At 33.5% G+C, this 245,058-nt stretch overlaps 3 protein-coding genes across 5 annotated transcripts; 2 read left to right on the top strand and 1 right to left on the bottom strand.

Moving 5' to 3' along the window:
* Window positions 1–20,313: 20,313 nt before the first annotated feature.
* ATG2B (autophagy related 2B) lies at window positions 20,314–110,172 on the bottom strand. 2 transcript variants are annotated; one of them, XM_031953299.1, is made up of 42 exons: window positions 109,990–110,172; window positions 99,352–99,514; window positions 91,675–91,827; window positions 90,121–90,223; window positions 83,534–83,696; window positions 80,885–81,064; window positions 79,812–79,908; window positions 79,238–79,420; window positions 75,442–75,593; window positions 75,241–75,349; window positions 74,269–74,530; window positions 72,606–72,756; window positions 71,585–71,677; window positions 71,169–71,357; window positions 63,441–63,714; window positions 61,329–61,431; window positions 60,968–61,163; window positions 60,337–60,479; window positions 57,724–57,881; window positions 56,722–56,894; window positions 55,903–56,053; window positions 54,093–54,289; window positions 52,521–52,601; window positions 50,528–50,634; window positions 50,268–50,360; window positions 48,925–48,995; window positions 48,486–48,562; window positions 48,051–48,221; window positions 44,786–44,927; window positions 43,071–43,276; window positions 41,389–41,615; window positions 40,087–40,195; window positions 36,084–36,278; window positions 35,491–35,592; window positions 32,276–32,354; window positions 31,643–31,838; window positions 30,216–30,285; window positions 27,122–27,204; window positions 26,150–26,271; window positions 25,692–25,846; window positions 24,945–25,094; window positions 20,314–22,622 (listed from the first exon to the last, which is right to left on the bottom strand). In XM_031953299.1, exons 1-42 carry the CDS (start codon window positions 110,149–110,151, stop codon window positions 22,392–22,394), a joined length of 6,222 nt encoding a protein of 2,073 aa, XP_031809159.1. In that variant the 5' UTR covers window positions 110,152–110,172; the 3' UTR covers window positions 20,314–22,391. The 2 variants fall into 2 exon arrangements, with proteins under 2 accessions (XP_031809159.1, XP_031809158.1); XM_031953298.1 differs by having other exon boundaries at window positions 75,442–75,596; window positions 109,990–110,151.
* Window positions 110,173–110,657: 485 nt separating this feature from the next.
* On the top strand, window positions 110,658–135,798 carry GSKIP (GSK3B interacting protein). Its single transcript, XM_031953300.1, has 3 exons — window positions 110,658–110,794; window positions 130,270–130,525; window positions 133,629–135,798. Exons 2-3 carry the CDS (start codon window positions 130,271–130,273, stop codon window positions 133,788–133,790), a joined length of 417 nt encoding a protein of 138 aa, XP_031809160.1. The 5' UTR covers window positions 110,658–110,794; window position 130,270; the 3' UTR covers window positions 133,791–135,798.
* A 17,183-nt stretch (window positions 135,799–152,981) lies between these two features.
* On the top strand, window positions 152,982–241,100 carry AK7 (adenylate kinase 7). Of its 2 annotated transcripts, XM_031953297.1 has the most exons (19): window positions 153,085–153,191; window positions 153,783–153,997; window positions 157,853–158,041; window positions 160,933–161,041; window positions 164,171–164,265; window positions 177,678–177,788; window positions 191,654–191,734; window positions 198,443–198,531; window positions 202,580–202,670; window positions 203,997–204,074; window positions 206,046–206,195; window positions 207,689–207,817; window positions 212,765–212,900; window positions 222,002–222,130; window positions 222,337–222,405; window positions 224,900–225,097; window positions 227,946–228,166; window positions 239,540–239,698; window positions 240,250–241,100. In XM_031953297.1, exons 3-19 carry the CDS (start codon window positions 158,027–158,029, stop codon window positions 240,286–240,288), a joined length of 1,899 nt encoding a protein of 632 aa, XP_031809157.1. In that variant the 5' UTR covers window positions 153,085–153,191; window positions 153,783–153,997; window positions 157,853–158,026; the 3' UTR covers window positions 240,289–241,100. The 2 variants fall into 2 exon arrangements, with proteins under 2 accessions (XP_031809156.1, XP_031809157.1); XM_031953296.1 differs by lacking the exon at window positions 153,783–153,997 and having other exon boundaries at window positions 152,982–153,191.
* The last annotated feature ends 3,958 nt before the right edge of the window (window positions 241,101–245,058 follow it).

The raw sequence follows: 245,058 nt of genomic DNA, 5'->3' as shown, positions 1-245,058 counted from the left end.
GGAACCCCCTCTAATTGGTTGCCAATGAATAGGAATACCAAGACTCATAGCTGAGAGTTGGGAATAAACTCCTGTTTAAAAAAAAAAAAAAACTGCTCTTCTCAAATGATCTATAAAACAATCTGTAAAATGGCTTATACCTCTTTTTCTATCATTCTTTTTTTCTTTAGATTTTTTTAGATCTGAATATAAGAAAAAAAGATTTTATTCTCTCTCTTGCATCCTCTGTTTCTGACTCAAGAGCAGAAAATAGCCATTTTTTAGGAAAATTACATGATGAACAGTATCTGTTTTTCTGGGTAATTTGAGATTCTTGGATCTCCAATTTCTAATGGCTTTTTTTCTTTCTTTCTGTTTCTTTTCCAAGATCAACTGAGAGGCTAGAATTCTTGAGATTTTACTTTCTTTGACCAAAAGATGATAATAACTAGAACATTGATGTAATTGTTGCAGAGACATGAAACAGTGATAGACATATGCTTGTACAAGTCTGGGATGAGAGATTCTCAGATAAAATTTTACCAGATTCAGGGATTATTTCATGGGTAATCCTCAATTTGAGAAGTCTGGAGTTTGAAGATATTTCCTTATGTGGAAATTTCTTGGGAAATTTAAAAAGAAGATAATATACACAATTTCTGCATGTTGTCCTATTTGGAGAAAAAAGCCACTGAGTGTACAGACAATGCAGGTTTGAGGTGATACAGAATGCTTGCTTAGTAGCTTTAACAGATTTGTTGTCTGGAGGAAATGATGGCTTGAATGCTTTGCATTTTTGTATTTGTTCATGGGCTCCTGTGAGTCTTTTGCATTTTATGCAATTTCTATGGTACATAAAATAAAGGTTATGACATATCAGATGTTCCTGTTGTATACTATTTCAGAATTAGAAACCCTATTACCCCTATTTGGGGAAACCTATATATAAGCTACACCTAAGCTTTATTTTGGAGACTTCCCAGGAATAAAATTCTGAGGAAGGGGTAACAAGCCAAAGAGAAACTGATCCTTTGGGGATAGGCTCCCAGTCTGTGTAAACCTAGACTATGATGAGACTTATGAGGCCATGGGTTCCATAGGCCCCAAGTTCTTAAAACTATGATTGTGACTTCATATGGAGGCTCATAACTCATTTATTATCAGTAAATTTTGATTTGTATACCTATTATGTATACCTGTATACTTGGGGCCACATAAAAATTTCTTGAGCAAAAAGAGGTCGTGAGTGGAAAAAGTTTAAGAAGCCCTGATAGGCTACCTTAAACCTTCCTAATGATCAGATTTCTGAATCCTCTTAATCTTTCATTTCTCAAGAGAATAGATAAGATTGGAATTGGGGGAAAGAGTACAGAAATGGAGAAGAGGAAAGCAGAGAATGACTTATCTAAAGTCATAAAGTCTCTTACTATCATTGTAATTGATTGCCAATTAACTATTGCCTAATTTTCTTTTTTGTATTTTTGTTAACTTTTCTTTAAGTATTGGTTTCTTATGTTGTTCAATACATATTCATTTAATATTGATATCATTTCATTGTCTATGAAGTGTTTAGATATTGCACTTTCCCACTTTATCTCTCATAATGCTTTCTGCTTTGAATTCATCTTTGCCTTTAATTATGACTACAGCTCCTGATTTCATAGAATCCGCTGAAACATAATAGATTTTATCTCAATTTCTCCTTCTAAGTCTACAGGTATCTTTCTGTTTCAGGTGTATTTCCTAAAGGACAAAATATTAACTAGGTAATTTGTTTTGTTTTGTTTTTGCTGAGGCATTTGGGGTTAAGGGATTTGTTCAGGATCACACAGCTAGGAAGTATTGTGTCTGAGGCTGGATTTGAACTCAGTTCCTTCTGACTTCAGGATTGGTGCTGCGCCACCTAGCAGCTAGGTAATGTTTGTTAAACCATTATGAAACACACTTTTAAAACGAATTTCAAAATGGTCTAAATCACTATTTATCAGAGAAATGAAAATTAAGACAACTCTGAGGTATCACCATACACCTGTCAGATTGGCTAAGATGACAGGAAAAGATGATGATGAATGTTGGCGGGAATGTGGGAAAACTGGGACACTGATACATTGTTGATGGAATTGTGAATTGATCCAACAATTCTGGAGATCAATATGGAATTATGCCTAAATGGCTATCAAACTGCATACCTTTTGATCCAGCAATGTCTCTGCTAGGCCTGTATCCCAAAGAGATCTTAAAAAAGGGAAAATGACCTACATGTGCAAAAATGTTTGTGACAGCTCTTTTTGTAGTGGCAAGAAACTGGAAACTAAGTGGATGCCTATCAATTGGAGAATGTCTGAACAAATTATAGTATATGAATGTTATGGACTGTTACTGCTCTATAAGAAACAATCAGCAAGATCTTTCAGAAAGGCTTGGAGAGACTTACATGAACTGATGCAAAGTGAAGTGAGTAGAAACAAGAGAATATCGTACACAACAACAAGAGTATATGCAAATCAGTTCTGATGGACTTGGCTCTTTTCAACAGTGAGGTGATTCAGGCCAGTTTTAATGATTTTGTGATGGAGAGCACCATTTACACCCAGAGAGACGACTGTGAGGAATGAGTGTGGATTGCAACATAATATTTTCACTTTTTTGTTGCTTGCATTTTGTTTTCTTTCTCATTTTTTTCCTCTTTGATCTGATTTTTCTTGTGCAGCATGATAACTGTGGAAATACAATATAGAAGAATTTCATATGTTTCACACATATTGGATTACTTGCTGTCTAAGGGAGAGCATAGGTGAAAGGAAGGGAGAAAAAAATTTGGAATACAAGGTTTTGCAAAGGTGAATGTTGAAAAGTATCTATACATATGTTCTGAAAATAAAAATAAAAGGAATTTTAACCGATTTATGGATATTGATTCTAGTGGAACTATGCTACTTTGTCCTCTTAGACACCTACCTTGTCACCTCCAACTTCTATCACTATCTACCTAGCTACCTCCTTCCATAGTTCTGATCTTCAGTAGCTGCCAAAGGATGCACATCCTTCTATAATTTCAATTTCTAGCAGCCAGTAGGCCAACAATACATATAGTTCAAGAATCAAGCAATTATTTGAGCAACTGTTCTTCATCACAGCTCCTAAATTTAGGAGCTGTCATTCTATCCACCAAACCTGCAGTTCCAAAATCCAACTGATCACTAGAATTGCTTTAGATTTTAGATGTTACCAAGTTTTCAATGTACTTTCACATTCAAGACTCTAACAACCATTAGAAATTCAGAATGCAATCTGCCTTCCTTCACAGTCTCAAACCAACTGCCTACCAGAATCATGAGTTGATAAGTCACTCTCATCACTTCAAATTCTAACTAGCCTAGGCTGACCAGCAATCAAGAAAACCCCAAACCACAACATTCTCCCCTCTGTTATATGAGTCATAACAAATTGACAAGCAATCACTGAACAAACACTATATCCACAAAATTGGTATTTACACAGCAGTCATGAAGTACCTGAAAGTTATAATTCCTGGTTCCATTTGAAAGAGATTCTTTTATTGTTACAAAATACTTTATTAATGTAAAAGTTTAATGGACCAAACTCTAAGAAAATCTGGTAATTAGTAAAAGTTGTGAGAACTTTATATAGTGAAATCTATGAGTTTCGGTCAACAGGCAGCATTTATGAGGAGAACAGAAAATATATATATATATATGAGAGGAGCCAGGATGTCTTTTAGCAAAATATTGTTATTCAGGGAAGTAGGCAGGTAAGAAGTCAGGATGCAGGATAGAGCTTTTACAGAAGACAAATGAAGAGCGATAGATAAAAGGTTTTATTGTCCTATATTAACTAGATATGCAGTTATGAGTAAGCCCTGGATTCTGACCCATTATTTCCTCCCATTTATCATTGGGAACAGGAAATTCTAGAAACACAAGCCAGGGACTCATTATTAGAGCATCTTAAAGTTTTTATAGCTATAACATCATGGGTAGACTAGTAATGATTAAAAATGGGCTCTCTGGGAAAATATTAATTTATGCACAACACTTTTTATTTTAATCTGCATTATTAACATTTTCTACATCACCTTTGTAAGTATAATCAGCAAAACAATAAATTAAACCCTAATTTTAACATTTGTCAATTTCTGGCAGATAAATGCTTCCACTGAGAATTTAACTATTAGTTTGTAAGAAAATGTGGATTCTATCCAGCATACCTATGCCTAATAACACAATCCAGTTTGATGGCTATAAAAATCAGCAACCATCACTTATAGCCTTAAGTATAGTAGTACAGATCACTGCCCCCACTGTTTTAGCACACATTTAAGTTACCATTGGTAAGACTGTCCTTTCCACTACTCCTGTCCTTGAAGGGAAAAAAACAATTATTTTTTAAAAGTTTACAACAATAGAGAAATTCTGTAACATAAAAACTAAAGGAATTAAATTTCTTGAGAAATGCATGTTAAATCATTGATAAACCAAGTTAAAGAACTATCAAAGGAAAAAAATGAATTGGATAATAGATAGATAAGATACATACATACATAGAAAGATAGAGCTAGGCAGGTGTTTTATATATATATGTGTGTGTGTGTGTGTGTGTGTATATATAAATTACAAATCACTTCAACATCTTAATATAAGAATAGCCACGCAAGAAAAGATTTTTAAAATTTAAAAATGCAAAGTAATACTGAAGAACCAAGAAGTGTAAATGGACTCGACAAATAGAGTAAATGAATTCAAGTAAAGATCAATAGATAATTTTTTTAAAACCAAGCCCAAAATGTAACCAAACTTAGAAAGCACTAATGAATATATAAGACAAAGTAACAGATTTTGAAGGCAGAACAAACAGATGTACAAACCTTTTTTAAGTGTCCATTGTATTTTAGAAAGCCTATAAATAGGAATACAAAAACAAAAGTGAAACAGTCCTGCCTTCAAAAAGCTTTTATACTAGTTGTACTCACTTAAATTGAATATTGAAGAAAATCAGGGGCTATTAAAGATAGAAGTAAGATGGGAGGAAATTCCAAGCATTACAGGTAGCCAGTGCTAAGGCACAAATCTAGGAAAGTCAAGTCAGCCAATATTTCTGAACCACTAAAGGCATGCAAAGGAATAGCATGTAAGAAGACTGGAAAAGCAGGAAAAAGCCAGGTTGTGAAAAAATCTAGATTCCAGAATAATTTATATTTTATACTAGCGGAGACACAGAGCTACTGCGGTCTACTGAGTCAAAGGAATGATGCAGTCAGATTTGCATGTTAGCAAAATCACTTTGGCAGCTATATGGATGCTGAATTTGAGTGGGAAGAGACTGCTTGCAGAGATCAAGTAAGAGGCAATTAGTTTAGAGAAGAAGAGATAATGACCTTTATTAGCAATATGGTTGTGTGAGTGAAGAGGAGGAGGATGATATGAGACATTCCATGGAGATAGAACAGAGAGATTTGGCAAAAGAATGAATACATGGAGTAACTGCCAAGGAAATAAAGATGACACCAAGGTTAAATATCTCATAAATAAAAGGGTGTTGATATCCTCCATAGCAATACCAAAATTTTAGGAGAGATGGGATTGGAGGAAAAGATAACGAGTTCTGTGGTAGACATAATAAATTTAATATTGCTTCCAGAATAATTATCCAGTTTGAAACATCCAATAAGCAGAAGATGATACAGAATTGAACCTCAGAAGAAAAACTAGGATTGTATATATAGATGAGGACATATACTGGTAAGAAATTAATCATTTAACCTAGAAGAGGAGATGAAGTTACCAAATAAGAAAGTATAGAGAAGAGGTCCCATGACAGAGCCTTGGGGGTATATCCACATTTAATGCGAGTGACATGTATGATGATCCTAGAAAGGAAGCTGAGAAAGAGGTATTAGACAAGAGGAAGAGAAAGAGAACAGTGTCATGAAAAGAGAGAGTATTCAGAAAGAATGGGTACCTTTGTCAATGCTGCAAAAAGGTCAAGAAGCAAAATGAAGAAGAGGTCATTAAATTTTTCAATGAAGAAAAAAGAAGCATAGAAACTATATTAGAAAACCTAATGTCAGAAGACTTTCCAGAGATAAAAACAATGGATAAAAATCTGTAAATAGAATAATACACAGGTTCCTAAAACTAAATGAACTAAAAAGTTCAAACAGAACTGAATATATGAAAAAGGTGATATAGCAGCATTATACAGTAACAAAATGTATTCTTAAGGAAATCTAGGTACCAGAGGAGGGAAGCATAATAATAATAGTAGTAGTAGTAGTAGAAGTAGTAAAAGTAGTAGTAGTAGTAGTAGTAAGACTGGCATTTATATGCATAGCACTTTTAAGCATTAATAAAACTATTATGTATTTTATCTCATTTTATCCTCATGCAACCCCATGAGGTAAATGTTATTATTATCCCCATTTTGCAGATGAGGAAACTGAAGCTAAGGGAGGATAAACGACCTGGCTGAGGTCACACAACTAAGCAAATATCTGAAGTAGGATTTAAAGCCAGGTCTTTCCAACTCCAAGTCCAGCACTTTATCCATTCTGCCTACCAGCAAGAGACGTGTGATGGTGTGGTTGCTTGATGATCAGTTGAAGGAGAAACAGAAGTAACACAAAATCACATATTTATAAGGGACCTTATAAATCATCTTGTTCAGCCTAGGTCAAACCCTCATCACCTTTTGCCTGAAAAATTGAAAGATTCCAAATTGCTCTCCTAATGTCTGCTCTTTTCCCTTCTCCTATTCACATCCTTTACAAAATTGTCAAAATAATTTTAAAGCATATATCTTATCAGTTATTCCTCCACTTATTTATCTTCAGCAGTTCCTCTGCCAAAGTACTGTTATCTATAGAATAAAATACAAATTCCTCAAGTTGACATTTAAAGCCCCTTCTTTATCTTGGCACTAACCTTTTTTCCATATTTATTTCATATTATGTCCTTCTACCTATGCTGTTTTGATCCAATTTACTATTCCCTGAATTTGGCACTCCATCCACTTCCAGAATCACTGCCTTGTGTGAATCTTCTCTTTTTGTCTGAAATGCATCCCCCCCCCAATCTCTTCTGTTAGAAATAGTTTCCTTCATGAATCAACTCATGGGACACCTGAGAGCTATCTTTCCTGATCCCTCTCAAATTTCCTTGCATTTACTTTTCCTTCTAGTAGAAAAAAAGCTCCTTGAGACCAGGGAATTTTTCTGGTACTTTTCTTTTTTGTTATCCCCCAACAACTAACACAGTTTCTTGCATATAATAAGGATTTTGATAATTTTTCATTGAATTGAACCTTTACATGAATAAGAATTTCCTCTATAAGGAAGCAGCACAAGGTAGTAGAGAAGGTTTCAAATTTGTTATGAGGCTATCTGGGTTCAAGTCACAGACCTGTCTCTTTTGTAACATTGGGTAAATCAGACTCAGCCTTGCTTTTCTCATCTATAAAATGAAGGGAACTGGAACGGATAGCTTGAAAGTCCCTTTTATTTCTCAATCTATACTATTATGACATACCTGACAAGAAGTCAGTGGCTTTTCCTACAATACATAGAGTGAAAGGGAACTATTTTCCAAAGGAGCTCATTCTACTTTTCAAGAATCGATCATTAGGACACTTTTTCTTATATAAATTTGCCCCTTTGCAACTTCTTGCTATTGTTCCTTATTCTCCCCTCTGGGACCAAATAAAACCAAGTTTAATCTCTCTTCCACATGACATCCCTTCAATGACAGTCTAAAAAAACCTAAATCTATGTGCTTCTCTGAGATACAGGAAATTTTTTTGAAACGAAATAACTGCTCTGAAAACTAGGACTTCTACCCTTCTTCGGTTCTATCTAATAATCTCATCCTGCCATTTTCATATCTCATCCTTGTATTCTCTATTTGGTTCATTTGAGGGTTTCTACATTAGCTAACATCTAGTATCTTTTTACCTAGACAACAGTCATTCAATCAGTTAACAAGCATTTATTATAAACATATGTTATTTGCCAAGCAGAAGAAATCAAAAACCTGGGGTGATCAAGATAAAGTTAACATCATTCTCATTGTACTGTGAACTACTGGATTTATTCCAAAGATGCTTTCAGAAAATGGCCTTACATCACAATAATCACTCTTTTCATCTTCTTGCAAAATAATTCATAGATTAAATATAAATAGCGACATAATTCTTTGTTATGGAAATGTTTATAAGAATTGCAAATGTTTAACCTATATAGCATTGTTTGCTGTTTGGGGGAGAGGGAGGAGAAATAAGAAAGAAAATTTTGGAACACAACGTTTCACAGAGGTGAATGTTGAAAACTATCTTTTCAGTATTTGGGGAACATTTTTTTTAATATTATTAAAGCCAGTTATGCTTTGTTCTTAGATCATTTCTATCTGAACTCTTTGTTGAGGGGAATTGAGAACAAGATGATGATGATGATGATGATGAATGATGATAATGGTGGGAGTAGTAGTGGTAATGCAATAGTAATGGATGCAGGTCTGCCTGAGTTTGATAATTCATTTTATATCACTAGATATGTTATTTTCCCATTTGGATTTCAGTTTTTATTTGTAAAATAAGAAATCAGAACTAGATGATCTCTAAGATCGCCCTGACAGTTTTAAAATTCTATTCTCTATAATTTTTTGCAGTGTATTAGAACACCAGTATTTTTAATACTTAGGTTATTTTAAAAAGTAAAACTTATTCCAAAACCCGTTGGTATAGGATTCTTTCCTTATTGATGGAGATGAAGACCCAGAGGCTAAGAGAGTTCCAACATTAGCCCCTTTTGAAACTCTTTAGGATCAATACCCTTTGGGGACTTATCAAGCTGCTTCTTTGCAACTCAAAGATGGAGTCACTTTGAACTTCTAATTTTTAGAGAAAAAAAGTTGCCTCTTCCCCAACTCTCCTGCTTTCATTCCTGGGCAGAAATAAAAATTTTCCTTGGAGAGGGGAGGGAGAAAAAGCCAGAAAAGGCTATCATATTTCTCTTTGAGTCATAAAAGGACAGCACTTAGATGCTGTATACATGGGACCCACTTCTCTATACACATAAGATTCACACATCTGTTACAATAGAACATTGGTCCCTTTGTTTCTTGGCTTGGTTAAAGTGAAAAGGAAACAGGAGAATATTCAATAAAGTAGTGACTGAGTTCCCCCTGCTGGAATCATGGTGCTATTATAACTTCCATAGAAAGACCAGCTCTCTAATTTTTCATGATTTCACATCTATTGTCTATCAAATTATTTGTCTTATCAACGAACAGGGAGGGGAGTTAGGGAAGGAAGAGAGGAAGAAGAGAAGGGAGGAAGGGAGGGAAGGAAAGGAAGAAAAGGAAGGAGGGAGGAAGGAAGGGAAGGAAGGGAGGGAGGGAAGGAAGGAAGGGAGAGAGGAAGATAAGAAGGAAGAGAAGAGAGGGAAGACAGAAAGGGAGGGAAGGAGAGAGGAAGGGCGGGAAGGAAGGAGGAGAAGAAGGTAAAGAGGGAGGAAGGAGAGGAAGGGAGAGAGGGAGGAAAGAAAGTGAAGGATAGAGGGAGGGAGGAGAGGTAGAGGAGAGGTAGGGAGGGAAGAGAGGGAAGGATGGAGGGAGGGGAGGATGGAAGGGAAAGAAGGAGGGAAGGGAGGGAGGAAAAGAGAGCGGGAGGAAGGGAGGGGAGGAAGGAAGGGAGGGAGGAAAGTTTTCTTAAGAGCTTACAATGTGCAAGCACTGTGTTAAGCATTGAGAATACAAATACAAAAATGTGACAATGTTGCAAAAGTACAAAGAATAAGCTGGGCTCCAAAGAATAAGACAGTTTTGTAAATAAATATTTATTAAGAACCTACTATATGTCAGACACTATGCTAAATTCTGAAAATACAAATAGAGGCAAAGGGCAATCTCTGCTCACAAGAAGCTCACAATTCAATGAGAAAAACAACCAACAAACCATATTAAGGACAGACAAAATAATTAAAAGAGGGAGGACTGTAGAATTAAGGTTGGGAAAAGATGCTTATAGCAGATGAGACTGAAAATAATTTAGGAAAACTAGGAGGCAGAGATGAAGGAGAGAAAGAAATCCAGCCTTCAGGAACAGTCAGAGAAAATGTCTGGAGCCAAGAGTTGGAGTATTTAGTTTGGGAAAGTAAGGAAGTCAGTCTTACTGGACTGAAGAAAAAGTGATGAGGATCAAGTGTAAGAAGCCAGAAAAGGTAAGAGGCAGGTTAATTTATAAAGGGCTTTGAATAAACAAAGATTATCTATTTTCTCCTGGAGACAATAGGGAGCCACTGGAGTTTATTGAATAGGACTTATTTGAACATATATTTATTGAACATTTAGGAAAATCATTTTAGTCACTCCATGGATTGGAGTGGAGAGAGACTCAAGATCAATAAATATACTAATAGTTATTGCAGGAGAATAGGCATAAGATGATAAGGAATTGCACTATAAAAGTGGCAATGTCAGAGGGGAGAAAGAAGTATATTTGAAAGAGATTGCAAAAGTAAAATCAATAGGCACTGGCAACAGATTGGATATAGGAGGATATGGATAATGAAGCATCCAGGATGACTACTAGGTTATGAGCCTAAGTGACAGGGGGGATGATGATGCACTCAACTGTAAGAGGGAAGAAAAAAGGGTTTAGGGGGAAAGGTAATGAGTTCAGTTTTGGACATCCAGTTAGAGATATATAAAAGTCCGAAATAACAAAATTGGAGGCAAGCAGAGAGATTGAGCCCAGAAAATTTTATTTGAGAATCATTAGTATAATCATGATAATTAAGTCCATGGATGTTGATGAGATCATGTGAACTACCAAATAGTATAAGGGAGGAAAGGCTGAAGCACAGAACCTTATGGGACATTTATGGTTAAAAAGTGTGATCTGGGGGCAGCTACGCGGTACAGTGGATAGAGCACCAGCCCTGAAGTCAGGAGGACCTGAGTTCAAATCTGAACTCAGAACCTTAACACTTCCTAGCTATGTGACCCTGGTCACAAGTCACTTAACCCCAAATGCCTCAGCAAAAAAAAAGAAAAAAAAAAAAAAAAAGTGTGTTCCAGAAGAGCACTCAGTGAAAAAGACAGAAAGAATGGTCTGTTAGGTGGAAAGAAAATCAGAAGAAAGTGGTGACCTGAAAATCTAGAGAAAAGAGTAATTATCAAGAACAAGGTGATCAACCATATTAAAGACTGCAAAGAGGTTAAAGAGAATTTGCACTAAGAAAGAGTCATTGAATTTGGCAATTAAGAGATCATTTGTAACTTCAAAGAAAAAAAGCTTCAGTGGATGAGAGTTAGAATCCAGATTATAAGATTAAGGAGAGAGAGCAGGGAATGGAGACATCTATTGCAGACACCCTTTCCAAGGGAGTTGGCTACAAATGTCAAAAGAAAAATTGCACTAGATCAGTAATTATTAATAACAGAAGGATCAAGGAGTGGTTTCATTTTTTGTTTTTGTTTTTTAATGGGGAAACCTGGCCATGTTTGTAGGCTGTAGAAAATAAATCAGCAGATCAGGAGATATTAAAGAAGATAATGACATTCCCATGCCACTTATTTATAGAGGTGGGAGATCCATGGGTGTGGAACACTGCATATATTTTCAGATTTTTTTTCAGTATGTTGAAAGGTTTTGCTGAATTTTTTTTATTCCTTTTTCTTTCTCTAAGAAAATATAATAATATGGCCTACTTCTTTTAAAAGGAGAGGGAGAGACATAGAGAGAAATTTTGGCCATGTTAAAGTAAAATATATCATTAAAATTAATTTTAAAAATAAGTGATTCACATAGTAGCAATCTATTCATTTTTATATTTTTATTCCAAAATATATTCTTCAAATCTTTGAAATTTATCTATGTATGTTCCATTTCAATATATTACATGGCACAAATTCAATAGACTCGATTGAATTATGTTACATTCATTTAAATTAACCCAGAAAGTTTTTATTTCTCAAACTATGTAATTCATTCAATAACTAACTAGATATCTTTTTAATGGAGACAAGAGTTAGATTGGTGTTGGAAGGGACCTTAGAATTCAACTCTAAAGATCCATCAAGTCCAATTCCCTCATTTTACAGAAAAAGTTGATGCTCTTCCAGAGATAATAAATGAATTTTCTGAGATAACATAGCTAATGAATGAAGAAGTTAGACTCAGTTATTTCTTACTCTTTGCGATTCCAATCCTACTAGACTCCATGACTAAAAAAAACAAAACAAACAACAACAACAAAAAAAAAAAAAAAAAAAACCTGTTCTTTCAACCTATAAGAGAAACATGGAAAAGAGCCAGTTCAATCACAATTATGCAGGCATGGTACAGAAAAGTACCCTAGATGGTGGAGCTAGGAGTAAACAGTACAGCCCAACTACCTCAACAATCACTCCAAGATGATCTCCAAGAAAAATATCAAGACAGTAATAAATGGGAAATCAAAGGAAAATCTGAGAGTAGGTCTTCTTGCCAGATCAAGCTCCCAAATTTGATCTATAAGCAAGTGCCCAAGACAGATTTGTGTAGGAGGGATGGTCCAAAGATCATGGACCCAATATTCGAAGTAGTATAGCAGGATAGAAATGCTCAGAAGTTATCATGAACCTAGTCTGTGGCCCCAAGTTAACTTCTAGAGATCTTTCAGGGAGGCCAGACTCCCAGACTTGGAATCTAAACTTATTTTAAACTATGCCTGTCCAAAGGAATACTCTGAGCTCAGTTTGGAGAAGCCCCAACTTAAGTCTACCATATGGACTTGGTTCCCAAAACCCCCAGTGTGGGATCAACTAGACCAGATTATGGGATTCAGTCCCCTTTACAGGAAAGTGATAAAAGGGAGTGGGGGGAGGCCCCTCCCAGAACCAAGAACATAGATCCAGCAATGAAAGAGTTCCCAGTTAGGCCAGCAACTGCAGGTTGTCCAGTAGAGATTAGTATGAGAATGAATAAACAACTTAAAAAAAAAAAAGGTTAAGAGAAAAAAATTTAATAAAAATAAAATAGAAAATTTAAAAGGTAGTTAAATAATGCTTATATTATTACTCTCAAACTTATTTCATATGTGAACTTGGGTAAGTTATATGCACGAGTGTTTTTTATCTCTAAAGTTAGAGGGGTTGGACAATGTGGCTAGTCTTCTCTAGTTCTAAATTTATTATCCTGTGATCATTTTTTCCCTAAAGGTTTTAGGAGTCAATCAACAAACACATTATTTATTAATTATTATAATACATACTATACACAAAACTAGGCGCTGGGGATACAAAGATAGAATTGAAATAGTCTGTGTCTTTGAGGACCTTATACGCTGGTCAGGAGAGACAGCATGTACTTATATGGATATAATAGATATATAGGAGGTGAAAGAAGAGAAGGGGGATTGTTTAAATGCATACACACATGGATTGTGGATGGCATGAATAGACATGATCTAAAGATCTTTGCCAGCAATAAGGAATTTCAGAAGATGAATGTGTTTGTGAGGAAAGACAACAAAATCTGTTTTGAACAAGAACTTGAAATCCATTGGAAATATACAATAGGAAATAATGCATTGTTGCTGGAGTTGTGAAATGATCCAATAATTCTGGAAAGCAATCTGGAATTATGCACAATGGGCCATCAAACTGTGCATACACCTTTGATCCAGCAGTGTCTCTACTGGACCTGTATCCCAAATAAATCATAAAAGGAAACAGATATACATGTTGAAAATGTTTGTAGTATCTCTTTTTGTGATTGCAAAGAATTGGAAAATGAGTAGATGCCCATCAATTGGAGAATGGTTGAATAAATTGTGGAAGATTTACATGGAACTGATGCTGAGCAAAATAAATAGAACCAGCAATACATTGTACACAATAACAGCAAGAATGTACAACAATCAACTATGAAATACTTGGTGGTTCTCAGTGATTCAGTAACCCAAAGCAATCCCAATAGACTTTGGATAGAAAATACCATCTATATCCAGCAAAAGAATTATGGAAATTGAATGTAAATCAACATATGCTATGTTGAATTCTTTTTTTGTTTTTGTTTTTTCCTTTCCCAACAAAAATCAATAAATAAACTTATAAAGATAGATAAAAAAGAAAATGTTCAATAGGTAGTTGGTGATATAAGTGCAAGAAAAGTACTAGGGTTGCAAATACAGATCTTTGAGTTACCTAAATGGAGATCATTAAACACTTGAGAGATAATGAAATTACAGAGAAAGAAAAGAGTGTCAATAGTTTAGAATGATCCAGCAAAGGAGATAAATGGTCAAGTAGCTAAGAGAATGAAAAGAACAGTGTCACAAAAGCCAAGAGGACCAAATATCTAGGAGGAAGAATAGTGTGTGTGTGTGTGTGTGTGTATATATATATATACACACACACACACACACACACACACACACACTGTCATATAGTGCAGAGTTCAAGAAACATGCAATTAGGGGAAGAGGGAAGGAAGTCATCAAATTTGGCAATTAAGAAACTATTAACAGCTTTGGAGAAGCCAGTTTCAATTAAGTGATAAAGCTGAAGGTCAGGTTGCATGAGTTTGATAAGTGAAACAAAATGAGGCAATTAATGGAAGCAATTTTTAGGAGCTTGAGAAAGAAGAGATATGGGATACCTTGAGGAGAATTTGTGAGGCTTTTTTTTAGACATGAGGGAGAGTTGAGCATGTTGTAGGCAGCAGGGAAGGGAAAGATCTAAGATTAGGGAAAGAGAACGAATGATTATAAAGACAACTTATGGAAGTTTTGGAAGTGATGCCCACTGAGGACATCGAGGCAAAAATTTTAGAAAGAAGCCACTCTTCAGACAGGAGTGTCATGGAAGAGAATACTAATCCACCAGGAGGCTAACTGGGTCCTTTGAGGAGAGGTTTCTCATTGGGGCAGCACCAGTTTCCTCACCTTAGACTCTGATGAAAATCTTGACTGTGAATTTATCATTAAAATTTCATGTTTACATATATATTTCATGTATACATATCCTCAAGGAGTTATATATATATATATATATATATATATCCTCAGGTGAATAACCAGGGTAGGGATTGCATACTAAAGTTTAAAAATCATCTAAATAGTTCACCTGTTATATCTGATGGCCTTTTCTTCATTTTCCTTTCTTGATTTTCATAACTTTCCAAGATTTACTTCTGGTACTCTGAGCTTTCTCCACTATGCTGCAGCATTCACACCCTGGAAGAAACTGACCAGGTTCTTTCAGAATTTTAAGGAAAACTCCCAGGCCATCTAGGTCTTCGTTCCCCTCCTCTGACTTTTCCAAGTTTTTCCATGCTCCAATTAACTTTCAAAACTATATTTTCTAGCATCATGCCTAAAACATATATATATATATATATATATATACATATATATATATATATATATATATATATATATACTTAATGAATTCTTGTTGACTTAACCTCTCCAGGCATTGGGCACAGATCTCCAAATTCTATTCAACAAACTCCAGTGCCTCCCTATAAATATAATATCCTGTAAATATAATATCCTATAAATATAAAAATCCTGTTTATTTAAAACCCTTCATAACCCATTTCTACCCCTACTCTCACACTTTTCATCATCATTCACTTCACCACTCCCATCCTCTTAATATACTCTTTGATCTAGTGACACTGACCTTACTACTCCTATTAAACTCCAACATTACATTCTTATATCTATTCCTCAGTAACTCACACTTTTGAGCTTTCTCCTACGCCTGGGATTCTCTTCCCTCCTTTTCTCCACTTCTTGACTTTCCTGGCTTCTATCAAGTCTCAACAAAATTTCTGCAGGAAGGCTTTTCTAATACTCAGATTAATGAGTTATGCTTTTTGAGATAATCTCCAACTTATACTGTATATAGTTGTTTATATGTTGTTTTCATTAGACTGTAAGTTACTTCTTGGCTCTTCTAGATATTTATTAAGAGACCAACCTCATTTTCCCTTTAATTAGGAGAAAGATACCTGGCCTTCTTCCGTTATACCATTTCATGGATTAGTTTTCCTAATTAATTTGCCCAGTGTTCTTTGGCAACTTAACCATACCTCCCATAACCTGACAAAATAATTCTTGGGAGGATCTGTGATTTCTTTAGCATGTTTCCCCTTCTTAATTTCTCTAACATCCACAAGGAGATGGTCTGAGTAGCTGTGATTAAAAATACCATTTGGTGATTAAATGTTTGGTGAGAAAAATTTTCCATTATATTAATAATCTAATTATCAAATTAGAATTAAGATTTTTTTTCTCTTTCCTCATTGAGAGACTAACCCCTTGCAAATTAGTTAATCTCTGAAGGACATTGCTAATAGCCAAGACAGACCAAATCCTCTGGAAATATGCTCTTTGAACTCGGGCAAGACCCCATTCAAATAGCAGAACTTATTTCTGTTTAGAGTGTAAAGAGAATCTAATGTAAGTGAATTCCATTTCTAAAGCATTAAGCCTATGTCCTGGCAACCCTCCAATGAACCCTCCTAGTTCATTTAGGAGAAAACCAATCAGAATGGTCTGGACAGAGATGGATTCCTTTGTAGGCATTGCTAGAGGTGACTTAGTCTCATGATCAAGCCCTATTGTTAGGGTTATCCCACCTTTAATTGTTCACCAAATAAGGTTTTCACCTGTCAGGGGCACCCTCTTTTCCAAAGGTTTGAGCATTCAGTAATTGCCATGGTTTTGTTTTTGGTTACCAAAACTACTGATTACCAATTTACTAGCTAGCCTAATTAATAGATTATTAATTACCCAGAAGCCCTGGTTTTGGGGATTTTTCATTGTCTCTTCATTTGTTCATTGCTAACAAACCTTACTGAGCTTAGCTAGCTTATTTCTTGCATAGTAGGCACATAACTGTTCACTCAGTCTTTGCCTGAACTGAAAAAGTCTTTTATGGCTTGGACTGTCAGAGTTTGTGGTTCATCAACATAGCCTTCCCAAACTGAGGATTAGTTCAATCTTGCCACAATGAGGTTTTTAAGAGAAATAAAGGGTCAAAAATGAAAGAGTAATGAAATAATAAGATTAATAGCTTTTTTCTTCCAGCCTATTTTGTTCTCTGTAAAATAAGGGAAACAGATGGGTCTAGAAGATGATCGCTAAAGTCAATTAGGATGTTTTCTGCTATATGACTAAGGTCTTCTAAAACTCAGCAGTTAATGTTTGAACATTCTGGCTCTTAAAAATACAGGGTTTCTTTCAGACTTACTTTTCTGTGAATCTCAATTCATAATTCCACATATTTAAAAACATCATGTCAACGCTGTAGTATAGTTATTCATTATAACTAAGTAGTAAAATGGATAGAGCAGCTGACTTACAGTTAGGAAGACCCGAGTGTAAATCATGCTTTACATACTTATTAGCTACAAGTCACAAATGAGGAGAATGACTCTGAAGGCCTCTAACATCCCTTCTAGTTCTAAAAATTCTAGGATCTTAAGATTTGAAAGCCTCTTCATCACAAAATAAAAAAATTTCCTCTAAGAGAATTCAATCCATAGAAATATTTTAATCATACCATTATGCTTCATTCCCACAACATGAATCACACAGCACAAGCATTTTAAAAAATATTCACATGAACAATTAACAGTTTATTAGGACAACTTGACAATAAATATTTGTAAACTTTATAATCTTTTATTCATGGTAATTCAACTTCTTCATCTGTAACAAATCAAAATGTTTATATAAAGCTTCCATTATGAATGTTAGGCAATTTATGGCCACAATCCCCAGTTTCTTAACATAGAAAAGGTAGATATTGCAGTTTTCACAAATACACAAATAACATAACCAGCTATCAGAAATTATTCTTTTATACAAAAATACATTTAAAAGAGCAAAGTACTAAAAAATTTGTTTTTTAGGTATCTGAATCGATCTAGTGCACCTAAGGATGAAAATATATCACTTAAGATCGCCAAAGTACCTGACTCTTCAAAACAGAGTGCTGGTGCTAAATTTTAGTATCCTAGATATTTGTTGCAAAAAAAAAAAAAAAACTTCAGAAATTTAAAAAGAAAAAGTCAAATTATAATAGAAATGCAAAAATGTTATTTTTAAGAGAGAAAAATATTAATATAAATATGTGCATGAAATGTTGAAACACCCAAGTTTTTAAGCTAAATAAGTTCATTATTAGTATTGTGTATTAAAGTAATGTTTCTACCTTTGATTCACTAATAACTGATCAAAAAAAGATGCTTACAAATAAAACCAAAGGAAGCTGGTTGAGTTATTTACACAATACAGAATATTCTCCATTAGAATGTATAGACTGTTTTCTACATAGTATTTGATTAATAAATGCCTGCTGAACTAAAAATAAATGGGATTAAAACTCTTGCAAGGAACAAGTTTCATAAATAGGAATAACCGTACACCTTATAATAAAATGTAAAACAACCGGAGATAGCAAATGATGACATTTATAAATTTTACATTATTTACACATATTGTACAAACATAGCACTTGGTAGCATCAAAAGAAGTGTAACTTAAACTTACACTTGCATTTAATATGCTTAAGGGAAGATCATGAAATATTCAACACATTCTAATGTTTGACAACATGTTTAAATAACATATATACATACACATGATTATATACACATAATAGTAAAGGTATCACCTTGTGTTTACATAATGCCTTACATTCAAGGAATTGAAAGTACTTCATGAACATTCCCCCTAATTTAAGGAACTTTTAATGATTAAAGAAAGGGAGCAGATAATGGAATAAGAAATAAAATTCTCACCTGAATGTTATACTAATCTCAGTCCAACCCCCAAAAAAGGTCCTATGACAATCTTAATAATTCAAGACTAAGTAAGCAAAGTGAAGCTGAAAATTAATCAGTTCACTCCATGTTACAAAGCTAAATTTGAAGTGCTGAGGGCTAGACCAACTCCTCTACATTATACAATTTTTTTTAAATATAGTACATACATGTTACTATAAACACATTATTAATATATATATATATATTTTTTTAAATTTTTTCTAAGAGGTAGTAGCCACTTTTTAAATCCATATGCAGTCAGTACCTTAGGGCTGGTAAGGAACCATGGAGATGATCGTGATGCAATCCCTTAATTTTACAAATGTAAAAACTTAGGCTTATAACTAGGACATTTGTTCAAGGTCACACAGTGAAGTGAAGGTAGTGCCAGGACTGTAACTTAGGTCTCCTGACAACTAGTGCAATACCCCAGTCTACTTTTTATGGGGACAATTATCTGCGATAATAATTTTTTTTAAAAGACAACCTCAACCTTCATTTAAGTGATTAATTCAAAGTCTTTTGTCTATCAAAGCTTTCCCAAAGCTAGACAATTTTAAAAAATCATGAATTTAAATTATACTTGTTCTTTTTATTATTGTTCCACATTCTTGGATACAGTATTAATAACAACTCTTAAGGTGAAACAGGACATAATTGTGGGAAGGAGATATAAAGGATTTGCACAAAATCGACCCTCCTGATCAAATATTGGCTGGTTATGTTGTGTAGTTGTGAATAGATCACAAGAACTACAATTCAAAAAAGAGAGAAATGAAGTCTAAATTCTGAGTTTAATTTTTAAAAAGTAAGAAATATTTCAATTTTTAATGTTTCTTTTTTTTTCCAGTTTTATTTCAAAGCTACCCACTCTCATTTTAAGAATTAAAAAAAAAAAAAACCCTCTATATTTTAGTAGTTTCATTATCTAAAAATTATCTTGAAGGGACATAAAAGTCTTTAATACCATTTCATTAAATTGAAAAAAACAAAGCTAAAGACAAGGTTGTTTTTGGTTTTGTTTTTTAACTTTCACACATAAAACGTGTTCAGCATTCAATGTGTTTGTAAATTATTATAATTATGGAGGTAATAGTAAAGGGATTTAATGTGAAAAGGGGATGATCCATTAGCTCCCAATAGTAGCATCTAAGAAAATAAAAAGGTTTCACCTTTTCCCCCTATTAAATAACTAAGTGCATTATTAAATATTCTTAATAAAATATATATTTATAAAGCACTGTATCCCATTATCTAATTTGAGAAGAGGTATAAATTACTGTGAATTTCAATATTAAATTAAGTAGGGAACACTGCAAGTGAAAAAGTAAGTTCAAGTTACTAAAAGCATTTAAAAGACTGATTGCCTCACAAAGTAATACTCAGTGCTTTGTCAGTGAAAGGATCAAAGCACTAAGCAAAAGATTTTATCAGCCTAAGCAAGCACTCTACCAAAAAAAAAAAAAAAAAATTAACTTAAAATTCCAAAAACATCAATACATTTGGAAGAACACCGAGTTTTATTTAAAGATGCTAAATATTATACAAATATTTAAATACAGGTACTATACATATACACAATTTTAGCAAAGGTACATTTCACGTAAACTAACATAAAATTTATCTACTCCTTTGCTATGATGCATTAGTATTGACTGTTGTCCTGAATGTGCAAATAGTGTTCTATAGAAGTGGAGCTTATATAAGTACTTGTTAAAGTAGAATTTATGAAAGCAATTTCTAAAAGATATTTGCTAATTACTTAAAAGTGCATGTTAGAATTGGACTTTTATTTCTCTGGACTATATATCTGCATAGTGTGAGTGTGACCACAGAAAGACCAGAAACAAGTAAAAGAATAAAAACTAAATGCCTTAGTTGTATAAGTAACATACACTTTCACCTTTTACCAAGGTAAAGCACTTAACTTGATATATAGTTAGTTGCTATTCCATTTTAAAAAGATGACATTCTGAGGTTTTTATATGCAACATATGTACGGACTTCTCCTATAAAAGATTAACTCCTAATAATAACAAAATGCTATAACTAATTTGCCTGTTTGGTGTCATATTTGGCAAAAAATGTGCTGTACTTGTACAATTAATTGGTATTAACATCTCTAGGGATGCACAGATGGACTAATAAGAGTCTCTTTTAAATTTTCTAAAAAGAGAAAAACAGCAAAAGATTCTAAACCTTTTTTTTAAACATCTTAAAGTAATCTGGACCACCGTTAACACTGATATTTTTTAATTGGAAAAGCAAACAAATTTTCTAGCTTATGACTTAAAAAGTAATATTCTGAAATTCCTACTAACAGAATTTTCAGTAGCACATTATAAATCTCACACCCATATAGCCAAGAAAATTGCTGTGGGTAGAAAATTCTATTTTTTTCTATTTTATGCCTGGGATAGTGATTTATTTAATATTAACTAGTCAGTCTTCACAAAGTTTTTCGAAGAATCTTGGGATAAATAAATTTCATTCCTCAGAACTTATTCCACAGAATATAAATTATATAGGGGCAATTAAAACAATTTTAGTTTGAAATGGACTTATTTTATTCCAAAAAAAAAGCAGGCTATTAAAATGTAGTTAGCCTGCTAAAATTCTTAATTTGAAATAATTAATAAAAATCTAAAAAAACAAAGATTGGAACTCTTCCTTTCCTCCCACTCCACATAGTCCTATCTATCTCAAAATCTCTATGTAAAACTAAAGATATAAGTTTTAATCAGGCATAAAATGAACAATTCCATTTAAAGTTAAACAAACATGTATTTTTTTTTGCCAAAAAAATCACATTCCTCTTTATATGTTTCTAACTCACACAAAAATAATGTACATGACCTTGTAATTATCTACACATTTTGCAGAATAAATTATTTAAAGTGCAACAACAATAAAACATGTTTAAAAATGTCATCTCTCACCCAAAAAAAAATCTATTAGAAACAAGGGTATGTATATGCATGTCATATATGCATGTTACATAATATATTCACAGATTGTTCTTTAAAATATAAATATTAAATTCATTTTTTCAACAGATGTCAATCTTGCACATATTCCTAATAAAAATCCCATTTGCCTTTATTATTCACACTTATTATCACACACACACACACACACACACACAAAAAAAAAAAAAACGGATAGTTTGAACATGTAATGTTGTTAGTTTTATGTATCAAAGAACAACTGATTGATAAAGAATCTTTAAGGGCTCAGAAAACATGAATTTCATGAGGGCTGCTTCTAATAACACCTCAGCCATCATAAAATAACTATGGTTTATGTTTTCATAAAAGCAAGCACATGAACCAAGACATGTGAAACTAGCCATCACACATAATGAATAATGGTCATTTCTAAAGGCAAGTATCAAACTTGTCCTAAAATGCAAGGAAAGTTTTGGCTACAAGTTGAGTTGATGTGAAAATTGCCTAAGAAAAGCTTCTTCTCCTGAGATAAAGTAAATTTACATTAGTTCTACCTAAAGCTGCCACCAGAATATCATGTTCCTTACTTCCACTTTCATAATCTTCTAAGGAATCATGTTGAAACTATCAGTCTTCCCCTTGACGCCACTTTTGTGATTCATCTTGTCGAACATCTGGTCTAATTTGGTTTCTCATTCCACCTAAAACATTTGATGTTGCTTCTGTGGCAACAATCAGAGGCTTAACTACAGCTGGTGGAATCTGACGGAGGACTTCTCCTACTGCTCCAGTAACACCCCGATTCTCATGTTCTCTAGCAGCGGTTTCATAGATGGTTTGAGCAGTATCTGTGATACCCTAATGGAGAGAGAAAAAAAAGAATACTGACTAGAACAACAACAAAATCCTTCTAAACTTATGGAGTTTTTCATTTAAAGTGAAACACACTTTAGGGTCTATTTAATCAAAATTTCACTCACGATTAGAAAAACAAATTATACTTCAGAGACAACCCACCAAATATTTTTCACTTTAAATTCTCATTTAAAACAAATGCATGACATTTTATTGTGCAATTTCTATACAAAAAAGGAATGTTTCAATATGTATTTCATTAATATAACCAAATATACCCATTAAAATTATGAGACCCTATTATGACATCACTATTTGTAATATATCATGATTCCTATGCAATTAGCTGCCCCCTGTAATGTTATTTTGTCTGACATTGGATTTTCTCAACACTAATTAAGATTAAGTATCTCAAATATTTAATAACTTAAAAGTAACTTTTCTGGCAGAAAGAGCTTAGCAAGAAAAATATTTTTGTTGGCAAGCTCTTTTAACAAGGGGAAATTTACTTTAAATACCAAATAATGCTTTAATATCATTTAAATTACTTTGTTTTAAAAAAGATGGCCATCAATAAAGCAGTTATTTAGAATAAAAGATAATTTTTAACATAAGAAATTGCCTAAATTTTTCAGTTTTAAATGTATTAAATGAATTCAACAGAGAAAGGAAAAATCTGTGTGATGATATAAATAATGCTACAACAAATTTTCTTTTCCTTGTCATACTTATAATTCCATGAAAATTATCTTGACCATAAATAAAATATCAAAATCTCACAACAAAATATCCCAGTACTTGGATGAAATTATCAAATAAAAATATACAAATGAAATTATGAAGCAAGAAATTTCATTTTTATTATCCAGAAAGATTTTTATGACATGACAACAAGAAAGTTTGGAGAAAATATCTATCATCTAGTGATGCTTGTTTAGGGCAAGGCAACAAAGATTTCTTCTTCTATTCAATATAGCAATTCCAGAAAAAATTTTAAAAAGGAGACTGAAATTAAGATTTTAAAGCCACAGCTATGGCAATAACCAATATTATGAACTGTGATCAAAATTGAGAAAAATCCTTAGCACAAAAATATTTTAAGAATTCTATTCTACACCCAAGTTCAAATCTGATGTCAGACACTCGACATTTACTAGCTGTGTGATCCTGAGTAAATCGCTTCACCCCAATTGCTTTGCTCTCCTCCTACCCTCCCTCAAAAACCAAAAGTCAAAATTATACTCTAAAAGACAGAAAACATCTATAAACAATTATTTTTGTTCTCTTCAGTTATTAAGCTCTAAGAAGAAATATTTACTATCATAGCATATGAATGCTATTTGATTAAAGCTCCTCCTCTAAGTTTTTAATATATAATTGAAATACAGTCTAATATGAATCCTTTTTACCATTTCTAATAATAACCCTGGATTTTTTTTAATATTATACTGATACTTCTCCAACTTGTTCATTTAATTCTACTTTTCAAATTCATCATCTCATTTCCTTACCATCTTTTGTACCATGTACCCTTCCAAAATCCTTTTATTTTAAAAGTAAAAGCTGACTCAAACATGGATTTTTTGTTGTAATCCTACAGCTCTTCATGCAATTTTATCTCCCTGAATTATTTCTAAACAATTTATTTCCTTTCCCTCTGTCCTTTCCCATCTGTTAAAAAGGAAAATGGCCGTTTTCCATTTCTCAGTGACCCTGATCTTTTCCTGTAGCCTTTCAGTTCTACTTAAATTTTTTTTAGAGCAAAAGCTACTAAATTCAAAAGATCTAATTCTCATGACTTCAGAATAAAACTGCTTTTGAGAAGACTCCAATATGGAAGCTCCAATGAAAAAGATTAATTCAATCAGAAACAATGTTTTTATACTTATGGTACTATAGATGATCTGTTTTTTGTCTAAGAATGAGCCTACCTCAGACTAGAGCAGGTCATGGTTAGAAGGCTTAGTTAGTGAACGGATGAATAACTTCTATAAGATTATAGCAATTCATATATAGTATTAACAATTCTCACAAAATTATACTATTTGTCTCTTTGAAACTATTTCCAATAAACACAATGTTTTGTTTTATTGGGTTTTTTTTTTTTTTTTGGCTGAGGCAATTAGGGTTAAGTGACTTGCCCAGGATCACACAGCTGTAAGTGTTAAGTGTCTGAGGCCAGATTTGAACTCAGGTCCTTCTGACTTCAAGGCTTATGCTCTATTCACTGCACCACCTAGCTGCCCAACAAAATGAATTTTTGATTAAAGACATGAAATTATTCAAAACAATCTTGGACTTACTATAAGCTTAGTATACACTTACCTCCTTTACAACACTATATGCTTTGGCCACACCTTCTCTCAGGTCTACAGGCTGATGTGCTAAGCGATGATGAGAAAATCTTTTGATCTTTTTGGGGTCAATTGAAATTGTACCAGGGGATACCATGTCATAAGCTGTCTCTGCTGCTGCCTAGATAGTTGTACCAAAAAGAAGTAAAGAATTCTCAATAAAACAATAGATTACAAACACTTTCTTACTAAATTCTTGGCCTACTTACATCCTACTACATCCAGTAAATGTTCCAGTAAACCAACTACATTTGAATACATTTATTCAAACTCAAGAGACATGTCATTTTTAACTAAAAGTCAAAACTTCCTTAAGAGGATAACTTCAAAATGTTTATAGTTTGATGTTTTGGGGTTTTTTTGTATTCAAAAATATGCTCAAAAATTTTACTCAAACCAAAAAAAAAGGACAATTGGATCCTAGCTTATGGAAATTGCTAACATCAAAAGAAATGTTACCAATTCAGTTAACTTACCCTCTTTAAACTAATTTGAACATGGCAACATCTGACCACTTACTTGTGCCTTATTCTATAAGTTGGTAACACTATCTTTGGAATACAGTTAATGTTGATGATTAAAATATACCAATGGCTAAATCATAGATTTCTAATACTAATCTTTCCTACATTTAAATTATGTGACTTAAATAGCAATTTTATTTAAAATAACTTTTTAATAAAAATTTCAATCACAGTTTCATAGCCATAAAATGTACCTGTATAGTTTGAACCATTCTGTTTGTTAGTTCTAAAGCAGCCATTGCTGTTGAAGTACCAAATGAAGCTGCTCCTTTCTGAAATCCTCTTACAATGCGGCCATCCTTTCGGTACTGCTCTATTGGTAACCAGACCAAGTCTTTCAGGCCTTGTACTAGAACAAAGACAGCATTAATTGAACTAAATCTCAGTAACTGTCCTGTCACACTCTAGCTAAACGACTATCCACTCCCCAAACTCTTATAAAACAAAATTTTATAACTGTATGGACATGTATACATATATTGTATTTAACTTATGTTTAACATGTATTGGTCAACCTGCCATCTGGGGGAGAATGTAAGGGGAAGGAAGGAAAAAATTGGAAGAAAGGGTTTTGCAATTGTCAATGCTGAAAAATTACCCATGCATATATCTTTTAAATAAAAAGATATAATTAAAAAAAAATTTTACTCACCTAATTGTACTAGTGAATGTATAGGCCCAACACCTCCCAGAATTCCTGGCAACTGGTTCTTCTTAATATCATTAAGCCATTCCGCAATTGCATAAGAGAATAATTTGTCTACACCTAGCAAACTATATAATAAATAATTATTAGTAAATATGGAAGAAATTAGTACATTTATGATGAGTATACAGTTTGTTAAAAATAAAACATTTTAAATCCTATAATTTCCAATCCAAGTTTCTCTAAATATATTAAATGTAGAATTTGTAGAAAATATAGAAAATGTAGAAATGTAGAATTGAACTACACGTACTTATTTAATACCAAAGTTAACTTAAATAGTTTTGCTTTTTATTACTTTAATTTTACAAAAACTGAAGAGAAATGTATGGAAATTCCTTTTTTGGCATTCAGAAGCAAAGAACAACTAAGAATTTTAAGTCTCCAATTAGTTCCTAGCCATGAAAGCATTTATTTTCTAAACTATTCACTAGCAAATACACTTTTAAATTTTAATATAAGAAAATGTTAATATTTTATAACGCTATCTCATTTTGTAACAATAATAATGACAATTATTATTATACCATTTTATGAGGGCTAAACCTTGGCCCAAAAAATTCTATCTGCATGCAATACAAATTTTTTTCATCAAGACATCAAAAATTGGTAGTTTTGCTGTTGGTATGACAATGCTTCATCCTGTAAATCACAACTCATCTACAACTTAACAAGACTTGGAAAGTTGCATGAAGCTCAGAGAGTATCCTCAAAGGTCACAAGGCTAGGATATCAGAGGCAGGTTATAAACTCAGGTCTTCCTCTATATCATACAATCTCTCTTGACTCCTACTTAGCTCTACTAACAATGAAGTTTCTGTTTTAAAACTACTTTTAAATTATGCTACTTCAGAAAAATTAGGTTTTAACCTACTTTAACTAATTTCAGTATACGTTTCACATAACAACTCAACTCACCCATGTCGATAAAAAAGCCTCTTCAACTTCAATTCAGAACAATTTAATTGAGCAAGACCAATCAGAATGCCAGCTAACGTACCCTTTAAAATAAAAAAAGGGCAACTTTCTTTGAAAACCATAAGGTATATATGTCTTATTATTTTCCTATTAAATTTTTCCCTAGACAAGTCAAAATGATGAACTTTAAACATTTAAAAAAATGAAAATGTACTTTGTGGAGATATACAACAAAAAATATTATTGATTTTATGCATGGTATTAAATTAAGCAATATTTAACTTATCCTGAAAACACCTAACTTTCATAAAAAGCAAATGTGAATCAACAATTCTGATTACATAACAATGAAAACATCTGTACCAACAACAAAATTTCAATAAGAAATAGGAAGTAATTATGAAAAAGGAAAAAAGCCAATTGTTAGAAAGATTGTGAGACAACAGGGAATATACTACACTGCTGCTAGAGCTGTGTAATGATTCAATCACTCTGGAAAATAATCTAGAACTACAATTAAAAAGTCTCTAAACTGTTCTTTGTGGGAGAGGGTTGTTTTGTTTTGTCCTTTTTTTGTTTCTTTGGGGGATCTTTTGGTTTGAGGGAAAATTGGACAACTGGAATCTAACTGGAATGCTCACTCACTCACTGAATGGTATAGAAATTTTGATCTGCTCAATTTTTGACCCAAGCCATTTGCCACTTCTTGGGCAACCGAGTGTTCCTGCTCAGCACCTGTTCTACTTCTGAAACCTCCCTAATAAGGATATAATAAGATTCTTGACTGTCTTTGTCTTTAATAAAGCTCAGAACTCCTAAATTCTAGCCATTTCTGCAGCCTTAGCACTACTCTAATACCAGAGATTATAGGATTGTGCTACCACACACAATATGTACATACTTTTTGACCCAGCAATACTATTATTAGATTTGTATCCCAAAAAAGGGCAGGTACAAAGGAAAAGGGGGAAAAGATTGCTCATCATTTAGTAATAGTTAAGTATATGGCAGTATCTTAAGTATATATATATATATGAAAGAAGTGTTGTTTTGCTCATTCTTTGCATTTGAAGAGAACTTATGACATCAGGATGATGGGGTCACATACAGTGTGTTTAACTAATCTGTCCAATATGAGTTCTGAAGGGTCTACCACAAGCCAGGCACAAATAGTTCATTTGAACATTTGAGATAAGGACATCTCTAGATTTTTACATCTTTTTTTTCCTTTTTGGTGCTACTAAAATTTTGCTTTGTTCATAGGGCACAGTGACTTCTTTGATGCGAACATGCCATGTTGGGTACTCCTTTCCTTTAACAAGGATGAAAACGGCATCAAGATCAGCTACCGCAGTGATGATAAACTATTTAACTTGAAAAGCGCAGACTAAAATAGAGAACTGACATATGACTTTGTTGGCAGATGACTGTGCACTCAATGTAGCCTTTGAGGCCGAGATGCAATAGCATGAACCAATTGTCTGTTGCTTGTTCTAATTTTGACCCGACAATACCAAGAAAAGAGATTTTCTACCATATGAATGTAATGGAATCTTAATACACTATAAGAAATGAGAAATATGAAGATTCAGAACAAGATGAAAAGCTAGAAATATGAACTGATAAAAAGTAAAGTGACCAGACTCAGACCACCAACTTATACAATGATCACAATCACATGAGGGAAATAATTCAGAAAGACCTCAAAACTCACTAAAGAAGTGAAAATGAAATATGTCTTCTATCTCCTCCCCTTGGTAGAAATGTGATGGATTAAAGGTATGGATTCTCATACATGACTAATATCTTCATTTAATTTACCTGACTATTCCTATTTACCGTAAGTACACAGAGAAGCACAGAGGAGATGGAAGTGGAGAAAAAGGAGTTGGATTTATGGACAACACCAGGAGAAAAACATAAAAGTATTTTTAAAAGACACACAGAGGGAAAAGAGGGGAAATACAAAGTAAAAACAAAACAATGTGTAAGACCTGGATCAATTTTTATACATGTATCTATGATGAGTATAAACTAACAGACATATGTTTGTGAGTAAATATATAGTAAATAGTTTAGACAGAAACTCAGTTTTTTGTACATTTGTCAAAATGTACCGCTACTACTTGAGACTATTCTGATTTTATTCCCTATGTTCTAGGAAATTCAAGAGACAAAAAAATCTCATTTAAGGAGGAAACTCAGTTCAAAACATGTCTTTTCTCTTCTGCTACAGCAGTTTGAGATTTTCCTGAGTATTCTAACATGCCTCCTGTTGGATATTTTCTCCAGATGCCCTCTCTTTCCCCTTACCTTTCAGCTTTTTTTGTGTATGCTGTCTTCTCCCCTCCCCAAACCTTTCCCTGAATTGTAAGCTTCCAAATTACAGTACTTTTTTTCATATGTGAATCAGTACTTAACATAGTACGTGTGTTAATAAATGTTTATCAGGATGCGGCTCTCTTCAACAATTAGATGATCCAAACCAGTGCCACTTGTTCAGTGATGAAGAAAGCCATCAACACCCAGAGAGGACTGTGGGAACTGAGTGTAGACGACAATACACCATTTTTAGTTTCTCGGTTGTTGTTTGCTTACATTTTGTTTTTTCTCAGTTTTTTTTTTCCTTTCTTCCTTCTTGATCTGATTTTCTTGTGCAGCAATATAATTGTATAAATATGTATACATGTACTGGATTTAACATACATCTTTACATATGTAACATGTATTGGACTACCTGCCATCTAGGGAAGGGAGTGCGAAGAAGGGAAAAATTTGAAACAAAGAGTTTTGCAAGGGTCAGTGTTGAAAAATTACCCATGCATATGTTTGGTAAATAAAAGGCTTCAATTAAAAAAAATTAAAAGTAAAATAAAATAAGTGTTAAAATAAGTCAGTTGACTTATTGTACAATCCTTTTCCCTCAGTTTCATGTGATTTATAACCAATTGAATTTTTTTAATTCAAAAAAAAAAAAAAAAAACCAGCGTACAAACACAAGCACACCCAGAAAATTAACTAACATTGATAATAAGAAATAGAGAGGAATTAAATTGAAACCATTAACAAGTATTTCCAAATAAAGTCAACAAACCTGATCCATTGATACATGCTTCCCATGGTAATCAAGTCGTATAGGAACTTCTGATGTAAATCTAAATTCTCTGAAAGGAAAGGAAAAAATATAATAATTTATATAATTTTATATAATAAATATAATATAATAATAATATAATAAATATAATAATTTTATATAATTTTGGTTAAGTGCCAAAATATTAATATCTATAAATTAAAATGAATCCTCTTTTAGTGAAAAAAAAATTAAAACAAAGCCAGAAAAATAAGTAGTTAAGTATTCTGTTGCCCATCAAAACTAAAGATTAATCGGAGCAGTAATGAACTGAGAACTCTGAGAGATGACTAAGAACCATTACATTGATTTCCCAATCCCAATTGACTTCCCAATTTTCACCTGCCTGAATTTTAGATTTCCTTCGCAGGCTAATTGTACAATATTTCAGAGTCCGATTCTTTTTGTACAGCAAAATAACAGTTTGGTTATGTATACTTATTGTGTATCTAATTTATACTTTAATATATTTAACATCTACTGGTCATCCTGCCATCTAGGGGAGGGGGTGGAGGGAAGGAGGGGAAAAATTGGAACAAAAGGTTCAGCAATTGTCAATGCTGTAAAATTACCCATATATAAAACTTGTAAATAAAAAGCTATTAAAAAATTTTTTTAAATAAAATAAAATAAAAAAAGAAACTAACAATATCAAAATTTGTCACATGTTCCAAAATCAAACACTAATGTCAAACATGAGATGTGTACATTCAACATAAAAACCTGTCCTTAAGCTACCAGGGCAAGCAGGTCTTTATTAAAAACATTCATCATGCTACTTTTAAAAAATAAAAAAATAAAAAAAAACTTGTAGGATTAAATAACCATTTTCACACTTCTCTCAAAGCTCCTAAATGGTACCAAAAAGGAGAGGAGAGATATCATTTCAACCATGGAATAATAAATCTCAATGGCTATACAGTTCAATGTACTATATGAAGTATTGTAAATCTGAGTGATGGGTGGAAAACAAATTTGTTTTCAGTCACTTTTCAGTTATGTTCAACTCTTAACCCTATTTCAGGTTTTCTTGGCAAACTGGAGTAGTTTGAGATTTCCTTCTCCAGCTCATTTTATAGAATAGGAATCTGAGGCAAACAAAGTTAAATGACTTGTCCAGGGTTATACAGCAAAGAAGTATCTGAGACCAGATCTGAACTAAGGAAGATGAATGAGCGTACCTGACTCCATACTAGCACTCTACCCACTACATCACACAAGTAAACCTCAAGAGCTTAAATGATAATATCAAATCTCCTGATTAGGACTTTAAAAAGTCTCATACAGTTTTCTTTAGATTTCATTTTATAAAAAAAGGATGGATAAACTCCATCCATAAATGCCCAAAATCCAAAAAGAAATTAATGACAAAGAAAAAAAAACTTTACCTAAAAAATACGGGTTGATCATTAAATAGGGTTGCTTCAGATAAATGCTCCTCCTCTCCATTAACCACTTCCACTGAACTGCCATTTTGGCATTGTTGCTTTGGCCCAGGAAAAGAAATAACTAAATTTGGCTCCTTTGAGGTACTCAAATGCTTTGGCAAACTACAGGTAACATCAGCTCCAGGAGATTTTTTTACTGAAAATAAGGGATAGATTTTTATTTTAATTTAATATAATTCTTTCAAATAATTATACATTAACATGCACTTAATATGTTAACATTCAAACACAATCTGTATGAAAAAGAATTTACTCATTTAGGATCATCATTAGAGAATACCTGTGTATAAATTAAAAATAAAATATTTATCTTTTCCACATATGGCTATACATTATTCTCAGAGAAATCTGATAATATCACTTTACACATATAACATGTTAGCCTAATTTGTAAAGTAACTATACTATTACCTATAATACTCAGAGCTAGAAGGAATTTTTAGAAAGTCTTTCTTCAACAACCTTATTTTATAAGCAACTTAAACCCAGAGAGGAATAACATGCCTAAGCTTTACAAAGTAAAAGAAATAAAACTAGGAATCAAACTTAGGTCATCTGATGCATACAAAGTACCTTCTGGATCTGGAGTCATTAAAAGTTCCACTTCCGTAGAAAGACTAGTGAAAAAGTCCTTCAGGAAAAACAAGGCATCCTAAAATTTAAAAACAACATATAATCATGGTTCTTAAAATCCTAGAGAAACGACCATCTTCTAAGTTGAAGGTTATGGTTTCTGTTCCAGTGGAAAGAATCCCTACCCACACATGCAAAATAATAGCTTTCAATTTCTGTAACTACAGTTATATCTATTTAGAAATTACAAAAATTAATAATAAAGATCTTTAAGTCATTAATTAATCTTTCCAATATAGGCCAAAGCTCTATGTAGAAGTTAAAATTTGTTAATTTAATTAAAATTTGGATTTCTAAATCCAAATATATTAGGGATTCTCTAAAAAGAAAAAAAGAAAAGGAAAAAAAAAAAAAACCATAAACAAACTCCAAAAAAGGTATTTTATTATGGTTTTTGACATTTCGTTTAACATACAATACATACAAATACTGAAGAAAACCTCTTCATTAATGATCTCTATATATGTAGGCATGTAATCACATGCAAAAAATTATGCACATCAATCAACAAGTATTTACTAAGGACCTACTCTTTCTCTCTTCCAGACACATATGCCTAGCAAAATAACCTGTGCTTGCAAAGACAAAAATGGAATAGTTCTTGTCAAGGAGCTTATCTTCTACTGGTAAAAAGAATATTATATATAAAAACATAAATAGAATAGAAAAGTAAATATGGTATAGTTGTGGTAGGGAGGACAATAAAAGCAGGAAGGATCAGGGAACATTTCAAGTAGAGGCTAAAAAGTGACTTACACAACAATATTATAGGGTAGATTCCTGTTAGATTTGTATTATATAGAATGGCTTCCAATTCATGCTATTCTATGATCCTTTCATATATATTTCTCTTCTACAATTAAGTCTGGCCATAAAAAAATGAACAATATCATAGAAAATATATCTAGTTGGGAGGCATTCCCAAGAAACACGTCAATCAGTATTAAGAAAGCCAATAACTTCAGTCTTAAGTATCACAAAATTAAACTTTCCTTAAACTTTATTCTTCAATAGAAAAGAATGCCTCAAGTTTTAAGAGCACTAAAGACTATAATTTTAAAACATATGATCAGTTAGATATCAAGCAACTTATTACAATTTTTATATTTAATCTAATTTAATTAATTTTAATATTTTTAAAAAATTATTTTGACATAGTAATATGTAAAAGAATATTTTGCCAGCAGATGGGGATATTTCAATATTATGTCAGTATTTCATGCACCTTTAAAGAAAATATTATGTAAGGCCTACAAATAAATATATCTTCATATTAAAAAAATTGTCATAAGTTAAAAATTCATTTTTTAAATAAAAAAACTTTGGTGATAATTTATTGTAAACTTTGAATTCCTACTAAGATGGTAAAAGAAAAAATAAGCTTATAAAAATGTCATTTTATAAATTCATTTTCATAACTGTTCTACACCTATTTTACAGGATGACACCAAAAAGGCTCATAGCCTAAATATTGAGAAACTTGGCTTCATATTCTAGTTCTCAAATTGGTTAGCAGTGTAACTTTTAGCAATCTATTAACTTTATAAAATGAAACACTAATGTCATTTCTCATGAGAGTTCTGTGCATTGGAATCTATCTAATTTAAAATTACAATTCCTTGGATTTATATTATGTAATTATGATGAAATTAAGATGAGGACAGGAATAACTGTACTCATAAGAGAAAAAAAATTACACAAATCCAAATTATAGTTTCCCATTAATTTTGTTTTTTGAGAGAGTAAAATGAAAAGTAGAAAGAATAAATATTTGCATATCACAGAATAATCCAAATACAAGGGGTAATTTCAAGACTCATACTCAAGTATGGTTAAGCATGTTATTTTAAATAAAAAGCTTTGGATTTTTTGGTATATATACATAACACAAATGTGTTTAAGTACCTCCAGTGATACACTGTATTTATGCTTTAATCATAAATATGGAAAGGCTTATCACTTTGCTGATTGAGAGATAATAATTTCACCTCTAACAACTCTCAAAGGTGGTTAACTTCTAGAGAGGCTTTAATCTGCATTTGTGGAGAGAGAACTCAGAGACGAAATTGTAATTTTTACAACAATCCCTCTCAAACTTTATTTTGGCTTTTCTTTTTTTTCCCTATGACTGGGGATTTTTTTTCATTTGTTTTTTAAGGTGCAGCATCTTAGGGAACTCTTTCCCTTGACTATTTAATATAGTCATAAAAATTAATTTCCCTGGTTGTTTTATTTAAGATTAATGTTTCCTTATTTTAAAATCAATATACTATATCTATAGCGGGAAATTCAATATTTTTTTTAAAAAAGCCATACATATGAAAACTGAGTTCAATAAATTTGGCATAATGGTTTCAAAAAGATCAAAATTTAATCAATTTTCAACCTCAAAGAAGCCTTCCATTAACAATATTTCCCATCAATACTTTATTATATTTCTATCATATGAAATACAAATTTATTTTACTTTGTGTGGTCAATCTAGAAAAAAATTACTAAACAATAATGATTTTCGTAAAATGCTTATTCAAATTTAACAAGACTTTAAAATTATTTTTCTCAATAAGACACTACCTTTTTTAATAAGAAAAAACATAACAATCTATCTGCATTCAATTTTTTTTTTAGCAGACATATGCCTAAGACTTTACTTTGTTGGGTGTTACCACTAAGTTTATTATTAACAGTGCAGCAACATTACCATTCATATATATTTTCCTACAGTCTCCCAGGCATAAATAATATAAAGTTTTGTTTACTTTACAAAGACATTAACAAATAAATATGCAATTATTTTTGCATTTTGACCTGCCATCATTTTTTTGCAAATTTTCTAACAAACGTAACATGATAGATATCTACATCATCTCAAGTAATAAGCTATAAATTACATGAAAGCAAGGGACTGAATGTTCTGTTTCAGGCTTATGGAATTTCACACACAAGCTTTGCTTAACAAATGTTTGTTGAATGAGTGAGTCTAAGAAACCAAAAGTTTCTTCATCTGTTAAAAGCTTAAGTTTAATGCAAAAATGGTAGGTATTTGAGGGATAAGAAGTACAAAGACCACATATGAGTTTATTAAAATATACTGCATTTTAATTTTTTTTTATATTTTTAAATTAAAATAAACATTATAATTTAAAAATACAAACCTGGTCAATATTGAGTCGAAGTGGCATTAATGAAACTCTTAAACAGCATTCTTGTGGTGCTCTTCCAGATTCTGGACGTACGTGTAATGCTTTAATTGTTAACTAGAAGACAAATGAGAAAATTTTAATTTTTAATGAAAAATTAAAACTATATCACAAAATGATTTTTGCCCTAATTCTGAAAAAATTGACTTCTCCCTCCAAAAATTCAATTCACATTCTCTCCTAAAGTGGAAAAGAAAAAAAAAAAAAAAAAAGGGGGGGGGGATCTTAACTATCAGACCAAAATAAAATCAAAATTATGTTTTCAAAAACAATGAAGGTTTTATATAGGTCAGTAGAAACAAAGTTTTTTCTATTGTTATCACGCTGGTGAAAAAATATGCCAAAAAAAAAAAAAAATTAGAAATCAAAAATAGGTCTAAGAATATTTCAAAATGCTCTTCATATCAAAATACCCATGTCAACATTCTGAACACAGAGTCAACTTATGCCTTGAGGAGGCTTCAAGAAGTACTAGACAGCTTGATCTAACAAAAGTATTTTCCTATTGTCTATTTACTCAAACTAACTGAAAATTAGTAAGACCTTACCATGTTAGAATGGGCTTTTCTAGGCATCTCCTTACTACAGTAAAGATATAAAAATTTGTTCATTTGTGATGTAGCCAGGCGATCACGAATCTCCAAGTCCTGAACGATAAACACCTGGCGCGACACTGGATGTTCTAAAAGGCTGGATTCACAATCTGGTTTGCTTGGTGGATATACTTCATGCTGAAACTTCACCTTCACATTAAAATAAAATGGATAACATCTGATAGGAACACAGAGCAATTATTACATGTTCACTCAGTCAACTAGGTTCACTCTCTAAAATTCAACATCATTTCTGTTTGGTGTGTGTATAATTTTTACTTAGTGAAGAAAGAATAAGCATTAAAGCATTTCTTATTTGGCCTTTAGAGTCATTTTAGCTTCATCTCATTTGCAACATGTATAGGAAAAACAAATGTTCTCCATTTCAAAAGGTTGCTTAATAACAAGTTCATACTAGTAAATAATGAACAAACCCAAGAAATGTAATTGCCTACATAAGAAATATAAATAAGCACACAATTCAGAATAATTCAGTTTCTCATATCGTAAACTAAAATACTTTTAAAGAGCAGGCACTATATAGAAGGCTATGAAGATCCAAAGACAAAAATGGAAACAATTTCTGTTCAAGGAGCTTACGATCTCCTAGGAATAATAATAAACATATAGACAAAATAAATATGAAGTAGTTAGATAAAAGATAATTGGGAAATATCAGGAAAGGATTTGTGTAGAGTCAATGCTTGAGCTACATCTTAAAGGAAGTGAGGCATCATATAAAGCAAACACTAGGAGATAGCGGATTACTGCCATTGGGAAAGCCAATGAAAAACCATGGAGATGGGAAAAAAAGTAATGTGTGAGGAACAAGTTAGTTTGGTTGGACAGTACTATGAAGGAGGAATGAAGTTGCAAAGATAAAGTACAAAAAAAGAAAACCAATTGAGTTTAATAATTAAAGGCATGGCTAAGTCAGATTAAGGAAAATCATTTTGGTGTAGGTATGTGGAGGCTGGATTGGAAGGGAGGAGACTTGAAGAGGGCAGACATGATAGACATCCAGGTTAGAACTGATGAGTACCTAAATTTAGATAATAGCTATGTAAAGCAGAAGTTATATGTGAGAGATCTCTGGGGGTAAAAAGAACAAGATTTAGCAAGTGATTACATATATATGATGACACAGTAAAAGGAATTGAGTATAACGCCAAGATTCCAATCCTGGGAGACTGGAAGAAATTTACACTAATACATTATTTAAAAAGCTATGGAAAAGAACTATTAACTAAACTAAAAGGTTAACACACATCACTAAAAATTTATTGTCAAATCCTTAATACACCACAACCATACCAAAAATCTTTTCCCCAATTTTTATTTCTTAATATTATCTCTCAGGTGACAAAGCCTTTATTACTTCACTAAGGGTTCATTAAGCATGTGTTTTTTTTTTCTCTCTTCCACATCTCAAAAACTTTTTATATGTTCACTTATCCTCTGCACTTCTTCCCTCCTTTTACCAAATATAAGATGACCATACTCCTTCCAAATGCTAACTCTTGCTTCCATCCCATCTCTAAGTAAATTGTACTATTAATCAACTCTAATCTCTATTGGCATTTCCAATTTCTTTCTTTCTTTCTTTCTTTCAATATACTACTTCCCCTCTACCTATTAACATATTCGTTGTTGTTATTTAATATTTTCAGTTGTGTACAATTCTTTATGTACAACTCTTCATAAACCCATTTAGGGTTTTCTTGGCAAAGACATTAAAATGGTTTGCTATTTCCTCCTCCAGCTCATCTTACAGATGAGGAAACTGAGGTGAATAGGGTTATATGGCTTGCCCAAGACTAAAGCACTAGTAGTATTTAAAATTGCATCTGAACCCAGGTCTTCCTGACTGCACGTCCAGTGCTCTACCAGTGTCACCTACCTGCCTATTAATACATTCAGGCCACCTTTATCTGTCAAGTTAATATCTCATGTTTTTCCTTTCCTTTACAGCTGAATTTCTAGAAGTAAAAGTCTATATTTACTGCCTTAACCTCTTCACTCAACAATGTAATCCTTAACCCAGTTAAAATTAGTTAGATTCCGTTATTTCTGTTCTATTAAAACTGTACCTTAAATTCACCAATGAGTTTCTTGCCTAATCTGAAGATTTTTTAAAAGATTTTTAAACCTTGTTGACCTTTCTGTAACATCCCACTGTTAATTACTCATTCCTTAATAATCTTAGAATCCATGATATCAAATTTTCATCCTTTTCTACCTCTCTCTTTAAACATTCTTTTACATTCTTCACTGGCTTTTCTTCCTCCTCCCATCCCATGTCTTTAACTTGACTCTTTCCTCAAGATTCTATATTAGGCTTTTTTTTTTCATAATTTTCCTTATACTTAAAATATTACAATTTGTATTAATGCTCTGTCTTATCTTTTTTAGTAGCCTAAATGCTCATTGAGGGCAAGAATATATCTTATCCAGCTTTCCAGTCTTCACGGTACCCTTTGTACATTAAGTAATGAGTCCAACATTTAACCTGTTGGATTCAAATAATGCTAAAATTTTCTCAGTATATGACATTATACAAGCTGCTAGTATTTTAAAAGATCATGTATTGCCACAAAGAGAACTGAAGACTATTTTCAAAAATGACCTTTGTGTAAATAAAGAATAAAAAAGTTTGCACTGGTACCCACAAAGATCAAAAAGATTTAGTGGAATACTTAGTAGATTCTCAGAGATTTTCTAAAATGGTATGAACAAGAAAAATACAATATGAGAAAGTATAGGTAAATTCTAGCTTTTATCAATGGAGAGAATAACCCACATACATGATATAAAAGATTCACTGTATTTAATTTAATTCAATCCAATTAAGTATTTATTAAGTGCCTACAAGGCACTACTACAAGGATTAACAAGATAAAAAAAACAAAAGATAATTCTCACCCTCAAACTGCTTTTGTTCTATTGGAAAGGTAGCAAGAAAGTATTAATAAGTAATAAGGGAGGAGTCAGCAGATCTGGGTTTGAATTCTTCCTGGATACCCTGAACAAGTTATTTAATCTCCTTAGCTTCAGATTCCTCATTCTGGGGATGAGTAACTACTGAGGTCACTTCCTTCCTTCTTTGTTCCTATAGTCCTGTGACTCAATATAAATAAAATATAAAACAACTGTCAGAGTAGAGTGCCTTGATAACTTTGGGAGTGAAGGAACTACCAGGGAGAATTTCTGGTAAAAGGATGCCCACAAATTGAGTCTTGACAGCTAAGAATGCTAAGATTCTTAGGAGATGAAACAAACAATTTTACATAAAGACATAGAAAAAGCAGAGATGTAATGTTACTTCAAATAGGCCAGTTTGACTTCCCTGAATAAAGAAAAGATATGTAATAAGCCTGGATAAATAGATGTGAAGTAAGATTGGCCTAAAAAGAGAAGCTGAAGAGTTTGTATTTCATGGTCAATCAGGAACCACTGAAGGATCCAAAGTAGGATGAGAACATGGTTAGACTTCTGAGTTAATAAGATTATTTTAGCAGTTGGATTAAGCACTGAGTAGAGAGGGAGAGCCTTAAAGCCTATTAAAAGGCAAATCTAATTAAGAGGCTGCAATATCCAGATAAGACAAGAAGAAAGCCTGGACTATGGCAGTTAAGTAAAAAGGGATCATACACACTATAGAGTAGTGGTATCAAATTCAAATAGACTATGTAGGTCATATGTAGAATTAGAAAACCACAAAGTAATATTCTCCATGTCACATTATATTTTTATTTAACTCTATTTTGAAGTGGCCCATGTGTCTTATACTAGACACTTCTGCTAGAGTGCTCAGATCTGCGGAAGTAGCTGACAATAAGCCAACTCCATCCACTCACAAGGGTAGGCTGTACAACACTTCCAAGTATACAAGGTTTGCCCTTTATTTGTATGAAAACCAGGTTCAACTAAAAAGTTATCTTTTAAAACATTGTCTCACCTTACTCAACTGTATTTCCATTAAAAAGTCAAAATTCCTTCCTTTTCCTCCACATGTCATGCCACGTCCATGTCTCGTAGGTGTATGAGAAGGGGAACTGTGTGGACTACTACAAGTAAAATCAAAAAAATATATTTTAAAGAAAGCAATATTTCAAATAAAACAATTAATGTTATAACAAAAATATTTTTTTAAAAAGAGGCAAACCAGTCAGATCACAGAAGAATAAATCCCACATATATACATGCAGTTCCAAAGAAAAAATAGAATACTAATACCCTAAATTTAAAGCACTTTCCTAAATTGTATGCTTGATGGACACTAACTATATGTATTTTACTATTAATCAGCAATGTAACAAACTACACAAAGGTATAATACTATAACTTTTTCAGTAAGACTTATAAAATAGACTTTCTGTTCAAAAAAATCATATTAAAAAGATAGTCTGGACTTGTATATAAGCTGAGTGATCCTGAGCCACCTGTTTCCCCACTCCAGACATAGGTAGCTATAGAGATTATAGCTATAGAGATATAGAGTCTTAAGATCCCTTGTGTCACATCTGTTTGGGGGGTGCTGCTATAGGGTAAGGGAACAATTCATTTGTCAATGGGGTTGCCTTTAGTGATTCCACAATGGCCACTTCTGCAACCTCTATAAGACTAAGAGAATATCCATAGAGCACTTTCCCAAAGGACCTTCAACAGATAGAAAGCATATTCTTATTCTGAATCTGATCAAGGCAAATGAACCCACAAATAATTCAACACTGACATACGATCCTAGGCGTCTATGATGATCATGGGATCACACTGATAACCAGAGGCCCAGATTACCCAGATTTTTATTCTTTCACATGCCGACTATAGTCTACCTCTACTGGATGCAAAAGATGTAAAATCCTCCTGACAGTACAAAGTCAGATACTATGTATTACCACTCCTTTTTAAAGTAGAACACCAGGCAAGTACTCTCACTTTGTTATGATACATAGCAGCCCCAATTCCCTGCCTATAATGGAAATATTTCAGCATCCAAGTTCTACTTTATGTCAGTGTAAATTACTTAAAATTCAGAAAAACATATAAATTTCACATAAGAACATAAGGAGAGCTATAGAACTATTAACTTTAGCAACTACATTATAAGTTATCACTCAAAAATTAGTGAGAAATTGAGGGTTGGGGAGACTAGGAAAAAAAACATAAAATCTAGACAGAACATTTTCACAGTATTTTTATTCTCTATAAAATTAATCGACAGAAATATCTAAGGGGGAAAAAAAAGAAACAAACTTACACATAACTTTTAGCTGGAGATGTAGGAAGTATTGTACCAAAATCCTTTCCTCCATAGAGATGCCAAACAAGAGAGACTTCCTTAACAACGTATCGTATAATAGGAGTAGGGAAGTGTAATGGGGCTTTGCTAGTATCCGTTTTTTTAACAGGTAGACTAAAATGATTTTCTATTATTATGATACCATCATCAACCATTGTTTTCACTCTTGGCTCTTCTTCCTTCTCCTAAGGAAAAAAAAAATCACAATTATTAAAATCATTTATTTAATGTGCCCATAAACACTCTCTATAAGAATGCTCTTATATAATGAGTAGCAGTCCTACTCTTTTAAATCCAAAGGGAAGGAGGAGAGAGATAACTTCTCTTAGAAATGGGCTCTAATAAATATTTTTTGAATCTTATATTTAAGTCATTCCACAAAAAAAACATGCATTTTTATTATCCTGCCTCATCTGACTTTTGTAACATGTAGGTACAAATTACTACTAAAATGTTAAGACAGGCAATGTCAGTTGGTTTTAATATACTTATTCTTTTCCTCTTATTTTAATCTTATTTTATTTATTGCAAGAAAATAGAAGAGGAAGAAATATACTCAGAAGGAAATAAGGAAGGGAATAAGTACATAATAATAGTATCATGTACCAGGACTATCCCAAGCATTTTTTTTGCAAATATTATCTCATTTGATCTCACAACAACCCTGAGAGGTAGGTTCTCTTATTCTCATTTTGGAAACTGAAGCAGAGGTGAACCGACTTGCCAAGATCACTAAATCACTAAGTGCCTGAAATTGAGTTTAAAAAATTTAGATCTTCTTGCTTGGTAACCTTACATGAGGTATATTAACACTATATACCTTGGTTTTCTTTTCTACAAAAGTAAAGAACTAAACCAAGTTATCCTTAAATCTGTTCCTAATCTAAATTCTATAATTCTATAAACCTCTGTGAACCTATGCAGAAACATCACTCTCATTCAGTTTTTTTGTGATTCTATGACATGGATTATAAAATAAAAAGATTAAAACTCAGGACAATAAATTTCTAAAACAAGGTGCATAAAACTTAATGACAAAAATCCCACCTAGAGTTATTGATGGATATGTTCCAAATTTATTTTTTAAAGAGGTCATTAACCATCCTGTTGAACACCAAAGTATTGGAGAGGCTACATTGTACACCTTCTAAATTCTATTATCACAAGCAGCTTGCCTGAACTGCCTAAGGGGTTTGTGCATAGTTAAATAAAGAATACTACAAACAGTATTGTTACTCAAACATTTAAATAAACTCAAACATTTAAATAAATTCAAATTCAGAAATAGGAAATGGGCTTTTTAAGGAATTAACTTCTAAAGGCCTTCACTCTATTTTCTGCCCCTTATTTTAACTCAGTTAAATTTTAATTTTCCACAAATGTTCTAAAACAATCTCTTGAAGTTAACAAAGTTAACACTTTGAATACAGACCAGGTGACAAAGTTTCTGTCATCCAAGGACCAATCTATGGTCAGAGAATTCATCAACCAAAATTAGTGATAAGGTCATGAAATCTTCAGCTACAAAATTCTCAGAGACTACCTACTTTAGCCAATACAATGATCTGCATTAGTAAAAGGCATACGAACTCCAAAGAAATCGCATATCCCTAAAATTATAAATATTAATAATTTCTTACATGAATGGTTACTTTAGGTGCAAAAAGAATACAAAAGTCATCATTTTCTGAAGGTACATCTATCATTGCATCATTAATCAAGTGTTGAGTGCATGAGGCATAGCTGGGACTAGGCTCCTGAGAAATATTCCCACTTTCATCTGGGAACAGGAAGAGATCTGAACAAGATGATGGTTCCTGTGCTTTTGATTTTTCATCCAAAATACCTAAGTGGAAAGAAACTGTCTTCCATTAGAAAACACTTATCAGTCTCTAAAAGGAGAAATTTTCAACAAATAAATCCTTTTAAAATTTAGAAATAACATGTTTTCAAAAGTTAGTTATAGGTGTACTATTCACAAACCAATTCATCTTCTTTATGAAAAATTCAACATGATGTGATGAAAAGCACAGCTGGAAGTCAAAAGACCCGATTTCCATTCCCAATTTCGTTAATAATTAGCTATAAATGTATCCCTCATATAATTTTCCAAAAACTTAATTATATCTACTATAAGAGGAGAAAGATGCCCTCTTTTTAAGGACCCCCCCATTTTAAAATTCTATGGTATCACATAAAAGCATTTTTGCTTAACAATACATATGCAGAAATATTAAAACAGAAAGAACAGACTGAAATTCAAGATCCAAATTTCAAAAGTGAGGATGATAGAATCTTATAAAATGATAAAATGCTTTTTTCTGGTTTTTCCTCAAATCCACCAAATTAGATTTAAAGAATAATAAATTTAAGGAACATCACAGAAAAAATATAGGGAATATTTAAGCTTTAAAAGGTTTATTGACCAGAACATTTCAAACAAACATCTTTTCTATGAAACTGTTATAGTTTAGGCATTTGGAATACGGTTCTGTCCTCTACTGTGTATTTTTTTTTCTCAACTGTATATTTTTTTCTCAACTGTATTTTCTCAATTATAATTATAATAATGTAATATATAATAAAAAAATTTTAACAGTATGCACATATGATATATATATATATACGTGGCAATTATACTTTCCAAAAACATTTTATGATTTTTTAAAATTAGGAACATTCTCATTATTCATTAAAAATAATGTAGTAGTGATGGAAGAATATATAATATCAACTCTTAGAATCTCCAAATTACCTTTGGCAACTCTAAATTACTTTAAATGTTCATATTCCTTGCTTGCACTATAGTACTTAGTACACTATAGTACACTGCATACATTTAAATTAAATGTTTAGTGAATTGAATTAAGTGACATTATTTTACTCTCATTCTGAGTATTCTCATGTTTTTTTCCTAAAATGGCATTGTCATTCTGCCTATTTAAAGGTTAACTATCATTTAAGGTAAAACTCAAGTTTCACCATCTCCATGAAAATTTCTTTGATCATAATTTTTCAACTTATTTCTATGCCACAAAATTTAGTATTTAACAGCAAACTGTTTTGCCCTATTCACAATGCAGGTACATGAATCTAGTTCCTGAATCATACCCATTTCATGCCCATTATACTGAGTTTTCTGAGCACAATGATCATATCCTATATCTCTTCTCTATCTCCCAAAAGATACTAGAATGACTGAATAAGATGTGATTGAATGCTAAATAATCAAATGATAAAAAAATTTTAACTGAAATTTATACTCCAAAGTAAGTTAGATTTTGAAAAATAGAAATATATAATAGAAAATTGAATTACAGCATCAGTGCTGACAAAAATAAAGTTTATAACTTACCATTTGATTGTGGCTTTATGGGAGAAGGAGCTTGCTGTGTATCAATTTCCTCCATGGCATCACTCATTAATTCTCTCAAGATTTGTTGATCAGCTTCAGGAAGTACTAGACCTCTTGAAGATGACCAACTAGTGGTATCCACCTATATAACAACAAAAAAAAAACAAAGTTCAATTCACAAAAAACACTTTCAATTAAGTACCTAGATGTAAAAGCAGTTTTTTTAGATTTCTTGCATGGCAATATTATAAAATATCCAAGTGTTAAATCCAGAGTTAAGGGTCAGAGAAAAAAGGCATTAGTAGTGGGTGGTTGGGGACTCCATGTTGAAGGATATGAAGTTACTATTTATTAGTCTAATATTAAAAAGTGGTCAGCTATTTTTCTGAGGCTTCTAGGATTTAACGGAGAACCTCCATTAAAACAAACAAGAATAATAAAACCTGACAAAATTCATTTCTAGTAGAAGACAGAATTGATACTGTCAGAAAAACTTTAGAAAACACTGCTAACGATTATGAAATATTAGACAGGAAACAGAAGATCATAGAAACATTTGTATTTTAATCCCTGTTGCTAAGCAAAAAGCAATTTAAGATTTTAAAAGGCAGATAAGGAAACTTAATAGACAAAAGATGGTAACTAATAAGAAAATCTGAATTTCTGGTTTACAGTTTAAAATATAGTCTCTCAGCAAGGGACTGAATGGTTAAAACATCTTTAGAGAGTTACAAACAGCCATTGAACTGAAACATAAAGAGGAAAGACCAAAAAAAAAAAAAAAAAAAAAAAAAAAACTATGGATAAGCAGAGACAGCATATAAAGAAGCTAAAATGTAAGAAGAGCAACAGGAATAGATTTCCTGAAATTAACAGGAGAGAAAAACATGGTCTAAAACATGGTCTAAAAACTATGGTCTAAAACGTTTATAAAAAACATGAAAGTATATCTAGTTATAGGCAACAAGAAAAGTAATATGGTACAGTAAAAAGAATACTAGTTTCAGAATCAGAGAAGTTGGATTATATCTAGGAAATTATAAAGTCTTTTCACTGATCCCAAGCTCTTTCATACAAAACTTTAACCTATTAATATTATTATTTTCATGTTAATGATAAATAAATAACTATCTTTGGAGTGTTAGCACTTTAGGTATCGCTGACAAAAAAGGTAAAATTCATTATGGATCTAAAAGATGATTTGTACACAACAAATAGGGTAAAGAGACATCAAAGAAATTATCACAAATAGTGAACCAATAATGCAGCCAGAGAAAGTATTAAGAAGTGGAAAGTAATTACTGCACCAGCACTCAAAAGCAGATCTCCCAATCTACTAATAGACGCTGTAGGAAAAATTCAAGAGAATGGAGACAAGAATCACAGGATAAGGAGGTACTGATGGGTACTTTCAAACTGGATTATATACTTTCATTTATCAATGAGATCCCAGATTTAGTAAACTAGGGAGGGAACAACTCTTTGTATAACTGCCTTCTATGAGCTAGGAATTGTTCTAGGCACTACGGATACAAAAGATAATTCCTGCCCCTGCCCCCACTCAAGAAGTTCAGAGTCTAATGGAAAGAAGGAAAGAACACAGAGAGTAGTTACTACTATTTATGGCTCAGGCATTATGCTAAGCCTGTTTATGAATACTAACCTTGAATCTCACAACTCTAGGAGGCATATTCTAATATTATCCCCATTTTATAGATCAGGAAACTGATGCACATAAAGATTAAATTAAAAAGGGTAACAGAGCTAGTAAATATCTTATGCCAGATTAAACTCGACTCTCCAGACTCCAGGTCCAACCTTCTATCTCCCAGTTCCTCTAATGGGAGATAACATGCAAATAATTATGTAAAACAAGATATACATAGATAAAATAAAGCAACAAAGGAAAGGGACTGCCATTAAGGGGGATCAGAATCTAAGACTTGTGGAATTTTATCTGGGACTGACAGGAAACAAAGCCAGGAAGCAGGGATGAGGACAAAGAGAATCAAAGAGTACAACCTGTGAAAATGTCCCAACTCTGTATATGGAATAAAGATCTATACAATTGTAGTGACAATATTAAAGGAGAGAAAAGGGGATGAGATGTTTTGAAGGTAAATTAACAAAATTTGGCAACAAATTAGAAATGAGGAGGAGGGTATGGAAATGAGGAGGAAGGTAATATTCAACTAAGAATATTATTTTTCACACCACTAGCAAATAAAATTTGCTTAAGAGACTCAAGTAATTTTATTTGCCTATCATTTTAAAACTGAAACAGTAAACTGACATTGGGGAAGGATAACAAATATATGTAGAGGAAGAAGAAATAATTAAGAAATTGTTTTAAGTAGCTTTCCTCATTTCTTCTCAATCTAAATATTTCAATCATAATGATATGCATTTAGATTATAGAAAGATATTCAAATCTACACTAATTTGCATCAGAATCCTAAAATAAATAAACAAAATCAGGTTATATTTTAGAGCTTATGCAGAAATAAAAGTCAAATACTAAATTATGGAAAGGGCAGTGTATAAAGAGATAGTAAACATGATAAATGGAAATTCATGGGACTCGATCCTGGGTCCAATGCTCAATACTTTTTCCCATTGATCTGGGTGTTGGAATAATATTTATTGAACTAGAATATCAATTCCAAAAAAGATAAAAACGTAATGATAAACTGGAGAAGTACTTATATAACAAAATGGAAAATATCAAAGGAGTTATAGTAGGCAGCAATATAAACATAAGTAATGTAACCTTATTAAAAGAACAAAGAATTATGAATAGAAGGGAGTAAAGAATGTAGGAATTAACTATAAAATTAAAAGATGGTCAGATCTTTACTATTAAGGAACTAGCTTGACATAATATCAAAACTATAAGAATCTAGTTTTTAAAAGCCTGAAAGATTACTAATAAATGAGAAATGTCAAAAATATGAGGAAAGTCCAAATGGGCAATGATTATGAAGTCAAATAACCAAAACAAAATAGGATTTTGCATTTTCCCAATACTTTATACATTTCAAAGCACTTATACATGTGAAAAAATACACTTAAAAATTGTGAATAGTTAAATATTAAATTAAATATTAAGGAAAAAACAACCTCAAATGAGACATGTCCAACAAATAGGAAAATGTATACATCACAAGTACAAGAACCTTCTCCAAATTCCCTTCACACCTAAAGCTGCAAAAGATCTACTTCACACTATTGTAAAGAAAGTGAATGACACTTTTCCATTCTGTACCTTTGTTTTCTTTTGGACAGCTGCAGGTTTAACTTCTGTTTTACTGGGTACATGTAAATCACCATAACTTGCAATGTACTGTATAAGATTCATGAGGGCAGCACAAGAATCAGAGCATGTTCTGATGTGAATAACATCGCTAGAACAGTGTAGCTCAAAGCGAGGCTGAGTCTGAATAGGAGAGAAAGGAAAAAAAAAAGATGTATTTCATCTATCACTAGTAAGAAAATATAGCATACATTTATATTATATTAAATACAAAATATAAATAGTAACAAACTGTCTTACCATAATACTGAAAAATTACATATTCATTTCCAATTTAAAAATTATCCTGAAACATTCATTTATTTGTACCCAAATCAAGCAGTTCATAAAACAATTCTTAAAGCAATTATTGGTAAAAACTTTATTTTATCTATTTTAATAACTTACTTGCTCCCCATTAGAATCAGATTTCATTGCTGTGATAGTTAATTCCAAAAGGCCCATGTCCATTACACGGACATAATCTAAAATTTAAAAAAAATAAAAATGTTTCTTGTTAATACTATCAACATTTATGACAATTTCATTTAAGGATAAACTATAAGGATTTAGGTAACATAAAGGAATTGCAGTTTTTGGCCAGAGAATACTCATAACATCAAATTTTTAAAGGTAAATATATTATCCTTAATGTATATTTGTTTTGAATATAAATAGCAAGACACAAACCTCTTTCAATCTGTCTTCTCAATGAAGTTGTAAGTAGACTAAATCTCCAAAGTTATTTCTTTTAAGTATATGTTGTTCACAACTCTTGCCAGAAGAGAAGTGAACCTCTACATCTAATAGTACTCACTACAGATCTTTAAATTTAATGATGTCTTACCTCTATTCAAGTTTACAGTCACAGTATTACATTTATCAGACAAATGTAAAGCGGCTTCATCCAAGATAATTCTGGAGAAAAAATAAAATTTCCAAAAACAAATTTATAATGACAATCAATAAATAAAGGGATACAATAATTATCATTATTATTGCTACTATTAAAGCACTATTTAGTGCTTTATGGCTTGCAAAGTGTTTTATATATGAAATCTCACTGATTTTCACAAAAATACTGGGAAATTATTATCCTCAATTTATAGATGAGGAAAAAGTACAGGATTTTAATTAAAGATTTCTTGGCTTCAAGTCCAACACTCTTTCTATGGATAGAGCCACCTAGCTGCCTAAATAAGAAACATTTTAAATCCATTGTCCTCTTGATATAGAAACCAGTAGGTTAGGATAGACTGAAGATTAGAGAAAGGGTATGATTTTGATTGTAATCTACTGGAGAAAATAGAAGAAATGAGATCAAGGGCACATATAGAAGGGTAGGTTTCTTCTTTGTTTGAGTTTACCACCGCACCACAATTTTCTCCTTTTCCTTCCAGAAAGTTCTTCCTAGAGCCTCCACTTTGGGAAAGAGTCCTTCCCAGCCATACTTCATTCTCTGGATTTCACCACCATAGCCCCATACAAATAATTCATCTCCCTCTAGGTCCCTTGGTTAAGGTCCATTTTTTATATGCTGTTTAAATTGCTGTGCAATTAAAGCACCCACAGAGTAGGTACTACACCTTTCTTTTGTTTGTATCTACACCCAATGCTTCACATAAAGCTAAAGAAATTTTTGCTGACTTGATTTATACCCAGAGATTATGAGAAAGGAGAAGAAGGAAGATGTTCTACAAACACAGTAAGCTTATTTATTAAATGAAGACGATACTTAGTGCAAATAATATATTAAGAACCTTTGGCACTTAGGGATATTGAAATAGAAAGAGATTGTAATGTTATCGTTCGAAAAGCAGGAAAATTTTCCCAAACAGTTTTGGTACGTTCCCAAGAGAACAAAACCACATGAGAAATTAAATCTTTCTTTAAAATGCTTAATTAAGGCAATAGAATGGCATAATTAGAACCAAAGAATGGTTTTACTCATAATTTGAGGCAAACCTGTGGTCTCACTGGTATGAGAATACGCAGAAAGGAAATTCCCTCTTCCAACAGAGATTTAAAACCTGTTCTTCAACTATTTTTAGGGAGTGACTTGTCTTTATAACAAATACTCATTACTATCCTAACAATAGATCTTTTATTAGTATAAAAATTAATAACAATGTTTTAACTTATTTTTTTAAATTAAACATTAAAGAACATATAGGGAGTTTCCACAGTTACCTGAGAGTGGATGATGATTTATCCAAAGAAACACTACTAGAAATACTAAATGTTTCTACAGTCAGAAGAGATCTTGTTGGCAAATAAAGAGGCCTAGGATTTAAAAAAAAAAAAAAAGTGTTAAAGAAAACAGCAACATAATTTAACTCAGATCAAATCATCTATCTGCCTTAATATAACTTTGTTTCATTTTGTCATTTCTAAACTTATAAAGTTAACAAAATGAAACAGTGTATATTTTTTGTCAAATGTTTACTTACCTATAATCAAGGGCACAACTCCAGAGATGAACATGAAAAGTTGTAAAGGAAGCTGGAGGATTATATCCCAAAACAGGTTCATCAGAAATATTCATGAAATATAAAATCTATAATCACAAAGATATAAAACATTCTGCTGATTTAGAAAAAAAAACAGACTCTTTTTTTACAACCTAACTGATAATCAGGAGCCTAAATTCTAGGTCCTAGGTTTGTTATATAAGCTGTATGACTCTAAACAAGTCACTTTATTTTTAGTCCCACTCCTCATCCTTAAAATGAAGAGAGAATTATAATTCACCACTGCTCCAACTCCAACAAATTCTATCATCCTATCATAAAAAATATCACAGGATACTTCAGAGAACTAACAATACAAGGATAGTAATACTGAAGAGAAAAATCAGCAAGTATATAATTTCTAAAGCCAAATATAATTGAATTTAAAAGGAATATTCTACATATGCTATGATGCTATACATAATATCGACTGTGAAATACAAACATACACATATTGATATGTGTATGCATATATATAAATACATACACGAATATATAAATTTATCTTAACATAGTTCTACATTAATTTCAGAATTTAATTTAATTTCAAATGACTTCATATTAGTAAGGATTTTACTAAAAACTGGTTTTCTTAAACTTTGTAAAGCTAAGATTAATTTCAGAATACTTTTTTTTAATTTGTAAAACATTAGAATTGAAAAATAATCCTTTTAATTTCACATATATTTTAGTTTTTAGTAAAATTACAAACTCCTCTCCTAACACACTTTGATGATTTTCTCTTAACCATTCATCCATAGGCATTTATCTGCAAAATAAAACTGATCAACTTTCTGCCCCATATCCATAAATCCATAAAACTGCTGAATCCTCTCTTAATCACAATAAATAATACTATTAGGAACTATACTATTAGTAGTAATACTACTAGGAACTATTAAAATCTGATTTAAGGAAACAAGTAAAATAATTGAAATTTTAATTTACGTTCTCTAGATCTACCTTTAGCATAAGGAACTAAATTCTATTTATATGGAGAAAGTTTTTCATATATTCATCTCAAAAAATAATTCTTTTGACGTGAAAATTTAAATTTTCTAAATAGTCTGATATTGACTGCCCTAATACTTGTGGTGTCTTTTCAGTCATGTATAATTTTTTGTTACTCCATTTAGGGTTTTTTTTTTGGCAAAAATACTAGAGTGGCTTGCCATTTCCTCTACCAGATCATTTTACAGATAAGGAAACTGAGGTAAATGGGTTTAAGTGCCCAAGTTTACACAGCTAGTCAAGAGTCTGGGGTCAGATTTGAATTTAGGTCTTCCTGACTACAGGTTTTTTTGTGCTCCACCCACCTTACCACCTAGCTACTCTGTCCTAATCTCTAAATCTAGTTAGCCCTTCCACGTCAAGACTTTCCTCACTGAAGTTTCAATATATTATGGGTCAGCATGGGATCTTGAAAGACCCATTGCAGAAGCCACAGATAACATGCAAAGGCTAGCAGATGACAGAGAAAAATTTAGGAACTCAGAAATGAAGAGAATATATGTAAATTTAGGAACTCAGAAATGAAGAGAATATATGTAAATTATTGTCTAATAACATATTTTACATGGATTTTCTAATTTACATGGATTGTCTAATAATATATTTTACATGGATTTTCCAGATTATGGGATTGCACACTCCTTATCCACATGTGGAAGGAGTAATTGTGTAAGTAAATTAATGCTAATATCACAAATTCCTATTGAAAATTTCAAAACCATAGTTTATTAACACACAAGAATTATTTAGATAGTAAGAAAAAATACAGAACTTTTTTAAGTCTGTTAACTGGGATGAAATGTAAATATTCTACATATATGAAAACAAATGGTACTGGAATTCTAATAAAAGGATGAAAAACAAACTATGTTTTTAAGTGTTCAGAAATCAAATGAGTTGAAAGGACAAAAAATAAGTTAACCTGTTCATGCCAACTAAGTCCAGAAGGAAGTACTTTATGCTGAAGAGTTGCTCCTTTGAGTCCCACCGCAATAAGAAATTCCTAAAGAGTAAAAAAATTTCAAAAGCAATTAATATCCTAACCTTAACCATCATTTTATAGTTAATTCAAATATTTTTCTGATAGTATAAAATTGGCTCCCATTATATTCAAATGCTTCTGTGACCTCACTGATTCAGAAGTTCTACCAATGTAAATTGCAACACATCCACAACTGCTTGTCAATTCCTTTCCATATCCTCCCATAAATACTCTGTAGTTGATATACCTAAAGTATTGTGATACACCTAAAGTATCAGACCATCCTTGATGACATATTTCACTTTTCTTTTTCTTTAGATATTCTCAAGATTATATGTTGCAATCTACTCATACCTACCATGCTTTTCTGCACTGCCCTCTATGAGGCTAAAAAGCACAACAAACGATGGGATCAAGAACCTGGAAAATCTGAGTTAAAATCCAATCTCTGGGACAGCTAGGTGGCATAGTGGATAGCCTGAAGTCAGGAAGACCCGAGTTCAAATCTGGTCTCACACACTTAACATGTCCTAGCTGTATGATCCTGGGCAAGTCACAACTCCAATTGCCTCCCAAAAAAAAAAAAAAAATCCAATCTCATAAATTCACTAGTTGTGTGACCTTGGGCAAGCCATTCAACTTTTCCCTGATTCAGTTTTTTCATCTGTAATATAGGAATAAGACTAAATACCTCCTGCAAGGGTTATTGTGAAGATCAAATAAAAATAATAGTAAAACATTTAGCACAGTGCCTGAACAGTTTTGTTCTTCTATCTTTAATTTTACCTCTGAAGATAATCGAGTTAACTTTTTTTTTTTTAAACAATTTACAATTCACTTTAAAGAGGTCCTACAATGTTTCCAAGACTTAATACATTCAGCATAATGTCATTTGGGACAGGAGCAGATGGAAGTTCACACTACCCACAAATAATCCCTCATCAAGTTGGATTTCTTCCTTCAAAGTGGTAAACATTTTTGACCAGCTTAGATCTCCCCATTTTTTTGCTTTGGCTAATGATAACTAAACAGGGTTATTTGTTTTTTACCACTTTCAAAGAACCTAGAATAGATAGAATGGATGGAAGACACATAATAAAGCTTACAAAATGGCATTTTGTTCTCTTCAAACAACAAGGATATGCTCTTATATGTTCTAAGTTTACATTTAATTGTGAAACAGCAAAAAGGTGGTACACAGTGATTTTTCATTTGACCAAATTTGCTTGTTGCAGATGTTTTAAGGAGATCTATGTATAGATGACTCACATAAAGATTTATTATGGATGGAAAGTAGGCATATGCATTGGAGATTATTAATGTTTTCCTTTGCCTATTTCCAAAATAGTCCAAAATTCTTTCCAACTCTTTGGCACTGCCTCCTCTTTTCACAGAACTTGTGTGCTCTTCAACATTCTGACAACTGCATGAGGCTTCCATTATATAAATATCAATTTGAGACTAATAATCTCAGGCTCGGTTAAAGAGTAAATATGTCCAAAGAATACAAACCTTTGTATTCATCTCTGATTTATCAGATTGGATTTTAACAGCAACAGATAACATATTTAAAGAGTCTCCTCCAACACCATCTGAAGTTCTACTAAAACCATCTTCTTCTGATGAATAAATTATAGGTTCCAACCAATGTGGACGAGTTGTAGTGGGAAGTCGTACTTCAGCAGGAAGAATCACTCCATCTATCATGCCTATGTCCATATCAGAGGTGAAAATATTTAATAATACTCTCTTAATACAGGAACAACATAATTACTATTTTAGCTTTAGGAGTTCTAGGAACATTACAAAGAATGGGTCACAAAAGAGACCTAATTCAGTTTCAATTGATCAATGATGGACAGAAACAGCTACACACAAAGAATGGGTCACAAAAGAATGTGTTCTGATGAATTCCCTCAAAAATAACTGCAAAAACATTCAAAGAAAACAAAATTGCTGAAACGTTTGACAAGAAAAATCAAAACCTAAAAACAAAAACAAACAAACAAATAAAAAACAATGAGCAAATTGAAGAAGAGTTATTAAATATCCCTAAAAATATTTTGGAGCACATGAAATTCTTCAGATTTGTTCATGCACTTAATTAAATGGCAAGCACCTTTGCTTCTATACAATAAAATGACTAGTGAAGAGAAATTGAAAGAGAAATTATTACATTAGTGACATTCATACTCTGTACTTCTTAGAGATAACCCGTGTTAAAAAAAAAAAAATATATATATATATATATATATATATAATTAGATATAATTATATAATAATAATTATATAATTATTGATATATTAGTGATATTATATATATTAGTGAATTAGTGATATAATTAGAGAGGCAAAGTTCAAACTAAAATTAAAAAAAAAAGAATTGTACAATTAGGATATGAATAATAGTAAAAGATCATATCCCTTAAGAACTATAACTTTCAACAAACATTTATTAAGCAACTAATAGATATAAAGTACTATAAAAAGATAATACAAAAATACCTTAAAGAGTTTTATAGGGAAAACACTAGCTAGAATACAAAGTATATAAAAAGTAATAATATATTAAAACTAAATTGAGAATTTATATCAAGATGTTACTAAAGGTTTTTTCGGCAAGCAACTATCATGGTCAAACCTGTGCACTTAAGACTTTTTTGTTTTTAAGCACCTGTGTAAAGGTTGAATTGAAAAAAGAATTAAATCAGTTTGACTAATATGCAAATATGTTTAAAATGATTAGATGTATAACTTAGATGTATAACTTAGATTGCTTACTGTCTTTGGGAGAGGGAGAGATTAGGAAGGATAGGAGAAAAAAATATGGAATTCAAAATCTTACAAAAATTAATGTTGGAAACCATTTTTACATGTAATTAGAAAAATAAAATAATATTGAGGGGGAAAAAAGAGGGCTGAAGACAGGAGCCTTCTTTTTTTATTTTTTTTTCAGAAGGCTGATAGAACAGTAAATTCAGATTCAGAAAGTCCCCCAAAAAACGAAAGATGTTGTGGAAGTAGGTTTCTCATAATAAAAATAGAGAGGATAATAAATGACATGAGTTCAAGTTGACTCTGATATATGTATATAGAATATATATATATATATATACACACACACACACCCCCAGGGTAACATAAAAATTTTCCAGTAAAAAGGGGTCACACAAATGGAAAAAGTTTTAAGAAGCCCTGGTCTAGATGACCATTAGAGTACCTTCCATTTTAAGATGCCTATAGCACAGACCATTTTATGCTGTCCTAAAATGATTCCCTAAAAAAACTTAGAAGTAGTATTGATATTTTATATTCATCATACCTTGGTGATATAAACTGAAGCTGTTTGAATGAAGACAGATGTAGTGTTTATCTTCAAAACCTTCATATTTTGTCACGAAAAATAATGAAGCACTATTGAACTCTAACCAGAATTCACCATGTTTACTTTCTAACAATTCTTTGTCATCTTGCTGATGAGAAGATGAGAAAAACACAAGGTTAGGAATGAACTGAAGAAAAGAGACTTTATGATAGAAGAATTTCTGTTTGGAATATTAGGAAAATTTAAAATTGTCAAGTGACAATTTTGTCAATGGCAATAAAAATTAAAATCTATTTATGTTATCTGCTAAATACTACGATGGTCATTATCCTTTAACTAAAGTAATTCATCTTATTGCTATTAATATTCAAATATCTGAAACCAAAAGTAACCAATTTATATAGTTGATCTTTGGTTTACAGCTCCATCAGTAAAGTTAAATAATGGTTTATCAATTTTGTTAGACTTCAATAATATCAGTATTTAATTTTGTCATTTTATGGGTCTTTTTAACATTTAAATCTATTTCTCTAAAAACTTTCAAGTATTCTTATTTTTAAGTCTGCTAATTTATTTTCTAGTTTTTAAAAAATGAATGGTTACTTGAATTGCATTTGAACTCCTTTGTAACCATTACAGAAGCCTGCCTACTTTGAATCATAATGACACTAAATAATGCTGATCTTACCAAATACATTATTCACAATACACTGCACAGAGTAGGAAACAGGAAAGAATTTATGGAACAGAATTATCCTTGGCAGATTATTAGTAGAGAATTGATTTGGCAAGTCACTTTCTCTTATGAATTCTTACCTTAGTATCTGTAAATACTGATACTAATCCGTGATTGATGTTCAGAAGAACAGAAAGAAAACTCTGAGAGTTCTTGTTTTGAGATTCAAGGTTTTTTTTCCTACGAGAACGATAGTTCGGATCAACTGTGGAAAAATACTGCAAAGTCTCTTCCTCAGATCCACTCTCATCATCTGTAAGAAATTATCCAAAAGTTCTGATAATTTATTTAATTATTTATTTTGTAACTATCAAAATAAAAATGTTGTCCATTAATGTTCTTTTTAAAATACTTCATTAAGATAGCAAGATCGCAATGAATTCATAAATCTTCCCAATATGAAAATTTGTATGTATGACCTATGTATCTGAGGACCAGCAAACATGGATGCATTGGCTTTTGTGTATGGGGGTTACTAACTCAGCCCCCGAATGATGAATATGTTAGCCATAAGAACTCTTGACAAGTTATAATTTGTATTAATGTGGATAGCAACCCCAATGAAATTATAAATGCTCAAAAAACTCAACTCACAAATATACTGTTTGTTTTTCAATAAGCATTTATTAAAAACATCTAATAATATTAATATTTATGTGTTCTTTCAAATTTGCAAAACACTATAAATATGTTTATCTACTGTGTGCTGGTATTATGCTCAGTGTTTCAAAACTGAACTTCAAAAAAGAAAAAAAAAAAAAATCAAGAAAAGCAACATTAGATAGATGGGCTTTGGATCAGACCTAGGATCAGAACCCGATTCTGATGATACATCAAAGCAGTGTGTAATTGGTAGTAATTGCTAGTAATTGGTCTCATGACCTTCAAGTAACTCTCAAGATAATATAAAATGGGAAGCAAAGGTGTCGATTTAAAAAAATAGAAAACAGTAAGGCAAGACTAGCAAGACTATAGCCAATTTTTAATTTTTACAATTAAAAGTGTAAGTTACTCATGATTTTCCCAACTTGCAATACTGTATTATGCAGATTCAAGTTTAGAATTATTTTAAGGGATATTACCGTAATGAACTGTAGATTTAAACTGACTAAAACTATCTTTGTTGAAGGTATTAATCAGTTGACTGGCTACTGAGAGCCCAATACCATATGAAATATTTTCCAGTGTTTCCACAGGTGATGGAGCTGTTGGTTCCCACAATAGCAAGTCATTACTGATCCTATAAAGATAAAAATTATATAAGCTTAAAAATTGCATTATACTTCAACCTGAAAACATTATACAACATTATACAACAGTATTATGTGATGATCAATTCTGATGGACACGACCCTCTTCAACAATGAAGATGAACCAAATCAGTTCCATAGAGCAGTAATGAACTGAACCAGCTACACCCAGGGAAAGAACTCTGGGAGATGATTATGAACCATTACATAGAATTTCCAATTCCTCTATTTTTGTCTGCCTGCATTTTTGATTTCCTTTATAGTCTAATTGTATACTATTTCAAAGTCCGACTATTTTTATATAGCAAATTAACTGTTTGGACATGTACACATATATTGTATTTAACTTATACTTTAATGTATTTAACATGTATTGGTAAACCTGCCATCTGGGGGAAGGGGTGGGGGGAAGGAGGGAAAAAGTTGGAACAAAAGGGTTTGCAACTATCAATGCTGAAAAATTACCTATGCATATATATATATATATCTTGTAAATAAAAACCTCTAATTAAAAAAAAAAAAAAAAAAAGAAAAAGAAAAAGAAAAAGAAAAGTTAATAGCCAGGGGCAGCTAGGTGGCACAGTGGATAAAGCACCAGCCCTGAATTCAGGAGGACCTGAATTCAAATCTGATGTCAGACACTTAACAGATGTGTGCCCCTAGTTAAGTTACTCTCTCTTTCAGAGAGAGAGAGAGAGAGAGAGAGAGAGAGAGAGAGAGAGAGAAAGAAAGAAAAAAAAAGACAGAAAAAGGAAAAGGAAAGAAAAATTAGTGACCAAAATTAGTGGATTAGAGCGCCCCTTGGAATTTTTCTTTATTTCCTATATTGCCCTGGGCCTGAGAATCCTTCATCTAGTGGCAAAACTGCTGCTGCTGAGTCTCTATATATTTATTATTTGTTCTTGAAGAGTATCTGGTTTGTTGCTGAGCCACACTTTTATAGGTCTATGATCTTATGAATTTGGACGTTCTCTCCAACAATATAGAACACAATTCACCCACATCTGCCCATTCTGTCTGACTTTTCTACATGTCCTCTCATAAATCCATTACAAAAGCTCTCCTTTGAATTTCGTCACTGATTATATGTTGTGACCTGATTACATTCATGTTGCTCCTCTACAAACTGACAGACATTCCTTACAGTTTATTCATTTTCCTATAAGTTACAAACTGAGCAAAGGCAATATATATTTTTCTTTCATTTGAATGGTCAGACTATATTTTTTTATGTGATTATGGATCAATTTCAGGAGGTTATAAAAAGTTCTACAGAGTTGATGCAATAGAATACTTATTTGCAAATAGGAACTTCAATTAACACATTCTTCTTAAACTGAACTCTGCCTTAGATTTCCACCACCACAGTGGCGTACAATGTTGGCAAACATTTGTCTCCCTATTTTGTGTCTTAATTGAGATGTTTAATCAACAATTCATTGAATAGGATTATTTCCACTACTGTTTTAACTTTTAAGGTATCATGAATGATATTAATGTGTGAATGGCAAACAACAGCTGAGAAGTATACAGAGGTGATTGTTTATCTACCAGATTGTCTATAGTGTCAGTCCTATCTTGTATTCTTGACATCTGTCGATCAATTTTGAACTGTTATGGGTGTGGTTCATAGATTTACTGGTATTAATATCATCACTTACTTATGTCTTACTAATAATAATATCATCAAAGATATATTCAATTTGTGTTTACAGGAGTCTCACTAAGACTTTGTATATATTGCAAAGTGGGTTCCATATACTGGTAGTTGCTAATGTTATCTTACTTGCTTTTTACTTAGTATTTTAAATCTGAGGGGTGTTTTTTTTTTTCCTGTATGTTTTGATATATTTCTCTCCTGCAAACTATATCCTCAATAGATGCATTGCTTTCAATACAAATATTCTCTATACTACTTTTAGTTCATTTGTTTTTTTCATCTTTCGTCTCTTTAAAGCTCATCCTAGCTCTCCTCCATAACCCAGCTTCTTTCTCTGGCTTTTTTCAAGTACGAATAAGAATCACATAAAAAGAAAACTCATAGGTAAAGTTATAATCTGTACCAATGGGAAAATTATTCACACTGATGAATAAGAGGTCAAATGAAGCAAATGAAAAAAAATTAATTTTGTATATTAGCTATAGTTTGGAACACAAGCTGAATTTCTGTTATTACATTTTACAGATAAGGTGAATCAGACATCTTTCAAGTACTTTCCTCTAAGCAAGTATTCATAACTGTCTACTACCATCTATTTTAGCCTATCCAAATCACAAAAACAACACTTAAGAGGCAAACTTTTCATACTAAAACTGAAGGAAAAAAATCATAAAGGCAAAAAGCTTCAAAATAATTATTTTGCAAAGAAAAAAGTTAGGTAAAACCAGTTAAGACATGAAGTCGGCAAAAAGAAGATACCACTGATTTAATTCTTTAAAACTTACCTATTATAGAGTTTCTCATAAAAATTTTTATTTGGCAATGTTAAATAAATATTTGGTAATGTAAGTTCCAATACATAGTGAGAGTTGCTGACTGCTTTGTCTTGAAATTCTGTCATCTCCAAAGCATCACCAGGCATCACCATCTAAAAATCAAGCCAAATGTTGGTTTAGTTTAAAAAAAAACAAAAAACCCACAACCAACCAACAAACAATAAAAGAAATCTTTCTGACTGCATAATAACACTGGAAATGGAAAATTTTCTGGATTGAGTCACAGAATGTGGATTAAAACCTTAACTCACATCTCTTATTGCCTATGTGACCTTGGCAAAGTCACATCTCCATGGGCACATGGAGTCACAAAGTCACCTCTTCATTATCGAGGAGGTTGAACACAGTGACCTTTAAAGTCCCTTTCAAACCTAAATATCTAATCCTAAATCTATGATTATAATTTCATTCATTTCTAGGTTTTAGATTTACAAAATAAAATACCTAATGAAAATAAATAGCATTATTAATTCTGAAATCCTTGTTTAAAATATGGAATAAAAATATTTGTTTTAATTAGGGAATTAGAGCAACCCCTTATTTGATTTGGAAAATAATTTTCACGTTTCCCTTATATTACCTGTTCATTTTCAAACATTACTCTACGAGAAGAAAAAGGAGATGGCTCTGGTCTTCTTAAATCACAAACATCTTTCAAAGAATGTGCTCCTCCTTCTTCTTCCTCTTGAAAGTGACCATCACTCTCTTCTTCTTCCTCTGCTACTATTCTCTCCAAAATGGAATGCATAGCTAATGGGTTTATTTTCAGCACAATTCTGTCCATCAAAAAATAGAAATATGCTTATTAAAGCTTAAATTTGAAAATATTCTTATACATGATGAAAATATTCTCATACAAAAGGCTTCAGCATGTTACCAACAAGTACAAAAATATAAGACATTGTATAAAGATAACAATTTAAAGGATTCTAATTACTTACCGTGGCCAATCAAAATCATCTGATGATGTTATATCCCCATCTATTCCACTAGACACTTGAAAAAATTTAACTAATGGTTCTCCTTTATCTTCCTGGAATGAACCTTAAAAATGTGTTGAAAACTTAATTAATGAAAATGCACAAAATATATCAAAGATTAATGTTTTTGTATTTCACACAAGGTTATATACCACATAGGATTAAGCAAAAGGCAGACTACTGAAATGTGACCAACAGAAAGATTTCTTTAAGTCAGTGTTTAATAAATTAATCTTTTTTTTTTAATTTTTTACAACCTTATCCCTTGCACTCACTTCTGTTCAGACTTTTCCTCTTCCTCCACCCATCCCACACTCCCAGATGGCAAAATACATCATAGTATATCCTAGATACAATATATGTGTGCAGAACCAAACAGTTCTCTTGTTGCAGAATAAATTAATCTTTTAAAAAAAATTTTTAAATACTATTAGCAGGGGCAGCTAGATGATATAGTAGAGAGAGCACCAGGCCTGAAATGAGGAGGACCCGAGTTCAAATAGCTGACTGATTTCAGAAAGGTTTAGAGAAACTTATATCAACTGATGCTAAGTGAATTGAGTAGAAACAAAAAAACATTATACACTGTGGCAATAAAATTATGTGATGATCAATTATGATACACTAAGTTCTTTTCAACAATGAGATGATTCGGTCAATTACAATAGACTTGTGCTGAAGAGAGCCATGTGTACTCAGAAAGAGGACTGTGGGAACTGATGTAGATCTTTCACCTGTTTTGTTTTCTTTCTTTCTCATTTTTTTCCCCTTTTTATAAGGCAGCAAGATAAGTGTAGAAATATGTATAGAAGAATTGCATATGTTTAACATGTAACTGAACTGCTTGCTGTTTGGGAGGGGGAGAGGAAAGAAAAATTTGAAACAGGGTTTTGAAGGGGTGAATATTGAAAACTACTATTGCATGCATTTTGAAAATAAAAAGCTTTTTTTTTTTTTAAATAAAAACGAAAACGAAAAGGAAAAATAAGCATTGAAATGTATTATATTTAATGTAATACATAACATTAAATATAATGTATATACTATGTACATACATAACTTTATGATATTATATATAACATTAGAATAAGTTTTATTAAGTACAAGTCTACTCTAAAAGGACCAAAAGTTTAAACATCTAAAATTTTTTAAAAAGTTTAAAAATTTTAGTTTTAAAAAAGTTTTCTAAAAGTTTAAAGTTTAAACATCTAAAATTTTTCTAATGCTATTCAAATAAAATTGAAAGAATATTATTCAGAAATTTATTTTAAGATGTCCTCATAGATGAAACTAATACAAATGTCTGGGAATCACAAAACAGAAACATAAAAGGTAAATGAACTGGTTTCTTGTTTGTTTCTGCCAATAGTTACCAAATGAATATGAACGTAAAAATAAAAAGGCTATTTAAAACTAAAGTTTGAGGAATCAAGCCTTTTATTTTTGAAGAAAAGTTGCAAGTTATTTCTACAAATTTATGAGACTACCAAGAATGCGCAAGTAAAGTCCCTGAATTCTTACAAAAAGAATCACCAAAAAGTACCTGAATATGGGAAAGGAGGTCTTAAAAACATTTTACTTGGAAATTCTAGCAAAGCTTGGATGAAGACAGGGAGGCAATAGCAAGATGTTATGTTCAAAGAACATATTTTAAAGTATTTTGCTAGGTAAACTCTTATGATCTAATAGTTTCTGACCTTTTATGGAGTCTCCTAGGCATGAAGTAATTTAAGATACTTTTTTATAACAAAAATGAAAACATTTTTAAAATTACCACAAGGGCTAACAATATAAAACCATGGTGAAATGAATTAAATTGTCATGAATTTGTAGGCCACAATTTGTACCCTGAAACCACATTGACTGTGGCTGATGAATATTAATGTCAAACAATTTAGTAAAATCCTGATATTTTGTTGTTACTTATGAGGAAATATTTCTGCTGTAGTGAAAATCTTTTATCTCTATTGTATATTTTAATAATATCTTAGAGAAAAGACCATTTGGAGGCATTTTTTGATAATTAACTTTTCTTTTTTCTTTTTCAGATTGCCATGCACATTAAAATCTTACCAAATAGTTCTCTAAAGGTAAGTTCCAATTTAATTTGCTCTGGAGATGACCCTCCTATAAACTCAGTCTTAAATTCCATACTGGTAAATTCTAAATGAAGGATCTCCTTTTGAAGTGACTTCTTAAACCAAGGTCCTCTTTCCTGATCTGATCGAAGATCCGGTATTGGGAAGCGAACAGCAAGATTTAATACTGGTGTGGTTACTTGTACAGATATCTGACAATTTGAAGGAGTATGTGAATCATCCAAAAAAACTTCTGTGAAAGCTTTGTGCTAGAACACAAAAATATTTTTTAAAAAAATTAATTCAATTATTGTACATAATAAGTTAAAGTAGTATAAAATTATACTTAACAGTAATTGTTACTTTTGAAAACAGGCATATTTTATATATCACATTAATTATCATTATATTTTAAAAGACCCGATTACTCAATGGGATAAACAAGTCATGGCAAAAGTCATAATTTCAAATAGAATAATTCAAATAGAATGTTATTTATGTTTGTTTTATTATATTATATATTATAAACATATAAATACTTGTATATTTAAGTAAATAGTTTTTGCTAAAAAAAATTAAGGCTATTATAAACTTGAAAATTAATCTGTTATTGAACACAACTATATTCAGTCAAAAATCATACTAAAGCTCAAAGGTTTTCCTAAAAAGTAGTAACCATGTTGCAGGGATCAGCGAAACTCCATCAAATTCAACAGAATGTCAAAAAACATATCATGTAGCTATTCACTGTATCTGTAATCTAATAAAAATCTTACCTGAGATAAATATTCTTATACTATTTTTAATGGTAATTCAATGATTTTTTACTATAATATGAAACTTTTTTCTATGATCAAAAGCAAAAAGTAAATTTAAATTATTCAGGTTTTTATAATTCACATTTTTAAAAATGTGCCAATAAGTATATTTTTACCAAATAACTTGTCAACAATGTTGTTTTGGGTCTCTCCCAGTTAAATGACATTTTGGGGTGTGTTTTTTGATGTTAAAAGTTATAGGATACCAATTATTATTCCAGAAAAATCAAAGATGAGTATAACAAAAAGCAAATTTTCTTTAAACTGTTCAGCATTCCTATTGTCACTTGTTTTTTTAACCTGTTATTAGAAAAACCTTCTTTCAGCCAAATGCATCACTCTTGGAAACAGAAAATTTAGAATATCAAAATGAGGTTATCAATTTTTATTGATAAGGACGAAGTATTTCCCCCAAAGAATTTTTAAAAAGAAAAGAAAAAGCTGCACAAATAGCATAACATTTTCTGCTGTTGTACATGATGCCAACATCATGGTAACAAGGAAAATTTTTTGAACAGCAAGACCATCTGACCCACTGTAATTATGTATTCCTAAAAAGACTAAATGATTATCATGTGAGATTCCATAAGAATCCTCAACTCAAACTCCAGTAGTTTCCTACTGACTGTAGAAAAGAACACTTCATTTGATTTTGAAAGTCCATCACAACTAGGACCCAACTTACTTTTCCTGTCCCATGATACATTAATCTCTATCATTTTGTACAATCCAATCAAAGCCTTCTTGCTGTTTCTCTCACACAGCATTCCTTCTCCCAACTCTATCTCTACAATAAATACATCATACCTCAAAATGTATTACTTCCAACGTATATAATCATTTCTCTTCTTCAAAACTTTACTCAAGAGCTCCTATACAATCTTTCCCAATAACCCCAATACACACCCCGCCCCAAACACGCCATTCCACCAGAAACCTACCTGGATATTTAAGGAAGAACAGGTCTTTGATTTCTTTTCCACTTATGTCTCATTTTTTCAATCTTCAGTGAATAAAATTTATCTTATACTATCTACAAAAGCTCATAAGTAGGACAGTTCTCAATTGAGAAAAAGCTCCCCTTAGACTTCAAATAACACTGGTTTTTTACCTCTTAGAAGATTTTTAAAGGGTGTGTGTGTGTGTGTGTCCTATCATATCTTCTATCAGATACCATGGAGGAATAAATAAGTGTTTAACCAAAACTAATCGTCTCCCAACCATATACAAATATACAAGTGCTCTGAACATACTGCTTAATAAATTGTTTTTGGAGATTTCCACCTAAGATGATTATGTAAAAAGGTCAAAACCTCCAAAGAAACCCGAGCAAATATCAGAAAATTGGCCTAGAAAGCCTGATATAAAAGAAATCCAAAAAGAATCAAGCATAAATGTTCTACAAATTCCAGAACTGCATAAAAAGGATTTAAGAAGATGTAGTTTGGTCAGAACAGCTAAAGTAAATGTAGAAGTTAAAGTTATGAGATGAACACAAACTCCAATAACTAAGCTAGAAGCAGAGAGCAAAGGAAACCAGCTTCCTGCAAACAAACTTGTGGCTCATCAACACTCTGAACAGAAACCAGATCAGAACTACATTCTGATTTAGTCCTTTTAGCTTTGTATTTCATAAAGCACTCGGAACCACAGCAGGAAACAGAACAAACTCATCATCCAGCACCAACAAGCAGGTCTATTCAGAAGGCCACCAATCCACCTCCAGGACACCAATATAATCTCCATTAGTGCCTGTTAGGGGCACATCAGAAGGGGCACGTCAATCTAGAAATAACACAGCAGGAAAGTATTCAATCCCAAGGATACAAACTAAATTAAGGACTCACTCTTACTATTCAACATTAACTACAAGGAAAATATGAAAACAGTCTAGAACAAGCACAGCCAAAATACTACAGTGAGAACTTCACCAAATTTTTTCTAAAGAGACCTAGAAAAAAATACCTGAAAACATTAGAAGTCTGTTTATAAATTCTATAAATATATATATATATGTATAAAAAATGTTATAAATATATATAAGTATAAAAAATGTTATAAATTCAATTCACTATAAATTCTGCAGCCAGCTCAACATGAATTAAGCAGTAATGAAAACAGACCTAGAAAAAAATCCCAAAGCACTGGAAGGAAAAAAAGCATTGTAAGCAACTTTTTTCAATAGATTGGCCTTGGTAGTATCGGACAGAACGGTCTACACATAGTGGGGATAGGATGTGCCTGGGTATACAAGAACTCAATTCAGAGAAGCATAAAAGGAATAGGTACCAAGTTGTAGCTTTTGCACCAACTACTCACTTTCAGGTCATAGATCCAAGACTGAATGGATAGAGTAATGGAATGAAAAACTATCTAATGAGATGAGAAAGCAAGTTCATAAGTAGAAGCAATGTGATTCATATCCCATGAACCAAATATGGTCTCAGTTCCACTTTTAACTCCAGTCTAAAGCCTAGAGAAGAATAATCAGGGTAGAAATCCAAGATCAAGAGAGTCTACAATAAACCCAGTATTCCAGCTGGCTAAACAAAGGTTGTTGAATATATGAATATATGAAAAACAGCAGATCATCAGTATTAGTTGGTCTCAAAAGGCCCAAGTGATAAAATAAACTAATACCCAAAGAAAGTAGCAACAGTAGAACTGACCTAGATAATGCTCCAGAAAAGCCAGGTCTAAAATAAAGTCAAAAAAGAGTTTAGGAAAAATGAACAACAGAAAAAAAGAATACCATAAAAAGATTTTATAATGACACAGATGCTCAAGACACAAACACTTAAGAAGAGAATGACTTAAATACCTAGAAGAAATACTTCAAGAAAAATATTCCTTATGAAGAAAGTCAGTTAGAAATCTTGAAAGGGAAAAAGCAAGAATATTTATAAAAGAAATTTAAAAGAATTTATAATTTTTTGTATTTTTTAAAAATGAAATGATAGCTCAAGAAGAATTTAGAGCTAAGGAAGAAATAATTGGAAAGGGATTTCAATGACACAAGATACAAAATCTTGCTCAAGCAACAAATTCCACAAATGATGGACCAAAGAGAAGCCAAAATAAAAAAGCTGGAAAAATTAAAACCAAGGTATATAATAACAAAAACAAATGATATGGAAAACAAATCAAGAAGAAAAAATATTAAAATTGGGGGATGACATGAATGCTATAGCCAAAATTAAATTAGAGCCTAGGAATTTTATTTCAAAAACTGTTGCTCTAAAAAAAAAACAAGAAGTAGGTCACATACAACTCACAACTATAGATAGGAGATGTATAATTTTCCAAACAAAAAACAAACATTTACAAAAGGCCGATAGGTAAAATATATAACCCAATTACTGAATAGCTTCTGCATGAATAACAATCTAGAAGAGTTTTAAATTTATTTATATAACAGCTATTCTCCAATAGACAAGCCAAATGATAAAAAAAAAAAAATTCAAAAGAACTTAAGTATTAACACATGAAAAAAATGCTCCAAAACACTAAGAAGAGAAATGTGACTCAAAACAACCCTGAAGCTTCAATTGCACTATATATATATATATATATATATATATAAAAAATTGCAAGAGTCAATGATAGAGGGACAGGCACACGAATACAATGCGGAGCTATGAAGTGGTGTTTGGAAAACAATTAGACAAGATATGGGATATTCACACTTTGTCTGAATTAGACAAATAAAATAACAATAATAATAATGTCCACATCCTTTGAACCAGAGACTCTTACATGTCAGAGAAAGAACAAATATATACAAAAATAAATATTTAATAATATAATATATAATATTATAATATATATATCATATATATTATATATTTATATTTATTATAATTATAATACTTATAAGCAGCACCTTATGTTGTAACAAAGAATATATATGAGTCAATTTGGAAATGACTTAATAATGATATATGAATGATATATGAATTTAATTAAATATTATCATACTATAATAACAAAGGGATTGATTCAGTATAAACTGCTACAGAGTAAAGTCAGAACCAGTAAAAAATTTTATATAGTGACTATAACAATATAAATGAAGACAACTGTCAAAGAATAAAGAACTCTGAAGAAGCTTATCTCCTACAGACTGAAAGGTTATGAAATAGGTTTAAAACAAGACATACTTTTGAAGACACTTTTTTTTTTGTTTCACTATACTTAGCCATTACAATAGAGGATTCTTCTTTTATTATAGATGGTAGAGGGTTTTGAAAAAATAATACTAGTGATGGGGAGAAAAAAATGACAAAAGTATGTCAACGCAATATTTAAAAAACAGAAGAGTAGATAGAAGTTCAAAGAAAGCACATACAAGAGAGGTAATGTTGATATTACCATCTTAAATCATACACACACACACACTTTAAAGTTTCATGCACATTCCTTTTTCCACCTGTCCATAGAAATGTTGGTGTTTGCTGAAGAATTTCTAATTTATACTTCAAAAAAATTAAAAATAATTTTAAATGTACTTGTTGAAATATTCCCTATTCAAACTTCACAAATCCAGACCTATATAATCATTGCATAAAGGATTTAATTTTCCATTTATTTTGTATGCTAGAATGTATAAAACAATGTTAAATCGTAAAACTGCTAAAACAAAATCAATAACCCAACATTTTTAAAGCAGTATTTTGAAATGGAATAAATCCACATAACCTATGAATTGAATTTCTTTTAGTCTGGATACTACCAAGCATATTTAAATATAACAATTTCTAGTGTTGCTTTTAAAAGAAACAAAAAATATCAGTCCGAATTCCCGAATTATAGATGAAATGAACAATTTGTGTTATGGGTCAGAACTCTAAACTTGAAACAAGGATGCTTACAAGGTACTAAGTGGAATTGAAGAGACAATGATTATCTAGTTTAGGATTGTTCAGTATGATCGATTTAATCCTACAACAAATAATAGTTTCCTAGTGATATAATGATTGGTTTATACTTAGTGTAGAACATATAAACTAGGAGCCTCAGCTAGGTTGATTCAGATATTCGGAGAGGCAGAGAAGATAAAGGACTGGAAGCAGGAGCTTAACCTTTCAGAACCAATTCGATCTTCATGGTGGCTGATCTGACCTCCTGTACTTCCTCTACTAAGACCAAGGCCAGACTAAAAGACTCTGCAGAAAGTTGCCCAGCATCAGGCAAAAAGATAATAAAGGATTTGGACTTTGACCCCTGGCTACTCTTCTGGTGATTACGGAAACTGAAACAAATGCCGCCTCAAAGACCCCCAAGAAACCAAACCAGAGAACATTAAAATTTGAAATAAAATTTGACAAAAGATGTGTAAGGAAAAAAGAATCACAGAACCAAAACCAATTCTATATGTTGTTCTTCTGAATAAATATGAGATTTTAAGCCTACCTTGCATCTTAATCTTCCCCTTATATTATTTTTTTTAATACTCATGTACTCTATTCCTAAATTCTTAAACATACTTTTTAGAAAAAAAAAAATTACCCTATAATCAAGAAAGCTCCTCCAAAAACACTTGCCTACAGATGCTAACTACTAAAAACTTATATTACAAATAACCAAGACTCATCTAGATATGATCTGACAGTAGAGATAAGGGAAACAGACAGCCACCAAAAACAGATGAGGAAAGGGGCAAAATAAGGGACACTTAAAATACTTAAGCTTTCAGAGCTCTCTAATTGCCAAAATGAAGGTACTGCCCTCTCCATTAAGGACCTCTCACTCTGAGACTTAACATTTCTTTCATAATGTTGCATATTTTACTATTAGAAAATTCAGTTTTCCATGTCACACAACTGCAAAGTTGCATGTCTTAAAATGAAGGATGAGATCCTAGTAAGACATAAAAATTTCCAACCTTGCCTAAGTAGTGGACAAACAGCTTTTAATGGGAATCTTGACTGAACAAGAATTAATGATAAACACATAACATATAAGTGTTTTTAAAAAATGAATGTACGTGTATAACCAGAAAATTGTATTTTTTTTTTTTGGCTGAGGGAATTGGAGTTAAGTGACTTGCCCAGGGTCACACACTAGGAAGTGTCTGAGGCCAGATTTGAATTCAAGTCCCTCCTAACTTCAGGGCTGGTACTCTATCCACTGTGCCACCTAGCTGCGCCTAAAATATATTTCAAAAAAAATTCATCTAGGGGAAAAAAAAACAAATAGTAAAGAACATTGATTTAAGAGAACTATTGAGATATCATCTAAGTTAAAAATATACTCATAAATATTCATGGTGACAGAGAATTTGGCCTGGTATTTTCTTGAAGTTGTCGTAACAGGTCCAATAGTTGCCCATCTCCTGAGTAATCAAATTATTCAAACTTCCATTTGTTTTCCAGGGAATGAAGCTACTTAGTATTTCTTCACCCATATTTGTTTTGGTTTGCTGATAAAAGATGAATGGATCATTGTTACAATATCAAACACTTAGTGATGAAAAGTCAGTCTTACAGTAAAGAAGCTCTGGGTTCAATAGGGTCTGTTACTAAGCACATGATCCTGAAGATGCTGAATCTCTCCATGCCCCTAAGATGATTAATTTCAGAAAAACTACTGACTTGCACTAATAGAAGGACCTACCTAACCAAATATTCTGATAAAATCAGTGTAAGACAAATAAAAAAGGAAAAACAAATATTCAAAGCATTTATGATGCTGCCTAAAGAATGAATTGCATTTCTTCCAAATTGCCATGACAAAGAATGATGTGACTTCATCCAGCTTCCAACAACAGCTGTTTTGAGTAAAACAGTATTTGCAAGAGTCAACAGAGTGTCATATTTTTATCAAAGACATTTGAAGCTACTTGATATATTTGCATTGTAATATTATTTACCAGATTTTTTACCAGATATTCATTATATACTTACCAGACTTATGTGTTTGTTGTAAGATGTATACATGTGAGAAGCCATCATCTCCACTGTGCTAAGTTTCTGTGGTTGAAGCAAGGAATTTAATCTATCCACAATACTAATATCCAGTTCACAAAACACTGGATTTAACTTGATATGTAATTCTGCTTTCTGAGGAACTGCACTAAGTCGTGCTTGACTGCCCTAAATAAAAGAAATATTATTAACATCACTAGCAAAATTATGACAATAGTAAAAATAACAATGCCTAGCATGTTAAGAGATCTTTAAAGTATTTTATATTGTCATTTTATTATTTTATTCCAATAAAATAAATATAAATTAAAGATAAATATAAATAGTCTGATAATTCTGCTTTATTTCAAATTTAAAAAAGTAAAATTTGATATTAAGTCAAAAGTAAAACTTACTTGGGGTCCTCTATTATCTGAATGTTTATAATGAAGCTGAAGACAAGTCTGGGGATGTAAATCACTTCCTTTTTTAGAATGGAACCTCAAAAGCTAAAAATAAAAAGCATTAACATGTAAAATATCTAACTATAAATGACATTTATCATGAAATCTTTTTTTTTTGTTTTGTTTTTTGCTGAGGCAATGGGGGTTAAGTGACTTGTCCAGGGTCACGCAGCTAGGAATTGAAAAGTGTCTGAGAGCAGATTTGAACTCAGGTCCTCCTCACTTGAGGGCTGGTCCTCTATCCACCTCGTCACTTAACTGCTCCTATCCTAAAATCTTTTACCCATTTTTCGACATTATTACAAAATAATTTCTCAGATTCTTCATTATTTCATGCTATAAGCAAATAACTCCAGAAACAATCTTTTCAAAAAGTTAATATAAAAGTTAACAATAGCCAAATAAAAAATATAAATATATTGTCTAAATCACTAACACACTAACAAACTGATTTATCCTTTAAATTATGAAAGAATGCATTTCTTTTCTAAACTATTTGTCTTACTTTGAAAGGCAGCATAGCATAGAAGAAAGAGCAAAGGGCTAGAAAGCCTGAATTTGATTCCCAGCTCATTTACTTGCTACATAACCATAAAATCACTTAATCTCTCTGAGCATCATCAGTAAAAGGGTAATTATTCTGCTATGTAACTCACAGTTGTGGGTAAAATGCTCTGTAAATGATATATAAGCACATTTTCATGATTCCATAATCTAGTATTTCAAAGATCTGTGGTTTCATACACAAGCTATTTTTTCACTTTTACTGGCACAGATCATAAGCCCTTTACACTTTACAGATGATTTAAGAAGTTACTATAGTAAATAATATTTAATGATAATTATTATTTATTCATCAATATTGATATTTAAATATTAATATTATTATAAATATTAATGTAATATTATTGTATAATATAGTAATGTTGTTATGTATTATATTAACATTATTTGTAAAATAAAATTGGCATACCTCCGTATAGTGTGTAGAAACAGTATGAGAATCAGTGGGAAAAAGGCACTCCAAAAGTTCCATTTGTCCAACCAATATATCAGTACTAAAATATTGAGAAGCTGATCTTTGCCTTTGTTCATAGGATACTTTGATGCCAGTACCAATAAATCTGTTGTGAAAAATGTGAGTTGAAAATATCTATTTACTTGAGAATAAAAACCATGTAACAGATAACTCAGACTTATCCTTATCCTTAATAAATGACAATGAACAACCAAAGTATCACTTTTTGATCATCACATCCTTGAGCCTATTTCAATAGACTTTGTTTTATTTATCTTTTACAGCACCTGCCTCACTTATTTATATATTTTTCTCTCACCTACTGAACTGTAGTTCCTGAGGGCAACAACTACATAAATATCTTTATTTTCATAGAAAACAAGTGCCATGAAATAAACATTAACTTATTTGCCAAGTCTGACAGTTTTCAACATTTATCATTGCAAAAATTTCTGATGTTAAATGTAAAGATAAAATGCTCACTTTTTTCACAGAATGAAAAACTGCCTCTATGCTTACTAGAGAACAATTACTATCACAGATATTACTGCTCCTCTATCATTGTATCAACATTTATGCTGCATATGTAAAAAAGGTGCTTTTTGGTAGTTCCTCAAATTATGTGTTTTTAGGTTAAAGGCAAATCAAATCTAAGGCAGTTGTTTGAAATATAAAATTTTATAAAGCTTTACTGTTCCTTTTCTGCTTCTTTTTCTTTAGTCAAGTTGAGAATTGTATTCTCTTAAACTAGGGAGACAGAGACTAAAAGAAAGTAAAGATCATTAGGATTGGTGGGTGAAAAATGGTCAACATAATAAATTTTATAAACTAAGGGAAAAGGAAGAGAAATTTCTTGATTCAAAATTAATGTTTTACTTAACAAATGATCAAAGAATAAATGGCAAAAATAACTATTACCTATCTTCAATCTATATTCTCTAAATTGCTGGGCACTAGGGAGTGATGATCATAGTTATTATCATACTAAGTATACTTAACAAATATTTACTGTGGCCTCCACTCATGTGGATCAAGAATAATAAACTAAGGTTCTATGGATGTCCTTAACCCATTTCATATTGCTTCTGGCCAATTCCAAGTTTTGTTTCATTACTTTTTCCTTCTTCCACTAAATATACATATATTACTACTTGGACTATGAGTTGGAATAACATCAAAGCATGAAGATATCTTTAAAGGGCTGGCATAATCCCAAGATAAGGGAAAAAGAGGAAAATCTTGATTCTATATGAAATTACTATTTCTGAAAAACCCAAATATGCTAATCCTGAAAATAGACCACTGTAACATTCATTTTCCATTCATTAATACTTATAGGTTGGAATCAAAATATGACCTGTAATAAATCACATACCTGTTAAGTCCTAGAACTAACATATGAATCTATCTCAATATGCTAACTCAATTTATATACCTCCCCAAGAACAGGGTTGTTAAGATGGAAGAGTTGGTAATTGCATAAAGTTTAAGCCTTTACTACCAAAGGTTCAAACCCTCTTCTTAACAAATGTTCACACTTTAACAAATGTTCATACTTAAAATATCACTACTTAATTCTTTACTTTACTTTTAATAAAAATTTTAAAACTACACATACCTAAGGTGGTCATGGGAACAAGCCTCTGCAAAGACTTCTCTGAAGGATTCAAAGTCATGTGCCAAAAATCTTACTGGATCAATCTTTTCTATGCAAGTAAAGAAATATAATGCCATTGTAGTCAATGGATTAAGATTCAGAGAAGTTTCAGGTGGTGATAAAGGATCGATGTGAAGTACAGAGGCTGAAAAAGTTCCCACAGCTAATCTAAAAATAAGTTCAGGCCTGGACTCATCCAGTGAAACAGATCTGGAAGGAAGAGCTGAAACACATAAATAAGTTTCAAAAATTATTTGCAACAAATTTAATTTTCAATAATAATATATTACACCCAAATTTGTAAAACATTTACTCATGTAATAACTTAAAAAATAAGATGATCCCAACAGTTTAAGTGATGTCAGGAAAATTTTTTTGAAGAGAAAAGAAATTCAGTTATTATCCATCTGTATCTCATATCCAGGGTCCTTGATACTTGAAGTAGGAAAGAATATGTTACAGGAGTAAATGTGTAAACAAGGCTTTTGCAATTAAAAAAAAAAGCATTGAAAAAAATTAAAGATTACCCAAAATCTGCTCACCAAATCTTCCTTTATGCCTTGTTTATTTCAATTAAATTTTGCAGAGAAGAAACCTGAGGTTCTCTTTCAAGGAAAGTATAAACAGTAAAACAAAAATCAGATGGTTAAGACTCCTACACTGTAATAACAAAATGTAATTTTTATGGTGTATGTTTTCACTAAAAACATTAATATTTAATAGATAACTATGCTAAGATAACGTACAATTAATAGTTCAACTGCTTCATTTTCTTCATAAATTATACTGAATTGTCTAAACATTTTGTATTATAATGAGAACATGAAAGCAGCAACAATGGTAATTTATAAATAAATCAAATATTTTCATCTAGAAGATTACAGTAGTAAGGAAAGAATAAGGGAAAAAAAAGTCACTTTTGTTTTTACTTACAAGTCCTTTGTAAAGATGAATGGTGAATTAAGTTGGGCGAAAATGGAGATCCTTTGATTGATTGTTCCTCTTTATGCTGGTCAAGAAAGTCACCCCAAGTTGGCTGAAGCTAAAATAGAAAAACACAGTTGCAGGAAAAAAGCATAATTTTTGAAGAACACAGTAACAAGAACACAATAACCAGAATAAATTATAATTTACCACAGTGGCACTCAATGGAGATCCTGCTGGAGTATTTGTGAATGTACTAGTTAAGGAGAGATCAAGATCCATATTTGGGGGATCTCCAAGAGGAGGAAGAGATGAGAGACTATGAGACATATCCATATCAGCCATGGAGAAGAAAACTTCTTCTTCTGGGAAAAAATATATTTTATTAATTTCATTGCATATTTACATAATCTAATTTTTAATATCAGTGGCACATTGTAAACAATTCCATATGTTGAAGCTTATAAATGTACATTATAACAAAAAGAATAACAACTTTTTTGTATTGGGGATGTATTTTAGTACTTTACTAATTAAGGAAAAAAATTGAGTGGAACCAGAATTCCAATGAAGATACCTTTCTAGTTGTCAAGATCAAGACCCATCTATTCTTTCTTATCCAGTGCAATTCCTATCTCCCCTATTTCCTTTAACTCAACGGTCCCAATAATTTAGACTATTTCTTGTTCCCCATGACCACTTCTAGACACTCTTCTTAGAACTACCACCATTTATTGGCAATCCCAATGAACTTTGCATTGAAAAATGACACTTGCATGCAGAAAAAGAACTATTGAGACTAAATATAAATCAATATGTTTTATGTTCACTTTTTTATTTTTTCCCTCACCCACAGTTTTCCCTTTTGCTCTGATTTTTTTCTCCTAACCCGATTTATAAAGCAATGTCTATTAAAAAGTACTAGAAATTTAAGTCAGTTTTAAGCCTATTAGCTTTAGTTTAAGCTTATTAAATTAAATTAAAACTGAACCAAGTTTTACTGTAAAATTATAAATTGCTTGTTTTTTTAACATATAATTCAACATTTTAGCTTTAGAGATAAATTTGTTTCCTTGTGTGCCGAACCAAATATGCCTGTTCTCTTCTGTGAATTTTGACAAATATTTCAATGATGCTCTACTTTATTTTCTTAATTTTTTGATATTTTATCCCTCAGGCCCCCTTTTTCCTTACCTCAACTCCTAAATCCTGCCTGAGATTTAAGAAAACACAAAAACAAATACAAAATTACCATTTAAACAAATAAGCATAATCAAATTTTTCAAAATAAGCATAATTTTAAAAATTTGTAAATGGAGAAACTTTGGAAAATATCACCATCCAATAATTTCCTCAATCACTGACTTGGCTTAAATTTACTATTTTACCCTAAAAAAGATTTGTTCTATTTCTCCTTTGATTTGAAGTTAAATTTGATGTTAAGCTATACATAAAACTTTTAGAATTTTTGTATTTTAAAAATTATTTTTTAGAAACTTTATGGGGCAGCTAAGTGGCACAGTGGATAGAACACCAGCCCTGAAATCAGGAGGACCCCAGTTCAAATCTGGCCCAGACACTTAACTTCCTAGCTGTGTGACTTGGGCAAGTCACTTAACCCCAATTGCCTCAGCAAAAAATAAAAAAATAAAAACAACTCCACAGAATTCCATGTAATTTAAACAGTCTTCTTCCAATTCATGCAATTCCATGCAATTTAAACAGTCTTCTTCCTATTCAATTCTATAGTCAGCTCATTATTCAATTCACTATAAATTCTGCTTCGGCCACTGCTTGTCAAAATCTAAACAACTACATCTTCCTTTCAAATTTTCCTATGTGGAACACTATGCTGATTTCTGAGTTGTCTTCAGTCCCAAAGAAGTATTACAGAGTTAACATAATTGATGCAATATTATCAAAAAGCCAGAGACTTCAGAGAACGTCACACTCCACAAAGAATCTCTCTATGAGGGTACAGGATGTTTAGAATAAAAGAGTATACAAGGCACATATAGCTGTTTTATGCATGACTTAATCAGAGAATTTCTAAACAAGAGTACACCTGTAGCTACATGAATTAAAGAACCTTAAATAGCTTTAACAGAGTGTTATCTTAGTGAAGGGAAGCCATCATAGTAATGAGGAATTTTTTGAATTATCAACAAACAATAAATACCAAATACAACATATTTCTTTTACTACAACATTTAATCAAATGAGAATAAATGTCACCAAAATTTAAATTCAGCCACACATTCTGTTTTCCCTAGAATTCCACAAAAGCTTCCTAATTTGTCCCTGTATCTCTATTTTCATTTTCCTTAAGGATTCTCTAATGCAACTACCAAAACATTTAATCAGCATTTAATCATTTAATAACAGGTTTAATCATATTACCACTCTTGGTCAAAGATCTTCAGTGGTTTATTACTGCCTCAAAGATAAATATTAGCCCATTAACCCATCATTAATATCCTCTGCAATCTGTTTCTTACCTTCTTTTCTGCCTTATTTCACATTTCTACCCTTCTTCACTTCTACATTCAACAAAATTTAAACTGCCAGGTATTTCCTGAATGCAGTACTTCACCTCCTTCCTCCAAGTATCTGCAAATGCTGTACCCCACACTTTGAATGTACTCATTCTTTACTTCTACCTTTCATAATGCTTACCTTCAAACAATCAATATGCATATATTACATATTGAATATAAATATCTACTATGTGGAAATTGCCATGCTAGCCATTAGAGACAGAAAAGCCAAAATGAAATGGTCCCAGACCTCCAGGAGGTTTCATTCTATTGGAGGAAAATAGCAGGCACACATTAATACTATTACAAAATAATTTCAAGGTAATTTGGGGGCACTAGTAGCTATGGGAACAAGAGAGTCAGGAAAAAACAGGAAACATTAGCAAAAGTGAGGAAAGAATCCAGGCTTGAGGATAACCAGTGCACAAAGATAATGTCTCTATCATGAGGAACACCAAAAAGGCCAGTTTGCTTGGACTGAAAAACATGAAAGGAAGTAATACATAATAGATCTCTTAGAAGTCTGTACAATAGAAGAAGAAATTGGGAGATACTGGAATTTATTGAAGAAGCCAATAAAAAAGTCAGACTTGATTCAGCAGCCATGTAAATGATGGCTAAATATGAGAAAAAACTTGAGGTAGGGAGACCAAATAGAAGACTAAATATGATTCAGGAGACAAATGAGTGTTTGAACTAGAATGGTATATTGTAAACAGAAAGAAAGAGAAGATGAGAGTTGTTATAGATGTAGAATCAAGAAGATCTGACAACTAACTAGATATTTAACTAACTAATGTCAGGGGAAGATGGGTCAAGAATAAATGCAATGTTGGAAAACTGGATGACTAGAGAGTGGCAGCAATCTTAATCAAAATAGAAAACTGAAGACTCAAATGACGTACCACATTTTCCATTTATCTTTTATCTACCAAGTTGTTACTATTCTCCTACAGCACATACTTAAGTCTGATCTTATTTGCTACTTTCACTCTCTATTTTATATTACACTTATTTGTGAATATAATACATCCGAAAAGAAGAATATAAGCTTCTTTATGCCAAAGAATTTTTTATCTTTATTTTTTGTGCTTTGCACATTAAATGTATAATATATGTTAACTATTGAAATTTATATTAACATACTGAACTTGTCTTTTGTTACATAATTTATGCAAGCATGAAGTTTCTTTTAATCCGTCCCTATTTAAAATATGAAACTATAACAGAATTAAACATTTCTTATAAATCATAGAGTATGAATGCAACTAATCTCAAAAATTTCAACAAAAAAATATTCTCTAATATTTTTTCTTACATTTAGGTTATTATTCTCCTACACTTTCCAGTACATCAGTCTATATTGTTCTTATATACTATACTATTGATGACAAAAATTCCAAATTCATGCTGTGTCCCTTTAAAAAAAAAAGCAGCAAAATTAAAGTGAAATCATTTGAGGTGCTCACCTCGGCTAGAAGGTGTTCTAGCTGACTCTGTTTCATAAAAACTCTGCTCAGATGATGCACCCACTGAGAGAGAATCTCTTCGTAAACACCGATTCAATTCTAATTGAATCCGATACTCATCTTCCTGCTGTATTGGACGATTTTTTCTATCTTTAGTAGGTAGCACTATTTTACCAGAATTCTCTGCATATACACATAAAAGGAAATATCATTAATACATATTTAGCTATTTCCCACTTCCATATCCCCAAAGAACTTTTCATTCAATATAAATAATAATTTTTTAAACATAGTAAGTATAAATCTATACTCATTTTAGACATTCACATTTCAAATCTTAGAAATAAATGTGTTTTTAAAGTAATTAAATCTGCAAAAATCTGCAAATGCCACTTTAAAAGCTGCTTAAGCACTTCAGGCCAAAGAACTGTCATATAATCATTTTCTATACAAAGAATTCAAATAAATTAATATAGTAATATTTGTACATTTCAACTACAATAATAATAGAATATTCTATTCAAAGTCAAAATAAAATTTTAATAGTCAGGTTATTCCTTAGTTTTTTACTTGCCTGGTCCAGCTATAGCAGCCAACAGGTCCAAAATCAGATGAACTTGCCTTGGTGAAAGAAACAGGTGTATTGAGTCTACATGTCCATCAACATCCAACTTGGGGGGGGGGGGGGGGGGGGGGGGGGGGGGGGGGGGGAAGAGAAGACAAGGCATAATTATTCAGAAATATTTGGCATAAATTATGAGGTACAAATATACAAGTATCATCGGCAAAGAATGATTACCATTACCTATTATTCCAATTCCTATTTATTTTTCTTCTCTTATTGTTATAGCAAACATTTCTACAATACATTATTGAATAGTAGTGACAATAACAAGTGACAATAACCCCTAGCTTGGTCTCAGTGGAGGAAATGCAGGAGAACATGCCAGCCACCAAGGAATGAACTTCTCTCCTTGGCTCCAAGAGCTTGAGCTCCCGCCTCCAATCCTCTGTCTTCTCCAAGTCTGAGGCTGGCTGAGTTTGTCCCAGATTATATGCTATTATAATTAGATCATTTACAGTATAACCCAGTATAAACTAATCATTATATCACTAGGGAACCATTATTTGTTGTAAAATTAATTCAATCACTGAACTAGAGAACTATTAATCACCAGGCTAAACTAGATAACCATCGTCTTATCAATTCCACTGAGTTAACACCTTGTAAGAATCCTTGTTTCAAGTACAGAGTTTTGGCCCATAACATACAGTATCAAAAAATAGTATCAAACATTTCCAGGCAATAAATCAAAATTTCATCCCATCCACATTCAATTATACAACCCCACATAGGGTTGTCACCCACAATTCAAGAAGCTTTGGCCTAGATGGTAGGCAGTGATAAATAGAATTTGCAAGACTACTAAAAAGGAAAAGGGTTCAGGAATTAGTTGAGCAGCAACCATAATGAGAATGCTTGATTCTGACAGTAATTCGGTCTGAGTATAAAAGTGATAACAAATCCATATGAACAAGCTGGACAGAAATATCCCAGTAATTTGGAATCTCCATAGTGGCTAATAACTTTTGCTATATAGAGATTAGAGACACACTTAGCATCATAGAAAAATAAAATTAACTAACCTTAGCTCCAGGAAGTACTTCATTTTGTTTTAAGGTAAGGCTCAGCTCCATTCTACCAATCATCTTTCCAATCTGAACAGGAGCAGTGGGTGCTACCTCTGGGAAATTTCTAGTGAGCTGTGGGTGTGGCTCATAAACAATTTTCGGATTCCAACTAGGTGAAAGTTTTGGTTCAGTTTCCTATAAAATGCAACAAAATAAGGTAAAGTATTAGCAAATTATGAAACTATACTGGTCTAATAAACCAACAGTTAAGGAAGAAGAGACCAAAAATAGTAATAAAAAAAAAACACCATGACTGAATGACTGGTATAAATCATACTAAGAGAAAATAATACAAGGCTTTTTTTCTTTAAAGAAGTATGGAAAAATTCTTGCCAATACAAATATAATGCAAGCCATGTAGTTTAATAATAGTTAACTAAAAGGTATTTTCTGCTTTACAAAAAGAGACACCAATTTATTACATTTGCAAGTGTCTCTATTGCTTTTAAAGTATAATCTATTTTTTTAAATAAGGATTCATATACAACTATTTAGTCTACAGTGTAAAAGATCCTTTAATTGATCTATTCTTAATAAAAAGAAAAATATCTTTTAATTGAAATTTTCAACCAAATTCAAATCTAAAAAAAAAAAAACTTTCTAAAAAGCTTTTAACGTGTATTAGCATGCAAAACATTCCAACAATAGAAATAATTTAGAGAAGGCAATGGTTTAAGGTGGAAAGGAAATTATTTTGGATATGACTTTAAAAAGGTAAAAAGACACCCAAAGCAGAGATTTTTCAGCAGGCAATTGTAGATGCAAGACTACAATTCATGAGATATTAGAGCTAGTAGGACTAGAAAACAGGGAATTTAATAGTCACAAATATCTACATCTGGATTTTTAGACTATTTATTAGCTGGATAACCCTGAGCAAGTTACATAATCTCTCTAATTGTCAGTTTCTCCATCTGTAAAATGAAGGCATTAGACTTAATGACCTATAAATCCCCACCAACGTTACATTTATTATCCTATTACTAAATATTCAAATTTGGAAGTCAACTATGTAAATAGAAATTAATTCAGAGTAGATAAAATCACCAAGGGAAAGAACAGAAAACAGAGCCTTGGTAAATACCTGCAAACAGACAGAATATGGACTATGTTGCAATTGAGGAGAACATGAAAAGAACAGTTAAGCAGGTGGGTGTAACAGAAAAGAATAATGTCACCTAAGTCAAGAAAAAGGGAGAGTATGCAGGAGGGACCGATTGGGTATAACAAAAGCTCCAGGAAACTCAAGTAAGATAAAAAGTGAAAAATGGCCTTCAGACTTAAGCAACTAAGAAATCAATGATAACCTTAAAAAGGGTTGAAAGTGAGTTGGTTTTAACAAAGATGCACTTAAGATAGTAAGCTCTTTCTAGGATAGCAGGGTCTGTCTGTGAAAATTTCTGAAAGATAAAGACCTGAACATTGCTCATAAGGAAAAAGCCAATAGAATAAACTAAGATTAAAGATGACAGAGGGAGCTCATAGAAGGAAAAGAAATGGGTAAGTATAAGTAAAGGAGGAGGCAGCTTGGCAAGAAATGCAAAAGACAAGACAGATGAAGATTTAAGGGGATTCTAAGATATAATCAAGGACAAATAAAGGAGCTTAGGGCACATGATAAGCTGTCTTTTTTTTTTTTTTAAAGAGGATAAAATTGGCACACTGGAAGAAATGTCAGAGTTGAAATTAGGATGAAGCAAGTTCAAAACTTGTTTCATACTTGCTAGCTCTGAAACTCTGGGAAAATCACCTTAGTTTAAATGATCATTTAACTTGGGTTCAGTTGCCCCAATCTTCAAAATGGAGACAGCCCTTACGTCAAAGGACTGTTGTAAGGATCAAATGAGAAAATATATATTAAGAAATTTGTCAGTCTTAAAAAGTGCTATACAAATGTTAGCTATTATATGCAGTCATCTGATTTGAGGGAGTTAAGAGTGACACTGGGAGCTTCAGGAGGAAGAAGAAAGTTTAGTTTGGCTGATATAAGGAGTATGATTTAAAAGTCAAGGAAAAATAAAAAAGCATGCCAGGGTTATTGTCCCTATAAATATAACATGTAAACATTTTCCATTTTAAGCTAGAAGGTCTTTTTAAAAAATTATCATTATAAACTTTATTTTTATTCTCTCATAGGATACATTTATTCCTACTAAAATACGTGAAATGCTAAAATAGAAAGAGACACATTACAATATACCTAAATAATTAAAGGATTATCATTAAAATAATTATCAATTAATTATTAAAATAATTATCAGGGCAGTCACTGCTTCAACTAATACTTCCATATCTTCCATATCTCTTTGACTTGCTACAAATACATAAAGTCATCACCTGGTGATAAATTCGCGCTGGCAATGAACCTCACCAAACTTAGGTAATCTGCTTCTTGTACAAAATCTAAAATCATGCCTTTTTCATACATGCCTTTTTAGCTTGGTAAGAATACTATCAAAGTCTTCACTCTACTCCGAGGGTGATAGCTACTTCACAATAAGAAGTACTTCCAACAAGGGATGTTACAATACATTTGGGGGAAATGCAATATTGCCAATTCAAATTTTTAAACAACTGTATTAACTGTATTAACATTTGTTTTACCACTGGTGCACTTGAAGACCCTGGAGAAGATTTTGCTGATGCAGAAAACTCATCCCAAAAGACAGAGACTCCAGAAAGCTGAAGCAGCTTGTGAGCAAAAGCTGTAGGCTGATGTACATTGATTCCAGAGCATTCATCAGCAGTTTCATCACAATACATAGTTCTGAAAAACGAAATCCAAAATAGAAGGATTGTTTTTTCTTAAAAAGTTAACCAAGAACATCTGCTTACTATTATAGTAAATGTATAAACAAGTAATTTCACAGAAAGTTTTCATCAATGGGTACTGCTCATAATATTCCAGTGAAGTAGGTTATAAATCAATTTACTTCATTATAGTGATTTCATTGTAAAACTACTCTGTTCTCCAAAAAAAAATTAAGCACTTAGTGACACTATCAAAGTCACAGTAAATGGCATTGTATGGCCTAGTTTTTATATAAAATTTCAGACTAAGTGGCTTTTTTTTTTTGATCCCCTCTCCTCCCCAATTCTACTGTCCCCTTTTTCTTCTTTGTGTATGTTGATACTTTCAAATTATGGGTTCCTTGGATGGCAAGGAGATCAAATCAGTCAGTACTTAAATTAATAAACACTAGTCAAAGGCTCAAACAAAATATTTTGGTCACATAATGAGAAGACAGGACTGACAGGAAAAGATCCTGTGTATTGGGAAAGACTGAGGAGACAGCAAAAGAGATGGACAAATAGGGATATGGAAACAACAAATGAGCCCTTGGACTTCAGGAGATTGTAGAGGGCAGAAGAGTCTGGCATGCGATGATCCACATAGTCACAAAGAGTCAGACATGACTGAACAACAAAATGTATTTCTTTTCATTTTATATTAATGATGTATGCTATATTTGTACTATCCTTTATTAGAATAAAAGCTCCTTGAAAGTAAGAATTTTTTTTTTCCCCTTCAAACTTATAGCTCCAGAAACTGCTTCCTGGCATGTAGCAGATAGTCTCAATAAATCCTATTTTCTGACTGATGCTTTTATTTAATGTGTCATCAGTCTTCAATTTAAACAAATGCAATATTTTATTCTTCTATTCATCTATAAGGATGGCAAGAGTACACCAACAAGAGTCTGGTTAATTCCTAATTCACTATTCCTCTGTGGTCAAGGACGTGGGTTCAAATTCTGCTTCTGATAGTATCTATATAGCCTTGTGTAAGTCACTTAGCATTCATGGTTTCCTCACCTAAAAAAAGAGGGGGTTGTACTATATGAGTTCCCCTCCAGATCTGGATGTATGACTCTCCTTGCCTGTAAAAATTAGAGATTGTGGACTAAAAAATCCTAAAATATTAATATTCATCAACTTGAGATTTTAATCCATATTCATATAGCTCCTTCTGCAATAGGATGCTAACACAAAGGACACTACCCAATAAATGCAGATTGCAAACAAACTCTTAGTTTTTAGGCATGGTTTATGTATGATACATCCAAGCTCTGAATGAATGAAAATGGAACACTGGATTCTTGTAGATTAGTGTTCACCTTATCTTGCACCTAGTCAGGATTTCATATAATTTCCCCAACTTATATATATATATATAAAAACTAATATATATATTATATATATAATAATATATAATATACTAATAATAAACAACTTTATATATATATATATATATATATATATAATTTTGAAACTATAAAACCACAATCCTGGCCAATGTCCTCAGAGCCCAACCACTGGAACCTGGACCCTGTTCCTGGTACACTGAGTAGAGCCAAGCAATTTTTTCTAAATCCCTTTTCTGTAGTCATCTTTTAAAATTTAAACTCCTTCCAGACAAGAAGTCTTCCAGTCTTACTTATCATAGCCCAAGAACTTAGTACTGTGTCTCACACATAACAGAATAAATGCTTTTTGCTTTATTATGTAACTGCATAGAGATCTCAAAAAATTATATATGCAAAGCTTATTTTTTCTGTGTACTATAATCTAAATATGGCTTATCTTTGGAAAATATTTGGAAGAATTAAAAAATTATCTTTACAATTTCTCTGAGCCTATCTGCCTGTCTTGAGAAATATTCATCAAGTTTCTAAGTGGACAAAAAACCTCAAGCAATATGCTTTCAATATAAGTAAATTATTTTTTCCATGTTCATCAATCAAAACAAGGAAGCCTGGCATTAAGGCCCAGATTTTTGAGCAGATAAGTGCTCTGACAAGATCTCAGGAGCTTGGGTCAAAGAGGCTTTGGACCTTCTCAATATTGACATGTCTCTATCACTGGAGATCTTCCCATATACTAATGTCTCCCTAGAGACATATTCCCAGTCCCATTTTACATTCCCCTTTCCAGTGACAATAGTGAACACTGTCAAAGAATAACCCTCCTCAATTCCACCTATCAATCCCTCATTCCAATCCACCTCAACCACTCCAGTCATGGCTTTCTATTTCCTGCTCTAAAATAAACAAAATACTGTTTATTCTCTTTCCCTCTCCTGCTCTACTCCCCTTTTTCTCTCCTCTTTATCTTTTGGCCTTTGCTGACATATGGAATTTCCTATACATACTACATAAACAATAATTTATTATTATTATTAAACTACTATATAATATAACATATATACATATATATATATATAAATGCTAGAGACATACATAAGAAAAAGAAAAGCAAGTCCCATCTTCAAGAAGCTTACAATCTCAAAGAGGAGGATAATATGCAAAAGAAAACTGAAAACTGAAGAGGAGGAGGGAGTGCCAGAAATTACCCAAGTACAGAGGCTGGAAGATGATGGTGGAATTGAAATCAAGCAGAGTAGTTAATGGGAAATGAAGAGATGGTTGAAAAGTGAAAATATGAAGTTTTTTACTTCATTCTTCAATCCGCTAACCAAAAAAGCTAAACTCAAAATACCATGCTCAAAGAGTGTACTCCAAATTTATGTTATCTAATGTCAATGTGGCAAATGCAAAAAGGCAACACTGCAACTTTACCCAAATTGCTTTTGTCCCACTGACCTAGCTAAGCAGATTTTCCAAACCTCTTTTGACTTTCTACATCACTCACTAATCTCAGTCTCATCATCCTCCACTCCAGTCTTTTCTGAATGTGGTGATTTTCTTTGCCACAGTCAATCCTCCATTTCCACCTTTACTTCTATCACCCTACATTTTCTTCTGCTGATCTCTCAGACTATCATAATCCTCAACCCCTCATTTTATACTGTCTCTTTCACAACTACTTGTAAACACACCAAGTCTCCATCATTCTTATAAAACCTTTATTATATCTTACTATCTCCACTAATCAATCTCTTCTTCCTTCCCTTCCTTCTCAGGTGTAATCTTTAAGAAAAACCATTTCCCACTGTATTTACATTTCTCTCACTTTCTTCTAAACTTCATTCCAACTTCATTCTTCAACGGAACAAACTCTCTACAAACTTATTAATTGTGGAAGGAACAGCATGTATCATATAAAGTAGGCTGATTTTTACTTAAAATAGTCATGAAAATGTGCCTTCAAGATTTCTATAGCTCAGATGGCTAAATCTTGGGTTGACAGTTTCTTGGTGGCTTGAGTAAAAAAAGCCGGCATCAGCAAAGCTTCCTGATTTCTGACTGGAACATCAACAGAGGCCAGCAGACATGGAAGGAAACTATGCTATATTCTTATTGAATATTCCTATCCTGCTATTGCCAACTGAAATCTTAATTTTGTTAAATGTTAAATGATCAACAAGCATCTCATTTATTTCCTACCAGGACAGTCCGAGTCTCATATGGCCTTTCTTATTTGGTAGAAAAGCTGTAGAATTTATCAGTCAAGAATATGCCAGAACCTTGCCATTTTCTACAAAGTGAAACTCACTATGAACTGCAGATATGACAACATCCAGCATATGGAAGATTGAAGAATAAATAAATGAATGTAAAGGCATTTACTAAATATTGATTCTATGCTAAACACTAACAAATAAAATGTAAATAAATATAGACCAAGATCTAAATCCATATACCAAGACATGATCAAAATAAGCAAATTAAGAGAGCATGGAATCATTTATTCATCAGATTTATGGATAAAGATTTTAGGATCACAGAAAATATAGAGTATTACAAAATCATTTTGATTATGTAAAATTAAAGTTTTTGCACAAACAAAACCAATGCAGTCAAAATTAAAAGGAATGCAGAAAACTGGCACACACAAAAAATTGCAACAAGTATCTCTGATAAAATCCTCATTTCTCAAAGATAGGGTCAAATTTATAAAAATTTGCCTATTACCCAATTGATAAATGGTCAAAGGGTATGAATAGGCAGTTTTCAGACAAGGAAGCCAAAATTATCTAGTCATATGAAAAACTGCTCTAAATCACTATTGATTAGAGAAATGCAAATTAAAACAAAGATACCACTTCATAACTATCTAATATGAAAAAAAGGAAAATACTGGATGTTGGCTGGGATGTAAACTGATTTAACCATTCAGGAGAGTAATTTTGAATATGCCCAAAGAGCTATACTCTGCATACTCTTTGATCTAACACTACCATTGTTATAGCTTATCTCAATGACATCCAAAAGAATAAGAGAAAATTATCTGTTTGTACCAAAAAAATATTTATAGTATCTCTTTTTGTGGTAGCTAAGAATTGAAAATCAAAGAGATGTCCATCAAATGAAGAATGGCTAAATAAACAGATATATGCCTGGATATTGTGCTATAAGAGAAGGCAAGCCAGATGATTTTAGAAAAATCTGAAAAGACTTGAATGAACTAATATATAGTGACAGAATCAGAACATTGCATTCAGGAACAGTCATATTGTTTGATGAACTTTAAATGACTTAGCTATTCTCAGCAAGATACAAAACAATCCCAAAGAACTGACTGATAAAGCAAATGATCCAACTTCAAAGAACTAATATTGTCTGAATAGACTAAACCATGATTATTTTTCACTTTCTTTCATTGTCTTCTTTTATTTGAGTCTTCTTGTACAAAACGACTAATATGAAAATGTCTTACATCTGATTGCTTACTGAATCAAGGAGGTAGGAAGGGAAGGGAAGAAGGGAAAGATATATTTGGGGACTAAAATTTTAAATAAAAATGTTAAAATAAATAAATGAGTAAAGATGATCCCTATTCTTAAGAAACCTGTATTCGGATATAATACATAGGAGGAATATACTGGGCAGAGAATACTAATAAATAGTAATAATAAATTGGGCAGAGAAGTCCATATGTATTCTACCCCTTCTGAAGAATGAGTATCCTTTTAATACAAATTAGCAATCATTTTCACTAAATGTCCCTTATACCTGGAATTCTCTCCTTTTTAGTCTTCTTATATCCTGGCTTCCTTCAAATCTCTACAAAAATCTCACGTTTTACAAGAAACCTTTCCAAACTTCTACCAAAAGTTTGGTAACTTGACTCTAGGATTAACTATTACACTATTGTTTGGCATTTAGCAGAACTTAGTCCCTTCCTATCTCACAATTCTCCTGCATACATTGTACAGTATAGACATCCAGACTGAGTGGTTATTCCTCATACAGAATGCTTCATCTCTTCTCTGTTTGTGTCTTTGAATCAATTAGTTCATATGCCTATAGTGGTCCCTCCTTCCCTCCACTTCTTACCCATGGTTTCCTGCAAGACTAATTCAATTGCCACATTCCTTTTCTGTTGTCCCTACCTATAGGGCTCTTGCCTTTAATATAGTGTATACTCTAAATGTAATTTGTGCACTTATTTATATGTGTTGTTTCTGGCAATATATAAGCACCTTGAGAACAGAAACAATTTTCATTTTTTTTCTTTTTACCTCCAATGATTAAGGCATAAAATATTTTAGAGCAGCTTAAAGAAAAAAAAAAATCTTTGCCAGTCATGTAACCAAGATAGAAGACTGACTTTCTTCTAAACCCCATGACCTATCAAACTTCTCCAAGACAGAAATTATGCAGAAACCTGTCCTCACACTCAGAGAACTGGAAGGAAACAACCCAATCAAATAATTAGTAGCTAACTGCTAACCTCTTCCATTCATTCAACACATCCATCACTGCTCATAATGCTCATAATGAAGCATAAACTAACCCTTTTCCAACTTATCTTACAAATAAAGAAACTGAGGTAAACAGGATTAGGTTACCTGCCTAGGTCAAACAGTAAGTATATAAAGCCAGAGATAAACTCATGAAGAAAAATCTTCCTTACTCCAGACCCAGCACTCTATTCCACTGAGCCACCTAAGCTATCCAAAAATTATGCCCATAAATAAGTATTATATGTTTAGCATTCAATTAAAAACATCAGTTCTCCTGATTTGCTCTCAAGTAAATAAACATCATTTACACTGTTTGAAACAGTAAACTCAGTAATGTACCAGCTAAATCCAGGTTATTTTATATCTTCAGGATATAATGGCTTTAGAACTGAACAAGAATATGGATAGCACTGCTCTAGTTTTAATTATTTTCTTAATAACTTTTACCTCCAAAGGTAAATTGAATGTGCTAATGTGTCAAAGATTTCATTTTTTTTTCCCCAAACATCATTAAGTCACATTCAAATTTAATGAATCTTACCTTTCTATTCGAATTTCAAGTGCAGTCCCAGTTTTTGAATTTTCTGGTATATGTTCAATTCTCAAAACTGTATCCAGGAAAGTAACTTTCACTCTTCGTAGAACTAGGACAAAATAGGTAATGGTAATTTCTATTTAAAAATATTCCACACTTGTTGAACACAACAAAAAAATTAAATGAACCAAAGAAATTTAATTAGGAAAAGATGATATAAAATTAAGACATTTAAAATCCAACCTCTTCAAATTTAAAAAGCTCATTGTCAATTAAGCAGATGACATGTGTCATGACCAACTAAATAGTTATGCATTGTTTAAAACCCTAACTCCAAGCACTATAGAATATTCTTCTTTATAAAAAGTGGGATATATTCAAATAAGACGAATAAGTGTAGAAAAGTAAAAAAACTACTACTACTACTAATTTCAACTCTATATACTCAAATACATGTATGTATGTGTGTATTATCTATATACACATACATATATAATATACACATACACGAACATGTATATTGCACACACACACACACACACACACACGCCTCAATTTGCTTCCTGAAGCTATAATGAACCTATGTTTTAGAATGTATGATTTCTGAAGGTCCCTTCCCACATTAAGATTCTATTATTTAATCCAGAATTTATTTCCCAATAGGTGATCAGAGTACACATTTTTAGGAGAACTGCAAGCTTTTGAAAACATGATCCAAATCATCAATATTAAGAAGTGAAAATTTAAACTACCTCATATTCTATAAATATCAGATTTAAAAAAAAAAAAGATTTAAGAAAAGATTTAAGAAGATTTAAAAGAAGATTTAAAAGATTAAAAAGAAAAGATTTAAAAAAAAAAAAAAAGGATCAATATGACAGAGGCTTGGAGAGAGAGCCACACTGAAATACTGCTGATGGAGCTGTAAACTTGTACAACCATAGTGACTGTCAATTTAAAATTATGCAAGAAAATTTTAATTGTCTATTAACCATAATTTTTTTTTTGGTTTTGTTTTGTTTTTTTGTTTTAACTGTCATCCTGTGACAATAGGATACTATTACTAGGTATATCCAGGACAGAATAAAAATACGCATAGCAATCCACTTTTGTGAGTAAGGATATAAAAACAAAGAAGGCACCTATAAAGTGGGGCATGGCTTAAAAAATTATGACATATGAATGAATTGGAATATTATTATACCAATATAAAATGAAAACTATTATGAATTCAAAGAAACATGGGATGATGTGAATGAACTGATAAAGAATAATAAAGCAATATAAGTAACATAAAATCACACAGAAGCTAGCTCTTGAGTAAAGGAAAAACCAATGAGAACTATACAAAGGTCTTTGAAAACCAATAAAATATACTTAAGGGATTAGTGGTATACAGATGTAGCCACAATAATAGATGTTTTTGCTTGGCTTTATTATTGTTATTAAAAGTAAGGTTCAGGCTCAAAAGTGAGATGCAACTTAGAGAGATGATTGAATTACACATACATGAGGCATAAATTCATCATTTTTAAGACAAAAAAGAAATTCAGAACAAACCTGTTTCTATAGTTTCAGCAAATTTTTCAAGTCCTTCAAAAGGCTGTGATCCATCCCCTTGATCATCTGTTAATCTATGACTAAGGCATTCTTTGGCAAGTTGCATGCTGCTGGTCATAAAGCTTGACCAATACATAGGCTCAGAACCAGTTGCTATGGAAGAAAAACCAATAAAGCCATCAACAAACATTTGCTAACCACTAAATCTGAGTTAAATAAGCTGGACTAAACACTAGAGATTAAAAAGGAAAACTATTCTGTAAGCAGAGCACATAAACATATACATAAGTATATATATATATATAGAATGCAAACAACATAAAGTAGTTTACAAAGAATTAGCCTCTAACAGGCCAAGGAAATGCTTCATGAAAAAAATAAGTCTTGTTTAACCTGTATCAGATTATTTGCTGTCTAGGGGGAAAGGGAAGAGGAAAATTTCGACACAAGATTTTGCGAAAGTAAAAGTTGAAAGCCATTTTCGCATGTATTTGAAAAAGTTAAATAATACTTTAAAAAAAAAAAAAGTAGCTCGGGCCGAGTTCTCAAGGAAATTAGGATTCTATTAGATGAGTAGGAAGGGGGGAGATATTCCAATATAAGGGAAAGCCAGTATACATTTGTGGAGATAGGTTATAGAATATTATTTGAAGGGAACAGTGTGGTTCCTTAGGTAATATGGCTGAATTTGTAACATGTCTTCCTCCCAAAAGATAGCAAAAAATTGAATGAAACTACCAAAAAAAATTTTTTTAACAGAAATAAGATTACAATGCTGCCTAAATTAAGTATTTTAAATTTAATTTAATTTAAATTTTACATATTAAAACAGGTTTACTGTAATGCCAAAGTACCAAAACATTACTTTATAGAACTAGACAAAAAACCAAAAACAAAATTTGGGAAAACAAAGTTAAAACATATCAAGGAAAATAATTTTTTTTAAGTCGAAAGAATTGGCACCAGTAATACCACAGCATAAAATAATATCAAAATTATATGGGATTTGAGAAAAAAATTGAAAAAGTGATCAATGGGACAGATTAGAAAGACTGAATAAATTAATGCTGAGCAAAATGAGTAAAAAAATATACAATATATACAACGACTAGAATAAGGTAATTGAAAGATTTAAGAGTTGTAATCAATGCAATTACCAATTATGATTTCAAATGACTTTATAGGAGGGTCTGGTCTTGGTTCGTTGAGCAACTACCTGGTATACTTTGCTTAATAAACCTATATGCTCAAAATATTAAACTTTTGTTTCCTCAGTTATTTGATTTTTCACCTGCCACAGACGTCAGATTAACCTTATGGATCCATTCTCAAAGTTTTTAAATGAATAATATAAAATAAAATACATTTTTTTTCCCATCCAAGTTTACAGACTCCCTCAAATCTAACCAGAGATTAAGAATCCCTCAACTATACGTATAGAGAAATACAATACTGCTTTGCTTGACTATACTTGTTACAAGGGAAGGATTTCTATTTGGAAGAAGGGAATTGTGAGGGAAGTATTTTGAGATACTATATGATAGCTATGTTTTTAAAAAGGGGGGGAGGGAGTAGATGAATATATTTTAGAAAAATAAGCTATTTGAAATCATATGCTATAAACAGAAGAAGCAGAGCATAATTTTTTTTTTTACAGCTACAAGTAAGGGATAAATGGACGAATTTTTTTTTTCCTGAGGCAATTGGGGTTAAGTGACTTGCCCAGGGTTACACAGTTAGGAAATGTTAAGTGTGGGAGACCAAACTTGAACTAAGGTTCTCCTGACTTCAAGGCTGGTGCGCTTTATTCACTGAGCCACCTAGGGGCCATGAATTTTTAACCATAGGTCAGACACAAATACCAAAATTAATAAATTTTAATTGCATGAAATTGAAATGCTTTTGCATAAACAAAATTATTGGAATACATTAAAAAATGTCAAGAAAAAAGTTTTCTATAAGATGTTCCTGAGAGTGAGGCAGCTAAGAAATGTTATGGGGCCCTATGAATTTGTCTTCTTGAATTTGCATATTTTCTGGAAAAAACAAACCTGAAAAATGCAGAAGATTCTACTTGTACAAAGACAAAGCCCACACTGAGTTGATAACAATATGTTCTTTGCACCCCAAACTAGCCTCTCTGTGTGTCCTTGGATAACAAGGCACCAGTCAATCTGCACAAAAAGAAGAAAACTGTGCAGCTGGGACCCTTATAGATAAGCAGACGATCATCTTTTTTCCCCTGAAGCAATCAGGATTGAGTGACTTGCCCAAAGTCAAACAGCTAGGAAGTGTTAAGTAAAATTTGAAGTCAGGTCTTCATGACTTGAGGACTGGTGCTCTATCCACTGTATCACCTAGCTGTCCCCATCCTATTTTTATACGCCATTTCCAAGGGGAAAAAAATGCTATTTACTTATGCCATCTTATTCATTTATGAATGCCATCTTACTTATGAATAATTTCTCCTCCTTTTGGGAAGTAATTAGTCCTTTTTCCCAGGCCTACTGCTTTTTCTCTTCTCCTAAACCACTACAATTTAGGAAATTTATGTTCCTCTTCCTCCTCCTATTCTAGAAATTTCATAAATATGCAAGCTTCTGTTTGGATTGTGAATTCATGAACCTGGAATTCCACATGCATGTCATTTCTTTTCTAATAATAGAATAATTGTCATACTTGTAAAGTTGTAATTAATTTCAGTAGGTCTCCAATTTGTGATTTTTTTTTTTTTTGCTTATCAGAGTAAAGAAATAAATAAAACCAAAAGCCATTCACCTATATAGAAGTGGTCAAAGGATAACAAACAGTTCTCCAAAACACCGCAAACTTTTAAGAAATGCTTTAAAATGCTAGTAAGAGAAATGCAAATCAATAACCTTGAGGTTTCACCTTATACTCAGCAAAGTGGCAAAATGACAAAAGAAGGAAATACTCAATGTTAGAAGGGTGTAAAGATGGTTACATCAATGCACTCTTTGTGGAGGTATACAATGATATAACAATTCTGAAAAAATAATTTGTTATAATACAAACAAAATGAATAAAATTATCTATACTCTGATCTTAAGATTCCCAAAGCGGTCTGACAAAAAGAAAAATTTAAATGAATATTACTGTGCTATAAGAAATGACATTCTGTACAGAGAAGTATGAAAATATTCATATGAATTCATGTCAAGTAAAATAAGCAAAAACAGGAAAATAATATAAGCAATGACTAGAACAATTTAAATATAAAGAATTACAAAATTTTAAAAATTGCTGCAATATTACAATGACTGTGCTTGGTGCAAAATAAAGGATTAAAAAAAAATCCTTTCCCTATCATTTTGAAAGAATGAATAAGAACCCAACGATATGGTACACTGCATATAATGTTACTTTTTCAATGTAATGATTGCTTTTGCTAGAGTTTTGTCTTCTTATTCTTTATATTCTTTTTTATCCCATAAGGAATAATGTTCTGGGGAAGATGTGAAGAAGGGATATCAGTGAAATACAATTAATGTAAAAATGAAAATCATAAATAAAATCAGGGATGAGAGGAAGAGGAGGAATGGGTGGGAAAGCCAGAACCAAGATAGTGAAGAGCAGATAGGACATTGCCGGAGTTCAGCTTCCCTCTGAATGAAATTAGATCACGCCTCTGAAAGGATCTGAGTGAAGAGTACACAAACATTCAAATTATCAGTATCAAAAATGAAAAGGATGAACTTTCCACTAACGAAGAAGAAATTAAAGCAATATTATTTTATTAATATTATTATAATATAAGCAATATTATTATTTATTATTAATATTATAATAAGCAATAATATTTTTACCCAATTGTATATCAATAAATCTGACAATTTAAGTGAAATAAAAAATTTTCACAAAAATATAGATTGCCCAGATTAACAGCTGAAAATATAAAATACTTAAATAAATTTTAGAAAGAGAAACCAAATGAGTCATTAATGAACTTCCTAAGGAAAAATCTCCAGGACCAGATGGATTTACAAGTGAATTCTACCAAACATTTAAAGAACAATTAATTTCAATGCTATATAAACTATTTGGGGCGAAAAGGCAAAAAAAAAGGCAAAGGGTCTTCTCCCAAATTCCTTTTATGACACAGCTGGTTCAATAAGAGGAAAACTATCAGCATAATGGCCCATATCAATTACAAAACTTGACAGAAGTCATGATTATCTCAATAGATGCAGAAAAAGCATTTAACAAAATACAACAGCCATTCCTATTAAAAACACTAGAAAGTACAGAAATAAATGGAATTTTCTTAAAATGGTAGCATCTATCTAAAAACATAGCAAACATACTATGTAATGGGGATAATCTAGACACATTCCAATAAGATCAGGGTTTTCAGGCTGCTTATTATCACCACTATTATTCAATAATTATGGTAGAAATGTTAGCTTTAACAATAAGAAAAAGAAATTGAAGGAATTCAAAATGAGTAATGAGGAAAGAAAATATCACATTTGATATGATGGTATACTTAAAGATTCCTAGGGAATCGATTAAAATAACTACAATTAACAACTTTTAGCAAAATTGCAGAATACAAAATAAATCCACATAAACTCTCAGCATTTCTATGTTACCGACAAAATAAATTTCATAATTGCAGCAGCAAGAGATAGAAAAAGAAATCCCATTTAAAATAACTGTAGACAATTCTAAATTATTTGAGAATCTATCTTCCAAGACCAAGCCAAGAACTATATGAACAAAATTACAAGCACTTTTCCCTCAAAGTGAAATTTAAACAACTGGAAGATTATCAAGTACTCATGGGTAGACTAATATAATAAAAATGACAATTAAATTAAAATTTAATTTAATTACCCTGTATCAAAATAATAAGGTCGAAATGAGTTTCATGAATTATATATAAAGGGTGGTACTACAAGCAAATTAAGAGAAAAGGGGATAATCTACTACTCAGATCTGAGAAGGGAGGGATTTATGGCCAAAGAACTAGAGAACATTATGAAATGCAAAATGGATAATTTTGATTAAATTAAATTAAAGATTTCACACAAACAAAACCAATGCACCCAATATTAAAAAGGGAAATAGAAATCCAGAAAAAAATTTTTACAGCCAGTGTTTCTGAAAAAGGCATTGTTTCTAAAATAATAAAAAAATTAACTCAAATTTATAATACAAGCCAATACAATACAATCGATAAATGGTCAAAAGATATCAGCAGATAATTTTCAAATAAAGAACTTAAAGCCATTTCTACTCATATGAAGAAATGCTCTAAATCACTACTGATAAGAATGAAAATTAAGATGATTCCAGAATACCATTTTATACCTCTCAGATTGGCTAAGGTTAACAGGAAAAGATAATGATAAATGTTGAAGAGAATGTGGGAAAACTGGGACACTAATGCACTGTTAGTGGAATTAACTAATCCAGCCATTCTAGAGAAAAGTGTGGAACTCTGCCCAAAGGGCTATGAAACTATGCATATCTTTTGATCCAGCAGTGTCACCACTAGGTCCATATCCCAAAGAAATCATAATAGAGGGGAAAAGAGCTATATACACAAAAATGTTACTAGCAGCTCTTTTTGTGGTGGTAAGGAATTAGAAAGTGAATGTTCACCAACTGGGGAATGGCTCATTAAGTTATATGAATGTAATGGCATATTATTCTATAAGAAATAATGAGCAGGCTGATTTCAGAAAAACCTGGGGACAAAAATTTGGAACACAAGTTTCTCCAAAGGTGAATGCTGAAAACTATCTTTTCATGGATTTGGAAAAATAAGACTATTGAAAAAACTATACTAATACTAATATAATAAACTAAACTAAAACTAATACTAAAATAATAATAGGGTGCTTTGAGAAATATACCTACTCAAAACAGGCGATGTCAAGCACCCAGCAGTTGTTCCCCTTCTCTGTGAGACCATGAGAGTTTGCCACCAATGTATTAACTTGCTCATTCAGTAACTATAAATTACAAATACATGAGTATTTGTGAATGTATCTGCACATACCCATATTTATCATAGCCTTGCCAAAATTTCTTATAATAAAGATTCTTCATTAGCTAATAAAACTGTGGGGTGACTTTTTAAAAAGATTATTATGTTAAACTAATGAATCTTGGTAAAGAGAAGAACTATTTCTTCATTGAAGCCCAAAATAGGGAAGAAAATGATAGCAATGGTGTGAATGGATTGTGAGATTGCAGTGATGGTCTCTATCTTACTTTCTAGGTAAATGAAAAGATAAACTGCTCTGTGGGAAAGGGAGAGGGAGCAGATTCCATGTAAGGCTTAAGGATGAGTTTGGAATAGGCTAAATAGGGAGTTGGATAGGGAAGCATATAGGGAGGACTATAAAGAAAGTCTTCCTTCTGTGAGGGATTAACTGAAGTAAGATAATTATACTGAAGACAAAAGTCAACATGAAAGACTGGAACTAAATTATTTTTCATAAAAAATTTATGTTAAAATTCGCTGCTCAGTAGTAAAAGCTTCTGAGATGATCTAAGCCATACAATTCAATAATGGAGTACAACTCCACCTCTAAGCCATAGAATTCAATAGTCCAACTTCACCTCTAAAACCATTCTTCAATTCTACCTCTAATCCATAAAACTAGCATATCAGATTTTTCTATCTTTTTCCTATCAATTTACCTTTTTGCTCCTGGTTCTTTGCTAAATCTTTTGAGAATAGTTTTAACTGGCATTCCAAATATAATAAACTTTGCCTCTTGACTTGGGGGGGAGGGGGGGAAGTTATAATAGACCAGAACCTGAATTACCTATATTAAACATCAAGAATATGAGGTGTTTGTACATTGTTGTATAAGATAAAATATGCAGCTTCTTATTTTTAAAAATCCCATTTCTCAACACAGCATTTTTCGAAATGATTTATTTTAAACATTTTTTCTCCCCATCCTAGTATACAAGATTAAGTTAGTCTTAAGATTTTGATTATACCTTAGAAAGAAAAACAACTTACACAAGAGTCCAATCAACTGGTTTTATTGCAAATTATATTTAAAAGTAAATAGTTACGGCTCAAGTTTAGTTTTAAAAGATAAACTTCCAAGTAGCTGATAGTTGCAATGGGAAGATAAAGGGATGTAATGAATATTAGATTTTTTTTTAAGCAATAAGATAAAGCAATGATTAAATGTGGGAGGAAAAGAAGAATCAAAGACAAACACTTAATAACTGCAAAGTACTAAGATTTACAGAACAATTTCTCCATAACTGAGCAAGACAGTGCAATTATTATCCATTTTACAGATAAAGAAATTGAGATTTAGAAAAATTACGTAATCTATCCATGACCATGATCACTAAGTGTTAGATATGGAATTCAACAATCAGGTTTTCAAGATTCCCAAGTCCAACACTGTTTTTAATTATGTTGTACTACCTAATTCATCTCTCCAAAACTAAATCTAGTAACTAGAAAGATAGTGATAGGACTATCAATAGAAATACAGGAGGTATGGGAAAACGGCAAGTTTGTAGAAGATACATTCAGTATGGTCATATTAAGAATTCAAATAAACTTGAAAGCTTCCATGCATTAAAACAGTAAATTACACATTCATAATTACAAAATGAAATTGGAGCCAAATAAAATAGTTATCAGCACCATATGGGTCATAACAAACTTACCTAGTCGAGGTCTAGGCCTGAACACTAGTTCTAATCCTTTCACTTCCAGTGCACAATTATCTTGTAACAATGAGCCCCAAGGAACACAGAGAGAAATTGACTGAATAAATCCTTCTGTCACTTCTAGAGGTGCATCTGCAGACTCCAAAATTTCATTGAGACTCTAAGGAGAGAACAGAAGTTGATTTTTTAAAATATTTGAAAATAATTTACACATAAAATCAATCACAGTATAATATACAATATACAAATATACAATATACAATAAAATACAAAAGGCCTGGTTGAAAATACTTTATACTTTTATTTTAAGACAAACATGAATATCTACTATGTGGAAAACACTACATTATTCGCTATTATTTATGTCTTATCTCACATATTAACAAAATCTATGTTAAAATTCAGGGACAGAAGATATTCTCCATATATCCCAAGGAACATCTAGCACAGTATTAAGCACACTGAGAGAAAATGTTAGAATGGAAAAAAACATTCACTGACCTAGAATCCCCAGTCCCACTTATTTATTAACTACAATTTGCAAAAAGAGAATAATGACCTATTGTGTACAGGGTTGTTCTGAGATTTAAAAGCTCTAATAGTAAAATGGTTTGTAAACCTCTGGAAGAGGCTGGTGTAAATGTTAAACAACCAGCTCTCAGAAAAAGACACTTTTAAGTTTAATTTGCATTATTAACATTTCTTCCATTACTTTCTAAAGGCTAGAGAGTCGATTTCTGAGGCATAAAAGCTTACACTAAAAATTTAACAATTGTTTCTGACTACCTGATAAGCAATTGGCTCCAATACATACTCTGAATAAATATAAATACAGCTACGGACAGACAAAGGAAGTAAAGGAGGGATAGATGGATGGATGTGATGAGATCTTCAATGTTAGGTGTGGTTAGCAGAGGAACTGATAAAAATTTATCCCTGAGGCAAGCAGGCAGTAACTACTTACACTTTTAAATATAATTTGTAATAATCTCCGAGGATAGAGATCAGTTTAGTTCTATGGTCTCACCCTTTGGGGAGGTGGTCCAGTCTGAAATACAAGTTATGTCAAAGTCCTGAGACACTCTCCATAGAAATCCCAGTCATGGGTTAAATTTTCCCTATGAAACCTACTTGTGGGTCATCCCATGCTGCCTTCCTTTGGATCAGTCCACCATAGCACACTCTCTTGGCTTCTACCCCTTTCCCTTCCTCCCTTGCTGTGTTGTCTTCCCTAAATGCACTATGCTTCTCAATCCCACTTCTCCTGCTTACAATTAATTCCTTTTATGTTGCCAAGTCTCTTTCAGAATTTAGCCAGCCATGCCCCAACCTCATGGAGAGCTCCCTTTCTACTGGGTAATTGTGAGTTCTATTGAGAAACTTGTCTTTCAGATGCTTCCCAACTCAATTTCATATTTACCATTCCCAGTGTCCATTGTGTCCCTTCATTTTGTCTGTAACTAATTCCCTAAACAAATCTACCTTTTGCCAAAGAAAATGGCCATTGTGAATTCTCCACAACAGAACTTTTCGTGCCTATGGTGACAAATCCCACATCACAGATCACTTCAGATAGATATTTAAGCTATAAAATATATAATAGTAACATTAAGGAAAAGGGAGATTCTTCCCCACATGATTTCCTTTTCTCTACCTCTCAAAATCCATCGATGCCCCCATTCTTTTACTCTAGTTTAATGGAACACTTCTTTAGAAGATGAGCTTCCCTACAGATATTCTTTATCTCATTCCCTGTTTTTCTCCAGGAAAACAAGCTCCATAATTCTCTCCTTTCTCATTAATTCTAACTTTTGCTATCTACTGGTTCTTTCCTTGCTGCTTAAAAACACGCCCATCTCCCTCTCTTATCCTTAAAAATCCTCATAAGGGGCAGCTAGATGGCACAATGATATAGCACCAGTCCTGAAATCAGGAGGACCTAAGTTCAAATGTGGTCTCAGACACAATACTAAGTCACTTGACCTCAATTGCTTCAGCCAATACATACACACACACATACACACACACACACACACACACACACACACACACACACACACACACACACACATACAATCAATCCTCATAGACACTAGCTCCCATCCTTAATCTCTCTCCTTATTTTTGACTGAACTCATTGAAATAGCTATATATACTTATTGCCTAACACTTCCTCTCTCTTCATTCACTTCTCAAACCTTTTGAAATCTAGCTTCCAATCTCATTCAACTGAAACTGCTTACTAAAAATAAATAAATAAATAGTTATTTATATATATATATATATATATATATATAGTTATATAAATAAAATATAAAAATAAAATATAAAAAAAGTTATATAAATAAAATAAAATAAATAACCCTAAATTTCAACTGCCAAAATTTACTACATCCTCCATGAGAATCAGAATAGTATAGTGGAGAGAGTACAGCTAGAGCTCATAGTTCACATCCTAATTACTACTTAGTAACCTTGGCAAAGTCATCTTCTATGTCTGAGCTTCAATTTTCCTAATCTGTAAAACAAAGGTTAGGTTGGATCAACTCTAGAGTTTCTTCCAACTCTAAATTTATACTCCTTTGATCCTAAGCTTTATATTTTCTGCATTACTGACAACTTACTAAATTTAGCTAGTAAAAAGTACCTATGCTTTAAGCATAAAACAAGTTGTTTGAGCACAAATTAACAAAATAGTATGAACAAATTTACAAAATGAAGCAGTAAGTCTAAGCTGTAATGATTGTGCAACTTAGTTGCAAGATGACTTGGTATAATTTCAACAACTAAAGATTACACTCCTAATGGATGTTGGAATCTAAAGGAAAAATGGTTCTCTTCCAGCTATTGTCCCATCTGTTTCCTCCCCAACATGCTATCTATAATGTGAATAGTACTTCCTAAGAGGAAGAATGCAACCTGATTCACACACAACTCTTATCCAAGGATGGTGGACTTGAGGACATCAAATATTCATTGTGCTGGGAATGAGGACAAAAAGGGCAAGAGAATCTTCCTCTCTCCCCCAAGAGTTACCAATAGAGCAAGTTATCAGAGTCAGTTATCCCTCACTTTGAAGCTTAAAAAAGCCAAGGTCTCCCATAGCACCTAGGATCATCTCCAGTGTCCTGGGCTGATGGACCCAGATGGCTCTAGAGGGGCAAGTAAGGCAGATGACCTTGCACAGCCCTCCCTCACTTAAATCCAATTCACTTGCATGCCATGGCTTCACCTCCCTGATGTCATGGTCCTCTTTTAAGAAAGAAGGGTAAACAATCCTTCTCTGAGTAGAGCTGGCCCACTGACACTGGTCAGTTAGGAAACTTGCTCCTTTCCTTCCTACCTTCTTTTCCTTTATTTTTACCCCTCTTTACGTCCCCCCTCCTTTTCTTCCCTCCCTCTGTCAACATAGGCTATCATGCCTTACCTACAGGTGCTTTTACAAGCTTTCTTTTTCCCTTTTGGATCTCTGGACCTCCCAAGATATCTTGGAATTTATTGGCTAGATTTCTTTTTTAAGGGCAAAAAAACCACAAACCAAAACCACTGGGATTCTCAAAGAGCGGCCACCAATAGGTCCAGGCCAAGACCCATCTTGATCACTGTTTGGGTCCAGATTGACTCAAGCTAAATGTAAATAGCAATCATTTCATCTTTGGCCAGAAACCCCGAGTGTCTTCCCCTCACAGATTTATTTACTTAGGTTTATTTGGGAGTTGGGGGGTTTTTTGGTGTGTTTTTTTTGGGGGGGGAGGACAGAAGAGGGTGACAGATTAAGACTTTGCCTCAACTGCCATCTAGTCTTACTCATTGAATGGATGTTGCCTCAGTTAAAACTGAGACCTGTGGAAAACCTTAACTTAAAAAAGCCAAGGTCTCCCATTTCATCCAGGTACATCTCTAGTCATCTATATCTGGCCACTGGACCCAGATAGCTCTGGAGGGGAAAGTGCTGTTGTTGACTTTGCACTATTAAATTCAACTCACTTGCATGTCATGCATCAACTCCCAGATGTCATGATCCTCTTCAAGAGCAAAGGACAAACAACAACTCTCAATCAAGTCTCATACAACTGTCCAGATCACACTTTTCTCTAGTTATGCATTTCTCTGAACTTAACACCTCTCCAGCTTAATCCTTATTTCATGCGTTGAACCCTATTTAAATCAACCATTAAATTTTAATTTTGGGGAGGCAGTAGGTGATGCACTGATTAGAGCACCAACCTTGAAGTCAGGAGGATCTGAGTTCAAATCTGGCCTCAGACACTTGACATTTCCTAGCTGTGTGACCCTGGGCAAGTCACTTAACCCCAATTGCCTCAGCAAAAGAAAAAAAATTCTGAACACACACAAAAAAACATTTCCATATACAATGAATGCATATATAAAAACATGAATCTGACTCACAGCTTTTTTATAGCATGGGATAAATTCTACCTTATGGTTACTTTTGAATTTCTATTCATTAAAAAATATATATTTCACCAGTCCTCAACACCAATGCTAATTTCACTCCCCTTTAATACCCCACTCCCAACTTACTGAAAGGGGGAGGAGGAAGTCGTTATGAAAAATAAGCTTAAGGAAAGAAAATGAATATACAGAAGCCATGTTTTAAAAATTTATCTCAGTAAATTAAGTGAATCCCCTCTCTATCAGGAAGTAGATAACATGAATCTTCTGATGACAGATCGTCATTATTTTGACCAGAATCCTTAAATTTTTCAAAGTTATTTCTCTTTATAAAATTGTTAACATATCAATTATTCTTCTGGTTCTAATTTTACTTTGTGCAAATTAATGACCTACAATTCTCTATGATAATCTCATCAATTCTTAAAGAACAATATTGTATTCCACTAAATTAATATACCATTTTTCCAGCCAATATCAAATTGTCAAAGATAATCTACAAGGCTCTCTTAGATGCACTTTTTTCTTTGCCCTTTATTAACCCCATTCCTTTGACCTTCCTTTCAGAATCTGGAAGTTTCTTTTATGACCATTCCCTCTACAACATAATCTTTCCTTTAATCTTCATTTCCCTGCTTCTTTATTGAACTTATGTATTTTTGTACCAAACTGCGTGTGTGTGTGTGTGAGTGTGTGAATGTGTGTATTTACTCTCTTTTCTAAGGTTCAGAGAGAGGTTCATTTTATGTCCATTACCCTACATATTCTGCCATATAATTGTACATAAATCTTTTTTTATTGCACCCCAGTTATGAAACAGTAAACCTCAACTTTCTTCTTCCTTTTTTACATTAGCCCTCCTTTTGCCCGTTTCTTTCCACTATGAAAATCCTCAAAGCAGAAATAATTCTTCCCTCTTTTCCTACCAGAATTAACTTCCTTAATATCTTTTGAAGTAATCCTAAGGTTTGGAAAAAAATATTTCCAAATATTTCTTCTCCCCCCTTACAATATTAGCACTATATCATCACAGTACTAGTGGTCAAACATGCTTATTTTAATCTAGTTCCTGTTTCTCTTCCAAAGACCAATTCAGGTCTTCTTATCACAAATGCTTAAACATTATATTATTATTCTATTCTGTTCTATTAAAGGACTATTTCCCCCTCTCATCACTTTGCCCCCACAGGATTGTACTTAGCTTTGCAGGGCAAATTATTCTTGGTTATAAACTTCTATTTTCTGTTTTGAAGTTCTGTATTTTATTATCTCTTGTTTCTGGCAGAAGCTGCCAGATTTTATGAGATCCTGACTGCAGTTGCTTGGTATATAACCTGTTTCTTTCTAGATGCTTGAAATATTTTTGATATGGGATTTTGACTATGCAATTTCTAGAAGCCGCATTTTTAAGGGGCATTTCTTTTAGGAGGTAAACAGTCTTCATTTTACCTTTTGGCATTACCAGATCTGGGCAGTTGTTTTTTTTTTTTTTTAAATAATTATAACTTTTTATTGACAGAACCCATGCCTGGGTAATTTTTTACAACATTATCCCTTGCACTCACTTCTGTTTTTCCCTTCCCTCTCTCCACCTCCTCCCCCAGGTGGCAAACAGTTCTATACATGTTAAATATATCACAGTATATCCTAGATACAATATATGTGTGCAGAACCGAACAGTTCTCTTGTTGCACAGGAAAAATTGGATTCAGAAGGTAAAAATAACCCGGTAAGAAGAACCAAAATGCAGTTTATATTCATTTCCCAGTGTTCTTTCTCTGGGTGTAGCTGCTTCTGTCCATCATTGATCAATTGAAAGTGAGTTAGATCTTCTCTTTGTCGAAATGATCCACTTCCATCAAAACACATCCTCATACAGTATTGTTGCTGAAGTATTAGCTGTCCTGCTGGTCATTTCTTACAAAATATTCCATAACATTCATAAACCACAATTTACCCAAGCATTCTCCAATTGATGAGTATCCATTCATTTTCCAGTTTCTAGCCACTACAAAAGGGGCTGCCATTTTGGCACATACAGATCCCTTTCCCTTCTTTAGTATATCTTTTTGGGGTATAAGCCCAGTAGTAGCACTGCTGGATCAAAGGGTATGCACAGTTTGCTAACTTTTGGGACATAATTCCAGATTGCTCTCCAGAATGGTTGGATTTGTTCACAGCTCCACCAACAATGCATCAGTGTCAGATCTGGGCAGTTTTATTGAAATACAATGTTTAGGTTTATATGGTGTTTTTTTTTTTCCCAGCTACTCAAAGGTTCTTAAATTCTCTACTTGATCGGCTTTCCAGGTCAGTTGTTTTGTATTATTGGAATGGGCCCCAATAGGACCTCAGAGTTTGTACTTAGGGGCATGGGAAGAAAGTTGTTGGTGCCCACCAGAATAGGTTCAAGTACTGGTACACAGGATGCCAGGAAGCTTGGGACCTGCTATATGTTTCTTTTCCTTGTTTTTCTCAAAATGTGGTCAATGGTTAAGAAATAAACATCTCCCTACCACTACACACCTCTCAGATTGGCTGAAAGATTGGAAAAGATAATGACAAATGTTGGAGGGGATGTGGGAAAACTGGGCCACGGAGACATTATTGGTGGAATTGTGAATGTACCCAACCATCCTGGAGAACAATTTGGAATTATCAAACTGTGCATACCATTTGATCAAGCAGTGTTACTACTTACTGGGCTTATATCTCAAAGAGATCTTAAAGGAAGAAAAGAGACCCACATGTGCAAAAAATGTTTGTGGCACCCCTTTTTGTAGTGGCAAGAAACTGGAAACTGAGTGGATGCCCATCAGTTGGAGAATAGCTGAATATGTTATGGTATATGTAGGTTATGGAATATTATTGTTCTGTAAGAAACGGCCAACAGGATAATTTCAGACAAGCCTGGGAGACTTACACGAACTGATGCAAAGTGAAATGAGCAGAACCCAAAGATCATTATACACAGCAAAACAAGACTATATGATGATCAATTGTGATAGACATGGCTCTCCTCAACAATGAGATGATTCAAACCAGTTTCAATTGCTCAGTGATGAACAGTCACCTACACCCAGAGAGAAGACTGTACCAGCATAGCATTTTCACTCTGTTGTTTGCTTCATTTTGTTTTCTTTCTCAGTATTTTTTTCCTTCTTGATCTGACTTTTCTTGTGCAGCAAGATAACTGTAACTATGTATACATATATTGTATTTAACATGTTTATCATGTATTGAACTACCTGCAATCAAGGAGAGAAGGTGGGAGGAAAGGGAAAATTTGGAACAGAAGTTTTGCAAGGGTCAGTGCAGTACAAACCATGCATATGTTTTGTAAATAAAAAGCTTTAAAAGAAAAAAGTCTCCTAATTCTCCACAATTCCTCACAGCAAAAGGAATATTGTACATTGAATTTAAAAAAAAAAATTGAAGAACCACTAGAAGAATATTGAATGAATTAGCAGATATAGTCATTGTGCAATTTGTTTGAAAGCTACTGGAGAATTCAAAAGCATCACTTTTCATAAAGCAATGAACATACTATCTTTGCGGCAAAATTATACAGTGGATTGCTAAGAAAAAGGTTTATGAATGACTAGAGAAGCAGTAATCACTAAAAGCCAGCCAGCATGGCTTCACCTGGAGCTAGTCATTCCAGATTAATCTCATTTCCTTTTTTGAAAGGATATTTAGTGACAACATAGAAATAGTGGGCGTAATGAAAGTCTTGGAAACAAAATTCAGGTCCTGACTGATATGTGGTAGCTTTGTGATTACAGGTAGTCATTTAGCTTTTCATGGTCCCAGGCAACTAAGACGCTAAGTGGTACAAGAAAATCTGTATTAATTGAGTTTTCTCACTATCTCCAGGCAGACGAAATCTCTGAGTTCCAAAACAAACCAACAACAAAAAAGACAAAAACTCTAAATTGATACCTCAGAATAGTGGTGTACACATAACAAGCAAAAACATGAATGAATAAATAAGATTAAGAAGTACAAATAATTAGGTTTTGACGTAAATTAATGACGACTCAGTCAATTAAGCTTTCATTAAAAGCCAACTCACTATATTCTAGTCAATGTGCTAGGTGCTGGAGATAGGGAAAAAAGTGAAACATTCTATTCTCAAGAAATTTACAATCTTAAAAAAAAAAAAGCAGCAGCTTACATTGTTTAGAAACACAACAAATACATCTATATATACAGTACAAATAAAAATAAATACAACTCAGTTTAGACACAGAAGAAAACTTGGGAGGATTGAGCTTCGAAGACATAGCATAGGAAATCCATTTTAAGGAATGAAAATAGTCAACTGGTCACACTAAATACTTTTATCACCCTACTTTACAAGTAGCATTACATATTTACAAAGGAATTAATATAGAAATAAGAATTGAAAAGGTATAATTTAAGTTGGAGAGAGAGCCATACTACTTTACATCACCCTACTTTACAAGCTTGCATTACATATTTACAAAGGAATTAATATAGAAATAAGAACTGAAAAGATATAATTGAAGTTAGAGAGCCATGCCTAAAACTGATTACTTTAAAATACTGTTTTTAAGCTTCGCATTCTGTCCACTATACCATCATTACCTGCCCCTCTAATTCCCCTTAAAAAATTGACCTTGGTAAGAAAGAAATTAACTTGAGATTTACTTTATAAATAAGACAGAATTATACCATCATTACCTGCCCCTCTAATTCCCCTTAAAAAATTGACCTTGGTAAGAAAGAAATTAACTTGAGATTTACTTTATAAATAAGACAGAATTATACCATCATTACCTGCCCCTCTAATTCCCCCTAAAAAATTGACCTTGGTAAGAAAGAAATTAAGATTTACTTATTTATTAAAGTTTATTTACTTATTTATTAAATTAATTAATAAATTAATTTATTAAATTAATATTAAATAAATAATTTATTAAATTATTTACTTCTTTATTAAAGACAGAATTAAGAAACCAATTTTTAACAAAATAAATTCAGTAATGCTTTTCAATTGTAAAAATTATAAAACAATGAAACAAAATTTCTTCCTATAATTAACGTAAAATAAATTTAAAACTTATTATAAAACTTATTGTATTCTTTTGTTAAGTTTCCATTTAAAGCTAAAAAATACGCAGTAAATACATCCTCACAAGATCCTGACATGGCTCAAATGGATATAGTGCTAAACTTGGTGTCAGGAAGACATGAATTCAAATCCTGCCTCAGAAACTCACTAATTGTGTGACCCTGAGCAAGTCATGTGGCCTGTTTGCTACTGGGAAAGGAAATTGGTAAGAATACCCCATATTGTATCACTAAGAGTCACACAACTGAATAACAACAAAAGATCTTAAGTATATGAGAACTTCATGTTAACACGGAGCAGTGAATAGAGTATCTGCCGGGAATCAGGAGGACTTTAAGTTCAAATCCGTGCTCAGAGACTGCGTAGCAGTGTGTGACCTTAGGCAAATCACTTAACCCTAATTGTCCAGAAAAGAAAAAAAGTTAAAAAAAAAAAAAAAAAAAAAAAAAAAAGAGTGTGTGTGTGTGTGTGTGTATACACGTGTATATATGTGTACATATACGTATGCACATGCACACACACATATAGAATCACAGGTCAAAATAAAGCTTTTAGATGACAGCTTGAAATATATCCGAAAACTGCAGCACCTGTTTTTATGGTCTCTCCTGAAAAAAGAGCTCTATATTTATTGACACAAGTGGAGAACTCAAAGGACCTAGAAAGTAATAATCAAGTCTCATAAAAAATAAGTGAAAAAAATTCTAGTCGAGGATTCTGTTAACAGTCAAGCATTTCTATCCCTAAAAAACATAACGTTAGTCTTGAGTAAATAAAAAGTTTCTAATTGCTTATGTTAGTTTTCTACAAAGTAAAGGAAAAATCATCTTTGAACCCATTCCCCCGATACCCCGTACCCACAAAATAAAAACGTCCTAATCCTATATTTTATCAGTATTAATCCCCCAAATTCTTAAGTACCGTTCCTATCGTGTAGAATACAACCTAATATGAAATAAATGAAATGTAGACAATTTTGGGTTTGCAATTTTAAGCAACAATTCAATAATTCAAAAAAAAAAAAAAGCGCTCGCAAATTAACAAATTCCTATACAGGCGCACTCTGTTCTGCTCTAGGGGGTGAAGGGACGGGACGAAGCGGGGACGCCAGCGGCTCTTACCCATTTGTCCAAGGGGACCTGCCAGAGGGATCCAGTCCCTTGGTAGAGATCCAGGCTAAGCTGTTCTAAGCTCAGTTTCTCCTGCAGGAAATGGCCAAGGTACCTCTGCAGCAGGTATCTGCAGGCCCTTTTCTTGATGGATTCTGAAAAGGGCCAAGGCATAATGGCTCCTAGGCTGGCTGCTGGTGGCTACCGCCAACTAACTTCCCGGCTCCAGAACAGTGCTGGCTGAGCGGGCAAGAAAGGGCGCAGAGGCGGCGCGGCGTCGGAACCGCGACCTCGGCGTGCAGAAGGCCCTCCCTCCGCTTCGGCTCCCTCTGGCGTCTCCCCTCGCTCAGGGGCCGGTCGGCGTCCCCATGGCCGGGACGCGGCGTGCCCCTCGCTAGTCGCTCTAGGCCCTGGCCCCGCGAAGGCTGAAGAAGCGCCCCTCCCTCCGGGCTGCAGCCAGGAAAGAGGAACAGTGACCGCGAGCCGAAGGCTGGCGACACGGAGTGCGAGCTGCCCCCGGAGCTGAGGAGATCGATCACCACAGCGACGACCCACAGGCGACTTTGTTTTCATCCGCCGCAACTGCGGCTCCCCCTCCTGGGCGTTTACTCAGCACACCTTCCCCGGGAAGCACCGCCAGCGGAAATGACGCCACAGAGGCGGGTGAGAAGGAGGACCCCTGGGGCGCTTCCGGATTCGCGCGGGCGGGACGAGGCGGGGCAGAGGTAGGAGGGGAATGGGAAGCGCGAGAGTTCGCCGGCCGCTGCTCCGAGAGCCGAGGCGGGAGGGAGAGAAGGTCTCGCGCGGGGAAGCGCAGGTGAGTCCGTGGTTCGGTCTGGCAGGCCCAGCCGTGGAGGGGATTGGGGAAGATGCGCGAGTGCTCCAGGAAACCGGCGGCCTGAAATCGTCTCCTTTTTTCCTCAAATGCTTTAGGGAAGGAAGAGGATTCGGCCTGGGCCCGCTCCTTTTAAATCGGCCTCGGCGCTCGCCAGGGCAATGATTAAAACGACGCACGTTTGGCATTTAAAGCCTTTTAATAAACCCCCTGATTCACGTTACTCCTCCTTACCCCCGCCACTGGCCTACGTGCTATCTCCCTTACACAGCGTCTCCTGCCTCTGTGCCTTTGCCCGGCGTGCACCCCGTGCCTGTCGTGATCTCGTTCCTCCTTCTGGTTCCCAGGACCCCTAGTCCTCTTTTAAGACTCAAATGCCTCCTCTCCCTGGAGGTCCTGAATGATTGCCCTTTCTTCCCTGACCTCAAGTTTTTGCTCTCCTCCCCCAAAACACGGTGTACTTTGTTTCTGTTTTGCTAGCTATCTGTTGTTTTGTCGCTTTAGAATGTAAGTTGCTGGAGAGCCGGGGTTGTTTGCTTTTATTTTTGTTTTAATAGTATGGGACACGGTGCCTGGTTACTTACTCACTAGCCTCTTAATTGAATTAAATTCGAAATAATTACATTTTTAGGTTTACTGACTTCCCTCCGTTGTAGGATTTCTTTTGTCCGAAAGTTCGTACCCTTTTTGTCTAATTCCTCCACCTGTATCACCAACCCTCTGCATGCACCTGCTTTTCCAGAGCAAAGAAAAGCCGCTTAATCTTCAGAAAAGCTGGAAGAGTATTGTGCTCCGTGCATATAGGATCTCTTACAGAGACCATCCAATGTTAAACCGGATTTATATTATACTGATGGTTAAGGAAGAACCACCCCTTAGTTGTGTAAATAACAACTGCTCTCGTTTGTAGAAAAGAATCACAGAGCAACCCGGAAGAGGAGATCGTGCAAGTATTGTTAGTTCCCTTCTATAGAGGAGGAAACCAAGGTGTGTAATGAGTGATTTGTCCATTAGTCATTGGCAACAGAGAGATACGACTTGGGTCTTCTGATTGCTAGCTGCAGAAGGGCATCACTGTTATGTGATGCACTGAGCACTGGATGTGGAGATAGGTAGCAATGGGCCACGAGTATAGGTAGTCCTGCCTCAGATTTCTCAGTAGCTATGGAACCATGGGAAAATCACGTAATGAATGGCCAAGATAGGTGCTGGGTAAGTCGAGGTTCATTTATTTTAAAAGCATTAAATTTTGGGCAAATCAGTTAATCTCTCTGGGCTTTAGTTTCCTCAGCGATAAAATGAAGAAATTTAGAGATGACTTCCGAGGTCAGTTGGTACACTAAATATGCATTTATTGTTCAGAGATTCTGTCTTCATTTGTAAAGTTGAGGGGAAGATTTTTTGTCCTTCCACAAGCATTCATTATGATCCTGCTGTGTACTAAGGACTGGGCTGTTTTGGAATGCAAAGGACAAAAACAGTACTTACCTTGGAGGAGTTCACATTGTGGTGAAAGGGAACAGGGACAGAAAAATATAAAAATGAAGTACAAAGAAAATATATACAGAGTAGGGGAAGGCACTAGTAAATGGAGAGGTCATAGAAAGACTTCATGTAGAATTTGAAATTTTAACCTGTCTTGAAGGAAAACTAAAAAGTGGAAATGAGATTATGTGTATAGTTTACCAGCATGGTTCAGTGATGGTCATATTTCCATTTATTGAATAATGATTGCTGATGGAGATTAGGAGCTTGACAGAGACAATTTGGTTAGAGTTCAAAGGTTGAAATGATTTTACATTTCCAAGGAATTATTTCTTTTATCTAGTTTTTAGTTACAAAAAGGCTGGTTGATAGTGTATGGACTGCTGGGTTTGTATTCTGAAAAACAGGAATACAACTCTTGTCACTGATACCTATTAACTATGGGGCCTTTTATGTGCTTCAAGCAACTCCCCAAGGCCCAGGTACTAGGTACTGGGACTTTGATCTGTTTCACTGTTCCTGTACTTATGAAATCATATAACCTGAGATTACAGGTTTTAATTTGACCAGAGAACTGGCTCAGGATTCAGGTAATATAGTAGAAAGTAAACTATTTCTGAAGTCCAGGGACCTGGACTAAACCAAAGTATTGAAAACCATGATAGAGAGAGAGAGAGAGTTCTTGGCTTCTCTTGAATTCAAATCGCCTAACCCAAATGAGCCACATTCTTGGATCCTGAAAGATCTAAAAGATGCAATTAGTGAGTCCTTGTTAGCAGTATTTAAAATATCATTCAAATGGGAAACATAACAAAATATTGGAGAAAGATAAGTGTCCCAATTTTCAAAAAAGGGAGAACAGATTGTGCAAAATGTAAGCCACATCATTAAAGGTGATTGTGTAATCACTTCCCAGTCTAGATGTTTGTGAGACTGTCATCAAAAGCAGTTGGTGCTGAAATAATCTCTTTTCCTTCTTTTGAGAGGCTCACCTAAGCTAGTAAAACATGAGAATATTGTGAATAATGTTTACTTAGATTGTAGCAATGCTTTTAATAAAATCTTTTACTAGACCTGTGGAGAATGGAGAACTATAGATTAGAGCTATGATCCATATAAATATATTTTAAACTGATTGGGTGGCTTGATTCGAAAGTAATAATTGTTAAGTATCAATTTTTCAGTAAAATATTCCTCCTCCCTCCCCTCCCCAAAGGATCTTTGCTTGGTTAGTTCTTTACTATTAGGTTGTTGTTGTTTGGGGTTTTTTTGGTGGGGGGGAATGACAGTATTTTCTTCATGACTTGTGTTATCAGTATCTTCACATATCTGCAGGTGCCATAAAGCTGAAAAGAATAGTTGACATAGAATCTTGGTAGCTGGAGCTAATAAAATGAAATTCAGTAAAGTCTTGTAACTGAACCAAAACTCCATTTTAGAGGTATCAGATGAGGCATGGCTAGACAAATGATGTTCAGGTTAAAAAATATCTGGGCATTTTAGAGGATTGCAAGCTCAGTATGAATCAGCAATGAGATAAAGCAGCCAAGAAAGCTAAAGGGAAAGCCTCATTAAGAGGATAACTTCAAGGGATAGTGAAGTGATAGTCCCATTGCACTCTGACTCTTCAGATTATATTCATTGAAACAAAGAATAAGCAGAAGAGGTCCAGAGTGGGATGACCAGGATGGTAAAGGGCATTGAGTCTAAGTTATGTGAGAATCAGTTGAAGGAAATGTGTAACCTGAAGAAAAGAAGAATCAGGAGACATGTTGGCTTTTGAATTTGAAGGGTTGTCTTGTGGAAAAAAGATTAGATTTGTACTATTTGAACCAAGATAGCAGAATAGGGAGCAGCCGGTAGAAGATGCAAATTTACATTTAATATGGGGGGGAGGAGGGAAGGAACGACTTCCTAATAAGTGAACTGGACTCTATGGTGGGTTTCTCCACTTTGGACTTCTTCAAGCAAAGTTATTTTATGGTTAAAAATCCTTTGGTATATTGATTTGGCTTAATGGACACCAAGGTTCCTTTCAACTGGAAACTAAAAACTCCCAACCTATAAAAATATTGGATTTAAAAGCTGAAAAACATAGAGATTATCTTATTTAACTCCTTCATTTGAGTAGAGGCTGTGAAATCAATTAGAGGAAAAATGACTTGGGATATAGGACTCCCCATTAGTAATTAGCCCCATCTAAAAATACCTTCTTCATTTTCCTGTTACAAGAAATCCCTACCATTAGATTAAGTCTTGACAGACTTAAAGAGATAGTGGAAGGTAGTATGGCCCAGTGTCCTGTGGTTCATGGGATCACAAAAAGTCAAGACATGACTGAATGATTAAACAAAAAAATTGCTGTTGTTCTCTATTAAAATATGTGTGGTACCTAATAAAGATTCATGAAAACAGTGCAGAAGTAAGTACTATCTAATCTCTAAGATACCTAAGCACAGAATAAAAATAGGCTCCATCTTTTTTTCTTAATAAAGAACATCATGAAATTACATTGTTAAAAAGATGTTATAATCTGTTTTCCTAGGAAACTATTTTGGCCCATGTTGATTATTATTTTTCTGAATGTTTGTTTACATAATGTACAGTGTTTATAAGTATTTTTGCTTCAATGTTTATTTTCTAAAATGTAGTTTTTCATATTAACCACTTGACAGCTAAAAGATTAAGAATATAAAATAACTATCACAATACATAGTCATTGTTTGAATATTTTTTGTTGAATTAAATAGGACCAAATACACAAGTTCTGATAGGAGTGACTGGGGAAATCATGGCGATATATTCTAAAAAAGATGTGAGTACAGTGAAGAGACTTTATGAAAGCACAGGGTGAGAGAAAGTTAAGGGAAAGAAGAATTGTCACAAAAGTTATGTGGCAAGTGGAGAGAAGCAAAAGCAGGAGTCAAAAGCCCGTTTCAAGCATGGGTTCCCAAGAGAACCTGAGTTACAAAGCTGTACTGAGATACTGTCTCATCCCTTACGTTCTTAAGTTTTAGCTACAGACCTGACATCATATGTACCTAATAATAATGTCTCATATGTACCTAAAGACCCAGATCACCAAATCATATTCTCTGCCAAAAACATCCCATAGCCTTCCTGTACTATGCAAAATGAATATCACAGAATCTCACAGGACAAAGACCACGAACAATTCATACTTCTCTACTCAACTGACTCTCATTTCTTCTACCACACTGAGAAGCTGGCTTATTCCTTACTCCCCATTGACATTTCCAGCCTCCTTTTTTGCATCATTCAGCAGCCTTGCCTCCTGTTTACTATATCCAACCACATCATTACTACAGTCATTTGTACAGAACTTGCTTCCTTGTCACTTGTCACTTCCTTTCTCAAGGAGTTGAGTATGTGGATTATAGTGTTTCTGTAACTCAAGCCCCTAGACTCATTTGGAAATATTAACATACAAATTGCTATTCCTAATAAACTCTTGACATCCCTGGTTTATTAACCTCTGACTTCCATGACTTACCAGTGTCTTACATCATTATGCCTCACTTACCTGATTATATCATTATACCTCACATCTCTGATTTTGAACTCTTTATTAACAATAATCTCTTGTCTCTCTGTGTATCCTTCCTCAGAAGAAAAACATTTTTCATCTTCATTATTATCACTGATTCCTTAAATCTTTTATTTCAGTTGACTTATCTCTCATTTGTTCTCATTTTCTTCAATTTAACTAATTCACCTGTAATGTGTCCTTTACTTTTAACTGCTTTACCTTTTGTACTACATCTACATGACATGTCATTTGTGTTGTACTACATCTACATGACATGTCATTTGTGTCAGTCTTAAACTTTGGTTGCCCTCCACCATCCATGTATTCTGCTGGAATTAATGTTCCTGGAGGAAATCCATCACACCACAAATTGATGTTCTTAAGTAAGTCATGTCTCACTATGACCCATTTTGGGATTTTCTTGATAAGGATTCTGGAGTGGTTTGCCATTTTCTTTAGCTCATTTGACAGATAAGGAAACAGACAAACAAGGTTAAGTGACTTGCCTATGGTCACAGAGCTAGTAAGTTTCTGATGTCTCCCATCACATCCAGGGGCATCTCCAGTCTTCCTCATCTAATATCTGGCCACTGGACCCACAAGATTCCAAAAAATAAAGTGAGGCTTGTGACCTTGCACAGCTTTACCTCATTCATATACTACTTACTCGCATGACTTGGCATCACCCCCCTGGTGTCATGGTCTTCAAGAATAAAGGATAAAACAACCTCTGTGAGTAGAAGCTACACTTTTCTTCTTTTCCTCCTTTGACATCTCGGAGTTCCGGGGATAGATTTCTTTCTTAAGGATCATGCTTTAAACCCAGATCACTCTGTCTCTCATTGATTGGCCAAAGAAAGCTCCTGGACCAAACCTACTTGGTCTTTGTTTTGGCCCTGATTGTCTGAGTAAATGTAAATAACAATTGTTATTTTGATCAGAAACTCTGAGGGTCTTCCCCTCCAGAATCCATTCCTTTTTATTTATTCATTTATCTCTTTATTTTTGACTATTCCTTATCTAGCATTATTCATCAAATCAGCATTGTCTCAATCAAACTGAGACCTGGTAAGGGCCTTGGCTTTAAAAAGGCCAAGTCTCTCACTGTATTCAAGGCCATCTTCAGTCTTTGTGATCTGTATCTTGCCACTATACCCAAGATGGTTTTGGTGCAGAAAATAAGGATAATGATCTTACTAACCCTCATTCAAATCCAGTTCATTTGCATGTCATAATATCACCTGTGTCAAGTTCATTTTAGAACTAAGGGCAAATAACTGCCCCCAGATTCATGCTATCTAATCTCAATTGGCGGCTCCTCATTGTTATATACCAGTCTTTTTATTCTTACTGGATTGACTATCCCACTTACCTTAACTGGTGCCTTCCTCAAGTTTCTAGTGCCATGCCAACTCCATTTCTCAAAACATACAATTTTCCTACAATTTTAAAGAAAATCTACTTACCTCTACTCCACGATTCAAAAACCCTCTACAAATTTATAATCTCTCTCCTTGATTGTGTATATGAAAAAGAGGTAGTTATCTCCTGTGTGTTCTGCCTTTTTCCTTCTCCACCAATAGCTTACTCCTAAAATAAATCCCTTTTTCTGCTTTATTACTGATCTACTGAATCATTTCTTGATGGATCAGACAGACTTAAATTGACCTAATCTTTAAAAAAAAAAAAATCTTCAGCTGTTCAAGTTGTAGTATGAATCCATAAATCCATTGTAAATTGTGTAAGTATCCATAAATTGTAGTATAAAATCCATCAATATAACACAGTCTAGTAGCAATGTTAACAAATAACATGAATTAACATGAGAATTTACACACTGTCCATTAGTTCATGTGCCAGGAATCCAATGATTCCTGTAAGCTTTGAAATAAACAATTTTTCATAACATGAATCAACATACAGAATTATACATCTCCATAAGTCCTAAAAATAGTCCCAAAGAAATCCATTGTCCGTTAGTTAGATTCTTGGGTTCCAGAGTTTGAGCTCTATAAATATTCAGGTAGATTGGATGTCCACACCAAGTCTAGTACCAGTATAGTAAGCCTCTGCAAATGGAGATATATCTAAAGAAGAGAAAAATCAGCAATGGTCAAAAAAACAGAATAAGTTTCTATTCCCTTTAGTCTTGGGATCAAGCTTATACATATTTGGCTGATGCATTTCTAGCCTACACAAAATAAGAAGGTTTAGTCTTCCTTCTTTCCCTTCCATATTATCCCTTCTCCCTTAAAAAATAAAAACCCTTCATTTGAACTGATCCAGCTCTTCAATCTATTGTTCTTACTCAAGCTTCATAATTTAGCTAATTAGCACTCTAAAGGACAATGATAAAGAAAAAAAGGCAATGAAATAATTCAAGAAATTTCCTAGAATTAACAATAGACACGTGTCTACAAGGAGACTCTTTTAAGAAAATAAGCCCCCTTCTCTGAAACTTAGTCTCTTACTCTTTAGGCACAGTAGCAATTTTCTATTAGTTTAATCTTGTAGAACATGAGGTATAGATAAATTAATCAGCCTTGATGCAGATCTTTGTCATTATTAGACCAAAATTGCATTGTCTGATTTCATCAACCTAGAAGCAAGAACAAAATAGAGAGGGCTTAAATGGAAAGGAAAATATAACTCCTCATGTTAACTTTAAAGAGATCAGTTTGTTTGTTGTCAGAAGAACAAGATACAAATCCTGATTTTTGCTTATACCCTTTCACTGCCAAAAGTATAACTCCTACAAAAATTGGCTATGTATTAGGGCAGAAAGGTAGAAATAGTAATCTGAAAAAAATTGTATTATTTCTGTAGTAAATATTATATGTAATGAAGGGCCAGGGGAAAAAAAGACTAAAAAATTAATTGGAAACTAAATAATCTGATCCTAAAGAATCAACAAATTATAGACACAAATGTAATTGTAATATTCTCTCTAAATGTAATATTCTCTCTAAAATGTAATATTCTCTGTTAAGGATTCTTGGGGTTTCTGGAAGCAGCCTTCGTTTCAGTTCAGTAATCACCACAAGTGCAGCCAGGGATTTAGGTCCAAATCTTTATTGTCTCTTTCCAAGTCTCCTGTCTGCCTTCTCTAGCTTCTGAATCTCCCCAACTTCCAAGAGTTTGTGCTTCAGCCTCTAGCCATAACAAAAGTGGAACATGGAATAAATCTGTCTCAGCCATCAAGAGCTTCTAGTGCACTTATCCTTTCTAAGTTGTATACTTAGAGTATACAACAATCATTATATGACTAGGAAACCATTATTTGTTGTTGGATTAAATCAATGCTAAACTAGATTTAACCATTGTCTCCTCAATTCCTCTTAGTTCTTTGTTCTGGCCCATGACATCTCCTTGTAGGATTAAATCAATCATACTGAAATGAACAAAGCTAAATTAGATGACTATTGTCTCTATCAATTCTACTGACTTAATACCTTGTAAGAACCCTTTGTTTCAAGTTCAGAGTTCTGGCCCATAACATCTCCTTGCAGGATTAAATCAATCATACTGAACCATGCTAAATTAGATAACTATTCTCTCTATCAATTCCACTGACTTAGTACCTTGTAAGATTCCTTTGTTCAGAGTTCTGGCCCATAACAGTCAATAATGAGACAACATACCAAAATTGATGGGAATAAGCCAAAGCAGTTCTTAGAGGAAGGCTTATAGCTCTAAATGCTCAATTGCATAAAATAGAGAAAGAGAAGAAATTTGAGTGTGCAACTAAAAAAAGTTAAGGAAAAAAACAAACCCCCAATTAAATACCAACTTTGAAATTCTGAAATTAAAAGAGGGAGATTAGTAAAAATGAAAGAAAATTATTGAACTAATAAAACTAAGAATTGGTTTTATGAAAAAATGAACAAATTAGATAAGTCATTAATTTGACTACAAAAAAGGAAAGGAAAGAAGAAAATCAATTTCTCAGTATCAGAAATTAAAAGGGGGAACTTTCTACCAATGAAGAGGAAAGTAGAGCTATTTTGCCCAACTGTATGCCAATAAATCTGATAAAAAAATGGATGGATAAAATGGATAAATACTTAGAAAAATATAGATGTCCCACATTAACAGGAGGAAATAAATTTTCTAAAATGGAGCTATTTAAATAAAGAAATTGAACAAGCTATTAATATATTCCCTAAGAAAAAATGTCCAGGGTCAGTTGGATTTGCATGTGAATTCTACCAAACATTTAAAGAACAATTAATTCCAATATTATGCAAACTATTTGGGAAAATAGGGAAAGAAGGAATCCTACCAAATTGTATTTATGTCATGTTGTCTAAACCAGGTAGGGTCAAAACAAAAAGACAATCATAAACCAATTTCCCTAATGAATATTGATGCAAAAATCTTAAATAAAATATTAGCAAAGAGTATAGCAAGTTATTACTAGGATAATACATCATGAACAACTCGAATTTTTACCAGGAATGTGGGGCTCAATTTTAGGTTCGATATTAGGAAAATTATTAGCATAATTGACTAAATAACTAACACATCATGATTATCTCAATAGATGCAGGAAAAGCATTTGACAAAATCCAATACCCATTCCTATTAAAAACACTAAAGAGTGTAGGAATAAATGGAGTTTTCCTTAAAATGCTTGATAACAGCTATTTAAAGCCATCAGCAAGCATATATAATGGTATATAAATGAACCATTCCCAGTAAGATCAAAAGTAAAACAAGGTTGCCCACTTTCACTATTACTATTCAATATTGTATTGGGAATGTTAGCTTTAGCAATAAGAGAAGAAGAAATAAAAGGAATTAGAGTAGGAAACCAATTTATCCATCTTTACGGATGATATACTTAGATGATCCTAGAGAATCAACTAAGAAACTACTAAAAACAATTCACAACTTGAGCAAAGTTGCAGGATACAAAATAAATTCACATAAATCATCAGCATTTTCATATGTTACCAACAAAGTCAAGCAGCAAGAGATACAAAGAGAAATTACATTTAAAATAACTATAGACAATATAAAATAGAAACACTTATCATACAAAGTCAGATCTAATCAACTGGGAAAATATCAAGTGTTCATAGATTGGCCCAAGCAAATATAATAAAAATTACAGTATTCCCTAAATGAATTTATTTATTCAGTGCTGTACCAATCAAACTCCCAAGATATTATTTTATAGAGCTAGAAAGAAATAACTGTTGGAATCTTTACAAAGTGTTAAGACATTGGAGTTGATAGAGACAATATTTATCTGGTTTGGCGTGGTTCAGTGTGATTGATTTGATCTTAGAAAGAGATATTTTGGGCCAGAACCTGAAACAAGGTACTAAGTGGAACTGATAGAAACAGTGGTTAAATCTAGTTTAGCACTGATTTAATCCTACAACAAATAATGGTTTCCCACTGATATAATGATGGGTGTGTACTCAGTGCACAGCATATAAGCAAGAAGCTCTCAGGGCCACGGGACACTCTGGAAGAAAGCCTACAAGCCCTATCTTCCAGGCAAGAGAGATTCATTGCATCTTTCAACTTGGTGCTGGCTGAAGAAAGCAGAGGCAGAAGCCAAGGACAAAGCTGCAAGATCTCTTGGAACCAAGCAGAGAATTAGGCCTCAACTAACTGGGCTATTTTGGAAGGAGAAATAAACGTTTGCATTTTTACCAGCTGGCTGCATTTTGGAGTAATTATTCAATTGTAACTGAAACCAAGGCTGCCTCCAGAAAACCTTCACATACCACATTTGTATTCTGCTAAGTTTGCTACTAGTAAACTGTGTTAGTAGCTTTTTTATATGTTAATTTTTTTCCCCACTCACAAAACTGCTATTCTAGTAAAAGCTGGACCATTGCATTGGTCTTGGAGTCTTTTTCCTCTCCAATCTAGCTGCCAATATAATTTTTCCTAAAGTGCAGGCCTGTCCATCTCACTCCTCTATTCAGTAAATTCAAATGGTCCTGATTGCTTTTCTGTTGGTTGATGACATCAGAGTCCTAAATTTCTAAAGGCTCTCTGGGTGTAACCTCAGCTGCTATCATGCCCCACCTGTCCTTTGATTGATACTTAGGAGTTGAGCCCTACCTCTTACTTCTCTGGGTCAATCTACATTCCGAGGCCCAATGGAAGTGCATTTTGGGTATGGGGTTTGGGATTTTCTCTGACCCTGTCTTCTCTTTCTATCTCCATATCTGCAATGAGCTCTCAAATGTCCAACTTTTCCACACTGAAAACATGGATGAATTTCTCTAGAAGTCCATTGCCAAGAGGGACCCTGTCTTTCCATGTTCATCATAGTTTGGGTATAATAAGCATTTGTGCCCACTGTGGCACAGCGTCTTATGATCTCTTCTAAAGGAGCATCTTTGTCTAATCCCCATATAATTCTTTTGCAAATCTCATTGGCATTTTCCTTAGCCAGATGTTAAGTCATTATTTCTGTAGCAGCATTATCTCCAATGGTTCTGATTACTGCCATTTGCAAATGTCCCACAAAATCTGCAAAAGGTTCATTGGGACCTTACTCTATTTTTGTGAAAGCTTTATTTCCATCTTTCTGTTCAGGGAAAGACATCCAAGCTTTTATTGCAGCCTTAGAAATCTGCTCATACACTGTTATAAGATAATAAATCTGTTCTGAATTCTCTGTATACTGACCTTCACCAGCTAGTTAGTCAAAAGTGATTTGTCCAATAGTTCCTGTTTGCCTATTGCGTTGGGCTTGAATCCTACATAATTCATGAAACTCCAAAAGCCACAACAAATTTTGTCCCGGTTCTAAGCATGTTTTCGCTGTGGATTTCCAGTCATTTGGGGTTAAGATTTCATAAGACAAATTATCTACATCTTCACATCTTCACATAAGATGATGTAGTCCCATAAAGATAACAATTAATTTAGAGGAACAAAAGGTCAAGGATTTTGAGGGAATTAATGAAAAAAAAAAATGCAAAAGAAGGTGGCCTAGCTGTACTTGACCAAAATCTCATAAAACCATTTGGTATTAGCTAAGAAATAGTTGATCAGTGGAATAGGTTAGATTCACAAGACACAATAGTCAATGACTGTAGTAATCTAGTGTTTGATAAACCCAAAGATCCCAGCTTCTGGGATACGAACTCAATATTTGACAAAAATTACTGGGAAAAATGGAAATTAACATGTCAGAAAATATACACTACATTGACCTACACTAACACCCCATTCCAAGATATGGTCAAAATGGGTTTATGATTTAGACATAAAGAATGATGTTATAAGTAGATTAGAAGAACAAGAAGAACAAGGGATAGTCTACTCAGATCTGTGGAGAAGGAAGAAATTTGTGGCCAAAAAGAACTGGAGTACATTGTGGAATGCAAATATTAAATTCGAGAGTTTTTGTACAAACAAAACCAATGAGGACAAAATTAGAAGGGAAGCCATAAACTGGGAGAAAAATGTTTACATTCAAAGGTTCTGATAAAGGCCTCATTTCTAAAATATATAGAGAATTGATTCAAATTTGTAAGAATTCAGGCCATTCTCCAATAAATGGTAAGTGGATATGAACAGTTTTCAGATGAAGAAATTGAAACTAGAAAGGGTGCTCTAAATCACTACTGATCAGAGAAATACAAAATAAAACAATTCTAAGGTACCATTACACACCTCAGATTGGCTAAGATGACAGGAAAAGATAATGGCGGATGTGGAAAAACTGGGACACTTAATACGTTGTTGGTAGAACTCTGAATTGATCCAACCATTCTAAAGAGCAATTTGTTTTTTGGGGGTTTTTTTCATAGCACAAGTTATATGTATGGGTAATTTTACAGCATTGACAATTGCCAAACCTTTTGTTCCAATTTTTCCCCCATTCTCCCCACCCCCTCCCCTAGATGGCAGGATATTAAAGTATAAATTAGATATACAATAAGTATATATGACCAAACCATTATTTTGCTACACAAAAAGAATCGGACTCTGAAATATTGTACAATTGGCCTGTGAAGGAAATCCAAAATGCAGGCAGGCAAAAATATAGGGATTGGGAATTCAATGTAATGGTTCTTGGTCATCTCCCAGAGTTCTTTTGCTGAGCGTAGCTGGTTCAGTTCATTACTGCTGCATTGGAACTGATTTGGTTCATCTCAATGCTGAAGATGGCCAGGTCCATCAGAATTGATCATCATATAGTATGGCCCTGAAGAGCAATTTGTAACTGCCCAAAAGAGCTATCAAGATGTAAATACTCTTTGATCCAAAAGTGACTCTACTGCATCTGTATCCTAAAGAGATCATAAAAGAGGGAAAGAAATCCATATGTACAAAAATGTTTTTTGTTGTGGCAAGAAACTGGAAACTGAGTGGATGCCCATCACTTGGAGAATGGCTGAATAAATTATGGTATATGAATGAAATGGAATGTTATTGTTCTATAAGAAACAATCAGCAGGATAATTTCAGAGAGGCCTGGAGAGACCTCCACGGACTGATGCTAAGTTAAATGAGTAGAAACAAGAAAACATTATACACAGCAACAAGATTATGTGATCATCAACTGTGATGCATATGGTTCTTTTCAACAATGAGATGATTCAGCCCATTTCCAGTGACCTTGTGATGATGAGAGCCATCTACACCCAGAGAGAGGACTGAGTGTGGGTCACAACATAGTGTTTTCACTCTTTTTGTCGTTTGCTTGCATTTTGTTTTCTAATTTTTTTCCATTTGTGATCTGATTTTTCTTGTGCAGCATAATTGCGGAAATATGTATAGAAGAATTGCATATGTTTATCATATATCGAATTACTTGCCCTCTAAGAGAAGAGGAAAAAAAATTTGGAACACAAGATTTTGCAAGAATAAATGTTGAAAATATCTATGCATATGTTTTGAAAATAAAAAGCTTTAGTAATATATAAAAAAAAATTCCTTTCCCTTTATACTCATCCTTATCACCACTTAACCCTCCCCCCCTTATCTCCTCTTTGAAGTTCTCATAATGCAGCTTTTAACATTGCTGACAGCTTCCACTATTGATTGTATTTTATATATTTATATATAATGCTACAGAATAATAGGCTTGTGGAAAAAAACAAAAAATGTGGAGGGGAGTTTAAGGTTTGTGCTCCAGTTAAAAGGGAAGCCAATAATTTCCTTTTAAAAAAAAAAAAAAAAAAAGGAGCCCAGGTACTCTCTCCTAAACTTGGCTGAGTAATCGGGCCAGATTTTAAAACAGAAGGGAAAAACCCATTACAATGAAAATGAGACAACAAAGAGTTAACATTCATTACTAATTTTAATTTTAACAGCAGTCTGAATCCTATTGAACACCAAAAGCAGCAACTCAAGAATTGCTTAAGGGACTGAAGAAAGACATGGTTTTAGTCAAAGAAACTTGTAAGGATATAAAAGGAAACTGTACAGAAGAGATCACTGTAAGACAAAATACTGCTAGAAATAGCAAAAATGAGAAGTGATAGAGTAGAATGAAAAATTGACTATACAAGCTCAAAATATAGTCTAAAAAATTGATAGCAGTACATGAAAAAGTAATCCTTGTTGAAGGCAAATTGCCCAAAATAATAATATACTTGCAAGTAAAAAAAATTCAGCAGGAAGAAACCTTATATTCAAGTCTTCCATGTACGTTATCATCAAAAACTCCAAAACTAGAGGTAAAGAAAAATTAGTCAACTTCAAGAAAATCAGTGATGTCAGAAAGCACTATTTAGTTTTCCATCAAATTTCTTGATTCAAATAATGAAAAAATGGGCAGTTGCCCAAATGATATATACACACATCCTTAAAACTAAAGAGACACAGACTTGGTTCCTAGAGTCTGTTTTCCAGCAAAAGTAAGCATTCTTTTTAAAGGCAGGAGAATAACATTTTAAAAACATAGAAGCTTTCAAAGAATTATTTTGTGAAGACTTCTCAGTGAAAAGAATTCTCGTCAGCAAAGTGCAGCATTTTCTTCAAGCAGAGAAAGATTTTCAAATAGGGAATCCTAAACCATTTTGATAACTAGAGTTGTAATTAATAATAACTTGGATTAGATCATTTCCTTCACTTACTGTGAATTGAGATATAATTGCCCTCAAGTAACTTAGATCCTATTGGGGAAATGTGTGAATATAAACAATTGAATACAAGGAAATTTGAGAGGGGAAAATCACTAATAACTGAGTAGATGAAGGAAGTTTCTGGGAGAACCAGTCAACCAGCATTTATTAAATAATTGATCAGCAAGTATTAAGGGCCTACAACATATCAGGCACTGTGAATGCAGACAGGGAAGAGGGAGATGGAATGACCTGAATACCAAACAAAAAGAGGGACAATTTGGATGTATTATAGGATACAGAAAGAAAAAGTAATGTTCAACTAGACTGGAAAGATAGGTTGGGACCAGATCATATATAAAATTTTAAAATCTAAACAGAAGAGTTTATATGTAATCCGAGAGACCTTGGGAAACTTTTTAAGTTGGTTGAGTAGCAAGATCGCATGGTCAGACATGAGCTGAAAAATTATTTTGGCATTCAGCACATAGGATAGCCTGGCACAATGAGAGATTCGGTTCCCGGAAACCGTTTTAGAGACTGTTTTAGTAATTTAGGCAAGAGATACTGAAGGTCTGAAATAAGAAGATATGAGTGGAGTGGAGAGAAGGGATTAGATGTAGGAAATGTGAAAGTAAAACAACAATCAATCTGTGCTTGATGCTGGGGGAATATAGATGATGTGGTTGAGGCACCAGATTATGTGATTTAGGAGAGCACCAGGGTTCGATTATGTGAAGAATTCACAATGGCCATTCTCCTTAGCAAAAGGTAGATGTATTTAGAAGTGATTACAGACAAAAAGAATACAATACAATAGAAACCAGGAGTAGTAAGTATGAAGTAGAGTTGAGAGAGCATATAGCAAGGAAAGAAGCTTTAAAAATTAAAGAACACTTTCCAGTTGGGAATCTGGAAAACCTTCATAGAGAAAGTAGTGTTTACATTATATGTTGAAGAGAGGAGGAAAGTGAGAGTATGCCTTTTAGGCATGTAGAATAACATATATAGTGACTGAGAAAATGGGTGTCACCCAGTGTGAAAAACAAAGATGTATTTGATAGAATTTCAGAGTACTGTAATGTACTATGAGCCTAGAAAGATGGCTTGGGGCCAGATTGCAAAAGGTAGAAAGAATAAACACAAATAAACATAATAATAGCATTTATACAGTGTTGTGGTTTTTGTTTGTTTTTGTTTTGGTGAGTAAATTGGGGTTAGGGTTAGGGTTAGTGACTTGTCCAGGATCTCACAGCTAGAAAGTGTTAAGTGTTTGATGAGGTATTTGAATTCAGGTCCCTTTGACTTCTGGGCCAGTTTTCTATCCACTGCACCACCTAGTTGCCCCAATGTATGGTTTTTTGTTTTGCAAATATTAATTTACTTTATGCTCACAATCCTGAGAAGTAGGATTATCCTTGTTTTACACATGAAGAAACTGAGGCAGACAGAAGTTGATTAAGTGAAGAAGTCCTGTTCCTGTGCTCAATTAACAAATGTTTTCTAAGGGGATAAAAAGATAAAAATGAGTCTGTTTCTGGCCTCAAAAGGCATATTATATTCAGGCATTTGCCCTATCCTATTGCCTAACAAATTTCTGCTCCTCTAATCCCAGTTATCTGAAAACATCTTTGTTATGCTCCCCTTTTCTCATCTCTTGATACTATTTATCTCACCCTTAGTCCTCTTCCTCCCCCTTTTCCTAATCTCCTTTGTCCTTTAGAATCCTCTTTATCATCTACAGAAATCTAGGTTCCAAGATGGAATGTGAAAAGAAGAAAACTAGAACAGAAATTAGATGAGGAGAAGTGCTAAGTCTTTTTTAATCTTTGTGTGCCCCACCCTTCAATCACATATAGCAAGCATCCTGCATATGCATCCTGAGAACAGAAGACCTTAACATGTTTTGAAGCTGAAATTTTGCAAACCTTTCATGTGTGTTTTTCTAATTCCTTGTGAGCTCCTTGAGCCCAGGACTAATTTTTTTGCCTTTCTTTTTTATCCTCAGTATTTAGCCAGGTACTGATTTGGAATATTGTTGTACATTCATTCAGATCATGTCTGATTCTTTGTGATTCTGTGTGCTCTTTTCTTGGCAAAGGAATTAGAAAGTGGTTTGCCATTTCCTTTTCCAGTGCATTAAAGCAAATTGAGGTTAAGTGACATGTCTAGGGTCATAGCAAGTGTCTTGAGATCAGAGCTCATTTCTTCTTGATACCAGGCCTAGTGCTTTATTAACTGAGCAATTTAACTGCCTCATCTGAAACTTAGTAGATGCTTAATAAATAAATGCATGTTGACTGACTGGTTCTTGTTCTTCCATTAGAATATGGCCTTCTTGAAAGTAAGGACTAATTTTTTTCTATTTGTAAGCCTGGTACTTAGCACAGTTCCTTGAACATAATAAACTCTTAATTTTACTCTCAAGACAGACCTACCAGAGACTGTGCCTGAGCATATATGCATCTTTCCCCACAGCCCCAGCCATTTTCACAAATTTTCTTGAATGAGAACCATTCACACTGGAAAAAACATGGACAGTCAAGTGCTTGTTATTCATATTTTGTGATTTGGACCTGTGTGGTATGGATATATGGCTTTGTATTGTGGTCAGACAGTACACATAGGTAGTGAACGGGGCCAATAATTAAATAAGAAGTTACATTGCTTTTGGGAAATTGCAGAGTCCATTTAATATCATCAAGCTCCTTGAAATAAGAGCTCATGTTTTTACCACCACTATTCTTTTGGAGATGCCATCATGATAACAAGCAGTTTCTGAAGAATTCAGATTTCAGATAATACAAAAGATAAAAGAAAATCACATGGGGGACATGAGTAAACTACTGTCATTTCCTTAGAAAAAAGTAATTTAAGAAAATTAATCTAACCTGGAAAGACTTACATGAACTTATGCTAAGTGAAATGAGTTAGAACCATGAGAACATTGTACACAGCTACAACAATATTATGTGATGATCAAGTCTAACGGACTTGGCTCTTTTCAACAATGAGATGATTCAAGCCAATTCCAATATATTTAGAAGAACTGCATATATTTAGCCTATATTTTGATTATCTGCTATCGCGGGGAGGGTATGAAGGGAAAGGGAGGAAAAATTTGGAACACAAGGTTTTGGAAGGGTGAATGTTGAAAACTATCTTTGCACGTATTTTGAAAATAAAAGGCTATTTAAAATTTTTAAACAAAAGAAAATCAGCCTAAAGTATTATCAAAGAAAAATATAATTAGAAAATGAGGTAGAATGGTTTCATAACAGTAAAAATGAAGAATATTTAACAGACATCCTTTTTATGTCATGTTTTTAAATGCATAAATCTAAATGCATGAGATTAAATTATGAAACAATTTTATTGGAATCTATTTACTAGAATATGAAACCTGTGACCTGGTGGAAGGCCACCTGTGTAACCTCCCACTCTCTGAGATTAATGATTGCCAGGACCTTACAAACCAATCTTCCCTGGATAGACATGGAGACAAGACTGATGTTAAAGTGCCAAACAGCCTTTCTTTATTGGTGTTCTCAGCAGGGGTTAGCAGGAAGCAAGGGCAAGTGTATGTATGTCTCTGTATCTGTCTCTCTGCTTCCCTGAATCTCTCTACATCTCTGCTTCTCTCCGCATCCTTCTCTTGCCTATGGCAAAGCTGACCATTTATATTTACTCTCCTCAGGATTACCCTGTGCCTAACCCACTCAACACTGCATAGGTGGATCCACAGAAGGGAGACACCTGGAGTTAGTGCTTCATCCTAAGAAAAGCTCTAACACCTGTAAGACACAACCTCCTGCCTCAGAGGCCAAGCCCCTTTCTACCTCATGGGTCCACCCTAGTAGCTGACGTGACATACATGGCAATTCTCAGCAGGAAAGTCTCTAACACACTGATACATAACTTATACAGAATGAGGACATATAGATAGGATGCATAACTGCCTCCCTACTCCATTCCTGCAGACCCCTTTTCCCTGTAGGAAGTTTTTCTCAAAACCTCCATTCTGGGGAAAGGCTCAGATCAATCATCCCCCATTTTTTGAACTTCACCAACAGACTCCCACTTTTCAGCTCCTCTATCTTTCTTTTGCTTGTGTTTGTTAACCCCAGCACTGAGCATAGTGCTTGCACATAGTAAGCACTTGATCGATACTTAATAATTGATTGGGAAAGTATTGAAGATAAAAAACTACTTGTACATATTGCCTTGAAGAATAAGCTATTGAGTTACTTTTAGAAAAGACTTAAAATTGTTTTTGCAAATTTTGTTAGATTCTAGATTTATAATAGTTTGATCAGAACATTTACATTTCTTTTCAAAAAAATAAGCAGGTTTTATTCTCTTACGTTTTACAGAATGGAAACAGATTATAGTCACGTGGAGCTTAGCAGTAACACGGAAATAGAAGATTCTGCATTTCAAGATTTTGAAAGAACAGATGTAAAAGACATGAGACTAGAAGCCGAAGCTGTTGTGAATGATGTTCTTTTTGCTGTTAGCAACATGTTTGTCTCCAAAAGCCTGCCTTGTTCAGATGATGTTGCATATATCAATGTGGAAACAAGAGAAAGGAACAAATACTGTCTGGAGCTCTCAGAAGCAGGGCTTAGGGTAACTCATTCTTCTTTCTAGGGAAAAAAAATTTATTTGAGTAAGATTTTACAACTTTTTAAGATTATATATATGAGTTACTGGATGTATTTTTTTTTTTTTTAAAGATTTGTTACTTTATTCAAAAATCTTTGGGTAAACACAGGGAAATATAAAACTTTGAAGGAACATTTGGTTTAGGTTTACTATCGCTGCCTATCATTTTTTTCAAATCCCTTTTTCACCCACAATTTAATCATCAGCAAGACTGCATTAATAGTCCTGCTTGTTAGATAAGTTAATTTCTCATTGGGTGACATCTTGTATACTTGGATTCAGACTTTAAACAAATTTTAAATCACAAGGGAAAGTCAAGTCTCTAAATTTCTAAGAGGCGTCCTATTGACCTAGACCAACCCTCTTTGTCTTAGGAGATCTTAGCAAGAGGAGATACTACTACAGACTAAATGAGGTGAGAAGAATCTGAAAGGTGAGATTTCATACAATAAGAAAGTTCATAGAAAGTCATTTCTTCGTGGACTCTAATGTACTCATCTGAGTTTCCTAATTTTATAACCAGAACTATAAATTTAAAATATATGGTCATATTCATTTAAAAACCAGTTATCAATCATTTATTAAGCATCAGCAATGTGATAGATACTGTACAAAAAAACTGGCAATACAGATGCAAAAATGAGATAATTTCTGTCTTCAAAGTGCTTATATTCTGAAATTTTCATCATAAATATTATCATAATTTTATTGTCATTAAAAAATTTCTCATTGTGATTGGAGATACAGTTAGATCCTTAATTTAAAAAGCAATGTACTAGCTATCAAAACTTCTGAATAGAATCAAAGGTAGCTGTAGTCTTAGTAATTTCTTGAATTTTCCTTTGCCCTTATATCTCTTTTATTTAAATAAGGAATTCCTTTCAAGATATAATATGTTGTTGTGAAAAGCAGAGACTATCATTACATTGCAATGTATGTCATTTATCTTCGTGCTTTATGGACACATAAGTCTTTTTTAGTGATAAAAGCCCCACACAAATTAGAGTGGTATATCTATTTTGCCAGTTGAGATATAGAAATCCTACATATTATGTTGTCTTTGTTAGATTAGCTTGTATATTTAGAGCAGATTCAAAGAAAAAGGAATTCTTAATTCACTAAGGTTAATATAGATGGGCTATATGATTTTAGAGATGCTACAATGAATTTATAGTATCCAGCAATTGGGATAGATAGCATAAAGCCCTAAAACTACATTCAAGTAAATGGCATAATTTACAAATGTAAATTGATTAAACATCTCATTTCCATCCAGTGAATTCATTTCTAAATGCCTTTACTTACAAATGTGATTTGAAATAAAGGTGATATTCCATAGTCAAAAGTGTCCAGTTAATAAGAACTTTTATGTGGTTGAACATGAAGTGTTAAATCTGTACTAATTTATTATTGCTTTAATAGAGGAATGTGACATGCTATAGTTAAATGTCTATAACTCTGTAAATGTCTGTAACTGTGTTATAGGAAATTAATAATCATTAGCATTTAGTATTCACTCAAAGAATTAATAAGAATTACTGCTAAAGCACTAAGAGAAAATAAGATAAATAAGAGCCCCGCCCAAGGGAATTTTATAAACCAGTTGAGGAATTAAAATGCATATAATTAATTGATTCTTAGTGCACAATATTCTTTCTTCCTCTAGCATTATTATAGGAAGCATAATACAAGAAAGGGAGAAAAAAATGTCATGTGTTCATGAGAAAAATTATCCAGTTTGGCTGGAATATAAAGGGTGCATTGTGAAACAACATAGAACAGTGAGTTTGTACTTTACCTCCTTTGAAGGATGGTATGAAGTCTAATGTCATAAAAACTTTCAATTAATTTAAATTTTTTTTAAAAAATTAAGTCAAAAATTGCATCAAACAAAAAATTTTTTATTTATATTTATCGAGTATTATATTAGATGTCTGTGAGGAGTACAAGAGAGATAGAAGAGTTTCTGTCTTCCATGTGGACAGATAAAAAATTATCAAATACCCCATAATCTCAGAGTTGACATTTATTCTATACTAAATAGGTGCATTACACTAAAAAACATATAAATGGTTTTAAATGTTCCAGTTTACCTTTTTAACTATTTCTTTTGCTTTAGGGCTTTTTTTTTTTTTTTGAGGAAGAGCTGAAAAGTTAGACCTTATTGTTCTTAAAGGTTGAAAAGGTGCTAAGAAGAAAATTTTATTTAGATTGTTTTATGGTCTAGAGCACTTGCTGTCAAACTTATCTAGAAATGGATCCCTTTGACCAGGATGTAATGATTTACAATAAGACAAATTAACATTGTCTGTGTCCTATTGTATTTTTATTTTGCTAAACATTTTCCAATTTCATTTTAGTCTGATTTGGGAGTTTTTCCCAGTGCTTGAACCCTTACAAGTTTGGCACCTCTGGTCTAGATTATATTTTTCTTAAATAGTAAATAAAACTTTTGGTCATTTTAGTTGTGTCTGAGTCTTTGTGACCTCATTTGAGGTTTTCTTGACAGACACTAGAGCTTGCCGTTTCTTTTTCCAGCTCATTTGGTAGATAAGTAAATTGAAGCAAGCAGGCTTAAGTGACTTATCCAGCGTCACCCAGCTAGTGAATGTCTGAGTCTGGGTTTAAATTCATGAAGAAGGGTCTTCCTGACTCCAGGACTCATGCTCTAGTCACTGCATCATATAGTTGCCCATAAAACCTTTTAGAGAATTGAAGATTCTCTAATAGAAAATCTTTTAGTTCTCTTCTAGCTCAAAATTGTATCATCCCATTTTTCAAGAGCATCCTTTTTAAATGCCTCTTCAATACTATAGTATTTGCTTGAATATTTTCCTTTCCAATCCAAGATTATTGTTGTAAGTTTTACTGATAAAAATACTGGTATTTAGTAAGCAATTTTACCAAAAATTAGTAAAAAAACAAACCAAAAGAAGCAAGTCTTTCATAAGACACATATTTTGTTATGCCTTTCACTATTGACTCAGAAATTAATTCATTCGAAATCAAGCAAAAGAAACACAATTGTATCTAATTATTTGATTAATTATTGGCATTTCTCTCCTAGGTGGTGGGTTATGCTTTTGACCAGGTGGATGATAATATACAAACTTCCTACCATGAGACAGTATACTCTTTGTTGGATACCCTTAGTCCAGCATACCGAGAAGCTTTCGGAAATGCACTCCTAAGAAGACTGGAAGCTTTGAAACAGGATGGACAGTCATAATTTATTCTACAATATAAACTTTTCTTTGGGCTTGCTGCTGGAAACTTTGAATTTAGACCCTAGATTCTTGCTAATGAATATAATATGAAATAATTTTTTGTTTTGTTTTTCGGCATTACTGTTTGCTTCAAATATAGGCTTCTCATTCCAAGCAGTATTAATAATAAACTGCTCTTGTTACTTCTTCCACCTAGGGAATTTGGCAGCCTTTGATTTGTGATATAGATCATGAATATGTTTAGATTTCTTTGGAATACTATTTCTGCATTTTGAAAACAAAACAGTATTTTATTATAAAAATGCAGGGCTTTAATGCATCTAGCATTACATGTGGAATTCTAGAGTTGCCTAATAAAATTGGCATTCTAATTAATTCTCTACAATTTTAATCCAGCTTGCTAAATCAGGGGTTCAATATTAGGTTGGACTGAATTTGTAGTGATTATTTTGCTACTGGCCTTACAGGGAACAAATCATCAACTAGTTTCCCCTGCACAAACTTTGAAATTGCTTAAACTATTTATATTAGTGTGAATTGATAAAAAAAAAAAAAAATGTATATAACTTATCTAGTATTGTTGTGCTAAATGACACAGGGATTAGCAGTTTTATGTATCCTATTTGCAACAGTCAGCCAGCTAAAAAAGGATAAACCTTTAGCCTATGAATGTAAAAATTACTATCTAATCTCTAAGATACCTAAGCACAGAATAAAAATAGGCTCCATCTTTTTTTCTTAATAAAGAACATCATGAAATTGCATTGTTAAAAAGATGTTATAATCTGTTTTCCTAGGAAACAATATTTTGGCCCATGTTGATTCTTATTTTTCTGAATGTTTGTTTACATAATGTACAGTGTTTATATATTCAAAAGTATTTTTGCTTCAATGTTTACTTTCTAAAATGTAGTCCTTTGGTATCCTATGATGCTTCCCTCTTTCCCTTCAAGTGTACAGTGTTTTGTGTCAATGCTAAATCTACAATGTAATAATGCATTGTATAGGTTTGAAACCAAAGGACATATGAAGCATTCAAAGACTAATATTTGGAAAAAGGATACTCTGTATTTTGTATTTTACTACAAGTACTAATATTTGTAAGTTTATTTTAACTGAATCATGCTGCTATGTGTTTTCAGGTACATGTTGGATGGGAACAATGGGGATTGGTTTTTAAATAATCAACTAACACCATAGTAGAAGTAAAATTCAATACTTGGATAAGTTTCCTGAGTCTCCTGAATTTGCAAAGTGTTATTCTTTGTTTAATAATAAAATATGCTCCTTTTTGTTCTGATTAAATATTAATTTGTATAGGCCAGAGCAAAAGTAAAATTAACTTTTTGTAGTCAATTATTATTGACAAATTATTGGAATGCTTTCATTAAGTTTCAGAGGATTCAAAAATGTGTAGCTTTGTTTTCAATGCTTAATAGTAAAAACAAATCTACATTTAACTTAAAATTTCTCATGGTCATTTTCAAGCTAAATGTAAAAAATTGATATGTCTCAATAAACATTTCCTTAATTTTAGTTAAAGTATGAAGAAAAATGGGTTTTTTGCTTGGAGAAAATTGAAATTGCTGATTTTATGAGTTGTTTCAGGGCTCATTAGTTCTCATGTAACAATTCTATATTTCTTTAATTATGTATTAGAAGGATTAATTTGGTTGCTAGTCTGAGAAAAAGAGATTGATTTATTCAATTTGTAGACTCTTCACTGTTGATTTTAATTTAAAATTATGTTGATTTGGATCTATAAAATATGGGTTGCACTTCCTATCTTACACCAGTTGCAAAGAAAGCACTTTGTAAACCTTAGAGCACTATAAAATGTTAGTAGCCTTTGTTGGCATACATAAGAATTTTAATCATTACAGATTTCAACTTTGCCTTAGCTATTTGAAGAATTCATTCAGAAGGTTTTTAAAGGAAATTGTGTTTTCTTAGCTTTTTAAAAAAGCTATATTTAATAAAAATAAACTTATTAGTTTTAAGATTGAACAAGCACTATGGTTAATTTTAACTGCCACATAGAATTTTCCACTATCACATAGTGTTAACTTTAATCTTTTTTAAAGAGCTTAGTAGCTTCATAATTAATTTTATTTCTTTTTCTGGGTAGTTTGGGAGAACTGTTGGTAAATATGTGTATAAATGCAGAAGAAGTTTAGGAATTTTTTTTTTTTTAATTTCATGGCCTTTACTGTTTTTATAAGCGCCCCATTATTTCTACTTATCCAAAAACCAAGATAATAGTTGTTTTAATGTAGCATCACAAAAGTACTTGTCATCACACCTTTCATATGCAGGTCCAGATATATCCCCCACTACCTCTGTCTTAATAGTGTCTTATGTATTTTGTGATGGAGGGGTAAGAAGTTGAATGGACCATCTAAACTGATGGAGCTAAACATGGTATGTATGTAGACAAAAAAACCAAGACTTCCACTCTAAAAGTTGTAGGAAGAAGGTCATCTAAACACCAAAGTTCATATAGGGAAAAACTGTAGGGATGCTGAGGGGATGGGATGGGAAACCATACAAGGATATGTACATGGTAGCTTGAAAACAAGAATAATTGTAGGAAAAGAATGGATGCAAATATAGCATAGAAATTGCCTGTGGTACCTAAATATCTTAGGAAAAATGAGATTCATTTTGTTTTCTGCTTGACTGTAGACACAACTTAGAAGCAATGAAAGAAAGTTTCACAAAAGCCCCACTAAAGGAAAAATTCCCTAAAATATTGCCCCAAAAGTAGGATAAAATGTCTTCTATTCTAGATATCTAGAAAACTACAAGGAATTGTATTTTATTTTTTCTTGGGGGGAAGGGAGGGGAGCAGAACATCCAAGAAAGCATGGAAAAGGAGGAAAAAGCTGCATGTTTGAAAGAAAGGAACAATGAAGCTAAATCTTCACATTGAGGAAAGTGGAAAGACTCAGAGGGACTTCAGAGGCCTTATGATTTAACCTCTGTTTATTGAAGAAAAGATAAGACATAAGGCCATAATTTGGCAAAACTTAGAATTTTTTTTTTTTTTTTGAGTACTATTATTGATACAGACCATGAGTAAAAGGGAAGAGAAAAGAGGAAATTTCCAGTCGAAACAAAAGAATTCCTACCACCCGGCAAAGAGTTACCTGTAAGAGAATAATGGACTCAGACATTGCTGTGCTGACTAATTGCATATGATGTGAACTGAGTAAGCAATCAAGGTGTCAGATGCCATCTTGGAGCTATGGAGAATTGCAAGATTAAGTAATGAATAAACTCTAATTAGGAGACTAAAAACCTCCACAGGATTGTATAGGAGATATTCGTGCTTGCTTCAAGACATAACTCCTAGTTAGGCTGCTCATTGTGCTCTGAAATGAATATTTGCTTTTTGTGCCATAATAAATCTTTATTCATTAAACCTTGTGCACTTGTTTTTGTAAGGGGAGGTGGTAAATACTAAAGTTTCCAGGTACCCTAATGGGATTGATGAAAACCAGGTAGGCAAAAGATGACCTGGTCCCTTTGTATCAGTAACATGGGCATAATGAAGTGAAAGCATGATGGAATGGGAGGAGTATCGATCTTAAAATCTTGAAGATGTAGGTTTTAATGTCATCTCTGACATTCACAAGCCATGTGACCTTTCTTGGACAAGTCAAGTCTCAGATCTGAATCTATAAAACTTTTGGAGTTTCTTATTAATTAATCCCCTCTCTATTTTTTGAATTCTCTGTGGACTGTTTCTTTCCCTGAAGTCTACCCATATCTTAAAAAAAAAAAAAAACTTACCCTTACTGCCACCCCAAGATTTTCTTTATCTCTTTTTTTCCCCTGCTGCCATACTCCAGGCAAAAAGAACCTCTACTTTCCTCCAATCCCTCTCACTTTACATCCCTTTTCAATCTGGCTTCCAATTTCACTAAACCACTCAAAACTTCCTCCTTCTTGCCCATCATATAGACCTATCCATCTCTCAAGACTTAGATTTGCAAATAAGTAAAATATTTTGTCCTGCCAATTATATATATATATATATATATACACACATATATATGTACATGCACATATATATAAAGGTATGATGATGTCCTTGTTGACATATGACTTTAGTATTCCCTAAATATCCTAGTTCCTGCTCTAGTCCTCCAAGATTGAAGCACACTTCAATCAGGCACAAACTGCCTGTTAAAAATACCAGTCAAAAGATTGATTTGGCATTAAAGGATTTAAGTTTGGTCTTTATATCATATTACTCAAATATAGCAAGTTCATGTTTATCACATAATTAGTGCTATTCAAGTACACAGGATTTCTTTCTAAAATAGGATGGAAAGGTGATTATTCTCTCGTCTATATTCATTCCTACATGTAGCAGCAAAGACCTCTCCAAATAAGTAATTTTTGTGATAAATTAGTATTCAAACCTTCCATCTTTCATTCTGAGAATCATAAAATATTGCTGTATCATCTGTAAAGGGTGTGTCCACCAATTTTCCCTATGGTTATACAATAGGGGACTTTTCAGAACAAAACATATTTCCAATACCAGGAGGGAGGGCAAGGGCAAAAATGGAAACGTGTTATAAGCTTGTTTTTATGTTTTTTGGTTTTTTTTTTTTGGCAATCAATAAAGGAATGGTAGGGAAAGGATAAGAATGGAATTTTTTCTTTTCCTTTTATAAGAAGACAAAAGGCCAGAAGCAATCACAAATAAGTATTAAAGCTTTGAAAATTTTTATGTTAGATTTATTATATACTTGAAAAGAAAATCCTCTACAATAGGGATTCACAGTTTCATACATAATCCTCTTTTCCACTTTGCATATGAAAATGCTAAATGGGGGAAAATTTTTTTAAAGGATGTCTCATTCTTTGTTTATCATATTTCTCTTTCTATCATTTCTATCATTTAACATAGGAATGAGATATCTATAATTTTCTTTGGGGGGGGGGAGGTTTCCACCCTTGTTTAGGTATCAACATCATATTTGTCTCATTAAAAAAAAAGTTTGATAGTACTCCTCTATTATCCCAAATTATTTAATATTAGTATTGGTTGGTTTTTAAACGTTTAGTAGAATTTACATCTGGTCTTGATGCTTTTTTCTTTAGAAGCTCACTTATGGCCTGTTTGCTTTCTTTTTTCTAAAATAGGCTTATTTTAATATTCTATTAACCTTTCTATTAATCTAGGCAAGTTATATTTTCCTAACTATTCTCCCATTTAACTTAAATTGTTAAACTTATTGGCCTCTAATTGAACAAAATAACTCCTAATAATTGTTGTGATTTAATTTTTATTAATGACATATCTACCCTTTTCATTTTTGGTACTAGCAATTTGGTTTCATAAATACACGAAGCAAGTTTACCCATTTCTTAATAAGAGATGATGGACTCAATGGAAAATGAAATTGGTTTATCTATTTTATGGACTTTTTCAAAAAAGAAAACAACTACTTTTTAAAAATTAATGCAATCGTTTTCTTATATTCAATTTTATTAATCTCACCTTTAGTTTTGGGGAATTCCAATTTGAATTTTAACTGGAAATTTAAAATTTGTTCTTTTTCTAGTTTTTTTAAATTGTGTACTCAACTAATTCATCTGCCTTTCATTTTACTGTTGTAAGAATTGAGATAAATTTTCCTCTCATTAATGTTCTTGCTACATCCCATAGGCTTTGATGTGTTCCTTCATTATTATCATTCTTAATAAAATTATTTCTATGATTTGTTCTTTAACTCACTCATTTTAAAAATCAGGTTATTTAGTTTCCAATTAATTTTAAAATGGGTTACTATGGCCCCTTATTAAATATAATTTCTGTTGCATTATGATCTGAAAGGAGTATATTTAATTTCTGCTTTTCTTTATTTAAATATGCCCTAATATGTGGTCAGTTTTTATGAAGATGCCATCTACTGATGATAAAAAGTTGTATTTCTTCCACTTCTTTCCAGATATTTAAAATACCTACTTTATATGAGTCATCTCCTTGGCTTCTTTTTAATTTATTCTTGGTTAAATTTGTGTAGTTCTGAGAGGGGAAGGTTGAAACCTCCCAGTATTATAGTTTAGTTATCTATTTCCATTTCTAATTCATTTATCTTTTCTTTTTAAAAATTTGGATGCTACAGCATTTGATGTATATAGCTTTAATATTAATATTACTTCATTATATTTGGTGCCTTTTCTCCTGATAATGTTTCCTCTATCTCTTTTTAGTGAAGTCTGTTTTAGCTTTAACTTTGTCTGAGATCATGGTACCTCTGCTTTTTTTTTTTTTTTTTTTTGGCATAACCTGAAGCATAATAAATTCTACTCCAGCTCTTTATTTTTACTTTGTATGTATCTCTCATTTAAAAAACATTATTCATTTTAAACAAATACAAAATGGGGGAGGGGGAAAAGAGCATTTCCACATATATAGCAGAACATAAAGAGATGATTTAATATGACAATAAATTTCCATTTCAAATTGTTTACTTTTTTTAAAAAGTATGTAATATATATAATATATATACTAATATATATATTAGTGTACATTACATAGTATACATTATAATATGTAATTTATACTAAATGTTGTTTTCAAAGCTACCTGACTTTTTTATGCTTGTAAGTTTTCTTTTGTTCTCTGCTCTGCATTTTTTTCCTCCATTCCTTCCCACCTTGACCTTCAGAAGGCTAAAATTAAATGCAAATATTTATACTTAAACATACACACACACACATATATGTCTGAAATCCATAAAACTTGAAAGGAGCCATCCCAGTCCGGGGCTAATATTTCTTCTTTCCATACTTTTAAATATACCCAGTCTCCAACTTGGAATTTATGTATGGGAAAACCCAAAGGGGAAGTTTGGGCAATCAACCCTTTCTGTTGTAGTTCTTGTAGATGAATTTTTAAGGTCTTAAAATACTTTCTTAGGAATAAATCTTTGTTATCAAATATAGGGATCCCAGGTTTATTGTGGAAAGAGAGAAGGAGTGAGGAAGGGATGATTGTATAATGCTCATAGGGTGATAATCCAATATCCCGTCAGGGCTTGGTTTTGATTTTTATTAAAGCCAGAGGCAGACATTTAGTCCATGATAAGTGGGTTTCCATTGCCAATTTAGTTAATTGTCTTTTGATTTCCTGATTCATGCACTCAACCTTGCCAGAGTTCAGAGGGTGCCGGGGCTATGAAAATCCCAAGTGATTTTAGTGCTTTAGTTATATCTCTCAGAATCTTGGCTGCGAAATGAGTTCCCTGGTCCAAGGCTATCCTCTCCACTATTTCATATCTAGGGATGATTTGCTCTAATATAAAGTCTTGATTACAGTTGAGGTGGTTGCTTTGGACAAGGGGAAAGCCTCTACCAGAAGTCAGATGGTCCACTATAACCAGCAGATATTTGAGATATCCTACAGGGAGAAGTTCTGAAGGTCCACCTGTATACTCTGAAAAGGTCTTATACCAGGCGGCTGGCCACCTTGAGGTTCATGGCACTGAGTAGCCTTGTTTGTCTTGTCCTTTGACAAAACAGACAGCTATCCACCATTTGACGAGCCAACATATATAACCCATGAGTTACATACTTAGTATGGCATTACACAGCTTTGGAACATCCCAGTGATTCTCCTGGTGTAAGTATTGTAGGACCTTTCTCATACCTGCTTTGGTCAGTACCCCTCTGCCATCTGTAGGAACCAGCATCCATCTGTCCATTCATCCGCTCCAAGGGACAGAACTTTTTCAGTTTCTTCCTCTGTGAAAGTAGGAGAGAGCAGACTAGGGGAAATACTGGAATCAGTGCAAACATAGCTGGATTTTCATTCCTTCCCATAGCCTCTTGTGCCTCTTAATTTGCTAATTAGTTGCCTTGGGTTTCAAAAGAGTTACCATCCTGGTGCCCTCTCACATGTAATAAGGCTGCATTCCTGGGTTTTAACATGCTTTCCAATACCTCTTGGATTAATGTATGATGTGCTAGTTCTCTCCGTTTACTATTCACTAATCCTCTCCTCCCAAATTTTTCCAAATACATGCACATTTGGAATCCATAAAATATTTCCATCCTTTTCGTTTAATAGTCCCAAGGCCTGATTGAGTACATATAGCTCACAGGTCTATGCTGTCTAGGTAGCTGGTAACCTTCCAGATCTCACAACAGAGCTCATATCCCCATCAATAATTGCAAATCCATCCTTTCTCTTCCCATTTACTATTTTAGATCATCCATCAATGAACCAATTAAGCCCTCTCAGCAATGGGGACTCTTGGAGATTTGTCCTTACCCTACTTTGGTAGTCTATTAATTCCATACAGCAATGTCCTCTATCTGGGATATAATTTAGTTTTGAAGTCAGGAATAGTGCTGGATTTAAATTATGATCTTGGGATATCACCAAATCATCCCTTTCTAATAATATAGTCTCATATTTCAGAATTCTGGAATCAGTCAGCCACCTACCTGCCTTCTGATTTAGAATAACCTGATGGGGAGTACTAACAATGATACTTTCTCTGAAAGTGAGTTTTCTACTTAATTCCACTAGAACAGCTGTGTCTGCAAATGCCTGTACACATGTGGGCCAAGTCTTTGCTACAGAATCTAATACTTTAGATAGAAAAGCCACAGGTCTCCTTTGGCCTCCTCTTATTTGGACCAGAATCCCTAATGCAATCCCACCATAAGCCACATTCACAAAAAGATTTAAGAGTTTTTCTAATATTGGGAGAACTAGTACTGGGGGTGACATAAGCATTTGTTTCAATTTTTCAAAACTGTGCACCCCCTCAGAGTCCCAATTGATACATTCGGGACTCTGTTCCAACAAATACTGATATAGAGGCTTAGTGATGGAAGCATAGGAGTCAATCCAGGCTCTACAAAATCTTATTAAGCCCAGGAACTTCCTTAACTCCTTCTCAGTCTTTGGTAATGGAGTATATATGATACCCTCGATTCTAGCTGGATCCAATTTCTTAACTCCCTTCACTGGTCAGGTTCTCTAAGTATTTAACCTCCCTCTCCACAAATTGAAGTTTTTCCTTTGAAACTCTGAATCCTATTTCCTCTAGGAAGTTCAGTAAGTTAATAGTACTTTTACTGATGTTTTCCCTCTTATCCCCAGTAATCAACAGATCATCTACATATTGTAATACTTTAATTCCCATAATTGGAATGAAGCTTTCTAGGAAATTTTCCAATACCTGGCCAAACAAATTTGGGGATTCTGTGTAGACCTGTGTAGGATGCACCATTAATGAAAATGTGTCTTCCTATAAGTATGGAGCTTCTCCAAACAATCTTTCTGTTGTCCTCCTTTAAAGAGAAGCTCCAGAATGCATCTTTAAGATCCAGAAACTAAACTATTTACTGGAACTGGGGATCTTTTCCAGGATAGTATATGGGTCTGGTACAACAGGATGGGAAGGCAGAACTATTTTATTAATTTCTCTTAGATCTTGTAATAGTCTTTTGGACCAGTAGGATGAGGTTATTGAAAGGTGAAATACAGGACTCAATCAGTTTATTCTTCAGGATCCCCTATATGAGAGATTTCAACTTCACCCTACCTTCATTAGAAATAGGATATTGCCTACATCTTACCATCTCCTTCGGGTCTACAAGGATAATTTTTATAGAGGTAATGTCAACTCTACCTGGGTTATCAAATCTTGTCGAGACGTCTGGGAAGATTTCTATTAATTCTACCTCTTGGAGCTTTCCCATTTTGCTGGGACATATATTTACCCCCTTCATTATCAAGGCTATTCCTAGATGAGTAATTAAATCCCTTCCCAGTAAATTTGTTCCAGCTCTGGGAACCAGAAGTAGTTCACAGAATATTTACTGAACCCCCATTCTGATTTTACATCTTTTGGTTATGGGGATTAGAAAACTTTCTCCTTTTACTCCCAAGATAAATCATTGTTTTTTTAGATAATTCAACCCCAGGAGGGAGCTGTATGATTGAGGTTCGAGCAGCTCCCGGGTCTATGAGGAAACATTATTCCTCCTTTTTTGGCCCTACCCTTAAATTTACTAAGGGTTCCAGATGGGTGCTGAAGAACCCTTGACTTCTATGAGGGAGTATACTTGTTGTTCCTTCTTTCTTTGTGGACACTCTCGCAGGATATGCTCTTCTGCCTGGCATTGCCAACATTTGATTGGGGGTCTGCCTTCTTCCCTTCCATCCCTGAAAGTTCTTCCCCTTGAAAGGCCCTTATCAGTGGAGGCTTAGCCGCAGCTCACTGGTCGGGACCTCTCCCTTTGTCCACACTTCTCTTTGTCTCCTGTACCATTTATATCTCTTACAGCTAGTGTTAGAATCCTAGCCTTCTGTTTCTGTTTCTCCTCATCCCTTCAGATATAAACTTTAGTTGCTTCCTCTAGAAGAGTAGCAAGTGATTTATGATTCTACCCCTCTAATTTCTGCAATTTTCTACTAATATCTGGCCAAGCATTTGTTACAAGATGTAATTTCAAAGTTTCTGGATTATCTGGAGCCAGACCAAAATATTTCCTCATACTTTCTTTTAGTTTATTTAAATATTCTGCAGGAGATTCATCCATTCCTATTGTCACTGAAAAGATTCTGTTAAGATTCTGTGTTCTGGGTACTGCATTTCTGACCCCTGTAACAATTAATTCTCTCAAATCCTGTAGGTTTTGCTGTGAGCTAAATTATGATGGTTCCACTGGGGATCAAAAGAGGAATTTTTGGTCAGCGGGAATTACTCCCTCTCCTAGGGGATGTCTATGATCCCATTCTTTCAGAGCACCCTGCCTCAGCAGGGTGGAGATAGTGGAGAGGATATTAAATTTTTTAAAATTTTAAATTGACTCATCCCAGGTATATAAACTTGTACCCAAAAATAAAGACTCTCAGAATCAGGTACACTTAGATTCAAGTCTCAACTGGGGGTTTGCTTCTAGCTTCCCCCTCTTCAGTCACCCAAATGAACTGTTCTGACCCTTTCATGAATCTAGTACACTCAGATTCAGGGATACAGCTTATTTCACTGATCGGATTTTCAACTGCAGATTTTCCAACTTATACCGAATTCCTCAGTTTCCAGGTTGCTTTTGTTCAAATTGGGGTAAGGACTCTCAAAACGTGACAAACTGCTGAAAATTAGAATTAGGCAAGGTCCCTTTTGCCAAGTTTTGAGAACCTGGCGACCCCAATGACCATGTGATCCTGGACTGAGCCCCCAAACTGTGTGGTATGCAACTCATCCAATAAACCTCAGATGTCTCTCAAGGTGAAAGGAGGTTTATTTGATTCTCATGAGCAGACAGTGAAAGTGAGGGTTGCAAGCACAGATAGAAGGGATACTATATAATTTTCCTGACGCAATACTGACCTTCCCCACTGCCTCATCCTCATTGACTGAGAATGTGACTTTACATTCTAAGCCCGAAAACTACAGTGAATGGGGAAGCAATCCATAGATTCAAATTTAAACAAAGACATTTCTTTTACTGACCCTGAGACATATGCTTTCCACGTATGAGAGATAAGGGTTGATTCAATCCTCTCCATATCCTCCCAGATGTGCTCCCCCTCCCCATATACTGGGAACTATTTTCCAATGAAGAAAGACAAGGGAAAACAGTAATCTGATCCCATAGTTTAGTTAATTTATAATTTGTCCTTTAAAAAAATATCATATTTTCCATTCAGAGGGACACAATAGACAACAGGAATGGTAAATATGAAATAGAATGGGAGAGCATATGAAAGGCAAGTTCTTCAGTGGTATTCACTATTATCCAGCAAAAGGGAGCTCACAATGAGGCTGGGGCATGTCCTTAGCTGACATTCTGAAACAGACTTAGCACCCTAAAAGAATTAGTTATAAGGAGCAGAAGTGGGGTTGGGAGGTGCAGCGAACTTAGGGGAGATACCACATGGCATGGGGAAAGAGAGGTAGGGAGAAAGACACCATGAGGCAGAGTGCCTTGATGGATTGACCCAAAGGAGGGTAGCAGCCATGAGATGGCTCATAAGTAAATTTTAAAGGGAAAATTTAACCTCAGGGACATGACTAGGATTTCTGCTAGTGTATGACAAGGTGAGATAGCCAAAGACTTCTATAAAGGGTGGATCTCAGGAGTTTGACATAGCTTAAATTTCAGACTGGACTACCTCCTCAAAGAGTGAGACCATGGTGCTAAACTGATCTCTATTAAAGCATTTGTCTGCTTGCCCCAGGAATCAATTCCTCTGTTAACCACACTTAACATTGAAGATCTCATCAGTTATCATATAAATATTTCTTCCAGTTTTGCTCACTTTTACTTACTCTGAATCAATTCATATATGTCTTTCCAGGTTTCTCTGTATCCAACCATTATGTTATTTCTTATGGCATTATAATATATATATATATATATTTATATATATATATATATATATATATAGAGAGAGAGAGAGAGAGAGAGAGAGAGATACACACAATTTTGTTGATAATATATAATTACATATATGATATATATGTAACATATAAAATTTTGAACAAATATAATTTGTTCAGCCATTCCCCAAATGATGGGCATCCATTTTTCTTTCATATATAAAGTAGAACATAAAAAAGATTGTACATGAAACCATGAATCTATTCTATAGAACTTGCATTTTAAAAGTATAAAAGCATTCCAATACATATATTAAACTTATACTAAAAATCCACCATTCTGCTTAATGCTTTTTGCTTTCCACATAGGGCATCATACCATTATCTAAGGGTACTCTGCTAAAAGAATGTAATTTTTTTTTTGGGGGGGGGAAGCTGAAACTAGGAGTTTACTATCTAGATTTCTTCCTTAAATCCAAATCACTCAGCTCTCATTAATTGGTTAACAATAGATTCCAGACCTACCCCATTTGGTCATGTTTGAGCTCTGAATGACTCAAAGTGAATGTAAATAGCAATTGTGAATGTCTGATTAGAAGACCAGAAGATCTTTCCTTCCTCGATTGGATTTTTTTTAGGCTAAGTAGAAGAGACTATTCTTTGCCTTAATTCTTATCTAGTCTTAATCACCGATTGGGCATTGCCTCAATCAATCTGAGAATTGTTAAAGACCTTAGTTTAAAAAGGCCAAAATCCAACCTGGGCCATCTCCAATCATCCTAATCTGTATCTTGCACTAGATCCAGATGGTTCCCAAGCAGAAAAATGAAGCTGGTGACTTTGCACAACTCACCCTCACTTAAATTCAACTCATTTGGCATGGCATCACCTTCTTAATATCATGGTTTTCTTCGATAAGAAAGAGTAAATAGCAACAGTAGCTTGGTTGTGCTTTTTAAACTTCCTTCTTTTTTCTTCTGTGCCTTTAAAAACATATTTAATGACCCTTTTCAAATTTATTTATATAATAGTATTATTTTTCCTCAGTTAAATGTCAAGAAATTTTTAGTATTCCTTTTTATAAAATTTTGAGTTCCAAATTTTTCTTCCTCTCTCCCCTCTTTCAAAGATGGTAGACAATTTGATATAGGTTATATATACATGGGCTATCATGTAAAACATGTTTCTATATTAGGCACAGTTGTGAAAAAAGAAAAAAGAAACAGATAAAAGGGAAAAAATACACATAAAAATAAAGGTGAAAAAGTATGCTTTGATCTGCCTTCACAGCCCATCAGTTTTTTATCTCCATGTGGATAACATTTTCTTTGGTGAATCCTTTGTACTTGTCTTGAACTTTGTGCTGTTGAGAAGGGCTGTCATTCATAAAATCATACAATATGTAAAATGTTTTCCTAGTTCTGTTCATTTCACTTTGCATCAGTTAATACAAGTCCTTCCAGATTTTTCTGAACTGTTTATCATTTATTATTGCACAATAGTATTATATTCATATACATCACCTTCAGCCATTTCCAATTGATGGGCATCTCCACAATTCCCAATTCTTTGCCCTCAGGTAAGTTTATTAAAAATAATATTTAAATTATTTTCTTTTAAATATTTTTGCACATCTGGGTTCTTCTCCCTTTTTTATGATCTCTTTAGGATATCAAAGAATATGCAGTTTAGTTGTTCTTTGGTCATAATTCCAAATTGTTCTCCCAAATCTCAATTGGATCAATTTAACACTCCAACACTACTGCATTAGTGTCCCAAATTTCTCACTTTTCTTTTTTGTCATATTGGCCAATCTAAAAGGTATGAGATGGTATTTCAGAGTTGTTTTAGTTTTCATTTCTCTAAGCAAAAGTAATTTAGAGCATGTCTTCTTATGCCTATAGATGGCTTTGATTTTTTTTTTCATCTGAAAACTACCTGTTCATCTTTTGACCATTCATCAATAGGGGAATCATATTTACATTACAATTGTTAGCCTGCCTTTCTCCTCAAAATCTATCCTCAAATTAAAATCAAGCGGAAAAAATTCATAACAAAATACCACAATCAAAGAAAACCAAGTAAAACTATAGTCGCATCAAAAAAATATGTGTCTCTGTGCCTTGGCTGTCAGGAAGTAGGCAACATGATTTATGTCCTCCTTTGCAGATGTAACTGATTATTGATTTAATCAATGCTCATAAGTCACTTACAGTTGTTTTTCTTTACAATGTTGTTGTTAATGTACAGATTATTCTGCTGGGATTTTTTGCCCGGTTTGTGTAAATTAATACAAATCTACCAAGGATCCTCTAAAATCATATTTTTCTTATTTTCTTATGACATTATATTATATTATTATTACATTATATTTCTAGTCCATAATTTGTTCACACATTCCCTGATGTCCTTTATTTCCATTAAAGATTCATTTTTCGAAGTAACCTTGGTTGTTGGTTTTTTGGAATATTTGCATTCTTAAATATCTTCTGGAAACTGAATTTTAGCTAATCTTGGATGTGTTTAATCTGGGGTTTCTTTCAGGAGGCATACTGTATATTCTTTCTGTTTTTACTTTGTGTGTATGTGGGTGTATATATATATATATATATATATATATATATATATATATATTCTCAGATACCTTACATTATCTTTTTCAATATTTTGATTTTGTGCTATTACTTGGGTGAGGTTTAAAAATTTCTGTTCTAAACTATTTTCCTTCCAATCCTTTCTTCCAGAACTTTTGCTTCATTTTTTATTTCTTCCTTAATTTCTTCCAGGTAGTACATGCTTGCAGTTGTCATGGAGTTACTCTCTTCTTCTAGGTTATATTTATGAGTGTTTTTTTTACATCTTTTACATTGACTATTGCCTCCTCTTTTTTCAAATTTTCAGTCTAGGTTCCTGAATTGGGCCTTTGTAATGTAATGCCGAAGAAACTGAGCAAAACAGAGATTAGAGACCAATTCAATAATTTATTAAATGGAGAGAAATACTGGGACCAATGCATCCATGTTGATCCCAGGGCTAGACAAGACTATCATCTCAAAGAGTCTAGCCCTGAGTATCAGGACAGCAAGCTTTTTATGGAATAACAAGAACAATGGCATTACTGATATTCTAATGACATTTGAAATGGATAAACCTTTATCTTGTCAAACATTAAGGAACGTCTATAAAACCTTTATCTCAAACATTAAGAGGGGACGGTTATAACCTAAAGCAGAATTATGAAATAGGACAATTGGAGGAACTGGTCACCCCATTAAAAGGGAACTTTGGCATAACAGTGCTAGGGACAGTCTCTTTCCCCTAATTTAATTTTAAGCGTGATGGTCAGCCCTGTTTTGTCTTGATCTGTGTCTCCTGAGTTATTCTGCTGATCGCTACTTCCTGCTTAGTAATTTAGGTGTTAGCCCCCATAGATTTTGGAGGTATAGGGTTTTGCATTCCCAAGGACTATGGTATATTAGGACAGAGTTCTAGAATTCTTGGAGCTCCTAAACCTGAAGTGTCTCACTCTGAGTGAAATGTGTGAGATTCTTAATTCATACTTTGAAAGAATTCAAAAAGTTTCTCTTAAAGTCACAAGAGTTTATTTACATCATAGTTGATGGGCTAGCCTCTAAATGGAATCTAGCAAATTGGAAATATGTAATGGGCCAGAACTCTGGAGAAGAGTACTTGAAACAAGGATTCTTACAACAAGATGTTAATTCAGTGGAATTGATAATACAATAGTTATCTAGCTTAGCATGATGAATACAAACCATTTCTAGTTTAGTCAGGTCCCAGGCAAGGAGACAAACCTTGTAGGAGACAATAAAGAATTTGGACTTTATCTCTGGCTATTCTCGTGGTGATTACTCAGCTGAAGTGCCTCCAGAAAGCTAAACAAAACATTACAGAAATAGTTCAGAAGGGCTATACATACTGAAAAATTGAGAATTAAGCTAGCAGACTAACAGCTTTCAAAGTTGTAAGAGAACTAGGTAAGGAGAAAGGATAGATTTTAGCAAGGTATTGTCAATCAGACAGGGTGGGTTTTTTAACAGAGAACGAAAAAAGAACAACAGAGAATGGTTTTATTGTTCCACATTTCTTACCTAGGTATGCATTTCTGAGTACTCTCAGTTCTGACCCCTCATAAATGTTGCTGTTACCATTTGCTTTCAAGTATTAATGCTATGGGTTACAATTATTCTCTTTTTCCTGATGACCTTTCACTCTGAATGTCTCTGAAGCCTAGAAGACTACAAGTGCCACTGGTTCACCTCTAGTCTGTTCTTACTAGGAAGCTTCCTTCTTGTTTTCCTTTGCTAGCACCAGCTTTTCTGGCAGTCTAGAGTTTTATGGGAGTAGGATGTGGGAGCTGGTATTCCTGCCTCAGTTCAAGTAGCCATCTTGTTCAGAAGTCTTTTATTCGATTTTTAAAGCCCCTTACAACCTGCTAACAAATTTCTTTTGATATCTTCATTTTATATTACCCCACTTTCCAAACTGCATAACTAAGAGAAACAGAATCTCTTTTTTGAAGATGAGTTTTTATACATGTATTTTTGATGAAGTCCTGAGTAACTAAATGGGATTAGCAAAGAAAGACTGAAGTACTGATAAGATTATTTACTGAGACAAGCAGGGAAGGGCACTGATGGGATCAGTTCAACCTTAGAGTCTCTCTCTCTCTTGCTGTGTCCAATGAGAAGTACCAAGTATGTCAAATTCCTGAGGTTGAATTTCCCCTAAAAATCTACCTGTGGCCCATGACATCTTTGATGAATCCCTTTGAATTAAGCCAATCATTGCTTTTGCCTTCTGATATCTTTCTCCTCACCCCATGTCTCTTGTTCTCATTCCTCTCAACCCTCTCCTTGCCTCGTAGTGTCTTTCTCCTAACTTTTTTAGGGTGCTAAATTCTTATGGGTTTAGCTTGTCAGTTAAGGGAATGTCTTCACATTATGGAGTATATACATTTTCTTCTGGTTGTGAGTTTCACTAGAACTTATCTTTTTCATTGTTAAAACTACATTAGTGTTTACTATATACTTTCCCAACTTTGTTTCATATTTAACCCTCCTGGTGTCTATTGTACCTCTTCTTTTTGTCTGTAACCTCTTCTAAATAAATCTACTTTTTGCCAATGAGAAAGGCCATTGTCAATTCTTTTTTTTTTACCCTGAGGCATTTGGGGTTAAGTGACTTGCCCAGGGTTTCCCATTTAGGACTGAAGTGTCTGAAGTGTCTGAAGTCAAATTTGAACTTGGGTCCTACTTACTTCAGCGCTGGTACTCTACTGCCTTTCTATAAAATAGTTTCTTCTAGAAACTATTTCTGAGATATAAAATACAACAGGTCTGGGAGCCTGAATAGAAATGCTAAAGAAAGGTTTCTCACTGGGGGAATTTTATTTTCTATATAAGAAATTGAGTTTCAGTCAGAGATTGGAAAGGTAAAGAACAATTGCACATACAAATGACAAGCATAAAGAAAAACAAAAAGCTAAAGAGCCAACTGTTGAAACTGGAGTTATACAACCAGGGTTCAAATCTCACCTCAGCCACATGAGAAATGGTGGGAGAACAATGTTTAGTTTCCATAGATGGCTATAAAGATAAGGAATTGGAGGAGAGGTCATAAAAGAATTTATTCAAACATAAAGTCAGATAAAGGGAAGGGTTAAAAAAAAATCCTGTTAAAATATTTCCAATCAATGACCTCTTGAGTGAAGGAACTAGCTAAACAGAGTTTCTGATAAGGAGGCTCAGACCTAAAACTGGCTAAAACCAGCTGGAATCAGTGCCTGGGCAGAAGTTTTTTCTAAGCACCCATGCTTAAAGAATCTCATACATATTAATTGATACACCCTGAGGGTGGGATTAATCAACATCTTTGAACAAAGGATGTATGATTAGGAAGGGGGAACTTATTAAGGAGTGTATGTAGTGGCAGTAGAGGTTTCTGAAAAATCTCCTCCAGTGGAAACTGGGAAGGAAGGGCAGGCCCTAGGGTTAGGGTAGATTACAAAGTATATTTGTGGGCTCTGATGCCTTTGAGTATGTGAGTAAACTATGAAGTTTTCACAACCGATGCTGCAGGAGTGTATTAAAAAGTTTAAACTGCTTCACTCATCCTGATTCTGTTCATTCATTGTCCCCTTTTTGGGGTTCAGAGTATTATTTTTCACAGTACTTGAGGAGGTCAATTCACCTATTTTGGCTTTAGTTTCCTCATCTGTACAATGAAGTCTATACTAGGTGATTTATATTGTAAATATAAATTATTTTATGAGATTCTGTACCCAGAGTCAGAAAAACCTGATTTTTCATTTAGCTTCAGCCACTTGTAGAATCCTCAAGTCACTTAACTCCTATTTCTAAAATGGAAAAACAGCCCCCTACTTCCCAGGGTTATTGTGGGATCGGATGAGATAATAATTGTAAAGCACAATGCCTAACACATAGTAAGGCTATAGAAATGTTAGCAATTATTTTTCCTACCTTTAATTCCCCATTATTCCAGCTCTAATTCATCATTATCAACTTTATTTCCAGTTCTAATTCCTTATTATTTACAAATCTAATTCACCATTATCAGTGTTATTTCCGGCTCTAATTCTTCCTAGCTATCATTGTCATCATCTTCAGTATCACTATTAATTTCTAGCTCAAAATGCCCAGGATTTCTAATCCTCACCCAGAGGGCGGAAGAAACCATAAAGAAGGCTCTCTAGAGATCCGGAATCCCCGTCCCCTAAGGAGTTCCGCAGCTTCCCCATTGGTGCCTCAGGTACTTCCCGTTCAGAGACACGCGACTTCTCTCAAATCTGCTCCCCGCCCGTCCCCGCCTCCTCCATCGTATTCTGTTCCTTAGCAACTGACGAAAGAGTCTCTTTTACCTTAGCAACGAAACTAGACCCTCACCATGGCTGAAGAGGAGGAGGAGAGCGTTGCTCCGACCGATAAAATCATCAAAAGCCAACTAGTGTTTCTGAACCTGTTGGACACATACAGCAGCAAGAATATCGGGAAGGTGAGCAGCGGGTGGGGGGGGGGGAGCCCGGGCCCCTGCCCCCCCATATTCATACACTCGTGGCTCCTCAGAATTGTGCATTGACCTAACCCGCTCTCGGTCTCTAGACCTCGAAAAACACCCCGCATACAATTTTGGAAAGGGTAGGAGGAGTCATAGACAAGAACCTGCCCCCAAACTCTTTTAAGATTTTTTTTGGGGGGAGGGGGAGTCATGTCTCCCACGGCTGTGCCAGAGAGGCCACAACAGCTCCTGCCTTAGCAACGTTACTTAGATTGTTGCAGATTTCTACTGATGACAAGTGATACTTTGTTTTCCTTGGGCTAGCCTGGATAGACTAGGCTTATCAGTAGGTTGGCCCCTATAGGCAATGAATTCTTGCAACGTTACTTAAATTGTTGCAGATTTCTACTGATGACAAGTGCTACATTGTTTTCCTTGGGCCAGCCTGGATGGACAAGGTTTATCATCAGTAGGTCGGCCCCTATAGGCAATGAATTCTTTGACCATACTAGCCCAATACATATTTTTTGTTGTTGTTAATGGCCCTCAGTCCTAGGTAAATCCTCCCTCCCTCCTCTACTTTTGCAGGAATGAAATTGCACAAAAGAGGCAGAAGATACAGAGAATCACCAAAGATTATCTGCAAGCATGAATTTACTAGTTGTTATGTGAAATCTAAATGTGAAATCACTGAACAGCCATTACCTACTGACCTCTAGGTGAAGGCCTCCAGTGCTTTGAGCTGATCTTCCATGGTGGATTTATGGAAGGATATGGAAAGGAATTATACAGGATAAGAAACTGTGAGATTTATCAAGTGTGGAAGTACTTAGTATATAGATACCAGTTGAACCCAACCTCTTAGCTTCAGGGTCAATTGTCCATTCACTATGCCATTTAGTACATTTTTAAAAATTAATCAATGCTTATTGAAACAAATTGCACTCTGCTAGGCTTTATAGGATATACAGAGTTTAGATTAGATTTGACCTCATTCCACATGCCATGGAGCTTATAGCTTAATAGAAAGGGATAATATACATATCAACAAAAAATATATGTAAATGTATGAAAGGTACAAAAAATGCAGTGACAAGTCTAAGGGAGTTAAGGTCATTACTAGCAGGAATTATCCCTATACTCAGTAAAATCCAAAGCTCTTATCACCTCCAGGATCAAATATAAAATTCTATTTGGCATTCAAAACCCTTTAAAACCATCACTACCCTTCTCTTTCCCCTCATCACCCTCCCACCCCCCCTACACCTCCATCCCCATCATACACACACACACACACACACACTCATACTTTTTGATACACCATGTATTTCTCTGCCCCCATGTATTTGATCAACTGAAAACTGCTTTGCTGTTCCATGAACATGGACTTTGTTAGGCTGTCTCACAAGCATGGAATGCTATCTTCCTTCATTACCTCCTCCTGACTTTCAAGTTCTTGATAAAATCCAACTTATACAGAAAGTTTTTTCCACCTCCTTTTAATTCTAGTGGCTTCCCTCCCTTAGCGATTAGATAAATAGATGGATTGATTGATTGATTATTGGTACATATTTGTTTGCTTGCTGTTTTCCCTATTAGATTGTGAACTCCTTGAAGATGTTGCCAGTGTTTTACCTTTCCCAATACTTAGTAGAGTGCCTGAAACACACTAAGTGCTCATAAATAAATTGATTAACTGACTATTATTTAGCTCCTTATCATCAAATCTCACCTCCTTTTTTTCCCTCTTCTTTGACTTCTCTAGCTTTTGGCACAGTGGAATATTTCTATTTTAAAAGGGCAAGTGAGAGGATGTTGAAAACTATTCATTACCTTTTCAACTCGATAAAAATGTTTGAGATTTGTCTAAATGCATATTAAGATCATCCTAAATGATAGAAATACCAGCCATGATTTTTCAATCATTTAATATCTTTTTTCAAATGTTTTTAGAATCTTTATCTCAATGCTCTCAAAATTGTGCATGCTTGTACTCTGTGTGTGCTTAGTCTGGCTCAGCTTCTCTTATATTCATTTCCTTATATAGCCAAAGATTGAGTCCAAATGTGGTGGTTCTATTGTCATTGATGAGAATAGTTTGTTATGGAAATGTATAAAAGCTACCCTAATTTTTTTTTATCTGCCTGTTTTTCTGAATTTCATCTTTAAATTCTTTGAAGAAAATGGAATCACAGAATTTCATAGGTGAAAGGAAGCTCAGCAGCCATTCAGACTTACTCTATCTGCCTAAAAATGAAGTTCCACATCTACATCCCTGACCATTTAGCCTCTGTTTAAAGACTTCTAATGAGAAGAAACCAATTATTTCCACAGGCAGCCCATTCTACTTATGAATAGCCCTAATTATCAGAAAAGTTTTCCTGATATAAAACCTAAATCTACTTTTTTATTTTATTCCACCAGTTTTTCTTCTCCCAGTTTTTCTCTGGGATCAAAAAGAATGATTTAGTCACTTTTCCACATGACCGGTTCAAATACTTGAGCACAGTTATCATATCCCTCCATCCTTTCTTCTGTAGGCAATTACCTATTCTTTTAGGTGCTCCTCCTATAGTTAGGATTTATATCCCTTCACCATTTTAGCTGCCTTTGTCTAGAAGCCTTCTAGCTTTTCAATATCCTTCCCAAACTTGGACTTCACAGTTGAACAGATGTAATATGTAAGTCAGAGCAGAAAACTATCATCTTATTCTCAGAAGTTGTGGCTTTCTTAACGTAGCCCAAGATCACATTTGCTTTTTTGGTTCAGCTCTCTCTCCATTAAAAACCTCAGATCTTTTTTAGACAAAATGCTATCTAATCTTAGCTCTAACATCTTATACTTGTCAGGTTGGTTTTTAAAATCCAAAGTATAAGACTTTATATTTATTCTTGTTGAATTTCATGTCTTCTCAAATTTAGCCTAATATTCTAGGCCATTGGTAGCCAAAATTTTTTTGATCCTGCACCTCTTATCAGTAACAAACTCTTGAGCAAGCACCCCCAATATGTGTATACATACTTATTTTTAATTAATGTATCTTACCATTCTACTAATAATTATGCATATGTAAAATTTACACAGAAATAGATACACAGAAAATTTTACACAGAAAAAAGATGAGATAAAGATGAAATAATATCCTCAACTCCAGTGGAAAATCACTACCTGAATGTTGGATTGGAGAAGGGAGAGAGTTGAGGCAAATGAACCACTTATAAGAGTGTTGCAATTATTTAGGAGAAAGGTAAGGAAGGAGATGGAGCCCAGTGCAAAAGATTTGGGGAAGGGAGAAAGAAGGAAAGAGTGAGCATTTCTTAGGTGCTTAATATGTACCTGTCACTGTCCTAAGTTTGAGGGTGCAAATACAAACAAACAAGATATAAAATGGAACTGGAAAGCTGGATGAAGGGATGGGAGAGGTGTGAAGAAGAGTAAGGTATCAAATATAATGCCAAGGCTGTAAACTCGAGATACTGCAAGTTTTCAACAGAAATGGGGAGTTTGGAAAAGGGGAGATTTAGAGAAGAGATGCAATATATGAGTTCAGTTTAAGATGTATTAATTTGAGATGTGCCTGGGACATCCCATTTTAAATGTCCAATAGACTTAATATGTACTGCAAAGCAGATAAGCAAATATCTAATGAAATGCTGTTTTTGTCAACTTATTTAATTCTACTGAGAGAATTTGCTTGTCATCCTTCCATATAGCCACAATGTCTTTATGTTTTTAATTTTATTTATAACATGAATGTATCAGTATCCTTTACTTGTAGATGAGAATCTCATATTAAGAATATTTACACTTAAATGAATATTTATAGATGTATTCAAAACTATGCTTTCCCTACTGCTACTCTGTTACTATAATTATAGTTGCTGAAGACAGCTGAACAAAACTGTGGGCCAAATTTGTTTCATGGTTTGCCATGGTCAAAGAATTCATCACTTAGTAACAGTTGAATGGTAGAAGACTCAGATTCCTTCTTGGCAAACAGGCAATAATCCTTCATTTGTACAGTACTCAAAGCCAGTATTTCAGCACAGTGTAGACCCAAAAAGATTTGGTCTGTGGTCAAGATACTTGGTCTCTAGACTCAATTCAGCTACTATCTAGCTAAGAAACTTTAGGTAGATCACATCACCTATCTCTGAGCTTTTTGTTTCCTCTTCTATAAAAGAAAGGTCTGTGACCAAATTTAACCTCTCAGCATCTTAGTCAATGGGAAATTCACATAATCTCTCAGCAATTCAGTTAATCATTAACTTTTATTAAATGCCCATGTGTCAAGGCACAAGGGTTTTAAAACTAGTTTTCTGTAGGGCAGCTAGGTGATGTATTGGATAGAGCACCAAGTCAGGAGAACCTGAGTTGAAATGTTATCTCAAACACTAACACTTCCTGGCTATATGACCCTGGGCAAGTCCCTTAACCCCACTTGCCTCAACGAAACAAACAAACAAACAGGAAAAACTAGTTTTCCAGGTTGCTGACAAGTCAATTGTCCTACAAAATAAATTCTCATCTCTATCACTCTTCCTCCAAAAATGCCTCCTTCCAGAAAAAAAAAAAAAAAAAAAGACTTACCATGGAGAAGTTAATCTTTTTCTAAAATTGTTATTTGTACTTGAAATAGTTTTTGGTTTTCTTGTAGTACTTATCTAACTGTATAGTTGGGGCTTCACTTGAAGAAATTACAGAAGAAGAAGAAGAAGATCTTGAAAGCAAATCAGCTGGTCCAGAAGGCTTAGCAACTAAATCAAAGGAAGGCACTTTTCAGATAGTAGGAACTCTTTCCAATCCTGAATGTGAGCCTCCAGAATTTGCCATGGAAACATATACAGTAAGTCTGGGCTATTTTGTCAGGTCTAGGGGAAAGGGAATATATTAATATTAATGTCATTATGCACACCTTTTTAATAGGCTACTCTTCACTTTGCATGCCCTCTTGTTGCTAAAAGTAGGGAAAAAAAAAATCGTCTACCTGGATTACAGCTAATAAGTCATCTCGGTTTTAAAGATGAAGAGGTCATTGCAAGCTAAATGATTAAACAATAGAAAAAGGACATGTTATTTCTGGATTTCAAACTCAGAAATTCCTTGTCTTTATTTTAGCTTGTGCTTTCAGTATATTTTAGTCTATACTGAAAACTGGTATTTTCCAACTTATTAAAACTGTAAATAAAGGTTCTTGGAATTTCAATAAATGAAACAGGCCTATAGGAAAAAATATTTGTAAGCAGAAAGGTCTTCACAGTACTCTCAAACTACACAGTAGGCAATAACACATGATGAATAAGTCTAATATAAACTGCGATTGAAATGAATAGAAAGTGTAGTGATTCTCACCAACAGCAATGTAAAAAGAAAACAACTTTCAAGAGTTTCAAAACTCTGATGGACAATAGCCAATTATGACCAGAAGACTTGATTATGAAGCATGCTTCCTGCCTTGGGGCAGAGGTGCAGAATGAGATATACTTTTTCAACATAACAGTTATATAGATTTATTTTGTTTGACTATACTTATTTGTTGTAAAGAAAGACTAGTTGTGCATAGATTTTAGTGGGAAGTAATAGAGAATAAAAGAAAAAAAAACATCAACAGAACATTAAAATACACAGAAGGAAAGGCAATTCAAAAGGGCGCACAAACTAGAAGATTTTGGGGTTACTGTGTTAAGCCTGATTTGTACTTTTAAAAAACAAATAACAATAGTTTCATAAACAAGTCTCTTGATTATTAAGTTTTTAATAAAAAAAAAAGTATGTTAGATTAAAAAAAGCATTATACTGTGAATCAGGAACCCATGATTCTAGTCACATCCCTGCTTCTTTACTGTTTAGGCTGCAGTTTCTTCACTTATAAAATAAGGGGCTTAAATTATATGATACCCTTTATTAATGTTAGTTAAGAATGTGATGCCTCAGTTATAATAATTTAGCCAACAGTCCTTACTCATTCTTAGTAATTCTATTGAGTCTTTTCCTTCAGGGGAAAAAATGTTTTTTTGAACAGGTTTATTATTTTGGCTGTATTCATGTTTTCCATGAAAATAAGTAGATTTTTCTTTCATACTTGAAAAAGATATTATCCCGTTGAAGTAATGATAAAGCTATTTCTTTCCAAAGAGAATTTATCCAAAACACTAGCAGTCTTTTTCTGATTCTTGTAAACTTGCATGCATACTATTGTAGCACTTGTCTCCCTCTTTACAGTCTTTACAACTCTCAAAGATTCCATTAAAACTCTTTAATAATTTAACAATTATATGGGGTTTTATTATATTTCAATAGATGCTTCATCTTTTATCCTGTTTCTGAAGAGATTATCCCTGTCTTCCAGAGCATTATTGGACGTTATGAAGGATTTTAGTGGTCTTACTCCCTACATTTTAGAGCTAAGGAAACAGATTCAACCAAGTTTAGTAGTTAGGTAACTTGCTCAAGATCATAAGGCTGGTAAGAGGGAAAGCTAGGACTTGAATCCTAGCCTAGTGCCCTGTTTAGTACTTCATGCTTTCTGCTTTTTTTTTTTTTTTAAACCTTTTCATTAATGTTTCTTTGCCCTAGACAAGTTACAAGTTCACTTATTCAGATGTTTTTAATCTGAGGTCTCTAAATTTATTTTATAAATATTTTGATTTTATTTCAAATTAATCAGTTTCCTTTGTGATTTTGTATACTTTTATGCATTTAAAAACTTATTATGAGAAGGGATCCAGACTTCTCCAGGCTGCCAAAAGATTCCATAACACAAAGAAGTTATGAACCCCTGACCAATGGATTCTTCATGTTTTGACAGGCAAAATCTGAAATGATCATTTTGGGTACTTAAAGCTTAATTATATTAATTCCTTGAATATTTTAGATATCAGAGATATCTTTATCAGAGATAACACAAATAATCCCCCCAATTGACAGTTTTCTTTGTCCTAACTGCATTGAATTTTGTTCATATAAAAGCTTTTAAATTTCATAGAATCAAATTATTTTATTTTTTGTGATCTCCTTTGTGCTATCCTTTATTTGGTTAAAAATTATACTCCTGACTATAATTGTTAAAGGTATCTTCATATATTTTCCTCCATTTAAGAAATTATGTGACATACTATATTTAGGGCACTTATCCATTTGAAACTTGCTACTATGATATATATGGTATGATGTTATACCAAATATATTGTAGCCTCAGGTCCTGTTAAAGATAAACTTTATACTTTAATAACAAATAGATTACTGACTTATTATGGGAGGTATTGAAATTACAGGAGAATCCAAACAATATGAACTACCCAATTAAAACAGAATAGATTAATATACTTTATAGTCATTCTTGAATGAACTAGAATATGGCTAAAATGATGCTGAATAAATTTAGAGATAGTTATAAATGACATTTAAATTATTTTATTCTAGTATTTTCTAATATTTTCCTTCTAATTCTGAATGAAACTTAACACATAGAAGTTCACTTAAAATAAACTATGTAGACTAAAAACTATTTTGTCTTATCTTAATTGCTTGAACTATTTTTGTTAAACTTCTTTGTCCCATCAAAACAACATATGGTATTACTAGAAGTATAATTTTAAGTAGAAATTCCTTTGTAGATATATTTCATATGGCCCTGTTCTATAGTACTATTTTAGAAATTTTAATCTAAATATTTTAAGACTACTCTCTTTTTGCTTCTTCCTACAAATGACAGTTTTGGTGGTCTTCTCCTTTTAGAAACTTTCCCGAGAAGAGCTCCTGTTACACCTGCTTGAATGTGATATTATCATTTATAACATTACAGAAAATATACCACAAGTTGATGAAGCTATGTGGGCTGTTTCTGGTTAGTGAAGTGTTTTCTTTCATTAATACTTACAAAAATCATGTATATTGTATTTGGCTTGATAATGGCCTGTATAAATATTGTGTAAATCCAGATCATAAAAGAAAAGAACTGGATTATTCTAAAATTCTAAATCGAATACTCATTAGAATATCTCTTTCTGTTTGTACTTCAAGGATGGGAAATTTTTGATCATCAAAACAGAAGATAAACTTTTAAAATTTATTAGAAAATACAATTTCAATAAATACTAAATTCATTTTAACAATAAAAACATTTTAACAATGCTTAGTATTTTATATATGCTGCTGGTGTAACCTTAAAAAATAGGATAGGCCAGGTGGCAAAAAAAGGTTCAGAAATTCACTGAAGAAAAAATTCTCTAAAAATTAGAATTGTGCAGGTGAAAGCTCATGCCACCATGAATGGCAAGAAACAAGAAAATAAGATAAAAAGGATGAAAAAATAGAAGATGATGTGAAATATGTCATTGGAAAACAACTGACCTGGAAAACCGATTGAGGAGATAGAATTTAAAAATTATTGAACTACCTGGAAGCCATGATCAAAAAAAGAGCCTAGGTATCATCTTTCAAGAAATTACTAAAGAAAATTGCCCTGATAACCTGCAGCTAGAAGATAAAATGAAGAAGGGTCCAAAAAAAGGGTCAGTAGCTGCCTCAGTTTATAGTCAAAGACACCAAGAAAAAGACCAGGTTTTTTTTTTTTTTTTTTAGGTTTTGGGGAACATACAATAAAGGACAGAAGAGGATAAGTAACATGGGATTGATGGAAAACTAATTGGTTATATAACTGAAGCATGAGGAATAACATTATTGGTTGGAAGTTGGGAATGGGAGCTAGTAACAATCTTCTCCTTTCCTTTTGTGGCTAAGAAGTGTTCATAATTGGAGTCCATCTGCAAGATAATGACCTAGAAATCCTTGAAGAATCACTTGGTGTAGTATAAAGATATTAGGCCTGACTCCTCCCTCTCCAAGGTTAGCAGAATTTCTGGGGCAAGCATAACATAGTGATTAATTAGCAAGAGAATTAGATTTCTGAACTTAATCCATTATAGGCCAGCTGAATTCTAAACTGAATTCAATTAGAATACAAATAATTCCCCAATTGAAAAATGGTTAAAAGAAATGAACAGATAGTTGTTTTTTTTTTAATATAGCTTTTTATTTACAAGATATAAGCATGGGTAATTTTTCAGCATTGACAGATGCAAAACTTTTTGTTCCAACTCTTCCCCTCTTTCCCCCCACCCCCTTCCCCAGATGGCAGGTTGACCAATATATGTTAAATATGTTAAAGCATAAGTTAAGTACAATATATGTATACATGTCCATACAGTTATTTTACTGTACAAAAAGAATAGGACTTTTAAATAGTGTACAATTAGCCGAACAGGTAGTTTTCAGACAGAGTAATCGAAGATATCTATAGTCATAAGAAAAACATAAGAAAAAAATCACTATTGATTAAAGAAATGCACATTAAAACAGCTCTGTGACTCCACCTCATATCTGTCAGATTGGCTGATATGAAAACAAGGAAAATGATTAATATTGAAAGGAGTATGGGAAAACTGGTACACTAATGTAATGTGGCTGGAGTTGTGAACTGATCAAGTCATTCTGGAAAGTAATTTGAAATTATGCCCAAAGGGCTATAACAATGTACATACATACTCTATGATCCAGCAATTCCACTTCTAGGTCTGTAACTCAAAGATTTTTTTAAGAGGAAAAAGATCTATACATAAAAAACCATTGGTGGCAGGGTTTTTTGGTGGCAAATTGGAAATTTGTGGGGATATTCATCAATTAGAGAATGCCTACACAATTTGTGATATATGATTGTGACTTACTATTGTACTTTAAGAAAATGACAAGATACTTTCAGAGAAACCTGGAAAGATTTACATGAAATATACAAAGAAAAGTGAGCAGAACCAGAAAAAAAATTATAAAACAATCAACTGAAGAAAAGCTGTTCTCATCAGTAGAATGATCCAAGACAATTCTGAAGTACTGATGATGAAAAATGCTGTCTTCAGAGAAAGAACTGATGGAGTCTGAAGGAGGACCAAAGCACCTTTTTAAGCTTTATTTTTAAAAAATTTTGATCTGGTCCTTTTACAACATAAGTAATATGGAAATATGTTTTGCATGACTGCACATGTATAACCTATATCAAATTGCTTGCCATCTCAATGAGGAAGGAGAAGAGGCAAAGAGGAAGAGAATTTGAAACTAAAAATTTTTTAAATGAATATTAAAAATTGTTTTTATATGTAATTGAAAAAATAAAATGTTTAATTAAAAATTAATAGATCTGAGAATGATGTGTATAGAAATGAAAAGTGGTCCATGATGGCTTACTAAGGTCACAAAGTGATAAAGTATAGAGGGAAAAGAGAAGAGAACCCAGGACAGAGCCTTATGGGATACCAGTAGATAATGGGTGCAACTTGTTTGAAGATCTAGCAAAGATGAAGAAAATTAATGACTGAGCATTAATATAGTATAAAAACCAGGAAGGAGGAATATTGTAAAAACCTATAGATGAGACAATATGCAGGAGGAGTGATTTATTGATAGTGTCAAAAACTGCAGAGAGATTTAAAAAGGATGAGAACTGAGAAAAGGCCATTAAATCAGTGGTAACTTTGGAGACAGCAATTTCAGTTGATTGAAGATATTGGAAGCTAGACTGCAGAGAGTGAGAGGAAAGGAAATGGAGGCAGTGATTATAGACTGTCTTCTCAAAGACTTTAAGCCATGAAGATGAGGAGATGACAATAGATGGTGGGAATGGATGGATCAAGTAAGAGTTGTTTTTTTGTTTTTTTTGTAAGGATGAGGAAGACATTGGTATGTATGAAGTGTCTACCTCCAGTAGACAGGAAGAGACTGAAAACTGGTAAAAGAGTAGGTATAATAAAGGGCAATCTGCTCTAGAGGACAGGATGGAATGATATCACTTGAATATATAGGAAGGTTCTCCCTGTCTTGGTAAAAAGGGCTTCCTCTTCTTGTGAAACAGTTTTGATAATAATAACTACAAATAATTGTACATAAAGTGTGCTTGTAATAAACTTTTTTTTTTTCATTACAGCACTAAGTGAAGAAACAAACCATTTTGAAAAGCGAAAGATATTTATCTTACTATCAACCATGATGACCTGGGCAAGATCTAAACCCCTTGATCCTGTGAGTAACAAACCTTCACTTTCTCATCCATCTTTGTATTTATCTTTTTATCTAGCCACCTATTCTTTTAAGAAGCGTTTATTTAATATTGCCAATATCTACCTAGGTCCAATCCTGAATGCTAAAAGTATTAGAAAAAAAAATAAGATATCTCTACCCTGAAGTTTAATAAGACAGAGAAGACATGTAAACATCAGTAAAGTAAAACAGAAAATATGTAGAAGAGAGGCGAAGAAAATGCTATAAGACCTGAGAGTCAGAAATAATGTTCCAGAATTGTAGCTGGTTTATGTGGAATTTTCTTGCACATATACTTGTTTCTTTGAAGTTCTTATTAATTTGGGATAACCTAAAAATAATTTGCTATACCACATTTTCTCAGAGCCTAGACATTTGTGTACATTTGAAAGCTTTCTTTTAAATTCTTCCAGGTTTTTTAAATAAATTTTTCTGCATTTAGGCATTAACTTATAGTAGGGATTTTCTTAAGCACTTGAGAGAATTTTCTTTAACAATTTTTGGAACTCTATTAAATATAACTCTCATGAGATTGTAAGCTTTCTTCTTAAATAAATAAAAGTATAGTGCTGCATTCTCTATATTTCTTTGGTTATGTAGCTGTTTTATTCTTTATTTGCACACTAATATATATTCAGTATATATGACTTTGAACTTGTCTATATATTTATTTTGTAAATATTTTTGATTTCCTCTTAAAGTGTATTTATTCTTTCCTTTCCATTTGACTAAACATTTCTCAAAGGAAAAAATCCTACTATCTTCTATATCTTCCCATAGACCATATTGGATATTTATCTATCACTTCAAGAAAAGGATTGATTGGTTGGCTAAATGAGGAAAATGATCCATCCTTGTTTTAAAAAGGCTGATGTTTAGTATATTCTTTTCCATGCCATCATTGGAGCTATAACATCTCCAAAGTTTTGTATTTTGAAGTTTTACTCTCCCACAAAAATTTCCTATCACCTTTTTTACATATTCTCACACTAAATCTATACTTTTCCTTCATCAAGATATCTTAATTCCTTTATCACTCTATATTCTTCAAATTAATCTCTTCCATTCTACTGCCTTTATACCTAGTATTTACCCTGTGGTCTTCCACATTAATAGTTTGCTAGGTACTATCCTAGAATTTCCTATCTGAAAGACTTCTTCAATTCTGAATAACCTCTCTATTACCATTCTTCTGGTGATTTTCTTATGCTATTGAGCATCCCTGAAGAGTATAACAAAATTATTCTTATTTCATCAACAAAGTTATGATATTAAAAACTTTACTGAGTCCACATTATGAATGTGCCAAGGGGCTAGATGGATCAGTGAATAGAACACTGAAGCTGGAATCAGGAAGACACATATTCCTAAATTCAAATCTGGGCTCAGATACTTCCTAGATGTATTACCCTGGACAAATTATTTCAATTTGTTTGCCTCAGTTTCCTCATCTGTAAAATAAACTGGAGAAGGAAATGGCAAAACAATTTTAATATCTCTTCCAAAAAAAACCAAATGGGTCATGAAGAATTGAGCATGACTGAAAACAAATGAACAACAACAACAAGCTTACTCTTAAATTCTAACCTTATATCTCTGCTTGCTAAAATTTTATACTTGAATGCGTCTCAAGAATTTAGGGTTCAAAAGGAAAATCATTGTCATTTTCTCTAAATTTTCTCAACCTCCAAAACTATCTATTTCTGTGGAGGGCACTAGCATTCTCATATCACCCATTTTTATAAAATTATAGTCTTCTTGAAATTTTCCCTCTTTTACCCTTCCCACCAACTCACTATTACTTTGTAATCCAATAATTTTCTAAATCCTGTTAATTTTACCTCCTCAAAATCTTTCTATTCCCTTCTCTCCACTCACATGCTTATTATTCTACTTATTACTACCTACCTGGCCTATTATAATAATCTTCTAATTGCTTTTCCTATTTCCAGGTTTTTCCTCTCTCTAGTCTTCACTGTATAGGTACTAAAAATTAATTCTTTTATTATACAGATCAGTTCATGATAATCTCTTGTTCAAAAAGTCTACATGGCTCTCCAGTGCCTCTGAAATAAAATACAACTTCCTACTGCCTCTGGGATTTTGGTGGTTATATAAAAATGCTAATTGTTCTTGTTTTATTTTATAGTCTTGGCTGAATCTTTTAATTGCCTCATTTAGTCTCTTTGTTGATACCCTAAGATTTTTTTAGGTAATGCATCATGTTACCAGCCACAAGACATTGCTTTGTGTCCTATTTGTTATTTTTTATGCCTTTGCTTCTCTTTCCATTATTGCTAGTATTTCTAGAACTGTATCAAATAATAAAGAGGGGTGCTTTGCCCTCATATTTTAGTGAGAAGGTTCTCATGTATCTTTATTGCATAATTGGTTTTTACTTTTTATCATATTAAAAAAGATTTTTCCCTGTCTATCTTTAATAGGGTTTTTTTGTTTTTGTTTTGTTTTGTTTTTTAGCATAAATGAGTGTTGTACTTTGTCAGTATTTAGGTAAAACTGTTTCTCTTACTTTACCATGGGGTGACTAGGTATCAGAGTGAATTAACCATTGAGTTGCAAAATCAGAAAGGCCCAAATTCAAATCTTGTTTTAGGTATTCACTAGCATTATAATTTTAAAATACAAGCTTTTATTCTACCATAATTGTGAAATCCTAAATATAAAATTAGAAAACAAGTTATAGGAGAACTATGAATATTTCACATGGAATTTTCTGTAAGAATTAAAAGCAATCCAGCAAAATTATATGCTTATTATTATCTGCAAGACCTCAATATTTATTTTACAAATTTTGTTGAATATAAATAACATTTTAAGTGAGATAAGTTACAAATAAGAAAAATTATAATGTATAATAATCATGTAGAAGCTTAATTTTGATGTTAGACTTATATTTCTACAAAGATTTGAAATTGAACAGCCCTTAAGTCTGATTTTGTCTTGGTTTATTTGTATTTTTATTTAAAATAATAGCTAATAACAAGAGCTAATATTTATATAGTGATTACTGTATTTTCCAGGTACTTTTCTTCATGTCTTTATAATTATCTCAGTTGATCCTTATTACAACCCTGCAGGGTATATTATATTTAAAATATAAATAAATTATAATTTATAATATGTTATACCCATTTATATACAAAGAAGCTGAGGCAAATCGTGATTTGCTCAATAAGTGATTTGCCTGGTGTCACAAAGCTAATAAGTGTCTTGTAGCCCTCTTGATTGAGAGCTCAAAGTCTTTGAGCCCCTTGATCTGAGAGGAGAGATGAATGAGGTGGGAAACTCATAGAATATGAAAAACGCTCTAGTTTATTATGCTGTACAGCCTTGTTGATACACATTTTTGCAAGCGTGATCAGCACCTGAAAAGTAGGCAATCCTCAATCACCATTGAAAGAAGCAGCTTGTGGGCTTTGTGTATGTATGGTATCTGCCAATGAGAGGAGAGCCAATCCAGCCATTCCAGTAACCCACTCACAGGCGAGAGGCCCTGTTAAGACATTCCTACTTACAAGCAACTAAGCTGTGACCCTCAAACTGAAACTTGTTCCCATGGTCACAAATCACTGCTCTTTGCTCAACAAGGGTGTTTCTGCAACATGGCAGACAACTTATTGTGCATCACTTGTCGAGGTGGTCTCTGTACTCCCTCTCAGCAGGGTCCCATACCCTAGAGCAGCGGTCCTCAAACTACAGCCCGCTGGCCAGATGCAGCAGCTGAGGACATTTATCCCCCTCACCTAGGGCTATGAAGTTTCTTTATTTAAAGGCCCACAAAACAAAGTTTTTGTTTTTACTATAGTCTGGCCCTCCAACAGTCTGAGGGACAGTGAACTGGCCCCCTATTTAAAAAGTTTGAGGACCCTGAGAGTGTCTGAGGTCAAATTTGAATTCAGGTCTCCTAAACTCTAGACAGCATTCCTTGTACCACCCAGTTGCCCCAGCAAGAATAAAATAAAAATGCTTTCTTATCAAATATGTGGTAGGAAATGGTAGGGCAATTTTATAAGCTCTGCTGCTGAAGGATAGAAATTAATTCTTTAATTTTAAATACGTAACCAGTGAAAAAAATGAACAAACTAATTATATATATATATAAATTTTTACTTTCCTACTGACTAACAACAAGTTCTACACACAGTTTAGTATAAATGAATCATACCCTTACCTGCAGGTACTCTGTTAAAATGAATATCACTGAAATCTCCCAAGATATCTTAGGGTTTACCAGCTACATTTCTTTCTTCAGTATAATTCCTTAAACCCAAATCTCTCTGACTTTCATTGATTGGCCAATAACAAGTCCCAGGCCAAGCTTTGCTTGGTCATTGTTTGGGCTTTGCTTGACTCAGAGTGAATGTAAATAGCATTGTTTCTGTTTTGGCCAGAAACCTAAAAAGTCTTTCCCTCCCAAATTGGATTATTATTAATTTTTTTTTGATGAGGTTAAAAAGGCCATTTTTTTGGCCTCAATTCTTAACCTAGCCTTAATAACTGAATAGATATTGCCTCAGTTGAATTGAGACCTTTTAAAATCTCAGCTTAAAAAGGCCAGGGTCCTCATTGAACACAGGGTTATCTCCAGGCATCCTGATCTGTATTTTACTATTGGATCCAGATGGTTCTGGATCAGAATGTGAGGCTGGTAACTTTGCAAAGCTCCCTCCTTGCTTACATCCAACTCACATGTCATGGCATCACCTCCCTGATGTAATGGTCCTCTTCAAGAATGTAGGACACATGAGACACAAAGAATCAGTCAAATAAACTAAAAAGAATGAAAAAATGGAACAAAATGTGAAATATCTCATTGGCAAAACAGCCGAACTGGAAAATAGCTCCAGGAGAAACAATTTTAAAATTATTGGCCTACCTGAAGGCTATGACCAAAAAAAGCACCTGGATAGCATTTTACAAGAAATCATTAAGGAAAACTGCCCTGATATTCTAGAAATAAAGTGGGAAATATTCATTGAAAGAATATATCAATCACCTCTGCAAAGAGATCCTATAAAGAATATTGTTATGAAACTCCAAAACTATAATCTGCAAGTTGTTAGACAAAAACAATGCAAATATCAAGGAGCAATAGTCAGAATTATCCAGGATTTGGCAACTTCTACAATAAAGGATCAGAGATCCTGGAATACCATATTCCAGAAGGCAAAGGATCTAAGGTTACAACCAAGAATAAACAACCCCGCCAGATTCAGCATCATCTTTCAGGGAAGGAGATGATACTTCAATGAAATAAGATATTTTCAATCATTTCTATTGAAAAAACCAGAACTAAACATAAAATTTAATCTATGAATACAGGACTCAAGAGAAACAGAAAGGTAAACAGGAGAAAATATATATTTAAAGGTTAAACAATATCTGTATACTCTTGAGAACTGTATCTGTCACTGGGGCAGACAAAGGAGGGCATCACATAGACTGAAGGTATAGTTGTGAATAGACTTTGTTGTGATAACATCAAAGAAAAAGACATCAAGGGGTGGGAGACAGTCCAAAGTAGAAAAAGAGAAAAGGGGAGGTATAATGGGCCAATTAGATCACATGAAAAGATGCAAAAGACCTGTTTCAATGAGGGAAAAAAGGGAGGGTCATGAGCATTGTCTGAAGCTTGACCTTATCAGTTTTAGCTCTAAGAGAGAATAACTTAATCATTCAATTGAGGATATAAATTTATTTAATCGTATAAAGAAGTAGGAGGAGAAAGAGGAAAAGAAAAAGGAAGAACAGGATTGAAGTGAGGGCAGAAACACTAGTAAAAAAGGTAAGAGAAGAAAGGGCAACTAGGTGGTGCAGTAGATAGAGCATCAGCCCTGAAGTCTAGAGAACCTGATTTCAAATCTGATCTCAGACACTTACCACTACCTATCTGTGTGACCCCAGGCAAGTCACTTAACCCCAATTGCCTCCGCAAAAAAAAAAAAAAAAAAAAAAAAAAATGTAAGAGAAGGGAGGAAAGATAAGGTAGTGAGTGGGGTAGAATGGAATGAGAGAATAAAAGTATATACAGGGGAGAAAATAGGATGGAGGGAAATACAAAGCTGTTAATATGACTCTTAATATGAATGGGATGAACTTTCCCATAAAACTGCAGCAAATAGAGTAGATTAAAAAGCAGAATCCTAAATATATTGTTTACAAGAAACACATTCGACAGATACATACAGAGTAAAGGTAAGAATTTATTATGTCAGCTGAAGTAAAAAATTGCAGGGGTAGCAATTCTGATCGCAGATAAAGCAAAAGTAAATATACATCTTATTAAAAGAGATAAAGAGGGAAAATGCATCTTGATAAAGGGTACATAAATGATGAAGTAGTACTACTAAATGTTTTTGCACCAAGTGGTAGAGCAGGCAAATTCCTAGAGAAGATTTTAAGCCAGTTATAGGAAGAAACAGACAACAAAACTATTCTAGAAGGGGACCTCCACCTTTCCCTCTCAGAATCAGACAAATCTAATTGAAAGAAACTAGGGAAGTTCATACAATCCTAGAAAACCTAGATATGATAGATCTCTGGAGAAAATTGAATAGGAAAAGAAGGAAATATACCTTTTTCTTGGCAGTACATGATACTCAAAAATTGACCATGTTCTAAGACATAAAACCTCACAATCACATGCAAAAAGGCAGAAATAGTATATTTCAGATCACAATGCAATAAAAATTATATTCAAAAAAGGGCCAGGGAAACAGACTAAAAACCAATTGGAAGTCAAATAATCTAATTCTAAAGAATGAATGAATCAAACAGTAAATCACAGAAATAATCCATAATTTTATCTAAGAAAATGACAATAATGGGATAACATACCAAAACCTATGGGATGCAACCAAAGCAGTTCTTAGGGAAAATTTTATATTTCTATATAGCTACATAAATAAAATAGAGAAAGAAAAAACCAATGAATTAGGCATGCAACAAAAAAAGCTAGAAAAAGATCAAGTTAAAAACCTTCAATTAACTACCAAATTAGAAATTTTGAAACTCAAAGGAGAGATAAAATAGAAATTAAGAAAACTATTGAACTTATAAAACTAAGAGTTGGTTTTATGAAAAAAAAGTTAACAAAATAGATAAACCTTTGATTAATTTGATCAGAAAAAGGAAAGAAAAAAACTAAATCACCAGCATCAAAAATGAAAGGGGTAAACTCACCACCAACAAAAAAGAAATTATAACAACAATTAGGAGCTATTTTGCTGAACTCTATTGCAAGTCTGGCAATCTAACCAAAATGGATAAATATTTTCAAAAATATAAATTGCCCAGGTTAACAAAAGAGGAAATAAAATACTAAAATGGTCCCATATTAAAAAAAAAAAGAAATTGAACAAGTCATTAACAAACTCCCTAAGAAAAAATCTCTAGGGCCAGATGTATTCACAAATGAATTCTACCGAACATTTAAAGAAAAATTAATTCCAATACTATGTTAACTATTTGGAAAAATAGGTAAACAAGGAGTAATGTCAAATTCCTTCTATGACACAAATATGGTACTGATATCTAAACCAGGAAGAGCCAAAACAGAGAAAGAAAATTACAGACCAATTTCCCTAATAAATAATGATGCAAAAATTTTTAAATAAAATATTAGCAAAGAGATTATCATTAGGATAATACAATATGACCATGTAGGATTTGTACCAGGAGTGCAGGACTGGCTCAATATCAGGAAAACTATTACCATAAATAGAAATCATGACAGTCTCAATGATGCAGAAAAAGCTTTTGGCAAAATGCAACACCTATTCCTATTAAAAAACACTAAGAAAGCACATAGGGATAAAGGGAGCTTTCCTTAAAATAATAAGCAGTATCTATCTAAAATCTAAAACAAGCATTATTTGTAATGGAGAGAAGCTGGACACATTCTCAGTAAGATCAGGGGTAAAAAAAAAAAAAAAAAAAAGATGCCTATTATCACCACTATTATTTAAAATTGTACTAGAAATGTTGATTTTAGGAGTAAGAAAAGAAAAAGAAAGAGAATACACAATGAGGAAATAAAACTATCACTCTTTGCAGATGATATGATGATATATTTAGAAAATCATACAAAAACCTACTGGAAACAATTCACAACTTTAGTAAAGTTGGAGAATATAAAATAAATCCACACAAATCATCAGCATGTTACTGACAAAGTCCATCAGCAGGATATAGAAAGAGAAATTCCATTTAAAATTACTGTAGACAAAATAAGATACTTGGGGGTCTATTTGCCAAAATAAACCCAGGAACTATATGAACACAATTATAAAACATTTCTCACACAAATAAAATCAGATCTAAATAATTGGAAAAATATCAGTTGTTCATGGTAACTATGAACCGAGGCTGAACCGTGGCCAAGGTAATATAATAAAAATGACAGTTCTGCCTAAATTGGTCTACTTGTTCAGTGCCATAACAATCAAACTGTCGAAACATTATTTTATAGAACTAGAAAAAAAATAGCAAAATTCATCTGGAAGGACAATAGGTCAAGAATATCAAGGAAATTAATGAAAAAAAAAAATACAAAGGAGATTGGCTTAGCAGTACCAAACCTAAAACTATATTATAAAGCAGCAGTAATTAAAACCATTTGGTATTGGCTAAGAAATAGAATGACGGATCAGTGGAATAGATTAGATATACACAATACAATAATCAAGCCCTATAGCAATTTAGTATTTGATAAAAACCCAAACTCCAGCTTCTGGAATAAGAACTCACTATATGAGAAAAATTGATGGGAAAACTGGAAAATAATATGTCAGAAAATCTGCATACATCTCACACCCTATACCAAAATAAGGTCAAAATGGTTACATGTTACATGGTTACATAAAGGATGATACCATAAACAAATTAGGGGAACAAGGGATAATTTACCTATCAGATCTTTGGAGAAGAGAGGAATTTATGACCAAAGAAGAACTAGAGAACACTAATGCATTGTTGGGGGATTTGTGAAATGATCCAACCATTCTGGAGAGCAATCTGGAACTATATGCAAAGCGTTATAAAACGGTACCTACTTGTTGATCCAGCAGTGCCATTACTGAATCTGTATCCCAAGGAAATCATTAAAAGAGGGAAAAGGACTCACATGTGCAAAAATGTTTGTAGCAGCTCTTTTTGTGGTGTAAAAAATTGGAAAAGGAGTGGATGCCAACTTGATTCCTCTCAGAGGTTCAATGATCTGAACTAATTTCAATAGACTTTAGACAGAAAATGACATCTGCATCCAGAAAAAAATTTAAGGAAACTGAATATAAATCAACACAGGGTATGTTCATTTCTGTTTTATGTGTTTTTAAAAATATCTCCCCTGGTTTTTCCCTTTTGCTCTGATTTTTCTCTCTCAACATGATCCATAAAGAAATGTGTGCTAAAAATAAGTAAACTCACTGCCATAAAAGAAAGAAAAAAGAATAAAGGACACACAACAACAACAATAACAGCAAGGTTCTGTACAATCTGACTTTTAAGACAATTTTCTGGCTTTATTTCCTATTATTCCCATTCTTCAATTCTGTTACAGGTCAAAGTGGATGATTAGCCATGACTCCAACCAAACTTCATTCTCTTCCTCTCTGCAATTCTTTCCTGAAATGCATTCTCTCCTCTTTTGTTCTTTTTAGAATCCTCCTCTTCCTTCCAGGATTAGCTTAGGTGCCACCATTTACATGAAGACTTTTCAACCTTCCCCCTTCCATATATTGATTTATTTGAACTGAGATAAAAGGGAAGTTCAGATATCATGAGGCTTTAATTCATTGACCTAAAGATATTCTCTATAAGTTATTAATTAACCCATCTTACTAAATTAAACACCAGAAGGAATTTTTTGTGAGCACACTTTAACCTTGATTGCTTTTACACTAGTAGATGAAAGCAATGGCCCACCTCATCAAAATGAGTAAATGATGTTTTAGAATCATATAAGATTTTTCTTACTACATTTATATCCTTAATAATTTAACTAATATTCAAATTAGTTTATATTTTCTTGAGAATATATCAACTAGCATAATGGAAAGCTACTCATTCTACCATCTGGCTAGGAGAAAGCAGGAAATAACTGATGTTTTACTTCCCAGAATGGGAAACTCAAACATCTCTCTAAGCAAGCTAATTCCATTTTTTCTTTGCTTTCTTCTTTTTTAATAATTGTTTTTTTATTTTCAAAATATATGCAACGATAGTTTTTAACATTCACCTCTGCAAAACCCTGTGTTCCAAATTTTTCCTCCTTTCCTTTTCCCCACCACTTCCCCTAGTGGGAAAGTGCCAAACATGTGCAGTTCTTCTATACATATTTCCATTTATCATGCTGCACAAGAAAAAAACAGATTAAAAAGAAAAAAAATGAAAAAGAAAACAAAAGTGAGCAAACCCCAAAAAAGATGAAAATACTATGTTATGATCCATATTCAGTTCTTTTTTCTCTTTCTGGATGCAGATGGTGGTCTCCATCACAAGTCTATTGGAATTGGCCTCAATCACCTCATTGTTGAAAAAAGCCAGGGCTATCAGAGTTGATCGATCCTCACATAATCTTCTTGTTGCTGTATATAGCTAATTCCACTTTGGGGCAGCTATAGCTGTTTCTTCTGACATCACTCAGATTTATTTTACATAATCTCAATTGGACCCTCACTAATGCTAGATAATTCTACCACATCTCTTTAACTCATTATCCCATTCTCTTCCTCATGTCTCTCCCATCCCTCACTTGATCCTTTCGTTCCCACTATCATCCCATATCTCTTCTATGCTTTGTGGCTAAACTCTTTGAAAAGACCGTCTACAATAGGTGACTCTACTTCTTCTCTAACTCTCTTTTTCCCTTTACAATCCAACTTCAGACAATTTTAAAGAAATTGCTTTCTCCAAAGTTGATAATGAGCTCTTGTCAAATCCAATGGCCTTTTCTCAGTCCTCATTCTCCTTAACTGCACTCTAGCCATTATACTTGATTGCCTTTTCCTTGTTGCTCTCTTCTCTCTAGGTTTTCAGGATATCATTTTTCTGCCTACTTAACTACTCCTCAGGCTTCTTTTCTGGATCCTCATCCATATCTCCCTGTAATCATAAATGTCTCTCAAGGTTCTGTCCTGGTTCCTCTTATCCCTCTCTCCTTCTTTCTTGGTTGATCTCATCACTTTCATGGATTTAATTACCATCTTTATGCTGATGATTTGCAGATCCATTGAGGACTTCTAATCCTATAACTCCAAATAACTTTTAGACATCACAAACCAAATGTCCAGTAGACATCTTAAACTAAATTTACCCATAACTGAACACATTATCTTTACCTCTAAACCCTTCTCTTCTACCTTCCCCAGGTGAAGGCAACCCCATTCTCCTAGTCTCTCAGACTGGCAGTCTGGGTGTTATCCCTCCACTCCTCATTAGCTCTCACTTCCTATATTCAATCTCTCACCAGGGTCTATTGATCTCACCTTTGTAACAGCTCTCAAGTATGCTTCCTTCTCTCATTTGACACTATCATCACTCTAGGTGCAAAGCCTCACCCCTTCCCACCTAGACTATTGCAGTTATATGCTAGTAAGGTTAACTAAGGTCTCCCCACTCCAATCCATTCTCCATTTAGCCATCAGTGTTTTCCTAAAGCATGGGCCTAATAACCATGTCAACTATATACCCATCTCTCAATAAATTCTAGTGTCTCCCTATTACCTCTAATACAAAATCATTTGTTGATATTCAGAAGCCTTCATAATCTAGTTTCCTCCTACTTTTTTCAGCCTTCTTATATCTTATTTTCCACCACAATCACTCACCTCCTTTCTGTAACTGGATACTTTTGATCCAGTGACACTAACCTTTTTGCTAACATTCCACCTCACACTTTGATAAATACCACCCCTCTTGTCTCTGGGCATTTTCTCTGTCTTAACTTGCCTAGAATACTCTCTCTCTTCATCTCTGCCTACTGACTTTTCTGGCTTCCTTTAAATCCCAACTAAAATCCCATCTCTTTTAAGAAGTCTTTTTCAACCCTTCTTAATTCTAGTGTCTTCCCTCTCTTAAATATTTCTCATTCATCCAGAATATAGCTTACTTTGTATATATTTGTTTGCATATTGTCTACCAAATTAGATTTTAATCTTCTTGAGAGCAGAAACTATTTTTTGCCTTTTTAAAATAGTGTCTGGGATATAAAATAAACATTTAATAAGCATCTATTAACTGATGGGAAATAAGTCAAAGACAATAAGGTGATGAAGTGGTATGCCTTGATTGTTTGAGAACTATCTGCTTGCAGAAACTTAAAGTCATTAATCAGTTTTTAGTGTTTTAGATGAGGAAACTGAGACACAGGGAAATGAAGTGATTTCTCTTAAGATCTTAAATTAGTTGCAGAGTTAGAAATCATACCTGGCTCTGTGACTCCAGATCCGGTGCTCTTTGCTGCATCCCACTAATTTTAAGGATCAATCTTCGGATTGTTTGAAAATCTCATATTGCCAAAAGAAATGAATCTTGAAGTCACACTTTAAAGAATTGACTCTGAGCAAATAATAAGTAGAGATGAGACTAGTATGCAGGGGACATAATGAATGATGGAGAAGAAATTTTACCTCCCAGTTTAGGAATTTACTTATAAATGAAGGGTTGAGTACCAATTAGGGGCCAAGTAATAGATAAATCAAGGACTATAGAAAGAAGGGGAGCTTGGAACATAACCCTCTCTTTCTAGTTGATTCTCCCACTGAGAAGTTGTATTAAATGCTTTTATCATAAAGTCTTTAAGTGCCATTCATTACCAAATACCATGACAGTGATAAGACACAATAGAAAAGTTGGTATATCCTTCTAACACTGGCTCTGCAAATTTGTATTGAGAAGAAAAGAGCATAATTTTGCTATTTTAGAATTTTGTTAAAATATGAATACGAATAAAACATTTTCCATAAAATGTGAAATTTTATATAAATTAATAGAAATAGGAAATATTTTGTATGTTTTGACAAAAACATGACTAAATCATTTTTAATAAGATAATTTGAAGAATTTTGAAGTGAAAAATAGAATTTAAAGCTTTGTGTGGGCCTATGTTAACTAATTAGATTGGAATAGTTGTATTTAAGGGAACAAACTTCGGTCTTAGAATCATTCAAAAAGTATGTTTAAATCATAGCTTTGTTACCTGAAGAACTGTGTGAGCTTAAAAAAGTCATTTAAAATGGAATTATAATACTATCTTCCAGGATTGTTTTAAGAAGAGCAGTTTGTAAACTGTAAAACACTAAATGTAGTTATAAATATTTAGTATAGAAAATATAAGTGGTTCAAATTTACAAGATCTGCTTTTTATTTTACAGGAAGACCTTGAAATTCCCTTTAGTGAAGAGGATTATCGTAGGAGAAAACCTCATCCTAATTTTTTAGACCACATAAATGCTGAAAAATTGGTCCTAAAAACTGGAAAAAATGTAAGTTTAAAATCAAGAATACTATGGAAAAGAAGAAAAATTCTTTCTAGTCAGTCATTTTAAATGTTGTTGGATATTTTCTCCCAACTTCAACTATTTCTTTTTCAATTTTTAAGTTTTTTTGGGTTTTTTTGTTCCTTATTTATTCATTCAGTCATTTATTTTATTCATTGCTTTATTTATTACTAAATTTGACATAGCAGCTTAAAAGCTACATCAAGGGATGCATATTTTCTTATTATTTAACTTCTTTAGTGTTGAAGAAAGGTATAGTTAGAAAATAATATATTTTGACACCATTCTTCTGTGCAGAATATAGCATTGGTAAGACAGTTAGAAAGTTAATAAAACATTTTAGAATAAAACAGTTAATAAAACAGTCATTCCTAGACATATGACTAGATCTTTTTTTCCTCCCATATTAAGGGAGAATGAAGCTAACAAATTTAGAACAGTAGCTAGAAGGTGACACCAAGTGGTTTTAGGGTACATTGCAAGTAAGAAAAAAACTAGACTAGACTTAATTTAATAAAACTGGTTTTTTTTTTTAAACTTATTTAATAAATTCATATTATGGATTCCTGTCTCAAGAAACAAACAAAAAAAATTTTTAATATCGTTATTCTGCCGGTAAGGCTATATGTCTTCAGATCATGACAGATCATAGTCTCTAAAGAAGCAGAATTTCACGTGATCCAAAAAAACAATCTAGAGATAAAAAGTTTTAGCTACAGCAACACATTGTTGACAATGATTCACTTATAAGAAGTAACATAGCAGATCATAAGATTAAAAATCTACAATTGAAAGGGACTCATAAACCCTCTATAATTCAACCCTTTCATTTTACCAATGAGGAAATTAAGACTCAAGGAGGCCAAGTGACCTTCCAAGATCACACAGATATTACGTGTCAGAGAAGTGATGTGAACCCCTATTCCTCTCATCCGAAAACTTTTTCCAAAGTATCATTCAGCCTCTAGGAAATGAAAATGTAGGAAAGTCATCTGTTGTCATCTATTGAAAACAAAGTATAACAGGTGGACAGTCTTCAGTGTTGCACCAATATTCCCATGATATCAAAACATGTAGAGAAAGTCCTCTGAGATGTTGAAACCTCTTGAAAAAGTATAGAAAATTATGAATAAGAGTTGTAAAAAATGAAAAGGCACAACTGTATTATGATCTTTGCCATTAGAGAAAATAACCACATTAATAAACCATATATCTATTGAAATATTGAAGCATATGACTTGTCACTCTACTGAGTTTCCACTTAGAAAGTCAAAAGTTTCAATGACTAAGGTGATTTCCTCCCCAAGGTATCTGATTTATTATATTCATTATACTTCTTTAAGAAATGGAAATAACTTCACACATGCCAATTATTTTGTTCATTTTAAATTTTTTGTTCATTGGCAGCATAAATTGGTCAGGTTAGAATTACCTTAATTTTATGTGATGTCCTATTTTTTTCTGTCCCCTGATTTAGTATTAATTTTGGTTTTATGTTCTTAATAAGTCAAAAGCCTAACTATACATAGCTAATTTTCAAATGTTTCCAACAAAGATAACCATTTGTTGCCTATCTTTTACAAATAAAATCAATTTGCTTTGTCATTCAGAGCTCTTCTTATATTGTACATTCCAACTGTCTTTTTTAGGTATATATTCTTGATGTGTAATGATAGAACTAATGTGTAATCTGTAAATCTTTGAAATCTCTTATTCAAATCATGATTTCCACTATATTTTTTTGTTATTCCTCCTGTGCTCATACTTATTTGGAAGTTACTGAGAATTTAACTCTAAGTTGATTTCATTTGGAGGATTATAACTGAATTTTTCATAGAATTTCTTTATATTCTCATTCTCTATAACATTTGTTAGTGCATCAGTCAGTTATTTTTATGAATCTTTTTTTGGTATATCATGAGTATAGCAATAAGATATAATCTAATGTATCATGAAATGATGCTTCTTTTTAATTATGAACACATGATAAAATTAACTCCTCTCCAAGGATAACCTTTACACTGTCCTTCATTTAATTGCAATTTTCTTTTGTTTTCTGGTTTTATATAAAGAATGTCAAGATTGTTATAATCCAATTGCTTGAGTAGTATAGACCAATTATTGGTCACTGGAAAAGAACCTCACAATTAGCATATGAGGAAGAACTGGAAGATGTAGTGTTCTCATTTGGTTTTCTTGAGGTCTTTGAGACATCCTTCTTTTCAGTTCAGTAATCACCACAAAATTAGTCAGGGGTTAAAGTCCAAATCCTTTATTATCTCTTTCAAAGTCTTGTTCTCCTTTCCTGGGACCCAGTTAGCTTTCTTAAAGTCCTTCTGGAATCTTGGTTTCAGTGGAGAAAATGCAGGAGAATAGGTCTGCCACCACAGGGTGTGAGATAGGATGAATGAATCTGGGTCCAAGGGCTTATGCTTCAACCTTCAGTCCCTCTTGTCTTCCCTAGCTCTGAATGAATCTGGCTGAAGCTCCCAGTTTATATTCTCAACATTGAGTATAAATGAATCATTATATCACTAGGAAACCATCATTTGTTGTAAGATTAGATCAATCATGCTGAACTTAGAGAACTATTAATCACCATGCTAAACTAGATAACTATTGTCTCATCAATTCCACTGACTTAACATCTTGTAAGAATCCTTGTTTCAGAGTTTTGGCCCATAACATCTCCCGCTTTCTTTTGTTTTAGAACATAAGGTAGTCACACTCCCTGACTTCTCAAGGAGTGAGAACCCCAAAAAAGGAGGTGATCATATCTTCCCTGACTTCTCAAAAAAGGGTGGAAAACACCAAAAAAGGAGGTGATCACGCCCTCCCTGACTTCTCAGGAAGGGAGATGAAAACACCAAAGGAAATGGGGAATCAAACCAGATTAGTGGGTTTCTGAAGGGTCTCACTTGAAACAGGTATACATAAATCCATCAACATGGAAGTTATTACAAACAAATAACATGAATCAACATGAGGAATTACACATGTCCATAAGTTCTAGAAATAGTCCAAAACCAATCCATTACTTCATGTGTCAGAGAATCCAATGATTCCTGCAAGTTTTGAAGTCCTGCAATAGTCTCATCTTGTATTAGGGAATCCAATGACTCCTGCTGGTTTTGAAGTTCTGCAACAATTTTATCAACAATTTTTTATCTCAGGAAATCCAAGATTCCTGTGGGTTTTGAAGTTCTGTATCAGTCTTATGTCTCAGGGAATTCAATGATTCCTGATGGTTCTGAAGTTCTGTAACAGTTTCATTATCAGCCATACTCTTTCAGTTTCAGATGTTCTTAGGTCTTCTCCTTTGTTTCAAGGTTTTTCTCTTTTTTTTTGTCTCTCCCCAACGGACAAGGCGAATACGGCTCTTTGGCACCCATCTGATTCCTTCTCCATTTGTAGAGATGCAAGCAAACTCTCTCCCCCAAGCAGTTAACCTATCTAGTCCCTTCTATTCACCACTTTCTAGATCTCTCCTCATCACCTGGCAATTACATTGGAGCTGCTTGCACTGGACACTGCCCTTCTATTGGATTAAAAAGCCTATATTCTCCCCAATTGTAATCCCTTTTCCCCATCTGATTGCTTTTTGTCTGATTGATCATATCAAGGCCCTAAAGGCTCTTGAGTATAAACTAAGCTGCTGTCATGCCCCACCTGTTTTTTGTTTGAGGTCTTGGAGCTGGGCCTTGCCTTTCATTTCCTTGGGTCAATCTACATTCTGAGGCCCAGTGGAAACCCTTGTTGCATTTTGGACATGGGGTTTTGGGTCTTGTTCTCTCACCCTGTTTTCTCACTTTATCTCTATGCCAACATTGAGTTTTCAGATGCCCTACTTTACCACACTGAAAGCATTGACAAGTCTCTCTGGAAGTCCCTTGCCAAGAAGGACCTCATTTTCCCATGTTCTGCATTATAGCCTGGGTATAAAAGGCATTTGTGCCCACTGTGGCATAGTGTCTTATGATCTCCTCTAAAGGAGCATCATTGTGTGGTCCTAGAATGATTCTTCTACAAACCTCATTAGCATTTTCCTTAGCTAGTTGTCTTATCATAATACCTGTAGCTACATTTTCTCTAATCGTTTGTATGAAAGCTGTTTGAAGACATTCTACAAAATCAGCAAAGGTTACATTTGGACCTTGCTCTATTTTTGTGAAGGCTTTGCATTGATCTTGTTTTCCTGGGAGAGTGCTCCATGCTTTTATAGCAACAGAAACAATTTGCTCATATGCTGCTATGGGGTAATTAATCTGTACTGAAGTTTCTGCATACTGACCTTTACCTGCTAGTTGGTCAAAGGTGATTTGTATATTAACTCCAGTTTGCCTATTTCATTGGGCTTGTATCCTGCATATTTCAGTATACTCTGAAAGCCACAAGTTTTGTCCAGGTTCTAAACATGACCTTGCTATGGATTTCCAATCACTAGGTGTTAAAATTTCATAAGCCAAATTCTCTAATAACATCTTAGCAAAAGATGATGTAGCCTCATAAAGAGTGCAAGCCTTTTTTCAAATCCTTGATTTTTTCCAGATCAAAAGGAATATATCTTCTCTTGGCTTGACTTGAAGAATAAAATTCTTCAATCACAGGGTATGCATTTATCAAATCAGATATATCCTGTCCTTTTTTAGCTTTAACTAGTGTCTTTTGTAACCTTGTCATAGGCTGCTTCATAGGTGATGCTGATTGTGTCGCTGTCCCTCCCCCTCCTCCTTTTCCCTCCACCCATGAATTGAGGGGGATACGTCAGGGATTGGGGAATGCCCTAATGGCTCCTGCTGTGAAGCACCATACTCCCAAATTTCATTAGAATTGTACTTGACTCCTTTATTGTCTAATTCTTTATCCTTTTCACCTAATTTGTCAAACAGTTCTTTGCGCCGCTTAATCAAATCTTCCTGGAGCCTCCTAATTTTGTCCCTAATAATACTGGATTTGTTTGCATAGGAGCAACAGCGTTCTTGGAGGGCTAAACATATTCCCTCCTTGCTCTGCCGTGAGGAGGTCCAGGCCTCGTCTGTTTTGCAAGACAACTTCAGCTAAACTATTGATCTGATCCTGAAGATCATTTATAGTTCTGGAGAGGGCCTGGACATCATCAATGAGTTGATTGGAGAGTTTGGCATAAGAATGAACAGCGACTCCAGGCCGGCTGACCCTACTGTCCCCGCTATACCAAGACCAACTAGTAATGGTACAAAAAGGACGGCCCTCTTTCTTCGGCCTCCTATGTAGTCAAGGCTTGGGAGGGGGACTGGTTCATCCCCTGGAATGATGTCAATGTCAGGGAAGACAGTGGCCTGAATGCAGAGGCCAGTTCATGGTCTCATTTTAAAAACTGCTGCTCCAGGCTGTGAAATGTGGGTGTGCCATGCTGACAGTCAAAGCTGATCAAAGCTGATCCAGGATCCAGAAGCAAGCCAATATCTGTAATGTGACCAAAATCTAGAACAAAAAACACAAATTTAATAAATAAAGATTAGATCAGTCTCAGATAAGAAGACCCTGTTCACCATTCTGCTGCAAAACCTGAGGAGGCCAAAATAAATTGTTTCCTATGTGAAGAGATGAGTTTGCTTTACAGGCCTGGCAAACAGCTACAGTCTTACAGACTATTATTAATTGTCCTCTTATCATGTAGAAACCTTAAAGAAACAAAACACAAATATCCAGTAACAGACAGATGACAAGGCTAAATACTTAGTTGCCCAGCATTTAGGATACAATGATTACATATAACCAGACTGAAAATAGCAAGGCATGACATAATTGAATTGCATTAACAATTCTATTGACCATTGCTCTGATCATAGAGATCAGTTACAGAAGGAACAATGCAAGACATAATTATAACATAACATAAGCAGTTAAAATTCAACCTTCAGCACAGGATAAAATAGCCTTAACCCAGTTTTATTCCAATCAATCATCTCAGCAACTGTCAGAGGGTGGAGCTTTAAAACTCCCAAATAGCATTAACTAATTAACTCTAAGCACAAGAAATTTTACCCCCAATAACAAATTCCATTAATCAAATTTCTGATAAATCTTAAAGATTTACCATAACCCTATAGTAATAACAGAAAGAAATTTTGTCTCAGTAAGTTCCTTACTTAGAACAATTATCATATCTAAGTAGATGTTACATAAGTGAATATTATACATACAAATCATTTTGCTTTTAAAATACCCAGTACATAGAAAAATATCCCAAATTGCATATTGTCCATAACAGAAACATTTTCAAAAGGACAAAGAAAAAACTATAATGTACAAAGGCCCTTTAAATAACCTCAGGATGACCCAGTACAATCAATTTAAACTTATACAGAATACCCAATTTCACATAAAAGAATTCAAGAAGATTTTATTAAAAATAGCTATTAAACTTTTAGAAATATTCGTACCAAAGTATGGATCACATTTATGACCATATTTCTTAAACAAGAAAACATTTATGTATTAAGAAACAAATATTCAATCAATTAACCTAAAAGTAAGCATGTCCTTAAAAATCACAGTTTGCTGCACTGGCAGTAATCATATAAGAAAAAAAAAAAAACTGCAGGAACATACTCAGTGGAGTGAGGGGAGGAGAGAATTCCGTGTGGTCACCCTTCCCCCACTCTTGCCCCCTAGAAAAAAAACTTCCCTCAGGTTCCCCACTCAATGTCCCACATGGGGATCCTTTTCAAGATTTAGCCCATCAGTTTATTTACTTTCTTCCTAAATCTACCAAGTTCCAAACCTTCTCTTTCCTTTTTCTTTCAAAAACCTGTAAGATTTACACTATATAGTGAATAACTTAAAACTCCACAAAACCCACACATGTCCAGCAGAGTTGGATTTAAAGTATAACTTATGTTAACAAATAACTCAGTATATTTCAGAAGGTAACAAACTGAATCAAACTAAATACAGCTGTTTTAAAAAGTTTTTTTCTTTCTTTTCTTTTCTGCCACATTTCTTCTAACAGCTGTTAGCATCTTATCTCCAGACCTTTAATTGCCCAGACCAGGATAAGCTTGAATTTTATTGCTCTTTACTCTAGTAGGCTTTTCCTTACTTACAAATTAGTACATCAGGTTAAAAAAGTTTAAAATCACAAGCAAATTTTCAAATAATCCAATTCCCAAATTCCTTAATCATTGTTCTTAAAACTTAACAAAGCTCTTAAATCGGCAAACAGACTAGGGGCTGTTTCCAGGACCTCCACCCAGAGAGAAGTTTGTTTCACCTTGAATTGCCCTTTTCCCTTCCAGAATCCAAAGGGGCTTCTGTGAACTTCCAAGCCAGTTTAGTGCTTTTCTCTGCCTTCACAGAGAATGCCTAGATAATCCATTCAAACTTCTTTTCTTTAAATGTTAGCACACTGCTCTTCTATCTATATATTTTTTTAACTTTCCAAACTTTCAAATCCCGTTCTTTCTATTTATTTATTTATTTATTTACTTCCCTTTCCCTTTTTTCCCCTTTTCCCCACAAGACTGCTACAGTCAGCCAGAGACAGAGGGAGAGAGAATGATTTTCCAAACTTCTTTGTTTTCTAAACCTGCAACACAGGCTGAATTCTTACCTCTTACAAGCTTGCTAACTTTTAACACAGACACACACAGACAAACGCGGAGCTCCGTTTTACTAAGCACAGTTGCAACGTTGTTCTTAAAACTTTTTCAACCAACAAAACAGACAAATCACACAGAACATAGAACACACAGTTACAACATTAAACAAACATATAATACATACCCAGAGGATATTTTCCAGCGTCCCAGAAAATGCCCGTCTCAGAACCTTTAAACCCGTTGGTATTTATTCTGAGACTACAGATTGCTAGCAAACAGACCAGAAAAGAACCAAAATAACCAGAACAAGAACCAGATGGTACCCCAAAAGGTACCCAGACAGACTTACTCTCCCAAATGCCGAATCAATTTCATTGTCCATTGCCTTATTGAGGCTGAAGAACCACTTCCTTTTTTAATTCAGTAGAGCTAAAGGCTCCTCATTTGGGGAAGTTGAAGAAAGGCCATTGAGGGAGGGGTAGATTTTTTTTTTTAAGCAGCTTTGGAAGGAGGGTCATTTGAAACCTTGCCTAAGGGAATGGTAATTGATACAGAATCCTTTTCATTGTTATGGGAGCCTAATTTGAGCCTAGAATTGGTGTGCTTAAGGGCACCTTTTAAGAAAGAGGAATTGTCCTGAATTACTTTGTCAATAGTCATTCAGACAATCCCCTACTCTTTTCCACCTTTTCTCATCAATGGTTCCTTCCTGCGGAAAGCATGAACAGAGGTCTTCTAAAAACTTAAAAATTTTACAAGTTCTTTTTTCTTAACCTTTACTCTACGAATTTCCAGAAGATATTACCAGCATACTCCTAGGAATTTTTCTGTACAGTTTTTCAAGGAAATATGGTTTTATTGGGGAGAAGATTGTGCCCCAACATAGAGAAACTTTTGGATGCTATGGTCTTCCATTAAGCCACTAGGAGTAAAGAAAGATACTGGAATATTACTACCATCTCCAACATTGCTCTAAAGCCTATGATGAATGAGTCTAAAGATTTCCACAGTACTGGCAAATTCTCACATCTGTCTGATGTAGAAGTTGCATAACACAGGTTTTGTTTCTTTGCTTTTTATCCAGAAAATACCCTGCTTCTGATGTATAACTAGCATTTCACTTTTTTCTTGTTGAATTTTTAATAGGCAAAATTACAAGCAATTATACTTCACAAAAAACTTTTATTCAAAATGCAAACAGAAAAGAGTAAAAAATAAACTCTGCTTAATATTTCTTCCGCTAACAACAGGAATTTCTTGAACTGGGCATGATACTCAAAATTTCAATATATAGTAAGTCATAAATGGATCCAATTCTAGGCAGGGAATTGCATGCTCATTTATCTTTATATAAGTAGAAATTCATAAAGCAATTACACCTTTAAATATGAACCAGATCACAGCAGTCACATAAATCATTGGCCAATAGAAAGGCTACTCAAGACATTGGCAAAGAGCCATCTGTAAACAGGAGCATGTGTGGAAATTTTCCATTAATAGTGGATCAGTCTTCTATTCTGATCTTGTACCTGGCTATCTCCATAACATTGATGAATACTGAATATTCTGAAATAGAGAGTCATATGGTAAGTATATGCCTCATTTGAGGTTGACACTCAGTGGGTCACTGAATAGTTGTCTTCTTGATGACATTATAATGGAATCTTATTTGATCTTCACCTATGTACCTTATTTGGAAAAAGACATTTAATTTTGTAATTTCTTCTAATAAGTAAAATGCATTTTTGTACTCAATAAATAACACACAGTAGAATCTTATATTCTCTACATTTCTTCATTAGTTGTATGAAAATAAAGATGTAGTTTGTTATAGACAATTGTGTGTGAAAGTTGAGGTATATTAGTTACTATTGTTAATGTCTTCTTGATTGTCTCCTTTTGGGAATAACATCAGCTATATACAATTTTCCAATTTTGGAGAATCTTCTTTGAGAAATATCCTTATATGTTTTCAAATTTTGTCATTTCCTGCACAGATCTTTTTTGTATATATTTGGTCAGGTCTCAATGCTTGTGATATAATTTTCTAAGAAGATTTCCATTTCCTTTCAACTTCCATCTAGTACTTACAAAAGATAATAGGCTCTAAATATCTAGCACTTTAAAGTTTCTAAAGTACTTATGTACATTATCATTTAATCTCATAGTGACCTCATGAAAGTGTTAATATCCAACTTTTTATGTAGCTTTAGAAATATGTGGAGGAAACCAATTGACCTAGAAGCATTAATTCATAGCTGAATTAATAGTGCATTAATGTGTCCATCCCCTCATATCTTATAAACAATTGTAATTTTCCTTTCATTTAATCTTTGCTAGTCTGATGGGCAGGAAGTCATTTTAATTTACATTTTATTTTGAATGATTTAGTGCATTTTTCATGTGGTTTATTAATGGTATTCATTTCTTCTTTTAAGAAATGCTTGTCAGTATCCTTTGACCATTTGTCTTTTGGGGAATTACTGTTCTTCTTTCATATTTACATTATTCCCTACATGTCTTGGATGTCTAAGATTCTTATCAGAGAAATGTGCTATAAAGATTTTTCCCCCATTAATTGTTATTTCTTCTTATTCTAAGAGCATTGGTTCTGTTTGTGCAAAACCTTTTCAATTTTATATAATTAGAACTGTCTGTTTTATCAACTGTGATCTTTTCTATCCCTTATTTGTTCAAAAACACCTTTTCTGCTTATAATTGTGAGAGATAAATGTTTGCACTTTTAGGCAGCCCATCCATTGGCATACATTCAACGATGTGAGGAGTCAACTGTTATCTCAGGATAGGCAGCCTGTCCAGTACAGTTTCTTACTATTATCTTAGGGAATGGCCTTGGGGATGGCAACTATTATTTTAGTGACCTTGGAGATTGCTTCCCATGGATTCAAAGAATTTCAGACAGAAATGAAAAAAACAAAAAAAAACCTCTGAACTTTTAACAAACAAGCAGGAAGCTTAGAATAAGTTACATGTATATAAACACAATTTTTTTAAACCATTTGTCAAGCAAAGAGATTAAAGTATCTAATGTCAAAATCCCTCATCTTTACTTAATGTGATCAGAAAACATGGCTGACTTGAGGTGCTTATATAGTTTTTCTCACAATGAACATCTGTAGGGAATAGAAGATGGATAATAATCTAGCTAAAGAAAACAGTTAGGAGAACCTGAAAGACAGTCCATTTACTCTCTTGGTGTTTTTGCAGTGTCAGGAAAAAAGGACAAAGACCTGCAGCCTGTTGAATAGACCACTTGTAGTCACTTTATGAGAAGAAATAAACTTTGAGAATCACACAATGAATGGGCGGGCATAGATGGGTTGAGATCTGTATCTCTATAGACAATATCACCCCATTGAGAATACATAGCTTGTCCTTTAACCTAGCATCTAATATATCTGAATTGAAAGATCAGCTTTGAGAGTTGTAAATACAACTAATTGTCATAGTATAGATAAAATTCATTCCAGTTGTTATTCCTGTGTATATAATTAAGTTGAACTATTTTGTGTAATTAAGAATTTCATTTCTTCAGTAATCTATGACAATGTAATTAAGAACATCTTTTTTATTGTTTTATTTTTTCTGGTTGTACGTTCATTTTTTTTAAAACACATTTCCTTATGAATCATATTGAGAGAGAAAAATGAGAACAAAAAAGAAAAACCACAAGAAGGAAAAAAAACAGAATAAAAAGAAAAAAATGAACACAGTATGTGTTGATTTACATTAAAGTCTCATAGTTTTCTCTCTGTCCATTCAGTTTATTGGGATTCCCTTGGATCACCGAACTGCTGAGAAGAACCAAGTTTTTAATAGTTGATCATTGCACAATCTTGATGTTACTGGGTGTAATGTATTCCTGATTCAGCTTGTTTCTCTCATTAGCAGTTCATATGAACATTTCCAAGCCTTTCTAAAATTAGCTTGTTCATCATTTGTTTATAGAACAATAATATTCCATTACTTTCATATACCATAACTTATTCAGTCATTCCCCAATTAATGAGCATCTACTCATTTTCCAGTTCTTTGTCTCCATAACAAAAGCTGCTACATTTTTGCACATGTGGGTCCTTTTCCCTCCTTTATGACTTCCTTCGGATATAGACCCAGTAGTAGCATGCTGGATCAATAGATGCATAGAAAACATTGTCTTTAAATAGGTGTATCTATAGGGAGTCTCCTGAGCCTCAGGTTTCTCTTTGGCAAGCTTTACTAGATGGCCATTAAGATTTCTTTTAGCTCCCCCCCCCCCCAAAAAAAAGCTTTGATCCTATAAGCCTATAAATAATGTTTAAAAACATCATTTCAGTTGTGACATTCATTCATATAATTTATTCGTATACTTCATCAAATTTACTTTTGCTTTAATTATTGAATAAATTGCCCAAGTGGATTTATTACCTAATAGTTTTATACCATCCTCTATATATCTTATATACTTTCTTTTTACTCTAGGCCAAGCCTTCAAGTAGGTTGCTCTTGTTGCTGCTTTAATTCAAATTTAATGTCTTACTCACCTATGATTACTATTTGGAATTTATTTTTATTACTAACTTAGTTTGAATAGATAAATGTCTTAAATAAATCATGTTAAATTTTATAAATGTTCATTGAATGCCTGTTCTAAAACTTTTTGCTAGTAAATCATAGGAAAATACAAGAAAATAAAAGATATATAGTCTCCTGAAAAATTAATGAGATTTTAAGAATTATTACAAATTTGATACCTTAAAGAGATAGAAGAGAAATGGAAAAAGGACTTGAATCTGCAAAAACAACAGCTCTTTTCATAGTGACTTTTTGAATTGAATTGAATTGAAAATTCAATGTGAAACTTCAAAATTAAAAAAAATTGAAAAGAATTGAAAAAATGAGGGATAGTCCATTAATTGGGAAATGGTTGAATAAGCAATGGTGTATGAATGTGATAGAATACTACTGTGCTATAAGAAACAATAGAGATCATTTCTCTTGTCGGAGACTTATATGAACTGATGCAAAGTGAAGTGTGCGGATCTAAGAGAACAATTTATATATTGTAAAGACAAGCAACTTTGAAAGAGTTAAGAACTCTGATCAACCTAACAACCACAATTCTAATGGACTCATGATGAAAGATAATCTCCAACTTGAGATAAAAACATGATTGATTTAAAATTACTCTTGAAACTTTTTCTTAGCATGATATTTAGGAACTTGTTTTGGTTTACACACACACACACACACACACACACACATACACACACATATATTTAATGAGTTTTATTTCTATTACTTATTCAGTGTGGGAAAGGAATAAAAGGTAGGTAGAAGGGAGGAAATACAGACCTGAAAAAAATGGAATAAAAAAAAGAATTACTACCAAAGAACTTTAGAGGATTAATTATATAATAATCCATTTGGTTTCTGTTAGATGTATCCCTCAACAAACACAAACTGAGTAACATTTTGCATTGTAAGTAAATCAATACTACTCAAAATGTGTTTTTAAATTTTATAAAATTCATGAAAAAAGATTCAGTTCTATGTTACATACAGTCACTTGGCTTCCAAGTGATTAAGTACTGAAACAAAATCCCATAATGCCTAAACTGGTATTTAGAAATATTAAGTAAGTTCAGTACTACTAGAATTGCATGGACTCTTACTATTCATTGACTATAGCTATGCCAGTAATTACTGTTCATTAAATGTTCCTGATTTAAAGATTATGAAAACTAGGGAATACAGAACATACATTTTGAATTGATTGATGCTGTATATATGCCTAGGCACTACTTTCCCTCCTTTTTCTTTCTCCTACTCGAAAAAAAGTGCTGCTCAAAGTCAGAAAACATGTATTCAAATTCCACTTCTGCCATTTACCAAATATGTGACTATATAACCATTCATCTGTTAAAAACGGGATAATGTAATTTGTCTTAAAGATTGCTCTCAGGATCAGATGCAAAGCACTTTGTAGTCATATACTTTGGTAATAAATATTATATAAATGTAAGTTGCAATTATTATTAACTCCTTCCCTCTTCACATTTTTCTCTGTCCCTTTTCTCAAAGCATTTGGTTAGTATGCTTTATTTCTATATTAATTCATAAGATTGCATCCTAATAGAGTTATGTAATCTTCTAAAGTGCCAAATTTTTTGTACTATAGAATCTGTTTTAGATTATAATATTATGTCTTTTATATAATATGCAATATTATATTTTTATAACTTTCTTTTGTACTTTATTTAATAGAATAAAAAATTTTCAACCTATGTAGTTGCTTCTGGACTAATTTATGGAGCAGAAGAAGGCATCTTACATTTATTTTTTAAGGTATGATCTTTTATAATTTTGTTAATTTATAGTAATATATTTTCTAGCTTTAAGATATAAAACATTTATTTGTCGTACATTAACTGAGACTTTATAACTTTAAAATTTTGAGGAAAATGTGTGAGATAGAATTTGACCCCTAATTCTTTTTTCCCTACTTGGAACCAAGACTTTTCAGATTCAAAATAGAGTTATTATTTAGTAGAAGCTGCAGAAACATTTAAAAATAACTGATATATTTCATATATTACATTGTTATGCCACAGTTCTTTTTAACTGTTCTGACTCGGTTTCCCTGCACTAGTTTCCCTTGTCTCAGTTTGCTTAACTGTTCTGTCTCAAATCCCCTAAGCTGTAAAACCCCACTCTGGTCCATTAAGATTGAGGACTATTTGCTCTAAGGTTGTAAATTGTTAATGCAAGCAAGATAAACAAGAGAGTAGACCTCCTGACTCTTTCTGTCCTCAAGAATTTACCCCATCTCTCTAAAATATTCCAAGATACCTCACTGACATCTTTACCTCTGTGTATTCAGACATCCTGTCTCTGGGTTTTTAGGATTTATGATCTCCCCCCATCCTGACAGAAATTTTCCTATGCTTCTTAACCCTTCTTTGTTTCTAAAAGGTATTTAAGAAGTTGGGCTTCTCCCATTCATTGCTGGAGGCTGGCAGCTGGAGGCTAGCAGCTGGAGGCTGGAGGCTGGCCACTGGAGGCTGGCTACTGGCTACTGGACGCTGGATTCTTTGAGATGAGTCTCCTCCAGTCCTGGGACCAACATGGATTCCTTGGTCCCAGTATATTTTTATCTCTGTCTGACTGGATAATTTGAGATGAGAGTCCTGTCCAGTCAATTATACTCTTCAATTAATAAAATATTAAAAAGGCTCTCTAATCTCTCTCCTACCTCAGTTTCTCCAACATTACAACATCAGTTTAGCATTTGACTCAAGTACAGTGCTATCACAAAACTCCTTGTTTCTAGTCTAGTCCATATATAATTTTCCTGAAAGCAAGAAGTGGTTTTCTCTCTTTCATTAATGTTTATATGAGTTAACTCTGAGAAGCACTGTGGTGTAGTAAATAGAGAGCTGCTCTTGAAGTGGAGTCAGGACAGAAGTTCCAAGTCTTGCCTCTAATCTGTAGTATTATGTGCCCCTGGGCAAGAAATTCTAAGATGATTTTATCATGATAAAAATCTCTCGAATCTCCTCTCCTCTAACATGCTCGCACTTTAGTGCAGGCCCTCATCATCTCATCACTGGGTCTATTGTAATAGCCTCCTTGTTGGGGTTTCTTCCATGAGTCTCTCTCTACTGCAGTCCATCCCCCCACTCAGTTCTCAAAGTAATCTTTCTGAAGCATAGGTTTGATGATGTCACCTTCCCTACCTGGCAAACTCCAGTGGTTCCCTCTCACCTCAGGATCTAATATCAAATCCTCTAGCATCCAAAACCTGACCCCCTTACCCTTTACCATCTTTCTAATCTTCTTACACCTTATAATCCCCCTGAACAGTGACAATGATTCTAGTGTTGTTCCTAAAACAAAATATTTTATTTCTTAGCTCCACAATTTCACTGGTTGTCCTCTATGCCTGAAGTGCTCTCTCTCCTGACTTTTCTGGCTTCTTTTAGCCAGCATCCCAGCTAAAATTCCATCTTCTACAGGAAGGCTTTCCCTTAATTATGGTGCCTTTCCTCTGTCGATTATTTCCAATTTATCCTGTATAAAGTTTGTTTATATATAATTGTGTCCATGTTTTCTCCCTTATTAGGCTCTGAGCCTAATACAAGCGGGTGCTTTTCTTTTCCATAAGGCTTATTAACACAATGCTTGGTAAGTAGTGAGTGCTTACTAAATGTTTATTTACTAAGACTAAAAATGTCAGAACATTGCTTATCTGTTGGTAGAGGAAGTTTCCCTCATCCTCAATAAAATCCTAAATTTATGCTCCCATCTCTGCCTACCATTGTTTCTACATCTCTCCTGCCTTTTGTGAGGAAATTTAAGAAGGCTGCTTACAATAGATATCTCCACTTCCTTTCTTTTCACTCCATTCTTAACTCTCCACAATCTGGTTCTGATCTTATCACTCAAAGGAAACTTCTCCCCAAAATTAGCAATGATCTCTTAATTGCCAAATCCAATGACCTTTTCTCAGTCTTCATCTTTTTTGGCCTCCTTGTTGACCATTCTTTTTTGTTTGATAATCTCTTCCCTTCAGATTTTCCGGATACAGTTCTCTCCTGGCTCTCCTCCTGCCTGTCTTATAGTTCCTTCTCAGGTTCTTTTACTGGATCTTCATCTGGGTTATGCCTGATAATCCTGGATATCCCACCAGAACTCTGTCCTTTGTCTTAGGCCCTTTTTTCTTTTCACTCTATACTGTTTAGCTCCATGGTTTCATCTACTCCCATGGATTAAATTATTATCTCTATGCTGGTGAATCTCACATCAATTTATCCACCCCTAACCTCTCAGCCAGCCTCCATCTTAAAATTCCAGCTACCAGTTAGACATTTTGAACTGGATATTCTGTAAACATCTCAAACTCAATATGTTTAAAACTAAACCTATTATCTTTTCCCTAAAATCTTTCCCTCTTCCAAACTTTCCTATTATTGTCAAAGGCAGCAGCATCCTCCCAAGTTCTGAGACCTGCAACATGTCATCCTCAACTCCTTATCTCTTACCTCTTATATTCAATCTGTTGCCAAGACCTGTCAATTCTACCTTTGCAGTTATCTCTCAAATATTCCCCTTTCTCTCCTCAGAAACTAACATCATTCTCGTGCACAACCTTATCTGTGCCTGCCACATATCTCCACGTTCCAGTCCACTCCTAAAATAAAGGTCTGATCCCATTATCCTCCTATTCCACTAGCCAGTGTCTCCCTCTGATCTCTAGGATTAAATATAAAATCATCTGTCTGGTATTCAGAGCCCTTTATTACAGAGAATCTGTACCTTTCCAGTCTTCTTTTTTCTTTATACTCCATCTCCCCTCACACACATACACTCTTTAGTCATGTGACATTGGCCTTCTTGCTCTTCAAACAAACACTATCTCTTGGCTATGGGAATTTTACTGGCTATCCTCCATGCCCTCTTTATCTCTGCCTTCTTGCTTTACCTAGCTAAAATCCCACCTTCTACAGGAAGCCTTTCTGATCCTTTCTAATTCTAGTGTCTCCCTCTGTTAATTGTTGCTATTTATCTTGTATATAGCTTGTTTGAAAACAACTTGCTCATTATCTGCTTTGAAGGCAGGCACTGCCTTTTGTTTTTCTTTGACCCTTAGCACAATACCTGACCCATAGTTGGCATTTAGTGTTTATTGACTTATTGACTGACCATAGAGATCTCTATGCAAATAAAATCTCAGGACTAGACAGAAAAACAAGACTTGCCAAAAAAAATTGTTTGTAATGATGTTAAATAACTTGCTTAAAGAAGTATTCATATTTTCATTTTTTCTTTTCTATTTCCCTTTATCAACATTTCATAATTAGATCATAGTAGGGCTGTCCAATAAAGCACCATGTGAGATACAAGGAAATAGAGATCTCTGCTAACCAAGGGGACTCAAATAAAGCAACATTTGAATTATACTTAAATATAATTCAACATTTTTATCTATAACTTTTGTCTCAGAGGCTCCTTTGTAACACAGAAAATTCAAGTGCATTTTGAGTACCTTTTACTTATGTAGCTGTTGCATTACACCCACCCAGAAGGATATTGGGCATTCTCAGGGTAGCTGCCAGCACCTCTTATAATTTCTGAGGTCCATAGATCTTGAGAACATACAACAATTTTATTTACATAATAAAGAAAGAGGCCAGATTATGAGGAACTTTAATATGAAACAAGAGTTTATATCTCAGAGGTAATAGGGAGCCACTGGAGTCCACTGAGTTGGGATGGTGAAATTCAAACTTATTTTTCAGGAAAACCACTTTTGAAAGCTAAGTGGTGATTTCAGTGAAGTATAAAAGACTTGAATTAGGAAAAAAAATAATTGAAAGGGTCTTGTAATAGTTCAAGAGAGAGGTGATGAAAGCTAAACTAGAGTAGTGGCTGCCTGAGTGAAGAAAAGAAGACATGTATGAAAGCTGTGGAGGTAAAATCATCAAGATCTGGCAATTGATGGAGGGGGTGAGTGAGGTTGACAATGAGGTGCTGAACTGGTTGATTAGTTCTTTTTCTCTATTACATCTTCAGGATCAGGGAGTTTGTTTTACTTTTTTCTTTCCTGGTGTTATCTTCTCTCTTAACCCAAGGCTACCATTTTGTTTGTTTGATATTTTTCTTCATTAAGCTGTGTGTGTGTGTGTGTGTGTGTGTGTGTGTGTGTTCAAACTTCCTTTGATCATTTCAGATGAAAGTGAGTGTGCTTCTAATATTCTTTTCATTCCTTCTTTCATATTAATATATTCTCAACCCATTTATGAGAAATAACCACTTTCTAATCTTTTTACTCCCTCTTTCCTTTATTTTCTTAAAACTCTCAAAACAGAACCAATCCACTCCCAAGTGGACCTCCATTTTTCTTATTAATTTCCACAATACAAGTTGAAGATATTATGATTCTGAAGACATACTTATTTCTTCTCCCTCTACTGGTATATTAGCATTATAGCATTGTAGAGCTCCTTCCAGTTTCTCAAATATCTTTCTCTAGGTAATTCTGGACTCTTGGATTTACATTTCAAAGTTCCTAGCAAGTTGTATATTTTTATCAGATATCTAAAAGTCTTCTCTTTTATAAAGTCCAGTTTTTTTTCCCTCTATGGTTATACTCAGCTTTGCAGGATAAGCTATGTTTGGTAATAAGCCTAAATTTTTTTGCCTTTTGGAATATTATATTACAAGATTTCCTCATTTTTTAAAAACTGAAAATTGCCTGGCCCCTGCTAGATTCTATTCCCTTTGCAGACTGCTTATTCATCTTTGTATTTCTAGCACCTTTATAGCACCTATAGTAAGTGCTTCATATGTTTTTGTTTAATTCTTCTTTTAATTTTTTTTTTCATTCTTTAATTACTATTGCACAATAGACAATTTTATTTGGGCATCTTCTTAATGCTTTTTTTTTTATATTAACACTTCTACTTTCCATCTTGTAAAGATTTGGGTTTATGATTAAGAATTTTTTTGTGATCCTTGTTCAGATTTAGACTAGTAATAACCACCCATGCTATGCACATTTATGACATTAGCTTTTTCATTCTGCATAAGCTTGATATAGATGATGTATTTCTTTCTGTAACCCTAGAATCCTAGACTACTTTCCCAATTTGCTGTCCCCCTCCCCCCAAAACCACTTGGACATCATCATCTTAATAGATAGGTATGGAATGAGTATTTTATTTCTGTCTTAGGTTCTTGAAAACAGGGGAAATATGATCTTTAGATGAATATTAGAGGGTGGATTGAAGTCTTTGGTTAGAGATCTTAATCAGATAATTTATTTTGGTTAAATAAAATTGGAAAGGGGAGAGAAGAAGAGAATGTGGATAAATAATCATAGTAACTCCATTCCTATGGAATTTTAGGATATGCTATTTGCCTTCCTCAGACCCACCCTTTGAGATCAACAATGCAATTTATATACTTCATTTTATGAATGAGGAAAAAGGCTCAAAGAGGTTATGACTTACTCAGGATCACATAGTAAGTGAATGTCAGAGCCTCCAGGACTTTCCACCATATCAAATGGTGACTGATCCTATACCCATCTTACTTCATCCTCTCCAGGGATCCCAATAATATAGTTCTGAGCTCCTGGGTAGAAGGAATCATGCCAGAACTAGCTGGGGAACCAAACCTAAGCAGTATGTACTATGAGGGAGGCAGAGGGATAGCAGTACTCACTAAGACTTAACAGAATTTCTATATCAGCTTTTTCAGATATGTTGAAAAATATTATATATACAAAACTATTACTGATCTTGTTGGTATGAATATTCTCTCCAGTGGTATATATCACAATCCGTTCACATCTTCTTATCCTATGTAGTTTTTTTCAATGTATTTCTATAAATCTTCCATGAAGGATATATCAAGGTGCTGGAGACCTTTTATTTTGGTGGATGCCACTATTGGGCACTAATTGGGGTGAAAGTTACAGATTTCTGTTACCATCCCTTTTTCCACATGTTAAGCTTACCTCCTTTTTCAGGCTCACATTTTTGATGATATTTTTCTCTACTTCTTACATGCAAACTATCTTTAATTTCCATGTAATACAAAGTACTAATATAACAGGAGAACAAAAATTAGTTATAAACATGTTTTATTAAAGAGTATATAAAACATAGTTATATTTCATGTAAAAGGTAGACTATATCACAGGTATCAAATTCACAGGCTCCCTAGTCTGGCCAGAACCAGATTAAAATGCAAAAATAAAACATAGGTCATATTAATTTGTGTTTTTCTAAGTTATTATGTGGCCCACAAGGGGATCCATTTCTATCTGAATGTGACACCACTGGACTAGATGATCTCTAAAGTCTCCTTCCAACTCTTAGAAGTTAAAGATTGAACAGTTCTATGATCCCAAAGCATTTGTTTCAGGTATCATTTCACCATGTAGCACTTGCTGCTTAGAATAAATTACCATTTATCCAGGACAAATATACAAAGACTGGAAATTGGCAAGGATGACATTTGCTATTTTTATTTTTTTTTTTTTTACAGATGGCATGGTTAGGTGAAACTACTACATTACCAGTCTTTGGTGAGGGCACAAATATAATTCCAGCAATTCATGTCCTTGATTTAGCAGGGTAAGCATTATTAACAGATAACCTCACTGAAAGTATTTTATGCCTGCTTTTTCCAAGCTTTGACATTTTGTTTCTTCCAAATTGTCAGATGAGCAGCTCAGGCTGTAGTTTTTAAAGAGAAATGAACCATTTTTCTTATTCGCAGCCATTGGGGATTAAAAATGGTTTGTAAATCTTTGAACTACTTTAAAAATAGTAAGTTAGGTTTGCCTTATTATTTTCTACCTCTCAAAGTATTGAACCCTTCTTTGAGCTACTTTCCTCATCAGGTAAGCTCCCAGAGAGGACATTAGCCTGGCTTAGGCAAAATTCTATAAAAGAATCTTATGTGTAAATTTTAGAAATAGATATGGAAATACACAAAAAAAAATATAGGCATAATTTCAGGCTCACTTTTCCCCAAAGGCATTACCATGGAAACTGGAGCAATAGAAATATCTCCTTATAAACATTTACATAGTGTTCCCTAAGTTTCCTTGACTTTGAACCCAACAGACTTATGAGAAGGAGCTGGAGGGAAGCCATGTCAAGGAGAATTTTCATGTGTGTTTGTAGACTACATTGCTGTAAGAAATTAAGTAGATGTATTCATCTTGAAGTCAGTATATTTATTCATCTGTCCATGGAATTCCATGAAGGTACTTTCACCTTGCCCTACACTGTACGTCCTATAAATATATAAATTTATCCAAGATGTATATGTACATAGCAAATAGTTCTTCCCTCCTTTCATTTAAATGTGTAAAGATAACTGGTAGAGCAATGATATTTAAATATTTAATCTTTCTCTCTCTCTCTGTCCCTCTCTGTCTCTCTGTGTCTATCTTTGTCTACACACACACACACACACACACACACACACACACACACCAGGCACTGCTCCCCCCACTTCATTTATTCATATAACCTCCACTAATTTTGCTGACAACAGAACAATTGTTAAACGTTTTCTAAAAATTTAATCTCTTTACAAGCATCAAAACAGATACTTGTGTATATGTATGTGTTAGAGGGTAGGTAGAGGAAAAAAAGAAGATAAGAGACCAGGATTTAGGAAGACGAGGGAAGGAAAAGGGAGACAGAACAAAAAAAAAAAAAATGCTGAGAGAAGATAGAAGGTTATTCTATTCACATTGTCTATGCCTCTGGGAATTTCCATGACTCTAGAGACTCTTTTGGTCCCTTAAAATTTACAACATAGATGATACCTAAATCAGGTAAGATAAAAACAGAGAAAGAAAATTATAGGCCAATTTCCCTAATGAATATTGTTGCAAAAATTTTAAATAAAATATTAGCAATGAGATTACAAAACGTTATCCCTAGGATAACACACCATGAACAAATAGGATTTATAGCAGGAATAGAGGGCTGGTTCAGTATTAGGAAAACTATCAGCATAATTGACCATATCAATAACCAAACTAAAGAAAATCGTAAAATTATCTCAATAGATTCAGAAAAAGCACTTGATAAAACAGTTCCCTTAAAAACACTAGAGAATATAGGAATAAATGGTTTTCCTTAAAATGATCAGTAGCATCTATTTAAAACCATCAGCAAGCATCATATGTAATGGGGTTAAATTGGAACCATTCCCACTAAGATTAGGGGTGAAAAAAGGTTGCCAACTATCACCATTACTATTCAATAACGTATTAGAAATGTTAATTTTGGCAATAAGAGAAGAAAAAGAGATCAAAGGAATTAGAATAGGTAATGAGGAAACCAAATTATCACTCTTTGCAGATGCTATGATGGTATACTTAGAGAACCCTAGAGAATCAACTAAAAAACTACTAGAAACAATTCACAACTTTAGCAAAGTTGCAGGATACAAAACAAATCCACATAAATCATCAGTATTTTTATATTTTACCAACAGCAAGTTCAGCAGCAAGAGATACAAAGAGGAATTCCATGTAAAATAACTGTTGATGATATAAAATATTTGGGAGTCTTTTCTGCCAAGGCAAAGTTACAAACTATATGAACACAACTACAAAACACTCTCCACACAAAGTCAGATATAATCAACTGGAAAAATATCAAGTGCTCATGGGGAGGCTGGGCGAATATAATAAAAATGACAATACTCCCTAAATTAATTTACTTATTCAGTGCTGTACCAATCAAACTCCCAAGATATTATTTTACAGAACTAGAAAGAAAGAACAGAGTTGATCTGGACAAACAAAAGGTCAAGAATTTTAAAGGAATTAATGAAAAAAAAAAAAAATCAAATGAAGGTGGCCTAGCTGTACCAGATCTAAAACTCTATTATAAAGCACCAGTCACCAAAACCATTTGCTACTGGCTAAGAAATAGAATAATTGGTCAGTGGAATAGGTTAGGTTCACAGGACAAAATAGTCAATGACTATAATAATCTAGTGTTTGACAAACCCAAAGACCCCAGCTTTTGGGATAACTCACTGTTTGACAAAAACTACTGGGAAAATTGGAAACTAGGCATTGACCCACACCTAACACCATATACCAAGATGAGATTGAAATAGGTTCATGATTTAGACATGAAGAGTAAATATGTAAATTAGAAAAACAAAAGATAGTCTTCCTCTCAGATCTGTGGAGAAGGAAAGAATTTGTGGCCAAAGAAAAACTAGAGATATTATTAAACACAAAGTAGATAATTTTTATTATATTAAGTTAAAAAGTTATTGTACAAACAAAACTAATGCAGACAAGATTAGAAAGGGAAATAATAAATTGGGAAAACATTTTTACATTCAAAGGTTCTGATGAAGACTTCATTTCTAAAATATATAGAGAATTGACTCTAATTTAAAGAAATCAAACCATTCTTTAACTGATAAATGGTAAAAGGCTATGAACAGACATTTTTTGGATGATGAAATTGAAACTATTTCCACTCATATGAAAGGGTGTTCCAAATCACTATTGATCAGAGAAATGCAAATTAAGACAACTCTGAGATACCACTATACACCTGTCAGATTGGCTAAGATGACAGGAAAAGATAATGATGAATGTTGGAGGGGATGCGGGAAAACTGGACAATAAATACATTGTTGGTGAAGTTGTGATCAGATCCAATCATTCTGGAGAGCAATTTAGAACTATTTTCAAAAGTCTATTAGACTGTGCATATCCTTTGACCCAGCTGTGTTTTTACCAGGATTGTATCCTAAAGAGATCTTAAAGGAGGGAAAGGGACCCACATGTGCAAAAATGTTTGTGTCAGCCCTTTTCATAGTGGCAAGAAACTGGAAACTGAGTGGATGCCCATCAGTTGGAGAATGGCTGAATAAATTATGGTATGATATGGATATGGAATGATATGGAATATTATTGTTCTATAATAAATGATCAGCACAATGATTTCAGAAAGGCCTGGAGAGACTTACATGAAGTGATTCTAAGTGAAATGAGTAGAACCAGGAGATCTTTATACACAGCAACAACAAGATTATATGATGAGGCTCTTTTCAACAGTGAGATGATCCAGGCCAGTTCCAATGATTTTATGAAGAAAAGAGCAATCTACACCAGAGGGAGAACTGTGGGAACTGAATGTGGATCATAACTTAGTATTTTCACTCTTTTTGTTGTTGTTTGCTTGCATTTTATTTTCTTTCCTATTTATTTCCTTTTTGATCTGATTTTTGTGTGTGCAGGAAGATAATTGTATAAATATGTAGGCATATATTGAATTTAACATATATTTTTACCATGCTTAACATATCTTGAATTACTTGCCATCTTGAGGAGGAGTGGTGGTGGTGGGAATTGGAACACAAGGTTTTGCAAATCTCAATGATGAAAAATTGTTCATGCATAGGTTTTACAAATAAGCTTTAATAAAAAAATTTGCCACATATCTGAACAGTCTTGACAATTCATTTGAACATATCTTCATTTTTAAAACTTCATTATTGAAATAATAAGACTGAATCTCTTAAATAGAGTGAGATCTGAATTTGCTAGTATTTTCTTTTGGAATTTTTCAGTTTTAGGTTTCAGATAAATGTACATCTGTTATGATCATTGTACTTACTGAATTGCAGGATCTTACAAAATATAGTCGACCATATGCCAAAGGTTCACTACCTAATTGCAATGGATGAAGCTTTACATACACAAGAAGATATATTAAAGGTAAAATACTTCAGTTGATACTTTAAAAACCTGTGGCTTTATCAATGTAGATACTCCCTCCACTAATGCAGATTGTAACCGCTTTACACCTTAGTAAATATTCTGGTATTTCCATTTCTGACTTCGTAGAATCTTCCGGAGCTTGTGTTTCACTAGGATAACCATCAGGGATTCTGGGTCATCTTCATGCTAGAGAACTAGACAACTAAATAGAACTTTTTTAAGGGAGGCCATATTTTGATAATATTCTTTTTTTTCCCTTAAGAAATTAAATATGCAAAATAAAGACTAGAATTATAAAATGGAACAGTCTTGAAATCTTTTCTCTAATTTAAGGCTTTTTTTTTTTTTTCAGGGAGAGGGAAAGAGACAGAGACAGGTACAGGGAGAGGGAGAGAGATTTTGTGGAGCATACATACAGTAATGTTTACAGCTTTGCTTGATAATAGTTCAGTGGGGAAATGGGAAGAGGGGGTGGACAGAAAGCTGAAATAAATATGGACAACAGGATTGGGGAGAGCAAGGAGTGTTTATACAAAGAAGCAGAGAGGAGGCAGTGAAGAGGAACGGATTCTCAGAAGGTCTTGGACTGTTGTTCTAGTAGGAGTGTGTGTGTGTGGTGGGGGGGGGGGGGGGGGGGAGCGGTAAAAGTGCCCTGAGGAATGTTATATTAGGTAGATGGATGAAGTCAGTTGACCAAAATGACCCTTACTAGAACTATTGAAAGGTTATTTTTGCTTTGCTTATTCTAAAAGGGATGGCAACTCCAGGAGGAAGCCAGACTGGAGGATCTTAGGAGATACAGAGACTAAGGGTTTCTTCTGTCTTTGTCTTAAGGCAAACATAAATTTAATCAATTTGTAAATATCCATATGTGGATTTACTTTTTGAATCATCCTCTGCAGATGTTTAATCTTAAACTGTTTTTTACCCAGATAGAAGCAAAACTAAGAATGTATGATGGGGTGGGAGCTAGGAATAGGCGTTTCAAAAATAAAACTGCCATGTTAAGAAATGCCTAGTTTCTTACCCCAACATGCTCAGGTGACACTTTTGAAAAATTAGGATGTATCTGTAGGCATATGTTGAAATTTGTGGATGTATCATGACCCAGATTCATTAAAGCTAAAATAATACTTCCAAGGATACTGGGAGACAGACTGCCAGTATTCTTTCCTTTGGCCATAGCTGCTTTGTCCAAGATAAATATCCTTTTCATTTAGTATACCAAGGTGTATTTCTTGAGGTTTTCAATTATATTTCCACTTATTTGAATATAATATGAAATCATATCTTCATATAAATATTACTGTTTTTCTTTAATAGTGCATCAGTAAAAATGTTGGTCCAGGAAAAATCCAAAAATATGCCAAAGAAAATGCATTTTTAAGCAAAGAATTAACAGTAAGTATAAAGTTACTAGCTTCCTTATTCTTTGTTAAAATAGGATTATTGAAAAAATGCTAAATATGAAGTCTTTTTTACATCTATGTCAAAGATAAACTATCACCAAATAAGTTCCAGATTGTCCACTCCAATCCAATAAACAGTTATTAAGTAGCTACTATATGTCAGGTACTGTTTTAAATTCTGGGGATATGATTAAAAAAAACAAAGACAGTCTCTGCCATCAAGGAGCTTATGATCTAATGGGGGTAAGGGGAAATAGATGATACACAAAAGGAGACAGGAGAAGGGGGAAAGTGATGCTGTCAGGGTACCAGTCTTGTTTCATGAAGTTGAAGTCAGAACAGCAGATGCAAAATGAAGACAAATTACGCAGGATATATATTGACTCAAATCCTCTGAGGAAGCAAACTTTGAAAAGCTAGTTATAGTTCAAGGGACAGCATTTGGAGTGTATATGCTATATTATATTCTATATTATCATAAATTATAGTATAATTGAGATGGGGTAAGAAAGAATGGCATAATGGGTTATGTTATGTTATTGCATAAATGCAAGGATAACAGGACTGTTATTTGTGCTTCCAAGATAAACTCTTGATGGCACCAGAAAGTAAGGAAGTCTTCCAGCAAGTAGGGAGTTGAGAATTTGTATGAGGAGCTTTTAGGAGTACATGAATAAGACCAACCAAGCATAGGTGGTTTTGTACATCATTGAAGGGAACTCCTGAAGTAACTAAATCATATTCATTTGCGTTCAAGTAATACAAATAGAAATTGTGAAGGTAATATCAGTTGATATTTCATTAATTTGCTGCCATGTAAATCTCCTAACATTCATTAAACCTCATTTGTTAACACTAAGTATTCTATCAGGTATTGGAAAAGATAATTAAGTGACCAGTCATTACTGGATTTTGGTCATCACTGGCTAAGCTACTATATTAATCCATATACTCTTGTCATTTCATCTCTCTGCTCAGAAAATTTTATTTTTACATAATAAGTAAAGTTCGAATTATTTTACCTAAAATTCAAGAACCTTTACAATCTAGCACCACTCAACTTTCTAAAATACTAGTTTTTTCATATTACTCTTCTTAATGCAATTCCTCCCTGCTAATCTTCAAGCAGTTCTGACTTTCTCTGTTTCTGTCCTCCACTTCTACCTCCAGTTCCTAGTCCTCACTCCCTCCCATCTGCCCTACACACATACTCTTTTGTCTTCTGCCTTTTTGACTATGTTATTCCCTTTGTCTTGAATGTCTTCTTTCCTTCTACTTCACTGTTGATTTTTCAGCTTCCTCAAAAGTCTTCACTTATCTTCTTAAGTTGGTAATAATTTTCCTTCTTTAGAGGAAATTGCTTTCTAATTTTTAATACTTAGAAAACACTATGGCTTATTATAGTTAGCTGTGTTTGCATCTTATTCCTCTACTGGACAACTTATAATTTAATTTGTTTTAAGGAATGAATCGCATGACTGTGGTATATTTGAGAATATCATAATCTTTAAGCATGTCCCCTATTTTCATGCTATTTCACTACCTGTAAAAACCAAATATTGGGGGCAGCTAGGTGGTACAGTGGATAGAGCACTAGCCCTGAATTCAGGAGGACCCGAGTTCAAATCTGGTCTCAGACATTTAATACTTCTTGGCTGTGTTACCCTGGGCATGTCACTTAATCTCAATTGCCTTAGGGGGGGAAATATTAATGTCTACTCTAAGATAACAAATATAGATAGAACTTTTAGAAATATAATTATTTTATATTTGATATAATAGTAAATATTAATTCTTAATTCATTTTCATCTTATTTTATTAACTATCTCATGCTGTTGTAAGAAAATACTAGATAAGCTATTATTAAGGAGCTATATTAACTGAATTATTACTATTTAACAACTTAAATGAAACATTTTAATTATTTTTTTATTAATTATTTACTTATTCTTTATCTTTTAGCAAGGACAGCTTGACCATTTGTTAGTCAACTTGAGAATGGAAGCTTTATTTGTGAAAGAAAATTTTAATATTAGGTGGGTTGCCCAAGCAGGATTTGTGGAAAATATAGCGAATGTCCTCAAAGAATACAAGCAAAGTAGAGGATTATTGGTAATTATTTCCTGAATGTTGTTTAAACTACTGACTTGTAAAAAATAAATGTTTTAAAATTTAAAGTACTAGGATAAAATATATTTTTAATTCTAATAATCCAGGAGAATTGATATATTTGAAAACATAAACAGTGACAAGAATTGGGATCAAACATAGAAAATAAGAATCACTAACAACCATCATGTCTGTCATAAATTGAAAATAACTGCTTTCTGTCTATCTGCATAAGAGAAGCTTAGAAGGGGTTGGGAAAAGTTGGCATTTTTTAGTCAGGTGGATACTGTCTAATTCTTAGAGACTGGAAAAAGTTTTTAAAATTACTCTAGAATATGAAGATTTTAACACTTACATGTGGCTTTCTATCTAGCCCTTTGAAAATTCTAACCAGCATACCAAGTTGTTATTGTTTTGTGTAAGGTGCTCTTCTGCTTTCTTGATATTATATCAGGAATGTCACGTTTCCAATAAGAGCTAAGTTAGAGTGATAGCTCTGACATTTAACAGTTTTATGGCTGGATTAATCACTTCTTGAGACTCATTTTCTTCCTGTTTAAAAAAAAATCAAGCTTCTACAACTTATCTCCTTATTCAAAAGGGAGCATATAAGCTATAAAAATGCTCTCAGTGAACCAGTGTTGAGATTATTACTGAAAAGTTAAAGAAATGAGGCAGCTAGGTGGGACAATAGATAGAGCCCCAGCCCTGAAGTCAGGAGGTCATGAGTTCAAATTTAGTCCCAGACACTTAATGCTTCTAGCTTTGTGACCCTGGGCAGGTCACTTAGCCCCAGTTGCCTCAGAAAAAAAAAAAAAAAAAAAGGAAAAAAATTTTTTTTAAATATAGAATCTATATATACATTTCCAGGACTCAATTTAAGTATTATTATAAATTCACCTTGGGGAAGTGTTTAATTTTTTTAAATTTAATATTTTATTTCCCCAGTTACATGTAAAAATAATTTTAACATATAAAAATATTTTGAATTCAAAGTTATTTCCCTCTTTCCCACTTCTCCTTATTGTTCCCCATCCCCCATTGAGAAGGCAAGCAATTAGATATTGGTTATACACATGTAGTCATGCAAAACATATTGCCATATAAGTCACATTACAAAAGAAAAAAACAAAACCAAAAAAAAAAAAAACCTAAATAAGAAAACTAAAATAAAGAACAAGTGTGCTTCAATCTATATTTAGACTCTTCTCTGGAGACAGAAACTTATTCTTCCTTAGAAGATGAGCTATCAATGAGCAACCCCTGAATGCATTGTTACCAACATTACTGTGAAAAGAATGGTTGATTTTGAAGCTAGGACATGAGCCCAACTCTCAATTTTTACACTTAATACCTTTGGACAAGAACAAATCACTGCTAAACCTCAGTTTTCTCCTCTGTGACAGAGGCTTGAATAGATGATTTATAAAGTCACTTCCAAATCTAAATCTGTCATCCTAATCTCTGTATTTTTAAAATTCTCTTTTATTTTTCAGCCTGTTAAGATTTGTATTCTTGGTCCTCCTGCTGTGGGGAAGTCATCTATTGCAGAAGAAGTGTGCAAGCACTACAAATTACACCATATTAAAATAAAGGATGTGATTACTGAAGCCATAGCAAGGCTGGTAAATTCATATTTGTTCCTTTAGACCCTCTTTGAATTTTCATTTCTAATTTTTTTTAAATCAACAGTTTTCTTTGTATAATAAATATGAACTCACTAGAGAAAACTATATCACTCCCTAAAAAAACTGTATATAAAGAGATTTCTTTAAAAGTTAAACTCTTTTGACTTCAGTTATAAAGTTAGACCCTTAGACTCAAATTGTGAGCTCTAAGTTTTGATCCCTCTGTCCATGTAATCTTGGATAAGTCTCTTCATCTTTAGGGAGTCCAGTTTCCTTATTTGAAAATTAAAGGATTAGATTGAATCAAAGTTTCTTAAACTGTAGTTGTGACCCCATTCAGGGTCACATAACTAAAAGTAGAGGTTGTGAAATTTATTATCAGTAAATGTTTGATTTATATATCTCTTATATATCTATATACCCAATCAGGGGTCCTCAAACTTTTTAAATAGGGGGTCAGTTCACTGTCCCTCAGACTGTTGGAGGGCTGGACTATAGTAAAAACGAAAACTTTGTTTTGTGGGCCTTTAAATAAAGAAACTTCATAGCCCTGGGTGAGGGAGATAAACTTCCTCAGCTTCTGCATCTGGCCTGCAGGCTGTAGTTTGAGGACCCCTGCTGGAGTGCCAAGATCATGTAAAAATGTCTTGGGCAAAAAAGGGGTCGCAAGTAGAAAAAATTTAAGAAACCCTGAATTAGGTGACATCTAGAACCTTTCCAATCCTGATATCCTATCATTCTGTGATTCTCTTTCAGCTCTAATAATTTAAAAATTGGGACCAACCATGTAATTTTTAAAAATCACCCTTAAGAGTTCTATGCAAATCTGTTTTTCCTCTAACTCTGAACTTGAAGAAAAATGAGGAGGAAGAGAAGTCTTATCTTAAAAGACCTAGATTTGTTGTACAAGTGTTTATTAAGTGCCTACTATGTGCCTTAAACTGAAAGTTAAAGTAATACACATTCTAAAAATTTTGAGACCTAATGGCTTACAAATGTGAAAAAGGAAGAAGGGAACCATTTTATCTTATTTTATCCTAAGAACTTACTTGATTTTTAAAAATGAACCTATTAAAATTTAATTTGGGGGACAGCTAAGTGGCACAGTGGATAGAGCTCCAACCCTGAAGTCAGTAGGACCTGAGTTCAAATATGACCTCAGACACTTAACATTTCCTAGCGGTGTGACCTTGAACAAATCACTTAATCCCAATTGTCTCAGCAAAAAGGAAAACAAAATTAATTTTGTTTTTCTGAACACTTTATCAAAATGTTTTGAATTAACTCAAGTTTTAAAAAAGCTTTTGAAAAGATAGAGGAGTGCCCCTGTATTTAAAGACTTGTTGAAAACAAAAATGATGCAGGTATGATTGATCAGAATGATTTTCAGTATTTCTAAGCATTGATCTTGGAATTAGCCTGTGAGACTTTAGTCAAGTCAATCAATGAACAAACACTATGCTAAGTGCTGAGGATATAAAAACAAAAATGAAATCATTTCTGCCCTCACGAAGTTTACATTTTATAAGAGGAGACAGTGTGAACAAAGTAATTTCAGGATAATTGTTACCAGTAAAGGGAAGGATTAGGAGGTAGGGCATGTAGACTAGGAAAACCCTTATGTAGAAAGTCTTGGAGCTGAGTTTTGAAGAAAATTAGGCAAGTGATGAGAGCATTTATTTTAGCCATGGGTTCAGTCTTTGCAAAGACACAGAAATGGAGGTAGCATGCTGTAGTTGAGAAAAAAACAATTAAGATGAATTGGCTGAATTATAAATTTCATGAAGGGAAGTTATGTATAGCAAATCTACAAAGATTGTAAAGAGTTTGAAATAGCAGAAGATGAGTTTGTGTTTGATCTTTGAAGAGGAAACAACTAGAATCTACTGAGCAGGGGACTGGTATGGTCAGATATGAGTTGAAAATATCACTGGGGCAGCCAAGTAAAGGATTAATTGGAGAGGGGCAAGACTTGAATAATGGGAGGAAATTAGAAACCTCTTGAAAAACTCTCTTGTTACCAAAACTATTTGGTATTGGCTAAGGAATAGATTAGTCGATCAGTGGAATAGATTAGGTTCAAGGGATAAAACAGTCAACAAATATAGCAACCTAGTCTTTGACAAACCCAAAGATCCCAGCTTTTGGGATAAGAACTTACTGTTTGATAAAAATTGCTGGGAAAATTGGAAACTAATATGGCAGAAACTAGGCATTGATCCATACTTAACACCGTACACCAAGATAAGGTCAAAATGGGTTCATGACCTAGGCATAAAGAATGAAATTATTAATAAATTAGAGGAACACAGGATAGTTTACCTCTCAGACCTGTGGAAGGGGAAGGTCTTTATGACCAAAGCAGAACTAGAGATCATTACTGATCACAAAATAGAAAATTTCGATTATACCAAACTGAAAAGTTTTTGTACAAACAAAACTAATGCAGACAAGATTAGAAGGGAAGCAATAAACTGGGAAAATATTTTTACAGTCAAAGGTTCTGATAAAGGCCTCATTTCCAAAATATATAGAGAATTAACTCTAATTTATAAAAAATCAAGCCATTCTCCAATTGAAAAATGGTCAAAGGATATGAACAGACAATTCTCAGATGAAGAAATTGAAACTATTTCTAGTCATATGAAAAGATGCTCCAAGTCATTATTAATCAGAGAAATGCAAATTAAGACAACTCTAAGATACCACTACACACCTGTCAGATTGGCTAAGATGACAGGAAAAAATAATGATGATTGTTGGAGGGGATGTGGGAAAACTGGGACATTGATGCATTGTTGGTGGAGTTGTGAACGAATCCAACCATTTTGGAGAGTAGTTTGGAACTATGCTCAAAAAGTTATCAAACTGTGCATACCCTTTGATCCAGCAGTGTTACTACTGGGATTATATCCCAAAGAGATTATAAAGAAGGGAAAGGGACCTGTATGTGCACGAATGTTTGTGGCAGCCCTTTTTGTAGTGGCTAGAAACTGGAAACTGAATGGATGTCCATCAGTTGGAGAATGGCTGAATAAATTGTGGTATATGAATATTATGGAATATTACTGTTCTGTAAGAAATGACCAACAGGATGATTTCAGAAAGGCCTGGAGAGACTTACACGAACTGATGCTGAGTGAAATGAGCAGGACCAGGAGATCATTATATACTTCAACAACAATACTATATGATGACCAGTTCTGATGGACCAGGCCATCCTCAGCAACGAGATCAACCAAATCATTTCTAATGGAGCAGTAATGAACTGAACTAGCTATGCCCAGAAAAAGAACTCTGGGAGATGACTAAAAACCATTACATTGAATTCCCAATCCCTATATTTATGCACACCTGCATTTTTGATTTCCTTCACAAGCTAATTGTACAATATTTCAGAGTCTGATTCTTTTTGTACAGCAAAATAACGTTTTGGTCATGTATACTTATTGTGTATCTAATTTATATTTTAATATATTTAACATCTACTGGTCATCCTGCCATCTAGGGGAGGGGGTGGGGGGGTAAGAGGTGAAAAATTGGAACAAGAGGTTTGGCAATTGTTAATGCTGTAAAGTAACCCATGTATATATCCTGTAAATAAAAGGCTATTAAATAAAAAAAAAAAAAAACTCTCTTGGTGAGAATGAAAATTAGGGGGTGGCTCTTTGAGTAAAAAGAAGAGAATCAGAATGAGAGATATTACAGAGGCAAAAACTCCAAGATTTCACAACTGATTGGATGAGTAGAGTTAAAAAGGGAGAAGAGAAGCATGACTGACTCCAAAGTTGTCAAATAAAATGAATAGATAGATGAACACCAATAGAAATTGAAAAATCAGTAAACAGGGTGAGTTTTAGTAGAAAATTCAAGATTTCATTTGTAACATACTAAGTTCAAGATGCCTCAGGACTCCTTTCTTCATCTTTAAATATTACAAGAGATAGTCCATGCAATTGGCCCTTTGAGTCAAGGTTTACATATAAAAGAGGGGGTTAGCCAGATGGTCTCCAAAGTCCTTATTAGCAATAGATCTTTGGACTGGTTTTCAATCCTCAATCTGCTACTAGCTTACCTTGAACCCATTAATCTATTTATCTCTTTAGACCTATTTTCTTGTATGTATAATGAATGGGTTGGACTAGATGGACTCTAAAAATCCTTTATTGTTCTAGGTATATGATTATACCCTAGAAGTCATTGAAATAATATTAAACTGAGGAGAAGGCAACTGTGTCTTAAAGAGAGGAATTTCAATAAGCAGATATGCTGGAGAGATTGTTTTTTAAATATGGGTAACAATGTGAGTTAAGATATCAAAGTGAAATAAGATAGGACAAGAATGGGAGATGATTTGTCTATTATAATCAAAATGTAAAACATAGAAAGTAGACATAGAATACAATGAGACTTAAAAGGTAGTTGAAATCAGATTTTGGCAGTTCTTTAATTCCAGCTTTATAAATGAATATTTTCAAGTTAGAAGAATGATGTATTCAGATTAGTACTTTAGGAAGATTACCCTAGCAATATATTGAAGGATGAATGAAAAAGGAGAGAGATTGTTGGCAAATAGACAAGTTAAAAGGCTGTTATGGTAGTCCAGGGTAAGAAATGATAAAAAGGATGAAGCTAGTGTTTGTAGTAGGAATATTCAGGGAGACATACCCAGCAGATTATTGGAAATGAAGGGCTAAAATTTTTGAGGGAGAAGCAGAGGCTAGAGGTACAAATTTGGAAGTCATCAAATAGAGATGATAATTAAAAACCGAGAAGTGAGTGAAAATGCCAAGAGAGAAAATAGAGTAGAAGAAGGCAAGACAAATACTTTGGTAGACAGATATACTTAGTAATTGACAGAAGATTAAAACATGTTTCCGATAACTTTTTCAGAGAAAATGAATTTTTGATCTTATTCTATCTGAATCCTCATTTGGTATCTAGGAGCTTCTTATTGCCCCAAAAGAAGGAGAAACAGAAGAACAAGATGATACCGATGATGATGAAGAAGAAGAAGAAAACTTAGAAGAGATTCAAGAACTCTTAGATGGAGTCAAAGAAAGCATGGAACAGAATGGAGGTAATGTGTAAGCATTTGAAGTTAAGTTTTAGGTTTGTTTTTTAAGCAGGAAAATTGTGCCAAGTTTATAGGAAATTAATTTTCCAAAAATAATTCTCTTTTTGAACAATGTAAATCTGTGTCCAAGTTGCACTGTATTTTTAAAATTAGCAAAATATCAAGTAGATCATTCATCTTTCTCATAATTTATAGTGTTCCTTTTTTGGGGGGAGGAAGACAAAGTAATTGGGGTTATGATTTGCCTACGGTCACTTTGCTAATAATTGTTAAGTGTCTGAGACCGAATTTGAACTCAGGTCCTCCTGATTTGACAACTGGTGCTCTGTCTGCTGCCTCATCTGGCTGTCCCTAGTGTTTTATCTTTTAACTATGTATCTCCCCCCAGAATGTATAATATCAATATGTAACAATTTTAAATAATAACAAAAACAATAAGAATGATAGCTGACTTTGAACAGCAGTTTAAGGTTTGTAAATCACTTTGTATACATTATTTCTTCCAAGCCTCATAGAATACTGAGGTATTTTTATTAAATGAGGGACCTTAGATTCAAAAATTAAACAACTAACCGATGGTCACACAGCAAGCAAATGATGATATTCAAACCCAGGTTTTCCTGACTCCAATTCTAGCTTTCTATCCTAGATTACCTCTTTTTAAAAAAATTTTTTCGATAGTATTTTATGTTTTAGATACATGTAAAGATAGTTTTCAACATTAATTTTTGAAAGACTCTGTGTTCCAAATTTTTCTCCCTCCCTTTCTTACCTCCCCTCATTCTCAAGACAACAAATACTCTGAGATAGGTTAAGTATGTGCAATTATTTTAAACATATTTCTATCTTTGTCATGTTGTACAAGAAAAATCAGACCAAAAGGGAAAAACCATGAGAAAGAAAAAATAAGCAAAAAATGAAAATAAAATGCTTTGATCCATATTTAATCTCCCAATGGTTCTATCTCAAGTTTATTGGAATTGCCTTAAATGACTGCATTGTTGAAAAGAGATAAGTCCATTATAATTGATTATCACATAATCTTGTTAGTACTGTTTACAATGTTCTCTTGGTTCTGCTCACTTCACTTAGCATCACTTCATGTAAGTCTTTCCAGGCTTTTTTAATATCAGCCTGCTCATCATTTCTTATAGGACAATAATATTCCATAACATTCACATACCATAACTTATTCAGTCATTCCCTAACAGATGAGCATCCAATCAATTTCCAGTTCCTCCCTACTGTAAAAATAGCTACTATAAATATTTATGCATGTGTGAGCTCTTTTCCCTCTTTTGTGTTCTCTTTGAAATACAGATCCAATAGCGAGACTGCTGGATCAAAGGTTATGCAGTTTTCTAGTTTTGGGAGCATAGTTCCAAGTTGATCTCCATGTGGGTTTTTGGGGGTGGAACCAAAATGGCAAAGTGAAGCCAGGAAGCTGCTCAAGCTTTCCCAGTTTTCCTCAAAATCACATGAAATCCAGCCTTTGAATCTTTTGAGTCTGACAGAATAAAACTACTTTCCAACTCAAGACTGATTGCAAGGATTTCAAGGAAGGTCATTTTCACTGGAACAAAAAAAGGTGTTCAGCCCAGCTCAGATGTTGTCTGGGAAAGCCAGTGAGAGAGTATTGATCACAGCAGATCAACAACTGATACCATCGGTTGTGGCTTAGTAGCAGGATAGATCAGTAGGGCAGTCTCCAGTCCCAGCACAAAAGGCAAATTCCTAGCTGGAAAATTGGTTGTTGCATGGAGAAAGCATATAGGATTACCCCCCTGGTATGAGCAAGGGGCCTGTGTTCAAAACCAAGACTCACAGCAGCACGAGAAGCTTGGAACAGCACTTCCTGTACCTCAGTTCAACCTTAAAGTCACAAAATAGGAAAAAAGAAAAAAAAAGGGGGAGCAAGAAAAAGAAAAGAAACCATAGAAAGTGACAGGGATGACCAAAACACCAACTCAGATAAAAACAAAATGCTCATGTGGAAAATCTCAAAGGATGATATGAATTAGTCTCAAGCCCAAAGAGTCTTCTTGGAAGTGCTAATAAAAAAAATTGTATAAGGCAAATAAGAGAGGTAGAAGAAAAATTGGAAAAAAGAAACAAGAGATATGCAAGTGAGAGTCAACAACATGGGAAAGGAAAACAATTCCTTAAAAAATACAGTTGGTGAAATGCAAAAAAAAAAAAAAAATCATTGAAGAAAATAATGCCTTCAAAAGTAAAATTAATCAAATGGAAAAAGAGATACAAAAACTAAAGATCATACATTAAAAACTAGAACTGGGAAAATGGAAGCTAATGACTCTATGAGATATCAAATCAAACAAACTAAAAGCAATGAAAATAATGGAAGAAAATGTAAAATAATTCATTGGAAAAATAGCCAATCTAGAAAACAGATCTAGGAGAGACAATTTTAAAATCATGGTCTACCTGAAGGCCAAGATCAAAAAGAGTCTGGATATCATTCTTCAAGAAATCATCAAGGAAAACTGCCCTGATATACTAGAACCAGAAGGCAAAATATTCATTGAAAGAATACATTGATCACCTCCAGAAAAAGATCCCACAAGGAAAGCCCCCAAAAATGTTGTTGGACAACTCCAGAACTATAATCTCAAAAAAAAAAAAAAAAAATACCACAAGCTGCCAGAAAAAGACAATTTAAGTATCAAGGAGTGTAAAGGGTCACAGAATTCTGGGTGAGATTCAAGACCCTCCAGTCCTGCCAGGGAACCTGCTAATATGTCTGGTTTGGCTTCCTATCCCCCCAAGGGCATCTTAGCCTTTCCTAGAAGTTAGGGGGAATGACAATCTATGTTCTAATTAAAGCAGAGAGATACTAAGTGGCAAAGGGACATCTACGCACAATATCAAGTTGTTTATGTAGTCTTGCATGTGCAGTTTATAGTTAGCCCATGCACAGTGTTCTATAGTTAGGTAAGGGTATTAGGTTATATAAAACCAAGAGAATTTGGAATAAACAAGCTCCTGTTTGACTATCTTAGTTGACCATACTCTGCCCCTTCACTCCTCACCCATGATCAGGATTTTGGCTGGTACCGAAATCCTCCAATGAACAGATCTGGACAAAGGAGCAACAGTCAGCATTACCTAGAATCTGGCAGCCTCTAATAAAGGATCAGAGGCCCTTGAATTCCATATTCTGGAAGGCAAAGGACCTGGGATTACAACCAACAATCAACTACCCAGTGAGACTAAGCATCATCTTTCAGGGGAAGAGTGAGCATCATTTTTAGGGGAGGAAATGAATCTTCAGTGAAGTTAGAGATTTTTCAATAATTTCTATTGAAAAAACTAAACAGAAATTTTTATCTTCAAAACACAAGTTAAGAGAAGCATAGAAAGGCAAATAGAGTAGGAAAAAAATGTTTAAAGGTTAAACTATTTACAACACTAGGTGGGAAAATGATCCTTGTAACTCTTGTAACTATATTCATTTATTGGGGCAATTAGAGGAGGCATACACAGACAGAGGGTATGTCTATGTATGATGTGATGATATCAAAATTAAAAACATTAAGGGGTGTGGAAAGGGTTTTACTGGGAGAAAAGGAATGAGAGATAAAATAGAATAAATTAGATCACCTGAAGAGGCACAAAAGACCTATTACAATAGAGAAAAAGAAGGGTGGGAGATAAGGATTGTCTGAAGTTTAGTTTTATCAGTTTTGGCTCAAAGAGGGAATAACATTCTCTCAGTTTGGTATAGAAATTTATCCTACCCTATAAAGAAGTAGGAGGAGAAAGAGGAAAGAAAAGGGAGAGGCTGAATAGAAGGAAGGGTAGAAACATTAGGAGAAAGTGGGAAAAGAGGAAGGAAGATACAAGGGAGAGCAGGTTGAGGGTGGGCTGGGTTAGAAACAAAACACTACTAAGAAAGTACAGAGTGGAAAAAGAACAAAGTATATAAAGGGGAGAAAATAGGATACAGGGAAATATACAGCTGGTAATCATAACTTTGAATGTGAATGGGATGAACTCTCCCATAAAATGGAAGTGAATGACAGAGTGGATTAAAAACCAGAATCCTATAATATGTCGTTTACAAGAAACAAATTTGAAATAGAGAGATACATATAGAGTAAGAATAAGAGACTGGAGCAGAATTTATTCTGCTTCAGCTGAAGCAAAAAAAGACAGGGTTAGCAATTCTGATCCGGATCAGATCAAGCAAAAGTAAAAATAAATCTAATTAAATAAGATAAGAAAGTAATATCTTGTTAAAGAATAACATAGGCAAAGAAGTAATATCAATACTAAATGTATATGCACCAAGTGGTTCATCATCCAAATTCTTAGAGAAGTTGTTAGTTACAGAAGAAATAGATAGAAAAACTATATTTGTGGGAGACCTCAACCTCTCACAGTCAGAATTAAATTAATCATAAAACAAGCAAGAAAGAAACTAGGGAGGTTAATAGAATTTTAGAAAACTTATATATGATACACCTCTGGAGAAAATCAAATAGGGATAGGAAGAAATATATAATTTTCTCAGTAGTGCATGGTACTTACTTACACAGAAAGTAGAATTATGTATTATAGCATAAAAACTTTACAATCAAATGAAGAAAGGGAGAAATAGTAAACGCTTCCTTTTCAGGTCACGATGCAATAAAAATTAGATTCAATAAAGGTCCAGGGAAAGATAGACTAAAAACCAATTGGAAATTAAATAATCTAATTATAAAGAATGAGTGGGTCAAGTAACAAATCATAGGAACAATAATTTCATCCAAGAGAATAACAATAATGAGACAACTTACCAAAACTTATATGATATGAGCCAAATGAATAGAGAAAGAGAAGATCAATGAATTGGGCATACAACTAAAAAAACTAGAAAAAGGACAAATTAAAAACTCAAATTGTTCTCCAGAATAGTTGGATCATTTTACAACTCCAACAGCAATTCCTTAGTGTCCCAGTTTTCCCATAATCCCACCAACATTTGTCATTATCCTTTCCTGTCATCTTAGCCAAATTGCTTCTTTATAAAAATATTCATTAAAAATAGACAAGTTTTAGATCTATAAATAAACTTTGAAAGAGTATAAACCAACTTTTTGAAAGCATATGAAAAATAGCTAGTTTCCCTGAATTTTAACTAATTTCTTCCCTTCTTGCCTTCTCAAACTACAAAATCTGATACTTTGAATTATTTCACTGGAATGGGTCTTCCTCCACCAGTATAAGTACTAGCTATTTTGTGCCTTCTCATCATTTGTGAATTTTGTTCATATTTGAGCATCATTTTTTCAGTAAATCCAAACAAATTCTTGTCGAAGGGTTCTCCTCTTTGGTCTTTTTATAATATAGGGACAACTATATACTCCTTGTGTTTTACATCTGAGTCTAAATTTGTTGCAGAGCTAGCTCACTTGCATTTCTATGCACAACTTTATAAATCTGCTCAAATAGACAATCTTTGTAAAACTTTAAAACATCATTAATATCTGTTATTTTAATGATGATGATCATCATATATCTTCAATTATGTCTCCTTTTATGCACAAGTCATTTTGGTAATAGGATATAATTTGTTTATATATATATATATATATATATATATATATATATATTATATATACCATTCCAGTAGTCGTAATAATAATAGATATTTTATATTGCTTTAGTCCTATTCTCCAATCTGCTTACATGTACTATGCTTCTTTCCATGATCTTTGTGTCTATAAAGCCTATGTTAAATACTGTGTATATTATATAGTCTATAACAGATTGCTTGTTAGATTGAGGAAGGCGGAAGAAAGAGAGAAAAAAAGGAGGGAGAGAGAAAAGAATGGAAATCAAAGTAAATGTTGAAAACTATTATTGCAATGTAATTGGAAAAAAAGAAAATATTATTAAGGGGGTGGAAATTAAATACCATGTCTACCAGAAACAACAAATGCCATAAACTATAATTGAACCAAGATATATGCATAATACTTATCTGAAAATCTAGCCTAATTGAAAAAGCAATTGCTGAAACCATTCATTAGGAAAGCACAATTTCTCTAATTAAAATGCACCTCTGTGATATATTAAACCAAATAAAGATCCATCATAACAACCGCAATTGTTTGTCTTTCCTTACCCCTTTGATTTTTAATACTCACTGCCTTCTTTTCAAATTATCATGTTTATATTATCTATGTAAAGCATGTGCAGTAGGGAGGCAAGAACATTCCCATGAACAAGAGTATTTTCTTTTTATTGACATTAAAAGGGGGGGACCTAAGGCTGGAGCAGCTGCTCAGGGTGCATGTAATCTGCAGAAAATCAACAGATAGTGTTTCAAGCTCAAGCAGAGCCAGCTCCTTTGCTCTCTACACAGGAGTGAGAACGGATTCATTGTCCAGATCCAAAGTTCTTTGAAATCTTCTATACATGTGAAGATAGAGCCCAGGTTCTGATTTTTCATCTCATTGCTTTGGTGAGGGTTTGCTATAGTCTAAAATAGGGATATATTCCCAACAATAATTCATAATCTATGTGATTTGTAGTCGCCCTCATCCTACTGAGATTCTTTTTTGGGGGGAGGGGGAGGCAATTGGGGTTAAGTTACTTGTTCAGGATCACAAAGCTAGTAAGTTTTTAAGGCCAAAGTTGAAATTTTCCTGACTCCAGAACCAGTGTTCTATCCACTGTGCCACCTACCTGCTCCTACCTCACTGAGATTCTGATCTCCCTGACTATCCAGCTATTCACTCATATATAGATAAGAGTGTGGTTTTTGAATAAAATTGATAGTTGAAGGTACAGCATTAAAACTCTCTAGCAATTGTACTCAATAGCTTTTATTAAAAATCTGTATCTTGGATTCTTTCTTCCCAATTGTTTATTCATGATCCTCACAAGCACAGCTTTATGAAGGGAAGCAATCCCCAACAACCTGCTTTCAGTATTTCATAGGAGGATCTGAAATCTTACAGCCATACAGCTCTTGGCTGGTGAGCCAGGGAAAGGTTTTTCCTTTTACCCTCCCTCTTTATAACTATCCCAAACAGTTAGCCTCTAGTCGGAGAGTCTGCCATTCCTCATTCTCCATCTCAGGGATTGTAGTTAGTCAGTGTCTACCATATTCCCCAAGCATGTAACCCAGATCACTCTGGCTCTCATTGACTGGCCAATAACAGGTCCCAATCCAAGCCTTATCAGCTCATTGTTTAGGTTGAATGGCTGAGAGTGAATGTAAATAAGAATTGTTTCTGTTCTGATCAGAAATGAGGGTCTCCCTTTCTCAGAAGGATTCTTGCTAAGGCAAACTCGGCCATCTTTTACTTCAATTCTTAATCTTGAATTCCTGAATGTTGCTTCAGAAAAACTGAGACCTGGGGGAAATCTTAGTTTAAAAAGGCTAAGGGCTCCCACTGCCTCTGGTGTGTTGCCACTTGTCTCACCTGTGTGTAGCCACTGGGGAGGAGAGAGTGAAGCTGATGACTTTGTGTGCATGTGTGTGTGTGTGTGTGTGTGTGTGTGTGTTTTGTTTTTTGTTTTTTTGAGGCTGATGACTTTGCACAGCTCTGACTCATTTCAGTCCAATTTGCTTGCAAGTTAAGACATTACTCTGCTGATGCTGTGGGTACTCTTTGAGAAGAGGATAACAGCAGCTTGTAGCCGCCAGTATTACTTCCTATTAAGCCACTGCAGACTTGCTTAGGTAACCTCCCTGTGGGTGCAAAGCAAGAGTTCACATACAGGCAGATACACTCCCATTATTGTCTCCATGTAAAGAACTCTTCCACTTCTCTTTGGTACTGAACAGAAAATCAAGGGGAAAACTGAGTCATGCCATTAATATCAAAGGCTTGGACACATTTTCTTACTTAATAAAGTTCAGTAAGCTTTTATAATATATATTATGAAGAATATAAATGCATCTAGGCTTCAAAGGGAGAAAAAAGATGTTATTTTCATTGGGCCAAAAAAAAAAAAAAAAAGGGTGGAATGATAGTTAGATGGATTCTTGAGACCAAGGTCTTCCCTAAAATTTATATACCATCACCAAATTATCTATCTCTAGATTACTCAAATACTTACTTCCTTTTAGGTTATCATGTAAATTTGTCTTTAGAGACAAATGTGTTGGCCTTCAGTTCGTGCTGAGCTATAAAAGTACCATAGGTGATAGGTTGATTTTATTAGTAATTTTCTCATTTGGAATTTGTATGATATTTGTATTTGTATAATAATTTGTATAATAAAATGATTATAGGAATTTTTGTAAGTCACCCAATTGGGTTTGTGTTTGTTGGTTTTGAAGCAAGAATTTAAAGCTCCCTCTCACAAAGTTTGATATTGACTAATGTATATTAGGTGTATTTCTGGAGAGACCAGTATTTTGACAAAATAAAGGCATTTGAAAATAAGACCAGTGGATCCATTCCTAAAAATATTACTAAGATGTAAACACCGATAGCTCAATACACCATACTCTTTTTTTTTTTTGTACCAGTAAATACTTGTTGAAAAAACATAAAAAGCAAATCTGAGTGCCAGGATTATTGTTAACATCCTGAATATTTTCTTCATTTGAAACATTTCATTTGAACTTCAAACTTCATTTGAACACAAACATTTAAAAAATAAAATTTGTTTAATAAAAATAATTTAATTTAATAACATTTAATAAACAAAAACTCAAATCATTTTGAATCTTTCTGGTTCTTCTTTCTTTAAACCTAATAAAAGTTTTTTAGAGAGGTGATAGAAATATATTTCCATAAATTTAAATAGATAAAATCATATGTTAATTATTTTGTCTTTGGCATAAAATTTAAACAATTGAAAGATATAATAATGATTTTCTAAAAGACATATTCATAATATGAAGGTACATATGTATAAATTTAAGTATAGAAAAATGAAATGTACCATTCTTTTATTGCTTATAGAATGAAATAAAGAAACTAAGAACCTGCTAATTTGAAACTTTATAATTCCAAAAAAAAATAAGCTGAAGTCTTCAGAAATCTATTTCTTAAATAAGTTAATTTTGATATTGTAATTTTGTACATTAGACACCTGGGTATTTTATATACAACATATTTTCTGTTTATATTTAGGTCGCTTGGAAGATCAGTATGTAATTAGATTCATGAAAGATAAACTAAAGTCTATGCCATGCAAAAACCAAGGTTACATTTTGGATGGATTCCCAAAGACCTATGAGCAAGCAAAAGACTTGTTTAATCGTAAGTGTTAGTGTTTTCTTTGTTAGGTAAATAGTTTACTACAAAAACATTATTTCAACCAAAGCAAATAAGAGAAAATATTTCTTAAATATATGGTCTACTTTGAATATATTTTCATTAATATTTGCAATTTAAAAGTATGTATTATTATTAGTATGCTCATTTTTAAATAATCATAATGCAAATTATGGATTTTCTGTTATTAGAAGAAGAAGAGGAAGAAGAAGAAGAATCTAGAGGCAAAATTCCTCCATTTGATAAACTAACCATACCTGGTAAGTTTAAAATATTTCTAAATGATTATTTTTAAAGGTGTGCTATTCAACATATTTTTCACACCAAAAGAGTAACCTTGACTTTTAAAAGCCCTCCAATAGTTCAAGGGGAAATAATTAAAAACTAGGGCATGCATAAACATAAAACAGCAGAGTTTTGGGAAGTTCTCTCAATAAACCAATTTAGGAAAATGTGTCCAAGTCTTTGGTATTATTAGTGTGACTCAGAGTAAGGAGAGAGGAAAACATATTCAGTCTAGGATCATATTGGTTTGTTAACACAGAGAACAAATAGGTAATATACAAGGCTGAAATCTGTGATAGCAAACAAGTACTGCACAGTTTCCAAGTGTGTTCCAATCTTACCTTATCCGTTTGCTAGGGATTTCATTGAGAAGCCTCAATGCCAGGAATATAATGTCATCTGTGATTAGTATTTGAAGAACTTTCTTTACTATTATTGGAGAAGTTTCTATACTCAGAGAAATGGGGTCTCTTGGAAGAAACATACCTATCAATAGGGAATCTGATGACTTGGGTCAAAGACAGAATGGCCAACAAAACAAATATGAGCATGCAAAGGAAACTACTGATAGCAGTTTTAACTTCCTACAGTACTGATTTAGTTTTTATAATTTTTAGATCTATCTATAGTATTCAATCAGCAACATTTTATGGCAACTTAATTTAACATCTTTCATAGTAGAGAGAGGGGTAGAGAAAAGGGGAATCACTCAAAGGAGAAAAGGGACATAACTGGCAGGATTTGTTATCACAGTGGGAAGACATTATTTGTTTAGGGCTGCAAGCAAGGAGCGGTAAGCAAATAGTTCTACAATTATGAAAAAGGATCCTTTAGACAAAATTGCAGTGTTGGAATTCAGACCAGACTGGTGTGTCTCTTCTCCAAAAATCAAATGTGTTTTACTACAGTGGATTGAACCATCCATTTTCACTGTGTCCTTACATACTTAATTATATTGTATTTATTCCTAAATTAGGGATCAAGAACTTTCCATTTTTGGCCACTAGATTTGAGGATGGATTCCCCTATATTGTTAACCCATCAAAATGTTGCAAAGTGGTGGTAGTTACTATTTTTCTCCCATATTCTTCAATAGAAATCCTTTTAGTCATCGTGCAGGATGTCATCATATCATTCATAGCCCTTATACCTTTATGTTTATATCATATATTTTGTCAATACTAAGGAAATAAGCATAACTATAGTACCATCTTATAAATAAATAAATCTTGTATAGTTTTAATATTTGCATAGGAGAAAGCTTGTGTAAGGAAAGTTTTCATTTTTAATGAAAATGTATTTTATTTTATGAAATCATAAAATAACTGAACAATATATAACAGTAGGATTTTATATTTTTAACTTAGTTGTAAGAACTATTTTAGAAAATCATCTGCAGAAACCTAAGTTGTTCCTTTTTTGTATTTTCATCAAGGAGAAGAATGAGAAAATAGGCTTGTATGTATTTGTCATTACTGACACAACTCTTCACATTTGCAAATAAACAGACATGGGTAGTCCATGCTGTCATCCATGATGGTTTTGGTTTGGGTTGTTTTTTGTTTTTTTTTTTAAACATCATCTACAGAGATGTAAAAGAGTTTCAAATATGGATGTCTTTATAATTCCAAATATTCAGCCCTCAAGTAGCTTATATTTTATTTAGAGGAACACAAGAAATAACACACACACAATCATATGCACATAATCATACAAAGTAGAACATGCAACTGATTAGATCTGGAGGTGAGAGAAAAGAAATGCCAAGTTTTTGAACCTGGATAAATAGTGAAAAATATTAGAAATAGGAAAGCCAGGAAAAGCAATTTTGGAGAAAGATACTAAATTCGATTTTGGAAATAATGAACTCGAGATGATAGTAGGACACCCCAGTAGAAATATCCAGTAGGCAACTGGACATGCATCTGAAGAAAAAAATCAAAGGTAGAAATACAAATTTGGGCACTATCTGCATAAAAGTGATGGTTGAAAGCAGTGAGAATAAATGAAATTGTCAAAGAATACTGTAGGCAGAGGAAATATGAATAAAAGGTCAGAGCTTTAGAGAATGTTGATTTTAAGCATTCAGAAAGAGAAAGAGCCAGCCAAGGATATAGAGTGCTTAAAGTGATAGAAGAAAACCAGCAAAGTTCAATGTCATGGAAACCAAAAAGACCATCCTGAAGGTAGGTGATGGCAAATTGTATCAAATACTATAAAAATATTACAGTGGGTGAGAAATAAGAACCAAATCCTTCTTATTTCCCTTTCCTTCATGATATGTCTTGAATTTTTGAGGACAGTCCAAGTAATTTCAGGAAAAGTAGGAAAAAATTTTAATGTAATTTTGCAACAGGAAATTTTTTATATGAATCTATGACCCAAATTTTGTTGTGGAAAATATGGGGTCACAATATTTATAATAGACTTTTTGATACAGTAAACATGGGGATTTTTTCTTCTTCACAGAATTTGTTTTTGCTTTGGATGCATCTGATGAGTTTTTAAAGGAGAGAGTCATGAATCTTCCTGAGGCCATTGTGGCTGGAACCCACTATGTCCAGGATAGATTTTTGAGATCACTTAGTAACTATCGTGATTTAAATACTGAAGATGAAACTGTTTACAACTATTTTGATGAACTTGAAATCCATCCACACCACATTGGTAAGGAATGAAATTAAATGCATATATAAAGTTAAGGAAACTATTTAATTAATGCATGAAATATAAATTCCTATGCAAACTTCAGTTTTGCATGAGATGAGATGATCAAAATAGACTTCCTATAGGAAATAGCCCTTGTGGTGAACTTTGACAGAAGTTAAAGATTTGAAGAGTCAGAGATGAGGTGGGAATGAATTGCAGGTTAGGGGAATTACCTGGGCAAAGGCCTGGAGAAAGGAGATTGATAAAGCTACATATCAGGAAAAGCAAAGAGGCCAGTTTGGCTGCATTATAGAGTGCATAAGGGAGAGTAATCCCCAATATATCTGCAATAAAATTGATGCCAGGTCGAAAGGGCTTTACCCGCTGAAGAGAGGAACTGCATTACAGATTTTTGAGCCAGGAAATGGCATAGTAAGATCCATACTTTAGAAATAGTACCTTGATAGCTACATGGAAGGTGGATTATATGCAAAAGCTTTTTAAATAGTCTCCCTGCCTTATATAGATATATAGATACAGATAAAGATATAGATATATATGAGGCAGGGAGATTATTTAGGATGTTTTTGATATTATCTGTGTGAGAAGTAATGACAGGCTGTACTAGGGTGGGTCTATCTGAGTAATAAGGAGGGAACAAATATGACCAGCATTTCAGGTAGAATCACCTGATTGGATGTAGAGGTAGTGAAATAAAAGAAAATAAAGGATTGTGAGTGCTTCTTAAATTGTGAATCTGAGTGATGAGGAGGAAGATGGTACTTCTAAAGAAATAAGAAGGCTAGGAAGAAAGATGGGTTTGGGGGGAAAGTAATGCATTCTGTTTTGAATATGTTTAATTGGATATACCTGTAAGACATATATCCAATATCTATTTGCTAATAATGTTCAGGAGACAGCAGGGATGTATATATAGATTTGGTGGTTCTCTGTAGAGAGGTAACAATGGAACCCATGGAAACTGCTAAAACCACTGAGATTCATATAGAGAAAAGATTAGAAGACCTAGGAGTGAGCCCTGTCATAGTCAGTGGAATGTGGATAAGGATGTTACAAAGAAGATGAGATTACAGACAGAAAGAAAACTAGGAGAAAACCAAAACAGTATCTTGAAGAGAATAGCCAAGAGTATACTATGCTTTAGAAAAGTCAAGGAGAATGAGGGCTGAGAAAAAATTATTGGGTTGAGCAATTGGAGGTCATTTGTAACATTTGAATGATATCTGATCCCAGATTACCAAGGATTGGAGATCTTCATCAAAATTATTCTCTTTTTACTTAGAATATATTTTGTATATACTTAAATGTGTACATGTTGTATCCCTTAATGGAATGCAGATTGAATATTTAGGAGGCCTAAAAAATCCAGGAAACCAATGTTTAAATACTATCTCTAACACAAACTGGATCATCATGAAGTTACTTCATAACTCAGTACTTTAGGCAACTCCAAGATTGTAGGTTTATGGGAACATGCCCAACTGCACTGGTGGAGAGAATTTCCTTATCTGGGAGTTCCTCATATCAATGAAACCACAAATCCACTTCCTATAACTATCTCTTCCTCCTGGAACATAGTGGAACTGAATTGCTTGTGGACTATGTGATGGGACTTCTAATGAGTTACAACTACCTCTGTTCTCCCTTCCCCCAAACCATTTTGCACACTCTTGCCAGATTAATCATTATGTACAGATCCAATCTAATCCTTGGCTTAACTGACTAACTCTCCCTGTCCCCCTTTATTGCTATTTTAAATGAAGATAGTAGGGTAGATTGTTATTAAAGACCTTTCAAACTTTAAAAAAGAAAAGATCTGATTCAATGAAATGTTAAAATTAAAATGAGGAATCTTCTTCTTGACAACACTAGAGATACAAAAATAAATTCTTCTTTACTTTTTTACTTATCTACATTTCTTGCATGTTATAATTAACTCATTTTATATTAGTTATATCTTAGACTGGTGGAACAATCAGTGGCTTTAAAAATTAGAAAATACCCAGTTCTATTTGACTGGATTTGAGTTCATCAACCCATTTAGAAATTTCCATTACAAACAGGATGAGTGATGGCTAAACTACAAATGTCTACAGCTATACCTATTTTATATAGACTTTTGTTTGATGAGTTTAAGGGAGTGACATTTTCTAGCTTTGTCCACAAAATCTTGTCATCTGCCTTATTTGAAATATCCTCTACACTGACTACACTTACCCAGATGATTTTAAAATAAGAAGGTCTAGGAGAATTTTTGCTTTAATAATAGGAATGAACGTGTTCCTATTTACTCCTTATTTTAATTGATATTAACATTACCTAGATGGTATGGAGGTGTCTCTTTACTTCCCTCAAACCCATTAGCTAAAGAGTTTATAGACTTTTAAAATTATTATTTTCATCATAATCATTATTATTGAATCAATAGTAAGTGCTCAAATTGTGAGAAAAATTGTATAGAAGTAAAACTGAAAAGGAACTGGAATTTATGTGGTCACAAAAAAGAGAAACTCCATTAAGAATTATAACAGCTAGAATCAAAAGAAGCTACTTATTTTCACAAATATTGACAAATATGGACTAACTATATGCAATATTAACAAACTTTTATGAAATATTAGGATTTAAGATGTCCCCCTGCCATAACTTGGAGAAAGAAAGGAAGGGAGAAATGAAGTGCCATACCTTGGACCATGAAACAGGAAATATTTCAGGAACCCCAAAATAAGTGAAGGCCAGTCATTCTGCTATAATATATTGCCCAAAGCCAAGCAACATCTGAGTATGCATATAATAGACAGAAATATGATTTCACCCATTTCTTTCTTGCCTCTAAAATTTAAAGATGTAGGAAGATTTGACCATCCTGAGAATAAACTTGCCATTGGACAGATTATTAAAGCTATTGGAAAGCCTCGAAATTATGGTTTAACAGATGAAGAAAAAGCAGAACAAGAGCGTAAAGCTGCAGAGGAACACTTAGCAAAGGAGGTTGCAGAGGAGGCAGAGCGAGAGCAGAAGGAGGCTATTGAAACAGCAGAAAAGATAGCTCGTTGGGAGGAGTGGGTAAGTTGTTCTATTTAACAGATACTTTTATAGATTTTTTTTAAACACTGCTCTCATTTCCCTTATGTGTCTTTTCCTCTTTATACATATCTGTCTCCTTTTGAATAGTATTTAAAAATCAAATAATTTATTTTGTTGCTTTCTTTGACAACTGTATTTATCTTTTTGTGTTTCTTTTTCATGGGATATTTAAAAATCAAATAATTTGCTCACATTTTTTTAAAGAAATATTTCAAATGCCTCTCTTTTATGGAATATCCATCTTTTTTTTTTTCATTGATGAGTAGGTTCATATTTTCAGAGTATGTATTGTATTGCATCCTTAATTCCTTTACTTTTCAAATAATTTTTTCCATTATTTTCTGTAATTTCCAGAGGGTATGGAATAGTCTTATGTGATTTGAATTTCCTTTTCTTTACATTTGGAGAGTTTTTTTTTTCCTGGTAACTTTACAAAATCTATTGTTAATCATTAGAACTGTTAAATTTAAACGCTATGCATTTTGGGATTATCATTTTAGTGGAAAGGTACTTAATTCCTGTCTTTTTAGCCATTTTATCATAAATGAATGCTATGGTGATTAGAATCGTCTACATCTATTTATCTAATCAATTTTATTAATTGTAATATTAATATGCTGTATTGAATTTATAATTTTGCCAAAGTGAAATTGATGCGGTTTTAGTAATCTCAATTCCTGGTGGTCAAGAGGTTAGTGGCAATAAGAGAGTTGTTAAGAATCCCCTTTAAATTGGCCACAGGTTTTAGGAATGAAAGAATTCATTCATTCCCGAATTATTAGTTGCAAAATGAAAGTTTATTGTTGAATAGAAATCAGTTTGCCAAGAAACTGACTTCTATAGTGGCAGATCTATTGGGAAAATGGAGTTTAGGCGCTGAGAGAATGCTTTCTCAGTGGGCAGAAGGATCCTGACAGCTGAGTGAGCTATCTAGGTCCATCTGCAAAGACTTTGGTAGAGGGAAGTTACTGGGTATCTTTAGTGGGGGCTGGGACAGCCCAAGCAGATCAGAACAGGTGGGGGGCTGGGACAGATCAAATCAGGATTCCTTGATTGAATGAGAATTTAGAATTTCTATGGGAGTTGATTCTCTTATCCTGGAAGGTTTGGGCTCTGTCTGGACTCCTTGGAGCCTGGTAGATCCTGATTAAAGGAGACAATCTCAGAGTGATAATCTTAAAGGGAACAGTTCCCCTCCCCCTTCAAAATCATCTCAGCATTTTTTATATAAATCCCAACAGGACATAGTGAAAACATTAAAAAAAAATATTACTCAAACCTCCTTATTGGTGTTTTATTTTACATTTTTATATCTGTAGTCCTTAGATATAATGGTGTCTAGTTTATTTGTTGTTTTTTTTACTTTTTTTTTTTTTTTCTCCCTAGTTTGGAGGTCTCAGGATCACATTTGTCTCAGAGAAAGAATTTGATTAGTGGTCTTCTTTCTTAATTTTATGAATATTACTTTTTGTAACTTGATCAGTTTAACTCTCTGAGATCACATTGAGTATTTTATTTTCCATTTTGTTAATTAAGACATTTATATTTTTGTAACCACATTGCTATTGGCATGTAATTGTGATGAGGTTTTAGGTTTTGGGGTTCCCTCTCGTAGGGAACCAAATGATAAGGTTTAGATTTAGGGAACCAAAATGAAATTAAGGTTTCTGGTGGTCAAGAAGTTAAATAAGGTCTAGTGGCAGGTTTGGGATTCAGGGAACCAAGTGGAGAGGTTTGGCTCCCCTACACCCTCTTGGGATTCGGCACAAGGATAGGGAGTTTTGGGGAACTCCCTTCTGGCAGCGCAGAGATTCTCGGTAAAGGAATTTACAGACCTGAAAACTTAGATTGATAAAAGAAGTTTAATTATAAGGATTAGGGAGTAAGGTTAAAAGTCCTGACAGAGAGGCATAAGGTGTCTTTAGGGAAATAGGTGAGGATAAAGAGAGGATAACACTGGAAAAGAATATTATTCCAGTGGGCAGAGGTTTGCTTGGCATGGCATGGCATAGCCCACCATGGCATAGCATGGCATGTTTAGAACATCTTCAAAGAGAGAATTTTAGATTGGCTCTTTTATAATAGGAGCTTTGGCTACAAGCTGAAAGGGGCTCGTGGGTGGAGTCCCAAGTTGGCTCATCTGCTAGCTCAGTTTCAGCTTGAGCTGGAATTTGAATAGAATGAGTTTCTTGAATAAAGTTGGAATTTTTTTTTTTTTTTTTGCTAGATAACAGAGTGAAACTGTTTGTCTTATTTCCCTTGGGCAGGGACCCTCACTGAAACAGAATTGAAAGAAATTTTCTCCTTCAAGGAGTTTTAGTGTTTCAGGTCTCTTTATTCCCCCCTCAAGCAGTCACCTCCAAATGCATTTGGGATAAAGGGACAAAGATCTCTTCTTCATGTAACTGCTTCAAGCTGGCAAGGGTCATAGAGATTTTGGGAGGTTCATGCCAGGAGGTAAGGTGTGAGGTGTGGGGTCTGAAAACCGCAGCAGGACATCTAAGGTCAATTGTCCCCAGTCAGTCATCCCATATTCTCCTGGCTGAAGGGCAGTGGAAAATCCAAAGCTTGAAGCCTAGAGAGAACAGATCTCAGGAGCAGATTAAAAGTGGGGTGTCCTCCAGGGTTGAAATGAAGACCTTTAGAAATAATGCCTTTTTGCAGGAAATGCATCAGATTCTTTCTGTTGGCTTCCTTTAAGAATGCTGACTATCAAAGAAAAGTACAAGAGAAAATACTAAGAGCAAAAAGTTCTTGGTCTATAGTAAAAGCAACTTACAGTTTAGCCCAAACAGTCTTCTTTGTCTTGTTTCCCTTGGGCGGGGTCCCTCACTGAGGCAGAGTTGAAGGAGATTTTCTCCTTCAAGGAGTTTTAGCGTCTTGGGGTCCCTTCTTCAATTGGTCATATAATAGTATCTGAAATTTTCATTTAATTTTCTTCATTATTGCTAATTCTCTCTTTTTATTTTTATTTAGCTAATATGGTTTTCTTTCATATGTCAATTTGTGTAGAAATTTGCTTATATTGAGCTTTAAAATTTTTTTCCAACTTTATCATTTTTTTTGGTTTTCCATTTCATTTCTTCATTGACTTTCTAATTTTTGTGCTCTTTTGGGGATATTAATTTGGTGATCTAGCTTTGCTTTGTTCTGTTTCAGTTGCTTATGCAGATGATGTAGTCAGATGTTTCAGATGATGTATTCATCATCTCTTTCTCTACTTGTTTTTTTTCAAGTGTTAAGAAAGATAAATTTTCCCCAAAAGGACTGTTTAAGCTACATGTCACACATTTTGGTTGTCTCATGATTATCATTTTTCTTTAATATAATTATATATTGTTTCTATGATTTGTTCTTTAACCCACTTATTCTACACATTGTAGAGTCCTCATTTAATTCTGTCTCCTTTGTTCATAATTTCCTCATTGATCATATGTGATCTATAAAAGATATGTATAGTATTTCTACCTCTCTGACTTTATTTCTATTTTTCATTATGAATTTAAACATTAATAAACATGAGTATCTTCATAAGGTATAGAAAAAGAAGATTGATAAAAACTATGGATCCCTCTACTTTGCTGATGTTTTAAATGTTTCAGTAGCATTCTTTTTCTTTCGTTGTCTTTGTCACAACCCTGTCACCACTCTCCCCTTGAAACAAATAATTATAATCACAAAAAATTCATTCACTCATTGATTATATCTGAAAGCATCTCATTGCTGTACATGCCTAGAGATGCCCATTCTTTCTGCCAAAACATAAGACATATACTAAAGTCTTCATTATTCTTAGTGGTGATATTATTTTGATCAGAATTCTTAAGTCTTTCAAAGTTATTTTCTTTTAGAATATTGTAGTGATTATTTAAATTTTTCTTTTGATTCTACTCACTTAACTCTGTAACATATCATAAAGTCTTCTCAGTTTTCTCTGAATCCATTCCTTATTTTTATGGAGCAATAATATTCCATTACATTCATATACCATATATATATATATATATATATATATATATATATATATATATATATTTTACCATTCCCTAATTTATGGGTGTTCCCCTTTATTAATTTTTTTGGTGTGGTCTTTGAGATATAGAACTAATCTCTGTGTTGAAGGGTATTTTAATACTGGGAGCATAATTTCAAATTGCTTTCCAGATTGGTTGAAACAGTTCACATTTCCACCAAGTTGCATTAAATGAATCTGTTTGCCTATAGCCCTTCCACCATTTTAACCTATTTTCCTTTTTTCTGTCAGCTTTGTCAGTCTTATGGATATGAGGTAGAATGCTGGAGTTGTAATTTGTATTTTCTAATTATTAGTGATTTAAAACATTTTTTCTATGATTATTATTGATAGCTTGGCTTTCTTTCCTGAAAAGTTCCTATTGATATCTCTTGGCCATATCATTGGGGGAATAATTTTGTTGTAAATTTAAATCAGTTCCCTATATTAATCAGATATTTATTGAGTGTCTTTTCTATACTCTAAGATGTTGTGAAGAAAATGTTATATAGGAGATAATTAAAATGAATTAGTTAAGAAATGGCTGCTAAGAGAATGTGCTAAGAATAAAAAGAGTGCTACATACTGAGTCAGAAGACCTATGTTTGAGCCATTGCTATGTAACCTTTGTATGTTTTCACATGCTACTGCTGAGACTCTTCTTCATTCTGAGTTCAAAGCTCTTTACAATATTGCTTATGTATGAGCTCGCACAAGTGTGTTTCTTTTCTTTTCTTTTTTTTTTTTTTTTTTTGGAATCAGATTTTCTTTTTTAAAATTAAAAGTATTTAATTTTTTCAAATACATGCAAAGATAGTTTTCAACACTCACCTTTGCAAAACTTTGTGTTCCAAATTTTCCTTCCTTCCTCTCTCTTCCCCTAGACAGCAATATATTAAATATATGCAATTCTTCTACACACGTTTCCATATTCATCATGCTGCACAAGAAAAAGCAGACCAAAGGGGGAAAAAAAAAACATGAGAAAGAAAAAAAAAAAGCAGACAAACAACAACAACCAAAAGGTGAAAATACTATGCTTTGAACCACCTACAGTATCCATAATGCTGTCCAGATGTGAATGGCTCTTTTCATAACATCTATCTATTAGAGTTGCCTTGAATGAACTTCTTGTTGAAAAGAGCCAAGTTCATCACAGTTGATTATCATATAATCTTGTTGTAGTTGTGTGTAATGTTCTGCTTACTTCACTTAACATCAGTTTGTGTCTTTCCATGCTTTTCTGTAATCAGCCTGCTCATCAATCCTTTTTTTTTAATAATAGCTTTTTATTTTTCAAAATACTTGCAAAACTTTTTCAACATTCACCCTTGCAAAACATTGTTCCAAATTTTTCTCCCTCCTTCTCTACCTCTTCCCTCCTCTAGACAGCAAGCAATGCAATATAGGTTAAACGTGCAGTTTTTCTAACATAATTTCTACATTTATAATGCCACACAAGAAAAATCAGATCAAAAAGAAAAAAAAGAAAAGAAAAGAAAGAAAAAAACAAGCAAGCAAACAACAACAACAACAAAAAAGGTGAAAATACTATGTTGTGATCCCCAAGTCTCCATAGTCCTCTTTCTAGATGCAAATGGCTCTCCCCATCACAAGTCTATTGGATTTGGCCTGAATCACTTCATTGTTGAAAAGAGCCAATTCATCACAAATGATCAACATATAATCTTATTGTTGCCATGTATAATAATGTTCTTTTGATTCTACCCACTTCACTTAGCTTAGTTCATGTAAGTCTTTCCAAACCTTTCTGAAATCAGCCTGCTGACCATTTCTTCCATTATATTCATATACCATAACTTATTCAGCCATTCCCCAACTTATGGACATCTACTCAATTTCCAGTTCTTTGCCACTACAAAAAAAGCTGCTACAAACATTTTTGCACAAGTGGGTCCTTTCCCCTCTTCTATGATCTCTTTGGGATACAGACCCAGAAGTGACTGCTGGATCAAAGGGTATGATCTGCAGAATGGTTGGATCATTTCACAACTTCACCAATAATTCATGAACGTCCAGTTTTCCCATATCCCCCTCCAGCATTTATCATTATCTTTTCCTGTCATTTTAGCCAGTCTAAGAGGTGTGAAGTGCTACCTCAGAGCTATTTTAATTTGCATTTCTCTAAACAATAATGATTTAGAGAAGCAAATGTGTTCCTTTAATAACCAACTAGAAGTCCCAAACTCAAAGCAAAAGACATTTCATTAAAAGAATAGCAAAATGGAACAAGAGGTTTGGCAATTGTTAATGCTGTAAAGTTACCCATGCATATATCCTGTAAATAAAAGGCTATTAAATTAAAAAAAAATAGCAAAATAAGTGATAAGAAAAACTTATTTACACAAGGGTACACTCTCCCATAGGTATAATCCTTCTCTTGGGAGAAAGGACAAATTCAGGAAACATTGTGGGTGAGAAATATTCATAAAAGGGGAACATGCATGAAGGGCATACACAAAACTAAAGTGGCCCTGGGTCACCAGTGATCAGAAGTTATGTGTAATCAAATCTTACTGTTAAAGTAGCATTTCTTCTGCAGTGCTTTTCTTGCTCAAATGTTACTACTTGCTTCTTCAACAGAGCTGAAAATGTCTTTGGTAATATCATCAGGCTATGAGCTACTCTCTCAAGTTAAGGTCTTTCTTTTCTGCTTGATGTTTCTACAACTGCTCTTCTTTTGTTGTTTGTATACCTTCAGCTTTTAACTGTCTTTTCTTCTTGTGGTATAGTGGATAGATCAGGAGTCATCTCGTAAAATCAGAGTACTTAAGCTTCTGTTTTGAACTTTTTCTCTTATACTGCTATACCAAGGGTTCATTCAAATTCTTTGATTTAGAGAAATTCCATTCAGTATTTCTTTTTTATTCCCAAACATCTCTTATTATCTCTTAGATCAGGAACAAGACTGAAAGGGACTAGATGGTACTATTAACTTTTGTCCTACTTCCCTGTGGGTAATAATGTCACTCTTCTCCATTAGGCTTAATCTCTGAGTATGGTATAGCACTATATCCTGAATCCTTTCCTAGCTATGTGATCTTATCAGCTCAATGGCAATGTAGATGTAGATGACTCCCAGTCATGCACATAATATAGATATATATGTATATATGTATGTATATTGTGTGCATATATATATATATATACACACACACATATATATAAAATATATATATCCATGTAGATAAAGATATACATGCAGATATAGAAAATTCTATTCGCTCTCTTGAGAATTGTACTTATATTTCCAGCTGCCTTAACATATATATATATATTTCCATTTGATGTCATTGAGGCAAATCAAAGTTTCCATGTCTAAAACAAAGCTCATCATCTAACCTTCTGAACTCTTCCCTCTTCCTGACTTATTTCTGTTGAAAGCACTTCCATTCACTGAGGCTTGCAACTTTAGAGCCTTCCCTTTCCCTCAGCCAATCAGTTGCCAAATATTATTATTTCTACCTGCACAGTGTCTCTTACATCTAACAACTTTCTTCATTCACATAGCCATTACTCTAAGTCGGGGCCTTTTATCGAATTTTACTTAATTGGTCTCCCAGGCCAAAGTAATTATCTTATAACATAGGTCTATGTCACTCTCCTTTACAAGAAGTTCCAATAATTTCCTCTTGCCTCTAGGATTGAATTCAGTCTTCTCTATTTGGTATTTAAAGCCTTTCACAACTAGGCATCAGCCTATCCTTCTAGGCCTATTCTTCTCCTTCATGCAGATTGCATTTGTCCAGAGTAGCCTGCTCTTGTTAACCAATTCCATTTTCCATAATATAACTCTATGACTTTGAGAGGCTGTGTCCCAGATCTGGAATACATTACCTCCCTCCTTCTGATTGGATTTTGTTTTTGTCCAATCCCAGCATAGGGTCTGGCACATAGTAGGTGCTTAATAAATGCTTATTGAATGAATAAGATTGTATGACCTTTAGCATAATATTTCCATTCTCAGATTCAGTTTCCTTTTCTGTGAAGTGAAGATAATAGCAACTTAAATCTGCACAAAGCTGTTTGAAGGAAATGCTTCAGAGATGTTGAGGCCTATGCCAAGCTTTAGAATCAAACATACAAATAAATAATAACTCACACCTATATGATGCTTTACAGTGTATAAAAATCCCCTGTCCTATACAGTTTTTTTTGGTGATAGGTTATACACATATGAAAAATAAATACATTTTTTTCTGGATTCAGAAGACATGGGTTCAAATTCAGAAGACATGGTATTTATGACTTTTAACATGTCACTTAACCTTATTGGGCCTTATTTTCTTCACCTATAAAATAAGTAGGGGTTGTAGTGAGTGGCCTGTAAAATGTTCAGCTTCTGATCTATGATCCCCTGACTTAAATGTCTAGTATAATTGTAGTAGGAATTTGCAAAAAAAAAAGATATAAAATCATTATCACCTGGAGCTTTATCAGCTGCATGTGGAAGGTAAACCTTGAAAGGTGGATAATATGTGGATAGGCAGAGAAGAATAATAACAGATTAATAGTTGACACATATATTGCTTTAAAGTTTGCAAAGCACTTTGCATAGATTTTTTCATTTGATCTTCACAGCAGCCCCTCTGAATTAGGTGACAGAGGAATTATTATCCCTGTTTTACATATGAGAAAAAATGAGATTCAGAAAAGTTAGATGAAGTACCCAGGATATCCACCTTATATGTACCAGGGTCAGAATTCAAAACTAGGTCACTCCTAATGCTAAGCCCACTCCTTTTTCCAGGATACTGTATTACCGTTTTTAAAAAAAAAAAATTAATAATAGCTTTTTATTTTCAAAATATATGCAAAGATAGTTTTCAATATTTGCCCTTAACAAAACCTTGTGTTCCAAATTTTTCTCCCTCCTTTCACCCAATCTCCTTTGCTAGCCAGCAGATAATCTAATATTTGTTAAACATGTGCAATTCTTCTATACATATTTCCACATATATCATGTTCCACAAAAAAAATCAGATCAAAAAAGAGGGAAAAAATGAGAAAGAAAACAAAAAGCAAGCAAACAACAATAAAAGAGATGAAAATACCATGTTATGATCCACATTCAGTCCCTACAGTCCTCTCTCTCTGGGTACAGATGGCTCTCTCCATCACAAATTTATTGGTATTGGCTTGAATCAACTCATTGTTGAAAAGAGCCACATCCATCAAAATTGATCATTACATAATCTTGTTATTGCTGTGTACAATGTTCTCCAGGTTCTTAGCATCATTCATGTAAGTCTCTCCAGGCCTCTCTGAAATCATCCTGCTGATAGTTTTTTATAAAATAATAATATTCTATGACATTCATATACTATAACTTATTCAGCCATTCCCTACCTGATGGGCATCCACTCAGTTTCCAGTTCTTTGCCACTGCAAAAAGTGCTGCTACAAACATTTTTACTATGCTACCTCTAAACAAATAGAAATCTTTTCAGGTGTGGGAGAATAGTATGAACAAAGACAAGGAGCTGAAATTTAGCATAATGTGAAGGAACCAGCAGAGAAACCATCCTAATTAGAAGAAAAGATATGTGTTGAGAAATAGTGAGTTATAATGCTGGAGATCTAGTCTATTTTAGAGTCAATTTATATGGAAAACCTTAAAGAATTAAACAGAAAAATTTGAGAGGTATAATGATAAAGAAACATTTTGTGAATAGAATTATGGATCCATATTCAAAGCTATTGATGCCTATGTACTATATAATTTCTCCCTCAGGAATTTTTTAAGGTAGCATAAGGATAAATGCCTAAAGAAGATGGACATTCAGTAATGTTCTGACTAGCTTTCTGAAGGGCCTTTTGGACCAGCCTTGATCTCAGCAGAATAATTACCACAAGAATAGTCAGGATAAAGTCCAAAGCCTTTATTGTCTCCTTAAGTCTCCCAGTCTGAATCAGCAGTCTCAGTCAGTCAGCCAGTCGGCAGTCTGCACATCTCAGTCTCTGCTCCTATCTAGTCAGTCTGTGCTCTGACTTAGATCTGACTCTGACCTGTTAAATACTCTGTTACACTAGGGAACCAATTATCTCATCAATTCCATTGAGTTAATATCTTGTTGTAGGGTTAAATCAATCATACTGAGCCTTAAGTATACCTTTTCAGAGTTCTTGCCCTGTACAGTTCAGAAACTGTCTTTTCTTTATTGTTCTCTACCACACTTTAATGTCTTTGTTTAATGTCATTGATATTTTTATACTTTAGGTTTGCATTTTAAAATTATCCCTTTATCAATGAGGCTTTTTAAAAAAAATTCCCACCTTATTCTACCCTACTTCAGTCTGGTAATAACTTCCCACAAAAAATTAACAATTTGTACCAAATTTGTATATATTTACTTACAGATGTACACGTGGTATTTTCTGATAGAATATACTTTCCCTAAAGGCAGGGTTTTTTTCACTTTTGTCTTTATATCCCCACAGTTCTATTATAGTACCTGGTATATAATAGGCACTTGATAAATGCTTGTTGATTGATAGATTTGTCATTATTATTATAAACTCATATATGTCTATCAACCTTGAAGTTTGTATTATTACAGAATATCTGGGATTCATGATCATTTTAACTGAGACTTGGTATAAAACTGGGGTGAATGACAGTAGTAAATGGAGGGAAAGAAGTGAAAAGATCTGACAATTTGCATTAATCTTAGAGGAGTCTGCAGCTGGGAGCATCTAAGGAAGGTATATAATTTACAATGTTCATTGTAGAAGATACTAGCAAACATTTACATCATTCAGTAAGGCTTACAGATCATCACAATCACCCTGTGAGGTAATGTGCTGTGATTATCCTATTTTATAGATAAGGAAACTGAGGCCAAGAGATTGTAAGTGCTTTGTACAAGGTCACACAGATAATAAGTAACCAAGTTAGATTTTGAAACTAGGTCATCTGATTCCAGATACAGTGGCTTATTTCTTCTCTACCTCATGGCTAGCCAGTGTTGAGGCCATATTTGAACCTCAGACTTCCTTATTTCAACTTCAGTATTCTGTTCATGACGTCATTGTGCTTTGGAGCACTTCTCAAGTATAGATAGGAAGAGAAAAAGGAAATGCTGCTCCCAAGAAAAGAGAGAAGCCAAGTTCTGTTTCCTCCTTCCTTCCTCTCCCTCCCATCCCCCCTCCCCCCAAAGTGGGAGTGCATCTGTGCACAGTCTAAAACAAGCGCTATAGTCTCCCACACCCTCCAAGGTCTAGAAGGGTAATTTGTATTCATTGATATTTGATACTTCGTTGAGTTTTTTTCCTTAAATATTCTCCTTACAGAGTATCCTTAAATATTCTCCTTACAGAGTAAACGACTAGAGGAAGTAAAAAGAGAAGAAAGAGAATTATTGGAGGCACAGTCTGTTCCACTTAGAAACTATTTAATGACCAATGTGATGCCGACACTCATGCGAGGCCTGAATGAATGTTGTAAGGTCAGACCAGATGATCCTGTTGATTTTCTGGTAAGGAAAAAGTTAACTTTCAAAAAATACCCCCTTAAAAATGGATTTTAGAATAATTGCACATATATAACATCAGATTACTTGCTGTCTTAGGAAGGGGGCAAGGGAGGGCAGGAAAAAAACTGGAGCTCAACACCTTACAAAGATGAATGTTTAAAATTATCTTTACATGTAATTGGAAAAAAACAAAATACATTAAGTAAAAAAGAAGAAGAAGAAAATAGATGATAGAAAAAAGATCTCTGATTTTGTTTATGTAGGTACCCTTTCATTATGGATGTCTCTAATGCATTCACTTTGTCAGTTTTTGTGATGGAAATGTCCTCCATAGAACATGTAGCTCATACACTGAAGGTATTTTGATTGAAAACAAAAAATAGAGAAATGTTTGTTATAATTTGGTTTAGAGTCTTAAATATATTTAACACATGTGTAGAATGTTATAAAATTTTTGTTTTTGTCATAAAATTCCAAATGTTAATTGTACAAAAATGTATCTCATAAGAAATGTTTTGAAAATGGCTAATGTTTTATTTCTACTTCTATTATAGGCAGAATATCTCTTCAAGAACAACCCTGAAATGGAGTGAAATTGAAAATATCTCATGTTTTTAAAAACTAGAGAGAAATTTAACATAGTAATCTGAAAAAATAGCTTTTTTTTTTTTTTTTTTTTTTTTTTTTTTGTTATTTTGGTCAAACAAACAGTTTTATTTCCCTTCAAACAAATGTTCTCTTTATTTAGTAAAACCATTATTCTAAGCCACATGGTAATGAGTGACTTTTTCTTTGGCCTAGATTGTAATTTTATCAGTACAGGGAACTCCTTATGAATAAGTTTCCTCTACCAATGCAGATCAACAATTGTTCTGCAATGTGTAATATTAGAGTTGCCTGGGAAACTGAAGTATTAAGTGAGATGTTAACTCATATAACCAGTTTATGTCAGAAGCAAATTCAGGTCTTCCTGATGCCAAGGCCAGCTTTCTCTCAGGCTTTGTTTCTGCAAATGATCAATACAAGCAAAATAGAATTTGGAAGGGATATAGATGGAGTAGTTATTGGTAGTTCACATAGTAAAATGTAGATCTCATAGCCTGTCAATTTTGCTCTTAGATTATCACTAAATATTTTACATATCAGTGATTACAGATAGTATTAATTTATAGTATGAAGAAAAACCAAATTAGTTTTAAATTGTGTAGGTGAACTGATGGGTTTCTTTGCTTGTGTATTTCTAAATGATGACATACTTTTAACTCAAAATAAATCAAACATAATTAACCTTTACTAGAAAATTTTTTTATACTTCAGTATCTATAGAATAAGGATTCTAATTTATATACATGAAATAATTGTAAATTTCTTGGGGAGAAATTCATGTAATGGTTTATATGATTTGAATAAAACACTTATAATAAATGAAAATTTGTTTCATGTGTAATAGAGGTTATACCTCATAGATCATGTGTGGGAAGTTATTTGCTAAGTCTATCCACGAAGAGTTCATTTTGTTGCTCTGGTCACTTCTGAGGAAGCATATGCTTCTCAAGAATTTATACATCAGGGATGACACAAGAAACTTACACAGATCTTATTTTCTCCCTTATAATGGCTAAAGAGGACTGCATTAAACTTTAAAATGGGAAACTCCAAACCCTCACAAATCAAACTTAAGTTTTAAGTAAGAAAAAAGATCCTAACCCTGTTCTTTAGAGGTCAGGCTTCCTTAGAACTGAAACTGGTCCTCATAAATGGGTTCAACATTGAGAGAATTCCTTTGCAGAATAGGAGTGGGTCTAGCTTCCTACTTCTTTGGACCCAACAGTGAATCTTATTGTCATACCTGAGAAACTGATATCTGAAGGACCAACTCCTCTAAATTCCATTGCTTAATTCTTTTTGATAACCTCTTTTGTGTTCCACTTTGCTTTCTTTATGAGTTAGCTCCTTTTGTCCTACTGTGGGATAAGAATTGGAACTTAATTTGAATGACCCCACACATTAACTGAAGCACAGCGGGGAGATGTCAGGTATTCTATTTGTTACAAAAATCCAGAGGAATTTTAAAGGGATTTCCAGTTGACTCCATGTCCCCAATCCCTATAGAAAGAGCCCATATGTTCTATTCTGATAATGCAGGTTCTTCTTAAGTATGAAAAACCAGGGAAGAGGAAGGATTTGCTTTTTTGTCCATCCTATTAGAGCTTTTGTCGCATGGGTTGTACTAGGTGAATTGAGCTCAGGACTTGAACTCCCTGACTTCATTTTCTGTCTTTGTTTTCTTTCCTGAGCATTGAACAGCAATCATAAGATGGACGTGACAGCCTTTAAGGGTAGTAATCTTGTGAGTTCTAGTAGCCTGGTCTATTGCATTACAGGAAACATCTCCTATGTCTCCTATAGGCACTAGAGCCCTTCATAATAGCACTATAGCATTTGACATTATAATATTTAAAACTTTTGTAAAGTGTCATTTACTTGTTGAATGTGTATATACATGGGGTGTGTGTGTGTGTGGGGGGGGGGGGGTTATAATCTTTATGCCCAGTAACTCTGGGCTTCAGCTACCTTATCTGTAAATGAGGCAGTTGGATTTAATGACTCTTCTCACCCTGATCTATGATCTTATAACTCAATAAAATCTGTGGAAGGCTTGGGCCCTCCATAAAAATTTTTGGTATTGTTTTAGAACTCAACTGTATCTTTTGAGATTCTTTAGTACAAGACAAGGTGGGTGAAAGGATGAGGACACTTGAAAGAACAATGCCTGGGCCTCCCTAGGATCTCAGAAAAGTTTCCACAAATGGGGATAGGAACAGTTGCACTTCAGTTCATTACTGGGATAGCAATAGTTAATCGGGGGAAAACTCTAATAAGAGATATATTTCATATAGATAGAGAAGGGGCCTATAACAGGTCATCCCATGAAGTATATGCTAGGGTTTTCCTGGAAATTTTCAGAGACTCTACAGATATATGCAACTACATGTTAAATACAAAGGTTTAGAGCTTTGAGATGAAGTTATTTATTAGCTACTGAGCATAAGAGCCAATAATAGAACTGCTAATATGCCCAATAAACAATAGACTGGGGGGTAAATGTTTAAAAAATGTTAAATATTTATATTCATTCAGATAACAGAATTTAGTATATGTATATTTGCTTATTGTATATATAGGAGAGAGTGAATTTATACAGTTACTCTGTACAATAATCCAATGCCTTCTATTATAGAGATTTGCCAATTGTTAAAAAAAAATATGAACATACATTACAAATATTGAAATAGTATTGAGAATAAGTTAATTTTTCTTTCATGAGCTCCAATTTATTTTTAATATGTAATTTTAAAAGTTTGAAAAAATATGAAAAAACATTTCTACATATACATCAGAACATAAAAATTATGTTGCATATAAAACTGAATCTACATTTCATATTGCTTTTTTGATGTACTGTAAATAATGTCACATATTACTTTCTTTTTTTTTTTAAGCTTTTTATTTACAAGACAATGCATGGGTAATTTTTCAGCATTGACCCTTGCAAAACCTTCTGTTCCAACTTTTCCCCTCCTTCCCTAAATGGCAGGTAGACCAATATATGTTAAAGTATATGTTAAATACAATATATGTATACATATTTAAACAGTTATCTTACTGCACAAGAAAAATCGGATTTAGAAATAAGGTAAAAAATAACCTGAAAAGGAAAACAAAAATGCAAGCAGATAATAACAGAAGGAGTAGAAATGCTATGTTGTGGTCCATACTCTTTTCCCATAGTTCTTTTTCTGGGTGTAGCTGGTTCTCTTCATTACTGAACAACTGGAACTGATTTGGTTAATCTCATTGTTGAAGAGGGCCACATGCATCAGAATTGATCATCATATAGTATTGCTGTTGAAGTATATAATGATCTCTTGGTTCTGCTCATTTCACTTAGCATAAGTTCATGTAAGTCTCTCCAGACCTCTCTGAAATCATCTTGCTGGTCATTTCTTATAGAACAATAATATTCCATAACATTCACATACCACAATTTATTCAGCCATTCTGCAATTGATGGGCATCCACTCAGTTTCCAGTTTCTGGCCACTACAAAAAAGGCTGCCACAAACATTCGTGCACATACAGGTCCCTTTCCCTTCTTTAAGATCTCTTTGGGATATAAGCCCAGTAATAATACTGCTGGATCAAAGGGTATGCACAGTTTGATAACTTTTTGAGCATAGTTCCAAATTGCTCTCCAGAATGGTTGGATGATTCACAATTCCACAAACAATGTATCAGTATCCCAGTTTTCCTACATCCCCTCCTGCATTCATCATTATCTTTTCCTGTCATCATAGCCAATCTGAAAGGTACATACCAATCTGTAGTGGTATCTCAGAGTTGTCTTAATTTGCATTTCTCTGATCAATAATGATTTGGAGCATTCTTTCATGTTTAGAAATAGTTTCAATTTCTTCATCTGAAAGTTGTCTGTTCATATCCTTTGACCATTTATCAATTGGAAAATGGCTTTATTTCTTATAAATTTGAGTCAGTTCTCTATATATTTTGGAAATGAGGCCTTTATCAGAACCTTTGACTGTAAAAATGTTTTCTCAATTTATTGCTTCCTTTCTCATATATTACTTTCAAAAACTTCCTGATTATCTGTGCTTCCTTCTAAACTTCTTTCTGTTCTCTTCTGTTCATTTTTTAAAAATGTTTTTGTGGTCTTTTTTTTTGGCATCAGTATTGCTAATCCAGTCTCTCTAACAAATTTAATCATTGTCAAGCAAAATGAAACCTTTCAGTGGCTATATAGTCAAACTTTTTTTCCCTGTACCCATTTGACTATGTACATGAGTTCTAAAAAGTTATAATTTAACATTGGTGCTTTTTGAACAAAAACAAGGATTGTCTTTACTGTTAAGGAGCTCACATTCTTACGAGACCACTACATTCATAATTATATACAGAATAAATATAAAGAGAACCAACAAAAAAATTATTACAAAATAGTCAAAGAATAGATAGTTTGGGAGGGAGGATACTAGCAGCTAGGGAATGAGGAAAGATTCTATTTAGAAGGTAACTGAGTTGCATCCTAAAAGGAAGAGAAAGATTTTGAGCCAGACGTGAGGAGGATGTGTATTCCAAGTATGAGGAATGGTCAAGGAAAGGATGGAGGCAGTAAATAGAGTGTCCTATATGAAGAAAAAGCAAGTCAATTTGTCTGGATCATAAAATACAGGACTATTTTTTACTATCCCCACCACCCAATTGTGCTCTTTCCTTCCCAGGTTATTTAGTATTGACCCAGTTGTTTCTGGGACAGCTGGGTACAGAAGATAAAGCCCCTGGCT

This window comes from Sarcophilus harrisii, chromosome 2 (assembly GCF_902635505.1).
Source record: "Sarcophilus harrisii chromosome 2, mSarHar1.11, whole genome shotgun sequence".
NCBI lineage: Eukaryota > Metazoa > Chordata > Mammalia > Dasyuromorphia > Dasyuridae > Sarcophilus > Sarcophilus harrisii.
The sequence above is the reverse complement of the archived record's forward strand: the minus strand, read 5'-3'. Positions and strand labels throughout refer to the sequence as shown.

Bases quoted from the DNA above. Each gene is read 5' to 3' on its own strand.
- GSKIP (XM_031953300.1), top strand. From the start codon at position 130,271: ATGGAAACAGATTATAGTCACGTGGAGCTTAGCAGTAACACGGAAATA. The intron at 130,526-133,628 runs GTAACTCATTCT...TTTCTCTCCTAG, and splicing joins TCTCAGAAGCAGGGCTTAGG to GTGGTGGGTTATGCTTTTGA.
- AK7 (XM_031953296.1), top strand. From the start codon at position 153,084: ATGGCTGAAGAGGAGGAGGAGAGCGTTGCTCCGACCGATAAAATCATC. The intron at 158,042-160,932 runs GTAAGTCTGGGC...TTCTCCTTTTAG, and splicing joins TTGCCATGGAAACATATACA to AAACTTTCCCGAGAAGAGCT. The intron at 222,131-222,336 runs GTAAGTGTTAGT...TTCTGTTATTAG, and splicing joins AGCAAAAGACTTGTTTAATC to AAGAAGAAGAGGAAGAAGAA.
- ATG2B (XM_031953298.1), bottom strand. From the start codon at position 110,151: ATGCCTTGGCCCTTTTCAGAATCCATCAAGAAAAGGGCCTGCAGATAC. The intron at 52,602-54,092 runs GTTTGTATTCTT...TTTACTCTTTAG, and splicing joins AATCAGAGATGAATACAAAG to GAATTTCTTATTGCGGTGGG. The intron at 48,996-50,267 runs GTAACTGTGGAA...TTTTTTCTCCAG, and splicing joins AAATCATCATCCACTCTCAG to AATTATCTTGGATGAAGCCG.